We start from the raw sequence: 288,358 nt of genomic DNA on the forward strand, positions 1-288,358 counted from the left end.
GATTTGATTAGAAGTGTTATATATTCACTTGACCCAGATGTAATGACTACACAAGGTTAAGGTTGCCAACTTTCTGATTGCAGAAAACCAAACACTCTTGCCCCAGCCCCTACTCTGCCCCTTCTCCGAGGCTCCGTCCCCACTCTCTCCGTCGCTTGCTCTCCCCCACCCTTGCTCACTTGCTCATTTTCACCAGGCTGGGGCAGGGAATTGGGGTGCAGGAGGGGATGAGGGCTCCAGCTGGGGCTGTGGGTTCTGGGGTTGGGCCAAAGCTGAGGTGTTCAGGGTGTGGGAGGGGGCTGGGGTACAGGAGGGGGTGAGGGCTCTGGCTGGGGGGGCAGGCTCTGGGGTGGGGCCAGAGATGGCAGTTTGGGGTGCAGGGGGGGGCTCAGGGCTGGGGCAGGGGGTTGAGTGCAGGTGGGGGTGCAGGGTGTGGGCTCTGGGAGGGAGTTTGGGTGTCAGAGGGGAGGGGACACAGGCCAGAGGCAGGCAGTTGGTGTGCGGGAGTGGGTGCGGGCTCCAGGAGGCAGTTGGGCTGTGGAAGGAGTTCAGGGCTGCAGGAGGGGGTTCTGGGTGTGGTGCAGGCTCTGGCCGGTGTTTACATCAGGCGGCTCCCAGAAGTGGCAACATGTCCTCTGGCTCCTAGGTACAGAGGTGGCCAGGTGGCTCGGCTCTGCGCGCTGCTCTCGCCCACAGGCACTGCCCCTGCAGCTCCCATTGGCTGCAGTCCCGGCCAATGGGAGCTGCAGAGCTGGCGCTCTGGGCAGGGGCAGTGCGTGGAGGCTCCCTTGCTGCGCCTGTGCCTAAGGGCCACAGGGATATGCCAGCCACCTCCGGGAGCTGCGTGGAGCCATGGCAGGCAGGGAGCCTGCCTTAGCCCTGCCGACTGGACTTTTAACGCCCCAATCATCAGTGTTGACTGGAGCTGCCAGGGTCCCTTTTTGACTGGGTGTTCCAGTTGAAAACCAGTGGCAATCCTACACGAGGTGCAAGGCTGTAGAGAATTGGCCTCTCTGTGCAAAAACTGGATCTTATGGCATGGGTTTTACAAACATTGATTGCCACATACAAACCAATACAAAAAAGGTAAACAGTCCTCTCTCAGGATTCTAATGTGTATTATAAAATTAACTTCCTACAGATACAGAGACTCCTTCCCTATCAGGAGTAGCTTTTTTTAAAAAAGGTAGTTAAGGGGGTTAGATAAGATCGCACTGTCTACAGACTGACAACAGTGAATCGGACCGACTGGTTTATACCAATCAAGGTTCATAAAACCCAGAGGGTTTATAATTATTAATGAGAAACACATTGTTCAGGGTAAAACAAAATTACAAATTTGTCTGCCCAGTGGTATATGAATTAATTCAGACTGACAGGAAAGAAAGAGTGAGCGCTATCTTGAGTGAATTACTATGAGCAAGAACAATAGGTCTCTGCATTCAGGGGCCTCCATTAGAATATACAGTAGCTGGGCCAAATGATCCCTCTTCTTAGGAACTATGGTAATAAGCCTCTGTGTCCAGTGCAGTGCCTGAGTAGTTTCACAGGCATGTTATACACTCTAGTTTTAACAGGAAAATGCAATTTTGGCAAATACAGAACAAAGCAAATGTTCTGTAAATATGACAGCTGCTCCATAAATAGTTGGATACACCTGAGTTCTCTTCTTAGCTGTCCCGTAGAACTTGGGCCCCAAATCTTGGGTGCATCTTACAGCTCTGGAGAGCCTATTAAATTGTGATGGGCCCTTCTCCTTCAGTGTAAGCAAGAGTGACTGAAAATACTCCATAGGGTTAGGATCCCAGCAAGCTTTCAAGGAAATATTGCAAAACTTTACAGGTGCAATGATTGTTCAATTATTTATTTTAAGTGTTAATAATAATTATTATTATTATGATAATCCCCTTAGGGTTTAGCATAAAAGAGAGTGTTGGCTATTATTACGAGTGTTTAATAAGTGATTTTCTAGTTTCAGACAAGAGTGTTAAAATAAATCACTTTAGCTCTTCCTAGCTTGGCCCCCAAGCCTGAAAACATGTATTCATGTGTTAAACTTTACTCAGTGAATTGAAATAATTCTAGTTACTATAGTTTGATCTCATGAAGTCAATGGGACTACTGTACTCATGTGAGTAAAGTTAAGAGCTTAAATCTTTATTTGATAAATTCAGCAGTATACAGAGGACTACTTCAAATATTCAAAGGGAAAAAAAGCAAGGTTTTAAAGAGAAAATATGGATTTAGGAGTACTTTAAAATAACAATACACACAAAATTTATAGGCTGAACTGTTTATACCTTCTGCCTAATGTTAGGCTTTTCAAATCCATATTTGGGCATCTATATAAAAGTGACTTTAGCGCCCACTGAAATCCATGGGAACTGCGGGTGCTCAACATCTCTGGAAATCAGACGATTTTATTTGTCTAAATATGGGTTTGAGCCTAACTTTAGGCATAAAGTTTGAAAATTTTGGCCCAAGCCTTTTCAGGCCAGTCTAGAATTACAGATTTTTGGATTCTGCTTTACAATGAGTTTGCTCACATCAGTGTCATATATGAGCTGCAAAATCCTTTTAAAAACTTTTAAAAATTACTTTTTGTATGCAAAAAGAAAAAAGAAAAGGAGTACTTGTGGCACCTTAGAGACTAACCAGTTTATTTGAGCATGAGCTTTCGTGAGCTACAGCTCACTTCATCGGATGCATAGCATATCGTGGAAACTGCAGAAGACATTATATACACACAGAGACCATGAAACAAAACTTCCTCCCACCCCACTCTCCTGCTGGTAACAGCTTATCTAAAGTGATGATCAAGTATGTATGCAGTATAAACTGCAAAACATTTTATGGTCTCCATGTTAAATTCACCAGACGTATGGGCACTTGGAATTTAGGCATATACATACTGCATACCCGACATAGGCATGAAGTTTTATTAGTACAAAAATGAAAATGATTCTTGCTGTTGATATACATTGGCCATCCCTGAATTTGTATCCTGGCAAGAATAGATACAAACCCTTATTTGGGGCAAGGGAAAGAGAGCTCTTGTATACAGATTTCAGATGAGTTACATGGAAAATGAAGGCGCATGGCTTAAGCACAGTTCTGGGAGGCAGGAACTGCTGAACTCTAATCCTGTCTCTGATACTGACTCCAGTTATGGCCTGTAGGCATTTACAAATGCCTCCAGTTTTTCACCCACAGTTTTGTAGGCACTAGGAGTGATGCTCAGGCATCTGACTGCATCCTCAAATTGGGTAGTTAGACGGCTAAGTGCCAATTTTATTATTGCAAAATTGCACCTGCAACTGATTGTGGATATGCAGTTGAAGGTCCTGTTGAGACACCTTTCCAAATAAGGCTCAAATCTCTCCGCCTTATTTTCTCTGCCTCTGAAAATGAGGATAATACATATCTATCTGCCTCACAGAGGTGTTGCAAGGGTTAATTCATGCTTGGGTTGAAAAGTGCTAAGAACTCATAGTATTCTTATAAAGGACTAGACATTTAATTTTAGGAGAAATTTTAAGAGAACTGTAAGTTGAATAGAGTATGCACATCCATGTACCGCCCTTGAATGCATGTGGAGAGCTCCCACTGAAATGCACACATCAGTGGGTAGAATTGGGATTAAAAGAGCATTGAGAGACCTCTCAGCTAAATGGCTTTCACAAAGCTGAATTATAACCCCTACTCAATATTCTGCTGCACTATCCTGCAAGGATTTTGAGTGGCTTTAACTTCCCATGGAAGTCAACGGCAACTGGTGTTCAGCACCTCTCAGGATTGGGCCAAATCCTGCTACAACTGATTTATATAAGCAATCCTTATTCTGACAAGTCCTACTGACTTCAGTGGAACGATTCACCTGACTAAGGGTCTGCAGCATCAGGGCAACTAATTTCAGTCATTAACCCTCAGTTAGCAAGGAATTCATATCACATCCTTAAAAAACAAAACATTACATACCCCGGTTTTCTGCTCTTCTGCCTTTGGACATCACAGTCTATCTTTGATGCAAGGCCTTTCTGCTCTCTTCTCATGATATAGATGGGGTAAAAAAGCTGAAGAATTGCTTTTTCATGAAGAGAGTCCCTCATGGTGTATAATTTATATGCTTGGATAATCATAACTTTGCTGGTATCTTTAATAAAATTGATAAAGGATATTAGATGATGTTCTTCTGAATGTATGTAATACGATGTGTTAATCATAACATCACACAATAAATGAATGATAAAATGAAGTAATTGGCTACAATGGGGAATGTTACTATTAGTCTTTGCTAGCCATGAATGTCTGAAAATTTCACAGTCGGGTCCCTAGTGATCTTATTGAAAGGCTTTGTGTGTGGGCGGTTGAAAATATGGTACTTGGCCTTTGGTGCCAAACTTTTTGACAGTATCATCTGTCTTTACACAAAAGATGTGGCAGAATATGTTACTTCCCATTTAATATTCAGAGCTCTGTTAATCTTGTCACCAGAATAATATACATGTAAAGGGGAGTGCAGATTGTCGGTAGTCTATGTCTACTACACCCTCCGCTAATGAAGTTGTTGTGTCCAACCTTTGTGTGTGTGTGTGGGGGGGGGACAAGGGGGTCTGAGAACTTCATATAGGAGACTGCTAAATTCAGCCTCTTTCATTTGTGTTTCTTCTGTTTCTCTCATTCAAATTAATGGCCTTGCATGTCTTTTTTTTTTTTTTGACTACCACAGTAATTGGTTGCTATGTAAGTAGTGTTTTAATTTTAAACTTCCAAGATGCTCAATCAGCTTCCCTTGGTTGATATCTATGCTAGATTGGATGCAAATAGCTTGAAAGGTGTTTTTCTAGCCAATGGAACCTGCCACATTTGTGGAAGGAATGTTCTCATTTAGGGTAGCAGGTCGCATCACCGAAAGTGTGAGAGAATGGATACAGCCTTATTCTACTCCCCTTCTTGTTGGTGCTTCTTCTCTTTCTACTGCCTTGTCAGGTGAAGCCACTTTAGCCCTGGAGTTACAAGAAAAGGTAGGTAGATTTGAGAATGAGAAAGAGAGACCTGTACAAAGAGAGGTCCTGAAGGAGGGTGGGAGGGGGCCTTGAAAATGAGAGGATGAGACCAAAGAAGGATGAGAGTAGGAGAAATAGGAACAAGCACAGAGATATATCAAATGACTGAGGAGAGCTTGAGGCCCAGGAAAATGTTAGCCTAGCATTTATGAGTGTCTGTTTCACCATTAATGTGTTTATCATTTTTCATTCTTTTTAAATTAGGTCCATGAAAGTCAATGGAGAAACCTTGCAAAGGAAACTCAGCACGTGGCTGCCGTGGCATTCTCTTGTGAGCCACCATTTTGGTGTGAGGTAAAATGATGATTGCTTTGCTTTGCGGAGCAAGGGCCCACAGCAAATTCCATCTCTGAACATTTATCACTCTTCAATGATAAAAACAAGAAAACTGTCTCCCTTTCACTTGTGTGTACACAAGTACACACATATTGTAAGCACAGCCATAATGGCCCATGTGCTGTTTAGATACACAAAAGCAGGCAACTTATTATTTTTGAATGGAGTATTTCAGTTCATATTGATAAAGAAGCACAACCCCTCCCCCACCCCCATATCCACATCATTGTCTCTTCAATAGTCAAGATAACACTGAAAAAAAGTTTAGTGCTCAGTAATTTAGAGAAAGTGTGTGTGTGTGTATGTATGTGTATATATATATATATGTAAAAATAAAAGATAAACTGTAAACTGTTCGTTCTCTCTGTAGCAAACCATATTGCAGATTAACCACTGCTTTCATAAACTACAAGTGGGCCATTTAAAGTATTTCACCACTGGTTAATGTACTGTCTTGTGCTCACTCTTTCTATAGTACCTAGCTCGTGTTTTGTTTTTATTAGAAATTCACCTATCCTTGACTACTGAGGAGAAAAGAAATTATCCTACAGAGCCCTGCAGCCCATAAAATGGCAGAGATTCCTAAATAAGACTGGCCTGAAACGGAAACCTCTGTCTGCCTGCACTGTAATGAAATGCATGACTATAGGAGATAATAATAATTGCAGCAATAGCTCGTTACAGCTCCCAGATGATTTGGTGCTGTCAGGAGTGCACTGTCCTCTGACATCCCAGGAGGCGAGCAGCATCACTGACTGCAGGCCCTGATTGGTGTGGTGAAATATTGCTGGCAAAAATTAAAAGGTCTTGGTGTCAAAATAATTCATGATATGCATATCTTCCATTCTGATGAAACGGCTGATATCCGGATTAGCAAGATAATAAAACTGATCAGGCTACAGTTAAACAATTTAAGTTGGAGAGCTGTTCATTTTGTAGGTGTCACTTGTCAGATCAAGGGGTCAAAGCGGAATGAAAGGCTCTCCCCAGTAACCTTCTGATGATTTGGATCTGGAATGTTCTTCATGATTTGTCCAAAGTTTTCATCACAGTGCTGCCGAATAGCATTACCACAGCAGGCTGTATTCTGACATTCAAATCCTGGGAATGACAGGTTATTAGGAGAAGAGAACTGGCTGTACATACATTAAGCCCCATATCTCTGACCTGTAATTTGAACTGATAGTGATATTGTAATTGAGTGAGTAAAAAGGGGAATTCTTTATTAAAACACAGGAAGATGGAGAAAACGTTTATTTTCAGGAGATTTATGGGTTCATAAAATAAGCTTTTTGATGATGATTTATTTTACAGTTTTTGAAATGCTGAGCTGTGTGCTTAGTATTTATTTTGTGGAACAGCTATTTAAAATAGCTCTCTACCTCTCATATATTCTCAGCCTGTTCTCCAGAACCCACGTCTGTGCAGATGGAAGGATATTTGTTTCATATGGGAGTTCATGTATCTGAATAGTTCAAAGATTATTCCAGTAAAATGAGCCTAGGGAAAATATTGTACCCAGTTAATGCTCATTGCTTCAGGGACCCCTAATGTCCTTCCTTGACACATTATTGCAGGCTATTACTACACAATGGATCTTAAGTCAGATGGTTATGGGGAGTGGGGCAGAGCTGTACTATCAGGGTAATTGAGTCCATTGTGTGGTAGTGTTACACACTTGAGTAACTAATTTAATGGGATGTGTTTTCATGTTCTTCTGCTCAGGCCTCTTGCTGAATAATTCTCCTGTCAGGTACAGAGCAATTCAGGACAGGTGAGGAGGGTCACAAGGGCTCATGATTTCCCCAAGACAAGACTGTTCTGGAGCACAGGTGCTCATGCAGCTAGCACCCAAATTAGATTCATTGCCAACAAAACAACTGCCTTTTAACTTGAATATGTTAAATTAGGGTTAAGAACAATTCACTACTTTCAAAGGGACCAAAGCTGGACCATAAATATGTAAGGAACATAAACAATAAGACCTTCCTTTGCCAATTGTTCCTGAAGCAGTTCATTAGTTTTTTTGCACAATTTAGCTTTAAGCGTTTACATAAAGCACATAAATGACATGTTGAGAGAGGTGAACATACTATATATCTGTCTGCTGCAAAGGTCTGCACGTGTGTGAAGGATAAGGGCTCAATTGGGCATCCACTGAAATTGATGGGAGTTTTGCCCCAGTGCAGCCAGTTCTTTGTATGTGTGTTTGCAGAATTTAGCAACCTGTACAGAAAAAGGAAATGGGTAACTATGTCACCATAGCAGCGGGACATGCAAGTGGTGAATATTTACAAAGCCCTCCCAATTCCCCTTCTCTTCCAATGAAGGGAAAGCAGACCTATTGCTTGCTGCTATATTTCAGTTGCACCATTTGTTATTTCTGTTCCTAGTGATGAATTGAAATGAAGCCCCAAAGTGCCTACAGTGCTATAGTGTCAACTAGTACTTTTATTTCTCATCGGTTACAGTGTGGCAATTTAGTGTTGAATGCTTTGTCACATTATAGGCATTTGATAGCTCAGGTTTCACACAATATTTATTTTCACAAGCAAGAATATTGATTACTGACAAGTGATGTACTTATAATTTTGTTAATGGGCATATCCGCTCAGATGAAGGAGGACTTGACTTACTCATAATTCATTAAAAATGAAGAACCCAATCCTGCAAACATTCACATCACTTTAAATGTGTGATTAGTGAGTTCAGACTGCTTTGCCTTTGCATCTGGTGCATTCAAAAGAAAAAAAGTTCACTCCATTTAAAAATCATAACTACCCACTCTGCATGTAATTACATCATATTTATTAGGTGAATATTGATACCTACATAAGTAAAGGGTTGGTCATGAAAGTACAGTGTGGTTATATATTTGTATAATTGTAAAAATGACACCGTTTCAGAGTGTAAATTTTATGGCTCCATTCCTGCAAAGAGATTCACATAGGTTGACCCTCACACTCAGAGTACCACTGAAATCAATGCAATTACTCAGCACCTAAAAAATTGTTTTCACAGTCAGGCCCAAAGACCTCTGTTGTATAAAGGCAAGACCTCTGACATTGACGCAGACTCCCATGGACTTTGGTGGGACTGTGTCAGGGTCCATACGCATAAAAGCTTTTGCAGGATTGGGAGGCCATTAGAGTTTAAGCGTTGGAAGCAGTTTCTTTTTACATTGTACAGACATAATATGTGCACAATTTGTTTTCATGATGATTGTTGACCATTGAACTATAAATGTATCAATATTTCCCTGGTAGTTGCAATGTAATCCCAAGCAAAAGAAATAGTTATTTTGATTTTTGAAGTAAATTGAAGCTTGCAAGATATTTTCTTTTGTATGTACCAAGTATAATCACCAAGCAATCTGCAGGAACATGTGTTTGAGTAGTTGTGTAGCCACACTGTATTTCAAGCTAGTTAGAGCAGAATTTTGCACTGCCACTTATTACCCTAGTGGCTGACTGTCTCCCACGGGAATTAGATTGCTATAGTAAGGTCCATAATGAACTTCTGGGGGCCTTCAGCTCATCTCCCTTCTCAGGTATAGGGCCAGATTCTTGCTTTGTTTGCTTTTGTTTTTTGGTGGAGATGTGTAGGATTGGTTATTGTAAATGTCTTCAGGGTTATGGTGGAAAAAAATTATGAAACTTCTCCTTCCCCATCTCTCCCTCTCTCTCTCCTTTCCTGGTGCAAACCAAAACCAAATAACTCAGGTTAGTTCTCTTGTTTGTTTGTTTATATAAGTGACTGTAGTGATTTTGTCCTTACCAACAGAAGTCATAGGGAGCAAGAGAGAAAGTCATGCTTGCTGTGGAGAGAAGGCTGCAATGTTTTGGAATTCAACAACTTATATAAATCAAGAAGCAACAATCCTTGGGATGTTTCATCAGTTTATATATCACAAAACTGAACCAAGATTCAAGATTATGTGTGTGTGTCTCCTCTGTTTCTGCATTTCAGACTAGAATCGTTTTTGAAACATATACATAAGCCTTTACATTTCTCCTTCTCAGTAAGTAGTGAATCCTGGTCAAAGAGAAACTAATTGCTTATTTTCAATGAATTAGCATGTGTTTGATTCAACTTCATTTCACATATACAATATGTAAATATATCTATTAGTCAATTCAAAAAATACATAAACTGGGCAAGTTTCATTTGTAAAACATATTGCTTGGTAATATATTTTTATATTTAAATTATACTTTGTTATACTGTCCAATCATGCTATAATGCGATGGGCCCATTCTTAACATAACAAATATATTGGAAATACTATCACATATTTCTGTCTATATCTAAGTTCAATTAATTGATCATGCATGTATAAATATATATGAATATATTGTTTCCATGAGATGTACATTTTGGGATTATCTAACAACTGACTCAGTAGCTAAGCTTATTTGATTTTCCTTAACAGGTTGAGGTCTCTACCCCATTTTAATTTTTCATTAGAATATAATAATAGTCACAGGAAAGGGTGATTTGGTATGTGATATATTTCATTATGTTTCTATGGTAAGGGCAGAATCTAAAGTGGGAGAGCTCACTAATTTTTCGGCAGAGTAATTTATTCCACAGTATTTAAATGTTGTAATTTTCACACTGAGGCACATGCTGCCACATCTATCTTCCCCTGGACCAGTCTCTGTCTTGCTCTTTCCTTTTCATCTGTTTTGTTTTTTGCATTTTTTTCATAAATTCGACAGATGGCCTCTTGATGAATCCTTGATAATACTGTCATGTAAAGCTGCTAAGACTAGAAATCATCTCGCAACAATTTTTCATTGCAAAGAGAAAATTGAACGGAGACAAACATCACTAAGTCCATCACAACAGCAAAAAAATACCTACTTCATGTAAATAAAGAAGACAAGCTTTCCTCATAATGCTCAAGCACAAATGCCACTATCCTTGTAAAGCCCCTTGATTTTTTTTTTTAATGTTACATTTAATTCACGTTTCAAGCCTTGGATATGTTTAGTATTTTATTGGTTTCATATTCAGAACATTTTCCAGGCTTTTAATGTGTTCTCCCTCCTCCCTGTTCCCCCTCCATTTAGGTCTTTATAATTGTGGATCAGGTGAAGTTTGATTCCCCTCATTTCAAGGTCATGCACCACTAGGACCATTTTCCTGACTCAGAGGGCACGTAATTTCACAGCCGTGTACTCCTCATTAATCCACCCTGAGTGGGTGCTCAGGAAGTTCCAGATCACAGATTTGTTTTTGTCTTGTTCTCTGACTCAGTGCTTCACAAAAGGATTAGATTAACCCCTTTTGATTGTATTTATATCTTACTGCATCATGTTAGAAATAAAGTGATTTCTTCTTCTCTCCACATGGTCCCCAGTGTGGGAAGCAGGGGAAGGAGGGGGTTCACATCATTTCTTTACAAATAGGTCTTAGTTAGTTAAAGTGAAGCTTGTGGCAGACACAGAAAATTATTAGTTTGTTTTCTTGTTCGGTTATTACTGCAGCTTCAGTGATTGATTCCCCTCTTCCCCAGTTAGAGACTTGTTTATAAGCTCTGAATGGTCTCTGTATAAATGAAAACTGCTGCAGTCCACTGGGCCCTGAACTAGGTCTCATGTGGACCTGAATTGTCCTGGTCCCAAAAAATTAGATGTGTTGAACATTGGAGAGGACCCATTGTTTTTGGAGAAGGGTTCCAGCCAAGAGCATGAGCAATAGTTCTTCACTGTGAGGTATACTTTCCTCATTTGGTGTCCATTTTCTTCCCCATAGGGGCTGTAGAAGGGGGGTATTTCTCTATATGGAGGTAGTGTGACCCAGTGGCTAAAGCCCTCGATTGGTATGTCAGAGGCCTGGGTTCTAGTCCCAGCTTGTCAGGGTGATCTTGTGTAAGTGACTTGCACCTCCCTATGCCTTAGTTTCCACATCTTGTTGAATGGGGATAGTGATGCTTACCTCCTTAGGCCATGTCTACACTTATGGGTAAATTGGCACTGCTGCGATTGATGCAGCGCTGTCAATTTAGCAGGTCTGGTGAAGACCCTCTAAGTCGATGGCAGAGTACTCTCCTGTCGACTCTGGTACTCCAACTCCCCAAGAAGAATAAGGTAAGTCAACAGAAGAGCATCTCCTGTCCACACAGAGTGGTGTAGACATTGTGGTAAATTGACCTAAGCTATGTTGCCTTCCGTTATGTTATTCACATACATGAAGTAGCGTAACTTAAATCGACTTACCACAGTAGTATACAAAGCCTCAGTCAAGAACTTTGAGATCTACTGAGGAAAAATATTATAAAATAATGTATTATATGGCAGGATGGCAGGAAGTATGGTTCAATATTTAGAGCAGATGGCTGGGACTACAAATTTTTTCCCCAGTTCTGGTGCTGACCAGTTATGGTCTTGCCTATATCTCCATCTGTAAATGGGGCTAATGTTTGCCTACCTTTGTAAAGTGCTTTTAGAAACCTTAGTTTCTTTCTTCCCCTCATCTTCCTCTTAGAGTTGTCAATTTTAGTTGGATATATTCCTGGAGGTTTCATCACATGACATCATCTTTAATTAAATATTAATCTTTGATTCCTGGAGACTCCAGGACAATCTTGGAGAGCTGGCAACCCTACTTCCTCTTGGAGAGAAGGAACTGCACAGACTCAGCTCTGGGAACTAATGTAAGCAATTCTCCTGAGTGAGGCCTAGTGGCTGGGAGGATTGAAGAGCTTGTCCTCATGGACACTGCAGATCCATTGGGTTGGGCCCAATATTGCCTGTCCATTCAGGGGCTCCAAAGGGGCTAATGGGGCAGCCCCACCAAACTGCAGCAAACCACTGCCCCCACAAGGAAAAACATAAATGCTCTCCTTGAAACCATGGAGATTTCAGACAATATGCCCCTGCTTCCTTGGGTCTTGCTGTGTGAGGGAAGCATGTAGGCCTTACGTTTGGAAGAAGAGAAGGTTGTTATACTGCAGTGGGAGTAAATTTTACCCTTTGTGATTAATTTCAGATTACTTCTATGGTGTGTTACCTTAAAAAATTGTTGTTTTAAGCTTCTTGTTTTACAGCTAAAACACTGTTTCTTTTCATAGGTTCATAGTTTCCAGTGCCAAAGGGACCATTCCGATCATCTGGTCTGACCTCCTGTAAACCCAGGCCATAGAACTTCCCCAAAGTAATGCCTTTCCAAATAGAGCATCTCTTTTAAAAAAAAACACCCTCAATCTTGATTTAAAAATTGCAGTGAAGGAGAATCCACCACAACCCTTGGTAAATTGTCCCAATGGTTAATTACCCTTGTTGTTAAAAAATTATGCTTTATTTTCAGTCTGAATTTGTCTGACTTCAGCCATAACGTGCCAGGTGATTTTTCCCATTAGATATACTATAAGAATGATCTTTCTCTCAGCTTTTTCACTGTAACCAAAGGCACTGGTTTCTTTCTTTGGAATCACAAAGTCAAAAGACCATGACATGAATATGTCCTGCATTTCAATTAGGCAATAAGAAAAAGCAGAGCTGTGTGAAGCAACCAGCTTTTCTCCTCCATGAAACATTTGCTATGAAAACTGAATTTAGCTTGCAAATGCTGAGATATGGAGCATTGCCTAATGCTGGTAGTACACCACTTATTGGTATTTTTAAGGAGTTCTTGTTAATATTGCACAAAGTTTCTCTAGAAGAAGAGGTTGCCTTTGCTATAGCATGAAATACCAAGAATTTTAGGTAAACATGCCATGACTTGCATTGTGCCTTTAATCCTCCTGCACAACTCCTATGCCATCAAACAAGTGTGTTAGGCACGAATGGAAGGTATATTATGTCTCCAGTTAGCTAATCAGAGGTTATGTTCTGTAAGCTTCAGCCACACTAGGGAAATGTATGCTGTTCAAATTTACTGGCTCAAAGGTCAAATACTTAAATGTGCTTACACAAATGCAGTAGTATGGGATCTGAGCAAGAAGATCTGAGAAGTTAATAGACTTCGTTTATTGTGCAAAAGTGTTCATTTAAAATGTTTTTATGAACCATTTCCATCATAAATGTGGTTATTGTTAGTTAGCATTTTTGTTGAAGTAGCACCTAGAGAGTTAAACCAGAGAGGGCTCACATTGTGCTAGGTACTGTACAAACATATAATCCGTTTCAGTCCATGCCCCAAAGAGGTGTGACACTTAACTTTGTTAATGGTTTTAATTTTTTTTTCTTGAGACTAGGCTACACTCTACATTTAATGATCCTGTTTAAAACTATTTTTTTGCAAAGTTATGTCATATCCACATTGGTGGCACAACTTTGCTAGGTGAAACCATTATTAAAAAGGGCACTGTTTTTGCTACCTAAAAGAGACCAGTATATGGGAGGTCAGGAGTTGGTGGGTGCAACTGAAATCTGGTGTGGTGATTCTTATAAATGGAACATCAGTACAGATGGCTACTGAAGGAGAGTGAGAATGAAAAATACTCAGATCAACTTTTGAACAATTTTAACCAGAAGACACCATGTTCATGGGGAACGCTAATGATCCTGATGTGGGGTGGATAACTAGTACAACCAACCAACCAACCGTCCTTCAGAAGGTTCCAAAGTTACAACGAAGATGATGTTATGATCCACAAAGAGAACAGAGTAGCATCTCCAACAAGAAGAGTTGCAATCTTGGATCTGCTTCTCATTGATAGGAGTGAGAATATGAGAGTGATAGAGAATACAGCAAAGAATGGATTGAGTTAACAGAACATACCCAATCAGAAATTGTACCAGTTCTCAGCACACTGAATGCACGTGGCTTTCAGTCTTCTGTCTTTGTGGGATACCAGAACCCTGTGCATATCTTGGAATAATTACATGATTTGTCATATGGTATGTTGCTTGCTTATATATTTTACAATGCTCAACAGATAATAAATGGGATGAAAGTGAGTATAATGTTCAAATATCACATAAATAAATTACATTGCTCTTCTCTTCTGCAGACTAAATAACCCCAGTTCCCTCAGCCTCTCCTCTTAAGTCATGTGTCCCAGCCCCCTAATCATTTTCTTTATGCTCCTCTGGACTCTCTCCAGTTGGTCCACATCCCTTCTGTAATGGGGGGGGGGGGCAAAACTGGACACAGTACTGCAGATGTGGCCTCACCAGTGTTGAATAGAGAGGAATAATCACTTCCCTCCATCTGCTGGCAATGCTCCTACTAATGCAGCCCAATATGCCATTAGCCTTCTTGGCAACAAGGACCCGCTGTTGACTCATATCCAGCTTCTCGTCCACTGTAATCCCCAGGTCATTTTTTGCAGAACTGCTGCTTGGCCAGTTGGTCCCCAGCCTGTAGCAGTGCATGGGATTCCTCCTTCCTAAGTGCAGGACTCTGCAATTGTCCTTCTTGAACCTCATCAGATTTCTTTTGGCCAAATCCTCAAATTTGTCAAGGTCACTCTGGACCCTATCCCTACCCTCCAGCATATCTACCTCTCCCCCCAAGCTTAGTGTCACCTGCGAACTTGCTGAGGCTGCAATTCATCCCATCATCCAGATCATTAATAAAGATGTTGAACAGAACCGGCCCCAGGACTGAGCCCTGGGGCACTCCGCTTGATACTGGCTGCCAACTAGACATCAAGCCATTGATCACTACCCATTGAGCCCGACAATCTAGCCAGCTTTCTATCTACTTTATAGTCCATTCATCCAATCCATACTTCTTTAACTTGCTGGCAAGAATACTGTGGGAGACCATATAAAAAGCTTTGCTAAAGTCAAGATATATCACATCGACCGCTTACCCCATATCCACAGAGCCAGTTATGTCATCATAGAAGGCAATCAGGTTGGTCAGGTATGACTTGCCCTTGGTGAATCCATGTTGACTGTTCCTGATCACCTTCCTCTCTTCCAAGTGCTTCAAAATGGATTCCTTGAGGACCTGCTCCATGATTTTGCTGGGGACTGAAGTGAGGCTGACCGGTCTGTAGTTCCCCGGGTTCTCTTTCTTCCCTTTTTAAAATATGGGCACTATATTTGCCTTTTTCCAATTGTCTGGGACCTCCCCCAGTTGCCACGAGTTTTCAAAGATAATGGCTAATGGCTCTGCAATCACATCAGCAAACTCCCTCAGCACCCTCGGATGTGTTAGATCTGGACCCATGGACTTGTGCATGTCCAGCTTTTCTAAATAGTCCTTAACCTGTTCTTTTACCACTGAGGGCTGCTCACCTCCTCCCCATACTGTGTTGCCCAGTGTGGCAGTCTGGGAGCTGATTTTGTCTGTGAAGACCGAGGCAAAAAAAGCATTAAGTACTTCAGCTTTTTCCACATCATCTGTCACTATGTTGCCTCCCCCATTCAGTAAGGGTCCCATACTTTCCCTGACCACCTTCTTGTTGCTCGAAGGAGCCAGTTATCCTCCTATGATCTGCTCAAAGCTTAATCAGCATGGGCTTGGAGACCCCTGTCCTGGTGTGCAGAGGATTCACAAATACTCCTTTGTGGTCACTGCATACCCCCCCTGCTCCCAGGGGTACCACAATTGCTTTTTTGGAATCCTGGAAAGTGGTGTGTTTTTTTTTAACCGCAACTGCTAGTGGAAGTACATGATTTTAAATAATTTACATTTCCATCTGGTTTGAAAAACACCAGGTGGAGATTGCAGATCAGGATGAGTCCAAATGGAAGGAAATCTTAAGTTTAAAATATTAAAGCTAAAAACAAACATTTATGTGAACCACATTTTTACGGTCCACAGTTGTGACTTCTTATGTCTTCTCTCCCATCGTTTTGGTTGTGCAAGGAGTATGCTTCCCTTCCTTGGCTGTGTTACACGAGTTATTCAGAATTAGGATGGGGGAGCTGGGGAGCAGCGGAAAACGAAGAGATTGTGTGTGGAATGTTGGAGGAATTAAGGGTTAGAGGGTTTCTTCAGCATATTACTTTGAGCATTAAAATGATCTCCCCTCTGCTTTTTTAGGGAACCATATTAAGCCCTTAAATGCATGCATGGGACTCCCTTTATGGCCAGTGGGAGTCACCTGTGTTCATCTTAGGGCACCCATCTGGGTCTGCTGCCTCCCTCCAGTAGGACCCCTGGACCCAGATTAGAGCTGTACATGGGAGAGATCCCCTCCATTTTGGTAGCACTGCCACACAGGTGGCACCTCCCCTCTCCCTGTCATGTGGCCTTGGGGTAAAACTGCAGAGGAGCCAGCCAGAGACTCCAGCTGGTAGGAGCAGAAAGCAGGGACTTTTGAGTATTCACAGAACTTTCTACAGCTTTGACTGGCCTTTCTCTGCCCTGTGCTGATTGTCTGTTTGCTCCAACTCTCTCTCTCACCCTCGGTCATAGTCTCTTCACCTCAGTTTCACTCCACACCTGCCCCTTTTACTCTCTTCTCTGTTGCCCTCTCCTCCTCACCCCTCCTCCCTTCTCTTTCCATTTAGCTTCACCCCTCTTAACTAATCCCATCCCCCTCCCCAAAAGGCGTTACTAACGTGTTTGTTTCCATCAAATCGTTCACTCTGCTTTTGTGTTGTAGCCCTTTCCCCCTCCTCCCCCCCACCCCCTGTGGTGTGGCTGTCTGTTTAGATGTAAGATCTGTAGGGGCAGGGATCATCTACCACTCTGTGTACAGTGCCTAGTACAATGGGGCTCCATTTTTTGTTGATCCTTAGGCACTGCCACAATAAACATGATTAATAATAATAATAGGAATGTAGCTCCTTGAGGTTGTTGTTTTTTTTTTTTAAGTTGTGTTGGGTAAGGACTGAAGGATTGGGCCCTCGCTGGTCAACATGCTAAACCATCCATCAGCTAAGAGCTATCCTTCCTTCCCACTTCCCTCACTGCTGAGCCAACTGGCAAACTTTTATCTAAAATGAGTATAAACATCATCAAAGGCTCTGTTTGTAAAACTTTTTCTGATAGATGTCCCTTGTATCTTATCAACACCATGATGGACTCCCCCATTTTCAGCATACATTTTGCAAGAGCAGCTAAATCCTTCAAATCAAGATGAATTTTATGGTGAGGCTCCACTCTATTAACTGTTTTCCCATAGAGATGTTCATACCCCTTCCTGCAGAATTTTTCCAGATGATGAAACTACTGAAGCTGGTGAGTTTAAAAGAAACACATTTCTTATACGGCTCACAAATACATGGTCTATAATAACTGTTCAGTCTGATTTTCTTACATTTTTTTTTAAAATAGAGATTATGAAGTCTCATTGTAAGCCAGTAATCTTATTGGACCAAATTCATCCCTTTTGTAATGCCATTGATTTTAATGGTGTTACATCACAGTTGAATTTGCCTCATTGTATCAAAACTCCAAGTTCTACAAAATGGAAAAGATGTTGTATGTTTAGATTAAAAATATTTGAGACAGAGTTAAAGTTGTCTTTTAATCTTCTAATATTAACCCAGTGTGGCCATTCTTATGTACTGTGTTCCCCATTAATGCTACCAATCATCCCCCAGATAGCTTTTGTGTTTGATTTGACAGATACCAAGTGGCCCAGAGAAAACTGTACATACTGGCCTGTAATCTAAATTTCCCATGCTAGCTATGCTATGGGGACCCATTCCTCCAGAACATTGACCAGAGACTGTCTGAAATTGCCATTCACGTGTGGTCCACAAAGACCCTCTCCACTATTCCATTGGCTTCTGAAAACTTCATCCTGCCCAAACCATCCCGCCCAAACTGGTCAATCTGCATACAAGACAGAGAGTAACTTTTTCCATATGTACCCTGAACGGATAGGCCTCAGACTCCAGTGCTGTACATATCCTTTCAAAATGAGCCAAAGATCCCCACATATGCTGGATTTTTCAAAATGGACTAATGCAGCAAGGTGCACAACATCCATTGAAAGTCAATCAATATCCCTTAGAAAGGGTAGATGCAGATTGTATGGTCATACAAGAGCCTGAAGTATCGTAATCTGCATATGCAATAGGAAGGCTTAAGTATCTATAATGTAGCAACTAATGGGGTTGTCTTTCCAGTAGATACAGTTTGTCTGAAAGATACAATAACGATATAATTGATCTATTCTAGGAAAGGGTTGTTTTTTTTTAATAGGAGAATGTGACAATAGATTCAAATTGGTTGGAGACTCACCATGGACTTGCAAACGGGAAGGACATAATCATCAAATTAATTAAACTTTGTTAGAGTTTACAGTGACAGTGGACAGGCACAAAGTAGCAGATTTAGTTTACTTGGATTTAAAAAAGGTTTCCATACTGTACTGCATAAGACTAATGTCTAAGACTAAAAAGTATGGTAATGTTAATGAAAAATTAGATAAAGACTCGCTTGGTAAATAGAGGGCATGTGCAGGGGGTAGCTACATACTTACTTACCTGTCAGGTAGGTGAAAACTTGAGTGTTCTAACAATCTGTGTTGGATCATATTCACACTGTACACCGATGGCTTTGAAGAAAGAATAGTGGTGAAAAGTGCAAAATTGCCAATGACACAAAGGTGGAAGGAATTGCTAATACCAAAAAGAACGTGTTTGCATCTAACCTGGGGCATGGGCTGAAAGTGGTTCATGCACTTTAATATAGTTAAGTAATGAGCATACGACTCCCCACTGTATTTTCCACTGAATGCATCCGATGAAGTGAGCTGTAGCTCACGAAAGCTTATGCTCAAATAAATTTGTTAGTCTCTAAGGTGCCACAAGTACTCCTTTTCTTTTTGTGGTTACAGACTAACACGGCTGCTACTCTGAAACCTAGCATAAGGCTGAAAATGTCAAAAGGGTTTGTCTTCAATTGTTACTAGTTGCAAGGCACAGATCAGAAGAGTTAAAGGACTTCAGTGAGACTCAAGGATGCTCAACAGCTCACAGGACTGGGCCTCAAGGTGAGGGTGCGAACACTCCAATGCTGTAGTTGCACTTACAGATGGGCTGCATGGGTTTCTTCTCCTAAAATGATACTTTGATGTTGCTTGGTTAAGATGAATCTAGACCTCCTCTTAATGACCTTGCCACTGACCTAAGGAGTCTGACCTGCGTTTGGGAGGTTTTATGGGAAGGTTTTTTAAAAATTGTTCCTCTTCTCCTACCTCCATTATTTTTGTAAACATCCCTTACCCTATCTCATTAATATGAGACCCTGTGTGGTCTTTGGAGGCATAGCTGTGAGGCTCTTCATCTGTACACATGAAAGAACTTGCATTTTGTACATTTGCATCTAAGCTTCTCCTATATTTGACTGCATAGTAGGTGACTTTGACTTTCTTCTTGTTTCCATCCCCTTTTAGAAATTTTTTTAGCAATATCAGAAAAAAAAAGCACTCTACACAATATCATTAAAGGTAAGTAAACTAATAACACATAGATCTAAATGTTTACTGGTTTGTGTCAGTGTCTGGCAATACAATGAATAATTCATATCAAACTAGTAGAATGTAACATTTACATAAAATAATACTTTGCAAATTTATGGTAAGTACTAATTACTTGCCTTATTTGCCATGACTATGATATTAAATATTCATAAAAATGTGATTATTTCTTTGATTTGGCAGGCATTTAGATTTCTCTACAGCTTTTCACACTGCTAATTTTAATCCAGTAAATTATCTGGAAGAAAACAGTATGCAGCCTAAAAACTGTTCAAAATTCACTCCAACATTGAGCACATTATGGACGTAATGATCCATTACAACCAAACTTCAAGAAGGTCTTGCAAGAAAACTGAGAATTAAACAAAGAAATATGGAGACTATCATCATTATTTATCAGATATATTTATTAGGGGTTGTTTTTTTTTAACATACAGTGGAAAAACTTTTAAATAGTTACATATGTGGTAAATATACTCCCAAGTGGTTAGTTCTTTGTCAGATAAGTGTTTAAGAAAACTTATCTGTATTGATGTCATAGCTTGATGTTCCGAGGATTTATCCTTTAACCGGTTTAATGAAAGAATCTTAATTTTGTGATTGAGTGCACTAGAAATATATTCTTTGTGGCTATCACTTAAGGGAATAACAATAAGCCTCCAGCTAGGCATTTCTAAGGTGGCTATCACCTTTGGATCTAGGATAAACAACCGAATACTTTGCACTTACTTTAGAGTTTTTCATACATGAGTTCAAAGCTGTTTACTCATATTAATTAAATCCTCATACACATATCTCTGTAGATACATACTCTGAATCAAGCAGAAAAGGGACTAGAATGTGGGTCTCCCCCATCCCACTCAAATGCCTTAACCACTAGGCTACTGCTGTCATATTTTTTTGCGTGAAAAGTTTCAAATGGTCTCGCTTTCATGTTGCATTAGAATGAAAACAAATGTCAAAACCTCCAAATTTCCCCCGGAAGAGAATTGGTGTATTTCCAGCCACCCCTAATGAATATACCTAGGTCACTGGGCACCTGTTCATTTTAAATGTTGTTGCTCGCAGAGGCCCCAATTCAGCAGGTACTTCTGCATGTGTGACACTTCCTAAGGTGCACAAATCTTTTACAAACTTTGATTAAACAATTTGATAATTTGAAAAATGTTGCTAACCTTATGTATTCATGTACCATGCCTTAAAATAGATTTTTGGAAAAGATTTGAAATATCAACTCTCAATCACTCCATACATCAGAAATCTAAAACAAAACATAAGTTTCTAAACCTAAAGACCAAGAACCAAATTTTACCCTGAGTATGTCACCCTGTGCAGCCCACTGGTTTCAGTGGGCAGCCCATTGATTTCAGTGGGCAGCACTGGCTGTTTAGTCAGGGCAGAATTTGGCCATGAGAGCTGTATTTTTTTTTCTTGCCTAGAAAACGTGGGCTAGGATATGTAATCTGAACATTGCAAGTTAAGACTGAAGGAGTTTCAGAAGCTTTTTCCCTGTGCAGGGAAGATTTTATAATCTTATAGGAAGAAACAGGGAAGGTGGACTTTATCCTGCAATGATGTAGAATGTTAACATAGAAATTCAGTTCCATTCCTAAATCTCTGGGCCTTCCATATGGACAGGTGGATGCTTTTCTCTGCTCACCAGTGTCCTCTTGCCATGGCTCACTCAAGAACCATGCTTCTATGTGCTTCCTTTCCCTGTGCGCCACACTTCTTCCTTTTTCTAATGGGATAGGTTGTAGAGGGGCAGCATCACATCTTGTAAAAATATCCACTTGGAAATTCACTTGGTTTTGAGGGACACTATTCAAAGAACTCCTGTCTTCACCAATCACCAGGTCTCACAAGTCTATGAAACCTCAACTGCATGTCCTTGAAGGGGAATCTGCAGGCTCAGGGGAAGCATTCTGTATTCACTCTGCTCCCTGTTCTGTAGATCTAGGACCCTTGTGGATTTTTTCTGGTTTATTTGCACCTCTCTCTACTTACATTTGAGGAGAGCATAGGACCCTAACTAAAACCCTTAGAAATACTATAACACAGCATGAGACAATGATGACCCAGTTTCTTGTTTGAGGGAGAAGTCCTCCAAAAACCTTCTGCAGCATTGTATAGTTTAAGACACCTTTTGTATGTGTAAAAATGTTGGCAAGTGGCTTGTTACCTGTGAATGCTGTATATAATTAAACTCTTCCTAAAGTCAAATGCTTTTATGTAAAATTGCTTCTCTAAATGAAAGTAAAACCAATTGTTGTATGTGTTTGCCAGGTTTTGACAATGTGAAAATGGGACAAGGACGTTACAGTGGAACAGAGACTGAAAATCCTCAATGGAAGCCATCCTGTTCTCTCTGCATTGGTCGTAGGGTTGAATAAGGAGCTCATTTAAAATAAGCATTTTCTATGTGTCAAGGAGAGAAACTATTGATTTGTACTTCTATTCACCAAGAACAAAAATCAATCCCTTCAGACTGGAAAAGGACTTGTGTGTAGTGATGAAATGACCCCATGAGCTGCGTAACAGAGGCCTAGTTCTAGGAAAAGGGAAGCCAAAGGAAAATGGCATTGAGGAGGTCAAAACAGTTCATATGGCTCATCAGCAACTGCTTGCGCCATCTGACCATCCAAAGGCAACTTCAGAGCAGTCTGTACAATATGTGGAGCTTACCAGAGATCTAGAAGCTGCTGCTGTAATGTCATTTTTCCTAAAGGAACTTGACAAAATTGGCATTGTGTTCTCTCATGGACTGTGGTGCCAATGGTCGGCGTAATTCGCAGCCCTAGTGCTGGAAAAGAGAGGAAGGAATTGGAGCCTGTTGTTCACTGTAAATTAAATAGTATGACTCTATTAATAAGAACCATTAGCATCCAGTTTTATGCTCTTAAATGAAAAATGTGTAGCAGAGCCTGATTTGATCAGTTTGAATCTAAATGAAACCATGAACTAGAAGAGACTGGGTGACACAGCGTGTTACTGGTCTAGACTTTCATCTGTCCAAGGGCCTCTAGGTTTACATTTGGTTTGGGTCACAAGTGAAATAAGTTTTTGATCTCAATTTTAGGCTAGGCAGTAAGAAGGGTGTGTGTGTATGGGGTAACATCTTTTACTCACCAAGGAGCACTAGTGGAAGACATGATGTGATAAAGACATGCTCTTTTTGTTTTTAATGACTAAATGAATGTCTTAGCTGCCTAATGTCATGTTTGAATCATGTCAGGAAGTGGGTCTGAAGAAGAGGGAAGGGGCCTTGTGGATCAGCTCAGGAAGGGCACATTGATTTTTGTTGTATTAAATCTGTGGCTGATGAAATACACTAAGTGCAAAACTTTCAGTTGATGACAAATACAAATAGGATATTCCCTTCTTCTGCCTAACTGCCACACTACACACAGTATACAACATCACCGTCCAACTGCACGTTCGAATACTGATCCTGCAAACAGACGTACACAACTCTCTTCACCTGAGGAGTACCACTGACATCAATGGGACTTCTTGGGTGAGTAAAACTTCACACCTGCGAAAGAGTTTAGGATGGGACCTTAGAAAGGGGAAGAGAGATGAAACTGCTTTTTTGACAGTGATAAAATGATTAACAGTAAATCCAGTACAAAGGGTCCCCCCACATACTAACCTGAGCAAAACCCTGGTACATTAAGGATGAGCAAAAATTTTTGTCCAAAGCCTTTTGTTAATTTGTGTCAATAATGACAAACTTTAAAAAAAGAAAAAGAAACAAAAAAAAGCTGATCCACTGTATAGCTAATTAAATATTCATTGGAGCAGGGACTGGAAGCTAGGTGTCCTGCCTACCAAGCAAGTGCCCTAAACACTAGGCTATATAGAGTCTGTGTCCCAAGAAGTATTTTACTATTTCTACAAAGTGGAACAGTTTCAAGAGAAGAGGTTGGGAGAGACATATCCCCAGAATAGCCTTGTGGTTGTACGCCAGTGACTGGGGTATTCAGCTGGAGGGTGCAGGGGGGACGGGGACACTGGGTTCAAGTCCCTGCTCTAGAGTGGGGTTTTGAATCTGGGTCTCCCATATTCGTGCCCCACTAACTGGACTACTGGGGGTGGGGGGCATCACCACCACTGTTGTTTTGTGACTGGCAGCTACGTCTCCTTGTGCATTAAGTCTTCTGTTTCAAAATTTCCTTTGTTTTTATTAATAGAAGGGTACAAATTCCCAGAAATGAAACTGTTTTTCAGGTTGAATGAAACAATTTTTTTGAATTTTTTTATTTTCTGAAAATTCCAAAAAAATTCAGTTTTTGGGTCGACATGAAACAATTTTTTTCCAATTATTTTGAGCTGCCACAAAACTGAGAAATAAGTTCTTCTCACAGAGCTACCCTACATAGTCTTGCCCAGAGACTGATATTGTATGGCATAGTTTGTACAGTGCACAGCTCATAGAGTTCTCTGATGAAAGACACTATGTAAGAAGCTGACTTATTTTAATGTACTTTACCACTATATCAAGACACACGTCAGAGCCCATCTTATGCTGTCCCTCTGGAAAGACAATCTGTCACAAGTCTGGGTTTTGAGGGATCATTCTGAGAAGTGTTGGAATTGCTATATGCAGAAATAGAAGTGTTACAAACTTCAATCACTGCAGGAAATTTGTTAGAAAATGTGGCTGCTCAGTTAATGAATCTGGACAGTCAGATGGGCACAGTGAAACAGGAGGAGAATGTACTGAAACTAACATTTCTGCTCTAAGAGCTGGCCAATAAATTTGTTAAGTCTTATGAGATCCTACTTAAATGCTTTATGTTCACTACTGCTGCCTTTGAGATTCAGCCGCTGCTCCCAAAATGACATCACCAGCCAAGGCCCATAAAACCTGAGGAGCAGGGCCAGATTAAGGCAATCTGTCACATGGCCGCTTCTGAGCCCACTTCTGTTTGAGGTGGTAGTGGTAGAAGCCCTCACACAAGAGCCATCTAATCGGCTGGTCTGTGGACCTGCTGCTACTCCTGTTTGCGTAGGCTAGGACTTTCCCGACCACAGCAGCTTCCTGTGTCCCAAGGGGGCTGGGATCTGTCTTTGTCGGAGGTAAGGGGAGTCCCTGTTGACGCCATTCAAGGAGAGGTGTGTGTGTGTGTGTGTGTGTGTGACCCACCAACACCACTGCAGAACAGGCATGACTGACAGAGAGAACCCTTTCCCCCAATAGTCATCTGCTGAATGTCGTCTGTTAAATTTGCTCTACTCTAAACAATAAAGTTTGAATTAGAAAGGTGTCAGCCTTAGCTTTTGTCAGTTTTGAGTGCATTTATTTATTGAAGGTGTATATTTTCCCAGTTTCCTTGTCATGTTGTTGGTGCTCTCTCTCTCATATCAAAGTTCTGCTCAGGGTAAGAGTGGACTGGAAGTTTCAGACAAAGGAAAATACTATCCTGTTGTAAATTTCTGATACTGACTAGGATAGATTTTTGCCTTACTGGCTACAATTCAAAAGAGAAAGTGACTGATTGGGCAAGTATCAGGTTTTCAAATCTCCTTATTCAATATCATTCACGATGAAAGTCAGGAAATTGATATAGGTGAGAGCTCTTTTATTCAAACAGACCCCTTTTGGGGAAATTAAGGAAGCAGGCTGGATTTTCTGTTGTATTTGATAAAAACATTTTTCTGTATGTCCCTCAAAACAACTAACCATGTGGTGTGAACCAACTCAATGTATGTATGTAAAAATCAGAACATGCAGCTCTTTCAGTAACAAGCAATAATGCATCCTCATCCTTAAAGATCTCTGATGGCAAACACCACACGACAATAACACTATGCATTCAATCAAACAATTCCTTGCTAGTGCTACTAGAGGAAACTCTGGTGCATATAGTGATAATTCCCTTTGCACATACACCATAAGTTACACTGAGCAGAAATTTACATTGTGGGCAATTTCCAGAGCCTTTGGGACTCAGGCAGATAAAGACATGGAACACACATTCAGCTGCAGAGGTCTTTATACTCTGAAAGTGATAGCTGATTACAAAGCAGTCTGAAGATCTAATTACAATTGGCAAACGGGAGATGAGGAAAGACTGCAGACACATCTCCTCTACTTTTATACACAGTCCTTGTGGCATTCACATTGCTTTCAATAAATGTGCTTCTGGCAAAAACTGTCAATTATGATAATAGCCTGGATGACTGGGTACTGAGAGACTACAAGCCTGACCTTTGCTGTTGTAATCATCATCATCAGCGTGAGTATGCATGCCACCCAAAAGACAGAACAAGTAGCTTAACTAGGCAGTAATTGCCATTTGTTGATGATGATGCAGTTGATGATGCATTTTTGTTTGTGTTAATTGGAAAGGTATTACACTGGGTGATCTCTCTAGAAGGTGGAAGATTAATGCTCAAGGGAAGAGAAAGCATGTGCTTAAACTAAAGTAAGAAGAATAAAGACTTCATACGTTACATACATTCTGATACCTTCACCTTACCAGCATATGAAAGTAACATGGATAGCACACTTCTGTTTAAAAGGGAGTTTTATGTAGGCACAGAGCTCAAACATCTGATTAAAAATGAGGTTAAAATGCTTCATCTAAACAATGTGACCCCATAAACTATCTAAGCCTGAAAAGTTTTGGTTTATAATCGTTGTTAAAATTGTGTATGGGCTCATCAGTGAAAACAATAGTGGAGCAAAAGGGGCCAAAGTATTGTTTAAGTTATACTGAGGACATGTGTTGAGTTCAATGGGGCTGTGTTTGTGTAAGAGAGAGGATAGGTTGGTCTAAGGACTCTCCCAGTGTACAGCACCCTTCTACAGAAGTGTTTGTTACAGTGGCACCCAAAAAAACCCAGATAGGAAGTAGCCTCTGTCTTGAAGAGCTTGTATTCTAAAAAGTTAGTGCCCAGTTGTGGGAGGGAATGTATATAACAAACTAACCCAGTTGATTAGGGTGATGGCTGGCACACACCTCTTGTTCATTCCTTGCTTTATTTATAGTAGAAAGGCATAGCCTTAAGGGTTTTTTTAAGGGGGAATTACAGATACAGCTTGGAAGAGGCAGAATTGTTTATATATGAGAAAGTTGTATATACAGGGAGCATGATGTCAGGCTGTGAAAGTACTACTGCTGGTGAAGTTCCTGATATGGTGGTAGGAAGCGGGGACTGGTGAGCACAGTGTCCTTGGTGGGTCTTGCATCTCATGTGAGGAGCTGGAAAGCTAGGATTCACCCCTGGCGCCATTGGCTTTAGCTAGTCCTGGATGATATGGGAAGGAGCACGGACGGTCAGTGGCTCACTTCCCCCATCAAATTTGCAATAATCTTATATTAGATACTTTATTTTCCACAATGATCATTACAGATTATTGTCTTTCTACTAGTCTAAAACTCTAATGGCATTTGCAACATACATAACAGACTTTGGAAGCTTGTTGTTTGTGCCTTTCTTATCGTTGACCAATGCTAAAATAGATTATTTAATATGTTCTCACTCATCTCCAGAGAGCAAGCACTAGATACTAAGTTGTATTTCCCCGCAGAATGTCCTCCTTAGTACTTCCCACTCTTCCTAGAAGTGTGGAAACCCTAATTAAAAATAATTGCACCATACAAATGTTTTTTTGGGGTGGAGGGTTTTTCTCATCATTAGAATTGGTTGGGAATTTTTTGACTACATGTTTTTTCATGGAAAACTGCTGATTTGTCTAAACCAAAACTGTTTACGAATCAGAGTGAATCTCCCAACTTGAAACAAAGTTGAAATAAATTCCACTTTTCTGATTGTCACAGAGTCACCAGGCAATGCTCTGGAACTACTCCATACAAAGCCAGTCAGGACTCTGGGGGAGCATGCCTCCTCTCTCTGAGCACACTGTCTCCAGGGCAAGAAGCTTACACAACTTTGGCCTTCCTGGGTCTGACCTCGGAGCATTCAGAATCCCCTCTTTACACCGTGTGCTTCCCACAGCGAGTTCGCAAAGGTGGGGCTCCTGGGGAAGCCAGAGGGCCCTACATCCGAACTCCGCAGTCAGACATGACTCTCAGCCAGCATAAAACAGAAGGTTTATTCATAGACAGGACCACAGCATAGAACAGAGCCTATTATTACAAACATCAGTGACTTTCAGCCAAGACCATCTTGGGAATCCTGAGCCAGACGCCCTGGATTCTCCCTCTTCCAGTCCCCCAAGCAGGCTGCCAGCCACCCGACCTCCAACACCCCCCATGTTGCCCCTCTTCCTTCTCTTTGTCTTGCTTCCCGGGCCAAAGGTGTCTCACCCCCCTCCTGGGTCTCAGGTTACATAGCTGCAAATAGCTAGGCAGTCTCACCTACCCTGAGGGCCTCAGCAAAATCACACACCCAATTCCCACCACCTACGTATTGGTGTAGTACACAGGGAAACTAAGGTACACACAGTATTAGTATAGGACAGTAAGACTCACATGGAACATAGCAAGATGGCTAAAACCCCACTGATTCACACTGTTACACTGATTCAAAAGGAGAAGCCATTTAGAATTTAGACTAATTAGACTAAAAAAGATTTTTTTAAAAGTCAAAATCAAAATGTTTTGATTGACCGGAACCAAAGTTTTTCTGGTTTTTTGAGGTCATGAACATTTGAGATTTTGACTTTTTGTCCTGATTTGAGACAGGGAAAATTTTTTTAGCTCTTGAAAATACTCAAGAGATGGGAAAACCGTTTCCTGCCCAGCTAGAATTGTCTTCTACTTCCTCTTGCAACCAATTATTAAACATTTATCCTTTCTTTTCAACTTCCTGCTTTTCTACTTTTTTACCCTGAGGTAGCTGGTCAGCATTACTTCCCTCATTTTGTTATCCTGACTTTTTTCAATAGCTGCTTGAATTTCATGGCTTCCGCAAGGGACTCAAATGTGCCTTGACAGCTTTCGGAGCACTGCTTCATATGCCACTCTCTGAATCATGAAACCTTCTTCCTCCCCTTGCCCCCCACCTCTCTGCCTCCTCCCAGAGTTCATAAGCAGCACGTTTTTATTCATACTTTTTGTCAGCTCTGTATTTCTTGATAGTGGACCAAATTCATCCCCGATGCAACTCAGCTGATTTCATTCAAGTTACACCCAGGATGAATTTGGCTCAGTTTGTCCTTTCCTTGCATGATCTGACTGGTATTCTCCTTTAGTTCTCTGAAGCTTGCAAAAATCACTACAATAAATGAAGAAACATAAGAGGTTCCAGGCAGAAGTTACTGACAAAAGAATGGAGGGATTTCTTCTGCTGCAGTGTAACCCACCACTGTTCAAAATGTTTTGCCCATTAGATTGAATTCAGGAAAAATAATGGACAAACTATATGGAATTCAGTATTTTCAGAGGTGTCATGTAGTTCCCCAAAAGCAATATGGGTAACGGGACAAAAGATCTTGTAAATCATCTTCTCTTTATTAATAAGAGAGAGCCGAATTCCACCCTGAAACCTATGCTCACACACTCATCCAAAAGGGAGCTGCAGGCTTCTATCCAAGGTCTGAATTTAGCTCGTGTAGCTAGTCATTCACAAGGGACACAATCCTGTGACCCCTGTGATCTCAAAACTCTCATTGACTTAAGCTGGAATTTTGGGTGTGGAGAGCTTGCAGGTCCAACCCCAGGGATTGTCCCTTCCTGGAAATTATCATATGAAGTTGGAGGTTGTGCAAGCATCTCAAATTAATTGTTAGTGTTTGCAAATATCTAGATGGGTTCTCCACTCCCCAGAGCCAGGGCTGTGTCAATTAAACATGCCTGGTTATTTCCCCACAACTATAGGGAAACCAGTGCTATGTATTAGGCCTAGAATAACCTCTCCAACCAAAAGTTCAGGTGGCATAGATGCATGCCTTATGCCAGTGGTTCTCAACCTATTTACCATTGTGGGCCCACAGTGTGTTATGTGGGCCACATCTAATATTACCTGTATGGCCCTGAGGATGTCACATGGGCTGCAGCTTTGTGGATTGGGCCGCAAGCAACCTGCAGGCTGCAGGTTGAGAACCACTGCCGTATGCCCTGTGTTCATCTTTTCACTAGTTTGCCAGAGCTTCAAAGTCAGACATGCATATTTTTTTACCACAACATCTTATGGATATAAATATCAAGCATGCATTCACCAATCAGGTATATGTGTATACACTTGGCTAGTTTGCTTATGACCAGTTACCCAGTAATTACTCTTACATCTTCCCTTGGAGAAATATTTTATAGAACTTAAAAGGCACGAGACTAATATGTTTCTATAGAAATTACATAAAAAACCTGTGGAATGTAATAGAGAATAATATCCCTCCTCTAGAATGATGGCTTAAATATTCTCTAAAAGGGTTATCATTCTCTTAAGTGCATATTATCTACATAAACATGTAATTACATTGTAGTCATTATCAATGGCAAGAGTGAATGAGTAGAGAGGGGCAGATTTTGTGTAAGGCCTTGAACTTGATGCAAACAAAGAGTGAGGGAGCAAAGACTTTCTGAAGAATAAGCCTACATTTTTTTCTTGATTTAGTTTAAAGATCATTAGGTCTTGGTTCAAATATGGACTGTACGAGTCAAGACTGAAAGTTGTTACCATCCACTAGAATTTCAGCAGCCTGTATGAAATCAATCGATCTCATATGAATTCCTGTGGATATGTCCACATCATAAAGAACACCGTTACATAGGACACTAACTGGTGCTCTTGCTGATTGGCTTAGCCTAATAGGCTCAAAGATTTCAAATGAGTTGGTCCCCAGAACTGGGCTGAGGCACATTGCTGCTCATGTTGTACCCCTCTGGATAAATAAAGGACTTAACATTAATATAGGACCTTTCAAGACTATGTTCACTTAAAAATAACAGTGGGCCAAATTAATTTCTGGCTTTACTCTACCTACTTTGTTCAGCTTACATCAGGCATGAATTTGCTTCAATAGCTTTAAATCTTGGATCTGCAAGATGAATTTCAATTCTACACAAATCAATTCTGGCAGCACTTCCAATTACAGCATATATTTCAATGTGAACTTGGTCTCAGTGTGGACGGGATACTGATTGCTCCTCCTCTGATAGTAAGTATCTTGTGGGGCCCAATGGGACAGCAGCTAAAATTTGACTCCTATTTAATTTCACCTTCTGAGGTGGAATTAAATGTACTTAGTGATACATTAATACCTAGTTTTCTGGCCAGGGATGACTGAATATTTCTGAAATTGAATTATAGGGAAGGATAGCTTTATGTGGAGGGAAAAACCAGGAGTTGAGGGCAGCAGATAAAGGTAAAGGATTGTACATTTATCCACATCAGTATCTCATTTGAATCATGAGTGAACCAGTACAGAGCTTGGCTTTATGTATAATGTTTATGAAACACCTTTATGCACAGAAAATGCAATTCCTTCTGGAACTAATCCTTTTTTGTTGTTGTTGCCAAAGACAGCTCTAGCTTTGTCCATTCCTCCACAGAACTAACTTATAATAATAATAATAATTTATACTTACAGTACGTAGCACTTTTCATACCAATGGATCCCAAAGCACTGTGAAAATATAACAAAGTGATATAGAGAACTGATATAGTATAGTACAATGGACACCTATACAATTAGCATTTACCAATGGCTACCACATGGTAGTCCGAAATAGTGCAGTAATTTACAGTTCTAGTCATAGGAAATGTAAATAATTGCTGTATCTATACCCTTGGGTAATGACTATTGGTAAGTATTGACTTTTTAATGGTGACCATTACATAAAAATAAATTAGTTCTTGTAAAATACTGGAGTAGAATGTGTACTGTATGGAGACTTAAAACTTATGAGTACAGGAGAAAGGCAAGGTACTTTCAAAGTTGTTAGATAATTTATTGCGTAGGCACTTTGGTTAAATCATTTGTTAAATCAAGTCTTGAATTTACTTTTTATTATGCAAAAATATGCTCATTTTATTGTTATCTTCTTGTCCCCCTCCTACATATTTCTCTGTTACATCCATCTGTTGTCTTGTCATAAACCTGGCTTGTAAGCTATCTGGGGTCGGATCTGTCCTTTTTACTAGATATCGATAAATCACCAAGCATGATTGGGGCACTCTTCTTTGACTGGAGCCTCTTTACTTACATTACATTAGTAATCAGTAATATATTTCTTAAAAATGATCTTACAACAATTTAAAATTCTCCTGCCTTTCTCATTCAAACGGTGAACTGCAATTTCTGCTGGAAGATGTGTGGGTAAATCCTCTGTGCTCTTTTAAAAATGTCAGCCATCAGGCTTTTTCATACCAAGTCCAGTGTCCTTCCCCCCAGGGCTAATAAGTAATTCTTCAAAAGATGGCAAAAACTTCTATAATGCACTTGTGCAATTGTGCAATGCTGTTCTCAGGGACACTGAAATAGTAATAAGTTTAAATATATAAAAAACAAACCAAAACCAGCCATACAAAAAAACCTCTCTTGAAAATGCATGTATATGTGTACATATAATTAATATAAAATACACAATCAAGTACTGGTTGCAGTGTCACCCACAAAGAATTAGAAGCAAAAATGTGCTACTCACATTTTGTGTTTTCAGAGAGATTTAGTCTTTGGAATATTTTTGAATATTCAGGCAACACTTCAGCATTCCCTCTCTTCCTTTGGGTGTTGAGGAAGGCATAGTCTCCACAAACAGCTGTTCATTATGATGGCACTAAGGCCCCTCTCTGTATTTTTAGCTTTGGAATTCAGAGCTACCATTAATTGATGTATGTAGATCTATACAAACATCAAAAATAAACCATAATAAATTTGAACCTGCCCTCCAAATGTTCAAATATTTCAAAATTAACATTTAAATGACTTCCATCTATTTTGTAAAAAATTCCTCCATATTCTGTAGCCTGTTAAATGTAAGTACTTGAAAAATAAAGAAGTCATACAAGTTTCCCTGATGGAAGAAAGGATATATTTTAACAATGAAGAAAACCATATTTTTTTTCTAGCCAAGAATGTCAGAAAAACTTTTGATATTGAAATCTGAATTTACTTTTTGTTAGATAGTACTACATTAGTGCTTTTCTCTGCTAAACCGAATGGTACTCTTACTGATCATTAAGATGTTAGGAAAGTGGTGTCAAACTACTTCCCAAGCTGTCTAGCAAAAAGGAAGGATAATTTGAATAATAATATGGATGGTCCTGACCATGATACAATTTCAGAGGCTTTCTTAGGAAATATGATTAGACCTGGTTACTTATATAGTTTTGTATTTCATTTTGTTTGTGAATTGTCACTTATGATATGAATTCTAACCATTGTAGGTTGAAAAAAAAAAGTCAGTTTTGAAAACCAAAACCTGAAAAGTTTGATTATAAAAATTTCAGTTTGGGGTTTCTGGGTTTTCATAAATACTGTTTAGTTTGGTCAAAAAAAATGTTGATGAAAATATTTCACTAGCTCTAATAATGATTGCATTATGACTTTAAAAATACTCGGAATGTGGCAAATTTCCTGCTCATTGTACAACTGTACAAAAAAAAAAGAAAAGAAAAAGGAAAGCCTGGTGGCTGACCGGCTGTCTCAGGCTTTGGCCTGAAAGATCACCTCCAGCCCTACTGAATCAGGGACTTTACTAGAGTGCTGTTCTTTATCAACACAAAGCAGTGCTCCTGGAGTGCCCTAGCTCCATCTGACATAGTCTGGGACACCAAGTTCACCTGCTGCCCAAGACCCATAAATAACTTTCTGATTTTCTTCAACAAGCTAGAGGTTAATAATGTGGGGATGTTGGATTCCCTGCTGTTTTAAATAATTTCATGGAAAACTTAATGCAGTAAGACACTGGTTAGAAAGTCTATTACCCTCATTCAAACCACTGCACTTCTTTCTTATTATTTTCCACCAATTTCTTGGCCTTGTACCTCCTCTCCCTTCATTTACTGCAAATGATTCTTCAAAATGACACTCTGTGGTTGGGTGGAGACAGTACTGAAGAAAACTTAATCCCTAATCAGTGTCCTGTCAGTGCTAGTAGTAGTGTGAATTTTTCTTCCTCCTCTTGCTTGCCGGAGCCTATATACAATGCAGGAACCTAGAAATTCATTGCATTGTTGTCATTCAAACTACATTTTCTTGCCCTCTAGCCAGGCTGCTCTTGCTGCATTCTTGTGAAAGTGTCAGCCAGTGGCCTCTAACTTAACTGACCAAACAAAATGATGGTGATCCAAAATATCCCAAGCAAACAAAATCCCACGTTTTGCTTGTTTATTCCCTTTCCTGTTCTCCTCCTCTTGCACTGTTGTCCTTGTCTGTAACATCTCACCCTTCTCTATATTTTCATTTTTTTATCTAAAATGTCTTCAAGGTATTTTTTTCTTTTCTAATTTGACTTCTCCTTCTCTGTATGCTTAGCTTCAGTATGTTTCCTCATTCCCCTCCATTTACTCTCATTTGCTCCTCCCTCTCTCCTTTAGTTGTTTTAGGGAGCGATTTAGAGCCTGTTCAGCTGTTGTGGGTGTTCTAGATAGTTAGCTAGTGGGAGACTGAATTGACAAGTGTCAGTCAATGCACATGAGTTGAGATCTCAGTTGAGATTCCTGAGCTAGTCACTTGACCTGTCAGTCACTGAGGAAAGAGGTTGTTTATCTAACTCCACTGTAGGCTGAGGTACTGTGCATAATCCAGTGGAGATGTCAACGGGTACATCCATCCCTTTGGGTATGTCTATTCTACATCTGGGAGTGACACTCCAAGCCCGGGTCCACAATCGTGGGTTTGTGCTAGTGCACTAAATATAGCTGTGTAGATATTATTTTGACATTGTGACTTAGGCTGGAGCTCAGCCTCTCAACCCTAAGCATCTTATGGTGTGTCTGAGGCAAGCCCAGTATATATGATTCATAGGAATTAAATCAATGCGTTGTGCTAATATACTATTAGAACTGGTCAATTTTTTTTGTCCAAAATATTTCAAACGAAAAATGGCCTTTTTTAAAAATGAAAAGTTTCATAGACAAGCACAAATATTTTTCCTTAAATGTTCTGGTTTTTTTAAACAAAACAAAATCTTCTCAGTTTTTACTTTGTTTTTCATTTTCTCATTTTGTTTTTGTTTTCCCTCTTGCTCCCCCTTTTTTCAATGGCAAAATGGAAATGGCAGGGAGGGAATGAAAATGTTTTAAAAATGTAACTTGAATAAGATTTTTTTATTTTGGAAAAAATCAAAGTGTTCATGCCTTTCTGAAACATACCGAATGGGAAATTATGAACTTTTCAATTTTTTTTTGCAAAAAGTGATTTGCATTTTTTGACAATGTTACCATTTACTATAGTTCCACTAATACTTGATCCATTGAGGAGCTTAAGTTTGAAAGAAAATAATTGCATGTGAAGGGCTTGATCCATTGCTCATATAAACATGGCTTTGCATCAGTGTGTATCTTATACAATCTCTTACTGAGCACATGTGTGCTAGTGCAGCTGATTTTACAAGATGGAATCATAGACATGTATGGCTGGAAGGGACCACAAGAGGTCCTCTAGTTAATCCCCCTGTTGCGCTGTGGCAGGAATAAGTATACCTAGATTAGCCCTGATCTAACCTCATCTCAAAAACCTCCAATGATGGGGATTCCACAACTTCCTTTGTCAATCTGTTCCAGTGCTTAGCTATCCTTATGGTTAGGAAGTTTTTTTTTTTTCTAATATCAAACCTAAATCAACCTTGCTGCATATTAAGCTGATTACTTCTTGGCCTCCTCTTGGCGGACATGGAGAACAATTGATCACCGTCTTCTTTATAACAACATTTTACATATCTGAAGACTGTTCACATGCCCCCTCAGCATTTCCTTTTCTAGGCTTCATGTGCCCAATTATTTCAATGTTGCAAGAATTATAATAACATAAGCCACTCTAAAGATTTCACTCATCACAGAAATAAATGTGTGTTTCTTAGAAATGACCCAACCTAAAAGCTGGATCAGAACACTGCTGCACTTTGGAGGAGTTTTGTAAACTGGCTCTGGACCTGAATCTAATTTTCAGAGCTGGTTCCTGGTGGTAAAATCCAATCACTCCTGAACCTTGGGATGTTCAGTATCCAAATCTGTATACAAAATGTGTGTTTCAAATGATATGTGAACATGTTTCTGAAGATTCATGTGAATTTTCTACAACCAAACACAGTAAAATTAATTTTGATTTCACTGATTGGGACAAGGACAAGCTAAGATATTAGTAAAATATCCTAATATATTTGGAATGACTAAAAATGTTAATTCTCTATTTGTCCCATTTTACTGTACAGTTATGAAGCTAGTAAAACACACTCTGATCAAAGCATGAAAGTTACTTGATCTAAATAAAATCTGTATGAATTCCATAAAGGTTTGAAGGCAAATGAAAAGTGGTGGGAGGGAAACATTCTCATGTGTAATCCTGGAATCTGTTTACAATTAAATGTTTTGAAAATTTTGAGGTTCTAGTTAGAGGGGTAAGCAAGAGTTGTGCCAATCTAAACAACAATTCCCAGGTGACATTCATGATAGGAAAGTGGGTGAAACTTCCCCAGAATGTTCTGCCTAAAAGCACTTTTGATTTTGCAGTTCATACAATGTACGTTAATTAGCAGCTCCGGCAGTAGAGTTGAGACTGATATATGAAGGAAGGTAAAATACTAAAAGCTGGAGACCACAGGTTTTACTTGAGACACAGCGCTACCCATGAACCATATTTTAAAATGCATTTTGAGATTTCAGCTAATAATGTGAATGACATTCAGTGAGATTGCCAAATGCTGGTAATTTACTTTCATTTTCACATTAATGTGGGCCCACCTGTGATGAATTGGAAACTAAATAAGCACATCAGTTTTAATTAGATATTTCAGAGACTGGATCTAGTTAAACAGCAACATTCATTCTTATCTATTAAACAGTCAAAGAGAATAACACAGTAAGTTTTTCTCCAAGTTCACCTTCCTTGCTTTTTTCTTAGAAAAAAAACAAACCCCATTTCTTACTGGATTTTTTAAAATGAGATTACTTAAACTGGTATACACATACATAACATAAGGTTAATACCATATGTATCACCTACTTGTCTAAATTAATTATTTTTCCAAAGTAAGAGAGAGAAATTTTGCTATCTGCCACAAAACAAAATCATTCAAAAACCCAATGCAGTTTGCATGAATTTTCACTTGAGGCTTCACAAAATGGTGATTTATTTCCATCGGATCTTACCTTTCCACTATGCCTTTGGGATCCAAAACTAGTACTGTGTGTACCAACTAGAACGCTATTCTTGTATATCAGTCATGCTGTGTCACTATTTTCCAGAGGAAAAAAATGTTTGAGAAGGGAGTCAGACTGACAGCTCTAGAGATGGAAGGTCCTCTGTCCTTTGGATAGGTACAGCATGGGCAGTGACAGCCAAAAGTTCGTCATGCAGTCCCACATGTGTACTTCAGTTTTTTCCATTGGAGGGTTTACCTCTAGGAGTTAGAGGGTTCAGTCTTCATATCTGTTTAATCCATGGCATCTTGATCTTGGGTCTCTTTCATCTTCACTTGACTCTAGATCTTCTACATCTCCAGTGGGTGCCCTAAACACTGGGCTATAGAGTCAGTTTCTCTCTCTCTCTGGTCCAATGATCAATTAATTTATACAAAATGGAATAACTCCCGCAGGAAACAGAGATTACTGTAGTCTATAGAGATTGGTGATGGAACCTAGATCACTTTGAATTTTGAGGACAGTTCATATCCCCAGGTTAGAACATGCTTTTCAGTTTTAATTCTAAAACAGATTTAAATATGGTAGGGGCCTATTTTCCAGTTTAAGTTTACATAATATGCACAATACAGAAACAATTCTTTACACAGAAGCACCTTCCTTGGTGACTGCCTAGTCCCTAGTGATGCTCCTTAATGGAGAGTTGCCATTTTATCAGAACTTTCCCAGAATGCCTTTCTATGGCTAGCCCTTTAAATTTAGCAAACATACCTAAAGTGGCCATTCTGTAACTGGCTACTGCTTGTTGCCTCTCCCTCTTTTCTTGTTGATAAGTACTCTTACCTTTTGTTACATTTCCCTTTTCTCATTCCTCAGGACATGACGCATTCTCATAGTTCAGATGTCAAAAATATCAGATTTTAAGAATGAGCCCAATCTCACAAGATTTCTGCAAACTCTTGAAGGTGCTCAAGAGATTTTTGAATCAGGGGCCTTGAAATCGTAGCCATAATTCAGTTCCTAACCTAACCCAAATCCAAGTCAGCACACTGCCTCATCCCGTTTCTAACAGAAGGGCCCCTGCACTGTTTTTGTCCCCTGCTAGTTGTCCTCCAGTTAAACAGATTTTCTATGTCTCAAAGTGCCAACAATGTGGTTAGTGACGGAGCATACAATGCACTGCCTTTTCTTCCCCCATCAAAACCACATTTTCCTGCTGGCGTTTTAGCAATGCTGGGAACTGACTGTGTGTTCCTATGTGCTATGTGGATTAATAATGCTGAGCCAGGTGTGTGTTGGTTCAATGGTCTCAGTCCAAGAATCTGGGCAAAAGTTACATCACAGGGGAATGGGGATTTATTGAGCTTGATAATACCACAAATGAGAAGGAGAAACTTGGAATCAGAGGTTTTAGACATTTTCCTATAACCTGTGCATCCCAAACCAAAATCAGTGGGTTTGATAAAGCCAAATGTGACAACAGCCCATCTCTAGTTTAAGCTGTTCTTGGGCTGCAAAGCTGCTACTTTCACAAAAGGCAAAAATGCAGTTTAAAAAAAATCATCTTGATCCTAGCTTTCTATACTGTCCAGCACATCTAGTAAACCCTTTAAAAGTGTGGATGCATGTCAGCCTTTTTGGTATCTAAGACATCCAATCCGTCCTTGGCAGAATATGATTTTTTAAAAAAATCTTTCTTTAAAAAACAACTGTGGTTTCCTTTTAAAGTTGGTTAATGTAGAGAGTGCACATCATGAAAGAGGAAGTGTGCATTGAACATAGCATAGCAGACAAGAACACCCAGGTCCTAGTCACTCCCAGCTTTGCCACTGTATTGCAATGTGTCCTTGGATAGTCTGATTTTCAGAGGGTCTGATCCCTTGCAACACCAGTTGAAGTCAATGGGCATTTTAGAAGCTCAGGCTTTTAATCCCTCTACTTCCATTTCCCAATCAGTAAAATGGGGAAAATAATATTTAGCTGCCTCAGTGGGTGTTGCGATTAAAGTTGGTGTACAAAGCAATTTGACTATTTAGTGCTTTACAATAGAGTAAGTGTTCAGTAAGGACTAAGACATTCACAGAGTTTAATAGAACTGGGTTTCTAGCGATTCAGATAAATTGCTTTACAAACAAGGCAGAAATTTTCAGGGCAGATCTCATTCAGAATGTACAAAGAGGAACAAATGGGTTAAATACTCTATGTCGATGTTGACTCATCATGTAACAAAACCTGCTAGAGCTGGTTAATGATGTGTCTGATACTTTAGCAAGTGACATAATGTTGAAACTTGGAATCAAAGCTGTCAGGAAATTGCTCTTCACTCAGACACAAAATAATCAATATGAAAACCTGTTGAAATCCCCCTCTCCGTAGCCAAGATACTAATGGGGCAAAAGAGGGCATTGCCTCACCACAGATCTTGCTGATCCTTCTAGAAATGTGGCAGCTTTGCACAGAAGTTTATGGTTGCAAAGAAAAGCTTGAAATCATGAATCAGGTGTAAATCAATGCAGTGGCGTTTGTCTGAGTCTGCAGACAGCTTCCAGCAGAGGGAAGTACAGAAGGCTTTCAGGGAGGAAGCCACTAGACGTCATCACCACCATCGGAGCTGTGCCTGCCCTTGTTGCCCTGGAAGGTCCCACTGATACTGCTATAAGGGTATGTCTGGGATCCCAGATTGTCTTAATTCTGCTCCACATATATCAATCAAGGTTTATTGTGAGGATTAGTGTATTCTTTGATGATAGATACAGCATTACCCCTGCAATTTTAATTTAAAATAAGTGCCAAATGGTGCTTTTGGGATTCTTCTTGTTGAGTATGGAAGGGTGGGACCAAACCCACTGTCAAAGCTGAAAAACACCTTCTTGAAGTTCTTAATTCTTCTGTGGACTATCGGTGCCATTTCAAACCTCCAGGCCTGTTACAGTGTAAACTACTCTTTAGACCCCTTTCAGTCCCTCTCGAGTTACACCTCTTTGGGGCCAGGTTTCTATACCTTCCTCCTCTCTGGGTGGAACGCACTGTCCAACCACTCTGGGACTTGATCTCTGGGTGCCAACCCCAGCTTTCTCAACCATGTTAATCACCCAGGTCCAGCTCTGTTTGGTACCTTTTTCTTCAGGAGCCCATGATGTCAGCTGATTCAAGTGACTCAAAGCCAACTTTTTCAAAACAATGATCTCTTTATTTATTCACCCAAAGTTACATAGCATTTGGAGAAAAAAGGGTAAAAAAACCAACAAAAGCCCTGGCTGCACATCTCCTTACCTAAGCTTAATCTCTCTCTCCATAGCTCAGGCCGGTTCAATTTATTCCCATCTCTGGGCTGAGACAGTCACCCTGCTTGCTGTAGTCCCTGTGTCTCTCTGTCAGCTGGGGTGTCAGCCTTAGTCTGCCGACAACTCACTCAGCCCTATCCTTCCTGAGATCAGAATCTTTAAAATTTAGGATCCCCTTTGATTCTAGATTTTGATCTGGGAAGAATAAACCATGCCAGCCTGGATGGAGCCAGATAGGTAACTACTTCCCAATTTATGACCCAAACATTGGTAAAGCCATTTATCCCAGCCATTTAAATTTATGAGATTTAAAAGAAAAAAATACGACATGTAACTCTCTCATTCACCATATGCAGCATGAGATTGATAAAAGATACTACATGTAACTTTCTCATTCTCCACATGCATTCCTACATGCAGGGCAATACAAAGCAGCAAGAGAAATTTGATTATACTAGCCACTATTTTTCAGTAATATTTAATCCGAATTGAGTCCAGACACCTTTTCCTTACAGAGTAGAAACCGACATCATGTTTCCCTTTGAGATAAGATTATGTGCGGATATCACTACATTTTACCTTCTACATACTGGGCCAGATTCAGCTCTCTTAAACTGGTGAAACTGCACAAGAATCCGTTGGGAATTGTATCATTGTAACTAGGGGCAGCATTAAAATAATTAAAAAATTATAAATAATAAATTATAAAAATTATAGTTAGCTACTATTTTAAAGCTATCTGTCTAGAACTAGTTACTTTTTATATAAGTATCTTCCGTTTATTAATAGGGCAGTATCTATATATGTACATATTAAAGTGTGAATAAATCTGGTAGCACTAATGAAAGTGAGGCATAGTACTGGAAAGCACTGTGCAAATTTCCACACAGCACTACCAATATAGCCCTTGTTACCTGCAACTCCCTTGACATTCCTGTCTTGGGCTTCTCTTGATCAGAAATGGAGAATCATATCAAGTTGTGCCAAACTATGATTTGTGTGATGTATTCAAAAGACAACTAGCACATATGTTTGTTTTTTCATTTAGTGTATACAATTTTTACCGTTATTTTAACTAGGGAAGTACTACCGAGGGAACACAAAATAGAAGGAGACAAGTTGTAGATACAAATTAAGTGTTGTTAAGTCTCTGATGCTTCTTTGTAGCAGGTAAAAGGAAATGTTTAGGATTTGGTATAGGGGAACTGACTTAGGTAAACTCCCTTTCTTCCTACCACCCGAGCTCCTTTACCCAAAAGACAGCCTGACCCCAAATTTGACTATTTAGCTCTTTTGCATGACTGTGCTCTTCTGTTTTCAGCCAAGACAGAAAGCGTAAGTGCCAAAACACTGTCAGAAAGGCTGTTTCCATGGTACTTCTGGCTGGGAGCAAGGAGTACAGGATATCTCACAAGAGAGTCTGAGCTTTTTATCTGTTTTTTCCAGAACGAAGAGTTTGAGATAGTTCGAATGCTTAAACTTTTGGGTGATTCTTTAAAATCAAATCTCCCAAGTTTACCTGGGAGAGTGCAAGGTCCACGGTGTAGAGCAGGGATCTGAAAGTTTCTATTTCCATCTGTGCAGCTTGGGTAAGTCACTTGACCTGTCCCTTTCCCTATCTGTAGGACTATACTGAGCTATCGTACAGGAGTGTTATAAGGATTAATATTTGTGAAGTTCTTTGAGATGCTTCTACAAGAAGTGCCACATGGTACCAAGTGTTGTTGTTTTCCGATCTGAGCTGATAAGTATCTATTTGCTACATTGAGTACTCTGGGAATTCTGTCACGGTTGCAGTTAGCAACACGGGAAGTGCTATTGTTGGAATTTTTGAGCTAAGGTTCATGAGTCAGTGGAAGAAAGGCTAGCAGTGATCCATGATGGTGGTAGTGCAGTGGTGAGGAATTTTCAGAAATGACAAGCGTAGTTAGAGCTAGTATGTTGTTGACTGATCACTTTATTGAATGTTAAAAAAAAGATCACAAGAACTTTTTAACTCATTGATTGAATCACTGGGATCTTTAGCACAGCCTAATTTTGGAGAACTTCAATTATTTATATAAGGAAAAGCTATTGTACAGCATGCTCCTCCATTGCTTATAATTCGAAGAAAGACCCATGCCATCTTAGCAGTAAACATAGCATTCAAGGATTAAGCAGATTTTAGAACTGGCCAGAAATAATGTTCAGTTTTCATGGGAGTTGGTCATCCATTTATTTTAAAATTCATATTTCTATGGGTGAAAAAAATCTAAGGTCAAATAAAGCTAACATACATTACTTTGTGGCTATCTCAAACATTGAGAAAGAATTTTAGTTAAAAATGTTTCATATCAAAAGGAAATGCCTTTACTCTCAGCAGACGTATATCATACTCACTTTAGTACCCACTGCGCTCAGTTTTTCAATTAGAACTTTGAATCACATTCCTTGATTAGTAACAAGCAATCAATCATAATTAATTAGTTAAAATGTTCAACCGTTAAAATCATTACCATTAATTAAAATAATTATCTCTATTTTGGCTGCACTTCATTACCATTTCAGGGAAATGTGTTGCTTTAACTGTACCTTTTGGACTCAGTACAGGATTTTGGTGAATGAAATGCACACTAGAGTTTTGGTGTATAACTACAAAGAAGCTGGCTTTTGTAGTAATTTTTTTAGTTTGCTTTAAATAGACGAAGGTTACTAATATACTATTATTTTAACTAAAATGTTTATAAAATGAGCTTTATACATATATCCAAAGGTTGAAGAGATGCATCAGTAGGGGAGTGAGGTTTATTCTGAGGGATTTATGTCTCATAAGCAGGCAATTACTTTTTGTGTGCAAAATGTGTCACATACAGTTTTGATGTAATATATCTGGTATTGTTCACTGTTATGGACTCTCTTCTTGTAAATGTATATGCAGGTGAGCGCAAACTTCTGTTGAAGAATGAAGGAAAGAAGATGATCTGTCTCTATTGGACAAAGAAACTTGATTCATGAATGATTGATTCATGAATCTTAGGTCTACTCTGAGGGGGGCGCGGGTCGACCTAAGATACGCAACTTCAGCTACTAGAATAGCGTAGCTGAAGTCGATGTATCTTAGGTCGACTTACCTCGCATCCTCACGGCACGGGGTCGACTGCCACTGCTCCCCTGTTGACTCCACTTCCGCCTCACACCGCCGTGGAGTACAGGAGTCGACAGCAGAGCGATCAGGGATTGATTTATTGCATCTACACTAGACATGATAAATCAATCCCCGATAGATCGATCACGACCTGCCGATCCGGCGGATAGTGTAGACGTTAGTGTTCTAAATACCCAGTGTTAAAAAGTGTTCTGAATACCCAGGTTCAAATTTATTTGTGTAGCTTTAAGTCCAAGGGCCAAATCCCACTCCTTAAGCTGTTTGTATGGAGAGTTGTGCACCAGAGAAAGTAATGACCTATTGCTGTAGAAAAGAGGACAAAGTTTGGAGGCCTTCCATATGGAGTCTGCATCCTCCTTTCCTATCATACAGCCCTGTTCTAGGAGAGTTCCTTGGACTGCATCATGCAGGTATTTTCTGGGGAGTGAGGAGGGACAGGCTGAGAAGAAGTGAGGATGGGTTGGATCGCCAACTATGCAGATCCACTGGCCACTCTAGCTCAGTGTGCATTGGGAGAGAGGGTATTGATGAAGTTGCTGTATAGCAACCTTGGAGCAGCTACTCCACAAGTTTGAGTGGGGAAGGCTTCCTGCACTCACAAAGAAACACAGCACGCAGCTGGGCTGCTCAGTCTGCATCCTGGGTTGAGGATTTGGCGCCAAGGCCACCTAGATCTAATTTACTGGCAGTACAGCTTTCTGATATCGTTCATTGCAAAACCTATGTGTTGAGAAGATCTGTGCCCTACTGTGCTGACATGTATGTGATGCAGCTAATCAATGACAGAAGCCTGGTGATGATGTCTAGACTCTGCATGGTATCTGTTTATTGATTTGATGAGTGACAGGGACAAGGGTGCCCCCCTTTTTTTTTTTCAACGCTTACTGTGTTTTCGGGCAGATGGCTGGCCTGTGGTTAAGGCACAGCACAGGAGATGTGGGTTCTGTTTCAGGCTCTGGCACAAATCCTTTGTGCGACCTTAAACAAGTCACTTAGCAACTGGTCCAAAGCCCCCTGGATCAACGAGACTCTTTCCATTGACTTTTGAATTAGGCCCTTAACCTTTCTGTGGCTCGCTGCTCTATCTTTATAGTGAGGATAGTAATATCTACCTGCCTCATGAAGGTGTCACAGAACTAAATTCACTAATATCTGTAAAGTATTATGGGATCCCACCTGGGTAGATAGTGCTATAGAAGTGCAAAGCATTATATCACCTTTAGAAGCACTAAGATAAGTGTTAGCATTTTCCTGAAAAACCATGATTGCTTTTCACCACCTTTTTAAAGAAATACTTGTCATTTCAAGTTTTTCTAAGGAATTCAGCATCCTCTGAAGCATGCAGGGTTCGGTCTAGAAACATACCTCCATAGCTTATTCCATCTACCAGTGTGAAGGCAAAGATCAGTTTCACTGAATTGGAAATAAAGTTTTATGCATTTGAACTTTCAGACACTAAGGTAGCAGGGGTCATTCACATTGTGTTATGGGAACATGACTTAACAATGCAACTAGATGTGACATGATGTCACAAAGTGATCCTTCAGCCTGGCAAACTGGAAACAGTTTTCAGAAAGGTGAGGGTGGGGAAGAGGTTCATAGCTCTTCTTAAAGGTTGTTTTAGAAAGGTAATCTAATAAAAAAAAGAAGGTCTTACATTTAGCTATGGGTGATTAGTGTGCAAACTGGTATATAACCTCCTTTCTGGTATATCTGAACAACGCTGGATGGTTCATTTCATATCTGTGTTTGGGGAAAAAACAAAACTAAACTAAGCAGACTCTAACCCCTGGTTTTTTTTTTTAAAGGTTTGAAATAACTTGGTAAAAAATCTGAACTATCTTCATATGCACACATGCTTCCTGGTTTTGTCTGAAATCAGAAGCAGTCATACCCACATAATGCAAGACAGGATATTTTTGTATTTCCTATTTGGCTAGAACCACAAGAGGCTATTTTAGGTATAGTTTCCATCTTCAGATCTAGATCAAACAAATTCCAATCAACATCCAAGCTTCTGATCTTAACAACTCAAGCTTATCTGAACCAGCCCTCCAAACCTTGTGAGGTTCCCATCACCAACTGACCTTCACTTGTTCTGAGTTTACAGAACACTGCTTGCAAATTGAAGGATACAGAAGAGAAACGGGTAATGATCTGACATACACTTATTGTGAACTGGAGATTAGCATGAGTGGCGAAGTTCAGAGCAAATTCAGGAATGTTGGGATATCTAGTATTCTGATTTGAGCTCATCTCCTCTGTGAACATATTTGTTCATAGCATATTAAACTACACATTTCCACTGAAATATCATGTTACTCTCCCCCCTCTATTTATGCAAGAACTTCAGATTTTGGACAAAATAAGCAAAACCAAAGAAACCTTTTTAGTAATACAATTGAATATAGAAAATTGATGCTAGGTCAAACAATATTAAATATTAACTATGCTCTGAAATTATTTTTAAATATGATTTAGCCTTCTACTCTTGCCTTCCTGGTTCAGATGTTTTGCTAATCATATCTGTCCATAGGTCCATAGAAGTCCACTGTTGTGCTCACTGACACTAGCACTGTCAATCTTGTTATAGCAGGCAGAAAACCAGTATACTTTATAGTCGGCTCGTTGGAGTTGATGTAGTGGCAATAATGGAAAAAGCTACTTGAAGAATTAAAGAACTTGCTAATCAGTCTGTTAATTGAGGATATGAGCTTCATATAACACAAAAGCAAACTGTGAAGGTGACAATGGTAGACAGACTTCATCTGTTGAAGTCAGAATTAACGATGAACAAAATAAAGATCCCTTTGTGGCTGATTCTCATCCAGCTGCTCCCAACTATAAAAGAACCATTAAAGAAATCAACTCATTAGTTGGTAATTCTGTACAACTTCAAAAGGAAATCCATAAACTAACATCAATCAAATTCTGACAACATCTTCATGTTTGTAAGTTGGTGGTAAAAGCTGTTTTTGAAAAAAAAAACAAAAAAACCCAAACTCATTCTTCAGACTCAAAGAAATGGCCTTCAGGACCAGGCTTAAACTAGAGCTTTTAAAAACAGATCTATCCATAGATAGAATAGTCAAGCTGCAAATATATTCTGACATGCAAAATCTCCCCCAGTCACCCATGTCATACAGTGTCAATGGTCTGTCTGTTTCAAAGACAAAACCCCACTACATTTAAATAATCTGAATATTGTAACAAAAGCTGACAAAAAACAGTGAATTCAGAAATAAGGCTGCCACTCTGCCCTTAGCTCACTGCCATTCTGTTGGTAACTTTCCCCATTCGGGAAAGTTGCCAAACCCAGGGTGAAATAAGGAATTGTGTCAGTATTAAATCTGAATGTAATAATTTTCAGGGCTTGGTCCCTCAGCCCTTACTCATGCAACTAGCCTTACTAACAAGACCAGTCCAGCTGGCTAATGGAATGTCTAGCTGTAAATTTGTCATTTACATTTGTTTAAATGTATCTCAGTGGGATTACTTTTGTGAGTAGGGATTTCAGGATTGGGCATTTAATTTACGATTTAGTGCCTGGGATTCTATAAATTGCTGTGTTTCTCTTTCAAGGTGCTGTACACACCTTCCAGGTGTGCCCATTAATGTTTTATATAAGACTGTAATTACGTCTGTCATATTGTCTTTACATTTCCTATTGGCTTTTAAATGTAGTTAAAAAGGTAACTGAGTTGTGAAGTGAATAAGAATTTAGATTTGTGTAAAGGCTTATTGTGGTATTCTAATTTCATAACAGACTGAAATGGGGGTGGAGGTGTGTGTGTATGTATGTGTGTGTATACACACACACACACACAAATATATATATGTGTGTGCGTGTGTCTTATTAGGCTTTTTATTCTGTTTTCATTAAGTTGTACACAGTGTATTGAGCCATCTAACCATAAAGATGTTGCATATATAAAATTATTATAGTATGATGGTCCAAAAAAGCTATTCTAGTCAACAGTAGCTGTTTTTTGTTACATGTACCATTTTTTAAATCTTTCTACCATATTTTATCTTTGCCATTGTTACCATCTGTCATTCAAATCTGCATGCTGGTGTAAGTGCTGTACTCATTTTGGAAGTTTCTAGTGGGAAATTTGCAAGTTTAAGCATTTTTTCAAAACACAGATTGAAACAATAGATCACAAGGGCTACTTCTAACTGCATCACCTTGATTCTTCTTTGATGGCGTCATATTGTTTGGATGAGGGATGTGCACAGGAATGGAACCTGAGAACTCAAATGAACTACCTGTCACACTGGGCAGACTGGGATTCAGAGTCAAGTCCCTATTTGACTGTACGCTTTTGAGTCCTTTCTTCTTACTTTTTACAGTGATCAGGATTACTAGGGGGAGAAGTAGGCGTTCTCTAGCACCCCCTCAGTGTGGTCTTTGGGAAGATGTTAAATTTTACTTTTCACTTGTACTGTCCAACATAGTAGTGGAGGGTCTTCTATTCTCTCAATTATTATGGCTGTTAAAATACTGCTGAGCACCCTTCCCCATAACTGAGTGGAGGGTAATATGTGTCTGCCTAAGATTGCTAGTGATCTCTGGTCAGTACACTCAGCAAGCAGATCCGTTGCCTAGTAAAAATCAGTTCAATGCTTGGGGTGCATTTTCTGGAGTAAACCCACTCATTTTGATGAGTCTCAAACAGACTCTCACTGCCTCTAATTCCAAATGTCACAGCCATATTTGGGGATTTGGGTATAATGACCCCAGATTTTTAAACAGTAAAACTGTTTCGTGCCATGTTGTAGGACCTGGCAATTCATGGTCCAGTCCAAGGCAAACACTTATCACTTAGTTTGAAAATTCTGAAATGCAAGGTTTTTAGTGGACTTCCTTAACTGCACTGGTTTGAATGTACTGTCATTGACTGTGCTGCTTTATAAGGGTCTGGTCCTGTCGGATGAGGCTGAGCATCAACAATTGCCACAGCACTTGAAGGCACTAAACCACTTGTGAGCTCGTGGCCTTTCGGGGGTGATGTGTACATCCCAGGAGGAATATATTAATCAAGCTTTTTCAATATTGCCCTTACCAAAGGGAAATGGTTAGAACTAGAGCTGGCTGAATTAGTAATTGTGAATAATAGTCATTGTCTGCTTATCCCCTTTTTTCTGTTTTTCTGATATCTGTGACTGTATTTATTTGGAACTGGGCTTATTTAGTCTGCAGAAGAGAGACGTGAGGGGGGATTTGATAGCAGCCTTCAACTTCCTGAAGGGGGGTTATGACATTCCCCTCTGGTGTTGTCTGGACCTGTGATCTGCTAGGCCACTCCAATCCTTGACTCTGGGAACCAGCCTTACCCTGCTCTGCTGTGAGAACCCCCACTCCTGGGCCGTTCACACACAGCCTCTGGCATGTAAGCTGCTCCTTAGATTATGCAACCGAAGGACAATAGCCAATATCTCTGGTCCCAGACACAACCTTAGGAACCTCTGTCTTGCAGGGTCCAGTTATGCCTTCTGGATGCTGCAAGCTTATGAGAGTTCATCAATTTAACAAAGAAATTGATATGTACCAGGCTTGTTATCCCAAGAGGATTCATAGATTCATGGACATTTAGATCAGAAGGAACCATTATGATCATCTAGTCTGACCTCCTGCACAACGCAGGCCACAGAATCTGACCCACCTACTCCTGCGAAAAACCTCTCACCTATGTCTGAGCTATTGAAGTCCTCAAATCGTGGTTTAAAGGCTCCAAGAGGAGTCTCTGACACACTTCAAACCAAACGTACTGCTTCAGGTAGAATAAACAAACAGATTTATTAACTACAAAGATAAATTTTAAGTGATTATAAGTCAGATTTGGTCAAATGAAATAAAAGCAAAACGTATTCTAAGCTGCTCTTAACACTTTCAATTCCTTTACAAACTTAGATGCTTCTTACCACAGGCCGGCTGGTTGCTCTTCAGCCAGGCTCTCCCCTTTGATCAGCACTTCAGTCGCTTGGTATGGTGTCTGAAGTTGTAGGTGGAAGAGAGAGAGAGAGCATGGCAAATGTCTCTCCCTTTTATCATGTCCTTTCTTCTCTCTTGGCTTTGCCCCCGCATTCAGAGTCAGATGAGCATTACCCTATCGCAGTTCCAAACTGACCAAAGGAAGGGGGCTGACTCTCTCGAGAGTCCAACAGATTTTTTTGTTGCTGCCTAGGCCAGCATCCTTTGTTCCTGTGAGGCTGGGCTGGGTTTGTCCCCTATATGCCCTGATGAGGTGTGAACTGCCTCTCAGCTCTTGGAGAGTTTTTGCCTGGGCTTATTTTAAGCCATGAGGATACATTTTCAGCCTCATAACTACATACATGAAATTATAACCTATAACCTTACTATAACCTTACTATAACAACAATGCTCAGTGCTGAGCCTTCCAAAGACACCTGACAGGACAAACTTTGCATTGGATGCCACAGTGGGTTGGACTAGGTGACCTCCTGAGGTCTCTTCTAACCCTAATCATCTTTGATTCTATGAATAGAGCGGACCAGCTTGTTCACTTAAACTATTTGCCATTCGTGTGGGATCAATCACTGAAGTCGCATGGTTTTGTTTCTTCTCCCTGATAGGATGACTGAAACTATTACAGCTAGAAGATAACAGATTAATAGTGAATAACACACAGTATGGATATTTGGACAATTTATGTTAAAATTCAAGGAACTCTTGAGTTTCATGAGGATTCTCCCAAGTGTGTGATCATTCTGAATGCTTGCAAGCAGCATAGCATCACAAAAACAAATAAACTCAGTGCTTTTATTCTCAAAGTCAGTTTTAATATTTGACCAGTGTCCATTTAAAACCATGGTTTTATCATGAGGCCTTCAACAGCAATGATCTGCAAATATATTTAAAAAGAGGCAATACTGGGAGACACCTGGAAAATAATATTCAAATGGGAAGAAAATAAGTGGGTGGGTACATGTTGGTGTGAGTGGAACATTTTGTACAGCAATGTGTTCTTTCTTGCTGAATTCACAATTCACGAACAAATCCTATAATTAATATGTTACCTTTACCAATCAGTGCAATGAAGTGGGATTAAGGAGAATTGGCAAAATTGCTGTTACTCATGCAGAGTCCATTCCAATCAAACTCACTCCTATAATGTTAAAAAATGATTGTCAAGTGGAGGAAAGATGCCATAAGTTGGTATTCTGGGTGTGAGCCTTTCTGCTCTTCAGCCCTTTGGTTTCTACTGATTCTATTGGATTTCATTCAAGTTAAGTTGGCATGTGCTGTTGCTTAGTGACAGCATGCAGTCTACTTTTGTACTAGCCCATGGAAATGCTGTCTGTCTGGAACGTGCCATTCAGCAATATGGCTCTATTAAATTGAAATCTTTTAGGAGTCCTTCCCAGTTCCTCTAATATGTTAGCTGAACAGTCTCCAGAAAGAGATCTCTGTCATGCTCTGAGATGACCCACTCATTCTCTTTACCTAATACCAGGCACAATGAAGACTAGGGAACTAGAAAGACCTGCAGTGACTTGGTCTGTTTAAGGCCATGATTGCTACAGGAATAAGGACACACAGAATCATTACAATGCATGAGTAATATTAGGCACAGTATGTCTTCCCTGCTTGAAGAAATCTGTGTTCTCACTGCTATTAACTGACCAACTACTCATTCTGTATGCTTTTAAACTCTAGTATCAGCACCTTATTCAAATTTAACCCTTTGTGTAATGTGTGTATTGATGCTACCTGCATCCATTTTCTTCTTGGATAACATTTATACTAGTGCTTGTTCTGTTCCCCACAAATGGCTCCAGCTCCAGAATAAAAACAATCCTATATGTTGATATTGGGCCTTGGGAATGATCTCAGTTGGATAAAAAAATAGATTGTGCCTGATCAGACAAGGCCATTTGATCTATCCATTGTGACATGTAGCCTCTGGCAATGGCCAAAAAGTGATGCCTTAGAGGAAGAAAGAACTCCCTCTCATAATTCAACTGGCTGTCTATGGAAGATGAAAAAGTTCCCTCCTGATTCCTGCAGCAGCTTACTTTATGCTCTAAAGCATGTTAATTAGGCATCCTTTTTTTTTTAAACTTGTTGAAGATCATATATATTGTTTTTAGATTGGGGTTCTTTTCTGCCCTGCAGTTTCTTGCAAGGTTTTTGTCTTCCAAGAGCTTCTTGGTGAGTCTATTTGGTTTCCCCGAGCTTCCTCTGGAAAACTTCTTCCTAAATATTTAAAGCACACTCCAGTGACTGAGCTACGGAAATCCCACAGAGAGTTGCTGGGCCAGATCCCAGCACTCTCAAAATGTAGGGGCAGGTCATCATCTATGCCAGTGGTTGGTCTTCATTGTGCTAATGAAGGTCATGCAACAAAAGCTTTTTGGCAGAAACCTTGGCTTCCTTTTACCCTCTGGAATACAGAAGTGCTTTGTTAAATGCATCTTCCTAGTCTAACGTTGTTGCCCTAAGTGCCTGTGGCTATTGAAATTACGGAGCAATTTTAATATATTCTATTTTACTACACAGCATGCTCAGGATTATTTGACTGTTCATGCAAACAGTATATTCAACGCAGTCGGAGTAGTGAAACCAATGGCTTATCCTGAGAACAAACTAATTTTTTTCTAGAAAAGTACAAGCCATAGAGGAACTAAAATGTGTCTCTCTTTGTCTCAGTGAGAGTCTTTTTTCCCCAAATTCACAAACCGCCCCAGTGATGGAACACTAATGAATCATACTGTCCATATAGGCTCTATGTAAACTTCCACAAACATCTGACTTGATAAGGAACTTCTCTATTATTCCAGGAATAGCCGGTCCTGAGCAGAAAGAATTATTACCAATTGTGAGATGATTCTGTAACTATTTTTATTATGCATTTCTATAATACTGTTCATTGTATACAGACATATGTCGAGTGGTGTAGCCTTTTATTTAATGTTGATTACACTACAGTGAGTTAGGCTCTGGCAGACACAGTCTCAAGTTCAATAGAGTTATCTCTGTTTGTTCTGGTTCTAGAGCCCTTAGGAACACATACAAGGCAAGTAACCCATGCAATCACAAGAACAAGGTCCACTATCTTTTTAGCAGTTTTATAAAAGTTACCAACAAAGTTATAAATGTCACAGCATAAACAATTCCTAAATATATCCATGTATCAGTTATAAGTAGCCATACTGCCATCCTCCTAGATGGTGTTAGTCTGTTGATCATGGACTGATCATCAATATGGGGGTGGTTTCTGCTGGAATTTCCCTGCTCTGGGCACCCTTTTTTATACTGTGATTCGGTCTATACCTACATTCTGCACATGTACATGAAAGTGTCAACCTTCTCTTTCTTATTGGTCTGTGTCCCATAGAACCACAAGGGATCCTGAATTCCACATGCTATGTAGGTTCTCATTAATATTGACATACCACCTTTATCCTCAAAAAGAACAGGAGAACTTGTGGCACCTTAGAGACTAACAAATTTATTGGAGCATAAGCTTTCGTGAGCTACAGCTCACTTCATCAGATGCATGCAGTGGAAAATACAGTGGGGAGATTTTATATACACAGAGAACATGAAACAATGGGTGTTACCATACATACTGTAATGAGAGTGATCAGGTAAGGTGAGCTATTATCAGCAGGAGAGGGGAAAAAAATAACAAAAAAAACCAAACAACCTTTTGTGTCCACATATCTATTCAGGGGACACCATCATAGGGCCTAATCACATCAGCCACACTATCAGAGGCTCGTTTACCTGCACATCTACCAATGTGATATATGCCATCATGTGCCAGCAATGCCCCTTTGCTATGTACATTGGCCAAACCGGACAGTCTCTACGTAAAAGAATAAATGGACACAAATCAGACGTCAAGAATTATAATATTCAAAAACCAGTCGGAGAACACTTCAATCTGTCTGGTCACTCGATTTCAGACCTAAAAGTTGCAATTCTTCAACAAAAAAACTTCAAAAACAGACTCAAACGAGAGACTGCTGAATTGGAATTAATTTGCAAACTGGACACCATTACATTAGGCTTGAATAAAGACTGGGAGTGGATGTGTCATTACGCAAAGTAAAACTATTTCCCCATGTTTATTTCCCCCACCCACACACACACACTGTTCCTCACACGTTCTTGTCAGGTACTGGAAATGGCCCACGTTGATTATCACTACAAAAGGTTTTTTTTTTTTCCTCTCCTGCTGATAATAACTCACCTTACCTGATCACTCTCCTTACAGTGTGTATGGTAACACCCATTGTTTCATGTTCTCTGTGTATATAAAATCTCCCCACTCTATTTTCCACTGAATGCATCCGATGAAGTGAGCTGTAGCTCACGAAAGCTTATGCTCAAATAAATTTGTTCTTCTCTAAGGTGTCACAAGTACTCCTGTTCTTTTTGCGGACACAGACTAACACGGCTGCTACTCTGACACCTTTATCCTGTGGTTAAGACACATGTTGCAGATGATATTTGCTGTTACAGCATTTTATAATTTAAAATTTAATTTCCAAGCTAGACTTTTGCAATATTACCAGTTGGTACCTCTTTTCCCATAATCTTTCGGGTTATTTCTCGGTCATTAATTTATGTCAGCATTTCTCATTTCCAAGGCATAAAATAGCTAAGCTAAAGTCTTGCAGGCCTCAGCCTACAGGTTCTTGCGTTTAGCTTGTCTTACTTATGTTTAATATTTGGTTCCTCTAAATACCGACCAATCTTCTACTTTTGTAATTCTACAAATTAACTAGAATTGACGTACAACGAATGTATATAACATGATTAATCATAGCATCACAGAATAAATGGATAATAAACGAAAATCATTGGCTACAGTGGTGAATACATGGAGGTTACTGCACTGATCTAAAGTTGAACTATTCCACAGAGCCACACCTAGCACAAGACCTTTGTTTCAGAAAACTTGAGTAAGAATGTTTCCTGGTGTCAGTCTGTGGAACTTCATTTGTGCTCTCACTGGGCTTCTTTACATTTTATATGGAAGCTGAAAAGTCTCCCAAAACTCTTGTTCATTCTGCCTATTGGTGAAAGCTAAATCACTTAATGGCTATAAACTATTTTGAAAATAGTTTAGTCAATTTCTCCTTTTATTTCTCTGTAGAGGGTAGTTAGCGTACCATAGGCCTTGCCTGTACATGCATGTATGATTTAAATATGTGTTAAAGAATGGATGGGATTGAGGAATTTTATTTGTACCAGTGATGAGAAAAAGCTGATAATTCATAAAGCCCTAAGTGACTCACAAAGGTTTTTCTTTATGGGTAGGATAAAGCTAACAGCTGTTCTTCTACATTCCATTTGCTCAAGTCAACAGGCCCATTCTAATAGTTTGTTGATTGTTTTACATTTGTAAATATTGTGGTATGATTTCCATATTTGCTTTTTCTATTACTCAGATTGACAGTGTTTTATTTTGAGAGTTATGAGAGAGCACATTGGGTAGGATGATCTAAATGATTTAGCATGAGTTGTCATTCTTAGTAGACTATTTTGTAGCAGGTGCAGCAGTACTCCAGGCGCTAGATATGTATTTTTCTTGTTCTCTTTTTCCCCAATCCCCAGTCAAGGAAATTTTTTTCCTATAGTCAGTGACGTAGGTCAGTTAGTTTTTGTCACAAGCAGAACAGCTCGGTTGGCTTATTAAGTAAGGGTGCTCTTCTTAAAGAGGCAAATCACATCTTTCCTGCACCATTTTGCCATCACGGGGCAAGGGGGTGAGACCATTGCTGCACACAGGCAAGCTTCATAGGGGTCAGGGTGGTAGCCGTCCCGGGACCATCCGTTCCCTCCTCCCCGTCCCTGCTGATGAATGTTTTCATTTGACTCTCTCCTCCGGTTGTTGTCTTTTAATAAAAGATTTGTGTTTCTTTGAAAGCAATCTTTACTCTATAAGTGAAAGCAAAAAGAGCACTGCAAAGCAACATACAATAATGTCAAGCCCCCTTCTTGCATCATGTGCACCAATCACCTCCTAGTATTACAAACACTGCAGTCCCAAGCATAGCAACAAATATTAGTGGCTTTCAGCTTCAAATTGCTGCCTCAAGGCATCCCTGATCCTTATGGCCCTGCTCTGTGCCCCTCTAATAGCCCTGGTCTTTGGCTGTTCAAACTCAGCCTCCAGGTGCTAAGCCTCTTCAGTCCGGCCCTGATGTTAGCTGTCACCCTTCCCTTCACAACTATTATCGGGAGTACAGCACGTGGCTATAAGCCTGGGAATATTGTCATCGGCAAGGTCCAGCTTCCCATACAGGCATCGCCAGTGGGCTTTTAAACGGCCAAAAGCACACTCAACAGTCATTCTGCACTTGCTCAGCCTGTTGTTGAACTGCTTCTTGCTGCTGTCAAGGTGCCCCGTGTATGGCTTCATAAGCCACGGCATTAAGGGGTAGGCAGGGTCTCCCAGGATCACAATGGGCATTTTGACTTCCCCTATGGTGATCTTCTGGTCCGGGAAGAAAGTCCTGGCTTGCAACTTCTTGAACAGGCCACTGTTCCAAAAGATGCGTGTGTCATGCACCTTTCCCGACCTGCGTTAATGTCTGTGAAATGCCCACGGTGATCCACCAGCGCTTGGAGAACCATTGAGAAATACGCCTTTCGATTAATGTACTGGGTGGCTAGGTGATCTGGTGCCAGAATTGGAATCGCCATCTATTGCCGCTCCGCAAGTAGGGAAACCCATTTGTGCAAAGCCATCCACAATGTCACGCACGTTGCCCAGAGTCACGGTCTTTCGGAGCAGGATGCGATGAATGGCCCTGCACGCTTCCATCAACACGACTCCAATGGTCGACTTTCCCGCTCTGAACTGGTTAGCGACTCATCGATAGCAGTCTGGAGTAGCCAGCTTCCACAGTGCAATCACCACGCGCTTCTCCAGAAACAGGGCAGCTCTCATTCTCGTGTCCTTGCGCTGCAGGGCTAGGGTGAGCTCATCACACAGTCCTATGAATGTGGCTTTCCTCCTGCGAAAGTTCTGCAGCCACTGCTCGTCATCCCAGACGCGCATCACAATGTGATCCTACCACTCAGTGCTTGTTTCCCGAGCCCAAAAGCAGCGTTCCGCTGTGGTCAACACCTCCGTGAATCATAGAATATCAGGGTTGGAAGGGACCTCAGGAGATCATCTTGTGCAACCCCCTGCTCAAAGCAAGACCAATCCCCAATGTTTGACCCAGATCCCTAAATGGCCCCCTCAAGGACTGAACTCACAACCCTGGGTTTAGCAGGCCAATGCTCAAACCACTGAACTATCTCTTCCCCAATGCCACAAGCAATCTTGTGTCGTAGCTACTATGCATGGAGAGATCAATGTTGCACTCCTCTTGCCTTTGTAGTTTAAGGAATAACTCCACTGTCACTCATGCCGTGTTGGTCAGAGCAAGCAGCATACTGGTCAGCAGTTCGGGATCCATACCTGCAGCCTGAAAGAGGCAAGGCAGGGCGTGCAGTACACAAACTGTTGAAAGATGGTGCCAAATGCGGATGGAAGCACAGGGATTGCTGGGATGCAAAGCAATGCATCATGGGGCATTGGGACTGGACCCAGGATGCCCTGCGACCCCCCCCTCCGCCTTCCCACAAGCCTTAACAGCAAAAGAGAAAGAGGTGGTCTGTGGGATAGCTGCCCAGAGTGCACCGCTCCGAATACCGCTGCAAGTGCTGCAAGTGTGAACACGCTATTGTGCATGCAGCTGTCTGTGTGAACACACAACAGCGGTTTTCCTTCTGTGCTCTCTGCGCGGCGCTGTAACTGCCGGCGCTGTAACTTTGCCAGTGTAGACGTGCCCTAAGTCTCCCACTTATCAGCACATATAGTACTGTAGCATTAATACTAGTAATCTGATTTGCTATGCCACTCAAAAGTACACACTACATTTATATAGGATTTCCTAATATTTCACAACTCTAATCATTGACAAATTTATGTTACTTCTTTTCATGCTTGCAAGGGCAAGAAATGTAATGACTTACTGTAATTAAATCTTCCTAACTTACTTTATCACAGCAAATCTTAACTATACATTTTCACCTTTCTACTGTCTGTAAGATGATGGAAATGACAGAAAGAGAAGATACTGCTAAAGCTCCACAAATGCCTGAATGCAAATTAATCTTAAATTAATCTGAAAAAAACATTACATTTATTTAAAATTTAATGAAACTCTCAACTTTTGGGAAGTCAAGCTTAATTTAGCTCAGAGTCTGAATAAAGGTTGTTGCTCTTTATGCTCAGTGGTGATCACTGTTCCCTCTAAGCTGTGCGCGTGTGCACACGCACACAGATCCTAAACCCCGTGCACACGGCGAAACACCGCGTGCACAAAAATTTGCACAGAAGCACAACAATTTGCACAGAAGAAATTTTTTGTGCACATGGCCTGTCAAAAACTAGAGGGAACATTGGTGGTGATACAACCCTTGATCTGGGAGTCAGAATTCCTACCCTTAAGGCAATCCAACATAATGACTTTCACACTTTAGACTTTAAGGCCAGAAGGGACCACCAGCATCATCTAGTCTGACCTCCTGCACATTGCTGGCCATAGAACCTCACTCCGCCACTCCTGTAACAGACCCATAATCTGGCTGAGTTAGTGAAGTCCTCAGATCATAATTTAAAGACTTCAAGTTATAGAAAATCCACTATTTACACACAGGTGTTTCTTAGAGTAGCTCTCTAGCAACAGTGTGATTAATATTGTCAAATTTGTCATTTTAGCTGGAGTGAAAAAATTTCTGCCAACACTTCTTTGAGTAGGAGGATCAATTTGAAATGCTTTTTGTAATTTCTATTCTGCTAGTTTCACCCAACTCACAAAACCTTAATAGTGACCACACTGATGTTAAGCTAGAATAACTTTCCAAATGAATGGACGGTGTGATAGTAATACACACTTTAAGGTTGTACATGAGAGTTGCTTTTGACTATCTCTTGGAGACAGAAGTGAATGCCTTACTGAATGCTGGAGTGTCTCATTAGGAGGATGGTAGGTGATGTCATGGTGACAAGGAATGCTGGAGATTTTTTCTTTTCTTGCTTTCAAGATGAGTCCCAATGCATCTTTAACTGTCACTTGATAGTTTTAGTTTGTTATATAAACTAGAAACTGTTGGATGAGAGACTTCTGACTAGTCCCTTGTCTGACAAAGCATTAGAAATATTGACTTAGGTTAGCATGTTATCATTACTGTCCTAAACTAGCTTTTAGGCACTGAGTTGAGTAATTTACTGATGAACAAACATTAGAAGCTCATCCAGTGTCACTTGATGTATGCTATGTACATATGAATTACTTCACTTGTGAGCTGGTCAGCTTTCAGGAAGTTCCTCCTCTCCTGAACAAGAGGAGGAATTGCAAATAGAAAATAAATCTCAGACAAGGTCAATATATTTCTTTTATTGAGTTAAAAAATGGATGACAGAAAATGACAAATATTCAGCCCTCTCTCTCTCCCACCCCCCCAAGATCTTGCGTGGCTATTTTCAAGCACAAAAGCCAAATCAATCAAAAATAGTTTATATATGTAAAGCATCAAAGCTGATAACTCTCGCCACACAATTACCCAACTTCACCTGTTGCAAGCTGAGGCTAACAACTATTTTAGACTTGATTCTGACCATCAGGGAGGAATTGGTTGTGAATCTGAAAATGGGAGGCAGTTGGGTGAAAGTGGTCATGAAATAGGTTTCTAAGGAAAGGAAGGAATGAGAGCAGCAGAATAAGGACAGTGGACTTCAAAAAAGCAAACTGAAACAAACCTTGGAGAACTGGTAGGTAAGGTCCCATGGGAAGAAAATCTAAGAGATAAAGGATTTCTGGAGAGCAGTAGTTTCTCAAGGAGACTATTAAAGGCACAACTGCAAACTATCCTGATGTGAAGGAAACATAGGGAAAATAGTAAGAGGCCAATATGGCTCCATCAGGAGCTCTTTAATGACCTGGAAATCAAAAAGGAATTCTACAAAAAAAATGGAACCATGGACAAATTGTTAAGGACAATTACAAAAGAAGAGCACAAATACGTAGGGACAAAATCAGAAAGGTTAAGGCACAAGAGGAGTTACATTTAACAGGGACATAAAAGGTAAAAAGAGGAGGTGCTTTAAGTACATTAGTAGTAAGAGAATGACAAAGGGAAGTGTAGGTGTTCTACTTAGTAGGGAAAAAGAGCTTATAACTGAAGGCATCAAGAAGGCTGAGTTGTTTAATGCCTATTTTTCTTCAGTCTTGACTGAAAAGGCTAATAGTGACCCGATACTCAACAGAATTAATAATATCCCCTTGCAGGGAAAGAACACAAGTCAAAATAGGAAAAGAAAGGGTAAAAGAATACGCAAATACGTTAAATGTATTCAAGTCATCAGGGCCTGATGAAATTCATTCTAGGGTACTTAAAGAAATAGCAGAAGTAATCTAGGAATCCTTAGCAATCATCTTCAAGAACTCATGGATGGTGTGTGAGGTCCCAGAGGACTGGGAAAGGGCAAACACAGTACCTATCTTTAAAAGAGGGAACAAAGAGGACCCAGGAAATTCTAGACCAGTCTGCTAACTTCTATACTTGGAAAGATGCTGGAACAAATTATTATATAATCAGTTTGTAAGCATGTAGAGGATAATAGGATTATAACAATAGATAGAATAGATTTGTCAAGAACAAATCATGCCAAACCAACCTAATTTCCTTCTTTGACAGCATTTTGGGCCTAGTAGATGGAGGGGAAGCAGTAAATATGATATATCTTGATTTTTAGTAAGGATTCTGACTGTCCCACATGATGTTCTCCTAAGCAAACTAGGGAAATGTGGCCTAGATGAAATTACTATAAGGTGGGTGCATTACTGATTGAAAGATCATATTCAAAGAGTAGTTATCAATGATTTGCTGTCAGACTAGGATGGCGTATTCAGTGGGGTCCTGCATGGATCTGTCCAGAGTCTGGTGCTACAAAATATTTTCATTAATGATTTTGATGATGGAGTAGAGAGTATGCTTATAAAATTTGCAGATGACACCAAACATTTTGGAAGACAGGACTAGAATTCAAAATGACCTTGAAAAATTGGTCTGAATTTAACAAGATGAATTTCAATAAAGACAAGTAGAAAGTACTACACTTAAGAAGGAAAAACCAAATGTACAACTACAAAATTGTGAACTGGCTAGGCAGTAGTACTGCTGAAAAGGATCTGGGGACTACAGTGGATCACAAATTGAATGTGAGTCAGCAATGTGGTGCAGTTGCAAAAAAGGCTAATATCATTCTGGGACATTGTGACTGGTATATCAGTCCCCCACTGGTACAGCAGGTGTTAACCCTTCTCTCTTAGCCGAGGAGGCTACACACCCCCGGCGCTGCTGGGCATGCTCCAGCTGGAAGCAGGGTACAAAAGCCAGCAGAGCAGCTCAGTCTGGGCTGACTGCCGGCAGGGAAGTCAGTGAATCACTAGCTCCTGAGGGAGGACCTCCTGCATTCCAAGACGCAGAGACCAGCCAGTTGGAGATGGACCCCGACACACTGGCTTGGGGCGGCGCAGACCATGGTGAGACTGGAGAATCCCAGAGACGGACAATCCCAGAGACTTGGGTAGGAAGTAACCCAGGGAGGTTTTGTGGGGAAACAGTTACAGAACCGGAGCAAGTCTTTGCGTGTTTTGGTTGGAGCCCTGCCGAGCTGGTGTCGGTCAACCCCACCACCGATAGGGCCCTGGATTGGGACCTCGTGGAGAAGGCGGTCCCGGGTCCCCCTATCCTGGCCACTACCCACTGGGGGTCATGGCCCCATTCACCAGGATTATGGACTCTGGCTGCTAGGCTGCACTGCCCTGAGAGCAAGGGCCATACCATTGACTCGGGCCATTGGGCCGCACTGCCCCGACAGTAGGGGCTGTAGCATTGACTCTGGCCATTGGTCCGCGCTGTCCTGAGAACAAGGGCTGTATTACTGACTCTGGCCACTGGGCCAAACTGCCCTGATAACAGGGGCTGTATCATTGACTCCGGCCATCACGCCGTACTGCCCTGATCACAAGGGTCATCGGACTAAGGCCACACAGCCCTGAGGCCGGGGGCAGCCCTATAAACACAACTGTAGGGCCAGAACTCCCCCACCCCTGCCCCCCAAAGGATGATGGGTGTATCAGCCCCACGACAGACATATTAACAGGAGTGTCATATACAAGACACAGGACGTAACTCTCCTGCTTGGCACTGGTGAGGCCTCAGCTGGATTACTGCATCCAGTGCTGGGCACCACACTTTAAGAAAGATGTGGATAAACTGGAAAGAGTCCAGAGGAGAGCAACAAAAATAATAATAGGTTTAGAAAACCTGATCTAGGAGAAAAGGTTAAAAACAGGGCATGTTTAGTCTTGAGAAAAGAAGACTGAGGGGACACCTGATAACAGTCTTCAGATATGTTAAGGGCTATTATAGGAAGGACTGTGATCAATTGTTCTCCATATTTACTGTGGGTAGGACAAGAAGTCATGAGCTTACTCTGCTGCAATGGAGATTTAGGTTAGATGTTAGGAAAAACTTTCCAACTATTAGGGTAATTAAGCTCTGGAATAGGCTTCTACGGGAGGTTATGGAATCCCCATTGTTGGAGGTTTTTATGAACAGGTTTACTTGTTCCTGTCTCAGTACCGGGATGTCCCTTGCACCCCTTTCTAACTCTTTTTCACATTAAGGTTATTTGGCTTTCTAATTTTGTATCTGAGATTGCAAGAGGTTCTGAAAAGTGTCCTTCTTTTTGTGGTGTTTTGAGAATTTTCTGTTTCAATTCAACATGGTCCATGAACTGCATATTTTTTTTATTCTGCAGAATGATCTCTCCTTCTAGCATCTCTTTGAGGAGTCAGTGAGATTAAGAGATTTGCTAGACTTTTGTACCGTATTTCTAGTTCACAAGCTCTGGAATTTTATTACTAAATACTCCTAAAAATGAACACTTCAGATCTTCAGGCAAGAAATAGGATGAGACTTCCTACTTATTTCTGGGCCAGACAACCCCAATGTTTTCCACATCAACTGACAGTGACAGACAAAACAAAGACAATCTGACTACCAGCCAGAGAAAACAACATGACATGAGAAGACATAGCTGACTTGGAGTAGGAATTTAAATAAGAGACCTGTATACGTTCTCTGGTTGAGCAGTTGCCACCTGGCTCCCAAGTTCAGATCTCCTGCCCCACCAGGAATTGTCTTTTCTCCTTGCCTCACCTCCACCCACAACCATCCTCTCCAGTCACAGAATCATAGAAATCAAAGGTGGAAAAGAAAAGCAGTATTGGTTCATCTAGCCCATCTCCCTGCCAGTGCAAGGGTGCTTCCTATATTATATTTACTAGCATTTGTTCAATCTCGTTTGAAGTGTCTTAAATAATGGAACTTCAACCGCTTCCTCTGAGAGACTATGCCAAAGGTTAACAAATCTCACTGTCAAAGCTTTTCCTGACATTCAGCTTGTTTCCCTGTTCTTATTTTCATCCCTGTTTACTCTTCATTATTTGCCATTAAGCAATTCTGCATAATTGTTACTCTGTGGTATAAATAAATATCCTCCCATAGATGTGGATAGTTTTCCACACCATTTCTTCTACTCCACAGCAAATGCTTAATCCTGTGAAGAAAAAGTGTCAGGCGATTTGCAAGGTAGGCCTTGATGTTTTGGTCACCCGGGCCCACTTCTGCCAAAGAAGGATTTAATGGACTAGTCTGTGCTCTTTGAAACAAAAATAGAGGAGCAGTCTATGCTACACAAGTTTAATACTTTGTTTTTACATGATACCAGGTGCTGCTGAAATATAGTAATAATCTATGGTAGTTATTTTTTTGTACTAAAACATCGATTTGTGTGATACAGCTAGTAAGTTTAAAAATCTGTTTCAAAGACTGATCTGGCCCTCTACACCAAATAAACCCTCTGGAAACTAAAGGGGGAAAATTGGAGGGTTCCCCCCCCCCAACAAAGATATAGTAGATTTTATATTAAACTCATGACATGAGATAACATATTTAAAATACCCTCCCCCCCGACACACACACTAGCAAGAAACCTGAAAATTATGGATTGATTGAAACCATAGATAGGAGTTCTGGAACAAGCTCATTTTAGCACTATTGCATTCTGAATTTAGAACATCAGCCTGGGAATTTCCTGCTTCCAGCATGATATAGTTAATGCACACAATTACAGAGACCCCCAGCTCTTCTTGTTCTATTTATCAGAATTTAACCTTCGTGGATTCATCTCTGTTTTGACGGGTTTTCCTACACAGTTGGTTTGAGCAGCACAGATTAATCATTTGAGAGTGACAGTAATAAGCCAGCACTCCCCACTGTATCCTGAGTTATAGATGGACTGGTTTGAAAAACTGAAAACCCCATGTCAGGAAGCATGGAGTAATTTTCATATCTAATAGCAAGTAAAATCCCATTGAGATGAAAGGATTCGTTTGTCGGGGAGAGAGAAACTGCTTTAAAAGGTTTCGAGTCCATTTATATATAAGATGTTCTACAACCTTTATCACCCTGGCATGGTACCTCTATCACAGAATCATAGAAGATTTGGGTTGGAAGAGACATCAGGAGGTCATCTAGTTCAACCCCCTGCTCAAAGAAAGACCAACCCCGACTAAATCATCCCAAGCAGGGCTTTGTCAAGCCGGGCCTTAAAAACCTCTAAGGATGGAGATTCCACCATCTCCCTAGGTAACCCATTCCATTGCTTCACCACCCTCTTAGTGAAATAGTTTTTCCTAATATCCAACCTAGACCTCCCCCACTGCAACATCAGACCATTACTCCTGGTTCTGTCATCTGCCACCACTGAGAACAGCCTAGCTCCACTCTCTTTGGAACCCCCCTTCAGGTAGTTGAAGGCTGCTATCAAATGCCCCCTCACTCTTCTCTTCTGCAGACTAAATAAGCCCAGTTCCTGCAGCCTTGCCTCATAAATTATGTGCCCCAGCCCTCTAATAATTTTTTGTCCTCCACTGGACTCTCTCCAATTTTTCCACATCCTTTCTGTAGTGGGGGGCCCAAAACTGGACACAATACTCCGAATGTGGCCTCACCAGTGCCGATTAGAGGGGAGTAATCACTTCCCTCAATCTGCTGGCAATGCTCCTACTAATGCAGCCCAATATGCTGTTAGCCTTCTTGGCAACAAGGGTACACTGGTGACTCATATCCAGCTTCTCGTCCATTGTAATCCCCAGGTCCTTTTCTGCAGAACTGCTGCTTAGCCAGTCGGTCCCCAGCCTGCAGCAGTGCATGGGATTCTTCCGTATTAAGTGCAGGATTCTGCACTTGACCTTCTTGAACCTCATCAGATTCATTTTGGCCCAATCCTCCAATTTATCTAGGTCACTCTGGATCCTATCCCTACCCTCCAGCGTATCTTCCTCTCCCGCCAGCTTAGTGTCATCCACGAACTTGCTTATTGTCATCCATGAACTTGCAGTCCATTCCATCATCCAGATCATTAATGAAGATGTTGAACAGAACCGGCCCCAGGACCAACTCCTGGGGCACTCTGCTTGATACTGGCTGCCAACTCGACATCAAGCTATTGATCACTACCTGTTGAGCCTGACAATCTAGTCAGCTTTCTATCCACCTTATAGTCTATTCATCCAATCCATACTTTTTTAACTTGCTGGCAAGAATACTGTGGGAGACCGTATCAAAAGATTTGCTAAAGTCAAGATATATCACTTCCACCACTTTTCCCATAGCCACAGAGTCAGTTATCTCATCATAGAAAGCAATCAGATTGGTCTGACATGACTTGCCCTTGGTGAATCCATGTTGACTGTTCCTGATCACCTTCCTCTCCTCCAAGTGCTTCAAAATGGGTTCCTTGAGGACTTGCTCCATGATTTTTCCAGGGACTGAGGTGAGGCTGACCAGTTTGTAGTTCCCCAGATTCTCCTTCTTCCCTTTTATAAAGATGGGCACTATAATTTCCTTTTTCCAATTGTCCGGGACCTCCCCTAATTGCCACGAGTTTTCAAAGATAATGGCCAATGGCTCTGCAATAAAATCAGCCATCTCCTTGCTCAGCATGCTCCGATACATTAGATCCGGCCCCATGGACTTGTACATGTCCAGCTTTTCTAAGTAGTCCTGTTCTTTTACCATCGAGGGCTGCTCACTTCCTCCCCATACTGTGCTGCCCAGTGCAGCAGTCTGGGAGCTGATCTTGTCGGGGAAGACCAAGGCAAAAAAGTCATTGAATACTTCAACTTTTGCCACATAGTCTGCCATTAGGTTGCCTCCCCCATTCAGTAAGGGTCCCACACTTTCCCTGACCACCTTCCTGTTGCTAACATACCTGTTGAAACCCTTCTTGTTACCCTTCACATTCCTTGCTAGCTGCAACTCCAATTGTACTTTGGCCTTACCGATTATATTCCGGCATGCTTGAGCAATATTTTTATAGTCCTCCCTAGTCATCTGTCCAAGTTTCCACTTCTTGTAAGCTTCTTTTTTGTGTTTAAGCTCACCGAAGCTTTCTTTGTTAAGCCAAGCTGGTCGCCTGCCATATTTGCTATTGTTTCTGCACATCAGGATGGTTTGTTCCTGCACCCTCAATAAGGCTTATTTAAAATATAGCCAGCTTTCCTGGACTCCTTTCCCCCTCATATTAGCCTCACAGGGGATCCTGCCCATCAGTTCCCTGAGGGAATCAAAGTCTGCTTTTGTAAAGTCCAGGGTCTGTATTCTGCTGCTCTCTGTTCTTCCTTTTGTCAGGATCCTGAACTTGACCATCTCATGCTCACTGCTGCCCAGGTTGCCACCCACTTCTGCTTCCCCTACCAATTCTTCCCTGTTTCTGAGCAGTTGCTTTCCCCTACTCTTATCTGGGTCATCTTAGGTGCAGATGTTTTTCAGTCCAATGTCTCAAAAACTAAGATTAGGCCTGTAACAAATCAGAATCTTGGGGATGAATAGATGGTAAGTATGAAACTTTTGCCATCCCCTTTTCATATATGTCTCCAGTAGACACCTATGACTTGTGGGGTAAGTGCTTGTTTGACATATAATTATTTTTTAACATTTTTACAGTGGCTGACTTATGTGTGGTATTTGACAGGCATTTCCAACACACAGCCTCTGCCTACACATGCTTCAACTAAAGTCAGAAAACGTATAGACGGGAGTTGTTGGTATTACAGTCACGTGACTATGTGCCTATTGTGCCCTGGTATTTCAAAACTTTGTGTGTATATATTGTGTGTGTGATTCTATTTATAATGTTTGTAGGCAAGAGAGTGGAAAAGGATAATTAGAAACAAAGACTAGGTGAGAGGTCAGCTTTTAGGGGAGACATGAGAGCAGAGTGTGGGTGCTTGGTACACCAGATCAGGGAGGCTGTTTGGGCATACTGGGTAGCCTGAAAAAGGCAGTGGTGTTAAGATGGAGAAGGTAATGAATACAGTGAGCTAAGAGTGCATGAGCAAAGGTGTAGTGGGAAATGGGGCCAGAAGGCTGTTCTTTTATAATCATCACTTAAGTTTATTCATATTTAATTGTTAGTGTTATGATGGCAGAAATAAAGGAACACTACTAGTGTATAAATATAGGTATACCCAGAAGAGGCTTAAAAAGCTTCCAAGAGCAAAACCAGCCTTGTAAAATCTTTCATGCCTTTAAAAATGGAATCAAACACAGATAAATACAAACAATGGCATGCAACAAATGCAAATACAGAGTTTTAAGCCAGCCAGCAGCCTACAGTTCTGTGTGTTCACATATCCCTAAATAGAAATTTGAGTTTGATGGCTGCTGAACCAGTGTGCATTTCCCCAATGAATCACAATTACAGCAACACCTGGATTAATAAATTTCTGCTTATGCACTGGGGAAATTCACTTTGTTTAGTAGCCCTCAAATTTTTAAACAAATTTGCTTATCTGTGGTGGGTGAACTAGTTTGTTCCATGCTGGGCTGCAGATTAAAGCTTGTAAGGGCATTATTTCAAGGGCACAGTGGATCAATTAGGTTTTAGGGATGTTATACAGTAACATTGAGGTTTTAAAAAAAATCCCATAATAAGATAAAATAAAAATCTAACATTGACGTTTGGAACATCACAGCTACTGTAAAGTCCTTTCCTCCATTAACTCTAGTGATGACTAGTACCCAACCCACACTGGTTGGATTGCAGTGCATGGGTCAGATTGCTTGTGGGTATTTTGGTGATACTAAAGTTAGTGCCTTGGAGGTTCTGGTATTTCAGTATCTACCAATCTCAACCCTTATGTCATTATGCTGGTCTTTATTCATCAATAGGTAAATACTCCTGTTTTTGGACATTACAAGGGAACAATTTGTTTCAGCGCCACCCCCCCAGCAAAATCTGTTCCAGCTGGGTCTCCTTAAACTGATCATATTAACGTTACTTTGCCCGAATTTGACAATCTTCTATTGGTACTTCTACAACATTTTAGGAGATGAGCCATTTGTTGGATCGTTTCTTCTTGGATTGCAATCTTTAATCCTTGAGAGAGAGAAGTGTGAAAATAGATTGTTGGAACTTGATTCCTAAACTGCATCCCACGGGAGATCCACATGTGGAATGTGATCTTGCATTCTCAGTGATCCATGACTTTCTTCATATTAAATCACAATTATCTCCAATGCTTAAGTCAGGTAAAACAAAAATGGGCAAAGAATAAAACTGTACTCTATACTCAAGGAATTTAGGACTGTACAGATGGCATTACAGTAAATGTGCAAGATGAGGCTAGCCTTGTAAAAAAAATTCCTCAGTAATGCTGCTTAAGTTGACAGCTTCAGGTACGTGATAGATAAGTGTTGAGCCGTGTTAGTTATGGCTGGAGTAGGATAGATCCTAAATGATAACCAAACTTTTTAGACTTGTTCTGAAGTTTATAATTAAGGAAGTGCATTTTATTATTATCATAGAAGCTCCACTTTCCCATCTTTTCTGCCCCTTTTAGACACGTGCAGCCCTAAAGAGATACAGGCCTCCACTAGATTCACTTGCACATCCTTTAAACAATGGAAGTCAAATCTGACTGAGGAAAATAGAAAGGAGCATAAACTCTGGGAAGTCCAGTGTAAAAGTATAATTAGGCCGGCCAAAAAAGAATTTGAGGAACAACTAGCAAAAGACACAAAAACTAATAGCAATTTCTTCAAGTACATCAGAAGCAGGAAGCCAGCCAAACAATCAGTAGAGCCACTGGACAATTGAGCTGCTAAAGGAGCACTCAAGGAAGACAAGGCTGTTGCAGAGAAGATAAATGGAATTCTTTGTCTTGGTCTTCACCGAAAAGGATGTGAGGGAGAGTCCCACACCCCAGCCATTATTTTTAGGTAACAGATCTGAGGAACTTTCCCAGATTGAGGAAGGGTTGGAACAAACTGATAAATTAAACAGTCATAAGTCACTAGGCCCAGATGGTATTCATCAAAGAGGTCTAATGGAACTGAGATATGAAATTGAAGAACTACTAACTGTGGTATGTAACCTATCACTTAAATCAGCTTCTGTACCAGATGACTGGAGGATAGCTAATGTGACACCAATTTTTTAAAAAGCTCCAGAGACCAACCTGGCAATTACATGCCAATAAGTCTAATTGGTTGAAACTACAGTAAAGAACAGAATTATTAGATACATAGATGAACATGATTTGTTGGGGAAGAATTAATACTGCTTTTGTAAATGGAAATCATGCCTCACCAATCTATTAGAATTCTTTGAGGGGTCAACAAACATGGATGGGGTGATCCCGTGGATACAGTGTACTTGGACTTTCAGAAAGCCTTTGACAGGGTTCCTCATCAAAAGCTCTTAAGCAAAGTAAGCAGATAAGAGGGAAGGTCCTTTCATGGGTCAGTAACTGGTTAAAATACAGGAAACAAAAGGTAGAAATAAATGGTCAGTTTTCAGAATGGAAACAGGTAAATAGCAGTTTCTCACAAGGATCTGTTCTGAGACCAGATCTGTTCAACATATTCATAAATGATCTGGAAAAAGAGGTAAGAGGGAGGGAGCAAAGTTTGCAGACAATACAAAATTACTCAAGATAGTTAAGTCCAAGGCAGAGTGTGAAGAGATACAAAGGGATCTCACAAAACTGGGTAACTGCGTAACAAAACAGTCAATGAAATTCAGCGTTGATAAATGCAAAGTAATGAATATTGGAAAACATAATCCCAATTATACATACAGAAAGATGGGGGTCTAAATTAGCTGTTACCATTCAAGAAAGAGATCTTGGAGTCACTGTGGATAGTTGTCTGAGAACATCTGCTCAATGTGCCGTGGCAGTCAAAAAATGTAAAGAATGTTATGAACCACATGAGGAGAGATTAAAAAGACTGGGACTGTTCCTCTTGGAAAAGAGATGATTGAGGGGGGAATAGGATAGGATAGAAGTCTATAAAATCATACAAGGTGTGGACAAAGTGAATAAGGACGTGTTATTTACTCCTTCACATAACACAGAAACTAGAGGTCGTGCAATGAAATTAATAGGCAGCAGGTTTAAAACAAAAGGAGCACAGTCACCCTGTGGAATTAGTTGTCAGGGGATGTTGTGAAGGCCAAAACTATAACGGGGTTCAAAAAAGATGTAGGATAGGTCCATCAATGGCTATTAGCCAAGATGGTCAGGGATGCAACCCCATGCTTTGGGTGTCCGTAAGCCTCTGACTGCCAGATGCCGGGACTGGATGACAGGGGATGGATCACTTGATAATTGCACAGTTCTGTTCATTCCCTCTGAAGCATCTGGCATTGGCCACTGTAGGAAGACAGGAGACTGGGCTGGAGGGACCATTGGTCTGACCCATTATGGCTGTTTTTATGTTCTGACTGGTTTAAGACATACCCATGCTGCATTATTTACACAGTAATTCCCTGCTTATTCTGCCCAATTAAGACATGTTGAATATATACAGGGTTTGTCTTATTGATAAATGGTGCTCTGCAGTATTTAGAAACATGTACATTGGGGGATGATAATTATGATTCAGGTGACATAAAGTACTGAGAATTATTAACACTGTGGTGTTCAAATTCATCAGTGAATAAAAACATAACATTGCTCTATTTCAGACTGAAACAAGCTGTTAAATCAAGCTGCTCTCAGACAGCTAGCATTCACATCTGCTAAGTCCTAAATAAGCCTTGCACCTTCCATAGATTTATAGATTCCAAGGCTAGAAGGGACCACCATGATCATCTAGTCTGACCTCCTGTATAATACAGAGCATAGAAGTTCCACAAGATAACTCCAAAAGCAGATCAATTAGAAAAACATCCAATCTTGATTTAAAAATGGTGAGTGCGGGAGAGTCTGCCATGACCTTTGGCAAGTTGTTCCAATGGTTAATTACTCTCACTGTTAAAAATTTACACCTTTTTTCTAATCTGAATTTGCTAAATTTCAACTTCCAGCTGTTGGATCATGTTATACCTTTCTTTGCTAGAGTCATACAATCATAGAAGAATCATAGAAGATTAGGGTTGGAAGAGAACTCAGGAGGTCATCTAGTTCAACCCTCTGCTCATAGCAAGACCAACCCCAACTAAATCATCCCAGCCAGGGCTTTGTCAAGCTGGGCCTTAAAAACCTCTAAGGATGGAGATTCCACTACCTCCCTAGGCAACCCATTCCAGTGCTTCGTCACCCTCCATAGTTTTTCCTAATCTCCAATTTAGACCTCCCCCACTGCAACTTGAGACCATTGTTCCTTGTTCTGTCATCTGCCACCACTGAGAACAGCCTAGCTCCATTCTCTTTGGACCCCCCTTTCAGGTAGTTGAAGGCTGCTATCAAATGCCCCCTCTCTCTTCTCTTCTGCAGACTAAATAAGCCCAGTTCCCGCAGCCTCGCCTCATAAATTATGAGCCCCAGCCCTCTAATAATTTTTTGTCCTCCACTGGACTCTCTCCAATTTTTCCACATCCTTTCTGTAGTGGGGGGCCCAAAACTGGACACAATCCTCTGAATGTGGCCTCACCAGTGCCGATTAGAGGGGAGTAATCACTTCCCTCAATCTGCTGGCAATGCTCCTACTAATGCAGCCCAATATGCCGTTAGCCTTCTTGGCAACAAGGGCACACTGGTGACTCATATCCAGCTTCTCGTCCACTGTAATCCTCAGGTCCTTTTCTGCAGAACTGCTGCTTAGCCAGTCGGTCCCCAGCCTGCAGCAGTGCATGGGATTCTTCCGTATTAAGTGCAGGATTCTGCACTTGTCCTTCTTGAACCTCATCAGATTCATTTTGGCCCAATCCTCCAATTTGTCTAAGTCACTCTGGACCCTATCCCTACCCTCCAGCATATCTTCCTCTCCCGCCAGCTTCGTGTCATCCACGAACTTGCTGAGGGTGCAGTCCATTCCATCATCCAGATCATTAATGAAGATGTTGAACAGAACCGGCCCCAGGACCAACTCCTGGGGCACTCTGCTTGATACTGGCTGCCAACTAGACATCAAGCTGTTGATCACTACTGTTGAGCCCGATGATCTAGTCAGCTTTCTATCCACCTTATAGTCCATTCATCCAATCCATACTTTTTTAACTTGCTGGCAAGAATACTGTGGGAGACCGTATCAAAAGATTTGCTAAAGTCAAGATATATCACTTCCACCACTTTCCCCATATCCACAGAGTCAGTTATCTCATCATAGAATGCAATCAGGTTGGTCAGGCATGAGTTGCCCTTGGTGAATCCATATTGAATGTTCCTGATCATCTTCCACTCCTTCAAGTGCTTCAAAATGGGTTCCTTGAGGACTTGCTCCATGATTTTTCCAGGGATTGAGGTGAGGCTGACCAGTTTGTAGTTCCCCAGATTCTCCTTCTTCCCTTTTATAAAGATGGGCACTATAATTTCCTTTTTCCAAGTGTCCGGGACCTCCCCCAATTGCCATGAGTTTTCAAAGATAATGGCCAATGGCTCTGCAATCACATCAGCCATCTCCCTGCTCAGCACCCTCGGATGCATTAGATTGGTCCATGAGACCCTATGGACTTGTACATGTCCAGCTTTTCTAAATAGTCCTTAATCTGTTCTTTCACCACTGAGGGCTGCTCACTTCCTCCCCATACTGTGCTGCCCAGTGCAGCAGTCTGGGAGCTGACCTTGTCTGTGAATACCGAGGCAAAAAAAGCATTGAGTACTTCAGCTTTTGCCACATTGTCTGTCATTAGGTTGCCTCTCCCTAAAACCTTAAGGATACGAAGTAAATAAATGGAATCCAACTATGCAGTATTTCTTTTTAATGGGGGCTCAGTCAACTTGATGGTAATTGGAATGTTTGTATTGCATAGTTCTGAATGATTGCCATTGAACTTGCTTGAATATGAGTAATTTTACCAGATGTCCCTTATTCAGCATAGGGAAATATGGTCACCCTATCAGTGAGGCTTCTTTAAAATGAAGCCAGCTCTCCTGGACTCCTTTCCCCTCATATTAGCCTCACTGGGATCCTGCCCATCAGTTCCCTGAGGGAGTCAAAGTCTGCTTTTCTGAAGTCCAGGGTCCACATTCCGCTGCTCTCTGTTCTTCCTTTTGTCAGGATCCTGAACTTGACCATCTCATGGTCACTGCTGCCCAGGTTGCCACCCCCTTCTGCTTCCCCTACCAATTCTTCCCTGTTTGTGAGCAGCAGGTCAAGAGGAGCATGGCCCCTAATTGGTTCCTCCAGCACTTGCACCAGGAAGTTGTCCCCAACACTCTTCAAAAACTTCCTGGATTGTCTGTGCACTGCTGTATTGCTCTCCCAGCAGATGTCAGGGTGATTGAAGTCCCCCAGGAGAACCAGGGCCTGTGATCTGGAAAGTTCTGTTAGTTGTCCGAAGAAAGCCTCGTCTACCTCATCCTTGTGGTCTGGTGGGCTATAGTAGACGCCCACCACGACATCACCCTTGTTGCTCTTGCCTGTAAACTTAATCCAAAGGCTCTCAACAGGCTTTTCTCCAGTTTCATACTGGAGCTCTGAGCAACCATACTGCTCTCTTACATACAGTGCAACTCTTCCACCTTTTCTTCCCCGCCTGTCCTTCCTGAACAGTTTATACCTATCCATGACAGTGCTCCAGTCATGTGAGCTACCCCACCAAGTCTCTGTTATTCCAAGCACATCATAGTTCCTTCACTGTGCCAAGACTTCCAATTCTTCCTGTTTGTTTCCCAGACTTCTTGCATTTGTGAACAGGCACCTAAGATAACAAGCCGATTGCCCTACTTTCTCAGTAGGAATCAAGAGGCCTCCCCGTTTCACCCTCCTCCTTGTGTTTCCTCCTGGTATCCCACTTCCCCACTTACCTCAAGGCTTAGGTCACCATCCTCTGGCGAACCTAGTTTAGAGCCCTCCTTACTAGGTTAGCAAGCCTGCCTGTGAAGATGCTCTTCCCTCTCTTCATTAGGTGGATCCCATCTCTTCCTAGCAATCCTTCTTCCTGGAACAACATCCCATGGTCAAAGAATCCAAAGCCAACACCGCCTGCATAACCATGCATTTACCTCCACAATTCGATGGTCCTTTTCTGGGCCTTTTTCTTGAACAGGGAGGAAGGACGAGTACATGACTTGTGCCTCAAACTTCTTTATCCTTCTTCCCAAAGCCACGTAGTCTGCAGTGACCCGCTCAAGGTCATTCTTGGTAGTATCATTGGTGCACACATGGAGAAGTGGGAAGGGGTAGCAGCCCGAGGGCTTGATCAGTCTCGGCAGACACTCCATCACATTCTGAATTGTAGCTCCAGGCAAACAGCACACTTCTCGAGCTTAAAGAGTTTCTCGAGATTAAACAGCTCATTGTTAAATATTTGTTTCCTATGTACATACTTAACAACAAGTCACCCCTTAACCTTCTCTTTGTTAAGCTAAATAGATTGAGCTCTTTGAGTCTGTTACTATAAGGCATGTTTTCTAATCCTTCAGTCATGCTCAGGCTCTTCTCCAATTTATCAACATCATGACTTGTGGACACCAGAATGGGACACAATTGTGCCACCAATATCAAAAACAGAGATAAAATATCCTCTCTACTCCTGCTTGAGATCCCCCTGTTTATGCAGCCAAGGACTGCATTAGCCCTTTTGGCCCCAGTGTCGCTCATGTCAGCTGTTATCCATCAAGGCCCCCACATCTTTTCAGAGTCACTGCTTCCCAGGACAGAGTCCCCCATTGTATAAGTATGGCTTACATTCTTTGGTCCTTGTTGTATACATTTAGCAACATTAAAAGGCATATTGTTTTCATGCACCCAGCTTTTCAAGTGATCCAGATTACTTTAAGGTAGAAAAAATTGGAAGGTTCAGGAAGTTGGAACTGTGTTGTGTCTGTAATTTTTGAAAGGTGTTAACTTTTTGAATAAGATCCGTAAAATCACTAAGCCTTATCGGTGGTCTTTTAAACCAAAGGACTGATAAAAGAGCAGAAGTTAGGTCTATGGGGAAGACATTTTTGTCTGAGAAAATCTTGTAGAAGAGACCTGTGAGCTGGAGATTCTGTACCTACCTTCTAAGCAACTTTGGAGAAAAGAATGTAGACTGATAGGTAAACCAGGAGGGAAAGATGTGGGAAACTAGAGGTTCAATGAAAGAGAAACACAAGTTGTGTTTTAAACCAAATTGTCTCTGTTAGATTGAAGGTATTATCTATTTTTTGCCTAGCTGTATGAGTTATTGTAAACATTGGACAGTAAAACAGCCAGAAACCTATAACTAATGTATATAAATTGCTCATTATTTTTAAACTAGTAGCTTTTATGAATGTTGATGAAAACGGGAATGTTTAAGAGAAAACTTTGCATCAGTTTGGACTATATTCTTTACTTTAAAAGTTATAATAAAAACACAGCCCCGGTATCCGTTATTTTAAAAGTAATTTGGGCAGAAAATTGACATCATATCAAGCATGGAAGAATATGGAGCTGGTTAAATTGTGTTAAGTACACATACACTTTATATTTTACTCTAGTGTGTCACGTTTTCATTTGTGTACTAGCAATAATTAAACAGGAGTTGTAGCTGGTGGAAATGGACTATTTGTACAGCCACCATAGACCAGCTCCTCAATAAAGTCATCGGAGTTTACACCAATTTACACCAGCCCAGGATTTTGCCCCCTTTCTCTTATGTAGTATAGTCTAGTAGTCCGGTTTATTGTATTCATTGTTGCCCTGAGCTGTATTGTACAGGCTGTATATTTTTCTTTGCATAAATATAATAGGGAAAAGAATATTACTGTGAAAGGATAGATCTTGTACCACTGTTGTAACAGTCATGGAACATGGGACGATGTGAAACACACCAATATAGCTGCTTTAGTCAGAAAATAGCATTGCAAAGCATCTGACAAAGAACAAATAATAGTAAGACGTACCAATAGAGCATGGTGAATAACAGATTTTTCAGTTCTGACAATTCAAAAAATGTTGGGGGGGGGGTGGACTCACTCCAGATCATATCAAAAACAAAATGTTCCCAAATTTGTGGGAAATCAAAAAATGAAAACCAAAAAATTACTTTGTTTTTAAAAAAGCATTTTGTTTAGACACAATGGAAATGTTTAATTTAATTTCTGAGCATTTTTTTAAAAATAAAATTTCCTTTAATTTTCAAACAAAAGCTGTTTAAATAAAAAAAATTGAAATTTTGAAAATGTCTGAACAAAACATTTTGAGACTGGGGGGATGCGCCGCCCCCCCCCCAAACAATTCAGTGACACTGACACACATTCGCAAAACATTTTGTTGTCACCAAATCTACATTAGTCACCAAATAAATAAATAAAAATTTGTAGAAAAAATGTTGCCCAGCTCTCCTTACTGATCAGTGAGGTTGTATGTGTCAGGCTCTTCAGGGCAGTAACTATCCATTACTCTGTACAGTGCCTACCACAAGCAGCCCCATTCTTGGTTGGTCTCTAGGTACTACTGTAATAAACATGATCAATAATAATACTATGTGGATACTTTTCAATGTACACCAGAAGCATAAAATTCATCCAATATGCTGAATTCTTGTATGGCTGTGTTTACATATAGATAGATAAACTAACTCATGGTTTTATTGCAAGTCTTAGATGATCTGAGCCTTTTCTAAAGTCCCTACTGGAGTCAGGTGAATACATGAGATAAGTAAGTTTCTTGACCTCATGGTCACAGAGAAAATCTGACCCATGTGCACCCTATAGAACCCAAAATGTATTATTTTAAAGCCAGTCTCAACATTTGAGGCCTGACTTATATTTGAATCCTTGGAGTTGACCATAATGACATATATAGTACACACACGTGCACAGACACATATATACAGACAAGCCTTATGTAGTGGTAATAATCATGATACTTACAACTTATGTGCTTTTGACTGTATCACCTGCACCCTGCCTTCTCCTTCATTTCTCCTGGGACAACTGCTAACATTCCAAACCTCTCAACACCCAATTTAAAACATCCCGCCAGAGAAATGTTTCCTCTCAAATTTGACATTTCTCCCCACAAATTACACTTCCCCATGGTTCAGAATGGGAAATATTCAGTCATGGCCCAGTGACTGGTTTAAAGTCCAGTATCCTGTGTCCAGCCAAGGGAAGAAATGGGCTTTCTGTATCACTAGAAAGTCAGGAATTCTTCTCTCCAAAAGAACAAGGCTGCTGGGTAGACATCAAGAAATCTGGAAGATATCAAGAAATCAAGTCACACGTTCTTGACATTATTATTTTTAGAGAATGTCTCCTTGGCCATTTTCAGTGGTTTCTAAAATGTATTAGTAACTCTTTTTTCCTCTCCTTCAGAAATCTAAGAGTTTTATTCACAGTACTAAGGGAACCTGGCTTTACAGGCTACGTGGTGTAAAAATGCTAGTAAAATGTTTTAGAACTGCTAAAACATTTCTAAACAAGCCCCTCTGTAACAAGTGTGGCATGGACAGAGTAGCAAGGTATGATGTGCTATGAAGGTTTTATTGGCACTTGTGTGGTAACCTACATAAAATCACTTTTGCTTATGCCGCACACATACAGCCATCCCAGGCAAATGTCAGTGGAGCCCTGATAGCCAATCACCCAATATAATGTCCACCTTGACAAGTTAGTTTAGCCAACTGGTCACTTGGTTTGTATATTTATTAGCATCAGTCTATTTGCTGCTGATGTTATATTTTCATCTCTCGAAAAGTAAAGCTGGCAAGGTGCTTCTCTTCTGGTAAATAGCTATCTCCTCAGACCTTAATGGCATAGAATGTCACTCCACATCTGGGGTGGTAAGTTCTCTGCTTACCAAATTGATAAATACCCTATGGTTACAAGCATGAATTCTCTGTACCCATCCTTTATATCCATATGCATTTATAAAACAAGAACTGATGAAAATAGCCCTTTTGAGGCCATTATAAGACTTTCAACTCCTCTTTAGGATACTTATTTTTGATTTACAAACATTCTACATCTTGCATCTACTCCTCTTGTTAGCTTCTGTCACTGGGTTTTCTCTCTTTAGACCACTGTTAAGGTAAGGTATGTTTGTGACCTGGGAGTCCCTCAGTGCCAACTGGCAGAAGGCCCCACATAGTGTGACTAACATCAGGCCTGACACACTCATTGCCACAATACACTATTGTCATAATATGTATTCCAAAGGTATCATGTAAGGTGGTATATGTAAACTGGTGACATGCTAGTCCTGAAAATCATTGTGTGATGTATGTACAGGTTGTGCACAATGAGTTTATAGATGTGTGCTGGAAATATGTTCTTAAAATGTGTTTGGGAGGCAGAGCATAAAAGGAGCCTACCCTAGACAAAGGAATGCACAGTCACCTGTGTGACCAGTTTAGTTATAGGCAGGGAACAATGAACATACATTTACATATCAGGTACACAAAGTCATAAGCTAAATTAACAGGGGAGAAGACCCTTCAACAATCATGCCGGGGGACAGAAACCTTCCTGGCTCTTGCCGCAGGAAACCTTCCTGGCTCTTGAGGCAGAGACAATGGACTTTGAGTATTATAAGGGGAGCAAAAAAGACATTTGAGTTCTCTATCACTTAGGAAAAATAAAGGTACAGCACCCTCTGAGCCTATGAAATCTGGATCCTTTTGGCTTGAAAAGCAAGAGCTGCTGGAAACATGATGTAAGTGAGAAACATGCTTAGACAAAGATTGCAACTTGCTGAAATCATTTTGGTCACTAGAAAGCATTTTGATTGGTTTTGTTTGTAACAAAACTCATTGATATTTGCTTAGTATCATGTACATCTCGGTTCTTTATTAATAACTCATTCTTGTTTTATTACAAAACCATTTCAGTGCAGTGTATTAACAGTGGAGGGAGAGTCCTCAGTACTGTAAACCTAACAGGCTGATTTGTACACTGCCTCTTTGGAGGCAGTAAACTTAACTTCTGCGAGTGGGACTGGACACTGCAGGGAGACATCTCTGGGGAACTTGGGAATTGGTGTTCACTGATTGTCACCTGCAAGGCAAGGTTTAGACTGGCAGAGTCCTGAGGATTTTGCTAGTAAGGTAGACAAGCTGGTTTGTCAGGGAACTGACACACAGGGGGCAAAGCTCCTTGCTAGGCAGAGCAGTAACATAGTGGCTCACAGTTCTGGGTGTCCTCCTCAAAATGTCCCAATATTAGCTCTCTTTTCTGAGGTCTAAGGCTTGTCCCCATCCAAAATTGATAAATCTTTCTGACTTGTGAAAATCTGCCAGTGTCACTGTTCCTTAATTGGATGTAATCCAAATTTCATCAGGCTCACAGATTTGCCCAAATTATGTCTGCCAGTTCTTGCCAATGATCTGATTTAAACCGTGAGGTGATTTTGTCCACCTACGCTTGTTAAGGGAACATGGGGCCTGACTCTGTTTCCATTGTTTAGCAATAGCAAAATTTCTACTGAACTGGCGGCAGAATCAGGGCATTGATATGCAAATCAAGGAAGGTTTTAAAGATATGAGATACCTTCCTAAATACTTCTGAGATATTTGCAAAGTTATTTGGGTTCTTATTTTTGTGCTAGAATAGGTTAACTAGGAATTGCATTAGAAGCAATCTTGTTAGTTTTTGAAAAGCCAAAAATAGCAGACCAAATGCAAAAGCCATGATTCTAGCTTTATATTAATTAACATAAAATTAGTTATGACATTAGACATTACTCACATAAATAACCCTTGCAAAATAGTTCAATATATAAAGCATGCAAGTGGTTGTTAGTATGGCTAACATCAGGCTCTAGTTTCCAGATACTTTTGTTGTGGCTCAGGTTGTCTTTCTTTAACTGTTATATGACGTATGCTGGAGCAAATTACTTTCTGTTGTTGAGACTGAAAGTTTTCCAAGACACCCCTTTTTTTTCCTTTCACGACAGACTAAAGAACTCATTGGTGCTGTAATGAAAGGCAGGCTGCGTTCCCTGTCATGTCAAGAACGCTGCAGTCGGGAAAGTCGACATGATTTCATGGCTAATGATTCACTCACTAATATCAATGTGGGCTGCAGTGAAGATAAGCAAGTTGAGCTGTCTTAGATCAAATGATTCAATTAGGCCAGCTGTCCCTATTTGTCATGGCTCAACTCGCTTTCAAATTACCTTTCCAAAGTGCATACGTGCCTCAGCATAGAACTTAACAGCTCAACTGTTTTACAAAAAATAAATAAAATAAAATAGGGATATTGGGGGGGGGGGATCACCTCTTTTCATATGCAATGAATATTTTTTTCTTAGCAGTTAGTTACAATATGTGTTTGCTAAGATAACCTTTAACATCCGAAAAAAGCGTGAACTGTTGTAGTCTAATGATTACATTGCTCTTTCGTAGTTTTTGGCTATCCTTGGGCAGATTTTTAATTTAAAAAAAATACCAGCTAAGGTAAGTGGATGGCTCAGGCAGACTGATAAGAACACACTGCGTCCACCACATCTAAGCCTCTGGTTCAAATCTGGCAGAGGTTGGTAGTGGCCAAAAGATCAACAATTTGATGTCTGCTTAGAGACTTATCTGAAATGTGTTGGTGGTCTCAGCCTAGCTGCTAATCAACAAACATCTGGATCCCAACGACTGTGCTCCCATCTGGTATTAATTGCTGCCCCAACTCCTAATACTGCAGTGATGGGTATTTTGCAAATGCCTAAGATAGATAAATAGGTACAGTGTCCTTATTGGCAATGTCAGCAGACAGACAGAGGGTTGAATAGGCATGGAAATTAACTTACCCTTGGTGGTGGTCCCTGGAGGGCAGTGTGGGGAAACTTACACTGCCATTGCTCAGGCTTCATTCAGTCTGTGAATATAAACAAGACTTGAGTTGCTGGTGCTTCCTTCACCTGTGGAAGCTAACTCACTTTGTCCCCCCTTTGCAATAGATGGGGTGGAAGAACTGATTGCAAAAGGTGAAAATTAAAATGGGTGTCACAACATCTATAGCACAGCTGTTGATGAAGTCCTATGCACTTTCTTATTGAAGGTTTTTATAGATAATTCAGGCTTTCTCACTTTAAGCAGTTTTAAAGAGCTATAGGATTTTTAAAGTTCTCTTATACTGTACATGTACCATATCTTGCACTAGATATTTTTTTAAATTTTACCCAAGCTCTTTTTTAACAGACCTATGAAAAGAAATATATCAATGTTATTTACAACAAAAAAAGGAAACTTTTTTTTTTCTGCTCTGAGCTGGTTTAATTTTCATATAATTTTGTGATCATACTATCAGGCCAAATTTAGTGTTGTTTTTGACAAGATGGGGGTGGAGGAAGTATATTTTATTTAACTGGGGGAACAGATACAATCTAAGCAGTTTCCTTAAGTTTTTTTCATTAAAATGGAAATTTCAATGGAAGAATGCACTGAAATATTGAAATTCAGAAAATTTTGATCTCATGTTAAGATTTGTTCAGCTTATTATTTTAATGAACATTCATCTGTAAGGTTTGTAGAATTGGTTGGAGGTAGACATTAATGTACTTACTGACAATGATCATCAGATGCTGAGAGAGAGAGAGAGAGAGAAGCAATAAACCATAATTTGAGTTGTGTGGGTCCAGCACAACTCTGCAGAATCACAATTGCTCAGAATTGCAATTAGACCCACCACACACTGAGATTTACAGAAGGAGAGTCACAAGTTACAGAGAAAAGAGTCTGTGCAGCCTCTGGAAAGGCCACTTAGAGAACTTCTGATGAGTAGAGCCCGGGGAAACTCTGAAAATAAGCCCCAGTGTTATTTGAGTTCCACATTAGTGAGACTCTTACGAAATGTTTGGTGTGCCACAATGATAAGAGTATGAACATTTAGTAGATCTTGCATTGAAAAATCTCAGGAAGTTGTCTGCTTTTGCAGGAAATTGTGTGGATATTTGCCAGATTTTAAAAATATCATCCTTTGGCAGGACCAAACCAGAGACCAAGTTGCCAGGCTCACAGAGGGATAGAGTGTGCCTTGTCCCACACTAGTGGGGAGAGTAGCCTTCACTGAGGCCCTTTGTGCTTCTCCAGGGCAGCCAAGGGCTGAAGAGCTGCAGTCTCTTCCATAATGATAATTGATCTTCCATCTAGGTATTACATATCTTTTTTGTTCCTAACTTCCTGCACCTGCAGGGCCAATCGGAATCAGCAGGGAATGTTGAGACATTTTGCTTAAATTTTTATCCAGAGTTTGTAGTTTTACTGGCCCTTTGCGTCACAAATTTAAATAATGAACCACTTTTTAAATGGCCACAGTCTCAGATTAAGATTAAATCCTCTCATCTTTGGTTTTCAGGTGTACACACTCACCCATGTAGGTGATGCTACCTTTACTCTGCCTGTCTCCTCCATTTCATTTCCAAGCCTGTAATACTGCTCTCCAACACCAATGTAAATGGACGGTACAATGTATAAATCTCCTCTCCATCTTGAGTGAAACATATGGTCAACAAATGGCCTATGAACAATTTAAGTTCCACTTATGCCCTGTTTTGTGTAAATTAGTACAATTTAAACTGGCCTACTGCACGGGGTGAATTTAACACCTTGTCTAACTATATGAGTTTGTGATCAGTCATGAACAAAACTGATACCCTGCATTTGCTGCTGACGGTCACCTAGCAAAGCTGAGGTGATAACATGTTCTTTGTTACAGTCTTTGTTCTCGGTGGCTGAGATACTTTATTCATGATTAAGAAAACATTTTCTTCTAAAACATTATTTTTTAAAGTTGAGTTAAATCGTGGATCTGTCAGCATTGGTAGTATCGCTTTGACCTATTTCGGAGGTGTGCTTTCAGTGAGAGTATATGTATAACATTGTAGCTCTGTGTTAGATTTCATAATGCCACGCTGGCAGCTTTACATGTTATAAACTTAACATATGCTTAATAAGTCGAAAGCTGCAACATTGCACAGAGCTTGGGCTTCCATTCTCCAGGCCTGTAAGAAGCTGGACATTGAAACATAGACATGTACAGGACAAAGATTCAACAGTGTCTGCTTCCTGCTGTTGAAGAAACGGCTATAGGATCTACTCACAACCCCTCCTCACCATTCCACAGACGCATGAACCTTTTCCCCAGTCTAAATCCCACAGACTGTCAGTACACCCTGGAGTAAATTCCTTCCTGAATTGGCTTTTGAAGTTAGTTTCTAGTTCATGACATCACAAGAGTCTAAAATGTTTCTACTTTACCTACCCTTCTATCCTGCAGAAGCTTGAGCGTGGGTCATATCACACTCTGTATCCCAAATTCCTTTAGTCTATTTGTGATGCAACTGTACCAGCAAGCGGAGAAACTACATACGCTGAATCCTCTAGCCAGGAGGCAAAGCAACACATTGTAAATGTGATAACTTAAAAATATTAAGGAACAGAAAGAGCTAAGAAACATCTAGTTTCTTTGAGGCCTAGGCAGTGTGGCATGTGCAATGATGGGGGCAATGGAGACTCCATCCTGTACCAGTTGGGTGGTGATAACTAAAACTGATTGAAGAAAGTTAGAACTATACACCACTGGAATATCAAAATTAAAAAGGGTCAATTTCACTGGAATGTTGTTTTTTTAAAAAAAAAACTGGGGGGAAAAGTTAGGACAAAGATGAAATATCCCATTTCAACATGTTTGAATGAAACAATTTGATTTTTCATTTTGAAAATTGTTTTGTTTATCCTTTTGAAAAATTTGTATTGTACAATATGTTCAAAATAAAAAAGTCAAAACTGAAACATTTTGGCCAACCTCAAACTATTTTTTTTCAGAATTTTTCTTTGCCCCAAAGCCGTTAGTCATAAATAAAATCCATTTTGGTATGGGTAGTCCCTGACTCTCATTCTGCAAAAGATATAAATGTAAATAGGAAAAATATCCGGCTGAATAAAAATATCCAAATTTTGGCCAAGTTTCAGTATTTCAAAACTGAATTTCAGAAGAACCTTAAGATAATGATCAGGGAGATCAGATCAAGTTGATGTCATAGGGCTTTCGCCCATCGCTTTATTCTGGCTACTACTTTCCTACTCCTGCTACACAAATCTCAGCAATCCAGCCTATATCCAAGAGGGCTGACATTTTCCTTCCTTGTGTACTTTGGCTTTAACCCAGCTGCTGAAAGATGCTGGAGGTTGACTTGTTAACTACCCTCTGATGGGGCAGTGAGTTTGGCATTGTATTCATGGTTCTTGTCACTGTGGCACTGATGTGTGAGAGTCAAACTTACAATATAGGAATTGCCCTGTTCCATCAGACCTATGGTCCACCACCTCCAGAACCCTGCCTATAACAGTGGCCAACACCAGATGCTTCAGAAGAAGGTGCAAGTTACATCCTAATCCCTCATAGTTAGAAAGAGACTTAAACCCTGAAACTTGAGGTTTAATAGCTCTTCCAAAATACATTATTATTAACTATTATAACTGTAGATATTCTTGTTATCCATATCCATATCGAACCCATGTTTTGAATCGTGCTAAGTTTTTGGACTCAGTGAACATCCTGTTGCAATGAGTTCCACAGTGTAAGTATGTGTTGTGTGAAAAAAGTATTTACTTTTATTGATTTTGAATTTGCTGCCTTTTAAATTTCATTGAATGTCCCCTTCATCTGTATTATGAGACAAGTAAAACAGAAGCTACATTCTCTAGACCATTCATACTTTTATCACATCCCCTCTCACTAGTTTCCTTTCTAAGGTAAATTATCCCAATCTTTTCAAACCTTCCTTCATATGGGAATTTTTCTAGTCCCACATAATTCTCATTGCTTTTCTCTGAAACCTCGCTAATTCTGCAATATCCTTTCTGAGAAAGCGTGACCAGTTCTGTGCACAATATTGTAGATAGGTTTCAGTGGTAGCCGGGTTAGTCTGTATCAGCAAAAAAAAAAAAAAAGAGACCTTGTGGCACCTTAGAGACTAACAAATTTATTTGGGCATACGCTTTCGTGGGCTAGAACCCACTTCATCAGATGTATGAAGTAAAAGATACAGGAGTAGGTATAAATACATGAAAGGATGTGGGTTGCTTTACCAAGTGTTAGGTCAGTCTAAGGAGATAAATCAATTAACAGCAGGATACCAAGGGAGGAGAAATAACTTTTGAACTGGTAAGAGAGTGGCCCATTACAGACAGTTGACAAGAAGGTGTGAATAACAGTAGGGAGAAATTAGTATTGGGGAAATTAAGTTTAGGTTTTGTAATGACCCAACCACTCCCAGTCTTTATTCAGGCCTAATCTGATGGTATCTAGTTTGCAAATTAATTCCCATTCTGCATCTTCTTGTTGGAGTCTGTTTTTGAAGTTTTTTTGTTGAAGAATTGCCACTTCGAGGTCTGTTATTGAATGACCAGAGAGATTGAAGTGTTTTCCTACTGGTTTTTGAATGTTATGATTCCTGATGTCAGATTTGTGTCCATTTTTTCTTTTGCATAGAGACTTTCTGGTTTGGCCAATGTACATGGCAGAGGGGCATTGCTGGCACATGATGGCATATATCACATTGATAGATGTGCAGGTGAACGAGCCCCGGATGGTGTGGGTAGGTCCTATGATGGTGTCCCTTGAATAGATATGAATTTTACAGTGGCATTGCAATATTTTCTTTTTTTCCTCAATCCGGCTTGGTTTGACCATGGTAGCATTGTGATTGCACTAACCATGGAGTTATGAGGCTGCTCCTTGACTTGCTCTTTTAAAGCTCGGGGAGTGTAAGGAAAAATAGCTTATAGATCTAAGATGCAGTTTTGTGCCTAAACATCTCAAAACCACTTTAAATAAATAAGAGTTCTCAAAAAGTCTTATTGCAGTTCAATTTACTTTTTTAGCTGGCTGTGATTTTAAAAGGATAAGAGGCTGCTAAAGGTATCCTTGGTTACGCTTGAGACTTATGCTGATAAATGTATCACTACCATTACCTACCTTGTTGTGCCCACCATCTTGTCTTATGTGTGGCAGTGGCTCAGGAGGAGTCATTCTGGTCTTTCAAACAAAAGAATGATTTCAGTTCTATTCTATTCTTACTCAGATGGAGTAGTATTTCCTTCAACAAGTAGCTCCAATTAAGTGGCTACCACTGAAATCATTGCTGCAACTTAAATCAGTTGGGAATGCTATATGTGTAAGTACTACTCATGTGAGTAAGTGTTGCAGAATCGTGCTCAAGTATGAATTTTATAGCCTTCCCTATATTAATCTTCTCGAAAATGTGTAAAGTACAAACTCCATCCACAAAGCAAGAAAAGTCAGGGATTTTAAGTTAAGAGGAACACGCTATCCTGGCTTTTCTCCAGTTCACTCCATTTTTCCTCACTGGGGCATAACAGAGTTCCAGATGAACTTTGAATTTCCAGGCTTTTGTCAGTTTGTCACAAGTTTATTTCTATTTTTAACTAAATTTGGTTCTTTTAAAACATTAAAAACCAACCCCAGCCCCTGGCCTGCTTTGGCATATGGACAGCAAAGAATTGTGAAGTGCTAATGGTGTACATTGTGCTGTATGTATCTTAGCTTCCTGTTCTGCAGCTGCTACACAAAGCAGAACAGAAGAGTGTAAAAACAACAAAAATATGAAAGCTGTAAAGATATTTAATGTGTAAAAAGGACCAACTAATATGTGTCAGCTCAGCCGGATGCCTGAGGCTAAATCTCTCAATGTGAGATGGTGATTCAGCTGTCAAGGTGCCTGAGTGGACTTGTGGTCATCACAATGATTGGCTAAGGACTGATTTTTTTCCCCCCCTGCAAGAAGACAATAAACAGGAAAGGTCAAATTTATTCAAATGAATCAACAGAACATTTTGGTGAAAATACGGGCGGGCTCGTTAAGTCGATTCACATCTTTTGTGTCAGTTTTCTAACATACCATACATCTGGAAAAATGCAGTGATTTGTAAAAGACATAATGTGCCTCTTTCCCCAAAAGGCTTTGTTTACAGTATGTAATAAAATATGATACAGTTTTTCATGGAGATGGATCTGATAATTTGCTTAGATATAATTTGAAAGTATCAGTCTGTGAAATGAACAGCATAAAAAGAAAAAATGTTCAGGAGATGTCAGCTAACAAAAAGTCAAATTCCAAATCAAGGGCTCAAGTGAGAATTAAGGGCTTAAGCAAGAAATTTTTTTGCTGAAAATTGATCCCTTCAGCCAATGTCTTAAATTTTGGCTCTGACTACAGTTTGTATAGATGTGTTTTGCACTGGGAAAACAAACAAACAAAACAATGATTTACCTTGAGCAAGCTATTTCAACAATGAATTTGCTCCTCAGGTTTTTAGATGCCATAAAGTATTGTGTCATCATTATTGCAACAGATCTGCCTTAATAGCAAAGGCAAGCAAAGAGGTTTTAAAAAAAGAATTTAAGTGGGATTGAACACTTGGTATATGCCAATGCAGATTTTTCCCTTCTAGTTCTCTGATGTGCTTTGTTTTATTAAATGCGATCAGGCACTTTATTCTGTGTAGTATTTTTTTTCTTCAGAATTGTGGTGTGATATAGTGCAGTGTGTCAGAAGTTTGCAGTTAAAACCCAACCTTTTCCTGTCAGCTTGTGCAGGTGTTCTCAGCTTTTAAAAGCAACCGTTTGTTGCAGTCCACGTTTGCAAACTGTCAGAAAGCAAATTACATGTTTGTGAGAAGCAGGTTTTACTTTTGTGCTGGCAAGGTGGAGGCATATGTGTTTTGTGGGTGGCCAGAAGCTAGCCACGTAGGACTTATTTGGGAAACTGAAAGGCACTTGCAGACAGAACATGGTTCAGTTTTGTGCCAATATGCTTTAATTTTGCTAGAATAAAGACAACTTTGCCTAAAAATGATGGGGGTAGGGGGTGGTAAAGGGGCAGGGGAAGGGGAGAAAACAACCTTTTCCTAATGGAAACTTGAAAGATTCAGCTGACCATGTGCTGAAGGCCTCAGACCACTCATTTACTCTCCAACTGGGTTAACCCCCACGTGCCAGGATTCAGGCATGTGAGAGCGCAAGGCATCCCAAGCAACGAATGCCATGGTGCCAAGGGGTTAACAAACAATTTATGTAAAGTCTTAGTATTCCACAAAATGAAATGTGCATGTGAAATGAAAAAAAAAAAAAGGAAAAGATTATATTTGTCAGCTGTGCCGCCATATGTTGCTCTGGCGGAAGCGCAGCAAAATGGTGACAATTTCTATTTTATTGAATGAGGGTCTGTGTTGATTCCTGTTATTTGAGAGCTTCTCTGGAAAAACAGAAGTACTCCCCACTGCCACATAAACCTACATTCACCTGTAACCTATAGTATCCCCATCTACAGTATAACCCTGGCACCCCTGTCTCTTTGAACATAAAATAGCAGAGAATCAGTGCAGTCCATCTGCATATTTTTAATGGATTTAGCCCTTGTAGGGAATGGGGTGAAAGTCCTGTGAGAAGATAGGTGGCATACAGGAAATACAGAGAAATGTGGAGCCCTTTAAAATTTTAGCAACCCAGATACTCATTTGGGTAATTAGAACAAATACATTGAAAGGCTTTTGTGGTAGTGAACTACCCTCAATCATCTGGTCATGGAATACTGCCTTCCTGTTTATTCTAGGGTCATTTTCTTTTCACAACACACTTTTCAGCTTGCCAGTGGCCAAACATGGGACAAAGCAGGCCACATTCCAAATGTAGCTGAACATTCACAGTGTCCGCTGAGTTGTGGGTGCTCAGCACACCCTTGGATCATGTGCTGAAATATGAGAGACAAAACCACAGGAAGCTAGAAATGAGGTAAGATCTGAGGGTTTTATGCTGGTGCTTCCCAGAGCACTAAAAGTTAACTCTTAGGCTCTTCTTCTGCATACGAATATTTTGCACTTCTATAGTGGCTCTAAGGACTTCACAAGCATTGCACATCACATCACAGCCCCTCTGTGAGGTGGGTATAATCCTCATTTTATAGATAGTGAAGCTACAGTATAGAGAGATTAAGTGACTTGGCCAAGGTTACAAAGTCAGTGGCAAAAATGGGAGCTGTATTGAATTCCTGACTCCCTGGCCTGGGCACCAGTCTGTGACAGAGAATCTTGTCTTGTTTCTGCAGGTGGGATTAGTGTGGTTCTTTTCCTGGCCAGCTAGCACAGGATCAATCAGTAAAAGCTCAGGTTTCAGAGTAACAGCCGTGTTAGTCTGTATTCGCAAAAAGAAAAGGAGTACTTGTGGCACCTTAGAGACTAACCAATTTATTTGAGCATAAGCTTTTGTGAGCTACAGCTCACTTCATCGGATGCATACTGTGGAAAGTATAGAAGATCTTTTTATACACACAAAGCATGAAAAAATGGGTGTTTACCACTACAAAAGGTTTTCTCTCCCCCCACCCCACTCTCCTGCTGGTAACAGCTTATCTAAAGTGATCACTCTCCTTACAATGTGTATGATAATCAAGGTGGGCCATTTCCAGCACAAATCCAGGTTTTCTCCCCCCCCCCCACACACAGACCCACTCTCCTGGGTTCTCAACCTGAGGGACACAAACAGGTGTCAGAGAGCCACCCAGCCCTTCTGATATAGCTCAATTGGAAGAGGGTCTCCACTAGATCCCAACTAGAAGGCAGAGGGATCCTGTATGGAAAAGGGGGTCACAGAATAGAAAAAGCTGAGAACCACTGGTACAATAATAGCGTTTCCTAGTACTTCAAATTCATAGTATTGTAGTTTGGGTAAATAATTTGCAACAAAAAGTGGTGATATTTTAACATGTCATTTATTTGGGGGGGTGGTAAATTTCTGTCTAAAATTAAGGACCTTCTCTGTAATGAAACCAAATGTGCTGATTTGCCTCTTCGCCCTATCTCTTTTTTCCAGCAAAAAATATCTGGACTGAGCGATCACTGACACTTGGATTACTGTGATTCTGGGCACTGAATCAATGCTACTGCATGTTATTAAGGAGCGTTGTGCTGCTAGAGGTGCCATATTTTGGAAGAAATAGAAAACCAAGGTCCTGATTGCATATGGTCATTAAAGATGCTATGCCATTTTCATAGGAGTTAGCCTGTGTTACCCTCAGTGCTGTGGCCAAATGCTAGTTCAGATAATTTGATTCAGTCTATCTAAATTCCCCATGCAGTTTCACTTGGATGTAGTGTTCTTCCCTTCCTGTCCTGAATTATTGTTTGGTGTTTCTATATTGTCTCAGGCAGCTGCTGCATTTCATTGGTGTGTAAAACTCCTATTTCAGATATTGTGACACTTGTGTTGTGATTGTAAAGTGTGTAGTGATCTTGGGGTTCATTAAATAACAAACCAGTTAATGAGAAAGGAATAACATTTTTAATGAAACAAACTAGAGAGCTTCTGTGGTGAACTGCTGTACATTGCTACATTGTGTTCTCCACCCCAGCTTCCGGGGCACATCTCTAAATTCCTATATTCATAATACTATCCCTTATGAGGGAGCATCTCTAAATTATAATCTTCCACAAACATATCTCTACAAAGTGTTTTGAGAACCTGGAACTGAAAGGCAGTATACAAGTGCAACTTGCCATTATTATTGTATTAAACAAAATTCACCTGTCTTGATTTTACACTTCTCTTTTGGTCATAGTAGTTCTGCTGTAGTTTTATATACTACCTCTTCTATATTGTCCAGTTATCAGTTTGGCAGAGGAACTGTCATACCAGAGCAGACCAGTGGTCCATCCAGTCCAGTATCCTATGTCTGACAGTGTGTGGTTAATAGCAGATATACTGAAGTAGGGTAGAAGAAATGTCATAGTGGACAATTATGGAATAACTTGTGTAGGAAAAGCTTCATCCTGAATTCCATCAAATACTGGTTGGTTTATGCCCTTAATCTTGAGAGTTTATCTCTCTTCCAAAATGTTTATCCTATGCAGTGTAAATTTTGGTTGTATGCTCTCATTAGCTATATAGAGATATGATCCATTTTTGAGTCTTACTAAACTCTTGACCTCAATAAATCTTGTGGAAATGAGTTTCGCAGATTAATTGCTCACCATGTAAAGAATTTCCTTTGATCACTTTTAGGGTCTTTCAGATAAACAGCAAGCACCCATGTGTCATCTGCATACCATTAATTATTTTGCATATTTCTAGCACATAGTATCTTGTTAATCTCCTTTCTGAACTAAGCAGCACCATTCTTTTCGGTCCCAATGGAAGTCTCTTCATGCCTCTAATCATCTTAGTTGCCCTGCTCTGAACCGCCTTTGCTGCTGTTGTATCTTTTTGGATATGGTATGATTGGAACTGAAGACAGTATTCCAGGTGAGGGTCTACCCATTGATTTATATGTAACTTTTTTAGAGTTTTCTGCCCCATTCTTTTTCAGTCCTAATATTTGCTTTTTGTGGTTGCACATGGAATAGACATTCTAACTGAGCTGTCCACGTTGTACCCAGGTCCTTGGCTAATTATTTTTCCCTGAATCCGATCCATCTAATTTGGGCTAAGATGCTAAAAGTTAGTTGTGGGGACATTATTAATAGCTACTTCTCAAGTAATACTATTTTCAGTTCTTTAAGGCCAGTGAAATACCTGGTTTAGGGAAGAGGCCTGAACTTGGTTTCTAGTAATTCTCTTTGATCTCAAAGGGAAAGAAATTTTCTAGACAAGTAACTAATCTTTTGCACTCTTCTGTCAACATAGCTGCATCTGCTGGGGATTTTGTCGGAATAGCTATGTGAGTCCACACCCCTGACTGATGTAGCTAAGTACCCGCTGGAAATGATATGCCGATATAACTTTTAAAATATAGACCAACTTGAAGAGATTAGCAGATTTAGTGATTATAACCTAAAGAATTTATTACCTCAAGTAACCCTGATACTTATTTGGCTTTCTTTAAGGCTCTGTCTCCTGCTAACTCCGAAAATATGAAACGAAACTTTGACCAGATATTGCAGAAGCTGTGATTACATATATAGTTGTCTGTGATCAGCAATTGAAGATTAAATTGTCAAAAGATAAAGTCCTGATTTAAAAGGACTGCCTGGAAGTAAAAAGTCTGCTAGGCCCAGTCGATATGGGTAAGGCTTTTTTTTCTTTTTTTTTTTTTTCAGTATTTGTTTTTCAGAATACACCGTCTTGCATCCACGCACAAATAATGTTATCTCACTTTCTTACCTCCTATCCTGCTATCATAATTATCTCTTTGGAAGTGACATAACTATTTCAGAATCCCTTATGTTGCTATAAGGTTCATGTGTACACATCTTCATTTCAGATGAACTATATTCCTTCATGTAGAGTAGATCTCCCGCTGCTATCCCACACTGCATTGCTTCACATCTGGATTGGCCTGTCTAGCTACCTGTGCGCTCTCCACTGTTCCAGCATCATCTTGACCAATGTCCCTATGCCCCAGGGACCACTTGGTGCCAAATGGCAGAGGGCATTGGGGGTGCATAAGGTTGTACAGTGATCCTCTGGGTCAGCTATATGCATAATAGCTCACTGAAGGGTGGCATCTGAGGTCCCTACTGAAAGCCAGTAGCACACTGGTCACCATAGTCATTGCAAAATGTATGTATGGATAATATTTAAGGAATATCTATGTATATACCTATCTATGAATCTAGACTAAAAAATATATTCTTAAGGTCTTGGAGTTAAGTCAGGTCAACAGGAGGTGACATCTCAGAAGGTTCTTTTCAGGCAGGAGATAACAGACATCTATCTCCCTGTATGGTTATTTGTGTATTGTGTATTTTATGTTCCACAATATAGACCTATTTTCATACTGACCCACAGGCAAAATAAGAGATTGTGAACGTTAGTTATGGTATATCCTGCTGTAAAAGAAACACATTGGGTCCTTCACAGAGAAGGCAAAATGGATAGTGTGATTATCTGTTGGGGTAGGTTGCCAGGTGTCTGGTTTTCGATTGGAACACCATGTCAGAAAGGGATCCTGGTGGCTCCGGTCAGCACTGCTAACTGGGCCATTAAAAGTCTGGTTGGCCGCCCGCAGTAGGGTAGGCAGGCAGCCTGCCTGGCTCCACATGGCTCCTGGAAGTGGCCGGCATGTCCCTCCTCTGGGTTCTTGGCACAGGGGCAGCCACGGGGGCTCCGCGGGCTGCCCCAGCCCTAGGTACCAGCTCTGCAGTGCCCATTGGCTGGGAACTGCAACCAGTGGGAGCTGTGGGGGAAGCACCTGCAGGGAGGGGCAGCGCGCAGCACCACCTGGCCGCCCCTTTGCCAAGGAGCCAGGGGAGGGACATGCTGGCTGCTTCTGGGAGCTGCCTGAGGTAAGCACCGTCCGGAGCCCTCACCCCCTCCCATACCCCAACCTCCTGCCCCAGCTCTGAGCCCCCTCCCACACCCAAACATCCTCCAAGAGCCTGCATCCTGAACCCCATCCCGCACTCCAACCCCCTGCCTCAGCCCTGAGCCCCTCCCCATAACGTGAACCCCTTATTTCTGACCCCACTCTGAAGCCTGCACCCCCTCCTGCACGCCAACCCCGTCCCAGCCCGGTGAAAATGAGTGAGTGAGTGAGGGTAGGGTAGAGCAAGCAATGGAGGGAGGGGGGTGGGGCAGGGCAGGGGACAGGGAAAGGGTATTTGGTTTTCTGTAAATAGAAAGCTGGCAACCCTAGTTGGGGAGGGGGAGCATGTCACAGCCTGGCTGTAAAGCACTGCAAGAATTTTGAGTGAGCATTACTACAAGACAGGAGAGTATCTTGTTAGATAAGTCAAGATTCTAGGATGCATATTATGATTTTAATTAGTTTAGTCCAATACTTCTGCTTACTACTACTTGAATCTCTATGCTTAGTTAAGTAAACTCATACTTGATTTCACTATGAACCTAGCAAAATGCTGCATGTTAAGCTGAGCAGTGATCTGGGGTGAAACTTGTAAATTGGGGTGTAAGCAGTGAATCAGTGAATACTGCTCATGTGCAATGGGTCAGTTGTTGGACACTTTAGAAGGACACTCAGAGGACTCGAGGGTTGGAGGTGTGACATTGTACTCCATATATTTTATGGAAATATGCTTATGAGTGTGAATATGATGTAACTGGAATATGCTTTATGCAAAAGGTCTCTTGTAAGGTATCATAATAAAGTTATAACCTACTGAATATATTCCTCCTATTTGTATGAATGTATCATTCTTGTATCTGAAGCTAGAAATATGAACTATAAGTCTGAGGTCCTATTGTAATTATGCAAAGTGTGGGCCCTTAATAGTGATTTAGAATCTTGATGGCTCTCATTGACTAGGACAATTGGTTATAAATGGTTTATTTACCAGCAGGCCTTCCTGTGTACATGTGGGCCGACCCAGGAAGAATGGAGACTAGGGGTCTTACAGTGATACTGGATACCATTCCACATGATACTGGAATCCATCTTAATCCTTGTACTTTTCCATGGTGGTGGGGACAAGCAGAGACAAAAGATTCCTAACTTGTGCCAAAGTTATAAAAGGGGGTGGAGCAGGACAAAAGGGGAGGCCAGTTATGAGAAAACCCCTGCTTACTACCTGAGATGTCTGCTGGATCTAACAAAAACTGTACCAGGGAAAGGATTGGGCCCAGACTAAGAAGGAGTCTAGTTTGTCAAAGAAGCTTATTGGAACATCTCTGAGGGGGAGATTTACCTGCATTTAGTTTCCTACTGTATTAGGCTTAGACATGTATGTTTTGATTTATTTTGCTTTGTGACTTACTTTGTTCTGTCTGTTATTACTCGAAACCACTTAAATCCTACTTTTATACTTAACAAAATCACTTTTGTTTATTAATAAACCCAGAGTAAGTGATTAATACCTGGGGGAGCAAACAGCTGTGCATATCTCTCTATCAGTGTTATAGAGGATGGACAATTTATGAGTTTACCCTGTATAAGCTTTATACAGAGTAAAATGGATTTATCTGGGGTTTGGATCCCATTGGAAACTGGGTGTCTGTGTGCTGAAGCCAGGTAACCTGCTGAGCTGTTTTCAGTTAAGTCTGCAGCTTTGGGGGTGTGGACCAGACCCTGGGTCTGTGTTGCAGCAGGCTAGCGTGTCTGGCTCAACAAGACAGGGTTCTGGAGTCCCAAGCGGGCAGGGAAAACAGGCTCAGAAGTAATTTTAGCACATCAGGTGACAGTCCCAAGGGGGCCTCTGTGACCCAACCCATCACAGGAGGGTGCCGATCATTAACCTGTAGAGTAACAGCAAGTCAGGTGAGAGCAAGGTGCCTTATAACTCTGGGTACCTTGGAAAGCATCATGGTCCCCCTCTGTGTAAATACTGACACACACCCAAGTGCATCTCTTTGCACTGGTTCAAAGCCCATAGGCTTCAGCAGGCATCAGATTGTCCCCTTAGTGAGAGAAACCTTAAATTTTAATAGTAATCTAACACTACCACTAAACTGAATTAATAAAGTCATTTATAACTGAAATATTAAAAATTAATAAATGTACAATGATGGCATATTTTGATGGCCACCCAATCAGTGAAGTAACCCCCACCTCAATAATTTCACTCATTAAGGCTTGTATTAAACTACCTTGATTTAGACAAATCATTTTCTTGTGGCTCCTGTGTTATGGTAATCTTCTCAGAGTAGGATTAGAGACTGTGGAAGAATATGTGATGCATGCTGTCACTCCATTGTATGCAATCATTTGTAGTCTGCCCAGGCACCATTAAAGTATCTACTAGAAAATTTCCGTGGAAAGAAAAACACCTTAAAAAGAAAAAGAAATCTCTTAAATAAAAAAAAAACAGTTAAAGAGGAAGCTGCCATTTTGATTGTTTGCTTACGCAAAAGAGAGCAAAAAGAGCCTGCTTTTCCCTTTAGGAAGTGTTGAGAACTAAAATTTCCATGTTTTAATGAGCCAGCTTAATTCTAGTTAAAAAAGTATATGTTTTTGATAAATAAACAACCGTTTTGTAACTTCCTGGGTTTCCATCACTTTCTAATGGGATAGCCATGTATTTGTTCCTAGTTTCCAGAACTTAGAAGGATTTAAGAAAAGATTAGACATTTATGTATAATAAGTACATCCACAATTATATTAAACAGAATAAACATTTTTATGAGAGAGAGAAACTCTCATACTTCAGGAGATTAGCAACAATTGATGGAGGCTAGGAAGAAACTTCCTCTAAGGCAAGAGTTATTCCTAAATTGTTCACTATAGAATTTTGTGCTCCTTCTTCTAAAGCACCTGTACTGGGACACAGTCAGGCAGGATATGGGGCTTGGTGGACCACGGTGTAATCCAGTTTAACCATTCCTTTGTTCCTGTCACATAGCACAGAAAAAGGGACTCGTATTCTCTAGGATTCCAGTTCCTAGCTCTATCTTGCCCTCAAATGAGATATATAAAAGCAACGGCTGCATAAGACTAGGATATCATTAAAATCCTTTGATTTCTATGTGAACTGTTTCTCTAATCATTTCTAGTGATTTTATTGTTTAGAATTGGCATTTGCCAGTGTTAATACTAATGGAAAGCTAATCTACTGGTGATATGGCTGAGGTTTTGGAATGGTACACAGAAGAATACTAATGGATGGTTCTGTAGGTGGTATTGTAGTCAGAAATGTTTGAAAAGTGGTTCGAGCCACAGTCAAAACCCTTTGAAGTTCTCCTACTCCTAAACAAAACAAGGCAAGAATTAAATGACTGTACAAATTCTGTTTTGTACCTGTGGCCAAAGAATTGATTTAATACAGTGTCCTTTTGAGATACAGTATTGTGATGTAAATGTTGGTCTAGTTGGGTACTGAAGAACCTGAGGAGATGTCCATATGGCATTTCTATGGCAACTGATGATTGCCGTTTCCATGCTTCATTGTATTTGATAGTCCAAGTGCTGCAGTATTTAGTTTGTCTCTGGAATCTGACTTGAGAGGTTGTTTAGTTGCTCTAACTCATTGAGTGGGAATGAATTGGGAGAAACTGCCATCTTCTAAATAGCCTAACAGAGACAGAGATCTACTAAAAACCTCCTTTGAGATGACCTGACAAATTAAAAGGAGAGATTGTTGGAAATTCCCTGATGAGACTGGAAAGATACCAAGAGAATGTCTTGAGGGTATTAATCTCTGCGGGAGGACAATGATAATGATTCATAAAGTAATTAGATAAGGACAAGTTTATCATTTTTGGTTAAGAAGTTATTTCTGAATTTTTTGCTGAGTATATATAAAATGTGTTTTCCCTCTGTTATAACATGTGTATATAGTTCAACACTTGCTTCTATAATTTCTTGTACATATCTAGCCAGTAGTGTTTTATGTTAGACTTAAGAATAAACTTGTTTTGTCACTTTCCCTCACCTTCTGTCTGCTATTTATAACTATATAGAACAGTAATTAAGGAAAGAAGGAAGCAGTCTAATGTGACTGCCCTTGAAACAGCCTACGATAACACAGAGGGAATTCGGGATACCATTCTCTATGCAAGCAAAAACAGTTAATTGTCAATTAATTATTTATTAAACATCCCTCTAAAAGTGGATCACCCAAATTCGCTTGTTATAGGTGGATTTTGGGAGTGAAGGAGTCAGGTATAATGATGTCACTTTTAAAAAGTTGCTGTCATTATGTTGTTCCATCTATGGGCAGAATGCATCTTAATGATGGATAAAGTGTTTAATTTAACCATCTTTATGGGGGGAATTAAAAAGCAAAGTGAAAAATGCCGCATATAATAATCTCACACATCAGAGGTCTCCACAGAGAACCATGTATATTGTAGGACAGAGAATAGAAGAAAATAAATACTTCCAAATGTATTAAAACTAGGATGTACTCTTGTGTGCCTATCTTTTTTTTGAATGGTCCAAATTCACAATTGTTTACTTAGTGTAGTCTGCATATTAAAAAAGCTCTAACATGTAAAAATCTTCTCTTCATGTACCATGTTAGAAATCATGCAGATGATTATTTCACAAAGTGTTCTATTCTGTTCTATTCAGGTATTTTACCTCACCCAATGCCATGGTATCTGAATTCTTCCCAACAGCATTAAATGACATGACTAGAATCTGTCACATGTGGTTTACTCTTGTAGTTGTAGTCCCCGTTAGGTCAAAATGTTCTTCATCTTTCACACTTGAATCAGATAGTCTCTATTAATATTAGTTATTTTTTTCTTGCAGTAGTCTCTTCTTCAATACTTTCATCAAATTTGGTATCCAGATTATAGTGATTAGTTACCTCCAAATGTCTGGCGTCCAAAATGTTCTGTTGAATCAGTCTTGGAACAAATACGTAACATCTTGGAGCTCATTCCCGTATGCCTTGTTCACCAAAAAATTCCCATTGAAATGACAAAGTTAATTATTTTCTTTGTCATGGTATAGAGCCAAATGCAGCCTGTCATTGTGGGGTTAATATCACTTAAATTGTACACTCTTCCAGGCAAAGACCACCTTTTTGCTATATGTGTAAACAGTGCTTGGGGCCCTGATGCCTTGACTGATGTCCTCTGCATGCTGTTGAAATACAAATGATTAACCATAATAAGTAAAAACTACTCCAACCTTATCCAGATTCTCAAAGATCTTGGAATTTCAGGTGCTCAACGAGTCCTGAAAGAAAGTCTTTTATATGCACGCTTACCGAATAGGCAATAGAAGGTGCTGAATTTGGCATTTTTTTCTATGCAGTTGGACCAACCAAAACTCTTGGTTTGTATCCAAAAGTGAAAATACTTTTGAATGTTGAGGTCTAGACTTGACCTCAACAGCTCTCATCGAGTAGCTGTCACATTTGATAACCTAATTCAAATCTTTTAGATCTCTACAAAGACTTACCAAATTGGGTTTTATATGGTGACAATACTATTAACCCAACCAGTTGGGGTCTAAATTAGCTAAGTAACATCTAGCTTCATCTGTCAGTGCTAACAGGACTTTACATGGTGCATGTATTTTGGTGGTGTCATAAATTTAAAGGGAAGGGTAACCACCTTTCTGTATACAGTGCTATAAAATCCCTCCTGGCTAGAGGCAACATCCTGTTATCTGTAAAGGGTTAAGAAGCTCAGCTAACCTGGCTGGCACCTGACTCAAAGGACCAATAAGGAGACATGATACTTTCAAATCTTGGGGTGGGGGGGTGGGAAGGCTTTTGTTTGTTCTCTTTGTTTACGTGGTTGTTCTCTCTTCGGAATGAGAGAGGCCAGACAGAAATCCAACTTCTCCAACCCATCCTAATCCAAGTCTCCAATATTGCAACCAGTATAGGTAAACCAGGCAAGGCGGATTAGTTTATCTTTTGTTTTATGTGAATTTTCCCTGTGTTAAGAGGGAGGTTTATTCCTGTTTTCTGTAGCTTTAAGGTTTTTCCCAGTGGGGGATCCTCTGTGTTTTGAATCTGAATACCCTGTAAAGTATTTTCCAACCTGATTTTCCAGAGATGATTTTTACCTTTCTTTTATTTTTTTAATAAAATCCCTTTTTTAAGAACCTGACTGATTTTTCCATTGTTCCAAGATTCAGGGGTTTGGGTCTTTGATGATTTTGGAACCAATTGGTTAGGATATTATTCTCAAGCCTCCCCAGGAAAGGGTGTGTGTAGGGCTTGGGGGGATATTTGGTGGGGGGGGGGAGGAAGACGTCTCCAAGTGGTCTCTTTCCCTGTTCTTTGTTTAAAACGCTTGGTGGTGGCAGCATACTGTTCAAGGACAAGGCAAAGTTTGTACCTTGGGGAAGTTTTTAACCTAAGCTTGTAAGAATAAGCTTAAGGGGTCTTTCATGCAGGTCTCCACATCTGTACCCTAGAGTTCAGAGTGGGGAAGGAACCCTGACTGGCATACTGGAACTATGATGCATTATACCCTTAAAGCATCTCAGTCTGCTACACACCTCATGAAATTATTTAAGAATATCTTTTGCATGCTGTTTGTGGACAAAGTTATTCACCTTTTTGATAATCTGCACTTGATACTTTTTCAACTAAGCACTCTTTAAAACACTGTTGACTAGCATATGTCTACACAGACATGCCAATATGATTTTGCCTCTTGAGCTCATTTTGTGCATACTATATGAAACAAATGTAGCATTTGATATTAATAATTTTGTATGTACTTGGTATGACTAATTCATTTAGCTCCCGTATCTATTTTGAAATTCACTTTGCGTGTTTATTTCCAGTTTCACACACCAATCTGTTGCTAAATCCTGCTTTATTCATGGGACCCCAAAATTACCTCTGTTTTGGTAACATCGTCATCCAAGCTTTGTCTTGTAGCTGTACAGTTATGAATATGTTTCCTGTTTATATTTCTTTGCAACTTGTGCTGAGATTGACACACTCTGGCAAAATGATATATTTTATGAGATACATGAAACAGCACTCCTTGCACTGAGCACCTTCGTGTCATGTTGTGATTGCCTCCATATTTCTTTGCAAACAAATCTGGCCCCTATCATTTGTTTACTCTGGCATTTTGTCTATATGCATTCATATGTAGATGTACCCTTTCTTTCATGCCTTGATAATGCTTTCATTTTGGAAGCATAGATTTTACTAGTTCAGTAAATATTCACTGTTCTTAGAGTATGTGAGAACAGTGAATATAAAATATATATAATGTGTGGTATAACCCAACAGTGAGGTCAAAACAAGGTTATTATGAGAAATGAACTTGAGGATGTTGGGTTATGCCACACATAATTCAGTCTGTAATCACTCCCCCTGTTCAATGTTCAAATTCACATTATTTAGGTTAATTGCACTGGTCTGTAACATCATGGTCAATGGCCCTACCTTGTCGGTGGTTTCTCATAGAGAAAATGTGCCTTGGGCCTTATTCTCATCTCATGTATACCATTAAACTCCATTTTCTTCAGTGGAATTAATCTGTAGTTGCACAAGGATGACATAAAAATCAGGTCAATGTGACAAACTGAGTCAAAGAGCTACAAAGTAATCACGGCACAATGTCTTGACTATTCTTGGTGATGGTTTCATGGTGAAGTTGCATCCATATATAATAATATTTATCTAACAGTGTACTCACAGTGAGAGAATCTGAATAAAAGCAGTCATTCATGGAATACCCGGACACACTATATTGCAATGTTAGGAGATCATACCAAAGCTGGAGCCCCTTCCTGCTAGATACTGGCTTTATTCAGATTGCTGGCATATTATAATAATTGGACTTACAAATTTATTCTAATTGTGAGCTCAACTGTAAAAAGTATGTGAAAGTTCATAAGGTGTCATAATAACCTATAATAACAAATGTTGATGGGAAAAGGTGTGAGAAGGAGACAGACTGAATTAATCTAAACAAAAAGGCCTACTGATATAACTTGAAGACTGCATTGAAATCATGCCTGGTAAAAACAGAAGATGCGGAACCTGAAATTAATGAACCAAAATGGGAGTGTCAGGTATTAGGCCTAATTGGGGGACAAATAATGAGGCGATGGGCAGTTCCACCCATCACTCTCTTTTTTAAAGAAAGAAACTTTTTTTGGGGGGAAATAAGAACAGATGGAGGATACTGGAGCAAACTTCACCATCATGACTGCGACCTTCACCATCTCCTGGGACCCGGGTCTTTGTCATCCTAATTCTGAGATCCTAATGACTGGGCCACAGAGAGGGACCCAGATAACATCACTACCTTTATTAGCACCAGCTGAATCCCAAACATCACCTGCGATGAAATGAGATCAGACTTTTACAACACCAGCTCCAGCAATGACAGCTCCAGCTCATCTCAACTGACTTCTTCTCTTTTACCCCAAAGGACAATCATTACCATCTTTGATGGCATATAAGAGGCTGTCAAAACTCTCTCCAGCTTAAGGGAAAGGGAACAAAAAATGTTGTTAAAATGGAAATCTTACTTAATACTTTACATTTCAAATGCCTTAACCATTTCCCCATGTTTTCTGTATCCTTAATGGAGGGTTAAAAACATTTTTAATGGTGTGTTTGCCATGGTGCTAAGCAGGCTGAGGTCTCTGTATACCAAAGCCTGGACCTTGTTCAACTTTGGACAGTGACTAGCTTATGTTAACACCTTTGGCCCATTTATTGCATCTAAATTAATACAACAGGCGGCATTACTGCTCAGGATGCAAGTCCCATGCTTTGTAGCTGTCTGAGATGGTGTTTGGTGGCAAAATGGCTATGGTGCTATTCAGGCTGGAGTATTACTGCTCTAACCTCACTACAGGTATTAACTCTATAACAAAATCTAACTGTATTAGTTGGCTTTCAAAAACAAGCCTCCTGTTCATATTGACTCTTTTCTCTCTCTCCCTATTGCATTCATTTATTTAGGTGTACCATGTTTCAGTTGGTATAATTACATTATGGGCCCATATGGTGAACATAGGACCTAAAAGTCAACCCAATAATGTACAATACTGGCTACCTAGTATTCAACCTAATTAAGTCAGGACTTATGGAGACTTTACTCAGTAATGCTAGAGCACCTGTTTTAGTCAGACTAGGAGGTAGATTGCTAAAGTGAACCACCAAGATCTCAGTCTATGGCCTGTCAGCTAAATAATCTGTTACCTTTAAATTCACTACAATTGAATTCTGCTTCTTCCAACCTCATGGGAACACCACAGCTCCCTAGAATGGGAAGACTTCAGGCATTCATACAGTTAAATGATTGATTTGGTTGCAAGTGTGTTAAGCCAATGAGAGACCTTCAGTTGGATTTTGTAGGATTTTTAGGATTCCATTTGTATTAATAACAGAGCAGACCAGCATGACCAACCAGCATAGTTCAATGAAATACTTTCAGGTCAAATTTTGCCAATGATTTATCTTTTGTGAATAATTCTTCACAAAACCTAATGACTAATAATTTTTCTGTAAAACAAACAAACAAACAAGCAAAAAAGAAAACAAGCCCCCAAAATAGATTTTTTTCAACAAACATTCCCCTGTACTGTTTGATCATAAACACTATAGCATTTTGCTAGGGCAGAAGGGACATAGTATGAAACTGAAAGAAAAATAGCTGTAAAAAACTGAATGTCTAATTAAATTTCAGGCTCCAAGTTGAGAGAAATGCAAAAAATAAACAGCACAAATAGGGAAGAATAAATTAGAGTAGACTTTTACTTTTTTCCCCCACTGTTGTAATTTAAGTTTACAGCATTTGTAACCAAAATAAGACACTTTCTAATATGAATTTTTAACATGACAATATCCATTAAAATAACCCTCAAAAGGCTTTCACACATGTTTATACCCTATTAAGTACAAGCAGTGTTTTCTTTCTTTCTCTAGTATCTTCTGAAAGAGGTTAGTTGGTCTGATCTAATTTTCTTTTTTCTTTTTATCCAATAATACCTCTTTCTCTGAGGAGGAAGTTACATTTCCTTTTTATTGAGCAGATATAATTAGAGGTGAGCCATATTTTTCAGAGCTGCCGTTGAAAGTCACTGAAGCCCATCTCTCTTCCCTCCTCTCCTGCTACTTATCAGAAAGTAGACCAGGTACCATAACCTGATTGATGGCAAACTCCTGTGAGACTTCATCAGTGGTGTTTTCATAAAATGTTTTTTTCCTACAAGATTTTACAGAGTTCCTGGTTTGTACAAGATTTTTAGGACAGCAAATCTCTGACTTGTGTTTGATTTGGATATCAGACCAAATGGATATTTTACCAAATGGAAAACATCTAAACTTTTCTAATGAGCTTCACTGAAGGAGTGAATAATGTTACTCTTCCCCCATCTGAAGGAGGCATGATATATACTTAGGAGTAACAGGATACTCACTGGTAGCCTTTTGCATTTTTAATGTAAACGTGTTAATTTATGTTTGTTATTTAGTTGAATCAAATAAAGAGAGGCTATTTTTTAAAAATTAGTGAACTTTAGTAATCCAAAAAAAAATGATTGAATTGACACAGTGAATGATAAACTGTACTATTCATTCACATTGCTTTTTGTTGTATCCCATTCCTTTTTCCATATTTATATGTTGTTTCGGGACCTTGTGTTCCTGCCTGCCTGTAGAGAGCTTTGCTTGCTGCTATACAAATAACAATATAATCGTACCATGGCAAAAATGGAGCTAAGATCCTTCTCTGGTAATTTTACTTTTTTTCTCCTCATTGATTCCCTTGGATCCTCTCAAATGTGAAAAGAAAAGGAGTACTTGTGGCACCTTAGAGACTAACCAGTTTATTTGAGCATAAGCTTTCGTGAGCTACAGCTCACTTCATCGGATGCATACTGTGGAAAGTATAGAAGATCTTTTTATATACACAAAGCATGAAAAAATGGGTGTTTACCACTACAAAAGGTTTTCTCTCCCCCCACCCCACTCTCCTGCTGGTAACAGCTTATCTAAAGTGATCACTCTCCTTACAATGTGTATGATAATCAAGTTGGGCCATTTCCAGCACAAATCCAGGTTTTCTCCTCCCCCCCCTCCACACAGACCCACTCTACGTAAAAGAATAAATGGACACAAATCAGATGTCAAGAATTATAACATTCATAAACCAGTCGGAGAACACTTCAATCTCTCTGGTCACGCGATTACAGACATGAAAGTTGTGATATTACAACAAAAAAACTTCGGAACCAGACTCCAGCGAGAGACTGTTGAATTGGAATTCATTTGCAAATTTGGATACAATTAACTTAGGCTTGAATAGAGACTGGGAGTGGCTAAGTCATATTTCCCCTTGTTTTTTCCTACCCTCTCCCCCCCTCCTCAGACATTCTTGTTAAACCCTGGATTTGTGCTGGAAATGGCCCACCTTGATTATCATACACATTGTAAGGAGAGTGATCACTTTAGATAAGCTATTACCAGCAGGAGAGTGGGGTGGGGGGAGAGAAAACCTTTTGTAGTGGTAAACACCCATTTTTTCATGCTTTGTGTGTATAAAAAGATCTTCTATACTTTCCACAGTATGCATCCGATGAAGTGAGCTGTAGCTCACGAAAGCTTATGCTCAGATAAATTGGTTAGTCTCTAAGGTGCCACAAGTACTCCTTTTCTTTTTGCGAATACAGACTAACACGGCTGTTACTCTGAAACCTCTCAAATGTGATAATCCCAACTGGTTGTATTCTCCAAGGGTAGTAAAAAAATATCACACCAATAAAGAAATTGTGATATCATCAGCCAAACTCTGGGAGTACTTCTGCCAGGGTATTTCTCAATGACGTTAATCTGTTCAGCAGTGCTGAACAAGACAATGAGAAAATAAGGAATTTGTTCTATACCAAATGGAAAGAGCTCTTTCTTCGTATTGATGCATTTCAAAGGAATACAAGAGATTTCATGTGGCTTTTTTTCTTACTAATCTGAGACACTGGCATATTGTTTTCTAGAATACTCTAGAAGTATTCTATAAGTTTTTGGGTTCTGTGTGTTTGTTTCTCAGATCCACATCTGGCGGCATCCCATGACAGATCAGGGCTTTATTTAGGCAGACACTGGAGAATCCATCGTTATCAGCTGACATTGGGTTGTTTCAATCTGTGGCTATTTCAGCCTTTTCATGGGTTACATTTTTGTGGCTGTGGGTACAGTCAGAAACCTCAACATGAGTTTTGTCCCTTCTGTGTTCTTCCCCTTCCAATGGGATCTTTGTTTGTGTTTCAAGGCTCTTGAATACAAATGTTCGTTTTATCACTTTAATTTTCTACATGGAAACAATCTGTCTATTTGTAGTAGCTGGAAGGATTCCCTTGGCTTGGTGGTCTCCAGTTACTGTGGAGGTCTCCAGAGGCTGCAGGTGTCGCTGGTGCCTATGTCTACCATCATGCTTTAAACCAAGCAGCTGAAATAGAGATTTGATTTAAATTTAAAATATGTGGTAATCACTGTAAATTAAATAGAATTATTAAGACATGCTGTATAAATTCTTCATAATTACATACTTGTTATGCCACAGAAATTGATAGCTAATAATAGTATTATTGGTATTTATGGAACATGTGATGATTATTCAATTAAATTGTAAATTAATAATCTAATATTAGGGTCTCTTAAAATGACCCAAGCTGTGGTTAAAAACAAAAAACCAAAACCAAAATAATTTACAACTTGCAAAAATAAATCTTACACCTTAGGTGTTAGTATGTTTGACATGAATGCTGAGGTCTGATTTTTGTGCTTCTCACATGCATAATGAAATGCATTTCTTTGGAGCTGACCAGTGTATAAACTGCAGGGAGATGTTTTAATTGGATTCATTGTGATTAGGAGTTGTGGAATAGCAATGTTAGAATGCCACAACTGTTTGATAGGAGACATTTCAATCTGTCATCATCTTGTGTGCCCTGACCCCAATAATACACCCATTTCAACCTGAGACACAAACAGAAATGGTGAGGTAGGGTTAGATTTATTTTATTTTATTTTATTTTTTTAACACAGTACTAGTCACAGCTTCTGTGGGCTCTTGAGAGAAGAAAAAGATTTTTTATTCCTCATGCTGTTGATCTCCTGCCTACTGTTTTAAAAGGTGCTTTGTTTTCCTGAAACACAATAAACAAATAGAAGGGGGAAAATCCTTCTTTAGGTAACCTCAGAACAGAAGAACTTTGTGCATTATGCAGCCCAGGCCATGCCAAAATGCAATTTGGAGGGTGTCCAGCACTTCATTGGAAAGTAATGGTTTTCACTGAACTGAGTTATGACCAGCTGTTTACAGACAGTCTGTGACATACTGATAGAGCAGAACACCGTATGTTGCTTTCCAAATCAAATGATACAAGAAGTGTGACAGAGTGGAGAAACATCTGTCATTAGCAATTTTCAGCACGCTTCACTAATTCTGGACAAAATACGAGTAATGAACTTACCGCAGGAAACTTCAAATACTACCACTGCTGAAACAAGGATATAAACAGCTAGTGCTCCTAATGGTGTCTAATTTAATTCATTTGCAGTAAGAAACAAACAAAGTGGGTTATTTTGTTTTTGATCATGGGGTAGTAAATAGTAATGCTGATCACAAACGTTCATTTTAATCAAAGAAAAGGGCTCATGGAACTCAACTTTCCTCAAGTTCAGGCAGAAGTAATTATCTCTTTTTCTTACCCCTTAATTGTTGTTCATCTCTTTTTAGCAAGACCGTTTTAGGCCAAACAGGAACAAAGACAATCATTCCTCTCTTTCTTTTCAGTTTCCCTCCATGAGCAAAATCTCAAGTATCCTGGATAATATCACGCCACCGAACTTTGGAGTGAGAGGGGATGATGGAAATAATACAGTACAGCACTGTCTGATGTTCCATTCATGAGGTAGTTCAGATTGCTTTAAACCTTCTGACTTTTTAGGATGTTTCTTGCCTATCACACCCTTTTCACGTGTTATATCACCATTGGTATGTTCAAAATCTCACAATTCCACTTTTTTTCTTTGGAAAAGCAGTGCTTTAATGAGCGCATGGCTCTTACGCATTATGCACATTATTCTTTTCCGGTTGACATGTTCATGATATCTGGAGCCCAACCACTGTAACTTTGTGGTGATTTTAGTCTTATGTCTCTGAAATCAATTGACTTGTTATGCCATTCTCATTCAGTGCCTACCATTAATAACAGAACAAAATCCTGAAACTGTTAGGATTAAGTGGCAGTCCACAGCGGGAAAAGGGGAGAAAATGAAAGGACAGGTTGTTACTCTTTATCTGAACTTTCAACTAATGTTCACACAAAGCTATAATATAAAATGTGGAGGACAGATTTAGTCAAATCCATTGGTGTTCCACCTATGGGACCTACTTTGGAATGCATCCCAGACCAAAGAGACTGAAAGCCATTCGGAACTGATGACTGTAAAATGAGTGTAGGAGGTCTTTGAGTAGCTGTGTAATTACAAAATTATTCATGATGAAAAAGCACTAATCTAGAATTCCCAGTTTCTTATAAATTTTACCGAGAACCCACATAAAAATGGTTTAACTTTCTAACACCTTGGATAAACCAAACTGCTCCCAGTACAATATATTGAGGAGGAAGCAAAAATTATTTGAAAATTTTTTAAATGAGATTATGCTAGAAACATTTTTCACACACTTTTTTTTTAATGAAGAAAAATTGAATGGTTCATAAATATTCCAAGTTCTGCAAACGCAAAGTTCCTCTGACTTTTATAGACACCTGCATAGGAAAGCAAGACAAAGGGAAAACCATAGGTGTTTTTGAAACCCATCATTACGGTTGTGATCTAGATAATAAAGCAAGCAGACCCAAGCAATTCGCTAACACTAACGCTATTCTTTACATAAACAGTAAATGTTTAGATTTTCCTGTTCACTGACTAACAGCACACATATCATAAACACTAAGCTGTTATAGTACGTTTCGTGTGTTGATTCACTTTAACAGTTGTTAGTGTGAAGACAGGAAAAGAAAAGTGGGTGTAATGAGACCATGTGCAGTATGCTGTGAAAACAGAGGCCCTTATTTGGCATAATGGGTTGCACCATAAGGGCCATAAAATTGTGCATGTGTTAGTATCATTTTAATTATTACGGGTGCCACATGTTAAGCAGAATAGCGGAACTACTAAAACAGCTTCAAAATCCTTACTGCTGATCGCTGCATTTAATTACAAATAGGAACATTTGGAGATAGGTCACCATAAAACCCTTCTGTTGTCAAATGAGCTCAGATCTGATTTTTGTAATTATGTTTTTATACCACAGATCCTGTTGAATAGCTATAGGGAATAAAATTTTAATAAGTACTGATTAAATACAGGTACATCTTGCTTCCTAAGAATATTTATGAATGTTTTTCACCACTTAAAGCAAGGTACTATCACTATTTTTGCTTTGGTCACTGCTGATCATTCAACCTTAATGCAAATAAGATGAATAAATTTATATGTGCCGTGAAATATTGTTTTTTCTAGTGAAGCATAAAAGCACTGGATTTCAATTATTCATTATTTGCTAGGACTGTGTACAATACTGTAATCTTCTAGTACTGAAGCACTTTCGTAATACCACTACATGTCACACAGAGTACAATATTATAATTAACCTGCCTAAGGAAGAGTTTTAGTCTAAGAAATTACAACTTTTGTAGATTTTTTTTCTCCTTTTCTATTATAACAACATATTCCTAAGATCATATCAGTAATGAAAAAATAATGCTCTTCATTAATATCGAAATGAATATGATAAATCAACTTATCAAAATGTATCAAAGTATTTAAAGTCAGTAAGCATACAGAATATATAAAGTAGGGCTGTCGATTAATCGTAGTTAACTCACATGATTAACTCAAAAAATTAATCGTGATTTAAAAAGATTAATTGCAATTAATTGCACTGTAAATAGAATACCAAATTGAAATTTATTAAATATTTTTGGATGTTTTTGTACATTTTCAAACATGTAAATTTCAATTGTACACTTTCTATTCTGTGTTATAGTGCTCACTTTATATTATGTTTATTACAAATATTTGTACTGTAAAATGATAAACAAAAGGAAGAGTATTTTTCAGTTCACCTCATACAAGCACTGTAGTGCAATCTCTTTATCATGAAAGTGCAACTTACAAATGTCTTTTTTTTGTTACAGAACTGCACTCAAAAACAAAACAATGTAACACTTTAGAGCCTACAACGCCACTCAGTCCTACTTCTCGTTCAACCAATCGCTAAGAGAAACAAGTTTGTTTACATTTACGGGAGATGATGCTGCCTACTTCTTAATTACAATGTCACCTGAAAGTGAGAACAGGCGTTTGCATGGCACTGTTGTAGCCGGCGTCGCAAGATATTTACGTGCCAGATGCACTAAAGATTCATATGCCTCACATGCTTCAGACATTGCTCCAGAGGACATGCTTCCATGCTGGAGACGCTCATTTAAAAAAAAAAGTATTAATTAAATTTGTGACTGAACTCCTTGGGGGAGAATTGTATGTATCCTGCTCTGTTTTATCCACATTCTGCCATATATTTCATGTTATAGCTGTCTCGGCTGATGATTCAGCACATATTGTCCGTTTTAAGAACACTTTCACTGCGGATTTGACAAAATGCAAAGAAGATACCAATGTGAAAGATAGCTACAGCACTCAACCCAAGATTTAAGAATCTGAAATGCCTTCCAAAATCTGAGAGGGATGAGGTGTGGAGCATGCTTTCAGAAGTCCTAAAAGAGCAACACTCCGATGCAGAAACTACAGAACCCAAACCACCAACAAAGAAAATCAGGCTTCTGCTGGTGGCATCTGACTCAGATGATGAAAATGAACATGCGTCGGTCCACACTACTTTGGATTGTTATCGAGCAGAACTCGTCATCAGCATGGATGCATGTCCCCTAGAATGGTGGTTGAAGCATGAAGGGACATATGAATCTTTAGCGCATTTGGCATGTAAATATTTTGTGATGTCGGCTACAAAAGTGTCATGTGATCACCTGTTCTCACTTTCAGGTGACCTTGTAAACAAGAAGTGGGCAGCATTATCTTCTGCAAATGTAAACAAACTTGTTTGTCTGAGCGCTTGGCTGAACAAGAAGTAGGACTGATTGGACTTATAGGCTCTAAAGTTTCACACTGTTTTATTGAATTCAGGTTTTTTTGTACATAATTCTACATTTGTAAGTTCAACTTTCATGAAAAAGAGATTGCACTACAGTATTTGTATTAAGTGAACTGAAAAATACAATTTATTTTGTTTTTTACAGTGCAAATATTTGTAATCAAATATAAAGTGAGCACTGTACACTTTGTATTCTGTGTTGTAATTGAAATCAATATATTTGAAAATGTAGAAAACATTCAAAAATATTTAAATATATGGTATTCTATCATTGTTTAACAGCATGATTAATCGTGATTAATTTTTTTAATCGTGTGATTAATCGTGATTAAATATTTTTTTTTATCGCTTGACAGCCCTAATATAAAGCCCTTCATTTTCAGTTTTTACTGATTTTTTTTTTACTGAAAAGTTCCTGGACTTTACAAAAACTTAAATTTTTACTTATTTTCATCTGAATTTTGGACCACTCAAGTGCATGAAAATTCTGATTATGTCAAGAAAATCCAATACATTACATTAGGTAGATATGGTTATGTTTGTAATAAATGAGTCTAAGTGTAAATGTATGACTGCTGACGTAAGACAATGTAGTGGAAGATACATACATATGTACACACGTGTATGTACTGTTAATAGGCAGTTCATGAAATAAGCCACAGCATTAACTGCTTGTGCTTTCAGTAGTCTCACTTTTTCTATTTGTTGCTTTTTTCTGTGCTCCTGCCCCCCCCCCCAATATTAACCCTGATATATTTTTTGCACTGATTTTTACCCATTTTTTAAATTTTAGTAAGAAACATGATAAATTCCCAGGAAATTTTAAACAAAATAAAAACTGAAAACCAGATACATATGTTTCTATTTTATGAAGATATTGTGTAGAAAGTTTTCTAAACAAAGATTAATAGTTGGGGGAGGGGAAATGACAAACCTATATTCACATGCAATATATTTTGTAAAGTAAATGACAGGCGGAAATAAAATAGATACATGATTTCTATATAGTAAATTCAATATAGATTATAAGCCTAATTCTAATTTACACTAGTGTTAGACCAAGAATAACTCTAGCAAAGACAATGGCATTATACTGATATAAAACCAATCTAAGTGTGAGATTATATTTAGAACCACTTTGACTCAATAGCTATATTATGTATCTATCTCTGTGTATTTGTTGATGGTTGACAGGGGCCTCCCTTGCTTTTGGTGAAATATAAATCCCTTAGATAGACAAGATATGACCCGGTCACAAGGATCTTGCAGTTTAAATATTGTCACAAAATACGACAAGTTTCATGATGCTTAAACGTGTTCGTATTTTATTTCAGTTGAAAGAGTGTAATTTCAATGGGATGAGATGTATCTTCATGAGAAATTGCCACAAAGGGTGTGAACTAGAACCCATTTTACCAGACAAATTAAAGAAACAACCCTATTAGCAAAGCATATGAGTGGAGTACTTAATCCACAGCACTTCAGAGGTAGTTAAACCCTGCTCATCTTGAGATGCAGCTCTCTAACTCAGGAACAAGCTCCAGCCCTAGTGTAGATGTGCCTGAATCTAGATTCCATCAACGTAATAAAAAGATATACAATGCTTCTTGTACACTCATTGCAAAATTGTAATAAGAAGAACATTCTAATACCAGGGGCACTTCAGTGCATTACCGCTGGGTTTACAACTGTAGGGTAAACGGAGAAGCATTTAAACCTCATAACAGCCCAAATCTTGAAGTCCTTACTCAGGCAAAAATCTCATAGATTTCAGTATAGGTTTTCCCTAATACTGAGTGAATGTGAAGTGAATCAGGACTTCAGGTAATAGCCTAAACTGAATTAAAGGTTTATGAGTATCAACAAAAAAAATGTTTGCATGTACCTTTATGGGTTTATACCTATCCCACCCTTTAGTCCCTGCACATGATTCTTATGAATAGTTATGCATATGCAACAAGGGGAAAATAACCACTTCCTATAGATCCAAGCTACCCAGTCACCAGAATGGCATGTATCTAATATAAATCTGAGTAGGTGAAAGAACAAATACTAACAAAAACAGATTTTTTGGGCTTGATTCTGATCTCATTTGCACCAGCTGTACCAATATACTGTAATTCCATTGATGCCTTTGGAGTTAATCCTGAGTTTCACCTGAGGAAGTGAGAGGAGAATCAGCCCCGCATGATGATGTTTGGCCCAGGGCTGGAACTAAACATTGTTTGTAAACCTCACAAAACTGCCTCTCTCTAGTCTGAAATACTAATTGGACAATGTCCCCCCCACCCCCTCCATTTTTTCTCTGAAATTCAGGTTGCTGAAATCAAACACCTGACAGCAATTCTTCCACCGTCATTCTGAAACACTGTGTAGCTCTGGGTGTGCTCTTATTCCACACTGTAAGGGGTGCTTGGTGTGGGATGGAATTATGTTCTTGTAGAGGAAAAGCAATAATAAAGGCATGTCAGGAACACTCAGCTGATTAACTGTGTTGTAAATGGGGGCTGGGTGGAATAAAGGGAGCATTTTATTGTTGGGGCTTGTGACAGTATTGTGGGACCATTAATTGATGTTGCCATGCCATAGAAGCAAGTTCTGTAATAAGGGAGACGAGGTGGAAATCAGCATGAACGACTGACAGATTATTAGGAATGATAACGTTACCTTTCGCTACCAGTGCTCAGACTATAGGCATTACATAAACTGCACAGGGAGTACACCCCTGCTACTGCATCTCCCCACTGCATCTACCCTTTCTGGGCCCAGCGGGCCCTGGGGAGTAGTGTGAGAGAAGTCCCAGTGCTCCCCTGAGTGAAAGGACCTGTACGTGTGTGTGGCTCGCAGAAGGGCCTGGCACAAGTGGAAAAGAAGGTGGGTGCCTTCCTATCTATGCACACCCAGTGCAAAATGCTTACGTAAGTAAACAGTAAGGTGTATAGCCATAGCCTAGGGTAAGTTGGTACAGCTATATTACCTTCACTTGTAATGGGATGATTTACATCTGCTGAGGGATAGGGCTCATTAACTTAATTCTGCTTAGACTGATTTTACTACAGTATCTATCTTAAGGATTCTGTGGTAGCTCCCACCACCATAGTATCTGAGAGATTTTCATTAAAAACGTTTATTACAGTGCTGAAATTCAGTTATTCATGTGGCCAAGATGCTTAACTTATCATGCTTTGTACCTTAACCTGTTGTAGTACAACAAATACTTTCCTCATGGATTGCATTTTCTAAATGGACAACCAACCTAATTCTCAATTACTGAGGGACAATCTTCACTCATTGATATATTTTGCTTTCCACCACCAACTCTCTGTATAACTTTTTTCATGAGTAAGGTACCCAAATGCATGGAAGATAGATATCTAAACTGTATTCTTAAATTCATTCACCTAAATTTGGGTTATTGCTGATTATACACTATATGTATCTTATGACTTTAAAAGCAAACTTTGTATTTGTGGATAATTTAAGCACTATACCCGCATGTACAGACACTCTTTTCTCAACCCATGTATTATATCATTTTTTTAACATTAGCTTTAATAAAAATTTTAATTCTATTTCCCTTGGCTATGCTACCCATATTTTAAGGAGTAAACAATGAACAAGTTGGCTATTCAAATGTGTTTGAATGTCACAGTTTTGAGCACCTTATGTTTGCTGGTATTTTTCTCTTGAGTATTTTTATTCCTAATTTGTACGGAAGCTTTGGAGGCGATTTCAATATTGATGGCAAGGTAAAAGGTTTTCTGAGTTCCTAGCTGTCCCTTGAACACTTTGAGGCATAAATCAATCCACAAATAAAAGTTCTGAACTGTGACTTTTAGCTGCCAAGGGCTTGGAAGATCTCAGTTACGCTTACTAGGTACTTTGCTTCCAAAAATCCTAGTTACCGAGGCCATGCACATGGTCATGTTTTTACAATAATACAATTTGCATATGTATAATATCATATTGCTGGTGACTCTGCTTTATGAGATTTGCCCCAAGAATGTTGACTCCATCCCATCAGCTACAACACAAAATACCACATGAAGCAATGGGCCCTAAGTAACATATTTGGAAGGAAATTCAGTATGATGTTTTGCATTGTAACCGTTACATTTTAATGTAATCATAGATAATACCAAAAAAGCATAATCATCTCTTTATGTCATCTGCCAAAGGGTATGACTGCATCTCAAAAATCTTTCTTCTGTTTTCCTTTGACAAGGAAGATGTCTGCATTCATATTAGTGGCTGTTCTGCTAAGAATTTTGCAGTCATCATGTTGTTTGTCCAGTGCATGGCAAAGTAGTGCCCTGATCTTTACTGGGGTCTGTAAGTGCTACTGCAGTAAAAGTAATAACTAATAGTGCAGATGGGCTCAAACGAAAACCCACAAAGCAAACATCCCTGAACTTGGAGTTAGTCCAGATCTACTTTGTAACTTTGGCCCATCGCTACTAATTTGATTTCTTGTCTCCTTGAGAATCTGTATGCCAATGGAATATTCCAGAAAACTGATTATTCCATCCTTTTACTCTGGAAATTGAGTTCCAAATCCTGAAGCCCTTACAGGCCATTATCCTCTGATCCCACTGAGGATTACCAAAAGAAACTACACCATCTGCTCAAGAAACTCCCTGAAAAAGCACAAGAAAAAATCTGCACACACACACACCCGTAGAGCCCCGAGCAGGGGTATTCTATCTGCTACCCAAGACCCATAAACCTGGAAATCCTGGATGCCCCATTATCTCAGGCATTGGCTCCCTGACAGCAGGATTGTCTGGCTATGTAGACTCCCTCCTCAGGCCCTACGCTACCAGCACTCCTAGCTATCTTCGAGACACCACTGACTTCCTGAGGAAACTATAATTCATCGGTGATCTTCCAGAAAACACCCTCCTGGCCACTATGGATGTAGAAGCCCTCTACACCAACATTCCACATAAAGATGGAGTACAAGCCGTCAGGAACAGTATCCCTGATAATGTCATGGCAAACCTGGTGGCTGACCTTTGTGACTTTGTCCTCACCCACAACTATTTCACATTTGGGGACAAGTCTGCGGCACTGCTATGGGTACCCGCATGGCCCCACAGTATGCCAACATTTTTATAGCTGAGTTAGAACAACGCTTCCTTAGCTCTCGTCCCCTAACACCCCTACTCTACTTGTGCTACATTGATGACATCATCATCTGAACCCATGGAAAAGAAGCCCTTGAGGAATTCCACCATGATTTCAACAATTTCCACCCCACCATCAACGTCAGCCTAGGCCAATCCACACAAGCGGTCCATTTCCTGGACACTACTGTGCTAATAAGTGATGGTCACATAAACACCACCCTATACCAGAAACCTACTGACTGCTATACTTACCTACATGCCTCCAGCTTCCATCCAGGACACACCACACGATCCATTGTCTACAGCCAAGCTCTAAGATACAACCACATTTGCTCCAACCCCTCAGACAGAGACAGACACCTACAAGATCTCTATCAAGCATTCTTAAAACTACAATACCCACCGGCTGAAGTGAAAAAACAGATTGACAGAGTCAGAAGAGTACCAGAAGTCACCTACTACAGGACAGGCCCAACAAAGAAAATAACAGAACGCCACTAGCCGTCACCTCCAGCCCCCAACTAAAACCTCTCCAACGCATCATCAAAGATTTAGAACCTATCCTGAAAAATGATCCCTCACTCTCACAGATCTTGGGAGACAGACCAGTCCTCGCTTACAGACAGCTCCCCAACCTGAAGCAAATACTCACCAGCAATCACACACCACATAACAAAAACACTAACCCAGGAACCTATCCTTGCAACAAAGCCCGATGCCAACTCTGCCCACATATTTATTCAAGTGACACCATCATAGGACCTAATCGCATTAGCCATGTCATCAGGGGCTTGTTCACCTGCACATCTACCAATGTGATAAATGCCATCATGTGCCAGCAATGCCCCTCTGCCATGTACATTGGCCAAACCAGACAGTCTCTACGCAAAAGAATAAATGGACACAAATCTGACGTCAGGAATCATAACATTCAAAAGCTGGTAGGCGAACACTTCAACCTCTCTGGCCACTCAGTAAAAGATTAAGGGTGGCAATTTTGCAAGAGAAAAGCTTCAAAAACAGACTCCAATGAGAAACTGCTGAGCTGGAATTAATATGCAAACTAGATACCATTAACTTGGGTTTGAATAGAGCCTGGGAGTGGCTGGGTCATTACACATATTGAATCTATTTCCCCATGTTAAGTATCCTCACACCTTCTTGTCAACAGTCGAAATGGGCCATCTTGATTATCACTACAAAAGTTTTTTTCTCCTGCTGATAATAGCTCATCTTAACTAATTAGCCTCTCACAGTTTGTACGGTAACTTCCAACTTATCTGTATGTATGTGTATATATATATATATATATATATATATATATCTTACTAAATGTTCCATTCTATGCATCTGATGAAGTGGGCTGTAGCCCATGAAAGCTTATGCTCTAATAAATTTGTTAGTCTCTAAGGTGCCACAAGTACTCCTGTTTTTTTTGTGGCTACAGACTAACACGGCTCCTACTCTGAATCCTCTATTACTGCTACTCAGTAGGGACCTGATGTATATAACATATTGTTCAAGTTTGTTGCAGTTATATTTGCTGGAATACACAGGCAGCACAACAATAACACTGGAGGCAACTTTACTGTAAGCTCCAAATCAGCAATGTAGCTGTATGAGTAAAGTATCCACAAAGGAAAGAAATAGTGAATGTCTATAATATGTCGGTGGTACTGCTGTCATGTGACAATACTGACCACTGAAAACTCTAGGCCAACATCACTCCATTCCTTTTGCTTTTGTAATCAGTTTGTTAAATTCATCCTCAGATCTTGGAAGTTCCATTTCACCATTTCAGAATAATAGAAGGGAAGGGACCCCGAGAGGTCATCTAGTCCAGTCCCCTGCAGTCATGGTAGGACTAAGTATTATCTAGACCATCCTTGACAAGTGATTGTCCAACCTGCTCTTAAAAATCTCTAATGATGGAGATTTCACAACCTCCCTAGGCAATTTATTCCAGTGCCTAACTTCCCTGACAAGTAAGAAGTTTTTCTTAATGTTCAACCTAAACCTTCCTTGCTGCAATTTAAGCCCATTGCTTCTTGTCCTATCCTCAGAAGTTAAGGAGAACAATTCTTCTAACTCCTCGTAAAAATATTTATGTTCTTGAAAACTATTATCATGTCTACTCTCAGTCTTTAAACAAACCCATTTTTTAGTCTTTCCTTATAGCTTATGTTTTCTAGATCTTGAATAATTTTTATTGCTCTTCTCTGAACTTTCTCCAGTTTGTCCACATATTTCCTGAAGTGTGGCACCCAGAACTGGACACAATACTCCAGTTGAGGCTTAATTGCATGGAATAGAGCGGAAAAATTCCTTCTTATGTCTTGCTTACAACACTCCTGCTAATACATCCCACAATGATGTTTGCTTTCTTTTGCAACAGTGTGACACTCTTGACGCATCTTTAGCTTGTGATCCTCTATGATCCCCAGATCTATTTCTGCAGTTGTCCTTCCTAGGCAATCATTTCCCATTTTGTATGTGTGCAACTGATTGTTCCTTCCTAAGTCGAGTACTTTGCATTTGTCCTTATTGAATTTCATCCTATTTACTTCAGACCATTTCTCCAGTTTGTCCAGATCATTTTGAATTTTAATCCTATCCTCCAAAGCACTTGCAACCCCTCCCAGCGTGGTATTGTCCACAAACTTTATAAGTGTACTATGTATGCCATTATCTAAATCATTGATGAAGATATTGAACAGAACCAGACCCAGAACTGATCCCTGTGGGACTCCACTTGATATGTCATTGCAGCTTGACTGTGAACCACTGACAACTACTCTCTGGGAATGGTTTTCCAACCAGTTATGCACCCACCTGTTAGTAGCTCCATCTAGGTTGTATTTCTCTAGTTTGTTTATAAGAAGGTCTGCAAGGTAGTTTCAAAAGCCTTACTAAAGTCAAGATATACCACATCTACTGCTTCCCCCCATTAACAAGGCCTGTTACCCTTTCAAAGAAAGCTATTAGGTTGGTTTGACACGATTTGTTCTTGACAAATCCATGCTGACTGTTATTTATCACCTTATTATTTTCTAGGTGTTTGCAAATTGATTGCTTAATTATTTGTTCCATTGTCTTTCCAGGTATTGAAGTTAAGCTGACTAGTCTGTAATTCCCTGGGTTATTCTTATTCACCTTTTTATAGATTGGCACTATATTTGCCCTCTTCCAGTCCTCTGGAATCTCTCCCATCTTCCATGACTTTTCAAAGATAATGCTAATGTCTCACATATCTCCTCAGTCAGCTTCTTGAGTATTCTAAGATGTATTTCATCAGGCCCTGGGGACTTGAAGACATTTAACTTGTCTAAGTAATTTTTAACTTGTTCTTTCCCTATTTTAGCCTCTGAATGGTAGTTGGCTACAAAGCAGCCAGTTGTGGTTCTGATACTCTTCGTCTCCTGCAAAGCTGCTTCAAGGATGTTGAGTGAGAAGATAAACACTGTAAAGCATGAAGGAGAATATTTTCATCTCCAGATGTATTCCAACCTTTTATGTCCTCCAGAGTATCCAGACTCTATCGATCTACAATATGTGGGAAAATGACAACATCTATCAATCAACCCACTGAGTGTCAGTAAATGTGAAGAGAAATTTATTTGCTATATGATTAGAAGCATTCTGACATGACATTCCTGCTAGCTCACTCTTTTTGCAGAGTTATTGATGAGTGACGGTGTTTGCAATTGTCCTCCAATAATCACAAATTGCGGGAACCTCATTAGATTAGTTGATCACCAAGGTTAGACGTTGACTCATGCAATGGACATTAAGAATAGCTGCGTGTTCATGTGAATGAGTTCCTGAGCTCAAGAAAAGCATCCATCCATTTCAATAACTCTCGTGACAACAAAGTCTAAGTTCACCAGTCCACTGAGAAGCACTGTTAAGGTATGCAGATCAGTTACTCTCTTCTCTGTTATGCCTCTTACAAAAACACATATCTTCATAGATTGAAAGACGTTCTTTCTGGCATTGTGCAAGTGCCTTAAGCAAAGGGTAATTTATTTCTTTATCCCCTCTGCTTGTTGTTTTGTCTGCAATCCGCTTGTAAACTTTGAAATGATTAGTTTAGTGTGTTGTTATTTCTTGACAAACAGTCATCTGATTTTGAATAGGTTTTTTTATTTTGTGCATTTTTGAACCATATTTTAGAGGATTTTACAACCCCTTCTTATCAACATCAACAAATGCATGAACACTCTTATTCAGTATTCCATCATTCTGAGCAGAGCAATTCTCTAAGATAGGACTGTCATCCCGGCTTCCACAAAATGGTGGTCTGCAATGTCCAGGAACAAAGTTTGTCAGTATAATTTTATATGGGCTCTTTCTGTTTCTCTCAATTGATTTGGCTAAGCTGACTGCAAATATCAGATGCTCCATTAGTGTCTATCAGGGAGTTCTTTGCCAACTCTGTGTTCTTGTTCATCATATGCTGTTTTATTGTGATCTGAAAGTATATAGGTCTTTAAGGTTTTTTTTCACTAATATCCGAACTTCTGTGAATCATGAGACAACAGAAAAGCTGTACAGCTATTCAGCTGATGATGAGCATGATGAAGATAGTGTTTTTCTGTAGCGTCTCTAGCACTGATGATGGAGTGAGGCACAACAAATGTGCAGTCTGGTACCCATATGTGCAGAAAAACATCTTGGCATTCAAGAACCCTTGAAGACGGTGCTCAGATAGGTGTTAATGGAGAAGGCCCAACAGAGAGTTACAATGCTGGTAATGCAGCAGATGTAGATGGGGTGTAATTATTAACCATATTGCAGTAGAACCCAAAGACCCTCATTGGGATTGCCCAGAACAGACATATACGGGCATGGTTTTTGCCCCCAAAAGCTTGCTATTTAACTAAAGTCAAGATGAAACAAGTGAGAAACAATACAAAGGATGAGGGGAGGGAGGACAGGCTAGGGTAACAGTAATAAGTAAGACAAGCTTATGGCTTTACATAAGCTTCCTCTGTCCACAGTTAAATAGTATTGAATGCTTTAAGCATTATATTTTAGAGAAATTGTCAATTTAGGAATTCCCTGTCAACCCATAACCCTCTGTTCTCCCATCTTACACACAGTCCATCCTGGAAAGAGCAATTCAGGGTGCTCTGGCTATTATTTTTATATTATTTTATTGATTAACTTATTTCTAGAAACAGCAGTTGTTAAAGAAGGATGAAACGTTGGAGTAGGTAAATTATGAGATGCCATCATGCAGAAGCAGCTGAAGATGGGATAACCCAAGAGGATAATTCATGTACTGAAACAGGAGCAGATGTTAATAGAGACAGCTTGTCTGGTTGTTTGGATGATGATTCTGTAGCCTGTATTGACGGGGCAAGATTGTCAGACAGACTGTATGTGAAGTTCAGCGTTGCCTGTCTTAATCAGTTGTTAGAGGGAGGTGACATTTTGTTGCGTGCAATTGTGAACTGAATTTTTTTTAAATGGTTTAGAATGAACCACAACTATATTACCCAGCAGTGTCCTTCTCGAAAATGAAAAATCCAGTTGAAATATTATTTCCCTTTTATAAACAAAGAGTGACAGGAAGCCAGACTCCAGGATTCTGTGTCCTGTGCAGAGTTATTCTGCTCACTCACCCTGTCAGCAAGACTAGGAGGGGCTTATGAGGAGCTTAACAAGGAAGGATAGTCCCTCTGGACAAAATGCTATGTAGACAGGTCATTCAAGAAAAAGCCCTAACAGCCAACATATTTTGGGAGAGAGGCTTGCTCAGATTGTGGCCTATATGGTGATTTTACATCTAGATGGGGAAAAAAATAAGTAGTGTCCGCCTGGCTTACACCAACACTCAAATTTACAACTTTCAGCTGAAATATTAAATTAATACGTAAAAAAACTCACTTTAAAATGAAACATCCAGTTGCATAACTAGAAGTGGCTTTTTAAAATAATCAGAAGTGCCCCTTATCTTGTATGAAGCCCAAGGCTGTTAGGGAATCCATGAGTTTTTTTGCAGACAGCTCAAGACCAAAGAACATCCCTAACAGAAGAATGATAAAGTTCATGAGTTGAAACTCAGAGAATGTCCTCTCCCCACCATGGATTTTCCCCAGGTGTTAGGAAAACCTGGGCCCTCAGATTTTACTCAGTCCTTCTTCAGACTCAACTCCCATTGACTTCAATAGTTTTGTCCATAGAAGGAGCTCAGATCTGAATCATTGTTAATTTTCTACTGTTAAAATACATTTTTCTGAAATAAACGACTGATTTCAATGGCAGAAATTTGCCTCAATGGGCCAAATTAATTCTTGGTGTAAATTCATTGAACTCAGTGAATTTGTCAAAGAGTCTCATATTTGAGTCTTGCCCTCTGAGTATGTTTTAAGAGAAACGTATTGAGCCATTTTAGGGCATTTCCATGTACCTCTGCTGTTTCTTGGAGGGAGAACTGTAGATTGTGGTTATCGAATACTAAAGACAGGTCAAATAGAATGAATATAGATGTATTTTGCCACTCTGTGCACAGAAAGAGGTCATACACTAAAGCAACAAGTTCTGTCTCTGTACCTTACTCCTGGGAGAATTCTGTGCCACTGCACAAGTGCAGAATTAATGTCCCCCACAGATTTCCCCCCCAACAGAATAATTGATTCTGACAGGGAGGCAAAGGAAAGCCGTGAGAGGGGTCACGCTGCAATTACACCCTTTGACCACCAGGGGCTGATGTGGTGCCAGAAGAGAGGACAGCTGACTAACAGGCTGGAACATCCACCTGTGGAGAGGGAGGGGGCAGAGGGTGCCTTCCTCACAGCACTCTGCCTGCATGGTCAGGTGAGGAGACACGAGATATGGGGGGATGGAACACAGGGATAGTGCTGAGGGATAGTGGCGGGGACAGGAGCTAGTGGGGTGACAACATTGAATCGGGGCTGAATGAGAGTGCGGGTGCAGGACACATGGGGATGGGGCAGCTATGCCTGGATGAATGGGAAGTGGGGGTGCAGGGACACACAGGGATGGGACAGATATGCCTGGCTGAATTGGAGATGCTAGGGGTCAATCAGGGTCTGCTTGGGGGAGGCTCTCCAACTCCCAAACAATCCTTCCCCCCCCCAAAAAAAAACCTGTTCCAGACTTCTACCGACACCCAACAACCTGTTCACTCCCAGGCTCCTTTCCAGCAATTACTTCCCTTTCCCTCAGGTCCATTTCCTCTGAGTGCCCTAAGCCTTTGCACTGCTTCTACGAGATGAGGGAAACTAGTTTTTGTATTGTAGTTTAAATTAATTATTACTCAAAGTTCTATATTAACATGCCTAGTAAGAAATCTTTGTCAAAAAAAAACACATTTCCTGAATCTTTTTTTTGTTGTCTGTATTGTTACAGACATACTTGCTGACAGGTATTTTGAAATAAATTACCAAAATAATTGAAACTGGCATGATTATATTGTGTTACTTTGACAAATAAAATATGCAGAATTTTAAAATATTGTGTGCAGAACTTTTAATTTTTTTGGTGCATAATTTTAATTTTTTGGGTGCAGAATTCCCCAGGCGTAGTACCATGTTCTAGCCTGAACCTGGACTCCGATGGTTTGGAGACCTTTTTTTTCCCCCCTTTGGTCAGTTTCTTTTGCTTAGCTGCTTAGGGGAAGGAAGGTTTGACAGAGTGGCAACTGACAAGGTCACCTGCACTGAGTGATGGTTTCTTCAGCACAGGCTGGGCTATTGAATACTTGATTTTGTGTATGTGTGTGCGTTTGTACACTTTACACTACTTGGTCAATGAAAACATATAGCCAGTTTCACTTTTCTTTATAATCTGTTTCTAACCAATTTTACTTGTTGGCACTAGAGCAATGTTGCAAACACTGAAGAGGAATATTCTAGATGCATTTATATATATTTTTATGATGCTTCTCGTTAGGATTGAATCCACACAAACTGTTTTAAACTGAAATTTTAAAAAATCACAGTGTTTTTGTTGATCCTAGATTTTGTAAAACTCTGTTTCTACAAAACCTAAATTTTGGTCCTAAACTAATCTGAGAATCATATTGGACCCCTCTCTCTTTTCATCCTACATTAAAGCTGTTGCCAAACCTGCTCTATCTGTTCTTCCATTAAAACACCTCCAATATCTGTCCTTCCTTTTCATCACGACTCCTAAACTCCTGTCTGTGCCTGGGTCATTTTGATTTAATTTCTGTAATGTCCTCCTCTCCACCCTCCTTGCTGCTTCTTTTCACTTTCCTGGAGTGCATCCAAAATCTGGTTGCTAACATCTTTTTCCTCACTTGCTGTTACTTAATTTCTCCACTGGTAATCTTCTCCCATTCTTCTCTTTGTGCCTTCTTCTAAACTACCGCTTATGTTTGGAGTAGCCTTCCGCTTCCTAGGTGCCAGCCAGCCATCTTCTTGTCATTCAAATTCTTTATTATGTAAGCGGGGAAACAGTCCTGCTATTGTGGGGAACTTTCCTGGCTTCTGCACTACCCCGGTGAAGTGCGCTAGCGAAAGGATCTGAGTCCTCGCTCCTACTTCCTTTATCCAGTGGCCTCCCTGCCCTTGAGGACTCCCCTTCCACTCTCCTGTCTGGCAGAGTCCTCGTAACCCCAACAAGGCTGGGCCCAGGATTCCTGGGCGGCTCGACCCCCAACCCTGCTGTGGTCACCTAGGACAGGGGCTAGGGTGTCCCCACTCCAGGGTACTCTCTCTGCACTGGGCACTTCTCTGACCCACTGACCATTACATAAAAGTTAAAGCAAGTGCAAGTTATTTAATCAACAATTAATTTTAAAGAGAATAAGGAAAAATGGGAAAGGTTAAAGGAAACACTTCAACCCGCTCTGTGGCAGGGAACATCACAAACAGTATCTCTGGAATGTCAGGGCAGTTCACAGTCTGTTCCTTGTAAGTCCCAGGCCGCCTTCTCAGGCCCTGGCTTTGCTGCAGGGATGCTGTGGGTAGGACACTTGCTCTGGTGGTGGCCACACGCTCTCAGGCTCTAAGTGGTAGGACCCTTCTCCCCAGTGTCGCCCCTGCCCTGTCGGGGTTACGATCCAAGCCTGGCCTGCAGAGCCTCTTGGCTGAGGCGTCTCCCTGTGCTGGGCCCACTGCCCAGGGTCCCCCTCGGTCTTCCCAGCTGCTCACCGCACCCAGCTCCGGACTGCTCCAGCCCCAGCTCCACCACTCTGTCTCTGCTGCTCTGCCTCCAGCTCCCTGGGCTGCTTCTTTGGCCCTTCTGGCTCTGGTTGCTGCAGCTCTGCTCCCAGGACAGGTCTGCTCTGCAGGCTGCTTCTGTGACTCTGCTCCCAGCACTGACCTGCTTTGTGGCCTGCTTTTCTGGCCCCTCTGCCTCTGGTTGCTGCAGCTCTGCTCCCAGGACAGGGACTGCTCTCTCTGGGCTGCTTTTCTGGTCCCTCTGGATCTGGCACAGCTCTGCTCCCCAGCTTAGCTTGGGCCGCTGCTTTCTCCTTAGCTCGGCCCCACTCTGTCTGACCCAGGCAAATCCAGCTCACACGGAGGATGGGACCTCCCTGGCCTCCTGACTCCCTGATTAGCCTGCTCGCCCTGTCATTCAGGCTGACCTGAAGCATTGGCCTCTCCCCATTGTTCCTGGGGACTGTCAGTCTCAGGGTCCTGATTCCCCATTGACCCTTCCCCCTTTTTAGTACTGGGAGCTAGCAACTAAAACACCCCCACTGAATGTTAGCAAGGGGGCAACAGTCCCCTTACACTTAGAACACATTCTCTGTGAACTCATGCAAGTGATAACTTCTCCTAAAGTAAGAAATATGTATTATAAACTGTTGTCTGGCCATGCTGGAAGAAATACAACAGGCAATGGATGTGGTTTAATTAGACCACAACTTTATTCACTTAAAATAGCTCTGAGCACCTGGCAATAAATTGTACAGTGCACGTCACCATCCTTTTCTTAATCATTTCCAAGTAATCCCTGACCAGGTCCCAGACATCCTGCTGCTGAGACCCCACTACGAACCCCACTTCTGAGGGTTAAGGGGGTTGTAAAAGGAGGGGGGTTGACTCCCTGCTTTAACAGATGTAGGCGCCCCAACGCCCATTCCTCAGCTCCCTTAGGGGATATTTTCCCTTCAATCCTCTGCCAATCCTTTTAGCTGATAACCAGACCCCTTCCACACCAAATACGTTCACTGGACATCTGCCACAAGTTTTATATATTAAGTTGCGACATTATAACCTAATCTTCTGCCCCACCCCACATGGTCCCAAACCTGTTGTGGGGAAGGTGAAAAAACAGGCCCTGCCTTGGCTAATTTGGCAGTGAATGAAAAATTCCTTCTCAGTCACCAAAGAAATAGGGGTGATTAGCATAAAGCCCACAGATGATTATGAAGGGACCCGCTCGTCTCTCAGATTTCCTGGGTGGGAGGATGGGTGCTGCCAGCCCAATCCAGGTCAGAGAGGGCTTCTTCAGAGCTGCAGCCCACTCTTCTATTCAGTTGGAAGGGCCATGACCCCCATACCTCTTCCAGCCACTTCCTCCTCTTCCCTGCTGTATCCGGTAAACTTTCCCCTTCCTCCCGCTCTGCTACCAGTTGCACAGGGAGCTCTGAAAGGGGCAACAACCCCTTTCCTTCTGGTCAGCGGAACAAGGACCCACTGTGTACAGTTGTGGTGAGCACAACTCCTCAGAGGCAAACAAAATGTAACAATCAAGATATGCAATACATAACTTACGTGATCAGCTCCTCCTAGAAACACTTCCGCACCCAGCAATATGCCCTCTCTTTGTTTCCTCTTGTGTCCCATTTCCTTCTACGTGCCATGCCCTGTTGTCATTTTCATTGTCAATCTAACTTAGACCCTGCTGCTGGGGATAGGTGTACTAGTGAGGATCCTTACACCCAGACAGAGTCTCACTGATGTGAATCTGACTCCATGATGGTGTAAAGGTCTGTACTAGCACATCTATTTGCCATTTCCGGGCCTTAAGCTGAAAGCTCCTCAGGGCTCTGATGTTTATATGTGAAGTATCATGCATACCTATGGCACTATATAAATAATATTAATAGATTCAATTAGATAGCCTTCAGAGGTTAAACTTCATTCCACTCGTTTTGCTTCAGTGGAAACCAGGTGTTTCTATGGGCCAACCATGGCATAAACACCAAGAAAATGGAGCTGAAAACTATTGTTAGAACTCATGAGCATCAGCTTGCATTTTCAACAGTGTAGTCTAATTTGGCTGTTTAATTTATACCAGTGTGTGTTTACATATATGACTAACTATGCCTATGCTTTAAAAACCTTACTTATTTGTATTTGTACCTAATTTTGTGTTTCTCAGAATTTTTCTGTCCTTTCATATTGCTTTATGGTGTGTTGCTTGAGTCTATTCTCTGTAAGTGTGAACAGTCAGGAGGAGAGTTCACAGCAGGTTGATGGCCTGGAGATTAAAAGTCTGTCTAAGGACATTTCAAAGTTGTAAAGGTATTATTCTCACATGTACTTATTTCTCAGAGGGTGTGAACAACAGCAACTCATCAAGCTGGTGTAGTGTGAAATAGTTTCCTGTGAAATGATGTGCAGACATATGCAGAAAGCCACATGGATTGTACATGCACAGACTCCATCCCTGATTTATGAGCACTGGAATTCTTGCTACTAAAAGAGCTAGGCAGGAAGATAGGGGCATCCAACATTTTAATTACCCATACGACTATGTTGTCTTTTCTCTGCATGCTACTAGGGGGGAAAAGTGCTATTCTGTCCTGGTGCTTTGGTAGTAGCCTTCTGTACTGCAGCACAAGAGACCTTAGTCTGGAAATGAACCTGGGAGTCTCACTGCTTGGGTCATTAGCACACAGGCCTATTACAAAAATTCCTAGAGATTCACTGGCCACAGATTTTGAACATGATGATCACTTGCATTTTAATCCTGACATTCTGAAGGGCAGAAGAGCGGTTGGGGACAGAGGAGGGGGCAGTAAATTCTTTGGCTCCCTGTACTAAAGACATGAGAGAATGGTACAAGGCTGTGGATACAGTTACTGCTGGATATTGAGGTATTATGTTCTTTATTTTACTTTACCTATTTTTAATATGTATATTATGGAGGTATTAATAGTGACTTTGTAGTTAGGATACACTGCGATTTCCTCCCAAAGCAGAACTAAAATTATTATGTTTCACATTTTAATGCTTGAATTTAGTCTCCAAATGTGGCATGCTAAATGGTCAGGTGACAATTGAATTTTCTATAGAATTGTTCAAGGAGAGTATTTACTAAGTTTTGCAAAGTTTAACATTTAAAAACATTCTTTTACCAAAAACATACCCTCATTTTTTCAAATTTTTTGGAGTCCTTTAACTAAATAACGAAATTCTGTCACTTACGTATTCGGATAACATTGTGAACGTAAGGCACTTCTGAACTTTTTAAAAGTAAGCACCCACTGTTTCCTTTTTTCTAGAAAACGTAGGTGCTTAGTTTAGGTGGTAGAACTGTTCAGATCCATCATCTAATTCCTTGTCTGACTAAATCAAAAATGAAAAGGTTCATGGATTTTTATTTCTGCTTTTCATTGAAATGTTGTTTTGTTTAAATTTTCCAACCAGCTCTACTAGAAATTCAGGGGAACATATGATGGTGAATTCCTGAAAGAGGAGCTCCTGAATGTCCCATCCCTGCCAGCTCTTGTTGGGTAGTTATTGGTATCTTATATAGCAGTGTTCCTCAACCTATTTATCATTGTGGGCCGCATATGCTGCACAATGTGTTACTGGGCTGCAGGTTGAGAACCACAATGCCCCCCCAAGTCCTCCACAGACCTTTATACCCAGCCCCCCCGCCCAGAGACCCCTCCAGAGTGGGACCAGGAGCAGAGCCACGGGCAGCCAGGTGGCTGGGCATCTGGGGCCCTGGACCCTGCCACACCAGGTGGCCTAGTCCCCGGCCCCTGCCCCCACACCGGGCAGCCTGGAACTCGGACCCTGCCGCATGGGCCAGGTGGCCTTTAGCACACAGCTGGGCTGCAGCTGTGTGCTATTTGGGCCATGGGTTGAGAACCGCTGTTATATAGTGATAAATTCAGAAATAAAATTTAAGAACTACTGGCATTTAGTAAGGAAGAAAAAGTATTCCACTGTACTAATTTATATATTTGACATCCGATGACAGTTGGCACTCAACATAGTTTTGCTTACCTTTATCATGTTACTTTATTAAACACTGAACATTCAAACAATCTTTGTTTCAAATTTGATTCCTACCAGTGATCTCCCCTTGCATTTCTTGGCTGTTTTGTGTCGGAATCTCAGCCTGGCTTTGTTGGATTTTTTATTTATTTTTTGCAGTCTTCATGGCTGTGTATTCCCTCCTACCACATGTTCTGCTGTGCAGTCTACCCACCCCTTTTACATGGTCTCAGGTGGAAAAACTGAAGCGAGAGCATTTTGATCAAGACAATTCTGAATGCCTGAAGAAGTTTAAACAAAGCTGCTGTGCCACAGAACATAATGGAAACCAGTGTGTTGAAAACCTTAACTCCAGGCTTTAGCCACTTTCTCATGTAGTTTGATGAGCTCCATCTTGCAGTTTTTATCCATTTATGTGCATGTCACCCTGGAGTTGCTCAGTCCATATGATGTCCATAACAAGTTCAGTTTCTTGTTCTCAAGGGCTCAGTAAAGGAAATGAAACCAAGCTAGAAAAGGCAATTCGAGACCTTAAAGATGCTGATGTCTGGGATTCTATCCACTCTCTCTGATAGCTTATCATACATGTCTATTGGGATGCATTCTACAGCGATGGTCTTATTGGTCCTCTAATCGTCCAGGATACTAGGATACTGATAAGCTGTACTGGCACTTCAGCCAATATTCTGTGATTGGTACCGCTTTCAAGATAAATTAATAGGCAGTTCTGTTTGAGACTAAAACAACTAATGCAGAACAAGACAGACATGGCCCAGGTACTGTCACTGCTTGAAGGAATGGAAGTTCACATCTCCTGCTAGAGCAGTGGTTCTCAAACTATGGGGCGGGCCTCCCAAGGTAGCCCTGGGAATGTGTCAAGGGAAGTGAGCGGTGTGCTGCTTTTTTTTTTTTTAAGAGCTCTGGCTGTCAGCCCTGTGTGGCTGGAGTTTGTGCAAAAGGGCCGTGCACACCCGTAAGGTGGGGATAAAGGGGAAAATGGAGCCCTGCGGCTCGGGCTCTGTCCCCCCGCCCATCCCTCACCAGGAAGCAGCCCAGGCTTGGACTCTCCCCTGCCCCCAATCCTCCAATTAGAGGCAGTGGGACTCCAGCTGTCAGCCCCGGGGCGATGGCAGCAGCACAGAAGTAAGGATGGCAATGGGGCGCTGAGACTGCTGTGAAAAGTGATATGGACGAATATCACTTTTCACATTGCCACCCTTACTTCTGTGCTGTGCTGGCACGGCGCTGCCTTCAGAACTAGGCACCCAGCCTGCAGCTGCTGCTCTCCCCTCTGCCTTCAGAGATGGGTGGCAGTACATGTACTTGTGGGAGAGGGGTGCAAACAACAACAGACACAAAGAAAGGGGGCGCGATTAAGTTTGAGAACCACTGTCCTAGAGTGTTTGTGCCCTTCCAATTCAGACCAAGAAAATGAAACAAAGCTTGAAAAAAACATGCCATGAAACTCCTCTGTTCTCAGTCCTGCCTGTGTGTGATTGGTCACTTAAGTTAGATATTGCTTCTGTTCTATGACTAGATCAGCACAATTTTATAAAGATGGGGCATATACTTCTAGAGCAAGAAAAACTGCAATTCCTAAAACATTTGTGTGACTTTACACTCCATATTCTTTATGGAAATAAGCTTATGAGATGAATATGGCATAACTGAGATATATATTATACAAAATGGGTCTTGTAAGGTATCATTGGAAAGGTTATAATTTACTGATTCTGATTATCCAATTTGTATGCATGTATTATTTCTTTATCTAAAGTCAGGAATATTAACTAGGTAACAATTACAGCTGTGTGTGTACTTGGGAAACACCCACCAGACAACAGGCCATCAGCCTTGATGGGCCATTAGGAAGAAACAATAAGACTTTCAACATACTAATTTCTCTCCCTCCTGAGAGGCGTCCTGGGACTTTATTGTGGCACTATTAGCTCATGTGTTCATGTCACCTGGTACTAAACACCATCTTGGACTTCTAGTAATTTTCCACTAAAAGGAGGGGGAGATCAAGGTTGGGAAACAAAAGATTCCTGCCTTATACAAATCTTATTTAAGGCTGGGGAGTAAGTTGATCTAGGTTCACTCTTCACTGAATTCCCACCCAGAATGACTGCTGAAAACACCTAAGGATTCAAGGAACAAGGACAAAGGGAAGCGGGGAGGAGTACTGAAAAGGGATCTGGTCTGTGAATAAGATACCTGAAGATTTAAGCTTCAGCAGGGTAGCCAACCTTCAAGATTTTCTGCAACCTGCCCAAAATCAACGTTTAGGGTGAGAAATGACAACTTGTAACCAGTTTCTTTAAGATCTTAAGCTTCGTATGCTTGTTTTGTTTTATTTGCTTATTAATCTGCTTTGTTCTGTTTGCTATCCCTTATAATCACTTAAACCTTACCTTTTATAGTTAAAAAACTTGTTTTTTAGTTTATTCCAAAACCCAGTTTGTGCAATTCATATCAGGGGCGGGGGGAGGAGGGGCAAAAAGCTGTGCATACCTCTCCCTATTGAGGGAAAGGGTGAATTTTTATGAGCTTGCGCTGTGCAGATCTTTCTATACAGCACAAGACAATATTATTTTGGATTTACTCTCCAAAGTGGTTGTGCAATTTCCTAGCTGAATCTTCCCATAGAGAGCTGCTCGCAGACTCTGTGTGATTCTACAGCTGGTGTGTCCCTACTTGTGTGTGTCCCTACCAGAGACCGGCGAGCCTGATTCAGCAAAACAGGGAGAGGGAGCCCAGGCTAGTGGAGCAGGCTGGCTAAGTGAAACCCCAGTATATCAGGTGGCATCCTGTATGGAAGGATCCAACCCTTCACAATCTGTGTGGAGAAAATCGCTTTCTCATGAATGTTCATGAAGGGAACAAAAAAGGTGCTGATATTGACAAATCAGGGAGATATAGAATTTTTGCTAAAATGTTCACAAATTAGATTTCCCACTGTCCTTCTAGCTGTGACGTAGGTATTACCATTTGTCTGGCAAAATTAAGAAGGAGAAAAAGGCTTAACTAGTTTTAAGATGGAGCTTGATATATTTAGGAATGGGATTATATGACGAGGTTGTCTGTGATACCAGGGGACTGGACTTGATGACCCAGGAGGTCCCTTCAGATTCTATGCCCCCGTTCCTGTGTGTAATCTGGATGGATTGGATGCAAAAAGGAGATAAATTCAGATGGGTGAGTTTCATTTTTCAGGTGCAATTTGTATCTCAGAATTTGCCCCGACGATTCAATTGAGCACATGAATCAGAGAAGTTGCACCTCTTGTGACTACCTGACGTGTGACAACAGAAGAGAAAGTACTCTGACTTCTGCCTGCAAAAATGTAAGTGCAGTTTTTGTGAGTGTAATTTACATACTCAAACATGGAGGCTGGATTTTAGTTCAAATGAAAATATATCCCCTGGTGCACAAAGATTTTAAATTGAATGCAACCCTTATAATTAAGGGTTTCAGAGTAACAGCCGTGTTAGTCTGTATTCGCAAAAAGAAAAGGAGTACTTGTGGCACCTTAGAGACTAACCAATTTATTTGAGCATAAGCTTTCGTGAGCTACAGCTCACTTCATCAGATGCATACTGTGGAAAGTGTAGAAGATCTTTTTATATACACACAAAGCATGAAAAAATACCTCCTTCCACCCCACTCTCCTGCTGGTAATAGCTTATCTAAAGTGACCACTCTCCTTACAATGTGTATGATAATCAAGGTGGGCCATTTCCAGCACAAATCCAGGGTTTAACAAGAACGTCTGGGGGGGGGGGGTAGGAAAAAACAAGGGGAAATAGGTTACCTTGCATAATGACTTAGCCACTCCCAGTCTCTATTCAAGCCTAAGTTAATTGTATCCAATTTGCAAATGAATTCCAATTCAACAGTTTCTCGCTGGAGTCTGGATTTGAAGTTTTTTTGTTGTAATATCGCAACTTTCATGTCTGTAATCGCGTGACCAGAGAGATTGAAGTGTTCTCCGACTGGTTTATGAATGTTATAATTCTTGACATCTGATTTGTGTCCATTTATTCTTTTACGTAGAGACTGTCCAGTTTGACCAATGTACATGGCAGAGGGGCATTGCTGGCATATGATGGCATATATCACATTGGTGGAGGTGCAGGTGAACGAGCCTCTGATAGTGTGGCTGATGTGATTAGGCCCTGTGATGGTGTCCCCTGAATAGATATGTGGGCACAGTTGGCAATGGGCTTTGTTGCAAGGATAGGTTCCTGGGTTAGTGGTTCTGTTGTGTGGTATGTGGTTGCTGGTGAGTATTTGCTTCAGGTTGGGGGGCTGTCTGTAGGCAAGGACTGGCCTGTCTCCCAAGATTTGTGAGAGTGTTGGGTCATCCTTCAGGATAGGTTGTAGATCCTTAATAATGCGTTGGAGGGGTTTTAGTTGGGGGCTGAAGGTGACGACTAGTGGCGTTCTGTTATTTTCTTTGTTAGGCCTGTCCTGTAGTAGGTGACCAGTCGGAGAACACTTCAATCTCTCTGGTCACGCGATTACAGACATGAAAGTTGTTATATTACAACAAAAAAACTTCAAACCCAGACTCCAGCGAGAAACTGTTGAATTGGAATTCATTTGCAAATTGGATACAATTAACTTAGGCTTGAATAGAGACTGGGAGTGGCTAAGTCATTATGCAAGGTAACCTATTTCCCCTTGTTTTTTCCTACCCCCCCCCCCAGACGTTCTTGTTAAACCCTGGATTTGTGCTGGAAATGGCCCACCTTGATTATCATACACATTGTAAGGAGAGTGGTCACTTTAGATAAGCTATTACCAGCAGGAGAGTGGGGTGGGAGGAGGTATTTTTTCATGCTTTGTGTGTATATAAAAAGATCTTCTACACTTTCCACAGTATGCATCTGATGAAGTGAGCTGTAGCTCACGAAAGCTTATGCTCAAATAAATTGGCTCAAATAAATCTCTAAGGTGCCACAAGTACTCCTTTTCTTTTTTCCTTTAGAGAGATTGTTCAATAATAGTGGACTTTACTGATAGGAATTTTTGAAGTGACATGTTTCCTCCAATTTATTCAATTACTGCTAATACACTGTAATGTTCTGGGGACCGCCCAGATCAGTAAGGGGTTTTGTGACTGCCTGTCTTGTAACTTTGTGCCTGTGCAGCTATGGTTCAGATCACTGACACCAGCAGCCAGCTCACAAGCATAAGGGCTCATTATGGCTCTCAGCAATCTAGTTACTCTTTGCAGGGTAACAGTAAGAGCCTTCCAGTCCCGAGTCTTCCCAAATCCATCCTTCCCGAGTTCTTAAATACCAGACACTCGGACCGTTCCTCTCTGCTTTGTCACTGCCAAAAGTGTGAAACCAGCCCCCCCCGGATACCACCTTACTTTGGCACATGCACTCCATGCAGCTTGCACACTAGAGACCTGCTTGAGGTAGAAGTAAACAAAATGTTTATTTAATAGAAAGCCCCCAGATTCAAAGATGAAATAGTAAGGCAAAGCAAACATAGACAAGTTACACAGAAAATAAATGCAACATCACACTTTACAGTTCCATATTAATTGAAATCCCTTTTCTAGTACAAACTATGTATTGCATTTAAATAATTTCATAGCATATCCCTTAGCTATAGGGGGCATTCAGCATTCACAGACAGCTTCCCGCCTAGAGACTGTCCCTCAGTTTCTGGATCCCCAAACTCAGTTTCATGCCTCCTTTTATAAAAGACTTTTTCCTTTCCCCTTGTCTTCTGGCATGCTGACTCATGGTTATTCAAAGAAGAGAAAAATCTCCTCTTGTCTTGATAGCTGGACTGTGTGAGAGGTTTTCCACTACCACTAAAGGCCCAAACATCATTGTCTTTTCCTGATTTGCACAATGGACTGTTACTTGAGTCCGCTTTTGTGTAAACACCTGGTTTGGGAGGTACCGCTCCCGTCTGATCACTCACGGCCCTGCTGTGAGGAGGAGCTGAAGTTTATGAGCACAGTTCTGTCTGTACACCATGATCTGTATACATATCTCATAATAACCATCAAGTTCAAAACGTTACAAGCTTTCATAAAAGACCTTCCTTGATATATTTTTATAGTACAATAACATTGTATACAATTAGTTGATTTAACTACTTATATTTGGGGTTTTTAAACCTGCTGCTTTCCCCTTGGAGTGTCTGGAACCTGATTGTCACATATACCTATTAACTGTTGTCTGCTATAGGAACATAGGGAAGCATTGCTTCTTGGCATCCTAGCATATACACTCTTCCATATAATCATCTTAAATATTGAACCATGGGTTTGATTCCTGACTTGTATTGCTGCTTTTGCTTGCCTAACTTCAGCTGTTAATGTTCACAAGATTGCTCAAGCCCCTTAAGGTTCCTGCTTCATGATTTACCTCAGGAACTTCCTCCAGCAATGAACTGCAGTTGATGATATGGCTTGTAAAGAAACAATATTATGCAAGCCTTTTCAATTTCATTGAGTGCTGCCTTTTCCCGTTATGGGACTGGTAAAAAAGGTGTCTATGATCAGCTCTCAGCCTATCCGGGGACCTATGACAATCAGCTAGCAACAGTTATCTCCTGACTCCTTTTTAGTTTGTGCTCCATTATTATCAGTAAAATGAGACTCAGTTATTATGCCAGAGTGCATTTCATCAAAATGCAGTGTTTATATGAGTGAATTCTACAAATTTTGTGCCCAGAATAAAAGTTGAGTTGGTGAAGAACCCAAAAAGTTGGTGGAGTCAAACTTAGCAAGGTAAAGAATTTCCTTCACAGAGTGCTAGATTCTGCCACACTGAACTCATACGCGGCAGAACCTGAGACCCAGATACTGCATTTTTTTCTGTGCTGGTGAAGAACAAATTGCAGGATCAAGGCTTTAAACTGCAAGTAGCCGCATTCATTTAGTGGGGTTAATTAGGGAATAAGGCACTACTCAGTGTGAAGAAAGGGGGCAGAATATGGCCCTGAATAAATGTTAATTTTTTCAGCCAGTACTTAGATTAAGCTAAGGAGGACATGGGCCAAAGAAAGTAGACCAGAATTCTAACAGGGGATTTAACAGCTTCAGAAAAAGCAGCCCATATTAATTGTGGCAGTCAGCCCATTTTCAAAACAAATGACCTAATCCCCAAACATGGCAAGCACATTTCACATTAAAGCTTATAATAGAAACAGTGACAGAGGAAACTTAGACATAAGATTTAGATAAAATAGCCCCCAGCAAAGTAAAATTGGTTTAATATTTTAAATGAATATTACAGTTTGTTAAACATTTATTCACTAAGCAGAAAGATAGCATCAGTGCAATCCTGTATCAGTCTATTTTGCACTCTTGTTTTCTTATCTACAGGATTTCCCTGAAGTGAAATAGAAAAGAACAAAATAGTGAAAACGGCCCATTTGGTGAAATTATCATTAAACATGAATGCCATTGTCTGTGATCAAGCACTGTTCCCGTCAAAAAATGAATCCCAGAGCTGTTCATCATGATGCATGTTTTCTCATATCCGAGTCTCTCAGTAGGGGTAGGGCTTATGCCTCCAAAATGTGATGGATTTCCTTCTCTCTCATCCCTTCCCCAAAGGAAATGGCTTTTCTTACCTTTTTGCTTTTTTCACCTCTTTCTAACCCCTTTATTATTTTCAATCACTAGTAGTGAGAGACTGGGGCCATGGCTGCCCACCTATGTGTGTCTCCCAATTCAAGCAAATGTTTGTTAAGTGGAAATAGTCATATGTTTTAGCCAGATTGTTCTATCATAAGCCCCCCTTTCATCCGTCCCACTGTAACACAAGAAAGAGATAATGTTACTGATCAATAGTACGGATTGTCTGTGTTAGGGGAGAAATTTCTGGTCCACCCTATCAACTAGTTTTATGAGGTGGTTTTGAAGTTACAACTAGAAAAAAAATTACCCATTTTCCACATTTAGAAAAAATCTTCCCCCCCCCCCCATTTCCCTTCCTCTTAAACAAGAAATGTATTCATGTTGACTGTCAGAAATTTCTCTATCTATGGCATAGAAGATTCCATTAAACTTCCTGCTTCAGCAGTGTGGTGTTGAAAATGTTCTCTGCCAGCAGGATGGTACAGGGAACACTTTTTCTATCACCTCTTGGCTTGTGGGGATTAAACTAGGCCTAATTTTTAGCTGGACTCAGTAATATATAGAAGCATCTTTATTTCTGTGCACAAAGCCCCAAATTTGCAAACAAAAACCAAGCATTTGTGCATGAAGCATTAAGTGGCTGGGACTGGGAGTCAGCAGATCTGGATTCTGTTTCTAGCTCTGTCACTAACTCACTCTGTGGCCTTGAACAAATCACTTAGAGACAGGTTCTGATACCCTTACACATGCTGGGTAGCAGCTTACTTCCGATGTGGTTCCACTAAATTCATTGGGACTCTTCATGGAATAAGGTACTTTTCGACTTAAGTAAGGATGTCTGAATCTGGCCCTTAACCCTTCTGAATCTGTTTCCTGAATGGAGGGGTGGAGACAGGAGTGTAGGGGAGAAGAGTGAGTTTAGGGATAATTATGATTACCCATCTTTTATAAAGCTCTTTGGAGTCTATGGCTGACAGGTTCTATATAAGTGAAAAGTATTGTCATTGTCATTATTATCATTACGTCTTTGTTGTTTGTTAGTTGGGTACCTAACTACAATTGATATATACAAATGCATGTTTAAGTATGTATAGACAAAAACAATGAGGAGTCCTTGTGGCACCTTAGAGACTAACTTGTTAAGGTGCCTCAAGGACTCCTCGTTGTTTTTGCTGATACAGACTAACACGGCTACCACTCTGATACATATAGACAGATCCCCCTGCATGTTTTGTGGATATATTATTTGTGGGGTGGGGGCAGCCATAAAATTGGGCCTGACAACACTGCTCATCATTTATGGACTTGACCTAAGCCCATTTATTAAAATGCTGTGATTTTTTTTTACATTTGCACTGGTGAGATGAAGTTCATTGCGCACATTATAGCACTGCAATGAAGTTTATTTTTTGCCTGCTCGCTCTAGGATTTTTGTTATACACATTTCAATAAAAAAAAATTGAGTGATTGCAAATTATGGGCTAAAATTCCATTTGAGGTGTTCTGGTGACATAAATGTGGCAAGCAAATCTTGATTAATCTGTTGAAGATCTTTTACCACTTCTTTCAACATGAGATCTGTAGTCACCAGAACCATTTGATGGAATTAAAGTGAAGTAATTCAAAATGTATCTCATAGTTTATATAATGCAATAATCTGAGCTCTTGAACCAGACCCTAAACGGTCTCCCCTTTCCACTGCTCCTTCTCCTCTATCCATCTCTCCTACCTCCCACCACTGCCTCTCCCTCTCTGTGTATCCCTCCTTCCTGGCAAAGGCTGTAATATCTAACTGTATATTAAATATTTGCCAAATAGTGATTGCACTGTTGGTGGCAGTAGCTGTGTTTACTTGTACCTCTCTTTATTACAGTCTTACTTCCATAATAACCAAAGATGTTATTTCTGAGCTTGGTCTCTTTTGTGGATAGTTCACATCTGTAACTTGGTAACAACTGAAATAAATTGTTAGTAAATGTAGTGGTTTGGAAAATGATTTATTCGCTAAAGGCACATATAGTGAAGGAATGCATTCTGCTCTCTTCTGCATATAGAAAAGGAGTACTTGTGGCACCTTAGAGACTAACCAATTTATTTGAGCATAAGCTTTCGTGAGCTACAGCTCACTTCATCGGATGCATCTAATGAAGTGAGCTGTAGCTCACCAAAGCTTATGCTCAAATAAATTGGTTAGTCTCTAAGGTGCCACATGTACTCCTTTTCTTTTTGCGGATACAGACTAACATGGCTGCTACTCTGAAACCTGTCTTCTGCATATAGCGCTGTAGCTGACCTATAAACATCGTTGTCTTATGGTCCTGGATCTGTCTTGAGTACAGAATATTGGTTGTGCTCAATTACATGATAGGGTTAAATGTCCACTAGAGATTAGGATGAGGCCAGTGATCTTATGTTTGCTTGTGACCAGTGCAGGATCTGAACCCAGGTTTCTAGACGTGCAAGGCAAGTGTATTTATCCCACTGTGACTATTAACCCCGCAGGGTACATCTACACTTCAGTGAAAAACCTACAGCATTGAGTCTCAGAGCTCAGGTCAATTGACTCTGGCTTCGGCTGTGGGGCTAAAAACAGCAGAGGAGACATTTGGGCTCAGGCTGGAGCCCAGTTCTGAGACTCTCCCTTGCCACAGAATCTCAGAACACAGGCTTCAGCCCAGGCTTGTATGTCTACACCGCAATTTTTAGCCACGCAAGCCTGAGTCAGCTGGCCTGGGCCAAGTGCAGCCATGCTGCGGGTCTTTATTGCAGTGTAGATGTACCCTGAGTTGCATCATTTTATTGTTTAGGCCTGTGTTGGTCTGTGTCAACACAGATTGACAATGTCATAGAATTTTATTGAACAATGTGAAAACTCATTTGCAAATTTTATTGCACGCCATCATCGCTTGCATTCACAGTCCAGAGGCCTTCCATTGTTGTGAATAACAATTGGGAGCAATTTCTGGCTATGGTCAATATAGAGGTTGCAGTCTTCCACCGACAGGTGTTCTTTCCTAATTGATTCCATTAGTTTCTCTTTATTGCAAGGCTTCATCGCCCGATGAATGTAGTGCTTCTACGAATACCAAACCAGACCTATCAGCTTCAGTGTGCAGCATGATAATCAATGTACACTAATCAAGCACAACCTTTGTAAAATGCTCTAGTCAGATGCACAGCCCTTATTGCACAATAAAATAGGTATTATACAGAATGCAAAATCTATTGGTGCACAATTTGTGGCAAATACAAGTAGTTGCCAATACCTGCAAATGTGCTGACAGGAGAAGGCTTGATTCCCAAGGAACACAAAGCTACAAACTTCTGAATGAGTAACATCACCTCACCTTAAAGTGCAATTCTATTCTAAAGAGTGACTGCCAAAGAAGGGAACCATCTTGCTCAACAGATCTCCTTGCACTTTCGATTCAGAGTTATATCTACTTACTAAAAAAATATCTTTTTCACTTTTCCCCCTCCAATTATCACTGCACATCTGACACAGGTGAGAGTGTGAACTGGATTCTATTCTGTCACCTGTGTTTTGTATTATCAATGGAGTTTTGTGGGTTTGCACAGATGTAACTGAGGACAGAATTTGGCCTGCAGAATCAATTAGAAAAAAAAAGTTCTTCTTACTTGTAAACTGAGCAAATTTGAACTGGAAATCACTGAGGCACAATAAACATGGCACCCCATGATACCATTTTAGAATCACTTTCCAGAGCAGAACTGTACTCTAAACCAAACTCACAATTAAATGAAATATATAGGTACAGCAAACAGTTGCAACATGGCACTGTCAGAGTATTACCTTCAAAAATGTGATAGGACCAAGTCTCTTAAGGGATTTAGATCCCCCCCATATTGACCTCTACTGAGTGCTTCAGCTGTAGCTTCAAAGATGTGTGTCCTTCTTGCCTAAAGGCATTGGTGCTATTCATATTTGAAATATATTGATCTCTCATTGTCTTTTTGCATAGTTCATTCCCTGTGTCTGTTTTTCCTATGGTAACACTTGGGACAATAACAATGAGAATTAGTTAAATGCAGAAAGATTGAAAAGTGTAAAGAAGAGTAAAATACAAAAAAAATTTCAATCCATGATCAGAGCTGCAAAATATCACTTTATCTTGTGCAGACCTTAAGCTTTTTCCTGTTCTATTCAAGTATTTCTGAAACTTCCAAATGATTGCTTGGATCATTTCCAGGAATTGCTGGATTTTGTTGATTTCTCACTGAATGTTCCCATCTCCGTTCTCCCCAAAGTTCCCTGCTTATTGAACATTTCAGGCAATAATTCTGGAAGCAGAAGGATATGCTGCTACTACCCAGAACTTAAAGACAAACAAAGCCACAACCAATGGCAGGTCCTGGATGAAAAATACCAGCAAAGAACCAATCAGTATAGTGTTACAGTCAAATCACTAGGCAGCCCTGTTTCAGCCCTTGGTTTTTAAGGCAAAAGAAAATGTCTTTGGCTCAAGTTTATCTGAACCTATGTATTTGATTTGCTGGCAAATTCTGTGTCATCCATTACCATGTTTGTGGCTGTTGTGCCTGGCCTAGAATGTGAAGCTGGGAGACACCTTTTGCACCGAAAGCAACCCAATAATTAGCTGGACCTGGTTTTTCAATCTATGTAATTTTGTCTGTCTACTGTAGAAGCCAAATTATTGAGGGAAAGGCCTGTTGAATTCTCTTTTGTTTCAGCCAGAACACATAGAGTGCCCAGATATCCATATCTGCTGATGGTCTTTCCCGATGCAAACAGGATGTGTTACTGTAAGTGCTATTACTGTACCCAGATATTTTGGACTGGATTGCCTATGGCCTAATAACCCCTGCATTACTTACATGTCTGTTGGCCGCATTGCTTGACCAAGAGGTGCTCAATGTGGCCAGAGGACTCAGAAACAGTCACATGGAGAGGGCAGTCATGAACTGCATTGAATTCAAATGACTACCAGTTACAATTAATCTACCAAGAAAGATACAAGTTCAAGCAAATACTAAGGCCACATACATTTTTTAATTTAAAAAAATCTAAGTATGTACAAAGTAGGTACAACCCAGGCAAGCAGCCAGTGTAGCAATCTGTCTCACTAAGGTTTAGACGCAATTGGCTTAATCTTGCCTTCTGGCATGCCCAACTGGGCAGCTGTGAGATAGCTGCTGTATCTCGGAATGGAATGAGGGCATCTTCCGCAGTGCTGGCTCCTTTGTCAATACTTTCTTTCAAAGTTGCTCTGACTGAAGGCTGCACAGTGGTGTCAGATTTGAAGTAGACTATGCTAGCCTTTCTATCGACCTTCAAAACACTCCTTTGACAAGGTGCCTATAAAAAAACTTGACAGTGGTTGGGTTGCTGGTGCACTGACACCACTGTCTGATTATGCTGGCTGATATTGTCTTATTGTTTCCTTTGACCCCGGCCCTTGGTTTGTATCTATCTTTTGTCTCTTGTCTTATACTTAGATGTTATAGTTTTAAATTTGCTTGTTCATAGGCTCCCCATTCCCCAAAAGTGGTCCTATGGTAGACCTGTAAATCTAAACATTAAGGGGAATGGCTAGCTGCCACATCGAGGGGCTTTTGTAGCTTCATTCCCTCAGTGAAAGGCTGCTTAGTTGAGATTTCCAAACATACGTCTGGTGCTCATCACCAGACCTTTTGGCAGAATGATGGTCCTCAACGTTTGCTGCCCTGCAATCTGAAAGATAGTAAAAATAAATAAATAATTAAAAATCCTGTAACCCAGCATCTCCCACAGTGTTTGCAGTTGCCCAGGATGTCACAACAAGAAACCTTGGGTGGGATCTGCTGAGGAATCTGGGTGCTGATAGGATGGGTATGGGGTGATAGTGGGAGGGTTAAGAAGAGGACATTGTGTTCTTATGGGTTCAGGGGGCTGACAGTTGGGGGCTGGCCTGAGTGCCACCTCTTCCTGTCCTCCGCAATATCACTGGAATGGCCATTAGTAGTTTGCCCTTTATACCGAAAGTCATGATCTAATATTTTCTAGATATGGGACACAGTGAAAGTCAAAAGGAACCCTACAGGTTTGCAGATGCTAGGATATTATGAGCGAGTTACGCTGTGCTGCTTTCACTTACTGCCTCCTGTGCGGCCACCTGCCCGAGCCAGCCCGCCTCCTCTGAGTGCCGTCTGGCAGCGCTGGAGCATGCGGGGCACAGCCTCCCCGTGAAGGTGGAGTATGTTGGCACTGCAGGCCAACAACCCTTCATGCTTCAGTATGGCTGGCACCCAGAGTCAGAGCAGGAGAGGCTTTTTTTTTTTCTTGAGTCCAAGTATCTAAAACAAAGCCAGTTACAGAGCGTGTTTCAAACCACATATTGTTTTTTCCTTAAAGCTACTAACACAAGTAGAATATAAAATATGCACTAACGCCAAGTGCTTTATTAGATGTAAAATGTTATGCTCATTTAGCAGCTATAGAAGGCAAACACTAAACCTTATTTAAGATCTGGTGTCAGTGGATGCAACTCTTTTGGAAACCACTGAACTGTTTATATTAGGTCTAAATTTATCTTGTATTCTTCAGTCATCATGTCTGATGTTATAAATTTTGTATAATAATTGCTTAGAGGCAAACCCTTCCTCTCACAGTCCTGTTGGCCCAGGTAAAACTACAAAGCACAGTCACTCTAAGGATATGTCTACACTACGAAATTAGGTTGAATTTATAGAAGTCAGTTTTTTAGAAATCTTTTTTTGGCGATTGTGTGTCCCCCCCACACAAAATGCTCTAAGTGCATTAAGTGCATTAACTCGGGGGAGTGCTTCCACAGTACCGAGGCTAGCGTCGACTTCTGGAGTGTTGCACTGTGGGTAGCTATCCCACAGTTCCTGCAGTCTCCGCCGCCCTTTGGAATTCTGGGTTGAGATCCCAATGCCTGATGGGGCAAAAAACATTGTCGCATTGTTCTGGGTACATGTTATCAGACCCTCCCCCCACCTCCCTCCGTGAAAGCAACGGCAGACAATCGTTTCACGCCTTTTTTCCTGAGTTACCTGTGCAGACTCCATACCACGGCAAGCATGGAGCCCACTCAGCTGTCACCGTACATCTCCTGGGTGCTGGCAGACGTGGTACTGCATTGCTACACAGCAGCAGCAACCCATTGCCTTGTGGCAGCAGACGGTGCAATAGGCCTGTTAACCATCGTCACTGTGTCCGAGGTGCTTCTGGCCACCTCGGTAAGGTTGGTCAGGAGCACCTGGGCAGACATGGGCACAGGAACTAAATTAGGAGTGATTCAACCAGGTCATTCTCTTTAGTCCTGCCGGCAGTCCTATTGTACCATCTTCTGCCGGGCAGGCAGGAGATGAGGATGGCTAGCAGTCCTACTGCAGCGTCTGCTGCCAGCCAAAGATGTAAAAGATAGATGGAGTGGATCAAAACAAGAAATAGACCAGATTTGTTTTGTATTCATTTGCTCCCCCCTCCATTCCTCCATGAAATCAACGACCGACAATCATTTCGGTGAGGTCTGTTAGGGACACCTTGAAAAGTTTAATGGAGATTCAGTCCTGCCTGAAATACCAGGAGGAGGGATAGCTCAGTGGGTTGAGCATTGGCCTGCTAAACCCAGAGTTTTGAGTTCTATCCTTGAGGGGACCATTCTGTGTGACAGTTGTTTTTGTTTCTCCTTGGAGTAAAGCCATCCCCTTTGTTGATTTTAATTCCCTGAAAGCCAACCCTGTAAGTCATGTCGTCAGTCGCCTCTCCCTCTGTCAGAGCAATGGCAGACAATCATTCCGTGCCTTTTTTCTGTGCAGACGCCATACCATGGCAAGCGTGGAGCCCACTCAGATCACTTTGGCAATTAGGAGCACATTAAACACCACACGCATTATACAGCAGTATATGCAGCACCAGAACTTGGCAAAGTGAAACCGGGTGAGTAGGCGATGTCAGCGCAGTGACAAGAGTGATGAGGACATGGACACAAACTTCTCTCAAAGCACGGGCCCTGGCAATGTGGGCATCATGGTGCTAATGGGGCAGGTTCATGTGGTGGAATGCAGATTCTGGGCCTGGGAAACAAGAACAGACTGGTGGGACCACACAGTGTTGCAGGTCTGGGACGATTCCCAGTGGCTGCGAAACTTTCGCATGCGTAAGGGCACTTTCATGGAACTTTGTGACTTGCTTTCCCCTGCCCTGAGGCACAAGAATACCAAGATTGGAGCAGCCCTCACAGTTGAGAAGCAAGTGGCAATAGCCCTGTGGAAGCTTGCAACGCCAGACAGCTACCAGTCAGTCGGGAATCAATTTGGAGTGGGCAAATCTACTGTGGGGGCTGCTGTGATGCAAGTAGCCAACGCAATCAAAGATCTGCTGCTATCAAGGGTAGTGACCCTGGGAAATGTGCAGGTCATAGTGGATGGCTTTGCTGCAATGGGATTCCCTAACTGTGGTGAGGCCATAGACGGAACCCATATCCCTATCTTGGCACCGGAGCACCAAGCCGGTGAGTACATAAACCGCAAGGGGTACTTTTCAATAGTGCTGCAAGAACTGGTGGATCACAAGGGACATTTCACCAACATGAACGTGGGATGGCCGGGAAAGGTACACGATGCTCGCATCTTCAGGAACTCTGGTCTGTTTCAAAAGCTGCAGGAAGGGACTTTATTCCCAGACCAGAAAATAACTGTTGGGGATGTTGAAATGCCTATAGTTATCCTTGGGGACCCAGCCTACCCCTTAATGCCATGGCTCATGAAGCCATACACAGGCAGCCTGGACAGTAGTCAGGAGCTGTTCAACTACAGGCTGAGCAAGTGCAGAATGATGGTAGAATGTGCATTTGGATGTTTAAAAGTGTGCTGGTGCAGTTTACTGACTCGGTTAGACCTCAGCAAAACTAATATTCCCACTGTTATTACTGCTTGCTGTGCACTCCACAATATCCGTGAGCGTAAGAGGAAGACATTTATGGTGGGGTGGGAGGTTGAGGCAAATCGTCTGGCTGCTGGTTACGTGCAGCCAGACACCAGGGTGGTTAGAAGAGCACAGCGGGGTGCGGTGTGCATCAGAGAAGCTTTGAAAACCAGTTTCATGATTGGCCAGGCTACGGTGTGAAAGTTCTGTTTGTTTCTCCTTGATGAAACCGCCCCCCCTTGGTTCACTCTACTTCCCTGTAAGCTAACCACCCTACCCTCCTCCCTTTGATCACCGCTTGCAGAGGCAATAAAGTCATTGTTGCTTCGCATTTATGCATTCTTTATTAATTCATCACACAAATAGGGGGATAACTGCCAAGGTAGCCCAGGAGGGGTGGTGGAGGAGGGAAGGACAAGGCCACACAGCACTTTAAAACTTTAAAACTTATTGAATGCCAGCCTTCTGTTGCTTGGGCAATCCTCTGGGGTGGAGTGGCTGGGTGGCCGGAGGCCCCCCCACTGCGTTCTTGGGTGTCTGGGTGAGGAGGCTATGGAACTTGGGGAGGAGGGTGGTTGGTTACACAGGGGCTGTAGCGGCGATCTGTGCTCCTGCTGCCTTTCCAGCAGCTCAACCATATGCTGGAGCATATTAGTTTGATCCTCAGCATTGAATCCTGCCTCCTTTCATCACGCTGCTGCCACCTTTCAGCTTCAGCCCTCTCTTCAGTCCGCCACCTCTCCTCCCGGTCATTTTGTGCTTTTCTGCACTCTGAGATTGTCTGCCTCCACGTATTTTGCTGTGCTCTATCAGTGTGGGAGGACAGCATGAGCTCAGAGAACATTTCATCTCGAGTGCGTTTTTTTCTCCTTCTAATCTTCACTAGCCTCTGGGAAGGAGAAGATCCTGTGATCCTTGAAACACATGCAGCTGGTGGAGGGAAAAAAAAGGGACAGTGGTATTTAAAAAGACACATTTTATAGAACAATGGGTACACGCTTTCACAGTAAACCTTGCTGTTAACATTACATACATAGCACATGTGCTTTCGTTCCAAGGTCGCATTTTGCCTCCCCCCACCGCGTGGCTAGCCCCTTCCCCCTCCCCGTGGCTAACAGCGAGGAACATTTCTGTTCAGCCACAGTCAAACAGCCCAGCAGGAACGGGCACCTCTGAATGTCCCCTTAAGAAAAGGACCCTATTTCAACCAGGTGACCATGAATGATATCACTCTCCTGAGGATAACACAGAGAGATAAAGAATGGATGTTGTTTGAACGCCAGCAAACATACACTGCAATGCTTTGTTCTACAATGATTCCCAACTACGTGGTACTGGCCTGGAGTGGTAAAGCGTCCTACCGTGGTGGACGGAATAAGGCTGCCCTCCTCAGAAACCTTTTGCAAAGGCTTTGGGAATACCTCCAGGAGAGCCGTGAATGCCAGAGCAAATTAATCATTAAACACGCTTGCTTTTAAACCATGTATACTATTTTAAAAGGTACAGTCACCAGAGGTCCCTTCTCTGCCTGGCGGGTCCGGGAGGCAGCCTTGGAAGGTTCGGGGGGTACTGGCTCCAGGTCCAGGGTGAGAAACAGTTCCTGGCTGTCGGGAAAACCGGTTTCTCTGCTTGCTTGCTGTGAGCTATTTACAACCTCATCATCATCATCTTCCTCGACCCCAACACCTGCTTCTGTGTTGCCTCCATCTCCATTGAAGGAGTCAAACAACATGGTTGGGGTAGTGGTGGCTGAACCCTCTAAAATTGCATGCAGCTCATCGTAGAAGCGGCATGTTTGGGGCTCTGACCTGGAGCGGCCATTTGCCTCTCTGGTTTTCTGGTTTCTGGTTTCTCTCTGGTTTTCTGGTAGGCTTGCCTCAGCTCCTTAAGTTTCATGTTGCACTGCTTTGGGTCCCTGTTATGGCCTCTGTCCTTCATGCCCTGGGAGATTTTGACAAATGTAAACTGGAACGGAGTTCTGATAGCACGGATTCCTCTCCCCATACAGCGATCAGATCCCGTACCTCCCGTTCGGTCCATGCTGGAGCTCTTTTGTGATTCTGGGACTCCATCATGGTCACCTCTGCTGATGAGCTCTGCATGGTCACCTCTGCTAATGAGCTCTGCACTCACCTGCAGCTTGCCACGCTGGCCAAACAGGAAATGAAATTCAAAAGTTCGCAGGCCTTTTCCTGTCTACCTGGCCAGTGCATCTGAGTTGAGAGTGCTGTCCAGAGCGGTCACAATGGAGCACTTTGGGATAACTCCCAGAGGCCAATACTGCGTCCACAGTACCCCAAATTCGACCTGGCAAGGCCGATTTCAGCGCTAATCCCCTTGTCGGGGGTGGAGTAAGGAAATTGATTTTAAGAGCCCTTTAAGTCGAAAAAAAGGGCTTCGTCGTGTGGACGGGTGCAGGGTTAAATCGATTTAATGCTGCTAAATTCGACCTCAACTCCTTGTGTAGACCAGGGCTAAGACACTATAGTGGAGGAGCATTGAAGCAATGATTGTATAGGAGCATGTGGTGTTTTGGTAAGTGATCAGAGAGGTTGGAATACAAGACAGATCTACTGGCTCAAAAATACCATGGAGTAGATCCTCAGCTGAGGATCTACCCCCATGTATAGGGAGCTGTGGGCTGGGTCCATTTCTCCATCCTACCCCCTTCCCCTCTTCACTTGTATTGTATTCACTTGATCCAGGTGGATGCTGACTTTTATGGGTTTGAGCTGGGACTTTGTTCCCTATCGCTGTATCTGTTGAGTTCATTTTCCTGAGGTTTTGGCTTTCAAATATTTGAGTTTGAGCCAACCTCAGATAGTCCAGAAAATCCTGAATTTACAAACAAAAGACTTAAAAATAGTGTTTCTCCATCATTTCTGTCCCAGGATCCTAAAACTCACATAGAAGCAGGAAAGTTTATTTGGAAGAAATTGTTAGGGGTTTTGCTGCTGCTATTGTTTTAAATTTTATACGTTTATTTTATTTTAAAGTTGACTTCCCTGGGAGATATGGGATGCTGTTGGATTGGAACCCAGTATTGGCATGTAGCCTTCTAAGCCAGGGTGGGAAGAAATAAATCCTAAATAGAGCTGGATGAACTATTTATGCTGAAAATGTATCCAACAAATTTCTTCCTTCTTTCTGTCTGCGAATTATCCTCAAACAGACTTTGATGTTTTCTAGATTTGTTCAGTATTTGAAATTGTTTGAACACATTATATATAAATATTATAATTTGAAGGTTGTTTGCTCAGTATTTGTTGTGACTTTTCACTATTTGTGATGCGTGATTGCTCCCCTAAATACATTGGATTTCTAAAATATTCATAAACAAGAGAAGGGTAATTAAAAAGATTCCAAGATGGCTGCATACACACTTAATGTTCACTTAATGTGAACATTCTTGTGACTAAAACAATCATCAAAACACACGTTAATGGGCAATGACTATCAGTGGGGAATGTGTGAGTATGGTAGAAATGAATGTTTGTTTTTTATTGAAATTAATGCTAGACATTACATGTTTTCAGTCTGCACCCAGCACTGAGTATGTCTATTTTAGGGATCCAATATATACTCAAAATTTGCCGCGGGATCACACAGAAAACCAACTGGAAAAAACAAAAATGGCTATTCATCCCGATTTACAGCATACATAATACACAGTCGACACAGCTTCTTCCTTCAATTGGTGTTAAAAATAGGCAGTTTGCTTGTCTGAAGAAACAAACAGCACAATTAATAGAGCTGGTTATAATTTCTCAGATTGTTATAAATGCCTTCTCTGACATATTTTGCTTTCTTTTCAACCTGCTTTAATGGCTAGAATTTAGGTCCCTTATTGTTCATTTAATTAATGATAAATAAATCTTGGGTTAACTGTGTATTTATTATTTATTTATTGGTATGATGACGATTATTATTTATTTGCATTCTGATAGCATGTGAAGACCCCAATCAGGGTTAGATCCTGTTATTACCCCTGAAATAAACAATCCCTGCCCTGATGAGTTGATTGTCTCAGATTCAGATCCTGCAACTGCCAGCATAGCAGGTAGACTGCTGCACCCATATGGAGCCACACTGACTTCAGTGGAGATCTGCATGGGCATAGCAGTCCTCTCACACTCTGTCAGTTGCAGGGGTGGAGCCAACAAAGAAGAGACATAGACAAAGGGTCAGGGGAAGTGGTAGAATGTACAAACAAGGCTTAGGGCCCCATATTGCCTTAAACCAGCATATGCAAAACGAGTCCTTTAAATATATGATTGAAGCATTTCACCTTGGTTATACTCTACACAGATTTAAACTTGCTCGTGCATGATGCAAATGCTACAAGTGAAGAGGAATAGTTAAAAGACTCAACTTTGACCTTGATCAAACATAAAAATGACTAAAATAATGGCTACAAGAAACACCTGTACAGGGCAAAATGCTTGCCAACTTAGTGCTGTAAGGCCTGTGGTCAGAAGACTACGAGAGAAAGGTGACTGAGTGAGGCAGTACCTTATTTACATATCAACTGTGTTTTTTGCTGCCATCTGCTGGAGAGTAAGGGGAGTTGACTGAATTAGGCAATACCTCATTTACATATTAACTGTGGATAATTTGGGGACATTGTGTTATAATTTGGCTAAGTTCTGTACTTGGGGCTGATATTTTGGAAATTATCCTGTTGGGAACCAGCTGGGCAATGCTCAGACAACGCCTGGATTCGTGGTCACCCTGATGAAGACTGATGTTTCAAGTTTACCCTGTCATTTCCCTTTCCTTTTATCAATAAAGTTCTCTTGTTTAAAATATTGTGGTCACTATGCATGTGAGTGGGGAATAAATTGCCTATCAAGGGTGCCCAGAGGGATATATGTGTGTATATGTAATGTGTACACACACACACACACACATTAGGTTCCCGGTTACTGGGTGGGGGCTCAAGCCACAGTTACTTAAGTTTTAGAAAAAGCCCTAGAAAAAGGGGACCCAGCTGGTTATGCTGCCAGCACCATTGGCAGCAGGGTTACAGTACTATTAATCAGTCTACATTTCTGTGTCTGGAAGTAAAGTCAGACTACTGTGTCCAATTGCTACCCTCCAAAAATGCAGAGGAAGGTATGACGAGGAGCACATCCATCCTCTCTTCCTAGTCACCCTTTATGCTTGGGAAAAGCTTGCTGTCAAAATCCAGAAAGCCTCTTTCAAATTCCTCTTTAAGATTTATTTCTGTCATGATGCCTACAAAGCACTACCAGCTGCCAATGGCTAGGGAGGTGGAGAAAAGAGACTAATGCCTACAATGCAAATGTGCTCATTTCATCTTCTCATTGGCCTACCCCAACCTATTCCTCTCTGTCTGTTTCAGATAGCTGTTTGTGTCCTGTCATAAATCCAGATTGTGAGCTTCTGGGACAGAAACTGTTTTCTCATTAGTTGTTTGCAAAATGGTTATCCTTGACCAGGGACTACTGTTTTCTAGTTTTTCTTCTTTCTTGCCACTGACCTTATTCGGGGTCTGCAACTTTTACAGCTTTCTTCCAAAACTCATAATCATACGCCAGTCTATCATGCAGATTGGTCTGTCTGAAATCCACTGGTATCGGTCCATGTACTGAGTCTTAGGACTCTCCCATGGTCATCTTCCATCCATGATTATTGTAAGACCCATCCTACTGTTGTAGATTTCAGATCTACACTAGATATGCCCATACTGAAGTAGCCTAGCCTCCATCAACTTGTCTGCAATTGGATCCATCCATATTAGGCCCTGTACAACATCATTTTGTTTTCTATCTTGGAGTATCCAACTATTCGGCCATTTCAACATCTTCATTTCTGTGGTGGAGAGCATACTGATTTCTTTTCTTATGGCTAGCCAAGTCTCTGTTCCATACATTACAATGAGTCAAATTACCTTTCAACCTTTTAACTTTATTGGCATCTTTTTGTCACCAAGAACTGGGGTCAGCTCCCACCGTTTGAAGCCAAGCAGCTTTAGTATGATTCCAGACATCACTGAAAAGGGCACCATTGACAGGAACCATTGATCCTAGGTATTAAAATTCTTTTACTCTTCTAAGTTCTTTGCCTGTGATATCCTTTATGGTGAATCCTCCTCCCTCAGTTATTATAGCCTCTGTCTTACCAACATTCACTCTAAGTCCAGCCTGCTCAAACTTATATTGCCACTGTTCAAAGTTGGCTTGTAGGGACTTACGATCTGCCGCACATATCACAAAGACCTCAGCAAATAGCAGCTTCCAAGGCACTTCCCTTGTATATTTCACTTGCACTTCACTTATTAGATCTCAAAAGACCACAGACTAAAAGGGATTCTACGCTAACCCCTGATGCAGGCCATTGTTTACTAAAAATTCTCTACTGTAATCCCATTTATTTTTGACTCTGGTAGTCACTGTATCACACACATTCTGGATAAGAGGGCCATATTCTTCTGGCACACCTCTCCATCACAAACTCTGCAAAACTAATTCTCTTGGTACACGATTGTACGCCTTCTCCAGGCCAGTTGCTGTCTCTTTTCTCTGAATTTCTCTCATGAGGATTCCTAGTGCACTATGGCATCAGTTGTGATCCTTCTTTGTGTGAATCCATACTGGCCCTCCCAAATTCCACACACATGCTTTTCAGTAATCTTCTCTCACACTTTCATAGCTTGTGATGTCATCTTACTTGAGTGATAATTAGCACACGGTGTGATATCTCCTTTATGTATAAAAACTGGGAGCTACTGTGAAACAAATAAATAATAATGAGTTCTTTGGTATTTGCTCAAACAACAAAAATAAAATGAAAATGAAGAGCAAACTTCTCAAGTGCAATCATCCTATATTTCTATCATCATATTTCTATCATCCTATAGACTGTACAGCAATTTAGCATGCTGTTTAAATCTTGTGGCGAAAGATGATAACATCTACCACAGTTTTAGTGTGCACTGAGTTTAGACATTCTTCAGCAACCACCGTGATTCTCATGGTTGGTTGTCTGAAAAAGGGAGGATTCCCTTTCCAGATGACACTAATGGAACTCCCAGACTCTCTCTCTTTGCATCCAACTATGCTAAGGAGTTGTCTACTTCTTAAAATGCTACCTATGCTGATGGGAAGGATTCTCTTGTTGGCATATGTAATCCACCTCCCAGAGAGGCAGTAACTAGGCTGATTGTAGAATTCTTCCATTAACCTAGCACTGTCTACACTGGAACTTGTGTCACCTTAACCACACTGCTCAAGGGTGCAGATTTTTCACACCTTTGAGCAACATAGTTGTGCCAACCTAAATTTTCTAGCATAGACCAGGCCTAAGTATTTTGAAATTTGTACTGATCATGAAGAAAAAGCTCTACAAAAAGTCACTTAACAAAACAAACAACCTCCCAAAGTAAACAATCCCTCCCCAAAAACAAACATCTGAAGCAGGTTTTGGAGGATTTTATAGCTTATAGACTGATGATACTGTCACAGTATCTGTGTAAACAACAAAACTGGAATTGAAGAACAAAATTGAAAAATAATTCAGAAAAGCTATGGAACCTTTTAATTGTTGAGCCAGCATGACTAATCTCAAATGCAAAGAGGTAGAGCCTAGAAGAGGAAGAAGAAGCTGAAATGTGTCAGACAGAATGTAATCCTGAGTTTCTTCTTTCTCCTTCTTGTACTTAAAATTGAAGATCCAAATTTTTACCCCAAATCTGTTTGTTTAGAAGGCTCTGTCACAGTGTGTTGCATCAAAATTAAAGTAGACTCAGAGAAGAATGGAGAAACTCAACTTTCTCAATTTTTATGGAAGCAGGTCTGAATGAGCGCTCCCCTGACATTTAGTGATGAGCTGGGGAAAAGACTTCAGGAACAAACCATGTTTGGATAGACATGGCTACTCTGCCTAGGTGCACAGCATGATGGAGCTGTTTTGACAAATGATTAGTTTTGGCTGGTTTGGGTTATAAATCACTCTAGTATTCGAATGCAGGGGTAATGAAATGTTGTTATCTTTATTGTACGGGTAAAGGGCAGCAGAATGGTACTTAGCATGCCCTGATTGAGGGGGTCACCCTAAACTGAATGTCACTTGTTAAGCAGGTGGTAGGGATGCCAAATCCCAGTGAAAAAGAGTGGGGACAGGTGTTTTGGATTCTGCCTGACGGGTCCTAGACACCGTTTGACCTTTCCCTCTCCACTGTTTAAAAACAAAGCTGGTTAGACTCAATTGAGAGTCCTTGTTTTGTTCAGTGGTCATTAGAACTGGAATCACTGTTAACCATGAACTGAGTCTTAGACCTGGTGTTGGACAGGGTTGCAATGCGAAAGACTGTGCAGCCTGCACTAGCAGTGATGGTCCCCACTACCCTCTGAAATCACTGAGAGCTGGGCTAGGTGGTGGAACCTCAGAACATGACCTCCCGGCAGAGAGACAGCAGCAGAGTGAACAGCGGCGGCAGCAGCAGGCAAGGCGGCAAAGTGAACGGCAGCAACTGTGAACCACTTGCAGTGGCAACACAGCAGCTGAGGCGTTGCTTGGTGCTTCTCCTTCCCTCATGCTAGGATGGGAGGTGAACTCACGTGAACTCACCTCTGAACTCTGGATCTTCACTGACCAAGGACAGCAACTGTGAGTGGGATGTAGTGGAAGGAGAGGGGAGTGGTGTGTTAAAGAAATATTTGTTTGTTGGACTTCCACAGCGCAAGGTGAGAAACTGAGTCAAAGGACACTGCCCACCATACTCTGAGGTGAGTGTTTGCTCATGGTCATATGCTTTCAAATCTTGATTGTGGTATTATCTCAAATTAATGCTGGGTCCTTTTTCCTTTTTATTAAAAGTTTTCTCTGCTATACACAGACTCAGTGCTTGCAAGAGGGGAAGTATTGCCTCTTAGAGGCGCCCAGGGGTGGTGTTCGATTTTTCCAGATTACTGGATGGAGTCTTGAGCCAGTTCTGTTTTGTATTGTTAAGAGGAACCCCTAGATATTGAACCTGGCCCTAGTTGCTGGCAGAAGGATTACACTTGTAAAACCTGCACTCTTGTTCAGCCTGCCCAGCATCAATGGATTGTGTTTTTAGCACATTTTGTGTTGGTTTGGCCGAAAAAATTTAAAAAAACCCCCTGAAATAACTGTATCGGAATTCAAGGGCAAAGAAAGTCCGAGGCCTAGCTAGATAGTAGACTGGACACTTGATAGACTATTCCTATGTTTTACTTAGAGAATTGTAAGCTTTTCATTTTAAATAATGCTTTCAGGCAGTATGATGAGCAGAAGCAAAGGTACCAATATTCACATATATTCAGAAACAAACCAGACATTTTTAAAATGGTAGTAGAAATGCATCAAACTGCCCTCTGCCATTTTCAATAGAGACTCCGTATGAACCCTTTCCCATGTAAAATAAATCAATAATAAAATAACATTGTGTATGTGTGACAATTTGCATGTGAGTGACTTAATGTGCACTGCTGTAAAGCCAGCAAGAAAGTGAATGATTGTTCATTGCACACAATGGGGCCTGGCTTTCCCCTGGGTGGTTTTGCAGCAAGAGAACAAATAAGAGGGATGAAAAAATGAACTCACAACAACCACCGCCCTTGAGGTTAGATTAAGTAGGCAGTGAGAATTTAAAGAACCCAACAAAACCATGCTTACAGCTCCAAGAGAACTCACTGTGTGAGAGGTGAGAGAAGAAGTGTTAGCAGCCTCTTGCTTTGCCCGCTATATCTTTTAAATAGGTGGTGAGACATATGTCACAGGAGCTGTGCATGTCAGGAAAGTTTTCACTTGTTTCTTTAGTCTAGAGGCTCACCCTGAGCAGTTTGATATTCAAAAGGATCTGTCAGGAGCCAGAGCATGGTGCTTCAGTTCCTGCTTGGGCCTGATGACATTGATTTGTGAGCATAGTGCTTGACTACGGGATGTGTGACAGATAAATTTTATCAAAATTAAGGCACAATTAAACATTTCATCTTCCTAATTACTGGCTGTAGATTCAGCCTGATGACCATGTGCTGTAAGAAATCAGCGACCATTACACATTTTAATGGAGCACAGCTGTCTTACAGCTTGGTAATATTTGCACAGTGCCACAGAACTGTAATTTATGATAAAAAGAAAAAAATGTGTATTGGCTCTTTTTTGCCAAAATAGATTAAGGATTCATATAGTTTAATGAGATTTGGACCTAGCCTTGGATTATCGTTATAAATGATTTATGTGCATGTTGGTGGACTCCTGTAGTTTGAGTTGATTTGTGTTTTGGTCGACCAATATGTAATTCAGTATTTCCTTGTGTGCCAATATTTACATTTTACCCCCACCTTTCAGTCTTATTTTTCTGCCACGACCTAGAGAGAAGGGCAAGTGGAAGGTTAAGAAGGCATCAAGGCTCAGTTGCAAGTAGCCTCCTTTTTAACAAAATTGGTCGCTCTAAATCCCCAAAGGGACGGGTTAGGGGACTGAGGGGAGAATGGGAAACTTCAGTTGTTGTGCCTAAAACAGTCTCACTTATGTAACCAAGGAAGCACAAGGAAGCATAACTGCCACAAGGGAGCAGATACCTTTTGAACCCCTGTGCAGGACTAGACTGGCTTCAATCCTGCCATGTCCCAAGGCAAAGATATCCAAAAGCTTCCTCTGCTTGGTGAAATCATGACCCACAAAACTGTGGGTTGAGTGTTTGTTCCCCCCAAATTATATACGTTTTACTTCCAGTTTTTGCCAGAAAAAGGAATGTAACCATTCGTTTGTTGGTGGAAATAATGTTTAAAAGTTGTAAAATATACATTGTTGGAGTACCTCCACTATTATTTTCATATCCATCTTAGTATTCTCTTATTTCTCCTTAGAAATTGTGTTTCAGATATTAGTTATAAAATTTATGGAGGAGGAGGGAAAAGGCGAAGTTAAATTTATATATACTGTGCTCTCTCTGTGTGCGTGTGCATATGTCTTACTTTGACATGAAAATCCATGGACCACATTCATCCCTGGTGTAACTGTCTGGATTTCAGCAGAGTTACTGTTAGTACTGGCTATGTTCCGAAGCCTTGAAATCCATATGTACAAAGAAAAGGAAAACTAAATTCTTTAATTTTCATAATAAAAAAGTCTGTCCAGGCTTGATTTACTTCAGCATTCATATGCTGGAATGTTTCATACTGTACCAGGTTGCATATGCTTGCACACTAATTCTCAATTGCCGTATGCAGTTTGTGACAACCATCTGCTAAGACCTCCCTTGGAGTTCTTTCTCCCACTCAGCCCAGCTGAAATAAAAATATGGACAGAAACAACTTCTGCAGGGAGATGAAAAAGTTAATAGGGGACTTGGAGTTATACTGAATATCTGATTTGCATTAGTGTTCCTGCAACTTATGCCCTGCTTATAAAATATTTCTGAAGTGTAAAACATTAACTATAACAGAAAACTGTAAAATAAAGCCATGGCTTCCTTTGACAGTCTTGGATGTGCTAGAAAACTAATAATAAAATATGTACACACAGCATACATGTGTTAGCTAGCTCCCACTAGCAATTCTACAACAGCAGTTCAGTTTTAGTATATAGAGCGCCTTATCACATTAAAGCATCCTAACACAGGAGGGGGTTGAGAGGTGAGGAAAAAAGGGTGTGAGAGTAAAGGGGCTGAAAATCTTGCTCTCTGACATCCATGGAAATCAGCAGTAATTCCATTAAAGCCAATAGAATCTGGTTTTCAGAAGTCCTGAGCATCCACATCTCCAACTGAAAACAATAGGCTATGGAGGCACACAGCCTGGCTGAAAACAATGTGCTATAAAGTTATGCCAGTTTTATACCAGTGTAACTGAAAGCAGAGTTGGGTGAGAAAGAGGAATGAAAACAAAACTGCATATTTAAAACCAGAAACAATGGCCTTATTCCGACGTTAGGTACACCAATGTAAATCAGGAATAATTGAGTAAATCAGGAGTTGCACCAATGTGACACCAATGTAACTGAGCAGAGGCTGAAGATCAACAACTACTCAACTGAGACTTAATGAGAATGATAGTGATCATCACTCCATTGCCACTGGACAAGGAGCACCATTAAAAGGGTATGTGTGAAAATTATTGGTTTTAATTAAAATACATGCCTGGACCTCACATTGTATGGAATGGGTGTTTTTCGTTAAATCTTTCCAAGATGAAATATCTGGGTATTGTGCAAAACGAGGGATCCTGTCTATGTCAGATGATAACTTGGGTTATAATGAATCAAAAATCATCATAATTGCTTGGCCCCAGATTTTGTAAGGCCTTATAAATGAAATGAAAATCTTAGGGTAGAAATGGGCTTTAACTACTGTTAAGAGCTTACTAATGTAGCTTATTCATGGTTGGTGTAGTAAGTAATGTTTTCAATCTGTCTTCCATTGGTTATTATCTGAACAGCTTTAAATGTAGGCTATCGGTTGTGTACCTATAGGAATACTAGTAAATAGCACATTGTGATAATAAAGGTGGGACGATTTTTAAAAATGTGTATTTTAGGCTTTTGTACAACACCAGTCACTCTATTGAGAGAGTATTGAGAGAGAAGATGTGACCAAGATCTCTTTCTTAAATGACAAATATTTCAATAATCATCACAAAAAGTAAATGAATATTCCATTAAAATGCCTTCATATTTTGTAGGTAATGTAACTATCTCTTGTTTATTACTAAAATGGTAAAAAGCTTCAAATACATGGATGAGAACACATGGAGTGGAGACTAATCTACAATCGAACATCCAAGCTTCCAGAAACAAATGATGGTTTACACAAAACAGTGGAGTAGTAGTGTGGAAATGATGAGAGAATAAAGTGATGCATAGGTTCATCAAAATGTGATTCAATTGTGAAAAGGGCTAATACCATTCTGGGATGTATTAACAGGAGTGTCATATATAAGACATGGGAGGTGTTTTGCTCTTCTCAGCACCAGTGAGGCCTCGCCTGGAGTATTGTGTCCAGTTTTGGGAGGCACACTTTAGGAGAGATGTGGACAAATTGGAGAGAATCCAGAGGAGAGCGACAAAAATGAGAAAGGGTTTAGAAAACCAGACCTATGAGGAAACATTAAAGCAATTGGGCATGTTTAGTCTTGAGAATAGAAGACTGAGAGGGACCCTAATAACAGTCTTCAAAGATGTTAAGGGTTGTTGTAAAGAGGATGGTGATCAGTTGTTCGCCATGTCCTCTGAAGGTAGGACAAGAAGTAATCAGCTTAATCTGCAACACGGAAGGTTTAGGTTAGATATTAGGAAAATCTTTCTAACTACAGGAACCGTTAAGTACTGTAATAGGTTACCAAGGGCAGTGTGGAATCCCCATGAATGAAGGTTTTTGAGAACAGCTTAGACAAACACCAGGGGTGGCCTAGGATGGCCAGGGATGGTCTAGGTTTACTTGATCTTGCCTCAATGCGAGGAAATGGACTTGATGATTTCTCAAGGTCCCTTCCAGCCCTACATTTCTATGATTCCCCAAAAAGTATGTATATTTTTGCTGCATTGAGCTGTATGTAATTATGAGGCATCCATGTTTTACTATCGATGCACAGACAGCTGAGACTAATTTTAGGGTGGTTGCGCCACAACTAGCAGCAGTTTCAGGAATAAAAGGTTACACTCATGTAAACAGGTCGCCTCACCCCATAAACTGGGTCAAGTATGAAAATATCAAAAACTAACAGTCCAGGATCAGAGATCCGGGTATAGGCTGCTCCTTCCGGGAGGTACGACGCTCTTATTACTAAAGCACCGACTTAGGACTCAGGAATTTTGGCTGTAATTCTCCATTCATCAACTGACTTCCTGTGTGACCTGGAACAAGTAACTTAACTTCTTTGGCCTTCATTTTCAAAAGTGACTAGTGATTGTGGATGCTCAACTGGAAATACCTTGAAAAGTGTTTATCTGCACAGGTGCTTTTGCACCCTCCTTCTGAAAAATTAGGACCCATTAAGGTGTGTCAACCTGGACACCCAAAACAGAGGCACTCAAAAAATCACCAGTCATTTTGGAGTAATTTAACCCTTTATTATTCAATCCATGATCTGTAAAATGGGGATAACTTCATTAATAACTGAGGGAAGGTGGGTGAGGTAATATTTTTTATTGGACCAACTTCTGTTGGTGAAAGAGACAGGCTGTTGAGCTACACAGAGCTCGTCTTCAGATCTGTAAAAGGTACTCAGAGTGCTGTACAAGGTGGGATGGATTATTTAGCATAAGGAGTAAACAGATGTTGCTAAAAAAGCATTTAAGCTGTAGTGCGCAATTAACACCTCTGCAGTCAGGGGACAAAGGAAGGTTAGTAGATTACAGACTGTTGTAGTGAGTCATAAAACCACTATCCCTGTTAAATCCACTATTTTTAGAGTCTAGCAGAATTATGAATTTAAGTTCCCAGGCTCATCTTTTGAAGGTGTTGTGCAGATTTCCTTTGAGGATAAGGACTGAGAGGTCAGATATAGAGTGATCACTCTGTGAAAAGTGCACGCCCATTGGGTGAAAGGATATTTTTGTCTTTTTATCATTTTTCTGTGTGAGTTCATTTGAGAGCAAAGTGATTTTCTGGTTTCACCCACCTAGCTGTTGTTGGGGCATTTGATACACTTAGATGAGGTACACCACATGTTGTGATAGGGAAGTGTAGGACCCAATGATCTTGAAAGGTATGTTGTGTGGGGGTATTGATCATTGTAGTGGTGGAGATATATCGGCAGGTTTTGTTCTGTTTTCCTGGCAGGGTCTGGTGCTTCTCTGAATTAGTGTGTCCTGGTCTGTGGGGAGCTTGCTTCTGATGATGAACTTGAATAGGTTGTGGGGGGGTGGGTTTGAAGGCCAGAAGAGTGCGTTCAGGAACGATTTATTTCAGGATGTGGTCCCATCGTGTATGGGTTATAATTGTTTGATATTGTCACACTTAACTCCACAGAACCAGTAACCACTCCATACACACCAAGAAATCCGTTATCTACAGCCAGGTGCTCAGAAACCACAGAATATGCTCCAAGGAGAAAGTCTGGGGTATACACCTTAACACACTCAAAACCGCCTTCACCAAACAAGGACACTCCACCTGAGAAGTAGATTGCATCATCGAATGGGCCACCCAATTACTCTTTGAGAATCTCCTTCAATATAGAAAAAAGAAAAGGAGTACTTATGGCACCTTAGAGACTAACCAATTTATTTGAGCATAAGCTTTTGTGAGCTACAGCTCACTTCATTGGATGCATTCAGTGGAAAATACAGTGGGGAGATTTTATATACACAGAGAACATGAAACAATGGGTGTTATCATACACACTGTAAGGAGAGCGATCACTTAAGATGAGCTAATACCAGCAGGAGAGCTGTGTGGGGGCGGGGGGGAGAAACTTTTGTAGTGATAATCAAGGCGGGCCATTTCTAGCAGTTGACAAGAATGTCTCAGGAACAGTGGGGGAGGGGGAAATAAACATGGGGAAATAGTTTTACTTTGTGTAATGACCCATCCACTCCCAGTCTCTATTCAAGCCTAAGTTAATTGTATCCAGTTTGCAAATTAATTCCAATTCAGCAGTCTCTCGTTGGAGTCTGTTTTTGAAGTCTTTTTGTTGTAATATTGCGACTTTTAGGTCTTTAATCGAGTGACCAGAGAGATTGAAGTGTTCTCCGACTGGTTTATGAAGGTTATAATTCTTGACATCTGATTTGTGTCCATTTATTCTTTTACATAGAGACTGTCTAGTTTGACCAATGTACATGGCAGAGGGGCATTGCTGGCACATGATGGCATATATCACATTGGTGGATGTGCAGGTGAACGAGCCTCTGATAGTGTGGCTGATGTGATTAGGCCCTATGATGGTGTCCCCTGAATAATATGCGGGCACAGTTGGCAATGGGCTTTGTTGCAAGGACAGGTTCCTGGGTTAGTGGTTCTGTTGTGTGGTGTGTGGTTGCTGGTGAGTATTTGCTTCAGGTTGGGGGGCTGTCTGTAAGCAAGGACTGGCCTGTCTCCCAAGATCTGATTACAGACCTAAAAGTTGCAATATTACAACAAAAAGACTTCAAAAACAGACTCCAACGAGAGACTGCTGAATTGGAATTAATTTGCAAAATGGATACAATTAACTTAGGCTTGAATAGAGACTGGGAGTGGATGGGTCATTACACAAAGTAAAACTATTTCCCCATGTTTATTTCCCCCTCCCCCCCACTGTTCCTCAGACGTTCTTGTCAACTGCTGGAAATGGCCCACCTTGATTATCACTACAAAAGGTTCTCCCCCTGCCTCCCCCGGGCTCTCCTGCTGGTAATAGCTCATCTTAAGTGATCACTCTCCTTACAGTGTGTATGATAACACCCATTGTTTCATGTTCTCTGTGTATATAAATCTCCCCACTGTATTTTCCACTGTATGCATCCGATGAAGTGAGCTGTAGCTCACGAAAGCTTATGCTCAAATAAATTGGTTAGTCTCTAAGGTGCCACAAGTACTCCTTTTCTTTTTGCGAATACAGACTAACACGGCTGCTACTCTGAAACCTTCAATATAGAAAAATTCATAACTCATCTTTCAGAGTAGCAGCCGTGTTAGTCTGTATTCGCAAAAAGAAAAGGAGTACTAGAGGCACCTTAGAGACTAACCAATTTATTTGAGCATAAGCTTTCGTCCGATGAAGTGAGCTGTAGCTCACAAAAGCTTATGCTCAAATAAATTGGTTAGTCTCTAAGGTGCCACAAGTACTCCTTTTCTTTTTGATAACTCATCTTGACTCTAAAAATCATAGACTTAACAGAAATAAGAAAAGGAGGACTTGTGGCACCTTAGAGACTAACCAATTTATTTGAGCATAAGCTTTCGTGAGCTACAGCTCACTTCATCGGATGCAGCTGTAGCTCACGAAAGCTTATGCTCAAATAAATTGGTTAGTCTCTAAGGTGCCACAAGTACTCCTTTTCTTCCTGTGAATACAGACTAACAGGGCTGTTACTCTGAAACTTAACAGAAATACTGATTCAAAACTGTCTGTAACCCATTAACCCTCCTTTGTGCTATGACTGCAGACGTGTTAATTGCCCTGTATGCTAAACAATCTATCACACCTTATATTTAGCTGTGACACTCTGATGATCTTTTCCAGACCTGAAGATGAGCTCTGTGTAGTTCAAAAGCTTGTCTCTTTCACCAACAGAAGTTAGTCCAATAAAAGATATTATCTCACTCACCTTGTCTCTCTCATATCCTGGGACCAATATGGTGATATTAATTAATTATTATCATTCAGATACTGCAGGGTGATAGAGATACCAGACGAAATAAGCGAAAAGGGATGAACTACACTCAGAGAAAGACATGACATTTTATCCCCTCCCCCACCCATAAATTAAACATGGTTGCCTATTTTAAATTTGAAACTGTCATGTGTTAATCCATAAAGCGGACTAATATGTGGGTGGTGTTTTGAGGGGAAGTATTTTTAAAATCACCAAGTCCACGTAGTTTTAAATAGTCTGACTGCTTGACCAGGCTCACTATTTCAAAAAGGCAATCTGTGGCAGTTCTCATAGATCAGCTAATCCATAAATCTGGTAAAAGCAAAACACTAGTGGAGTTTACAGCTAAGATATCTGAGGCATCAAATAATATATTTCAAGTATAGCATGCTGACAAAAACCCTCCTCTTTCTGATCTTTATTAGGCTCTAAGGTGCCACAAGTACACCTTTTCTTTTTGCGAATACAGACTAACACGGCTGCTACTCTGATCTCTGATCTTTGTTATATATTCTTGCTAAGAACAGTGGCCAACACAGCCTTGGTAAATACTTTTTTTTAACATCCTCCAAAAGCTCAACAGAGGATCTGAGGAATGATTGGAGCAGAAATTTAGGAATCCAGATTGAGAACAGAGGATGGAAGATAATAGGCTGAAACATGAATAAATCATGCATGACGTGAAATTCAAACTTGTTCAAAAGAAAAATCTCTTTAGGACTTACCAAATGCTAGCATGAGTGAGAAAAGCCAGATTCAAAGGAGTGATACTTTTGGCACTAGGAGGATCTACTGGTAAATTGTTACATGCAGACTGGTTGTGCCCAAGATGCGGGAGGAGGTAATACTAAATATATTGAATGTGGTTTGGAGAAAAAGGCATCCCTAGTGACCCAACACTTCTGATAGTAAGACATTTTAGGCATCTGGGAATTCACAAGCAACATCAAAAAGGTCATTTGTTGAAGTTGTTGCTCTTGCAATAGGATAATGTTACAAAAATGGAAGACATTAAAAAGTTTGAATATTGTAGGTTTGGTGCATTGGGCTAAGCGATAAAACCAGACAATATTAAGGATGAAAAAATTAACAATCTTATTAACTTTTCACAACTGATGCTCTTTGTTCACTTATCAGATTTCACTTCACTTGGAAAATGAAATGATACTGGTCAGTTTCACTTTCGTGTAGAATCAGCTGCACTCTCTGGTTGCCCCATACTAAGGTAATGTAGTTGTTTTGGTTCATTGGATTATGGACCAACCTCAGGCAGCATATAGCAGTGGATTGAAACTCAGGAGACCTGGATTCTATTCTCAGCTCTGCCACTGACCTGCTGTGTGGCCTTGAGCCAGTCACTTCACCTCCCTGTACCTGTTTCCTTTCCATCCCAGGTCTCTTTAGATTTTAAGAGCTTTGGCATAGTGACTATATCTTAGTATGTGCTTGTGCAGTGCCTAGTATGTACAGTTGGCCTCTGATCTTGGATGGGTCTTCTGGGGACTACTGTTATACAAATACATAATAATGAAAGCTCTGTTTCTTTGACAATTTTTAAAACAAAAAGGATGTCACATAGTCATGTGAATATGCAGTCATAGTTTAGTCATGGTTCTTGTATTTTTCAAGTTTTTTCAAGCTGTAGGTCAAGGATCAAAAGACATGCAGTTAAAAACAACAGCCTGGCCATAGCGAAACAAATTATGACAATATAGTATAATAAGGAATAAGGTAAACCAATGAGAGATGAAATTTGAGTCAGTGTGAAAAACATGTAACAGATCAGATAAAAGAATAGAAGTGAAGAGTCAGGAAAGAAAGAGACTCATATAAAATATATAAGAAAAGAAACAGAATAAACTGAATAGAAAGAGAAAGTATGAGAATATGATATTGGCAGCGAGAAAGGTGAAATGCCAGAATAGGAAGAAAAGGGGGTTATGATGACACACAAGTGGATTAGGATGCTGCAGAGAAAAGACCAGCGAGGGAGAGAAAGCAGATGTTGTGGAGGAACACCAAAGGGGCAAGGCTATGCAGAGTGTAGTCACTGATGCTGCTATGCAGATGGGCAGTTTAGCTAGTTCTTTGGGAAAGCAAGTTCTTCTCTTGGTTGGGCACCTTAAAGAGATTCTGGAAAGTATAGAAGGGTGGAATTACATGTAGTCGGGTGTGTTGCTAGAGTAGAAGGTGAATCACATCAGTTGTTTCAGCCTGTGCTGCTTTCAGGGCTCCTGCAGAATTCAATGTCAGTCATAAAAACAGGCCACAAGTATGGGTCAGCCAGGCTTATTGCCCGCCAGGGACAGTCCTAACAACTTGCACAAGTACATTAACACATGAGTGCTCCATGGTAAGGAGTGGCTCAGTCAGCAGCAGGAATCTCTGCTGTCCTCTCAGCTACACGAAGGGTTAAGGCGACATACCCCAACACTTATAGACTGAGACAAACAACTGGGATAAACCACTTACATATCACCTTACAGGTTTCATTACATTTGTTTGTTAGCTCCCCTCATACCTTGCGCCTGATGTCTTGGACAAAACATCCCTATTCATTATTCTGTCACACCCCAACCTAGCACAAGATAAGATGGTTTATCTGCATGAGCCTCCTGGAATGTATTTATGTGAATATCTAGTGTCTAGTACTTCTTAGGAGTGCCTATGTTTTAGCAACACTGGCAGTAACATTGCCAAATTCATGTACTGGACAGAGAACTTGTAAGCATCTGCTTTAATACATGGCCTGACTTTGGTTCACAGCCTCTGGTTCAGGGGCCTCAGATCTTGCACCAGGCCCAGTGGTCCAGGTGCTCTCTCTCTCTCTCTCTCTCTCTGCTACAGAAAGCACTTCAATAAGCCCTGGAAAACTGTTGTTTTTCTTACATACAATTACACATTACTGTCTCTCTGTTACCCCCTCCCCTCCCCACCTGCAAAATATGGCTCAAAAGCAACCTGCCTAAATGGGATGTTGTGGAGGCTGACCATTTAAGATATTTACAGCACATTAAATATATAAAACACTGTGCTGTATACATGGTAAGAATGTATTGTTGTTGCCATGACTAAATTTAAATTTTATTTCATCTGTAGCATTTTGTATTTATGAAGATGCTTGCATTTGGGGGATAACAAAAGAACGGCTAATAACGTTCACTCCTCTTAATTGGTGTTCTTCTATTACCCACCCAGCTATCTGTGATGTTACCAGACATGAATTAGGAACTGCACAGGTGCTGACTTTAATATTTAGACTGAAATACAATGCCTGTCTGTTTTTTTGCCAAATGCGTATATATGTAGGTCATTAAGCTATTTTAAAAACCATGAGTAAAGGCTGGTCTTCCTTAAAAAAAAAAAAAAGTCCAACTGCACTGCACTAAACAGAAAATCCTGTAATGATACTTTTAGAAACCTATTGAACATGCCGTGTGGGAGTGATTTTCTTGGGTGAAGTCACCTTCAGCATGAGCTTTTTTTTTCTGTAAATATGAGAGAACTCAAAATACTTTGTTTGCCCAAGGGTTCACACCCTGGAACAGAGACCATGTTGGGAATTGAGCAAGGGCATTCTGACTATCAGCCTAGTGCCCAGCCATTAGACTATACTGCCTCCCATTTCTATTTGTAGATGACTTGGTATCAATAATGGAATGGTAAACACGCCATAAAAGGCCACGGTTATATAATCAAAAGACAGGTGTGACCCTGGAGTTTGTTTTAAAGATACAACTTCCCTTAACACCAAAACGCACAGGGCTAAATTCTTGTTTTGGGGTAAATCCAGAGTAATTCCATAGACTTTAATGGATTTACTCCATGTTTACACTAATGTAACTGAGATCAGAATCTGGTGACCTGGGTATGAACAATTAGTTTTATGTTATATACTGTATATACCTTTGAATTACAATGGGGGAAGTGTATTGCAGCATGCCTACATCCATGTATTTCAGTCACCACTGAAAGCAGCTTAATAATTGAATCCTGACAAACCTGCAGCTGATTAGTTCCTCTTACCAAGCAGGTGTTACCGTGACAATATATCAATCTTTTTTAAAGTAATGCATTGCCAATCAGTGGTCCATGGGCTGCTTATATGCTTCCATCATCATATCTGTGGCCTTCAAAGCTACAGCTGATGGACCTTCTGTCAAGACCCAGACATTTAATCAATGTGACAGTATCCTACATATTTTGAACCCCAGAGGCCTTGGAAAAGTTTAATGCAGCTTCCAGGTAAAGTTCAATCCACATGGCTGAGTCCCCTGAAGTATTTTCCACAGAAGACTACTACCCTCCCCCCATATAGACATGCCCAGTGTTTTGTTCCATTTCACATTTCAAGAAAATGAATAGCTAAGCTGGAAGGCCTGGTAGGTTACTGTAAAAAATATGGGCTTTATAGAGGTCTATTGTTATTACTAAGTTGATGGAAGAACTGTTGTCAATCTCTCTTCTCAGAAGAAAATGTCTGAATATGTATGAGGACTAACACTGCCACTGGTGGTTCCCTCTCATCAAAGCAGTTTTCTGATAGAGGCATGTCTGTGAGGGAAGGATAGATGGGAGTAAGGGCGGGGGGCGGGACGGGGGAGGCATAGGAAGAGATGCAAGCCTGTATTAATTTTCCATTGATACCTTTAGGGTTTTTTGAGAAACAAAGGGTATGGTTCTGATCTCACATACCTTTATACACTGGTGCGATTCACCTGACTTCATGAAGTTTCTTTAGATTTACATGCATGCAAGCAAGATCAGAATCTGGCCCAAAGTTCTTTAGTTTTCAGTACTTACTGGGGAGCGCTACTTAAACATAAAAATGATAAATGTCACACACATTGTCTCTATTTTACTTTGGAAAGGAATATGCCTAGTGTCTGCATTTCCTGTGTCTCCTATAGTTTTACCTTTTATGTATAACTTTATTGTACAAGCTCCAATCTCATTATGTGCACTAAACAAATAATACATACTCATAATTATTACTGAAGCAAAGCAATTTCAGCCTGTTCACTTATTGTTAAATAGGAATCATATCAAATATATCAATGTGGTCTTTAAAATATCAAAACCTTAAAGAATTCAAAATGACATTATCAAACGTGAGAATCCACTGATACTGGTCATTAGATTTTTAACGATGCTTTTAAGGTTATTAATATTGAAAAGAGTAAAACACTTCAGCTGACAATGCCTGCTGCTACAGGAATCTAGTAGAGACAAATTGTTTATTTTATGTATGCCCAATAAAGAAAGGAAGAGAACTTCGTATAAAACATTCATTGGACCCTAGTTATTTAGTATAGGTTCTTTCCAGAAATTGCATTGCAGGTACTAAATTGCATAAATAAGCTGACCTGTCAGGTTTTTGGCAATTTATGGAGCTGGTCAGCCTGTATGTTAGTGCAGTTTTTTTGTTGCAATGAGATGTAATGGCTTTTCAGCGCACCATAAGCACAGTTGTGACCACAGGCACACTTGTGTCATTTTCTGTGCAGTAATGAAGCCTGACGAGTGGTCTCCTGCTTGCAGATAGCCGGCTGTTGTCCTAAAAATGCAAACCATTGCCTCGGGCCATGGAATCAGGAACAGGCAAAGGACAGTGGCACAGGCAGGGCTCCCCACTGCTCATCCTCCCTTTAGCACACTGTACTTGGATGCAGAAGAATAGTCTTTACCCTTGTACATAAGGGCACAACGAGAGAAAGTGATAAAAACAATGGCATGAAGGCCATATTTGAAATGTGCTTTTGCAAAATTGCTGAGCTGCCATTTGAAAATCAAATAAAAAAAATTCCTTTGGCGATACAGGTTTTCTCCCCCCATGCACAATACGTAGTTTGAACATAAAAGCTGCTACTTCAGCATAGTTTCTCTCTCTACATAGCGACAGACAGTATGCAAAGTAAATCTCAGGAACAATCCTAGCTTTTTTTATGGCTCATTAATATTCCATGGGACAGGCATGCCAAGAGTGCACTGGGGTTCACATTCTCCAGAATACAGTCAGCTCATTTTCTTCACTAGTTAAAAATTCCAGGGTTATAAGAGTGCTACTTTGCGCTAGATAGCTGAGTACTGCGGGAAGTCCTGTTTTCATGAGAACTGTGAAGATAAATCTGTCCCAAGTCATTTACAAATTAGGCCTTGTACTGAAATCAAATGATTTGTGATTTAATTATGCTTTGGTGTTCAGCATTCTAGGCTCTTCCCCCCGCAACCTCCTTCCTTTCTCCCCTTCTTTTGAATGTAAACACAGCTCTGCCAAGCACTCTGGACTCTGTAATCCATAAATTTTATAGTTTTCTTTTAATTGTGTATCGATGTCCTAGTTTCTGTTCATGCATTCAGTGGTTTATATATTAGTGTTGGTAATGAATGCTATAGTTAGGCTTACAAAACCGTTTCAGTTAGAACCCCTGCTTTCACTTCCTTTCTCATAATTTTTCTTCCTTGTTTCTCACAGTTTTCTAGAAAATCCTGATTTTACACTGAAAATGTTCATGCTTTGGCAGCTGCCAAAGCAAATATTTTTGTAAAATTTGAACAAAATCCCTTTGGGAATTTTTTAAGGCCAGTGAGGGTGAACAAAATATACATTTCACATACTGTAACTGTTATTGCCAGAGCCTTTTTGTCACCACATAGTGAACTCGCAAAGAGGTGAAACTTGCTAGGTAAATAGTCCTTACTGAGGTAAACTGTATATGTACTCCTTGGAAAAATCTTTTTTGGAAATGGTATAAGGCCTGTATATACCTTCTGCTATGTGGTGTGTAGGGAAACATATCTGCTAAATATCACGCTAGAGGAGAGTGACTTTGCAAAATGTTACTCCCTCCACTACCTCACTAGTCACGAGGCCTCGCTCCATCTTCCCAATCGCATGTGAGAAAGTGGGTCTGACTATGGTATATACTATACTGCTCTATAGTATACTGTATGCTCTGCACCCCCAAAATTTGAATCTGTTTTACAGGAAATGTCAGTGGAAAGCTAAACTCTGGGACTCTCCCTGCAGTATCAGTGTGCATTGAAGGTCTGATGATGAATGGTAGCACAGTTAAGGCTCTGCCATACTTTGAAGGTTGAGGAGGGGGATGTGAGCAGGTGCTTCTAGTTTCCACCTGGCTAGGATGCCTGGTGCCTAGATGCTCATGGATTCTGGTTTTCTAGTGCCTTTTTAGGCCCTGCATCCCTGCTAGCCCTGCAGATTGGAGGTGGGAAATGCTATCACTCTGCAACAACATTAGAGCTCCATTTTTTTTTGGCATTGTTTTATTTCTGTCCTCAGGACTAAGGGTGGAGGTGGCGGCATTTGGGTACAAATTGAGACTGTTTGAAAGTTGCATGTTAGGCATAAGCAGCATTTAATAATATGTGAGAGCACACAAAATACGGGAACTGCAACATATACAGGTTCCGTTAACTCAGAGACACGGTACATATGTAACATTTTATATTCTTTTTTTCCCTACTGTGTAGCAGCTTAATACTGGTACATAATGTTTAAGATGTTAAATATAAACCAGAAAGCACACAGGTTGTGCAGTTTTTCTTTAGGAACCTTTGCTTTTTTATTTTGTGACTTTTTTCTGACATGAACTATGCAAAGCTAATGTTGCAGTAACCTAGTATTTGAGTATATATAATACAAAATACTTGTACTTCTGGGACATCAGCTATTTCTATGGATACAGTATGTTGAACAGACATAGAACAAAGAAAACCAAAACAGTTGGTACTCTGCTGTCAAGGAAACAAGCTGCTCTTTCTGCTTAAATATCTCTTACCAAAGCTGGGGGAGGGGGGGGGAAGCTTCAGTAAGGATTTTATTAAACAGGATAAAGTCTGGCTTGTAAGCAATCAGATGTTTCAGTAACAGATATTGTTATGTCTGATGCTGATAGATCACAATACCTCCTAATAGCACCTTGCAAGCTGCCAAGGTTAAGGTGCTTTGTATAAATACACATTTTTAGGCATTTTTAAATGGAAATATAAAATAAATTTTTGTGCATGGCGGGAGCCCAGGAATGAACTGAAGAAACATTTGGCCATTTTCTCTTTTTGAGTTAAGTGCCAAATATTTATTTAGATTAAACTTTTTTTGTTCGCTTTTTTGTAACTCAAAATCTGTTTTTGCCCCCATTGAAGCCATTGGGAGTTTTGCCACTGACTTCTGAAGTAATCTGACCCTCTGATTTGTTTAATAAACTGACATTCTACAAGGCACTAGTTTGTAAGGCTGATAAGTATCTGTGGGTAACTATTTAAAGCATTTTAAATAATAGTTACTATGTTTATATAATGAAAAGGTTCACTGAAGGTGCACATACATGTTCTTTACAAACACTTCTAACCTATTGACACATGAGACTATGACAACTCAGAAACAACGTTTATGACATGTCAGAATTGGAATCCTTGCTGCAAAGTGTTATGGGAAAGAATGAGATGATTCACAATATTTTTTAAAATTCAAACCAGTTTTCAGGCACAGGAATCTGATAAAAGATTCAGTTTAGAATGAGCTTTGCTTTCCTGTACTTGAATCTCATTGGGAAGGTCTAGTAACAGTGTGAGTTCATGCACATTGGCATAGGTTTGTTCAGGGTCCTCAGAGGGGTGACAGATCTAGAAATAGGTCTAGTGGTAATATTGAAAAATATCATCACATAACCACGTACATTTTCCTAGGCAACATAGTTCTGACTTGAAATATACAAGAGACCAGTAATCTCAATGTGTGCATGGGTACACAGCGATAATCAACTGTGACTATCCAGCTTTGACAAAAGTTCATGGAGCTGAATAATCATTTGAATCACTGCTGGTTCAGAACTCCAGGTCAAACTTGAATCACAGTACAACTGATGGTCAAGTCAAAGGTTTCACAAACTTCTACTTAAGAGCTGTTATGGTCTCTGGGTCACACTCCCTGCTGGCAGACTTTCTCCCACCAGCAGCCTTTTAACAGAGTCTGCACTGGTAGAAGCTAATATTTGGTATATTTGATCCTTCATATTTAGCTGATTAGGATCTGATCTTGAAGATTCTAAGATGGGAATTGTCATTAAAATCAATAGGTGTGACCTATGAGGAGGGACTATAGAATGGGTTTATATCATTTATATCATGCCCATTTATATCATGCCCATTACCGTAGTATAGCTGTTATGTTTGTCTCAGGTGCTGGAATGCCTTCCCATGATGCTGCTCTTGAGTAAATGCTGCATCTTGATTGCCCTCTCATAAAATATTTTTTTTAATGTATCTTAAAAAGAAGGGAACTGACAGACAGAAAACAAATGCCTTTAAGTAGCATTAAAGTCGGAGCGACACAACCCAGCCCGCATTTAAAAGAAAAAAAACCCACAGCAAAGGTTTAGTATAAATTCTTAATAGACTTTAAAGTGTCTTTTTAAAAACGTCATGGATTAAGAATTTTTGTAAAGTTTAACATTCTTAACTTTGAATTTTGTGGCTTTTCTTAGTTTGTGTAGCAACTTTATTGTTATGGTAAATCTGTTTCTTTTGGGTTTCTCTGTGCACTTCTGAATATTTGATCTGAATTTAATAATTTCCATGTGTGAAATCCTTTATTAAAAAAAATCAATTTATCTGATACTTACTGCTCTTTAGTACAGCACAGCTTGGTAGCACTAGGTACGTCTTGTTGAAAGTATGTCCATAAATATGTCCCTTGCAGCATAGAACAGCTTGTTAACTTGGCAATCCTCAGCAGTTTGCTTCGAAAAGTTTGCCTCAGATGTGATAGTCCAAATGTAGGGCAAAATTCTGAGTAACTTTTTAGCTAATTTTACCAATTGACATATTCTTCCCAGTTTTAACTGCCTACTTACTTTAGCAGTGTCTGCAAAGCTGCTGCTGCTGTATCTTAGGAAGAGCTTTGAAGAGCCTTTTTGTATTTAATGGGCTGGGAGTAGTGAAACCTGTTCTCCAATGTACAGTAAAACCTGACTTAGCGATCACCTCTGAAGAGAGACCACCTGTCACGAGTGACTACTTAGAGAGGCCATGGAAAGTTTTTTCCCTTATAATTCAACTGTGAAGAAACTGTGAAGAATGACCACCTGTCAGATGAGACCAGCGACCACATTTTCTTACTTCCATCCATGAAAATAAACCTGTAGGAGAAACTGATCTTCCTTACTTCTGCGTTGCTGCTGGCGGCAGCACTGCCTTCAGGGCTGGGCAGCTGGAGAGCAGAGAAATAAGCGTGGCATGATATTGGTATTGCCACCCTTCTGCACTGCTGCTGATGGTGACACTGCCTTCAGAACTGGGTGCCTGGCCAGCAGCTGCCGTTCTCCGGCTGAAGACAGCAAACCTTTGAAGAGAGACCACCTCTTACAAGTGACCACTTTTGTTCACTCCCATGAGTGGTTGCTCTAGGCTGGTTTTACTGTGCATCTATTTTCCTGGTGGAATGTTGTTCTATTTATTTAACAATATAAACATAATATGGGCAATACAGTGCCACTAAAAGGCTGCAAGCTATTACGTAGGAAATAATATTACTGTGAATTATACAGTGTTTTACAAAAGTTGATAAACATTATTATCCTTATGTTACAGGTAGGGAAAATGAGGCACAGAGCGAGTAAGTGACTTTCCCCATGTCATATGATAGATCAGATGTCTGGCCTTCCAGTTCCCTAATCACCCAACCATGGTGTCTATACATTAATGGAAACATTCAATATCAATACGTTTCTAGGATATTTTTGTGTTATGGTGAAAAGATGTTTTGCATGTTTCATCCAGTTGAGACCTTGTTCACTCCTCCTTTGCTCTTAGAATACTTTTGAACAGCTTTGTACAAAATTTTTAAGCATGAGAATGCAAGTATGATGCCCAGTTTACATCCATACTAAATAAAATACATTGGCTTGACTCATGGGAACACAATGAAATCCCAAATTGAAAACTCTTCATTTTATATCTTTCCAACTATATCCTGGTTTAGCCACATTAGGACTGTGAGCAAAGATATTTTAAACTAGGTTACAATGGTTATCTAAGTGAAAGATAATATCCCATTGTCATTATTGTCTGGTAGGTCTCATTACTCCTCTGGGCATGCTCCTTAGAATAAATTAAAAGGATCCACTGAGAACCATTTTGCTTTGGGTTTTTTTTAATGATTGCCAAAAGCTATTTGCTAGAATAGTGCAGAATGTTTACAAATGCCTTAGGAAGAAAACAGCAGAATGTGGAACTAATTGTGTTTATTCAAGATAATTATGAAACACAAATGACCATTACTTACAACAAGTCCCCTGACAGCTAGAGTTTGACTCGTGGGACTGGGATCAAACTCAGTAAAGAAAGACCTTAATGCTAAACTAAGCTGTCCATGGATTCTTCACATATCCACCTGTGCTGCTGGTGTCATTATTTCTGAACAGCATTCCTGTACCAGACTGCAGTGCCAATGGATAAAGTTTATGGTTATGAAGAAAAGCATGTTGCTAACTTCAAAAAGGAAAGCCACATTTTCTAGCTGGCATTGAAGGATAGGATTTGCAGAAATGCCTGAAAATGGAGTTAGAAGCACAAGTCCTATTGACTTAGCTGATTTTGAAAATTCCACCTGAAATACTTTATTGACAATTAAAACACAAGTTCTGACACAGGAAAATAAGAGGCTTATGTCTGTTCTGTGCCACCAAATGTACAGGCTTTGCAGCATAGTAGTGGAATAAGAACTAAAAGATAGAAACCTGTTGCTGACATTATATTCCAGGGCCTTCTATCCTGTAAGAGGATAGAAGACATAAAGATATGCCCATTAACTCCACTGGAAGCAAGAAAGAACCATTCTATATTAATTATATCCAATGTTTCCTAACCAGCTGGCCAGCCCATCTCTAAGGACCCATTCAAACTACTAGCCAGTTTTTATTATGGTATCTTAGACAGGATAATAGTGATTCAGTACTGTGTATTGGGCTGGAATTTCATAACAGCAGGTGGAAGGATGCAAGTGGACAATCATTTCAATTTTAAGTAAAACTAGATTCCAGTATACGGGTCAATACTTAATCCGCCTTCTTGTTTTGTTGTAGCTGACATTGCAGTGTGCTCCTTGGTTATTCTAGAAATCTCTCTATCGTATGGTATATGCTACTCAAATGGGTCAATTTTCCTGCCTGAGCGGCATTCTGTATGCTTTATTCTTGCTACAGCTATGGTGGAATTATTTTGGTTGTGAACAAATAAGCAAATTGGTCACAGAACTTATACTCTAACCCTAAAATTTCTTCAGATTGTAGTTCTCATGCAGGGAAGTCACTGGTAAGTATGTTTAATAGTATGAAAGGTATGAAACATTTGCTATATGAATGTAGCTACCAACTTTTACAGCTTTGGTTGGCACCATTATCTGATATCATACATTAAATGCATGGCTCAGCAACGCTAGATGTAATATAAGTGAGTTGTCTATTAACTTTGAATCTTTGGGAATATATTAAAGGGGAAATATTTTGGTGAAATCCTGGCCTTACTGAAGTCACAGGGAGTTTTGTTATTGACTTCGGTAGGATCAGATTTCACTTTGACTCCGCATCCTGTGCAAGTTTTGATGAATATTGTTGTATGATGAAAGCAGCGTTCAGTGTGTGCAGTGTTCCAAAAGAAAGAAGTTTGTTGGAACAGAGGTATGAGCAAAGGGCTGAAGAGCAAAAGCTTCAGAAAGCCTTGGTACAACCACCATCAAACAAATTGTGACCAAGAGTATTAGAAGCACTAAGGAGGGATAGGAAGCAGTCTCATTAAAGAGATTCATTTTGAATGGCCCAGGTTCCCATAGTTTAAGGTTCCCATTTTTACTACTTTGCATACAGTCCCACAATAGAGAATTTTCCATTTAGCTCAGAGTTTGAACCAGACAAATTAAATCAGATTAGGGTTCCCACATTGGCCTGCTAAACCCAGGGTTGTGAGTTCAATCCTTGAGGGGGCCAATTAGGGATCTGGGGCAAACATCGGGGACTGGTCCTGCTTTGAGCAGGGGGTCAGACTAGATGACCTCCTGAGGTCCCTTCCAACTCTGATATTCTATGATTATATCTCCTCTTACTGTCCACCTTCCAAGGTAAATAATTTTCAATTTCACCTCACATGAAAACTTCCCTCCCTAATTTTCGCTGCCTTTCTCTGGACTTTTTGTATAGTCTTTTCGCAATGGGATTGCCAGAACTGCACAGCATTCAAGATGAATCTGTGCCCTTTACCTACCTGGTGATATTAAGCCAGTCTGAGCAAGATTGATCAACCAAAGAGTGTCACATATGGATAGAGTTCACATTCCTGGGGGAGAGAGATTTTATTGTACAGAAAGCAAACAGAGATCCTCCCCCGTTAAGGGCCAAGCACAAATATTATACGGTTTTCATTAGCCCTGGTTCCAAATATAAGGGGTGGTCTACTTCAGCCAGCTCCAGTAACAACAAGGTCTGGGTTCTAGCCACATGGGAGTGTCTCTGGGAGTCTCTCCCTTCCCATCCAGCTGGCTTTGTGGGGGATCTTCAGCCCAATGGCTCCATCCTCTCCTGGCTGACTGCTCCATTTCTTAGCTGTTAGTTGGGGGCTCTCTTAACCATCTGTGCTGGACCATCCAGTTTCCTAAGGTGCAGGAAGGAACCTGCCTCCCTGCAAGGATTTTGGAGAGTCATCGTCTTCCATTATATCATCTTTCAGAGTTATGAGAGAGACAAGAGGAGGCATGTAGAGGAGGATGACAGGTTGCGCGGCCAGACACTATCTACACAGTCACCTCTGAGCGGGACGTTTAATGAATGTTGGGAGAATCTGTGGAATCCAAGTTAGCCAGATAGCTCCTAAGATCTTTGTATTGTACACATCCTGGGCCAGGGCATGTAGGTAAAGCAAGGATTTGGAAGGAATCTGCCTGGAGCTGCTGAATGATCCTAACATTTTAAATAATATTTTAAACCATTTACAAAAAAATCTGCACATTCTTCCCCCCTCCTCGCCCCCAGTAATATACAGAATTCTTAGCAAAGCAGAGAGATAACTGCATGGGGAGCTTGGCCTCTAGGGCCACATGCTGGAAGAGCCCATTCACAGATAGTTTCTAGTGACTCCAGTCAATTGTGCAGAACCAAAGACTAACACGGCTGCTACTCTGAAAGAAGAAAGTGTCTTTATAGTTTCTTCCTCTTTGAGACAGTCTTACTTCTCAGGGTTTAATGAACTGCCCATTGACTGCCAGAGTAACCATCCTGCTCTTCATTGTCAGACAGCAGCTGATCCCCAGCTGAGGTTCTGAGGTGAAAGTTCACTGACAAAGGTGGAGGAGGTTAAAGATAATAAGAGTCTAAATATCCACAGGGAGTTCAGATCATGGACAAAGTCATAATTACATAAGCCATTACCATTGTTTGGATTAAAAGAAATAGCTGCAAGCTGAAAAACATCAGGCAGGGATAGAAAACATTTGCAAAGACAAGATTAAGAATTAAGTGCTGAAAATAACAGACTTTCTGAACTGGATGTCCTGTGGCTTGGAGATGTTCTAAAAGGAGAATTGTTTGATTATTCAAGTAGAAACCTGTTAAATGGATAACCTTGTTGCACCACATCTTAATTCCTTTAGCAAGTCTGCACTTTCAACAGGTATTGATTTACTGCTATTTTAATCAAATGTGTTTTAGATGCTTAGGAAATGTCAATGAGAATTTTAAACCCCCCATAAACTGTGTAGAGATAGTGGTTATATAAACTGTATGTTGCTTTCATGATCTGGACAAACATCATAAACTATGGGCCAAATTATGCCTTTGGATGAGTATGCTTGTTGCTCTTTGCTGTCCATGTGGCTGTCATTGAAATCTGTGGGAGACAACCATGTGCATTCAAAGAGGAATTTGGCCTAATAACTAATATACTCACATACTTTGCCACCTCGATATTCCCTGTGGCTATTTGACCTACACTATTTTTTTAGCCAAGGTAAAAACATATATTTAAAAAATCTCATTAAAATCATGATGAAAAAGCCTCTTGGACTGCATTGGTTAGTTTGTGTGTGGCGATATTTAATGGGCTTTCTTTTTCCCCAGCTTCCCCTGGCAAGTCAGCATGAGGAGGGATTACAGAGGGATGCAACTGGGATAGAACCTGTCATTATGCCCCAGAAAGTGGACATGGCCTAAATGGGAGAATTTTATGGCCACAGAAGGTACTGATCTGTGATCACACATCCTGTATGCAAATCTTCAATTGCTAATTAAAACTGCCATCCGCTAATTGAATCACTGGGGGATCTATGCTGGAAACACAATGTGCTCCAATAGGGGTGAATGTCCCCTTTAGTGCAGTTGTCCTCACTTGTGCAGGAGTGACTCAAACACAGTACATGTGCAACAATTTGAAAATGTAAAGCACTATGGCGAAACCCAGTCCTGAACACTATGGCTGTGTAGGAGCCTGGTGTGTGCACAAGGAAGGGGGCATGGATTCCATGGAACTCTGGGTTGGGAATGTCCCATGGAATCCACAGCTATTAGTAGAGGACATACAGGAGTGAGTCATGATTGGTCAGAGGAGGTGTGTCTCCACCTTAGGTTCTCTTTGTGGTAGACCACATATGGGGATGCCTTCCCCTTTCTTTTCTGAGCGTGAACACAGCATCTAGTCTAGCTACTTGGACTTGATCCTGGGTTAAGGATTTACTCCTTTGTGTGGTGGTTGTTGTTTATTTTTGTTCCAAGTAGCTAGTTGGAATGGTAATTTTAAAAATGGATTCAGCATTGTCATATTCATATGCCTGAGGGCATATCAATCTATGTTACCCTATTAACTTGAGGCTTTTACATCTGCTAGCAATCAGCGTATACATTGTTTGCAAATATTCCACATTTCTCTCCTTCCTCATATTAGCGATGCTTTAAGGCAAGAAATATACTATTGGTGCACTTTTATAAATCCACATAGGTTTGCACAGGTCATTGGCGTACGGGGGTTTCAGATTCTGCTTACATATAAGGCAAAGGTAGGTATGTGGCAATTACAAGCCAGCTCGACTTTTGTTTTCCAAATGTAAAGTATATAACATACATATTTTGCATTTACTTTCCACAATGAAAGAAACAAAGAAAGCAGTTGGAAAGCTACCCATTAATTTATAATTAAACCATTTAAAAAAAAAGAAACCAGCAGCAGATTGGTCCTTGGGGCTAATATGCCTGAGCATCTGAATTACCACCACACACAATTTATTATTTTTACTAATGCTCTCATTCCAGTATTAACTGCAAAGGTCATTCACAGATAATATCTGGAATAGGTATGAAATAATTTTTTTGCTTAACTTTTAACATTTACTTAACTGATTACTAGCTACGAATCTGACACTCAGCAGACATAACAGTGCTCTTGAGGAGATTAAAGGATTAGTCACTCACTAGCTTAATCAGATTAATCAGAGATTTTGAACACAATATATAATTCTACCCACAAGAGGGGATACATGATAGCCACATGCTAGCATAATTGGGAAAGGGGTAGTACGGACAGACAGACTGATACAAAAGAGGGCAGAAAATGTTACTAGTTACCAGAAGGATTTTTGCAAGTACTGTACTTGTAAATTGAACCTGAAGAATTTTTTTAAGTGGGAATGCTAATTCACAAAATAATTATAAGACCAATATTGTCCAATAGTCTGAACAAAGAGTATAAAAAGACTAATATAATGTGCCACTGTATACTTTTAGCGTTGATATACGAATGGCACATTTGTATGTTCTTTTCTGATTTGTCTGATCTTTAATTTCATATCTGAAAACTTCTCTCTAGTCTGTGGATCTTTATTTAAGTGTTAAATTATTTCTGTCTATTTTCTTTTATTATTTCTATTTTCTCTTTTTTTTTATGCCACAGAAATCAGGATCTGAAATATGGGCTGGGGAAAAAGTAATAGAAAAATTAATAAGAATGTATTGTGAGGAAATTAACATATTATATTTGATATAGTGAATTATATTGTAGTAGAAACACTGATTAACTAAGATCTCCTAGAGGCACTAAAATGAGAATTTAAATCTGTATTTATCTATGGGAAATCTAGCATTCTTATATGAAAACTGTAATATTATATCTTTTGCACTGTTCAAATAAGAGGTTGGGTTGTTAGCAAACCCCCAGGATGATGAGATCAGGATCCTTGTACTGGATCTTGTTTAAATTACTGCATTCCTAAGTAACAATAAAAAGAGAAAAATTGTACACAATCCTAATATGAATCCTGCTTTAAGATTTAAGGTATCAGAGTAAAGAATAATAAACATATTCAAGATGCTCATCTTAATCCAAAAGCCATCTTTCCCCCACCCGATAATTATTGTTTTATTTGGTTTACCTTATAATTTTAATTTTCAAATACCATTTATGGGACAATGACATATACACGTTTTCTTAGCATTACTAAAGGGGTAGAACTCTGCCTAAATCATAGCTCCCTGACAGGTAGCCTTCAAAACAGATGCACTTTTTAAGAAAAAAGAAAAAGAAAGAAATATCCATGTGCTTAAGGAAAGACACTTTAGTTGGAACTCTGCCAGATTTCCACTCTGAAGAATGCCCCGTGCTTGGCAAAACGCTGAAATGTGTATCTATAGTGATCATTCTTTTAAGTCTTAAGATTTGATAACTACAGTTCTTTAAATACAGCAAATATAACTCAGAAGCAACACAGTTGCTGATGACCTAATACAACATATAAGCAAATGAATACTAAATATACATCAAGTATTATCTGGATCTTTTATAAAGTGAAGTTGGACTTTAAAAGAAAATACAAGTACTGTAACTGTATAGCCTGTCCATTTGTCCTGTGGTGTATGAAGTACTCTGTGTGTGTTTGTATACATATACGTGAGCACATGTTAAATAAGAGCTGCAAAATATTTTCTTTTCTACCCCTCTTTCAACTCCTAATCCAGGCAGTATCTCTCAGTCCTAATAGGATGCAACAAGCTTATTTACAGTGGTCCTCTGATGTGCTTTGTGTTTACAGGCTCGATTATACAAACCCATTTCTAACACTCCCAATTTTAACCACTCCCCCACCCACTCCCCCCCCCGCCCCGCCCGAACAAACCCAACCACCAAATCCAAAAGACATTGGTCAGCTTCACAAGTACAAGCAACTTTTTGCTAATCCGTGACAGTTGCATTTCACAAATGCAGCCTGTGGCAACTGGCATTACAGCCCTCTTTGGCGCATGCGCGCGCGCGCGCACACACACACACACACACACACACACACACACCTCTGCCATGCAAGAAGTAGCCTTATTTTTGAGAAATGCTTTAATGGATTAAAATGTGCCAGTAACAGTCAAGATACCATTGCTTTATATTAAAAAAAGAAGCTCATCCTAATCTCATATTAACGATCAATTTGCAAACAAACTTGTCTCTACATAGTGCTGACAGTCAGGGGAGGGCAGCGGGGAGTTGCTTTGTGATACTGTCTGTATGTCTCGTGCTTCAGCTGATGGAATTATTGTTTATTTTTTTAATTTTCAGAGGTAGGTTGATGACAGCTGAAGAAGACTGTATTTGCTGAAGAGCAGCATGATGGTAGAGAGGAGCGGAGTTCCTGAGGGAGATCTAATGGTGCCTCTCCTTCCTGCACAGAGATAAAGACTTATAATAAGCGTGTATGTTCACCATCTGGCTCTGTGCATGTGGTCCTTATGGAGGCGAAAGCTGCACAATCTGTAAATGATCAGGAGCCATAGCACTCTCTCCAGAGAATCCACGATGCAATCAAGGTGACAGATGGCATGGCCACTGCTGTGGCCTCATGGAGAAGATCAAAATCACCTTCAATAAACTCTGACTGAAATGGGCATGAGCACCTCAAAAAAGTCAGTTTGTCAGTCAAACTGCGACAGCAAGCTGCATTGGGGAAACATAGCGGCCAGCTCGCTGTTTTCAATCGTTTCCGTCTGACTGAGCCTGAACTATGATCTTTCTCAAATTGTCCTTTCTGTTTAGCTGAAGCAGGCCAGCAAATTGCCAGATTCATAGCTTTATTGAAGGAAATTGAAAACATGATGTCCTCAATTCAAGGGACAAACAACTGGCAGGTGTTTGGACACCCAAGCACATAAAATGGACCCCTGATCTTTAGGACATGTTTGTCCAACTTTTGTCAGATTAAATATAGATATATTAGAAAATGTATATCATAAAATTCCAATCTATGCAGGGTTTAATGGGCATTAGCTGACAGTGATTATATGAAAAAAAATGAACCTCATGTTATATATTCAGTGCTGGATTTTTCCCTCCTTTATGCCACAAATACTATATCTACTGATAATTAGACTAATCTTTATTTCCCCTTTAGTTGAGTATCTTTGTATACCAAATTTACCTTCATGGTCCATCAAGTCTAATCAGCGAGAACCTGATTCTGCAAGATTCTGAGTGTTCTCAACTGTCATTGATTTCAGCAGAGGTAAAGGGTGCTCAGTACCTCATCGGATCAGGCCATAAGGGCCCAATCCTTCAAAGCACTAATCATCACCAGAAGAGACTGAACACCCAACACTCTCATTCAAGTTAATGGGGGTAAATGGTGCTCAGCACTTAGCAGGATCTAATATCCTAAGTCAGCAGGAAAGATATGTACCAAGCCTTTTTTGTTCTCTGCAACTGCATGAATAGTTAAGAGATCGTGCACTGTTGCTTCCTTTATATTGGTGTCTTTAAAGACTTGACCAGCTTGTATTCTTAAGGACAGCTTAATTAAAGCTACTTGCTGCTGCTTTAAAATCCATCCACTTGTGCTTTCATGCTGCTTTGAGAGGCTTGAGGATCAAGGGCGAGGATGAAGCAGGGGGTGACGCATTTGAAAGTGAGAGGTCTAGAAAAAGATTATTTTTCCTTCTGTCTTCAGAATCCACTCTGTCCCCTGTTTGGACCTGTCTGCATTAAAAACTGGATCTACTTTTTCTTCCCTTTCTCAGCTACAGGGGTCACTCTCTTTCCTCGTGTTATTTTTAAAACCACACCTTAAGATGTCCCTTCTTCTCTTACCCCTCCCAGCTATCAGTTGCTATCCCTATTAGCAGAACCTTGGATCTCTGCAGATTTGGGGCCAGATCCAAAGCCCTTTGACATCAGTGGGAGTTTTTCTGTTGACTTCAATGTACTTTGGATCAAACCGTTGGCAATTCTAACATCTTACATGTTCATGTATAATAGACAGTCCTCAACTGCTAATAATTTTGGGAGAGGGGTCACATTTTAAGCTTCAGCCTCCCGTTCTATGTCCAATTTTGTATATACAACTGATTGTGCCCACGAAAATGGGTGCATGCATGTTTTTATGCCTGCAACAAACCATTTGCATTTGCAAATTGAAGCAATTGGCTGCTCAGCTATCTGATTTGCATACTCAAATGTGGACCTTACATGTGCACTAGAACAGAGTGCACTCAGGTGTGACTTTAGTGACCCTTCAACTTGAATGTGAGGCCACAGTGAGAGACAGCAAGACATTGTGGGCAGAAGTGTTACCCTCATGCAGAGAGCACGCAGTTTGGTGTATCATTTTCTCCGGACCCAAACAGAGCGGTGTCTTTGCATTCCCAATCTTTTTGTGATGGCAGGATCCGGATGAGAATGAACTGACTAAAGGTTACTCCGGGTAACATGGAGATGATGCTAGTAGAATGAGAGAAGGATTTTAAAGATTTAGGCTGGTGATTTCTGCTCTATTTATTGAGGAGCTTTGGCCATTGGATTTGTAATGTTGGGTGCTTCTAGAATTTTGACTGCTTCTGGAATCTAAGATGATTTCCCTGGCCAAAAGTATCTTTTCCATTTGTATCTGGCAGTCTCCCTGATGGTGCTAGTGTAATATATTGCATGCTACTATCTACCTTAGGTACTTATGTGGCCCCATTGTCATAGTACCTGAGAACCTCACAATCAACATCTTTCCACACAAATACCGCTGTGATGTAAGGTAGAGCTGTTATCCCCATTTTACAGATGGAAAAATGAGGCACAGAGAAAGTAAATGATTTGCCTAAGGGCACTCAGGAAGTCGCAGTAGAGCATGGACTTGACACTGGGTTTCTCAAGTCATAGATTAACACTATAACTATCAAATGGCCTTCCTCTTCTACACTAGTTCATCAGCGTTTATATTAGTTTTCTATTTGCTTCCCAGTGCTGACTTTGGTCTATAAAGCCATACTAGTTATATGGGAAGCTGCTTTTCTCCCTGGGTAATGAAAGGTAATATCAGCTTGGGTACTTGAGTGGTAATACCTCAGAGGTCAGCTGCTCTGTGGAGAGCCCTTAGCTTTGGAAATCTCCTGCTGACCTTTAGGTCAAAGTCCAAGTGCCATTTCTTCTTCCTTGATGATGGGGCTGGGTGGATGTGAAATCACATTGGAGGAGTATTTTTGTTTTTAATTGACTTTTTACTTTTAAAGTTAGGTTTTTTGTGTTATGTTACATTTTATAAATTAAGAGACTGATACATAGTCAAATTCGAAGCCATTGCATGGATCCGATAACTAGTAACCTTTCTTTGGGGAGCAGTTTATGGATTAACATGCTTGACAGCCATCAGGGAAGCTAAGGGTATGGTTAGAACCCAAATGCTGCTTCTCCCCCCATCCCCCACCTTCTTGTCTTCTCTCTCAGCTAGCAACTGAATAAATTGCAAATACAGATCAGACTGAAAGAGTGAGAAATGACATCAGTTAACATTTGTAGCCCTCTCATTCATTCTCTCTGTGAAACTGCATGCATATGGATCAAACACTTGTGGAGAAGACGTGGACACGCTGATCAAAATGTTCCAAGGATGCCTTTTCGTACTGAAATATGCTAATGAAGAGTAAAAAAGCAATACACTGAAAGGTAGCATGGTACAGTTGATAAGGCACAGGACTGGAACTCAGGAGTCCTGCATTCTAGTTTTAGTTCTGCCTGTGATCTGGAGCAAGTCATTTCAGTTCTGTTTCCTTTCCTGGCCTTTGTCTGCTTTGCCTATTTAAATGTTAAGCTCTTTGGGGCAAGGGCTGTTTCTTTCTATGCATTTGTACTGTACCTAGTGCAATGGAGGCTCTGATCTCAGGCCTCTTGGTGCGATAGTAATACTAATAACATATAACATATAAATAATTTAAAAATGAAATAAATCAGATGAAGGAAAACACTTAACCTGAACCATCACATTAAGGAAATGACTCTCTTGTCTTTCAGGGATAGAGGAGTGCTGGGTCTGGCCACATTACTGTACATTCCAGTTCCCTGGAGGGTATTATCAATATATGGCATTTTCTGCTGTTTTGGCTAGAGGATGGCTATCATGATGGAGAGAAGGCAATTAATTAGCTATAAAAGATGATCAGTAGGTCCCAAAATGATGGGGATAAGACTCCGTCTGGAGAATAAAGGAAGATAAAAGATCACAGCAAAATTTTAAGACATAGATTCTTAATTAACAATCAAAATAACACCTCTCACATAAATAGCATCTTTTACATACAGTAAGTATCTCAAAGAAGGGAAACTATTATTCACAGACTTACCAGATGTCTTGAGTGTATGAACTTGTGTGAAGTTCCAATTTCATTCTGATCAAATATAATCAGAAAAGGGGAAAGCGTGTATTTTCACTTTAAATTTCAAAATGCATTTTGCATAACATCACATGGTGAGATGTTGAGTTATGTTATAGGACAAGGTGTCTTAAACAGTGACCGTGTAACATCCAGAAAATCAGAGATGGTTGAAATTATTCATTCCAAACTTTTTTTCTCCCCCAAAAGACCACCTTTTTCAAAAATCAGTATTTTATAGAAAAAAATAGGTTTCTAAAGTTTTTGCTCTTCAGTTTTTGTTTTTCCTCCCCTTTCCACTGCTTTTCAGTGGCAAAATAGAAGGAGAGAAAAGGGAAAGGAGAAAATATAGGGAAAACAAGGAGGGACATTTTAATTTAATTTTTGAAAACTGAATTTTTTTTTGGTTTTATCTTTTTGTCAAAAATGTGAAAATTTCAAACTTTTTTGTGAAAAATGTTAAAGCATTTTGACTTTGGGTGTGCGTGAAACATACCATTTTGGGATCAATTTTAGTCAGCAACAAATACCAGAATACAAGGGAAGTCAAACTATTATGAATTGGCCATTTGGGGCTATGTTTTCACATGTGGGTGCCCAGGCTACGGTTACAAAATGTACCATGTGCGGAATGGGTAAGTTATACATACCATTCTCCATTTGTGAGTGTAGGTACAGTTTTGTGTATGCAGAAGGCACACATGCATTTTTTGTGGGCATAGATTAGGGGCCTGCCATTGAACATTTGACCCATTAACTCTGCAACCAGACTGCTAATTAGAAGGGTCAATTTTCATAGGGGCCTCAGCCCAATTTCTAATTTTGCATATAGTTCTGTGTGTGCTATTGTTTGTGGGACCAAATCAGTGAATTCAGAATTGTCCATGACACATTAGAGGTTGTGAGTTAAAAACGTTCAGTAATACTATAGTTTATTTGGTATCAGGAATATGCCAAACAGTTTAGATACCACAAACCATGTGGTAATTGTATTCCTACCCTGCCAGGATTTTATTTATCTGGATAGTAGGGAGTGTGTACTCATATCTATCTATTTATATCAGTACCAGAAACAAAAGATTGGTAATCTGAGCAGAGGCGATGCATAGCTTTGTATAATAAAGGTAGCTTCTTTGTCTGGCAAACCACTCCTTTTGTATGCACATCAACCAGATGGCCATTTCAGTTTGTCTCCGGCTGTGAACCAGACAATATGGCAGAATTAAGGGAAAAGCAGCAACCTTCCCCTCCCCCCATAAATAACACTAGAAATCAACACTCTTTAGGGTGATTTCATTATAATCATCCATTTCTTTAGGGATTTGGGGCAGAGTTTTTGAGTCTGGGTGGGCTGATTTATTGTGTATTGGGCTCTCACTCTCTTTATGGTGCAGTTAGCTAAATGCCTAAGAGGCTGCGACAGATAAACCAAAAAAAAAAAAAACCAGAAAGAGAGATTAAATAATAAAACAAGCAGGATGAATTATGGGATGGGGGTTGTTTAAAGAGAGCAGGTCAGGATAGTGCTGCATTTGTTATACAGACACCCATGTGCTGTTTGAGGTTCCCCAAAAGCATAGTGTACAGTTATTGGGGCACGCGGGCAGGTCACACAGAGAATACTGGGGCACTGCCTGTCCCTAGTTAGTAATAAATCTACTGCAGTGGGAGGTGCTCTGTAGGGGACCAGGTTGCCCCCTCCTTCATGAAAGACTCTGCTGTGCATTATGGGAGGCAGTGGCATTGCCTGGCAAACCCCTGCAGAGAGGGAGGGCAGCAAGATGGCAATTCCCTGCTGGTTCAAGGAGAGGTGTGAGGCAGTCACTCAACACAGTGTGGCAGTGGAACACGTGCCAGACACCTAATGACGTCTAAAGTAAATTTGAGGGGATACAGCTGGGGAGGAGGGATGCAGCTGGATGGGGAACAAATGAAGAAAGGAGGGTTATAGAAGTTCCAACTGTACATGAATCCAAACTTCATGAATTTGCATGAGATCATCCAGACTCAAATCTCTGCAGACCGAACCCCGAAGAGTTTTGTTGATGGAACAAAGGGAAACAATCCCTTGCAGGGTTTGTGCAGCCCTAGTGTGTACTTATGCTTATTACTTGTTTGAATTTCCAGACATGGTGCAATTGACTGGTTTGCCATCTATATCCTAGGCAGTATTAGAGACTGTGGTCACTAGATTTTAATACTGTCTATTAACTTAAGGAACTGATCCAAAGACACTCAAATAATTGCAGGCAAAATAATTTTAGCCTCAAAATGGGAGGCCACTTCTCAATATCAAGTCCGATAACTATTGTAAATTCAGAGATACTGTAGTGTATTAACTGAGTAAAAGTTGACTTTTTAAGTGTGACCCCAGTAAAAAAGAGCAGAGGTTCTAACGTAGTGGTAAACTCATTCTGTAGAAAGGGCCTTATTACATTTATAACTCTGGTGCAGTGGCTAGTCTTGGCCTATAAAGTTAGGGTCATAATCTAATCTCCGCCTACATTGTCTCTCCAAATTATTACCAGAGTGGTTTGCACAAAGGTTGAAGGTAGAAAAAGGACCTTGTGCAAGCACAAAAGATGGGGTGGTTTTTTTTTCAAAAGCATTACATGTTGGCTTAAATTCCCATTGACTGGTCAGTGCTAATTATGTTTGAACATCCTACTCTAATTTTTTCATTAGTAGAACTACCGCTGCATTCAGCATCACTCAGTGGGGAGCAAAATGAAGATGAACACTTTTTTACCTCTTTTTTTTATTTGGCCATTTAGATTCTATGCCAACAAAAACTATTCAGCAGTCATATTTCATGGACTGCTTTGTGTCACACCTGATTTGAACAGACATATCAGAAAAGTCAAACTTGCAGTATATCCATTTACAAGGACAAACTTTTCCAAAACTTGTGCAGAAGTTAACAATAAGAACATTTGGGAAAGTATAAATTATTAGTGGATAATCACCCTTATGCACAGGGTAAAGTCGGGAGATATACCAACTCTGTGGACGCTCCAAGGCTGGAGCACCCCCGGGAAAAAAATAGTGGGTGCTGAGCAAGAATAGTACTTGTCAGGTATTTCATTACCCATTCACAGGTTAAAGACAAGGGTATTTAAAAACAAACTTTCAAGTAGTTTGTGATTAATTTCTACCTGTAGAATACACTCACTCACTCTGTCTGATGGGCCAAAATTTCAAAATCTGAATGCTGAAAATGAGACACTTAAATCCATATTTAGGCACCTAAGCTAAAGTGGCTTGATAGAAAAAAATATCTCTCTCTCTCTCTATATATATATATATATTTAATCACACACACACACACACAAGAACTTAAGACAACCAAACAATTGCCAGCATCTCCATTTCAGTCTTCAGTAGTTTCTTTCTGACATTGTGTAGATCGCTTAATACAAATGCAAATGGCCACTCTTTCTACATAAGTCATGCACCTAATCTTTTGACAGATGTACTAACCTCACAACAAGCTCAGTAAAATTATCATACTTTAAAACTGGTAGACTGGGGATCAGTGTATAAATGCTTACAAACATATGTGAATCTATTTTGCCAATAGCAGACTAGCCCATATTCTCTGCAGTGTCCTGAATGAGCCTGGAAATCTACTTTTCATTGTGCGATGTGGTCTTCAACTATTTCTTTTATTTTATATGGATCAGAAACTAAACCACCTTTGCTCAATTTATGCCCAATCTGATCATTTTTTTAAGGCCAATTTTTACTGTTTTAAGTTTAGTGCTAGGTGTCTCTGTCATTCACGCTACAAAATTTGCCTAAATCTTTAATTGTATTCTTTAAGGTCACTAGATCAAATTCAAACAGCCCCTATAATTTCAACATATTGTGATCCTTGAAAAATTTGTGAAATTATTCTTTGAAACACTTCCAGAGAAAAACTAGTACCAAAATTCATTTGCTTAAATGTATCCAAATGTTATATTAAAAGTCACTACTTTTGAGCTTGACTCACTTTACTTGCTAAAATGCATCTCTACATTTAATGCTGAAGATTATTTTGCTTCAGAAGGCTTACTGCCACTTCTTCAGCAATTTCATTTCACAATTATCTCTGATACAATGTATATCACTTTATGATTGTATATCTTTATGGCATTTAGTTTTCCCAATACAACCACAGCATTAACTCAGTCTGTCGAATTTTTCAATAACATCTAGTTTTTTCATATTATAAAGTTATGTTTTTCTTTTCAATCAAATGGATTTTAGTAACCAAAGTTACTAAACCCACGTCTTCACAACAAAAATTAAAAATACAATAAAAGGGGAGGGCGGTTTCTTAACTCGAGTGAGCTAACTTAAGATAAAATCTGAGGGAAGAAAAGGCAGTGCATAATTTTCGCATGAGTTAGCAGATCAAGTAAAAACCTAAACTTCCCCATAATCTTTAATTTGATGTGCTAACTTGGGTGAAAACTACAAACTGCCTTGTCTTCTCTAGGATTTTACCTCAGGTTAATTAACTCAAATTAGCAACATCCCTTTTTCTTCTTTTTTTTTTTAAGTGAAGACAAGACCTAAGTCTGAATTAATGTGATCTCCTGCTGTCAGTTGTCTTAGGCCTTGGCAGACAGCTAAGAATTCTCCCAATATGCTGAGCTCTCTGAATGATATTCTGTGGTATTTACATGAAACCTTTTTTTTAAACTAACTTCAGGGCTAGTTAGATTTTTTTAATCTGAATATATGTGTTGCATTTACTGTCTGAAAAGTTACTAGGTCACAGGACTGGAAGGCACCTCCTGGGTCACTGAGTCGGGTTGCCTGCTATGTTTTGGAACAGCCTTCCAAAGGGAGTAGTGGGAGCAAATACACTAACAGGTTTCAAGATGAACTTGATAAATTTATGGAGGGGATGGTATGATTGCAATTGCCTATAATGGCATGTGACTCATCTACCATGGCTACCATTCCCAATGGTCAGAGATGGGACACTAGATGGGGAGGGCCCTGAGGAGCTACAGTGAATTTTTTCCCAGGTATCTGGCTGGTGGGTCTTGCAAACATGCTCAAGGTCTAACTGATTGCCATATTTGTGGTCAGAAAGGAATTTTTCCCCAGGTTAAATTGGCAAAGACTTTGTGGGTTTTTCTCCTTCCTGTGCAGAAGGGGTCATCTAATGGTTTAAACTAGAGTAAATAGTGGATTCTCAGTAACTTGAAGGCTTTAAATCATGATTTGAGGACTTCAGTAGTTCAGCCAGAAGTTAGGGGTCTATTACAGGAGTGGGTGGGTGAGGTGCTGTGGCCTGCAATGTGCTGGAGGTCAGACTAAATGATCATGATGGTCCCTTCTCGTCTTAAAGTCTGTGAGTATCCCTCAGGCAACCCCATCAAATAATCCTGCTAATAAATGTATCAAATTCCAGTTTAAAACTAGTTTGGTTGTTTTCCCCCACTATTCCTGTTGGAAGACTGTTCCAGAACTTTAGTGCTCTGATTAGAAACATTTTTCTAATTTCCTGCCTAAATTTATTGATATAGGCCAAGATTTTTAACAGTGATTAGTGATTTTAGGTGGCCAATTTTTGGTTGCCATTTTGAGGGGCCTTATTTTCAGAGAATGTGTCCTCTATGCTTTTTGAAAATCATGCCCTTTAAGTCAGGCACCCAAAATCTTTAGGCACTTTTGAAAATCTTGGCCACTGTTTTAAAAATGAGTTGTAATAGTTCCTTGGTGTTGTGTGCACTGGAAGATGAAACAAGAGTTGCTTTACATTGAGATTCTCCTTTGTGACGGTATTATTTATTTTTGTTGTAATAACTTTGCATTGCACTCCAATGTTCAGTGTTAGGTTTCACATAAAAATTTAGCCATATTTACCAAACCAAAGCACCTTGCTCTCTCTAGTGTTAGGGAATACAAGTACCATTAAGCACTAAGTAAATAAGTGAGATACAAATAAGTCCCCTTCAAGTTGGGTTGGTTTGCTGTTTTACAAATATACAATTATGAAAAAAACCCAACCCTTTTCTCCCTTCTATTTATGGGATGGAAGACTAATGCTGGGCAATTTCTTGGCTTGTGTTCTCATGGACATCTAGTGCATACACTTTTTTGCCAATCAAAAAGCTTTTATTTTGATGGCTATTTAAGTTTTCCTTCTTTCTAATTTTCTCTTTTGAAACGCCACATGGACTAGGTGCTCATTCTGAACATAGTCACTTGGGGCCCTAGGAAGGGATTTTCAAAAGTGCCAAAATGACATAGGAGTTCAATGGGCCTTGTGCTTTCAAGACAGGCTTGTTTGCAAAACCTGATCCCAAGCCTGCAATTCAAAAATTGTACTGCCTCTGAAAGTATCTACAGCTGAGATTAAAGGTAAATCAGTTTCCCGCAGCAGTATGCACCTCAGTGGGTATTTTGTATTCTGCATACTAGCCTACCTTTTATAACAGAGTTACATAGCTGAGGACTATGTCAGATATATTTGCATCGGCTGGTTCAAACTTCTCGGCCCTCCAGGACTGGGGCTGCTGGGGCCACTCTGCCTGCCCCCCTGGCACTCCAGGGCTGGGGGAGGCTGCGGCAGGAGGACAGAAGGGGCTCAACTGGAAGGGGCGGGACTGGGGCTAGCCTTCCCCAGCCAGCAGTTCATGCGCTGTTCCTGCCATAAGGGAAATGTCTTCCTTATCCCTGTGAGAATTTGGTTATACCCTGGTGCAAATGAAACAGAACAGAACAGGGAAAATCATTTCAGATCAAACTATTCAATCTTAAATTATTGTAACTTATCCAAAAAGAGGTGGAATTGAAATGCTGTCTGCCACATGGTGCCCATTGTTCATGTCTTGAATAGGGAACGATACACAGCCACGTGGCCCCAGGGGGAGCTCAGGAATGGATTGTGCCTCAGGGAGAGACATTGCTACCCTGAGCAGCCAATTGTGTCAGTGAGATGGGAAGTGAGGATGGTGCCGCCTGCTCCGCCAGATGTGTTAGAGTTGCTCCCTGGACCAGGGTGTAGAAGCAGATAGGCCCATCATCCCAACTTCTCCCCTACCATCTTTGGGGTACACAGAGGAAGCATTCCCTATATGCCTAGAGTACAGGGATGGCATTTGTGCTTAGCACTTGCATGCCACAGTTTGTTCCCTGCACATCTGTGCTAAGGTCTGGGGGAACTTAGACAAGGTCCTAAGAATCATGGCTAAGCAATTATGCAGCCGTGTGTGTGCACATGTGTGCATGTGAACTTGTGCATATATACAACAAGCACTTCATCAACAACCTTGTCTACAGATTTGCTAAATTCATTTTTTTCACCTGAGAATAGTTTAAAGCTCACCTGGATTATTATCTAGTACACTGAGTTGTACTTGTTGAGCTTCCAGGATGAGATATGAGCACAAGGCATCCCTTGAAGGGAAAATAAAGACAGTGACAAGGATAAGAGCTGCGTTATGGTAGTCCAGCCATGCAATGAAATGTGTCATCTTAGATTTCCAGCCAAATCACAAAATCTGCTTATCCATCTTTCCCAGGATGGTGATAACAGTTAGGGAGAAAATGTTGCTTTGCTTGGCCATTTAAAAAAAATTGAAGAGTTTTGCAAAACTGTTGTAGTCCCCACACATCTCTCTTATCAGTTATTAAACACAATGTTAAACATACGGTCCTGCAAAGTTACTCCAAACCACGAGCAGAGAAAATCCCAAAGGGCAACAAAAATTCTCTCAGCTGACAAGCAATTTTTAGGTTAAATAACAATTTATATACTTATATAGACAGACTATACAAAATAGTGACTCTCTACCTTCCTCCAGTGATCCTTGCTACGTTTTAAATAACCAGAGGCCATATAGGTTATGGTATGTGAAGCCTTGAGTGCCATATGTATTCCTTCCATTCACGAGCATGGTTTATATATGTGGAGTTTGCTGTGTAATGTGATACAGCATGGCCAGAGGGCAGCAGGAGAGTGTTGGGGGTTTTTTTTGAAGCAGAAAAATGTTTTATTTGTGTAACACTTACAAAGATCACCAAAAAGGATAAAGCAAAACTATGCAACAAAACAAAAGCAAACGCAAGGTATAACACAGCAGCCTTCAGGAGGGAGAAGTGTTCAGGCTAGCCTGGGCCCAGAGCTGGGGGGCTTCCTCGACACTCATGGTCTTCCACCCCCTCGAGTTACCTAGTGCCACGCCAAGTGTCACCGATTATTCCTCTCCTGAGAGTGCCCAACAAGATGGGCACGGCTGCGGGGTGGGCGGTTTGGGGGTGGGGGGACGTACACCCATGTGTGATAGGAGCCCTCCTAGGTGACAGTAATGATGGTATCCACAGCGGCAACGGCTGGGGCTGGGGTCTCTCGCTCTTCCCCTCAATCAAAGGGTCAGACGGAGGGAACCGGATGGGGTCACCAAGCAGAGAACCTCGGACAGCGCCCACTGCTCCTCGAAGGTGTCAAGGGAGTCGGTGGACGCCGCCCAGAGGAACTCCGCCCGGATACGTGAATGTACTGAGGATCAGAAAACGGCCCTACAGTCGCAGGATGCTTCATTAGCCAGCCTCCCCTCTCTGGTTTTATAGATGGCTGTTTTAGCTAGGGCTAGGAGGAGGTTAACCAGGAGATCCCGCGACTTTGTGGGGCCACAGATGGGGAGTGTGTAGATAAAAAGGTGAGGGGAAAAGTGTAGCCAAAAGCGTAATAAAATATTCGTGAGGAGCCGGAAAAGGGGCTGCAGCCTGGCACACCCTAAATATATGTGTACCAGGGTTTCCCTCACGTTGCAAAAAGGGCTAGTATCTGGGATGGGGGTGAGCAGGAGAGAGTTAGAAGGGAGCCTTATTCCCTGTAGAGGGAAGAAAGTTTGCTATAGTTTAATTAAAACACGTGAAGCCAATTAAAGCACCTGAAGCCAGTCACCTGATAACCCCTCCCCCCCCACTTCAATCAGACAAGAGGAATAGTTGAAGCAGAGTGGATTGGTGTTGGAACAGAGAGCAGTTTGGAGGAGTTGAAGCAGAGTGGATTGGTGTTGGAGCAGAGAGCAGTTTCGAGTAGTTGAAGCAGTGTATTGGTGTTGGAGCAGAGAGCAGTTTGGAGGGAAGCAGAGGAGAGTTTGGAGAAGTGCTGCGGTGGGCTAAGAAGACCAAGATTCTAGGTAAAGGGACACCTGGTTTGTGCAGAGGGAGGGCAGGAAGCCCCACAAGCTGAAGGGCAGGAGAAGGAAGTAGCCCAGGGGAAGGAACTGCTAGTTCAAGAGGTTTACCGCTATCCCTAGGGCCCCTGGGCTGGGACCTGTAGTAGAGGGAGGGCCCGGGTCCCTCCCTCTCCACTCCCCTCCTCTAGGACACTAGTGGGGCAGTTAATACCCCAGTTCAGGGGCAAGAAACGGTGCCCTGAACACCCCCCTCCACCCCCCACAAGAAGAGAAAGCGCGAGACCCATCATAGTAGCGCCGGCAATTTGCCACAGTCTGTATATTACTACTCTCTAATGACTACTGAAGATAAAGGCCCCCATACGGTAAGGTACACATGCCCAACTTTAAGAACATGACTCATTCTATTACCTTCACTGGGATGACATCTGTTTTAAGTTATGTATGTGCTTAAGTGCTTTGATGGGCCAAAAGCAGTATTAAGCTACCATGCATCTGGAGTAATACTTGATAATATAATATTCAGTATTTCTACCTTAGTAAGGGTTTTAACAATGCAAAAGTATTGAGAAAAGTGGAAATACCTTAGGATTGATTTTTGTTTGTGGGCCTCCTTCCATTGTGTGTGGTCCATTTTTGTACCTGTGTTACATAGGAAACTATTGTAAAATGGAATTTGATTTGATGTATTGTCAGGTTCCTTGTCAGAAGTTTCAAGCAGTAGTTATGTACTTGACAAATTTTTTTAAAAAATTATGATCTGAAAGAAACGACACTGGAGCATTAAGGAAGATTTACTTCTATAAATCATAGAATCATAGAATATCAGGGTTGGAAGGGACCTCAGGAGGTTATCTAGTCCAACCCCCTGCTCAAAGGAGGACCAATCCCAAGCTAAATCATCCCAGCCAGGGCTTTGTCAAGCCTGACCTTAAAAACCTCTAAGGAAGGAGATCCCACCACCTCCCTAGGTGACGCATTCCAGTGCTTCACCACCCTACTGGTGAAAACGTTTATCATAATATCCAACCTAGACCTCCCCCACTGCAACTTGAGACCATTACTCCTTGTTCTGTCATCTGCTACCATTGAGAACAGTCTAGATCCATCTTCTTTGGAACTCCCTTTCAGCTAGTTGAAAGCAGCTATCAAATCCCCCCTCATTCATCTCTTCTGCAGATTAAATAATCCCAGTTCCCTCAGCTTCTCCTCATAAATCATGTGCTCCAGCCCCCTAATCATTTTTGTTGCCCTCTGCTGGAGTCTTTCCAATTTTTCCACATCCTCCTTGTAGTGTGGGGCCCAAAACTGGACACAGTACTCCAGATGAGGCCTCACCAATGCCGAATAGAGGGGAATGATCACATCCCTTGATCTGCTGGCAATGCTCCTACTTATACAGCCCAAAATGCTGTTCGCCTTCTTGACAACAAGGGCACACTGTTGACTCATATCCAGCTTCTCATCCACTGTAACTCCTAGGTCCTTTTCTGCAGAACTGCTTCCTAGCCACTCGGTCCCTAGTCTGTAGCAGTGCCTGGGATTCTTCCGTCCTAAGTGCAGGACTCTGCACTTGTCCTTGTTGAACCTCATCAGATTTCTTTTGGCCCAATCCTCTAATTTGTCTAGGTCTCTCTGTATTCTATCCCTACCCTCCAGCGTATCTACCACTCCTCCCAGTTTAGTGTTATCTGCAAACTTCAGAACTCTTCTTGAGCTGCTGCCCCCTAATTGGTTCCTCCAGCACTTGCACCAGGAAATTGTCCCCTACACTTTCCAAAAACTTCCTGGATTGTCTGTGCACTGCTGTATTGCTCTCCCAGCAGATATTGGGGTGATTGAAGTGCCCCATGAGAACCAGGGCCTGTGATCTAGTAACTTCAGTTAGTTGCCTGAAGAAAGCCTTATCCACCTCATCCCACTGGTCTGGTGGTCTATAGCAGACTCCCACCACGACATCACCCTTGTTGCTCACACTTCTAAACTTAATCCAGAGACTCTCAGGTTTTTGTGCAGTTTCATACTGGAGCTCTGAGCAGTCATACTGCTCTCTTACATACAATGCAACTCCCCCACCTTTTCTGCCCTTCCTTCCTGAACAGTTTATATCCATCCATGACAGTACTCCAGTCATCTGAGTTATCCCACCGAGGCTCTGTTGTTCCAATCACATCATAATTCCTTGACTGTGCCAGGACTTCCAGTTCTCCCTGCTTGTTTCCCAGGCTTCTTGCATTTGTGTATCTTATAGATAACAAAATGTGTTATCTTATTAATTCTGTCCTAATGGAGTAATTTCTTTGGGAGCAGTGATATGGTTCTGTTTACTGGGAGGAGGTATTCATTTAGAAATCATTTAGGCAGAAGAATTAGTATTATGTACGCAATAACCAGTATATACAACACTGAAATGAATGTTTGTGAACTGTAGTTTTTGACTGTTCTGATATAATCTCATTAGGATTTGGATTTACACAAGTTATTATGACCCTTCTCTTTCTTTTTTGAGCAACAAGGGTAAAAGGAAAGTACTACCCAATTGTCACATTTCCCATCTATCCAGATACAGATAGACAGGTGTCTTTGTAAAAAGTATAGCTAAAATAATTAACTTGTGGTAGGGCCCACAGCATGCTTGATACTGTATAAACACAGAAAAAGGCCTGGTCCTTGTCCTAAAGAGTTTACACTCTACAAAACTTAAGATATAATATTCCAAATGCTGCTCATCATCCCCTTTAGTATTCTTATTGAAATAAATGAGACCTTTCATACGAGTAACCTAACCAGGCTGTGTAAATTGTTATAGGGAAAAAGTGACGGTATGATACAAAGGTTTATCAGCATGAGTTTGGGGATAATTGTATTATTCACCAGTGGTGAAGTCATGAATGAATTTTGCAGGTGATCACAAATTCATGCTGATAAAACCTTCATCATGTGCTCTGGATATGGCTCATGTGTCACAGGAGAAAATATTTTAGGAATGTTTTTAGCACTTTACTGGGATTTTTTTTTTTTGTAACCCTACACCTGCAAAGCCAGGTGCTGTGGTTATCATGATAACAACTACCCAGAACTCAAAGGGAACAATAAGAATCTCTCAAAAAGACCTACAATCTCAGGCTTTGGGAGAGGAAAAAGTGTTGACTTGTGATTGGAGTGAGCTGTGTTTTTTGTTTTCCTCCCTAGTTTGTGAGGAAGATGCTGAGTTTTCTTTTGTTTCTACTAGTACATGTGTTTTAAATATAAGGCAAAAGCACCGAGAACCTGCATAGGTGACTTTGCTCTCTCTTGGGTGTTTATAGGGTCCCTATCACCATGGTATCTAAGTGCCTCACGTTCTTTAGTATATTTATCCTCACGATACACCTGTGAGTTCGAGCAGGAACTGAGGCACACAAAGATGAAGTGACTTGCTCAAGATCACACAGGAAGTCTGTGGCAGAGCAGGGAACTGAACTGAATCTGGGGCAAGTTACCTGATCTGCTTTCTTCTCTAATTTGTACATGTTTTATAAATGGAAACAAATAACATAAAATAGGGTAACTACATCCAACTTGCCATGATTTTAAAGTTTGATATCTTAGTACCTTCAAAGTGCTGAGTCCCACTGAGAAGAGGGTCCCCCATTCCTAGTTCCCACTCCTAGCCCTGCAAGGTTAGGAGATAAGACTCCAAAATATGAATATATTTTTGTATGGAAATTTTACTACTGATGCAGGATTCAGTCTTTCCTATACTGGACCTTGGGCAAGTGTAATTTTTGAGGAGAGAACAGTAATTGCACTACTTGGAGAAGAAGGAAACATTTCCCTGACTGTCTGATTTACTTTGTTTGAATCTGTTCAACAATTTGGGATGATAAATTAATTTATTACAGGGTTCTACAATTTATCATGAGGATATTACCTCCATATATATGGTTTACGTGTGTGTGTGTGTGTACACACACACACACACACCTTGTATTGGATTTATAAATACACCTGAAACATAAAGTATGCACTAGTATTAATGGTTTGAATTAAGTCCACCTAAAAAAGAAAATACAGTTGAGATCGTACAAAGTTTGGCACAATGTGGTAAATTAAGCTGAAGTTTATTGTGTTTACTTTGTAGAATTAAGCCATATCTTTATAATTACTTTAATGCATGTTTGTAGTGGTATTTGTCTTAGTTTTCCTCTCACTAACAACATTTACAAAGAAAGAAACAGAAAACAATTTTTCTTGAAGAGGATTGGACTTGACACAGAAGACTTTAAATAGCTCCAAAGATGATCTAATGTGGAAATACATATTTCAACAATTTGGAAATTGTGCATTATAAACTCAATGAATGATTATGGTCTATTTAGCAAATATGAATGTAGACAATTTTTAACATTGTATCATGTCAGTCTGTGAGACAGAGACATTATATTGTTGATACAAAAATGAATGTGAAAAACAGTACCACATGCGGGAATATTTTGCCAGTTTTCTAATTTTAGTAAATCAGCTGTTTTAATATTATTGGATGCTTTTGACAATGCTCACTATGGATCAGCTGAAACTTTAAAATTTCATTTTCCCTTAAGTTTATATTATAGGAGTCCAAAATGCATTCACCTCTGATAGGTTATTCATGTCTCTTGTCTGCCCGTCTTTCTTGATATGAAGGACAAATGCAACCATGAAACCAATAAATATACCTGAGATACATCTGTTCCATCTTGCATTTAGCTGTGATGCTCAGACTACCTTTCCCAGACCTGAAAAAGAACTGTGTGGGGCTCAAAATCTTGTCTCTCTCCCCAGCAGATGTTGGTCCAATGAAAGATATTACCTCACCCACCTTGTCGTTCTTGATGTAATTTAAAAATGGCGATGGATGTGTTTTGAAGACTTATAAGAAAAAAGCTTCTCTCATTTCCAATGCAAGGGTTTGCACATGAAACCTTGATCAACAGTCAATTTGTATGGGGTGAGTTATTACCAACCCCCTAAAGAAAATGGGTGTATACAGCTATAACTGCACTATTTAAAATAGATAGTGTGTGTGTTCTTGTACAGGCAAACATGGCATTCAGGAGCGTGAAATGAAATGAGCCAGAAACGTCTCACATTTTCCTGGCATCTGTGGAGTGTCGCCATATGAGAACCATATGACTGCTGGCAGATTGGCATGTCAGCTCAAGCATGTACAGCTTGACCTCACTGAGTGCTGTGTTTATCAGTTTATAACAGGAATATTGATACAATTTTAACTGCAATCTTTCTGTGCAAGGACACTTTATCCTTTCGCAGTCTGAATCCTACTAATATGACAGCACCTTGTTTTTAAAATCACTTTTACACTTGTCAGAAAGAAAAGTTGGCAGAAGACAAGGAAAACTATTCATTGTTCTCAACTATATAGACCTTATTGGAGTTTATCACTTTTGGGAAGGTTGTCTGGATACTTTGTTGTCTCTGAGTTGAAAATCATAGCTGTATTAGCAATAAAGACATGGCCATTTCAGGAAGAAACAAAAATCCAGTCTATGATTTATGTGAGATGGCCATATCAGTGATAAAATAATAGCTAATTAAGTCTGCACCAGCCAGGCAGAAGATTGTTTCATCGTTTATTCACTGGGAAGGAAGAGAATAAGTTGAAATGGGTTTTTGTGATCATCTCAAATAAACTTTGAGTTTCCTGATTTCCAGCGAGTGGTAATTGTGCAGCTGATCACATAGTTCTGATGTATAGGCACTCATACCAGTATGATGGGCATGGTATAAAAACTGAGACAAACAGATCCCCGTGAGGAGGGAGAAACTGGACAGAAGCTTACGCAATAAAATTGAGCTTGTTTCAGAGGATCAGATGTCATACAGTAGAACTTCAGAGTTATGAACACCGGGGGAATGGAGGTTGTTCGTAACTCTGAAATGTTCATATGGTGGTTCTTTCAAACTGAACATCGGCTTAATACAGCTTTGAAACTTTACTATGCAGAAAAAAATGCTGCTTTTAACCATCTTAATTTAAATTAAACAACTGCAGAAACAGTTTCCCTACCTTGTCAAATCTTTTTTTAACGTTCCCTTTATTTTTTTAGTGGTTTACTTTTAACACAGTACTGTAATAAGAAAAGGAGGACTTGTGGCACCTTAGACACTAACAAATTTATTTCAGCATAAGCTTTCCTGAGCTACAGCTCACTTCATCGGATGCATGCAGTGGAAAATACAGTGGGGAGATTTTATATACACGGAGAATATGAAACAATGGGTGTTACCATACACACTGTAACCAGAGTGATCAGGTAAGTGAGCTATTACCAGCAGGAGAGAAAAAAAACTTTTTGTAGTGATAATCAAGGTGGGCCATTTCCAGCAGTTGAAAAAAACGTGTGAGGAACAGTGGGATGTGAGGGGGAATAAACATGGGGAAATAGTTTTACTTTGTGTAATGACACATCCACTCCCAGTCTTTATTCAAGCCTAATGTAGTGGTGCCCAGTTTGCAAATTAATTCCAATTCAGCAGTCTCTCATTGGAGTCTGTTTTTGAAGTTTTTTTGTTGAAGAATTGCGACTTTTAGGTCTGTAATCGAGTGACCAAAGAGATTGAAGTGTTCTCCAACTGGTTTTTGAATGTTATAATTCTTGACATCTGATTTGTGTCCATTGATTCTTTTACATAGAGACTGTCCGGTTTGACCAATGTACATGGCAGAGGGGCATTGCTGGCACATGATGGCATATATCGCATCGGTAAATGTGCAGGTGAATGAGCCTCTGATAGTGTGGCTGATCTGATTAGGCCCTATGATGGTGTCCCCTGATTAGATATGTGGACACAGTTGGCAACTAGCTTTGTTGCAAGGATAGGTTCCTGGGTTAGTGTTTTTGTTGTGTGGTGTGTGGTTGCTGGTGAGTATTTGCTTCAGGTTGGGGGGCTGTCTGTAAGCAAGGACTGGCCTGTCTCCCAAGATCTGTGAGAGTGATGAGTCATCCTTCAGGATAGGCTGTAGATCCTTGATGATGCGCTGGAGAGGTTTTAGTTGGGGGCTGAAGGTGACAGCTAGTGGCATTCTGTTATTTTCTTTGTTGGGCCTGTCGTGTAGTAGGTAACTTCTGGGTACTCTTCTGGCTCTGTCAATCTGTTTCTTCACTTCAGCCGGTGGGTATTGTAGTTGTAAGAACGCTTGATAGAGATCCTGTTGGTGTTTGTCTCTGTCTGAGGGGTGGAGCAAATGAGGTTGTATTGTAGAGCTTGGGTGTAGACAATGGATCGTGTGGTGTGGTCTGGATGAAAGCTGGAGGCATGTAGGTAGGAATAGCGGTCAGTAGGTTTCCGGTATAGGGTGGTGTTTATGTGGCCATCGCTTATTAGCACTGTAGTGTCCAGGAAATGGATCTCTTGTGTGGACTGGTCCAGGCTGAGGTTGATGGTGGGATGGAAATTGTTGAAATCATGGTGGAATTCCTCAAGGGCTTCTTTTCCATGGGTCCAGATGATGAAGATGTCATCAACGTAGTGCAAGTAGAGTAGGGGCATTAGGGGACGAGCGCTGAGGAAACGTTGTTCTAAGTTAACCATAAAAATGTTGGCATTCTGTGGGGCCATGTGGGTACCCATAGCAGTGCCACTGATTTGAAGGTATGCATTGTCCCCAAATGTGAAATAGTTATGGGTGAGGACAAAGTCACAAAGGTCAGCCACCCGGTTTGCCATGACATTATTGGGGATACTGTTCCTGATGGCTTGTAGTCCATCTTTGTGTGGAATGTTGGTGTAGAGGGCTTCCACATCCATAGTGGCCAGGATGGTGTTTTCAGGAAGATCACCGATGGATTGTAGTTTCCTCAGGAAGTCAGTGGTGTCTTGAAGATAGCTAGGAGTGCTGGTAGCATAGGGCCTGAGGAGAGAGTCTACATAGCCAGACAATCCTGCTGTCAGGGTGCTAATGCCTGAGATAATGGGGCGTCCAGAATTTCCAGGTTTATGGATCTTGGGTAGCAGATAGAATACCCCTGTTCGGGATTCTAGGGGTGTGTCTGTGCAGATTTTTTCTTGTGCTTTTTCAGAGAGTTTCTTGAGCAGATGGTGTAGTTTCTTTTGGTAATCCTCAGTGGGATCAGAGGGTAATGGCCTGTAGAATGTGGAGTTAGAGAGCTGCCTAGCAGCCTCTTGTTCATATTCTGACTTATTCACGATGATGACAGCACCTCCTTTGTCAGCCTTTTTGATTATGATGTCAGAGTTGTTTCTGAGGCTGTGGATGGCATTGTGTTCTGTACAGCTGAGGTTATGGGGCAAGTGATGCTGCTTTTCCACAATTTCAGCCCGTGCACATCAGCGGAAGCACTCTGTCTAGAAGTCCAGTCTGTTTTGACCTTCAGGAGGAGTCCACCCAGAATCCTTCTTTTTGTAGTGTTGGTAGGAAGGTCCCTGTGGGTAAGTACGTTGTTCAGAGGTGTGTTGGAATTATTCCTTGAGTCAGAGACGTCGAAAATAAGATTCTAGGTCACCACAGAACAGTATCATTTTTGTGGGGGTGGAGGGGCAGAAGGAGAGGCCCCGAGATAGGACAGATTCTTCTGCTGGGCTAAGAATATAGCTGGAAAGATTAACAATATTGCTGGGTGGGTGAAGGGAACCACTGTTGTGGCCCCTTGTGGCATGTAGTAGTTTAGATAGTTTAGTGTCCTTTTTCTTTTGTAGAGAAGCAAAGTGTGTGTTGTACATGGCTTGTCTAGTTTTTGTAAAGTCCAGCCACGAGGAAGTTTGTGTGGAGGCTTGGTTTTTAATGAGAGTTTCCAGTTTTGAGAGCTCATTCTTAATCTTTCCCTGTTTGCTGTAGAGGATGTTGATCAGGTGGTTCCGCAGTTTCTTTGAGAGCGTGTGGCACAATCTGTCAGCATAGTCTGTGTGGTATGTAGATTGTCATGGATTTTTTACCTTCAGTCCTTTTGGTATGATGTCCATCTGTTTGCATTTGGAAAGGAAGATGATGTCTGTCTGTATCTGTACGAGTTTTTTCATGAAGTTGATGGATTTCCACTCCATACGGCTAAATTCAGTGCCTTGCATAATGAGTACTGTAATGTATTTGCTTTTTTTTTTTTTGTCTCTGCAGCTGCCTGATTGCATAATTCCGGTTCCAAATGCAGTGTGTGGTTGACTGGTCAGTTTGTCACTCTGGTGTTTGTAACTCTGCAGGAGAACTCAGAATAATGTCTGGCTATTTATGGCTAGACTGGAGCAGTTAACAGTCATACTCTCTCTTGAAGGATGAGAGTAAGGTCTTGATCCTGCAACCATGTACACATGCACTTAACTTTATTACCAGGAGAGGTCCTAAGGTTGTTCAAATCCCTTGTAGAACAGCATGGACATATACCACTTTATAGGAGAGCCCGTAAGTGCACTTAGAGTGTTTAGAATGTATGTTGTTAGAAAACCTCCTTGCATGTTTTCTTTAAGTCTAAACTTCAGACTTCTGGGATGTTCTATCCTTTTGGTTGTTTACATATTTAGCCTTGTATCGCAACAGGTTCAGGATTAGGTAAATTAAGACTTCTTAATAACCCCACTTCCCTGATTACAACCATTATGGAGATGTTCCTGAAATCCCTTCATATAGTATCCACAATGAGTAGGTACTTTATTAACACCTTGATAGATTAGGTTCCAGGTGGGCCAAGTGCTCTGTGTAGATGTTATTGCTATACAGAACAATCTTACACTGCCAGGCAGTGAACAGGATCAGCTTCTTGAATCTAAGAAATTAGAAAGGGAAAAGACCTATGATTTGTTACTAATCATTTGTTACTAAACTGGGCTCAAAAATAAAATTAGATCTAAAATTTCATTTCCCATAGGGACAAATTATGGGAAAAGATGGTACAAATGAATGTCCTATCATGTAAGGCTGTAGAACTCCCTTGTGCATCCATGGTGGAACAGGCTACATTTAAACTGAGACTGATGGAAATTACCTTAACATGGAAGCAGCTGAAGGGACCCCTCAAAGTATTTTTGATGTCTTTTTCACAAAATAATACTTTCAACGGTCTCATCTCTCTGCAGGCCCATGGGAAAGAAGAAAGTGGAAACAACAGAAAGGGAGATAAACTGGCTCTGCCCCACTGAAAACAGAGTGCTTTTTATTTCTAGTTTGTTTTGGCAGGTGAGATTTGGAAGACAAATCTGAAATCATGGTAAACCCAAATGTTTTTTGAGTTAACCCATCTGTAACCTCCATGCAAGATATGGAATTTCAGAAATTCAGAGCTGCAGAATCTTTCATGCATGGCAGGAATTATGATTTAGCTTGCACAATTGTGTGAAGTCTGAACAGCGAGTACTAATAGCTTAAGAAAACGTGCCATGTCAGATTATTGTGAAAAGATGTCCAGCCTCTGGAAACGAACAAATTCAAAATGTCTTCTTGAGCAATCATCTTTTCTGCTGGCAGAGAGATAAACACTCAGCAGTGCTAGCATGGAACAATGGTGACATCTAGGGGTATAGTGCATACTCAGAAAGATCATGCAGAAAGTTTTGTACATGCACCAATCCTAGTTGAGAGATGTGCTCCACTTTAAGAATTTACACACACCCATCCCTGAATATCTAGGTTGAAATATCAATGGAAAAGTCTTTCTAAGGAATGCATGTATGTTGGTCTATAACTGTGTTCATTTGTCAGGTGGAGGATCTGAATCACAGATCAGAGCTATACTAATATGATAAACAGAATGAGTATGTAAATAACTTGATATTTTAATAATAACAATACTATTTGTATTGATTATTTAATCATAACACGTAAGCAATCCCCAGTGTTCAAAGAAATACGAACGATCATGGCGCACCTGGTCTGAAGAAAGAGTCAACCTCTCCTGGGCACCAAACTGCTTTGAAAATTTTGTTGTGCAGTGTGCACTAGAGGAACAAATTATGCCCATCTGGAGAGATCAACACTGAAAAAAACCCTGCATTAAACAGCATAATAGATTTTACACTACTTACAGTATAAACTTGATTAAGTGGTAGATTTGTACATCAAAAAGCAGGGGCCCCCATCATTAAAGCGTATTAACTGTATATAGACAAGTCAAGCTGTTGGTGCCTTTTTTGTTTATTTTCATAGGCATGGAGGAAGAGGAGGGGGCACTTATGTGCGTGGTTCAGAAGAGAGAAAAATCATTCACTGCAGCATGTGGATGGGTTTGAATGAGAGCAGATTTCCATGCAGGAATGAAATATGGGCTAGGGAAAACACCCCTTTTTGAACACACACAAGCACTGATTACATGGCCTGCAGCTGGAGTTAATCCAGATTTCTGTTTAATTAAATAGCAGCAGTCATTCTGCTGCATTACATCAAAATGCACAAAGGTGACATGGAGGTGAAATACCAAATGTTATATCCTGACCTCATCATTTCAATTGATAAACAATGATTTTTGATAAAAAAAAATCTTGAAATATTATGTCTGAAAAAATAAATTCTAATATATTAATGCATACTGGGATAGCAATAGAGAGATGTATGCATGTCATGAGACAATGGGGTTACTATTATAATATCACAGTTTCTTTACTGATCAGTTGACTAAACAATGTAGTCAGCTAACCCCTACTATATGCTTCTCTGGGGGAAATCCATGCTATCCTGGGCCAACATTAACAACCTGCTTCTGAAAAATCATCGAAAGATTTTTTTCTCCTAGTAGTATTGGCACTACTACAACTGAGGACCCTCTCTAAACAACAAATAACCTCTGGAAGTCCTGGCTCTAGAAAACTCCCAGGGTTCTACAGCTGCAAAAGCTGTATGATTGTGAGGGGGATACTCGCTCAAGCACCACATTAGGCCTTACCTGGCTTTTGTGGGGGTTAAATTTTCTTGACCATGTCTGGCTGACTAACATTGAGAAAGCTGTACAATCATCCAGTAAGGAGGTGCCAAAAACATGGATAACTGTAGTGAGATCTGTATCTGAAAGCATAGGTCACAACCTTCTTGCCAAGTGCCTATGGTTAAATGTGATCTTGGAAACCACTACTATCAGCATATCCCTGAGCAGCTGGAGATCCAACAACACCTCCAGGTTGTGAACCTGAATACCAGACAGTAGGCATACTCCTGCAATTGGAGGCTTTGATCGAATCTCTGCCATTTCTTCCTTATGCTCACCTCATCTTCTGATTGGATCGGGCTGTGCAAAGAATTACCCAGCCTTAGGATGCTGGTAACTCATTTGCAATACAGCTTGAGCAGGAGGAGAAATGCACCAACCAAGGAAAAGTACGAAAGTGCAGGAGGTGAGAGCTTATTCACAGGAGCTTGCTTCCCGATAATAATGAGCATATTTTCCATTATTCCTTAGCTGGCAGACCTTTCCTGAATAAGATGTCCTTCTGTGACACCAACATCTAGACTGCATGGTTACCAACCGTCTGAGACATTCAAAAGATGCTGATACTGTGGGCAACATAGATGCTAGGACAATATCAGTATCTTCTTTCCAAAGTTCTCACTACGTTCAGCATAATAAAACTTAACAGTTTCCTCTAGCATTCACTTAAAACAATTTTTAAAACAAACAGTTTAAAAAACAGTTTTTTCAAATATTGTTGCCTAAAGTTAAACACCTAAATCCTAAGTTAGTCACACAAATAATTTTCAGAGGTTCTGAACACGCACAACTTTAACTTTGAAGATAGCTGAAATTTTAAAAATTTTGGCCTTGATGAATAGGTCAGCATAAGAGCACACAAGAAGGAATCTTATTGATTTAAGATATTATTTTGGGTCTTGAATTTTTTTTAAAATAAACCTTAAATGTAGTAAAGAATAAACATTTTAATTTAATTAATAATTGTATAGTATTATATGGCAGATGTGGATAGCACTTTGAAAATAAATAGATAATAATAAAATAATGATAATGATGATGAGTTCCCTGCCTTAAGGGAATTTATATTTTGTGCCTTCTCTTACTTATTCTCATTGAAGTCAATAAAAAAACCAAAACAAAACCCTATAAGGAGTACCCCTTAGTTAGACAAAAAAAGCAGTGGAAGAGAAACAAAAATGGTGGGTAAATGAGGGGTGAAAAAAAGATTTGGGTTATAATAAGATAATGAGATCTGTTTTTTCCCCCCGTATACATGTTTTTGGTGCCTTGTGAAAAAAATTGTACATTTTGCTTTTGTTTACCTTCTCCCCTAAAACAATAAAATGGTGACATAAATGAAATTGAATGGCAACAAAGTAAACATGGAGCAAAGGGAAATTCCTTTTTACACAGCTGATGATAACTTGTGTAACTCATTTCACACGATATTATTGAGACCAAGAGCTCAGTAGGATTCAAAAAAGTATGAGACATTTACATGGATATTGAGCACAGGCAATTATATTAGATAAAATATTTTGTAAGGGATATCAACCTCATGCTTCAAGGCATAAGCCAATCATTAACTGACTGGTAATCGTGGGTAAGAAGAAACTTTTATACGGTTTCTTGAACCTTCCTCTGAAGCAGCAGACACTAGACTAGACAGATTGTTGATCTGATCTGAGATAGCTACTCTTAAATCCTTCCTGATTTCTGATTACCTTTGTGTCCATTATATCTTCATCATTATTTAGCATTTAAACATGTCAATGACTTGACTTTTCTCTCTCAAAAAACACTCTCTTTACTTCACATACCTCTGCAAATACCATCCCATCTTCTTCTTCTTCTTCACCTCTGCTAGTTTGAAGGTACTGTCTGCCCCTGCTGTTCTGTCGAATATCATTCCACTGATTCTGTTCTTGATCCCCTAGAGTCTGGAGTCCAACCTCTCTGCTCCACAAAACACAGACCTTAGCAAGGGTGCTAACAACTTCTTCTTAACCAGATAAAGTTTCTTCCATTCTCAGACAATCTGCTGCCTTTGATATAGCTGAGTATTTCTTTCTGGAAGCTTTCTCCTCCCTTGGCTTCAGAGAGTCTGTGCTTTCCTGTTTTTTCTCTAACTTCAGTGTCTTTTTTTTTTTTTGGGTGCATCTTAATCATGAACATTAATTAATCTATACCACTGCTTCTCAGACTTCTTTCTTTATCACCTCTTCTTCTCCATACAAATTCAAATCTCTGAGTGCCTCCCTAAATCTCCACCTCGATGTCCAGCCACTAACCCAAGCTCAGTATGTTAAAAAGCTGAAGTCCTCTGCTCTTCTCCAAAACCCTAACTCAGTTTGTTTCTCTATTACACAACCATCCCCTTTGTTCCACAGGCTCTCAACTTGGGTAGAATGTTTGATTCCTCTCTCTCCTTCTGCCCCCACATAGGCACTGTCACAAAATCCTGCTAGTTTTATCCACACAAATTCTCCAAAACTATTTATTGGGTTTGCAAAATTAGCCTGAGTTTGCCAATAATTCCTCTCTGGTAATTTAAACCCAAGAAAGTGGGTTGCCTCTCCCACAATAATATTAATGGGAGGGGCCTCAGGAGGGAAAACTTTCCATAAATTTTCTCTCCCAGCTATATCCCCACATCATTCCGTTTGGGGAATAGGGTTTCCTTGGTTGTGAAACTGGTCCCTAAAGATCCCTTATGCCGCTGCTGCAGTTCTGGCCCCATTTCACCTTCCCACACATCCCTGGCAATGCAGCTCCCTTGGAACCACATTGCCAGTCCCTGGTCATAGCTACCCTGGGGACGCCCCCTCAAATGGGGATCTAACCCGTGGACAGAGCTCTTGAGGAAAGATAATAGTGCTTCAGGCTGGATTATTTTTTCCTTGTAAATGTGTGTGTGTGTGTGTGTGTGTGTGTGTGTGTGTGTGTGTGTGTGTGTGTGTGTGTGTGTGTGTGTGTGTGTAAAATGCACATTCTCATTCCTCCCATCCATGCCATCCCCAGTCCCCAGCACTATTTCCTCCCTTGGTCTGGTCCGTAGACTACTGGGGAGTGCTCCACAGGAGTTGGAGGAAGGAGGGTGTGGTGATGCAAACAGTGAAATCCTCCTCCTTCACAAAATAGTGGGAGATCTGTGCCAAGATCAGAGGGACATGATCTCCTCTCTTTTCTCTCTCATCCCCATGATTCAAGCCTGTGCAATGTATTGAGTATAGAAGAACACTTCTAAAAAGCTGAGCTGTCATACCTGGTTTACCTGTGTGTGTGTATGTGTATATAGAGAGATAGATCTGTGTTCTTTGATTAGAGTGTTTCTCTCTTTCTCTTTCTGCCCCTTTCTACCCTTCCCAACAATCTCTTTTCCCACACAACTTTATTCCCCCTTTCTCCCACAATCTTCTTCCTTTCTCCATCACTAACCTTTTTTCCCCAATGGATTTTTCCTTTCTGCATCCTCTCCGCTCCTTTATTTCACTGTGTTTCCTAAGGGGAGCAGGAACCTAAGAACATCTGGATTGAACATTCAAACCCATGACTTTTGTTTGGATTTAAATATAGGCAAAATGGACCCTTTTCTCTCCCCTGTCAACACCCCCCACCCCCATCCCAATCGAGTGTCTGCCTAGCTTTTAAAAAACAATGAGAAATGGGAGTTAGACAGGACTAAAAAAAGAAATCTAATGTTAATAAACTGTCAGTCCCTTTTTGAATGACAAAGTGAAGGTCCACACTTGATAGCATACAAAAAGCCCCAAACACCAGTATATTATGTGAAAAAGGTTATTGCTATTCTTCTTGGATATGCCATTTATCAGTATCTGAGCGGGTTATTCAAGTGAATAGATTAACAAACATGAATTAAAGTGTAATGTTTATCAGCTGTCCGGCATAACTCTAAATAATATAGCAAAGGGTGGCTCTTGAAAATAAGATGGCCGTCAATCAGCCCCCAATACCATTTTACTCTAAAGGTTATATATTGCCCTATAGAAACAATGCACATTTGAGGTGTGCCACCAGAGGTCACTCCACCAGCCAGAGCAGAGAGATTAAATAACAACTTAGCTAGACACAGCTAAGCACTCTGTCATTTTAATAACACTTTAATTCCACAAACTTTCACCAGTTATGGCCATGATGCTTAATTGCTTTCATTTATCTCTCTCTAATAAATGATGTCGTTTACTTAGAGCTGTTGTGGAGATACAGTTGCCAAGTCAGTATATAAACCTGCAATCCATACCTAGCTACGAGAACCATAGAGAATGCACAGGACTATAAAATATAGCAAGTGTCTTAAAATTGGAGCTTGGTAAATCCAAACCAGCAAAACTGTTTCCCCACTAGTCCCTCTCTCCCCATCAGTAAAATTTGCTGAGCATTAATAAAGTCACCGGAGAATTTAAAAGAAATAAAAACTAATAATAATGGTTGGTTAATAATGACTGAAATTTTAGATTATTCTGAATCCAGGGTGGTTGATCTGGGATGGTAGGCAGTGGATGTGCAAGGAATAGGGCAGGTTGTTGTTTTCAATCGCCATTGTATATAGGTGCCATGAAATAATTTAGTGAAGTATCCTGCAACCATCCTGACTCTCTGTTTGGTGATTCCAGGCAATGATAGGTCAAATCCGCCTATCTGAGGTGATATTGTGCCACAAGTTATTGAAAAAGGTAAGTGGCCTGGGCAGAAGGGGCTATTAGATCCAGATTGACTTTTGCATGGATCTGAGCAGTTGAAGCTGACTCCTGTCCTTGGCAAAAGGAAGGCAAATAGGACCAGCATTCTCCATGGCTGGGCCTTAGCTTCTTTAAAGCTTGAAGGGATGTCCAGATACCAGCAACAAGCCTATTCTGTGATGAAGATATCATTCTTTGGTTGAGTCTGAGGCACGATAGCAGACCTTTGGCCCTGTTGTCTCACCAAGTGGCTGGAGAGGGTTGTAAGCTGGTGCAATAGATCAGCTAGTTCGGCCACAGAAAAAAGTATTTCAGTCTCAAGTCTTCCTCCTCAAGAATTTAGAGTTGGGTGCATGGGTTAAGGCATGGAAAACAAAAACATGGTTTTACACAATTAGGTCACTAGCAGCAAAAATCCATTCTGGGGTGTCTCCCTGCCCTGTTTCTTCTTGCAGAGTTCCTCTGTGAGCTTCTTTGGGTTTTCAGTTCCCATTAAGTTGGAGAAGGAAGAAGCTTTCTGCTTTCCAGAAATCAGCTGGAGCCTATACTAGAGCTGGTCACAAAATGTTTAGCTCAACTCACCGCCCCTCCCCCCAATGCAATTTTGTCAACATGAAAATGTTTTGCAGTAAGGTGTCAGTTTTAATGAAAAACAATTTCCCCCAGATCCAGGAAAGAGAGAAACTGTTGCTCTGGCCTAAATCAATACTTAATTATTTATACAAAGGGCTAGGTTGAGAGAGAACTGACTCTAAACCGTGGTTGTTAGGACACTCAGCTGGGAGCCTGCTTTAAGTTCCTATTCCAAACTAGACAGTGTAGGGGCTTAAACCAGTGTTTTCCACATCCCCAGTGAGTGCCCTAACCACTGGGCCACTGGCTATTCTGAGATGGGGTTAAAAATATAAGAATGGCCACACTGGTTCAGACCAATAGTCCATCTAGTCCAGTATCCTGTCTGACTGTGGCCACTGCAGGGTTTCCTTGTTCTTTGCTTGTGGTTTTTCACAAAAAAATTAGAAAGGTATTGGTTTTTATTCCACATTAGAATGAAAACAAATTTTGAAACTCAAGCTTTTTTGTGAAACAGAATTCTTGTTTTCTGGCCAGCCCTAGACGGTATATCCAGTCTCACTTTGGAGAGAAGGAAAATCGGCCTAATCCCAGTTCATCTTTGTGCCTTTAAGGGCAGAAGGCTCTGACACGCACAGTACATGAGTGCTGTTAGGGTGGACATATGACATGATGGCAGTCTTGGGGCATCTTGCATTGCAGGCAGTTGGGTGGCTATTTGAAATAAACCTTGTGGGAAGCTCTAGAATTCTTAAAGCAGGATAAAATAGGAGAAAGTATATAATGGGAGTAAAGGAGGCAGAGAGCTGAGCAGCACAGAAACCAAAGGATCTCTTATGAGCTAAAATAAGGTAGCTGTTTAACTGAATAAACTGGGAAGTAGAAATGGGGAGAAAGGAATTCTCCGGGCAGACTGCGCAGACCCCACCGATTTACCTCTTAATGGTTTCACGCCCTCTTGAACTCTCTCTTCAAAGTTCGTTGCAACTTTCCCTTATGGTACTTGTTGACTATCCATCTTGTGCCAGGATTTAGCCTTAAATGGAGTTTACCACCAGCTTTGGGCTGCATTCCCAAGCAACCCGACTCCAAGAAGACCCGGTCCCAGCATGCCGGGGTCGTCAGGGCTGCTGATTCCTCAGAATGTTAACTTGTGTTTCTGCAGTGGTAGCCATGTCAGTCCCAGGATATTAGAGACACAAGTTGGGTGAAGTAATATATGGATTTTTGGTGTATTACAACAATCTGTAACTCACTAATCCCCTCCCCCATTCTTTTTGTCCTATGACTGCAGAAGTGTTAATGGGACACTTTATCTGGAATGGTCCCGTACAATATGTGCTAACTACTTATGCTAAACAATCTGTTCCACTTTGCATTTTGCTGTGACACTGGGCGTATCTATCCCAGACCTGAAGAAGAGCTCTGTGTGGCTCAAAAGCGTGTGTCTCTCTCACAATAGAAGTTGGTCGAATAAAAGATATTACCTCACCCGCCTTGTGGGTCTGTAGCTCTGTTGGTTGTCATGCATGGAAAAGTTCAATTTTTTGCCAACAATATGAAAGGTCTAGAAAACATGACCTATGAGGAAGATTGAAAAAATTGGGTTTGTTTAGGCTGGACAAGTGAAGACTGAGCAGGGACATAACAGTTTTCAAGTACATAAAAGTTGTTACAAGGAGGAGGGAGAAAATTATTCTCCTTAACCTCTGAGGATAGGACAAGAAGCAATGGGCAGCAAGGGCGGTTTAGATTGGACATTTGGAAAAACTTCCTGTCAGAGTGGTTAAGCACTGGAATAAATTGCCCAGAGAGGTTGTAGAAATTCCGTCACTGGATATTTTTAAGAGCAGTTTAGACAAAAACCTGTCAGGGATGGTCTAGATAATACTTAGTCCTGCCAAGAGTGCAGGGAACTGGACTAGATGACCTCTCGAGGGATTGAAAAGAGATAGACCACTGAACTGTCACCAGTCAGATAGCTTGCCAGTTTAGCTCTGAGTGGCTTCTTCAACGAGTTCACAACTGTGGTTAACAGTTTTACTGCATATCTACTGAAAATACATCACACGTGAATAGAATTGATGGTTCTCTTTCCTGATCTGAAATATTTACTGTTACTTTTTTAAAAGGAATATTCAGAAAGTGTTAAAACTAAAGCTCATAATAAAACTCAGCTGTAAAATGTTTAACATTCCTTGAGAACCCCAAATTGTCAGTAAATCTAGTTTGTTTGCACTTCTTTTATGGAAATAATTTCACACCTTTGAGAAAGGTGATATAGATCATGAAACTGGATAGGTTGCTAATTTCTCGCTACATGATTCACAGTGTCTCAAATTGCTAACTAATTAAATTATATTTTAGAAATATTTATTTCACTTACCTATGGCTCCCTGTTATAAGGAGAAGTCTGAGTTTTCTTAAGTGAAAAGGGCAACAGGGAAGGGGTGAAGCTGCATGAGAAGTGCAAGGAGAGAAAGTTACAGGGATACTAGTTGGAGCAAGGATGGCAACTTTCAGGGAAGGGAAGTTATCTTGAAAAGGAGCCGGGTGGTTGGGGATCTGATGAGAAAGGGAACAAAGCTTTAGGAAGGAGGAGCCAGGGTATATGCAGTAAAAGGAGATTAGCCACAGAGAGAGATTGGAAGGTCAGGAAGTCATTGGGGAAAGTTAGGGAAGCCAGCAAGTGAGCAGGGAGCAGTGGGACATTGGGATCGCTTGGGGAGCTGCTGGGAAAAGAAGGGAAGCCAAAGGAGAGTCAAAGGAAGGAGGAGCAGGATGAGGATCTATTGAGAAAGTGGGTAATACTCAGAAGAACATGAAGGCGGTAACTGCAGCAGGTCAATGAACCTCACTGGCAAAAGAAGAGGGGACTCCCAAGGAGCTAGAAGAAAGGTATTAGGAAAGGGAAGGAAGCAAAAGAAAGACAAGGGGGCAAGATATTGGGTGCTGTTGGAGACGGGAGAGAAATCACAGGGGATGCAGGGAGGTCGTCAGGATGCTCTAGGAGCTTTTGGAGGAAGAAAAGCCAAGACTTAGTGAAAGTGGGGAGGATGGGGAATGGCTCCTAGAAAACTCTGTATAAGCCACCTGTCCATATGTATTCCACAATAGAATATATTCATTTATCCACTTAGGATAAAATCCTGGCTGCACTGGAGTCAGTGGGATTTTGCTGTTGGTTTCGTTGGAGTCAGGACTCCAACATTTTTGTTTTAGTTCCACAGCCAGTGTTAGTCATCTTTATGTAAGCAGGGTCTGAATGAATGCTTCCCTGACAGCTAGCTGGGAGGGGAAGAGACTATGGGTGTGTTCATGCAAATACAGTTTGCTCCTGCTGTGTTTACATATTCATCAGATACAGTTGTGTCAAAGGATCAACTTTGGCTGGTGTTACCATACACGTGACCTTAATACTGAATGCTGGGGTAGTGAAATATGGTTACTAATGTTGTAATTATTGTAAGAATACAGGAAAGCAGGACGGTGCTTAACCTGTCCCAAATGAGGGGGGCCGCCCTCAGTTGAAAGAACCTCGTTAAGCAGGGGCTCGAATGTCAGGTATCCCCAACCAGGAGGCTACATACTGTCAAGGGTTCTCCCTAGACTGGTTTAACCTGTTCCTCACCACTGTTCATTAGGTGCCCCTTTGTTATGTTAAATGCTCAATCAGAGCTGAAATCAGTTGTGGTAGGACTGTGTTTCTGCCCAGATTGCAAAGAGCTGAAAATTACTAAGAGACTGAAAGGCAGCGGTCACAGCAGAAGGTGACTGACAGTTAGCAGGTAAACAAGTGGCTGGTGAGGTGGAGAGGCACGATGAGTGGCCAGCAGGGTGGCTGGTGGAGAGGTGCAGCGAGAGTGGCAAGCAGGCGGCTGGCAGGAGCAGCTGGTGAACGGCCAGCAGGGTGGCTAGCAGAAAAGGGGCAGCAAACGAGTGCCCAAGCAGCAGAGCAAGTAAGGTACCTCTCTACCCCACCGGGGGAGTGGGAAAGGGTGCGGGGAGGTGAACTTGGCACATGCACCTCTGGACTCTGGGTCTGCACTGACCAAGGACAGCAACTGTGAGTGGGGTGCAGAGAAAGGTTGGGCATGTGAAAGGGACTTTTGGGTTGCTAGACTTAAGAACCTTAGGGGAAAAGGACACTATCTAACCTGCTTTGGGGTGGGTCATTTACTCATGGTTTATGTTTATGAACCCTGTTTGTAGTGTTTTCCCAAATTAGTGCCAAGTTACTTCCCTTCTTTAATTAAAAGTCTCTTTTCTGCACTCAGACTCTGTGCTTGCAATTGGGGAAGTATTGCCTCTCAGAGGCACCCGGGGTGGTGTGTAAATTTCCCAGGTTAGTGGGTGGGGGCTCAAGCCGGTTCTGTGTTATATCAATGGAAAGGAACCCCTAGATATTGAACCTGGCCCTGATTGCTGCTGGCTCCACCTGGAAGAAGGGTTACATTTAAAAGTTGAAAGATTTTTAAAAATGAAGACGAGCCTCACCTCAAAGACTGGGTCAGCAGACCAGATGCCTGAGCCAGGTAGGTGACCAGGATTAAATTGTCCTGACTGCCATCATTCATGGAGATAGATATGATTGCAAATCAGCTGTCACTCATTTTATAAATGCATGTGTACTATATGGGCCTGTGATATGTAGCTCTTCCTTCTACAGTTCTGCAGGAAAATTTCTATTGAAATGAAGTTTCTACAAAAAAAGGTAAAGAACTGTTTTCTCTTTTCCACTCAGGGGTTGGAATGCATGAGAATATTGGGTTGGATTTGTAAGAAGATGTTGAGTAGAATTGCATTATGAATAAAACAATGTGTTAAACGGTAAGTGCCAACACCTGGTCCCTTTGAAATTAACAGAGGTTTTGACACAGACTTCAGTGTAATCAGGATTTAAGCCTATATAAGTATCACATGGAAATATTAATGTATCGAAGGATGGTGGTATTATCAAATAACATCAGGAAAATAGAATGGCGTCGGGTGTTATCAACATAATGATGTTGTAAAATACTGCTCCTTATCTCTCGCTCCCATTTCAGGACATCCAAACATTTTTAAATAGTTTTAAAAATAAATAATTTCTTCCTGGTCCTGAAGTGAAGTGCTTCTTAGTGAGCATAAATTCAGGATAAAAATAAAAGGAAACCTTTGCAAATTTTCTGCAAAATGAAACTGTTATCTGAACCACTGACAGAAATACATTTACATATTTCAGGCTAAGGATCTTTAGTAAATGTTTAGTTACCACATTCAAACCTTTCAGCACCTCTTTCAGATTCACATCAGACTTATTAAAATACAACAGGGAGTTAGAGAACACAATGTAGATCGCTCCATTTAAATAATAGGAATGTTGTGTAATGAACCGACAAAAGCCAGGAAACTAGAAGCTCTGGCTGACAGTCTGTCCTTAATTCACACTGTGTGATAAAAGCAAATGACACTATGGAGTTCCAGTTCAGTTTTGACTTTGAATTTCTTAGCTTTTTTTCTGATCTGAGTCATGACCTCATTGTAAGGTGTGGTTTTTTGGGTCAGATTTTCAAACCTGGCTTTTATGTTGTGGCCACAAAATGTGTGTCAGCTTGTTGCCCAAGCAAATCATCTGTTTGCACACACAAAATAAAAGCCTGGAACTGTAAAAGGGAACTGAACGTATTCTGAGTGTGCTTGTTCTGAGCAGAAGCTCAGATGAACTTGCAACCACAAGGTTGCCCCTAGAAGGGGGTATTGAAAGACTGCACTTGCCAAAGCCCATGTGTGAGTTGGCATCAATGCTGGTGAGCTTATTAGCATGTGTGTAGGTTCTTTGATTGTTTTTAATATGTTTTCTCTGTACTGCTCTCTCCTTAAGAACACAGTAGATTGGTTTAGAAATAGCTGTGAGGTAACTTAGGCTGTGCACCCCTGTAAGATCTCTTGTGTATCTGCTCTGTGTCCTGCCAACATAGTGCTGTGCACACAACCACTTATGCCAGCAAAATGTATGTCACTCAAGGGTGTGTTTTTTCACACCCTCGAGTGACCTAAGTTTTTTGTGGCTGTAAGTGGTAGTGTAGATGTGGCCTTAGATCTGCAGCAATTACCCTGTTACCCATCACTGAAGGGAAAGCAAGCAACTGCCTTAGGGCAACCTGTCTGTGCTGTGAATGACAGAGTGAAGGCAAGGGAATTGTGAAGCCTGGGAATACCCTGGTCTGGAGGGAGAGAGACGTGCCTCACCCAGGGAATGCCAAGAGCGTGAGCTCTGGCTGAACCGTTGAGGGGAAATATAGGCTCAGGTGCCCTGAACTGTGACACGTTTTCTAGCTTTCAGTCCTGTTGTTGTTTATTGGCTAATTATGCATCTGCTATGTCATAGAATGATTCACTCTGAGCCCTTCTCATTTACTGTTTCCTTGAGCTATTTATAAGTAATTTCCAAAGATGCCTTATTTATGGAGGACATACTACATTCCACGATTATGAGCCTGCTCCTGCCTCCAGTGAAGTCAATGGCAACATTTCCATAGACTTTAAAGGAAGCCCTCTATTTAGATTGAAATGACTGTTTTGAATAAGCTTTCATTTCTTCATAGTTAATAAACATAAATGTGTCATGTATTTTTGTAACATATGAGGCACTTACAGATCATTGGGGTTAATTTATATTCTAGCCCATGTATTGTCTTAATTCTTGAGTTACCCAGAGGTAACTGAGAACATAATCTGAGTTTAGACAGCCCAAGAGGGATAGAAGTCCATTAATATGTTACATGAGTTTCTTTTTTCCAAGGCAAATGGTAAAACACATAATAATTGGGAATCTAGCCATCCAAGGTATCCTCATATTTCAGTTTAGATCATGGGCGACAGGTGAATGCACCATTGGGGGGAGGCTAGCCCCCATCCCCTCCCCCTCTTCCCTAGGCCCCCATCCCTCCTCCCTCGCCGAAGCCTAGAGCACAAACCCCCAACAGCCACCGGCCCCCCTGCAAGCCCCCAGCTCCAGAGCACTGGGCAGTGGCACAGCCGGAGCTCCCCCCAGCCCCAGAGTGCCCCTACCCCTGGTAATGCAGTCCCAGTGCCTCCAGTGCTGGATAGAGGGGCGGTGTGGCATGGCCTCAATCCCAGCGCCCCCAGCCCAGGGCCTTGGGTGCACCAGCCCCAGCCTGCCCCAGCCTCTTGGCCCCAGAAGAGCGCCGGAGGGAGGGGAACTGAAGCAGGCAGCAGAGGGCCTGGGGGCGGAGCATGTGCAGGGCCATGCCAGACTGTTTAGGGAGGCACAGCCTTCCCCTGCCTATGCTACCCACCACTATCTCCAGGACTTTGATATTAACTTTCCTTAAATTATTTCATTTTACAGTATTGCTTTCCATGTTATTTTGTATGTATGATCAAAGAAAGAGGGTAGTTTTTGTAAGAACAAGTCTTCATGGAATTGTTGCGATATAGTATTCCTGCAACCTGTTTAAGAAATCTTCTTGCCCATTCCTGACAATGTCTCCTCAATAAACCTTAACTTGAATAGCCAGTGGAGGGTGCTGGTAGCAGAAGAATTTAAAAAAAAAAAAAAAACTCACTAGAAGGAGGTATTTAAAAAAATTAGAACATCTGAGATAAAAAGGTGCAGAGAACATGACAGTCTGTCAGCTGAAGTCTGAACTGATAAAGCCCGTAGTTTGTTGAAATGTAACGGTTTTACCAAAATGCTAGGAAAGTAACAAGCCGCCCATGGAAAAAAAAAAAAAAAGGTGGCTGAATGAACATTTTAATTAACTCATGTTGCAATTTTAATTAAAAACATAATGTGTCAGGAAAACGAATAATGCCTTGGGGCAATAAAATAGCTAGATTTTCTCTTGAATCTTCTGCTTCATATCTTTTATGGAAGTAGAATATTATTGTTAAGGAAAAGAGTCCCCATCCTCACACCTGCCCCAACCTAACCCAAAATAAAAAACAGTTTGGACAAAATTAACCTCACAAAGTGAGTATTTTGTGTGAGGGTCTCTGATGCACCCTCCTACTGCAGACTGTCCCAGGACAGTGCCTGCATTTGATGCAAAAAACCTTGCAATTTATTCACAAAGACTACCCCATAACTTTCATATGTGGGTGAGAATTTTGGGTGCCTGGCCTGAACCACCTGAACCTTGGGCCCCATTAAGAAGTGCTAAGCACCCACCTTTAGAAAGCCAAACTCCTTTAAGGTGTCAAGTTGGACATCCCAATTTGAGACTTAAGGAGGCACATAAGTCTTTGCAGGATCAGGGCCTAAGTATATCAGGTTTAAAGTGGGGCATAGGGTTTGTAATGGCTCTCTGTGCAGGGGTGGATTTTACCCAGTCTTTATACTTTTTAGTTCGAGGTGCAAAATATTCCCACTTGTAATCTACAAATTCAGTATAGTTTTGTTCAGTTAATAATATCTGTTCTTTCATCCTACTGTGCTTAAATCCCCCTCCCCACAAAAAAGCCTCATATCAAATTTTAGAAATTAGCTGGGCAATAAACAATTATCAACAGACCAGAAGTTTTTTTTTTTTTTTTAAAAAGAGTTCTGAAGGAATGACACAGTTGGGATAAATGCTGATAATTAGCACCAAAAGACATCCACAGACAGGGAAAAGCCTTAGGCCATGTCTATACATACGGCACTGCAGCGCACGAGCACTTATGTCGCTCGGGGGTGGAATATTCACACCCCTGAGTGACATAAGTTTTGCTGACATAGGCTGTAGTGCAGACATAGCCTTAGATGTAGAGTCTTTTCAGAGAGGATGCTGGATTTTCCAGAATCCAGTTCTTTAGAGAAAAACAAGAGAAGTATTTTTAGCCATTCCCAGGGAAGAGCTTGTTTTTTACCATACAAATAAGTGCACTGCTCTCCAGACACAGACTGTACCAAGGGAGGTGTGAATTTCCACCATTCAGTTTAATAAGTGTTAACTTTGAAACCTAGTTCTGTCCATTTAAATGCTAACAATATTAAACAAGTTGTCCAAAACATAACAACTCGAGCCACAAAAAAGTAATTCTATGACATTCTGTGTTTTAAAATTTTAATTCCATTCAGCTCAAGCCACCAAGGGCTAGATTGTGGACAACCCTGCATGAGTGCGTTAGGATTAGGAGAAGGTTCAAGGAGACATCCCTTGCTTCTGCTCCTGCACACAGGCCTAGACCATTCTCAATCTTCATGCCCACAGACAACAAGAGGTATGGAACTCTAGCAGTGCTAGAAACCATAGGCATGGGTGAAAAGGTGGAGCCATCCACACCAGCAAGGTATGCATGCTACAAGTGTTAAAGGGTATAACAGCAGCATTCCAGCCATTGTGCTTGCCTCAGGGAGATGTTGCCTGCTGACAGTCCTGCTACATGTCCCCTTCCATGGGCAGTGGCTTAAATCTGCAATCTAGCCGTATCCTGTGTCTGACTGTAAAAGAGTAAAGTTGAATGAATTCATTTTTCAGTTTGGGGGCTGAACTGAAAAGAAAAAAATGTTCAGTTCAAACAAACTGAATTTTGTCGCTTTTTCCATGTCAAATTGGAAAAAAAAAAATCTTTTCAGGTTGAACTAAACATTATGTTTCATCTAAAATGAGTTGGGTTTTTTTCTATTTTCCCTTTTGTTTCAGGTTGGTTTGGGATGTTTTTCACTTTTTTAAAAATTGACTAACTGTCCAAATGAAACACTGTTTCCAAATGAAAAGTTGGAACTTGTTCTGAAATGGTCAAAACAAGCCATTTTGACTTTTTCTATAAAAAAAATTCTAGTTGAAATTCTTGGCCAAACTTAAATCAAATTCATAAATAGTTTTGGTGCCCTGAAAAATGCAGGAAAATTTACCATTTGTTGGCAAATTTACCATTCTCCACAAAAATGTCACGAACTCTACAAGAGTTTCCATTTTCATGATGGAAATACAAGAAATTGACTACATGCTGTGTATAGATTAGAGCGTTGTACTACCAATACTGGACCAGATCCAGCAATATTTATATGTGATTTTCTAGACTGATGAGCACCCAACATGTCCTGTCATCATCCATGAGGTGGATGCTCAGCAGCCTTGATACAAATGTCACTTATTTGGTGCCCAAATATGTACTGAGCCTATCTTTAGGCTTCTACTTAAAAATAATAATAAAAAAAAATCTTGGCTTTGGTTAAAAATCACCTTCATGTAGTTTACTCTGCTTTGTGTTACCTCTAGAAACATACAGAAAACAGAATACAGGGTGATTACTGATTTGTATGAAGTGCTGTCAATTATTCATGTGATATCTACGATTTATTGAACTAAGCATTGCTATGTGTGCTGTGTGTAATAAACTGATCTAGCAGAAGTACAAATAGCCGTATAGCCTCAATAGCACTGGTAGCTCAGTTGTGCCTCTGTTGCTGCTCTGCAGAGTACCATCTCCACCAAAACCACAGCCTGAAACTCCAAGTCTGAATACCTCAGAATTTTTGGGTTGTTCAATAGGGGAAATCACACCTTTGGCCTTGGGCAAGTCATTTAGACTCTCTATGCCTCCATTTCCCACCAGCAGCCTGGAGATAACAATACTTCCCTGTCTCAGTGTTGCAAGGATAAATGCATTAAAGACTGTGAGGCACTCACATCCCATGGTAATGGGACCCACATAAGAACTGAGGGGAGAGAGTGAGCATATGAATCTGAACTTCTCTAGAGTTGTTCAGGTTGCGGGTATTTGTGCAGGCCAGTCTCTGTCAATAGCAGTAAAAATATTGGCCATAGAAAGTGAGCTGTTTCTAGTTGCAGCTGCCAGATGCCCAGGTAAGTCCAATTATAAAGCATAGTGATGAAAGCTTATTTGGAAATCTCAGTTTGCTTAACTATCAGAGGTGATATTGTCCACTGAACAGTAAAAACGTAGTAAAAGCAAAGTACCCAGAGGACAGTTTTCTTTTTTAAAATCTTCCAATTCCTTTTACTTCTATAGATAGTTATATCAGAACCTTCTGCATTTGTGTGTGTCCTCACTACTTATTGATGGGTCATGCATCTCCTCTAAAGCAACAGCATGAAAGCCCTTTTCAGAATAAACATTCAAGGATGAATAGCTACAATATTTCATAGCAAGTATGTTTGCTGCTGGCCATATTCCCTTCTAGGCCTGGCACTAGAGCAGAGGCTCATTAAATTGCATGAGATAACACTATTCCTGCAGAAATGGCTTTGTCATTGGAGCTGCAGTGATGCCTGAGTCCTCTAGAACTGATTTCAGACTGCCACCTTTCACAGGCCAGTATCTAGGCACCAACCCACACTGCATTTTCTAATGGTGTAGAAGACAGTGGTGAATGTGAAAGAAGTTGTGAGAAAGATGGCACTGAAGAAATATGCAATCCCTAGAAACCTTAAAAGCAACTAAGAAATGAGGACCTGTGCCACGAAAAGCAAGACTTTACCTTTCAGATCACTGCAGTTTAAGCCATGAATATGGGGTTTGTATGTATAAGAACATCTTCTGTATTTTCCACAGTATGCATCCGATGAAGTGAGCTGTAGCTCACGAAAGCTTATGCTCAAATAAATTGGTTAGTCTCTAAGGTGCCACAAGTACTCCTTTTCTTTTTGCGAATACAGACTAACACGGCTGTTACTCTGAAACTAGTTCACATAAAACACTCTGATCTCCCTACTGCAGAGTTATAGGTTACAGCTGTTCATTTTCCAGAGCTTGAGAGAAAATGTGAACCGATACTTACAATAAAGGAAATCTCTTTACTTTATAATAAATAATCACATTTGCTATTCATCTGTAACAGGGTCAGCACCCGCTGCTCCTGAGCACCCCCCTTTTTGCCAATTCCACAACTGCAGTCTCTGTTTGGAACAGGGTGGCAACCACCTCTCATGGGCACCCCCTTTGGATCAGGTGTGAGCCTGCTGTTTCTTAGTTTGCAATGAGGTGGCACCCATCTCTCGCAAACACCCTCTCCTGCCAATTATTTCTTCGGCAGGTCTTCAGTGACTCAGCCCTCCAGCAGGGGCAGCTCTACCAATTTTGCCGCCCCAAGCAGTTGCCACCGAATTGCTGCCACCGCAAGTATCCCTGGAGATACTGCCTTTTCTAACAGTCCAACAGGGGCCCATCACAGCACCCTCAGTTGGTATCTTTTTTGGCAGCCCTCCTTGGCCTCAGTCTTTAACCACCAGCAGGGCCCAACACAGCACCCTCACTTGGTCTGACTAGGTTCTGGGCTCAGTTCTTGCTCAATCCCTGCAGCCAGCCAGGAGCTCCTTCTTAGCTCTCCCGTCTTCAGCAGCTCTCCCCGGGCTCAGTCTTGCCCATGCTGAGCTGTCCATAGTCCTGCTGCTCTTCCAACAAGCCAGGGACCCAGTTTTCCCTCTTTCAGCTCCAGATAGCCACTGATTGCTCTGTCTCTGCTGCTTTTTTTTATATGGCCCTCCTGCCCCCTGACTGGCTGATCTAGGTGCCCCTCTGATTGGATGCTTCCCCTGCAGCCACTCTAGGCCACCTGGAGGACTTTTCCTCTGCTCTTTTCTGGGGTGGCATGAGGCAGGGCCGCAAAGCCTCCAACAGGGGGCCTTCAGACCTAGTCCACCCCATCACATCATCTTTTTTCCCTTTTGTTTACTATCAGATTGTAGGCTAGTGGAACATACGGTAGTAAGATTTAGCCTTCCAGATACAGCAAAACAAAATATATGTTCAAATTTTTAAACAATTTTCTTCATCTGTGTTTGTAGCTGTTTGAGTTTACTTCTCATGAATATTCCACTGAATGAGTTTGTTTGCTTGTTAGTTATTGTGGTAAGAATGTCCATAATAACAGTTAATTTTATGGAAATATTGAAGAATATTCAAGGAAAACAATTTTCCATTCATTTTTTGAAACCATTCATGCAGGAAACTTGATTCTAAGAGTTTCATTCACTAAAGGGGTGATAACAAACCATTTGATTTAGGGAAGAGATCACACAGCTCATGTTTCAGATCTTGAATATTTACAATAAGCTTCAACAAATTATTATGGGAATTATCCATCACATCATTTTGAATAATAAATTCAGCAAAAATCACAATCTCCCTGCAGACAGCTCACGAAGAAGAAAAAAAAGGTGAACTTAATGAAATAAATTACTTGTTACTAATTCTGGTTCAGACTGTGATACCCTTACACCAAGTAGTACTTCACTTCACAAATCCCATTGACTTCAGTGGGACAATTTGTGGTATAAGGTACTAGTTAATGTGAATAAAGATACTGCACTCTGGCTCTTAAACACAGTTTTACTTACGTATTGCATAGAAGCACTTCATTGACAATAGTTACAAATAGAATGCTGCAGCCAGAACCAGCATTTTGGGCTGTGGCAACAGCTCCTTCCCCCACCTCACAACTTGAGGAACCTGGAAAGGGCTTGTTTTGGCTTTCATTAAACAAAAGGTAAGTTACTAGCCCTTTGTGCTTGAGAAGTATATATTAATTTATAAGCCAACCTTAAGTGTGGAAGGGTTGTCAGTTAAAGGTGGCAGGTTATCCATGTTTCCCCTACTGATGTCTGTGGCTGTTTTTTGAGCTCCCTTAAAATCATGTCCCATTTCTTTGGCAGGACACCAGACCTGCTCATGTCTTTGAGAGTCAGAGTGACCAGGCTGACACTTAGGGTTATCAACTTTCTACTCACACAAAACCGAACACCCTTGCCCTGCCCCTCATCCGAGGCTCCACCCATACCCCACCCCTCCTACGAGGCCCACCCCCACTCACTCCATCCCCCCTTCCCCTGTTGCTCGCCGGGCTGGCTCAGGGGGTGCGGGCTCTGGGGTGGGGTCAGAAATGAGGAGCTCATGGTGTGGGAGGGGGCTCTGGGCTGAGGCAGTGGGTTGGGATGCGGCAGGTGGTGTGGGCTATGGCAGGGGGTGTGGGCTCTGGGGTAGATCTGGGGATGAGGGGCTTGGAGTGCAGGAGGGGGCTCTGGGTTTGGGAGGGTTCAGGGGTGGGACAGGGGGTTGGGGCTTGGGGTTCGGGCATGGCTTACCTTGGACGGCTCCCAGTCAGCAGTGCAGCAAGGCTAAGGCAGGCTCCCTGCCTGTCCTGGCTCTGCACTGGGCCTCAGAAGTGGCCAGCAGCAGGTCCAGCTCCTAGGCGGGAGGGCCAGGAGGCTCTGCGTGCTGCTCTCACCTGCAGCCACTGCTGCCCCCATTTCCCCTGCTCCCATTGGCTGCAGTTCCAATGGGAGTGCAGAGACGGTGCTCAGGGTGGGAGCAGTCCACAGAGCCCCATGCCCCCCCCACCTAGGAGCCGGACCTGCTGGCCACTTCTGGGGTGCAGCGCTGGTAGGGACTAGTCTGCCTTGGATCCATAGCACCACCGACCGGACTTTAACGGCCCGGTCAGTGGTGCTGACCGGAGCCACCGGGGTCCCGTTTTGATCAAGCGTTCCAGTTGAAAACCAGACATCTGGCAACCCTACTGATGCTGATGGCACTGGGGCTGCCAGTTGATCCAGCCAATGTGACCTCTCAACACGCGGAAGTGAGGTCGAACAGCATGAGAGATAGCTTGGTCTAGTTCAGTGTTTCTCAGTGACCTGTCTGTGGTCCAGCACTGTCCCTGAGATCTCCCTGACACAGTTTAGGAAGGCAGAAAGCCCCTCTCTGGTATTGAAAAGGTTGAGAAGCACTGGTCTAATGGATTGACATGGAATCCCAAAAGCCAAATTCCTAACACTGGCTGTGACATTGACTCCCTCTGAAGCTTTGGTTAAGTCACTTTGGCCAAGATTATCACAACTGGGCACTTCACATTTGGCTCCTTGTGGCTTGTCTATGTGGAAACTGGAACCAAAATAACTAAACTGGTTGTAATTCATGCCTTTAGTTAGTTTGGTGCAAATCGGTGTGTGGGCACTCTTCTTTTGGAAGATCGGTGCCCTAGTTTGATATAACAACATGAAAATGCCCCAGAGACAGGACTAAAGGTGTGCATGACCACCAGTTTAGCTATTCTGGTTCCAGTTTCCACATAGACAAACCCCAAGTCCTTACTTAGTAGCTTGAAAAAGTGGCCTGACTTTGAAAAATGCTCAGCACCTAGGTGCTCCCACTGACTTCAATAACTGGTGCTGAGTACTCCATACTTTGGGAATGTCCAGTCACTTATTTTGGTGCCTATATATGGTTGTAGGGGCCTAGAACAGTTTGTGCCACGTAAACAGAGTCAAGGGACCAGAGGAGGCCAGCAGGGGATTCCCCCTGTTCAGGGGAACACTTCGTAGGCATAGTTGCTTTCTGTACCCATGGAGAAGGGAGAGCATGGTGAACCAGAGTTCCACTAGGTCCAATCTTTCACTGGTGGAAGGTCCGTGAGGGACTTTACATTAGTGGTGCAAGGTAGAGCTGCTCTGTGCAGCTCCAGCCCATGTTGGGGCTGGGTGGCTCAAGATCAGGGAGTGTCAGCTAGCTTCCTGCATCCCCCCCACCCCCGACCCATTCTGTGTGAGCAGACCTTGAAAGGAGTAGAGAATCAAGACCAAACAGCCTGCCTTTAGGTACCTATTTTTGAAAATGTTGGCTTCATCCTTTCTGCCTTAGTTTCCTCATCTATAAAAATGAGGTTAACCCCCCTTCCCTTATATCACAGGTATGATTTGACAATTAATTATTGTTTGTTAATTGCTCTGAATGCTAGTGTTCATCAGAACATACACAAAACCCAATAGTGGTCCTCAGCCCTCCAGCTTATTTGGACAGTTGTCCTTTGCAAAACTTTTGTAAATAATGGCAACTATTCAGACTCCACACAAGTGGAGGAGCCCCGTTTCTCCTTCCCTAGAAAGCCAGATAGGCCTCAGGAGAAGCCTCACCCCCAAATCTCCTTCCCTCCACCCCACAGAAATGTTTTCTATAATCTGAGAACCAATAAACTGTACCTTTTTTTAAAAAAGGGGTGGGCGGAGGGGCTGGATAATTTTAAGACCAATATTTATATTATTATTTATTAGATATTTTATTTACACAGTAGAATAGGTGCTTTACAGGCCAGCAGGTAAATGTCTACTGCTATCTTGGCTAAATATAGAGGATATCAATCATCATACCTCAGGTTATCAATAGGTCACCAAAGAAGTCAGGAATGAATTTCTCCCTTCCATCCTGGGTTCAACCTTCCAAAACTGGCTTGGTGCATTTTATGGGCTTTCCCCCCTCTGGGCCTGATGTCTGAGCCATCAGGCAAAGACACTGCCTGAGACAGGAAACCAGACTCAGTTGAACCAATGCTCTGTTCAAATATGGCAAACAATATGTTTGTACATAAAGGCAACAACATTTACATTTCTTTCTTGACTTTACCTAACAGACAGGCCAATGGCTGCCAAACAAGAAAGGGTTTCAGAAAAATTCAGAGGAATAAGGTTCACACAAAGGGTTAACATCGTCTGTTGCAGATGCAAAGATAATTAATGTAATCTAACACATCTTGAGGTAAACTAATGTGCATACAGATATAAACAATAATTCCAGTCTTTTAAAGAGCACAAATCTGGTGCTTATTAGAACAGTTCATAATCACTACCATTTCAAGTTCTGCATGAGAATATGCTATAATGAGGAATTTAAAATCATCTAATTAGACATGATTTTAAAAAACAGAGATAATTAAAATGGTGAGGGAGACACAGAAAGGGATGAGAAAACACTGATAATAGGCAAAGAGAGAAAAACAAAGAAATAGATACAAAGCTTCTCCTATATAGGAAGTAAATCATACATAATTTTTAAAAGGTACCGCACTCACGAGTTTCACACTGCAACAAGTAATTATGTAACTCTTTTTGTTGGGGTTACAATGGCATAGGTAGATAGATTCATATTGGTAACTGTCATGACAAGAGGTTAGTTGCCTTTGTTTATTCTGTATGTCTTAGCTTTGGTAGTAAGGCTAAAGTGAACCAGGACAGTGGGCTCTTCCGGCTATGGCTGTTAGAATTGGTAACTACAGGTTAACAGTGTATCCAACGTTTCAGTTAAGAGAACCATCTTACGTGTATTTAACCTACTTTACAGTTAGCTGGAAAAAAAATATTTCCAAGTCACCTTAAACAATGTCTTTGGTGTCCTTGTGTTAAAAGGGACATGTGGCAGGTTAATTTCCCAACAGGCAAGGAGATAACTTCCTTCTTGTACCTGAGACTGGCATATAGGGTGGATCAATCAGGCAGAGCTGGGGATTGAAGGCCAAATGAGACTCTCAGAGGATGTACCAAAAGCACTCCACAAACAGGCACTTTAGAATTAAAAGGAGAGAACATCTTTCAGAAAGCAGAGTTTCCCTTTTAGTGTTAGACAGTGGCAGTGCACCCCAAGATGTGAGTTTGGGGGGGTTAATTTTATTTAATGTGCATGTAAATTGGTTGGTGTGGGTTCTGTTGTTGCAACCAACACACTTTTAAACCTCAGGAATTAAACCTTGGAAGGGAAACCTGGCTAGAAGACGGGTTTTGGTTGGTGGGATTGTTTTGCTGCTCAGCCAGCTGACTCACTCCAACAGCTTTCAGGAGTTTCCAGATAGTAACAGGGGATGCCCCATAGAGGAGTCAGCCTCATTTCTTAGATATTATCTTAGAGCCTAGACAGATATTTGCTGCGTTTCCAAATGTGCCACAGCAGACAGGGAAATTCAGGAGTGCATATGCTGTTGCTGGGTTCCACAATATTTTGGGTGTGACTGACTACACTCGTATGTTCCCATATTTCACCGGCAGATATGTATCGGACAAGGAAACATTTCCATACTATGAATATAATGTGTGATGCCAAGGACACGGTCTTAGTATAGCTCTTGCCAAGCACCCTAAATCAACACATGATGCTCAACACGCTGCGACATGTTTAGATAACTCTGTTCACCCAGTTCTAGTTGTACAGTTGATGAAGTTCTTTATAATTTGGGGACTAAACAGCATGTATTAAATAGGTAAAGCCACTCTTTTTTTTGTTATTATTAATTTTAAATAATGTATTAATATTGCGGGTGGTCATGCTTCTTTTGTGAGGAATTTTACACGGACTGACCTAACCAAATCTGCAAAATCGGGAAAGGGAAACTTATTTGAAAAATATCGAGTTTATTGAGTAAAAATATCTTACTATGAGGTGCTGATTCACTCCTTATATAGGAAGTGAACAAAGTGTCAACCCGGTATTACAACACACACCAAAAAAAGGCACTTTCTCCTAGAAAAAAAGATAAGATTTTTCAGTTAGTAGTAAGCAGCAGCTGCTTGTAATGATTTTAAAAATACAATCCAACAAAATAAAAATAATAGAATATATCTAGTATACCTGTCAATAGTAATAATACTTACACTACATTGTATACACTACTCCTACTGATCTGTCAAGACATAATAAAAAATTATTTTAAAAAATTAAAATTAAAAAAATACCCATAACATAAAATTTAAAATGAAATGTCAAGATTCTGAAATGAAATTCTGAAAATTTCCAAAATGAAAAAATGTCCAAAACAAAAATTTCATTTCACATTTTTTTTAACAATTTGTCAAAATCAACGGGTTTTTTCAATACATCTTGATTTCAACAAAAATAGCCTTTGTCCATTTAAAAAAAAAGTTTTGATGAAAAATATCCAACCAGCTCTACTCAATTAGCTGTGATAGGAATGTCTGGGGCCTGGAGAGGTCTGGATACCAACAGGAACTCCTACATCTCCTTTTCCTATCAGGTGAATTCACTTGAATAATTTCATTGGTGAGGGAAGCCTCTTCTGCACCTGAGGACAAAACAGAATAACAGGCTTGTTCCATCTCCCTTCTTCCCTCCTGGCTTGTGTTGTATATAAAACAGCAAGTGCTGGTTCCCCCTGGAAAGTAGGGTGATCATATTTTCCTAGAGGGAAAACAGGAGACCGCACGGGGCCAGCCCAGGCCCCCCCAGACTGCCTACCTGTATGGGGCCAGCCCGAGGCCCCCGTCTCTTCCCTGCACACTGGCCTGGCCCAGGGCCAGAGCCTCCCTGCTGCATGGGGCTGGCTTTGCCGTTTCTTCCCCCTCCCCCCCCCGGCATGTTTCTCCATGCCCCACCAGGGGCCACACTCCACTTTTTTGGCAAAACTGTGCATTTGTCCAGTTTGCTCTTGCCACCTGATGATCAGCTGGCAAGAGCAGATGGGACAAATGCCCTCTTTTGCCAAAAAAGTTGGGACAGCCGGGACAGGGCTTAAAAAAGGGACTGTCCTGGCCAAAACGGAACATATGGTCACCCTACTGGAAAGCCAAAATTGTCCCCTCTCCAGTAGTAAAAACACCCATTATTAGCTCTAGGGTTGTGAAATCTCAGACCTTAATCCCACAGGTTCACACTGAGTATTAGCCACCCTGCACCACAGAGCAATGTAGCTTTTGGGGGTGGGGGGGAGTTCCACACTGGAGATGGAGGAAACATTTATTTCTCCAGTTGTTTAAAACAATTTAAAGGCAGGCTTGAAGCTGCTCAGAAATTTGGAATGTTAAGAGTAAGTCGCAGGGAAAATGGCAGGTGGAGGATATAGTCAAAAATGCCCGATAAATCATGGAACTTTATTTTGGTTCTCATGATGCTGCAATTTATCACATACTCTGACCATCACATATGTAGCCTGTGTACATATAGTAGGCATGTATAAATACATATATTGAAAAGTAATTGCCCTCAATATAGCATTTTTCTTTAATATTTTATATGAGAGTTTCTATAAGGCCAGTGAAGCATAAAATAAGCTCCAGGATGCCAATCGTTCATTTCTAGCTCACATCTAGCATTGTCCCTTTGACTTTTGCTATATGTAATAACCCCAGAGATGACTGAATGCTTACTCCCCATTCAAAAGCCAAAGATATATAAATTATGCTTTGTTCAGGGCCTACAGTATATTCAAAAGGATTTTTTCTCCTTAATGACCATCTGACATATTGCTATCATACTGAATTTTTAAGCTTTCTCTTCCTGGTCCCTCCCAGAAAATGGTGTACATTTGAGTGTTCTCTAAAAGATTTGGAGACAGTGGGTGGGATATTGGAAGCCTCAGATGGTGAAACAGATATTTGAATAATGTGGCACAATGGCGAATGTGCCATCTGGGTGTACAGTAGAAGAGAGAAATATAAATAGCAAAAATCCTCTCTAGTGATAAAAATCCTTACCAGGGGAGCCTGGCATGGATTATCTAAAAATGAAAAATGCTTAGCCGTGTCAAAATTTAGTTCTGTAACCACAGAGGAATGTGTAGTTTAGCAAGATGGAGAAATTAGTTTTCATTACTACACTACCTGGCTCTGCAAGTACAAAGAGTGATTCAAGACAGATTAAATATTTCTATGCTAGTTGAAAGTATCCAGAGAGGTCTCTAAATGTTTGCTTGCAATTTAACATGCACAATCATTTGTGCCTACAAAAGACAAAATATGTTTGCCTACATGCCATTCCAGACCATGTTCTCTGAAGTTAATGCAGCAAGATGTACTTCATATCTCCCTGCACCTGCCTAGTCCCCTGTGCCACAGGGGAGCAGTCACCCCGAGGAAGGGAAAGTAATGTTGTTGATGCCTTCCTGAAAGTTTTCTGCCAGGGGTTGGTAGCTTTTATTTATAGCTGGGGCTCTGAAGGAGACTTGTTGACCAACGCTGTTGAGAGCAAGCACCCAACAGCACATCCCATGGCTGTTCCTCTTTACCACCTCTGTCCATTTTGGGGGCTGTGTTGGCTTTCTACAGCCCTGCAAGGGGAGGTTGGAGCCATTTTCTACTGACACAACCTTCTGCCTTTGAGGCCCTGGTGCTCAGTTTATGGCAGCAACAATCTAGGCTGAATCTGGCTCTCGGTCTTGTTGACACAAATGCTTGTGTACACGAAATTGTGGACCTCAATTTAAAGCCTAGGTGACCCTTTGAAAATTTGGCCCTTGGGATCTACCTTATTAAGTACACTTCTTAATTTTTATTTGCTCCTGGTGGCACCCAGAATGTATCAGGTGCTATAAAAACATGAAAAAAGGCAAAGTCCCTGCTTCAAAGACAAAAGGGCAGAGGAAAGAAGTACAGCATACAAATAAAGTGGCCAGGGTGATAACTGGCCAGGCCTTGGTAATACAATGACTCTCATAAATCCTTTGGTCTGGTTTGCTTTGTTGTAATATAAATAGATAATCTCCAAGTAACAACACTCTTGGCATAGTCACTGGTTGGTTTTCTTGTAGGCCTCATAGGAGAAATGGGTCATCAGGAGGGGTTTGAATGTGGGGGAAAGAGGGAAGTGGCCTTACAGTTTACCATAGCTTGAAATGACTGTTTAATTACTTAACACTTAAGAATGTAGTTACTCAGTAAGGACTGACCTTTATGGGAAGTATCTGTACAGAATGTGGAGCTCTGCCCCTGTCTGTACACAAAATTCCTATTGGTGTGCTCACCACACAGAAGAAGACAAGGACATGTGGTATGGGTTTTAACCAGGCTGCAACTTTATTAATCAAATTACATCCAGTGTCCCCTCCGGGGGACAGCCCAGTGCAGCCACTCACACCCCATTGATCCTTTGCTAATTCTTGGGGCTCTTACTACAGAGGGAGCCAACTATCACACTAGGAGGGTCTCTGGGCACCTCCACTCAACAGCTTGCATCACTCCCCTTTTCAGGGGTTGAGGTGAGAAGGAACCTCGACCCCCAACCAGCACTGCCGTCCAGAGGGGTGGTTTCCCCAGGTTAGTGCTCCAGTCCCAGGTTAGCATTTGCCCATGGGGGTTAGACACAATGCCCCCATCTTGTAAGGAGAGGATCTTGGGATACCTATTATGTTATCTTTTTGGATCTGCAGCCTAAATCAGAAAGTTTCTGCACTAGGCACTTGCCAAAATTTGGGATAACTAAACAACTCTCACATAGGTTGAAAGTGTGATCTTGGAGAGGGGGAGAATTCCAGCCTTTTGGTTGCCCAAAACCCCAATCCCTAAATTTTACTGTGAGGAAGGCAAAAAACCCAACAAGCGTTGGCCAGTCTGGTGGTGTGGGGAAAAATTCCTTCCCAGCCCCAAAGCTAGCATAGCCCGCAGAGACTTAGATACCAGAGGGAGGGAGAGCTGGCTGCTGGAAACCAGCAATTAGGAAGTGGCCCTAAGCACATGGCTCTTATTACAGATCCAAATCTCATGCCAAATGCCATGAAATCTTCTGGCTCCAAATCATGTGCCAAATCCCATGAAACTGCAACTTAACCCAGAAGTCTAGGGAAGGCCGGAAATCTCATGGGACTCAGCCCATTTTGTCCTTTTTGCCTTCTTCCATCAATGGGGGATACCAAAACACTCCCCTCACTAGGATCGGGGCCATCTTTGGATTAGTGGGTAGTCTCACCATAGATTTATTTGTATAGCATCTAGCACAAAGGGGCTCTGATTATGGGCTCTATGGGTACAAATAATAATAATAAAAGTAAAAAGAAACAAGAATTAAAAGAGGATTTTTTTAGAAATACGATAAAATGTTGTTACTAATCAAAGACAGGTTTATTATATATTTTTTCCACAATTGAGAAATAGGTGTTACTCTAAAATACTTCATCCCTAAGTGACTGTGAAAGCCCTTCCACTACAAGCTAACACAAATTATATTAAAGGCTTTGACTACCAACAAAATCATCATCATAAAAACCAAAGACCAGTTCAAGTTTCAATAAGACCAAGTTCTTACCCATTTGCTGCTAGAGACCCTTAAATGCAATGACTACCTAACTCCCTTCAGCTTATCCATATACAGTAAAGGCTTGCCTCATAACGTGTGTTACACAAATAGTTATCCCTATAGCCAGAAAGCATGTAGAAGATGATAAGGGAAGACTGATTTATGATCACTCTGTATCTGAAAGGTGTTGCATTCTATTTAACAAATAGTATTCCTCTAGATTGGAAAAATATCATAAACACATTGGAAAACCCTCAGCCCAGACCCATAAACTACATGTATTTTTTTACATTTTAATTTAGCTATCTGTTCTGGATTACATAAATAAAAAAATGAACTCTGTATTTTCTTTGTAAAATAAATCAATCCCCCTACATTGGAATTACTGGTTAGACAGAGCATTAGAAAATGGACAAAACTGCATCTTTAGCAGACATGACAACATTTCTCAATGAGAATCAAGCAGTTTACAGTGACCTTCATGTTGATCAGCGGGGGGTCACTACTGGCATTAAATCATTTTGATTCACAGATGAGATCAACATATTCATATTTGTTTGCCAAATGTGTATTTTAATTTAAGCTTCCTCTGATTGATGCATGTAATTTATGCTGCTTAGAACTAAGGCGTTATATTTTTCTTTTTTTCCTAACTAACCGGGGGAGACTTTCTTGGAAACAGATAAAGGAAAGAGTCCAGTAATTTGTAGCAATGTGACTACAGCCACACATGTTCTAGAATTAATGTTCTTCATTAGGGTGAGGAGTATCAGCTGTATATATACATCAGGTTTTTAATTAACTCGGTCCCCACAACAGGATACATGGCTCAAACTGTTTAGCTTTTTTTCCTTATCAGATTTTTAAAAATGGTGGCATAACATCTAGTGAAAAAAGAAAAGAAAAGAAAAAAAGGACAAAATCTAAGTGTTGAATTAAGGGTCAAGAATATTTGTATAAACCAGAGCTAATCAGAAAAGAGTAACTTGGCACTGCTTCCTTTCAGGACTGTTGTTCTAACTGAAAGTTAATCCATTGTGCCATGCTTAGCCCAGTCCAATGAAGGGGCATTAATTCAGGAATTATTGTGTTTTGAATTCTTTTAACATACTTCCAAAACACGCAGCATTGCATTTACAAACACTTACGAAAGCTGCAGTTATTGAAAGAGGCAAAAGATTTTCTCGCCTGAAATTATGCTAAGGTACATTTTGGGAAGATAACTAATCCTCACGTAGCAAAAGGTTTCTCAGGTCTGTTCAGACTAGGGTAGTGGATGGCTGTGTTAGTGTATTGAGGGGATTGCATTTCAAATCCAAGATGAGTTCCTTAGTAATATAAACTAGGTGGTCTCAGATTGAGCTGAATATAGCGTTTGGGAAAACCTGCTACAGCATCACCATAATTCAGGGTCTCAGAGAAGGGAAAGATATTGAAGAGAATGGAATCGCTGTTTCACTGTGGCAGCTGGGTTGTGTTTTTAAGCTAAGGCGGAAGGCACTATCATGGGAGACATGCAACTTATGTTGTTAGTGACTATCTTATATTCCACCTGAGCAGTATATAATAAAACCAGATGACCAGATTTGCAGTCTCATTAGCTGGGATTTTTGAACTTCACTGCACAAGGAGGTCCCTCTAACCATACATATTGGAATTCCTGATGAGTGAGTGATTCAGAGGTTCATTTTGGTTTGGATACGTAACCATAGGCTGGATGTTTTTCTGAGCAAAGATCAGAGGTGTGCAAATATGGGTGTGAATTTCTGAGAGAATGTTTTCTTGAGAGACTTTTAGTACTTCCTGACTTCATTCCCAGCAGATTCAGTAAAACTGTAGATACAAAAACAATATGTTAAAAATATGTATAACTTTTTGAACCTTAAAAAGGTCTGGATTGAGTCTGGTGTGATATTTTTATTATAGTAGTAGCAGCAACAACCACATCAGCTAAGGATGAATATTTTCAGTTGCTCAGCAGTTCAGAAAGTTTCCACCATCAGTAGGGCCCTACCAAATTCACGGTCCATTTTGGTCAATTTCACGGTCATGGGATTTGAAAAATGCTAAATTTCATGATTCCAGCTATTTAAATCTGAAATTTCATGGTGTTGTAATTATAGGGGTCTTGACCCAAAAAGAAGTTGTCAGGGGGGTGGGGATGGGTCGCAAAGTTATTGGGGCGGGGAGGGTTGTGGTACTGCTACTCTTACTTCTGCTCTGCTTCTGGCGGCGGCGCTGCCTTCAGAGCTGAGCAGCTGGAGAGCGGCGGCTGCTGGCCGGGAGCCCAGGTCTGAAGGCAGAGCCACTGCCAGCAGCAGCGCAGAAGTAAGGTTAGCATGGTATGATATGCTGCCCGGCTCTGAAGACAGCACAGAAGTAAGGTGGCAATACCATTACCCCCCTAAAATAACCTTGTGACCCTCACTGCAACTCCCTTTTGGGTCAGGACCCCCCAGTTGGAGAAATGCTGGTCTTCCCCCATGAAATCTGTATACTATAGGGTAAAAGCACACAAAAGACCAGAATTCACAGTGGAAGACCAGATTTCACGGTCTGTGACGTATTTTTCATGGCTGCGAATTTGATAGAGCCATAGTCATCAGGATTCACTCTTCCAGTCTTTGAACTTCTTCTCCCTGGCAGATCTGTTTGCAGGATCAAGCCCCTGGCGTATGCCTGTAGGATTGTGGTTTTTTAAATATGGGTAGTAACGGTTCTTGAGAATGAATAAAATGCACTCCCTTCCCCTTTTTAAAACTAAATACATAATCTTGTAAAAAAAATTTAACCAGGTCAGGAGCTGAAATGGCTGGGGAAAGAGCGTGGAATTTTGGAATGAAAACTGAAGTAATTACTAGTGTTCAGGTGAAATTTGGTTTTGATCTGATCAAGTTATGGGCCATTGAAAATCACACTGTATACTTGAGTGCTAGGGATTTTCTTCCGGAGATCTTATAATGTGCAGCTGAGGAAATGTTTGCCATACATGCTTACTACTGCTATTTCTATATACTCTTATTCCATGCTTATCACTGCAGTATTTGTGTCTTCCAGTCATGCATTAAGCAATGTGACTAACCTGTCATGAATTTGTTCTCTCATCCTCTCCCCAAGGGAAGAAGTGTGGGCAGTGGAGTGTTTTGTTTTAGAATGTTTCTTCTCTCCCCCACCTCCCCACGAGCTATACACTTATGTTAGAGAAGGGAAGGTCAAAGAAATGTGTCTTGCATTTGGAGCAGCAGGTGGCAAGGTTTTGAGGGTCTGCATTTCCTGTGGTCATTCCTGTGGGCCAGCTCCCAGGAAAGCTCTGTCTGCCTCACAGACAAGCTTCACCCTTACTGTAGACCATTCCATTGTGCCAGGAGTGAAGTTGTCAACCATGGTCTTCATCCTGGAGTGTATCAAACTTAGCTATGCAGTGGAAAAATTAACAGAGTTGGTTAGGGGCTGATACAAACTGAGTAGAAACTGGGGTGGGCATATGCATACTTTGTAAGGTGTGCAGAGTCTGTGCCAAAAGCCCTTCAGTCCTTGAGTACTATTAAGGTCTGGCACATAGAGGGAGGTTTGCTGCATACTTACTAGGAAATGGTGTGGCTGAAGTAGCTGAACCAAGTGCTCCATCCAAGCCTTGGCTCAGATCCGCTGCATTTAAGAAGGTGCATGGCCGTGAAGGAGGGTTGCGCCACACGTTATTAATCTGTTTGATTTCACTTGCACAACTCTGGCAGCAAAGAAACCTGCTATCCTGGTATCTGCAAGTGATTCAAGAGAACAGGAAGCTGTACGGATGGCGCTGGCCATTTGCACTTAGTATTGTCCGACGTGCAGAAGTGGGACATTTTGTACTGGACTGTGAAGATGCTTCAGGAGGCTGGGGTGAAGAGGAGCGGGGGTAAAGCCAGCATGCATCAGGCTTTAGAAACTTCTGAAGCGGGTCATGGGATAGTTTCCCTTCTAATGTTCATGGAACAGGGTGTGCTGGTGAATGAAGATTAGCTAAATAGTTATAGATTAGAAATAAAAGGATGGTCTGAAGTAACCGTGTAGCACCTTTATGTACTCATGAAAGACCCTAGCCATCTTAGCACAATCCTTAGACATAGTCTTGGTGAAACTAGAACACTGGGTCAATCTACTTTTTTAAAAAAAAATCTGTTTCATGTGTTGTCATGTGAGAAGCTTTTAAAACCCCTCCAAACTAGCTCGAGATATTTTAAGTTATCTGAAGTTCATCTGAATACTGTCAAAGAAGGGGTATTTTCCATCAGTCTGGATTATGGTTCCCCACAACAATTTATTTAAAATGCTGCAGGCTGGCGATGTATTTCTGATCAAATGCAATGTGTACATTTTGGCTGCATCACATTACATGAAGTTACGCTCCACTGTCAGGTGACTTTTAAAAAAAACAACCCATGATTCACATGTCACTTTTCATTATAAATAGAAATACATTTTTTAAAAACAGTAAAATTAGGTATTATGCTATAAATGACAGGTATTTTGCTGGTGTTTTTTCAAGTGGGTAATGGATGTTTATTCTGTGTGTGTAGCCACATGTATCTTTTCTACCTATTTGACACCAGGACTACCTCTTCTTTTTTCTATGGGGAATAGTATTATTAACTATTAATAAGGACGAGAAGAAATGCAACTGCGTAGTTGTGTTGATGATATAACTATCAAGATGTTACAATAACCCTACAGGAAGTCTAGAGATTTGTGCTTTGAAGCAGTTTTGGCAACCAAAAACTGGGTTGCGTGCTCCTTCTGTTGAAAATCAACTATTCCATTTTCAGTAATCAAAACAGAGAATATTATTGAAACAATTTATCAGCCGATCATTTCCATACTATTATTTCATATAGAATTCCAGTCACCAATAATAGGCAATGTTGTCAAGTATTTCTGAAAACACTCGCATTGTCTCTGTAGGTTGATTAGATGAGCTTTTGTACATTGGAAACCTGACTACTTTCCAACAACTTGATTTCACAAATGGAAAAACAGCATCTGTTTTCCTGCAGCTTCACATATGGCTATCATTGTTGCTTAGACAAGCTGAAGCAGGTAGCCCATGTGAAAGTACCCCTCTGGAGTGCTGTAGCCTCCTGGGATAGGATAACACTGGTCTGCTGCGAGGGACCCTGGCTCCCCCAGGCAGTTGAAACTGCATATTTAATCAACATATGCAAAACATCTGCCTGAACGACAAATTACAGAGGAAGTGATCAAACATGATATTTGGTACTTCTGTGTTTGTATTTTTAGTATGGGGATTTAAATAGGTGTTGTCTGAGCCATGTTTGTTCAAATATCCAACCGTCACCGCTGGAGAGTGAGGGAGAAATAAAATTATTTACAAGAGAAGGGATACGGATGTTAATTTCTAGCAAAGTAACACTTGATCTTTTGAAGGAAATCCAAGAATCTATACTAAAGTTAAGGTGAAAATATGATTTAAAGCTTTCTTTATTTGTTCTCTCCTTGGTATCCTTATTTGTTCTTATCTATACTGTATGTGATCCCACTGGGTTTTCTTGATCAGTGACCCATTTGGAGAAACTGAATCTGAACTGAGATAAAAATATCTGGGCTTTTTTTTTTCTCATATGTTTTTGGTAAATATTTCTGCTTGTGAAGGTCAAGGGATTGGCAGCATTAGAAATTGAATTCCTGAATACATCCATAGGCCAGGTATATTTCAGACAGATGCTCTCTTTTTCAAACTGCCCTGCCAATGACCTCAACCCTGATTTGGAAGGACAACCCAATCTACTTTAAAGTGGAAAGGTGATTTAGTCTCCAGCCATGCTGGCTCAGTCTTGGACCTCTCCTGAACACAATTTGTCATTTGTACTGAAACATTAAATGTTCTGGTAATGTGAACTATCTCCCATTAGCGATTATACTCAGACTAATCTTTTTCTCTAAAATCTGGCTTGGAATAGATTGGAACACAAACTCAGCAATAAAGTAGTCAGCTATTTCCCCGCCTCTATGAATTTTTTTTTAAAAGCAACACTATCTTATCTTATCTAATCTATCTATCTAGATCCAGGTTTCCTGAAGGTGAGCATCACAAAAAGAAAAGAAAATTAAGTTCAGTTTCATGCAGGAGTATAACCATTTAATCTTGAATAACATGATGGAAAAACAGATCAGGAAAATAAACAAAGAGGGAAAAGTAAACAGAAGAAAACCCCAGAACAGTGTCATTGGGCCTTTAAGAGGAAGCAGGGCCAGTGCACATATGACTGGTCAGCTGACCCCAGTTGAGCTTTAAAAGAGGACACCAGGGCTGAGAGAGAGAGAGAAAGAGACCTGGTAAGGGAAAGCCTGGGTGAGTCAGGCTGAGAGCCAATCAGGAAAGGGACTGAGACAGTGGACATGGGGCTCTCGCTCTGTGATGGGGTTCCTGGTGTGCAACCCGGACTCTCGGACTGCTGAGTCCTCTGTCTCACTAACCTGGGCTTCCTCTCACACTGTGGTGCTGTTGGCAAGCTACAAACCTCTGGCAGGTACTGCACTTACACAGACATCCACAGGCAAGGACACAACCAACTGAATTACATGAATGCTTCTCCAAGCCACTCATGAATCAACAAAAAAGAGGCTCCAGCCAATTCCCCCCAGCTCCCCAGTCTTGAATCCCAGAACTGTACTGTATTGCCCTGGTCAGAAGCACAGTCAGAAGTTCATTACCCAGTCCTCCCCTCCCTTGATGTGGAGAGGACACACACTAGCGTTTGTAAACTGAGTTGAGATTTCCTAAGCACTTTAACCAAAAAACACTGTATTAGGTAAAATATAAAACGGATTTATTAACTACAGAAAGATAACTTTTAAGTGATTACAAGTAGTAAGCATAGAGATCAAAGTTGGTTACCTAAGAAATAAAAGTAAATTCACAATCTGTTTGATTCAAATCCTGTTTAGTTTATAGAACTCAGAGTCTCACCCTGATAGATGGTACAAACAGGTCACAGATCTTCAATACACAGGCAATGATACAGTACAAATGCAATACAGTACAATACAAATTATACTTCACAAGGCATACTTTGTACAAAACATATAATTATATGACAGTGGTGAATATGAGGGTTCCAGGGTGCTGCTCTGAGGTACAGCATGCCACACATTCCCAGCTCCCTGGGAATGGGGAGCCCTGCAGAGCTAGGACTGTCTAAGTCTTCTGGGAGGGGGAAGCAGTGAAGCAGGAGCCTCAGGACTGCCAAAGTCCCTGGGAAGAGGGCAGAAGGAACCTGAGAATTAAAGCGGGGGACCCTGGAAGCTGTAGCTCAGGGTGAGTTGAGGAACTGTGTTTTTGTTGATTTGGCTTAAGTTTGGACAATAAAACTGCTAGAAGAAATTGTGGTTATGAGAGTGAGTCCTTGGCAAGCTAGGGAGAAGCCCTGCCTTGTGACAAACACGTTAGCCAAAAGTCCATACTCACAGCAGGGGTCCAAGACAGGCCACTATGCATCAATAAAAACTTGTCTTCTGTGTCAAGAGCTGGTGCTGGAAAAATCATATAAAGAGAAATCTTCCACAAATTGAAAAGGAGTACTTGTGGCACCTTAGAGACTAACCAATTTATTTGAGCATAAGCTTTCGTGAGCTACAGCTCACTTCATCGGATGCATACTGTGGAAAGTGTAGAAGATCTTTTTATATACACACAAAGCATGAAAAAATACCTCCTCCCACCCCACTCTCCTGCTGGTAATAGCTTATCTAAAGTGACCACTCTCCTTACAATGTGTATGATAATCAAGGTGGGCCATTTCCAGCACAAATCCAGGGTTTAACAAGAACGTCTGGGGGTGGGGGGGTAGGAAAAAACAAGGGGAAATAGGTTACCTTGCATAATGACTTAGCCATTCCCAGTCTCTATTCAAGCCTAAGTTAATTGTATCCAATTTGCAAATGAATTCCAATTCAACAGTTTCTTGCTGGAGTCTGGATTTGAAGTTTTTTTGTTGTAATATAGCAACTCTCATGTCTGTAATCGCGTGACCAGAGAGATTGAAGTGTTCTCCGACTGGTTTATGAATGTTATAATTCTTGACATCTGATTTGTGTCCATTTATTCTTTTACGTAGAGACTGTCCAGTTTGACCAATGTACATGGCAGAGGGGCATTGCTGGCACATGATGGCATATATCACATTGGTGGATGTGCAGATGAACGAGCCTCTGATAGCGTGGCTGATGTTATTAGGCCCTATGATGGTGTCCCCTGAATAGATATGTGGGCACAGTTGGCAACGGGCTTTGTTGCAAGGATAGGTTCCTGGGTTAGTGGTTCTGTTGTGTGGTATGTGGTTGCTGGTGAGTATTTGCTTCAGGCTGGGGGGCTGTCTGTAGGCAAGGACTGGCCTGTCTCCCAAGATTTGTGAGAGTGTTGGGTCATCCTTCAGGATAGGTTGTAGATTCTTAATAACGCGTTGGAGGGGTTTTAGTTGGGGGGCTGAAGGTGACGGCTAGTGGCGTTCTGTTATTTTCTTTGTTAGGCCTGTCCTGTAGTAGGTGACTTCTGGGAACTCTTCTGGCTCTATCAATCTGTTTCTTCACTTCCGCAGGTGGGTATTGTAGTTGTAAGAATGCTTGATAGAGATCTTGTAGGTGTTTGTCTCTGTCTGAGGGGTTGGAGCAAATGCGGTTGTATCGCACAGCTTGGCTGTAGACGATGGATTGTGTGGTGTGGTCAGGGTGTCTCGAAGGTAGCTGGGAGTGCTGGTAGCGTAGGGCCTGAGGAGGGAGTACTAAAACTAGACAAGCCATTTACAACACACACTTTGCTTCTCTACAAAAGAAAAAGGACACTAAACTTTCTAAACTACTACATGCCACAAGGGGCCACAGCAATGGTTCCCTCAACCAGCACTCCCAGTTACCTTCGAGACACCACTGACTTCCTGAGGAAACTACAATCCATCGGTGATCTTCCTGATAACACCATCCTGGCCACTATGGATGTGGAAGCCCTCTACACCAACATTCCACACAAAGATGGACTACAAGCCGTCAAGAACACTATCCCCGATAATGTCACGGCTAACCTGGTGGCTGAACTTGGTGACTTTGTCCTTACCCAGAACTATTTTACATTTGGGGACAATATATACCTTCAGATCAGCGGCAAAGCTATGGGTACCCGCCTGGCCCCACAGTATGCCAACATTTTTTATAGCTGACTTAGAACAACGCTTCCTCAGCTCTCGTCCCCTAACGCCCCTACTCTACTTGCGCTATATTGATGACATCTTCATCATCTGGACCTATGGAAAAGAAGCCCTTGAGGAATTCCACCATGATTTCAACAATTTCCATCCCACCATCAACCTCACCCTGGTCCAGTCCACACAAGAGATCCACTTCCTGGACGCTACAGTGCTAATAGACGATGGCCACATAAACACCACCCTATACCGGAAACCTACTGACCGCTATTCCTACCTACATGCCTCCAGCTTTCACCCTGACCACACCACACGATCCATCGTCTACAGCCAAGCTCTGCGATACAACCACATTTGCTCCAACCCCTCAGACAGAGACAAACACCTACAAGATCTCTATCAAGCATTCTTACAACTACAATACCCACCTGCGGAAGTGAAGAAACAGATTGATAGAGCCAGAAGAGTTCCCAGAAGTCACCTACTACAGGACAGGCCTAACAAAGAAAATAACAGAACGCCACTAGCCGTCACCTTCAGCCACCAACTAAAACCCCTCCAACGCATTATTAAGGATCTACAACCTATCCTGAAGGATGACCCAACACTCTCACAAATCTTGGGAGACAGGCCAGTCCTAGCCTACAGACAGCCCCCCAGCCTGAAGCAAATACTCACCAGCAACCACATACCACACAACAGAACCACTAACCCAGGAACCTATCCTTGCAACAAAGCCCGTTGCCAACTGTGCCCACATATCTATTCAGGGGACACCATCATAGGGCCTAATAACATCAGCCACGCTATCAGAGACTCGTTCACCTGCACATCCACCAATGTGATATATGCCATCATGTGCCAGCAATGCCCCTCTGCCATGTACATTGGTCAAACTGGACAGTCTCTACGTAAAAGAATAAATGGACACAAATCAGATGTCAAGAATTATAACATTCATAAACCAGTCGGAGAACACTTCAATCTCTCTGGTCACGCGATTACAGACATGAGAGTTGCTATATTACAACAAAAAAACTTCAAATCCAGACTCCAGCAAGAAACTGTTGAATTGGAATTCATTTGCAAATTGGATACAATTAACTTAGGCTTGAATAGAGACTGGGAATGGCTAAGTCATTATGCAAGGTAACCTATTTCCCCTTGTTTTTTCCTACCCCCCCCACCCCCAGACGTTCTTGTTAAACCCTGGATTTGTGCTGGGAATGGCCCACCTTGATTATCATACACATTGTAAGGAGAGTGGTCACTTTAGATAAGCTATTACCAGCAGGAGAGTGGGGTGGGAGGAGGTATTTTTTCATGCTTTGTGTGTATATAAAAAGATCTTCTACACTTTCCACAGTATGCATCCGATGAAGTGAGCTGTAGCTCACGAAAGCTTATGCTCAAATAAATTGGTTAGTCTCTAAGGTGCCACAAGTACTCTTTTTCTTTTTGCGAATACAGACTAACATGGCTGTTACTCTGAAACCTTCCACAAATTATAACAACAACAACATTTTAAAAATAGGTGGCTATGGCTAGAGATACAGGAAAAGTGGATAGTCAGTGCCAGTGTATCCATCATCAACAGTAAAGCCACAAGTCAGCCAAGCTTGTAAGCACAAGTCCATCCCCATTCAGCAAAACATTGAAACACATGGTTAAACACAGGCTTAAGTGCTTGGCTGAACTGGGACCTAACAGCCTCAAAATAATTAAAATAAAAATGCCAGAACTAATAACCCTGAATAATAACTCAAAAGTGCTGGTACTGTCAGTTCTCGTGACACCAGAAGAAGTTGGTGTATAATTGCAAGTTCCTCATTTGAAGGTACTACTGCATTCCTCTATCAGACAGGAACTCTTCAGACCTAATCACTTGTGTTAGCTGCCTCTCCTACTATGGAGAACATTGAAGCTGTACTGCAGGTGAGCATAATCATTCTTTATTCAAAACTGAATAAAGCAACTTAAGGGAAACCAAATTAGATCCAGGCTGAACTGGGGGAAGGGTGACATATGAGCTTAGCTTTGAGAGAAGAAGATGACTATCTACAGCACTTTGGATAGATTGGAGAAAGAGAGGAGGCAAGGAGGTAATGAGGACAAGTGATGACCAAAGAAGGAACAAGGATTTAATCAGGGAGAGGGTAAGGGAGGGAGGAGGGAAATGGATCAATCTGGAAGAAATTGTGTAGTGGGGAGAATGACTGAAGTTAATGAGAGACTAGAGGGTTCAGAGTACAAGAAGAAGCAGCCAAATATGACACAGAAGTCTTTAAAAATTAAAAATGTCACCATTGCTTTTTTTGATATACCAGCATTTTTACATCAACTAAAGAAAAACAAATCCTAACACTCACTATTTCACTTGAAGACATGGATAAAATATTCTGTTTACTAAGGTCCTACTTTATATCATTGTAAAATATTTTCCATCATAGTTTACTAATAAAAAAATGACATCCATGTCTGTCCATTTTCCAATTATCTTAAACATTTTGAAAGTCAATGCTCCACAAGGCAAGTAAAATTTTTGCTTTTTCCAATGTGTTTGCAGCATTTGAAAAATTATCAAACTATAATCCTCTCCCAAAATCACTAATTTTAAAGAATAACCATTTCTAATTTCTCATTAACTTGGTATGTGAACATGTTTGTGACTAAATCTGTTGTATTTGCTATTTGGCTAAAAGTAATCATTAATGAGTATGGGAGCACTCATTCCTTCCGTGACTCAAGAAATAATTTTTGGTCACAGAAGTTTTTTAAGCAAGCATTAAAGTACTGTATATATAAACTCAATATAGAGATAACTTCCTGACAAGTAAATGATGTAACAGAATTAGATCCTGTGCTGTGATCAAAGCTTTGGCTGATGATTAATGATAATAACATATATTAGCTATTTTCACATAATGAATCAGTGCAGTGATTTCTTTCTCAATGGCAAGTAGTACAAGATTTTGGGTGGTTTTTTTGGTCCAATGAAGCACCAACAGAGAGTTAGAAATGAATAGTCAAAATTATCTGTGCAATAACTATTCTTAGTGTTTGTGTACAAGGAAAAAATGCCCAAAAGAGGGGGAATCCACCTCAGAAATTATTAGAGTACTGACATAGTATCATTCATCTTGGCAAAAGTTGACTGAGCAGATGATAAAGATCCACTTAACTTGGACTCAATCAAAGGTTTCGCTATTTTCATTTCACAGGCCAGATGTAGCTCATCATCAGTTGGAGCTGATTTCAGAAGAGGTGTTAGAGTCTGCTAGTCCAAAAGAGAATCTGATCCAAACACCAAAGGCAGCCATGAGAGAAGTGAGTGTTCTCACCAATGTTCTCAATTGTTCAGTGAACCTGCTGTTCAACTCAAGCAAAGTAGTGTCAATGACGTGGAACAAGATCTACTTTAGAAGGCTTTTAAATTACTGTATTCTACACTGTCCATCCAAACCTACTGTCCTGCTGTTGGCTGTCCAAACAATACTGTCTTTTTGGGGACAAAGAAAAAGGAACGACTGGTAAACACAGCACAGACGCAAACGTATGCTGTGAAAAATGAGAAATTTAATAGCCACAATATACTGTATAGTGACAAATCTACTTAAATGGTGACAAAATAGTTACAGTTTTGCAACTCTTCCTCTAAAGATGTTCAAACTTTCCATCACTCAGTGAGATATTCTCAGTTATCTGGATGGTATTCAATATGATGTCTGTGATTTCTAACTAAAGCAATGGGAAGAAAGGTTGGTAAGCATACAATTAATTAATCACTCATTACTGTTATTTGTAGTACCTGAGACATGAAGGGTTCAGCAGCACTCAATCCAGCTGCTGGATTTCAATAATCACTTAGAAGTGTGGCTGTCTTACAGTATCTTTAAAAGATAGCGGATGGCTTGCGACATTAACAGAGTATATCATGCACATATCTACCACTGCCTCCAGTGGGAGTTGTGGGCATCTACTGAAAAGCAAGGAAAGTCCTTATAAGTAGAAATGAGAAAACAATTTGCCATGAATAAAGTATTCAACAAATACAGCTGTCTTTTGTTAGGGGGAAAGTCATCCCTGTGCAGAGGGCCAGCATGAGGCCTGTGCATCATGTTGACTATGTCAGAGCTTAAATGGAACTTAAGCAGTGCAGAATCTTGTTCTCTGAAATTCTCCCTGACTCATTTGCCTGTGAACCGATAATGAAATTCTCCAATATATGTTCACAAAAATTGAATTTTTCTTCCAAGAATAATTCAACAAGTTATTTACACATTATGAATATTGACCATTTTAAATTCTCTTTTTGTTGATTAGATTCCAAAGTCATCTTGTTGTTATTTCTATTCCCTGATTGGATAACTTATGTAACTAACCAGTCCAGCTTGACTAATAATAATAGAGTTTTACACAGTTCAGAGTTTGTTTCTGGCAAATATTAGAGCTAAGAATTGACTTTTGGGGCTAAATCCTGCAGTCCTAAGATTTAGGCTAAATTCTGCCAGTGAGAGTTTGGCTTGAAGACGCTTTGAATAAGAACTGCAGGCCCTGTGTCAGTATCCATGTTAATAAAGACAGTGCCATCAAATGTTCATGGAAAGTGGATGTGAAAGGGTCACAAATGTGGTCAAATTGAAATTCATTTTGGAACAATTATTTGTGGAATATTAGCTCACTACATAACAAATCCACACTTGTTCATCATTTGGATACTTCATGAATGCTATTTTCAAGATATGTTCTAACCAGATGAAACTGATGCCTGAAATAATATACAGAACAGTGTATTTGTGTTTCACATTTTGTCTGGCTACGTACTTCCACACTAACTTCTTTTCACTGCCCCTTTAAGAGCACAAGTTAATAATGCCACAAAAAGATAAATCAGCAGTGTTCAAAGGAGCAATAATCATGTCAGAGGTGTAGATGGCATGAAGATGATTGAGTTGTGCCTCTTGTATTAGATGTTTCAAGGAATATTCATCCCTTACGTAACATAGAGCAATGGACAAAATTTCCATGTTACTCTGATACCTCATGCCATCACATTTAATTGTGTAACAGTCAATCACTATCACATAAATTTGCTTCTTCCATGATTTCTTGTAAGACAGTGGTAGGCATGTTTTCAGTGAGCTGATTCTAGATTTCAGGAGACGTATATTTGACATTTGCTGGAATTGCTAGTTATTGATATACCTTTCTGAAGACAACTTGTCCTTCTGGCTTTTTGAGCACACCTAATATGAGTTTATCTCTTCTGAGCATTAGTTCATCCATTATGATCAATTAAATTAGGTAAATTATAGACCATGAAAAATCATGGGTTTTTAAAAATTTTATGTGTAAGTAAAAGTCCCTTATTATATACCTTTGTCTGGCACAGTATATTTCATGTTATCATAGATCAGAGATTTGGATTACTGCTTGTGATATTATCCAATTTAGCTTATTAAGACACCTTGCTACATAGCTCCCTTTAAGAAATGTTTAGAATTCCATGCATTTTACACTGTAAGATAAATATGCTCACTAAAAATACATACTTTTCTTATATTTACTCTCTCCCTCTCTCCCTCTTTCTCTCTGTGTTACATACACACATATACACTAATAAATATGTTACATTTTGCTATGCTCTAATATACGTTAGGCAGGATATTGTTTATTCACTGTATGGAATACCAGAGTTAATATCTATGTTAAAAATTTAATTCACTGAATTGCTTCTGCTGTGGACATAGCATGAATATGGGCTTGATCAAGCCAGAGAAAGGAAGTAATGCCTTGACAAAGCCTTCATCAACCAGCGGAGAGAAGAACAGCAGGTTAAAAAAAAAAAAAAGAATCAGCTCGCTGTACCAACATCAAGCCATGGAAAAGACAGTTGAGTACAGAAAAAAGACATTTCTAGAACTGGAGTTAAATAGTTCAAGGAATTTTCAGGCAATATAATGTAATTGTCTCTTGTATAATTTTTAGGACCACAAGCAGGTCATGTATTTTGACTACCCATTTATCAGACCATATGAAAAAATGTCCATCCCCTCTCAGGAATATCATCTTTTCTTAATGACTTAAACTGCCTTCAGAAATAATGCTCCTTTAAATGGACAAACTAAGCAAAGTAAACTGCTCCATCTTGTGAGTCAGTCCCTGAAGTAACACTTTCTGGAGGTAGTATACATTGTGCGAAACCAAAAGTGAGGGTGGTACTTGTCCAAGGTTAGTCAGCATTAGATATTAGAGTAAAGGGGTTGCTCTACTATGTAGTCCACGTTCTATGTAAACAACTCCTCGACATTTATTTATTAGTTAATTAAATCATCAAAAATCAGCTACTTGTTGCTTCTCAATTTCTTTCAAGAGGAGAATGCCTCTGGTGCAGCAAATAATGTATGTAAAAAACAGTGGTCTGTAGCTCAAGAGAATGCCAGCTGTTCAGAATCCATAGCTACCCTACATCATGTCTGTCTCTAAGTTTGTCTGGTCTTCGGGTTTTTCCTGAAGGACCTCCTCTGTGAAGAGAGAAACTCCAAGCCCCCATCCCCACACTCATATCCTTCTGAGAGCTAGCAACATTTAGCTAGTTGCCAGCATGAGTGAGAAGCTAAGCACCTAAGTTTAGGGTGCCTCAACAGAGAAGCTCTGTGTTCCTGTGCTGGTTCCTAGAAAATGTCACACTGTTATGGTGAACTAGTGCTCTGTATAAAATCTGTTTCTTCAGACACATAGTCATTTTCCTCCTTTTGCAAGTGCTTTGCCACATATTCCTTTGTGATCAAGTCTGGCTGGTGAGAGAACCGAAGACTAAGTAGGGTTTGCTAGTCAGGCTTTCAGTCAGACCAGCTTGTATCCACACCAGGATTCTGCACCCACCTTGCGAATTGAAATGTGACTCAGTATTTTTTTGTGAATTTTATTAAAACACTTACATAAAATAAAGGAAAAATCACAAAACCAAGTTACCATTAATAATATTAAACTCAACTAAGAATAAAGAAATGCAACTACCAAATCAATATAAAATCAAGGTCAAATAAAAAATTAGTCTTGATTTTGTGTTCAAATTAAATAATCCACCTAGCTAAATAATTGAATTAATACCTAAAATGATCAATCCTTATATAAAATCTAAGAAGGGGTTTCAGGAGGTGGTTGTCCAGTTGGTTATAGAACTTTACCAAAGTCAATCAAATCTATAATTGGAATGTTTCAATATCTTAATATTGAAACCAAATTATTAACTAATGTCCAAATCACAACCTCAGAGCATATTATGGAACTTCCTCCTTAGACTTTAATTCTTGAGTTGCAGTTGAGCCTTTCCTCCACCCAGAGCTGTAACAATACAGGCTTTAATAGGGTACTTTTGATAAGCAGAAGTTTGACATCTCTTATTTAGCAACAATTACATACCACAATCTCAAGTCTCTCAGGACTTTTAAACACAGAGCACAGAGCACACACTAACAAGTAAATTTATAAGACAACATTTAGGGCTATTTAAATGTTGGGAACATTTCTTTCAAGTGCCTTCCCATTGTGGACTTTACAGGTGCTCTCACACACATGCATGCATACTTCTACTTCCACACCATGGTGGGGGAAGAGAATAAAAAAAATAGAAAAAAGGAAAAATAATATACTTCAGATAACACAGGAGTTGCAAATTCTCCAGCTCCTTCAGTCTCTGGGTTCCCAGAGAAAGAGCTGTAATTTCAGGCAAGGACCAAGACCCCAATATTCTGCTGGCTCAGCATTTCTTGGCAGCAGGCCTCCTTTGGATGCAGGGAAAGAAAAACTAGAGTGGCCAGATGTTGATATTGTGACTTCCTCTCCTCAATCTCAGAGATTCTGGAAGGTCTGTCTCCCCTCAGGTGGCATATTGATCCCAAAGGTGAAGTTTCTTGGTCTAAGCCTAGATTAATAGTTTGTGAAATTTGCCTACTCATCCTTACAGTACCTCCAAGGTCTTCAGACAAATCAGGTGCAAGGCCTACATTGGTCCAATCAGTTTCTCCTAATTGAACATTGGTTTGGAAAAGGTCTACTTAAATCAGCTATTTTTAAAATATTCATTCTTTTATCTACCACAGAGACTGTAAGTCTGATCTCCACCTGCCCAAAATATCAAAAATCTGGATACATGAGACCATACTTGAGGAAGCTGGCATGGTCTTATCTGGGTGAAAGGTCTTAAAATTACATTATGTCACCAGTTTATGGATAAGTTAAATATAAAAATCCTATCAAAATAGTTAATTGAAAAGAAACCCTAACAACAAAACCGGGCCCTTGGCAAGTTAAAAATAAGTTCAGACTTATGTTCAGTTTCATCACCTCCAGTTCCTGAGGAATGAGGAACAGTATTTTTATTTTTGAACTGGGTTATAGGTCAAGCTGCTTATCTTCTGGAATCTTCATCTAGATAAAGAAAAGTGGCTTTAAAGCCTATCAAGATGAAATCCACCTACAACATACAATTTTATTATTGTATTTTTATTATTATTGATTATTATTATTTGTACTATTGTGGTGCCCAAAAGCTCTACTCATAAACCCTGACCCCTCTGTGCTAAGGGCTGTGCAAACTCAGAACAAAAAGATGGTCCCTGCACCAAGGGTCTTAGACTCTAAGTAGGAGCTGTACTCCCATATAAGCTATTCTTCTCACACTGACAACTCTCAAAGTTATGTTCCATGGAATACTTTCAGGCAGTGCATGCGATCTAGTCCCTGAGCCATCAAAACATTCAAGTATGTGCTTACTTTAACTATGTGAGTGATGCCATTGAAGTCAATGAGTCAGTTCACATAGTTAAAGTAAGCACATGCTTAAGTTCTTGCTGGATCAGGGCTTTAATAAACAACCATGAACAAAGCTGCTGTTTTGATTGGGATATTTCAGTTTGTTCTTACAGTACATATTCATAACTGTTTCATGCTGCTCGAAAAAGACAGCGCTATAGGCATGCTAACTTGTGCAGAACTTCCCTAAAAATTGTGTGTGTAAATGTCCTGACTGATGTTGAAACATTTTTATATTTGCAGAGAAGTAACTGCATTTTCTAATTTGATCAATTTTCATTAGGAGTTGCCTATTTTTGACATTTATGTATCCCTCATAGTATCATTCTTCTGATACCCTTCATTTCACTTTCTAGTAGTCATATGAAAGTGATCTATTAAAAATTACCCACACCTATAATGATTCGTCTTTGAATGTAAGCTCCTTGGGGCAGGGACCTTTATTTACCTTTTGCTTCTTTGTAAGCACAGTGCAAAGGACAAGGAGTAAAGAACCCAACTATTGGATGATTCTCAAACAGATGGCCTTGCGTGTGAAAAATGCAGGAGTTCTTGAGTTAGGGTAAGGACCTGGAGGGGCTAACAGAAGTGAGCAGAAAGCCTCTGGGAACTGTAGCTCATGTTGGGCTGAGGAACTACTTTATTTTGATATTTTGGCCAAGTTTATGTTTAACCAATAAATTGTGCCCTCAGGCAAAGGCCTCAAACAGTCTCTGGCATTGAATGAATCTGCCCTGGGCTGGTAAGATAGCCCACCAGCTTACAAGCATGTACCCATCTTCCTTCATTTTTGTGAGGTTCTGAACACCCTGAAAGTTCTCAAGAAATACAAATAGTGCTTTATTTTCAGAGATGTTGAGCAACTCATTTTCTGTTGAAGACAATGGGAGGCCTGTGTAGGTGGTTACTTAGCACAACTTAAAATCAGGCCAATAAAGACCCATCTTGCTGGCACTGAAATTAATAGTTGTTTTGACACCAGTGCAAGCAGGATAGGGTCCTATCATAATAGCTTCTGGAGAGGTATTGTTCAGGCACTTACACAGTACACTAACTATTCTTTAGTGTTTTCATGGGCAGGACACCAAAATTCCTTCACTGAGTTGCCCAGGCAGCCTTTCATTAGTTTAAAACATTTTTACATTGAAGGAACTGCTTGCTAGTTTGCTTCTTTTTGCATCAGAACAAGAGCTGCTGTCTTATATATTTTTAAATCAGCCTCAGCCTTGGTTCTTTCAGATTATCAGTGGCATAACCTCTTTCTCTGAAATATGTCTTGCATTCTCTGTTGCACTTAACTGTGCAAAGATATATTAGCATACTTTTTTTTGATAAAGACAGAAAGATAATTTGAATGAGGTTATGCACTGAGAAGAGACTATAGAAAAGGCATATGAGGTTCCATATTTTTGTCTCAGTGACTCCAGAGCAAATATGTTTTGTTTATAAGTAAACAGATCTGCTTGTTATTAGCTGCCAGCCCTTCCAACTTACCCTGGAATCTGAAAGTCAGTCTTAGTTTCTGCTGTTCTGTGCATCATCATCAGAAATCAAGATTCTGCGTGCTAAATTCTGACCATTACTTACCATTGCCATTACCATTGCCAGTTACTTACCATTGCCATTAATGGATTTGCTTTTAGATACACCTGTGTATTACCAATGCCTATCACAGGCTCACGCAGAGCTAAATGACTCTGAAGAGCTAAATGGAGTAAAACTTAGTAAAAACATAATTTTGTGTTCCAGTTCAGAGCAACTTGGGTACAATAAACTTTTCAAATACTGTGAATTAGCTGCGCTTTGTATGTTTCTTGAGAAAGCAATCAATATTTCATCCTATTTTTGTTTAATGAGAAATTGTACTATTTTTTAAAAGAAACCACGAACAAGAAATGCTCTGAGGCCTGGATAAGAACACCATATACACTGGGACTTTTAGACACAGTAAGACACAAAGTTTGAGTGACAGTTATGTTATCACCTATGTGAGAAGGGTACTCTCTGTGGTCTTTTTCTACAGTGCAGTACTCCTTAGTCCTAACCTATTGCAGTGTAGAAAGAAAATGGTCAAATGTTGACACATAATAGGGTTTTTTTTTACCAACCCTTACACGTCCTCTCTTCTTCTACCCAGCTCTTTGTTTCTTTTGTACCTCTTTTTTTTCTTCCCCTTTTCCTTGATAGTCATTTGGTTTTACTGATGTATTCAATGAAGATAATTTAACAAGCCTTTAATATTTTACTAAAATTTTATGTATATTTTTCTTTTTAAAAAAATCTCATTACAGATGAAAGGCCAGATTCTCTTCTGCGTTCTAGCCTCTTTGCGTGGATCTGGCTGATGGTCCTTTCTGCAAAGAAGCTGGAAAGCTGACAGATCTCCCCAGCTGACACAGTTCCAGTCATATCCCAACTGGGTAGCTGACTCCTATGCCATCTCTGTAAGGTGTATGTGAGAAGTGAGTAGGAGCATTTGCAACACTACCGCACTCTGGCTATTCTTGGCTGGCTATCTTTGGCTGGTAGACAGCATCCTGAGGGTAAATTAGATCAGCCAAGGGTTGCTCTTAAGTGCAAAAGGTAGGTAAACAACCAGTCACGGCATAAAGGAGCTGCAACTGATTCCTTTGCAGCCCTCTGTAGTGACATCCAGTAGACACTGGGCAAAACAGAATTTCGGTCTAAAATTAATGAGCTTGTTTGTCAGTCACCTAGGGGTTCCATATTTCATGATACTGGGGTTCTACAACTGGATTTCAGTGGGAACCTTGCATTGTAGCTCACTGGATTGAGCCCTTAAATACTATAGTGATAAGAGAGAAAGAGAATGTTTCTTTTATATAGGATAAATTTGTATGAACTATTTCTCTTTCACAGAAATCAATTCCTATCCTATCCCCCTGGGATTCCAGATGGAAAGATTTCAATATTTATTTAAACAAAAAGTGATACTCAGAAAATTATGGAAACCCATGTAACCCATGTGAATGTTTACAATTTTAACCAAGTTTGAAATAAATATTTACAGTTGAATTGCAGTCTAAAAATTGAAGGGAATATGTTAGCTACAATATCTTAATCGAGAAAATATACATTGTTAAAGTAGTTATTTAAGAGCTTATTACAGAATTGGAGAGAATAGTTTTCCTTTCTCCTTTTGAAAGCAAATTTGCATTAAATCCCCATTATGGACCTTCTTTTAAAAAGTTGATTTTATCTGGTTAAAAAGATCAAATTGATAACATATATCATAAGGCAGATATTCTTCAGCAAAGATCTAAATTAAAGCTACTGATAAAATGCCCTCATTTAGGTGAAATAATATGCATTTAAAAGCTTTTTTTTGAGCACAGAGTTCAGGTATTATGATTGGGAATTTTGTGATTTATTGTTTTCTGGGGGATACAGTTCTATTGGCTGTGGAGTTGGGGATGGTTAAGCTGCTGTTTAATTTGATTGTTGTGTCAAGGTTGCCTAGGGCTATAGATAGCGTTTCAATGTTGTAGAAATCCAGATAAATAAATAAAAATAAATCTGTAAAATGGGGACAAAACTATAGCCTACAGGTACATTTAGACAAAAAGAATGGGATATGGGTAAACTCTCCTCTCTCCCCCCACCCCCATATAAATGGATATAGGAAATTTATGTAAAGTGGTTATCACTAATGGACAAAAGTGTACATGCTTTACAGAACCAAAGGTGAATGGAGGAGGGGAAACATGGTAAAAAAAGAAGACAAGAAAGCCCAGCCAGAACCCATCTGCAGTGTAACCATAGGCAACTACACAGACTCATAGGGAATTTTAAAGGTGCCAACACAACTGCCTCTGGGGTCTGCCAAGGAGGCAGGTGCTGGTGCTGAGTGACTATTTTCTACTCTTTGCCACACCATTTTCAAGAATCTTACCTGATCATCTCCCCATCTTCTATGGATAGCACTGAGGTGAGGTAGGGGACGTGCCACCACTGTCACACTTTATTTTGCACAATAGTTTTAGCAAGCTTAGAGAACTTTTGATTTGAAATCCAACACCACATGCTAGGCTACTCAAAAACTGGGAAATTTTGATTTTTAAATGGAAAGTCTTACAAGTGGTATACCTGGATTCATGTTCAATCTGTTGTAGTCTGTCCATGACTGAAGGTGTGGGGCTCCCCATTTCCCCAGTAGTTTTCATTAAGAAACACTTGCTTACCTCGTTTGGATGTACTACACACAACATCTCTACTGGTGGATCTGTATGGCCTGTGTCAAGTTCTTTCCTTAGTTCTCATTTATGTCAACCCACTGGAATTAAGTTCAGTTTTCCCTCCTTTTAAAATCCCGGGATCCACTAGGGAAATATGAGCAAGTTATAATGACCAGTGCTTAAATTGTTTTGATGAGAGGGGTAAACGAAGGGTATAGATTTACAATCTGGAGATGCCTGTCTGTTGATTAGATATAATCCTTTTTTTTTATTTCCTTCTCTTCCAGATTAGAAGACATAAAAGCAGTCACCTGTCAACCCAATCCAGCAATGAAATTCAGCAGCCTATTGTCCCAGTCACTGCTTTCAATCACTCTAAACGGTCTCCAGAGACAATCATTATTACAGGACATGTTCCTAAGAGTAGATAAATGGAACTCAACCTGCCAGCCTGCATAGGGAAAGATGGACAGTCTTGGCCAAAAATATGAAAGGGCCTGGAGCTTTATTGACATTTACATCAAAAATAGTTAGCAATGAAAGCAGCTGTTGTGGAGAGCTTTCACCACAACGTGTTTGGAATATGCAGTGAATTGAAATACAGACCTCCTGACAAGCAATTTACCTTCTGTCAGTCTCCATGTGCTTGCAGCATTACTGGGTACTTGCTGTGATAGCCCACTTAAAGCTGCACATGTGTACAGTTTGGATGAAAGATTAACGACAATTTGAGGCAGGAAGTAACGAATTGTGGAGTGTCATTCATAATGGCCGACATTGTCATCTGCAGGGTGACACCATAGCAAGAAGGTGCCTCTGTTGTGACTAGCTTATAGAATCAGATGTCATTCATTCTAATGAAGATCTGCCTACAATTCTAATAAGCCGAGTGCGAGACAGATCAGGATTATAAGCATTAATCTGCCTTGTTTGTTGACATTAACATGATGACTAAAATGCCACTATGCAAGAAATTCCTTCAGAAGCTATTAAAAAGGGGCAATCTTAATACGGAGTATTACAGCCCAGAACAAAGGATTTGCCAGGAGTTAATTTCCATGTTTACTCTTGTCATTTTCTACACAACCTTGATTTTTTTCCCCCTCTAAATAATTTGCACTACATGAAAGTTTTTGATGTTCCATGAATATACTGCTCCTTTCTGTGGCCAAAACACATCCAAATTATGGTTTGCAACAATGCAAAATATTGAGTCCTATTGGCCCCAAAGCTTATGGAAAGTAACATTAGCTAAATATTTATTGTACTATTATTTTTAGGTGATCTTTTATGAGAATAACAAACCAAATCCATACCACATGCATTTAAAAGGAACACTTTAAACAACATTTAATCTAAATGTATCTAATATGTGATTGATTGGATTGTCTTTTAGACGGCACAAGAATTAGTCATTTCAAACTGATAGGGTGCTCTTGACTACAGGGTCAATGGAGAACTGCCAAGGCTGATTTTTCTATAGAAATCAAGATTCGTATGAGTCATTATCAAATGGAATTGAAATGAAGCTGTGTGTAAATCTGTTTAAAGAGGGCTAGGATGAGGATATTAAGGGTTTTGATCTTTATCCTTGCAAAAGTAGAGGACTCAATCAATGGATATAAAAACTGATTTGTCTTTTCTGTCTGTCCTTTCACCTGATCTTAAAAATATTTCACTGCTTGTATGTGTATCAAATTTTCCTCCATAATAGATCTGAATGATAATTATGTAAATTAAGATATAGGGTAAAACTTTCAGAAGCTCCTAAGATTTTTAAAGGCATTGAAGTGGCTAAAGACGTAGCCTGGTGCTTACCCACATATTTAGGTACCTACATGATTTTTAAAATCATGCCTCTAAGTCATTTTGAAAATGGGAATTAGGCTTCTAAGTCACTTAAGTGCTTTTTATCCATAATCAAATATCAACAAGTCTAGGCGAGAGAAAGGTGAAGGATTTAGCTTTCCCCATGCTACATTACTAATTATTTTATGATTATTATTTTGTTTATGTAGTCACTGCACTTTGAGTCAATTTAAAAATAAATGAGGACATAAGGGATCTGATTCTCTGTGCATTGCAACTTCTACAGTCAATTACAGCTGTGCAAAGGGGGCACAAAACATACTATACTAATTGGCACTCACTTTGCAGAGGCGTAGATGATTACCCAAGATATGACAGTGGGGAATCAGGCTCTATACCTGTACCTGGAGAAGCCTACAGTCAAGTAGCCAGCACAGTTTAGCCTTTGTGGAGGGGAAATTAATCTATGCCAGGTTAATCTGGAACAAAGGGGAAACCATATTGCAATTCCATGTAATTCCACAATGTAGTCTCTGCACTGTGCCTTTCTCAGGGATTGTGGCAAAGCCCCCATATAGCCTTTAATTAACATCATACCATAATGATGGAGCTGCACAGTATAAGCAGTCTAATAAAATACAAGATAAAATAATTTTAAATGATTAAATTAAGATTATAAATGCCAGCCAGCTCCCTCAGATCAAAGGGCGACTAACCATGGTAGTGGCAAAGGCACGCATGCACAGAGTGTTGATTAGATGCCATTAGCAAAGCTCTTCTCCTATCGCACCTTAAAACCTTCACAAAGTCCAGTCAGATCCACAGTTGGCTTTTATACATACCATGCTGGGAACACATTCTGAAAACTTCCTGCCATTGAAATACCGAAAACCAAGAATCCTTTTTGCCTTCATAGGGCTCTTTTTGCCCCCAAATTTTTGCAGATATAGGCAGGTCCTTCTGCTAGATTTATCAGTGCTATAGTAGGTGCTTCTAACTTGGGGTTCTGGATCTTATGGAAAGCTATTTGCCAAAGTATGGATTTGGCCATAGGTGCTGACTTTTGTTTTAGCTAGTGGGTGCTCGCTCCTCTCTGCCCCTCTCCTCCTATGCGAGTGGCAGGCGGGGCCTCATGGGGAAGAGGCTGAGTGGGGAGGGGGCTTCAGGGTGGAGTCTCAGGGGGAAGAGGCCAAGCAGGGGTAGGGCCTTGGGGGGGAAAAGGCCAAGTGGGGGCAGGGCCTCTGGATGGAGCATGGATGGAGTGGGGGGCAGGGCCACAGTCCGGGCACTGGTGCCCACAAAAGATTAATCTGCACCTGCAGATGCTGAGCAACCCATATTTTTTCCGGTGGATGCTTGAGGCCTGGAGTACCCATGGAGTCAATGCCTGTGGATTTGGTCCATGAGATTTGACTTCTTTCAGGAGGTTCTTATTACTAGAAGTGATAGCCTTTTACAGTGAAAATAGTTGTCCTAATTTATGCCAGAAGTAAATTTTAGCTCGAAAGCCCAGAACCTCAAAGGTACTTGGGAGTCTAACTGCCCCTGATTTCAATGGGAGTTGGGCATCTAAATACTTCTGAGGAACTGGACCCAAGTGCCCTATGGTGTGGGGTGATGCCATTGGGTAGAAATAATGTCCAAGCTATGCATAGGTGCTGACTTAGTTAACGAGATTGAGGGAATGGATGTGGGTGAATTGAATTTAAATTTCTGATTCAATGCACAGCAGCCATGGGTAAGGCTAATGACATGCTGACTTGTATTATGAGGGCTATATTATCTAAATTAAAGGAAATTGCATTATCTCTGTATAGCACCCTGGTTGGATTGCACTTGGGGCACAATATCCAATTTGGGATCTTACTGTAGAAAGATATAGTTAGTTAACCTGAAAAGGGTACATTGCAGGACAGGAAAGATGGTTAATAGAAAGCAGGGGGTCACATCTGAGGAGAGGTTGATGGAATTAGTCTTGAGAGAAGATGATTAAGAAGAGTCCTCCTGATTTAAATAGGTTTCAGAGTAGCAGCCGTGTTAGTCTGTATTCGCAAAAAAAAAAAAGGAGTACTTGTGGCACCTTAGAGACTAACAAATTATTTGAGCATAAGCTTTCGTGAGCTACAACTCACTTCATCGGATGCATTCAGTGGAAAATACAGTGGGGAGATTTATATACATAGAGAACATGAAACAATGGGTGTTACTATACACACTGTAAGGAGAGTGATCACTTAAGATGAGCTATTATCAGCAGGAGAGCGGGGTGGGGGAGGGGAAGAAACCTTTTGTAGTGATAATCAAGGTGGGCCATTTCCAGCAGTTGACAAGAATGTCTCAGGAACAGTGGGGGATAGGGGGAGGGAAAATAAACATGGGGAAATAGTTTTACTTTGTGTAACGACCCATCCACTCCTTGTCTTTATTCAAGCCTAATGTAGTGGTGTCCAGTTTGCAAATTAATTCCAATTCAGCAATCTCTCATTGGAGTCTGTTTTTGAAGTTTTTTTTGTTGAAGAATTGCAACTTTTAGGTCTGTAATCGAGTGACCAGAGAGATTGAAGTGTTCTCCGACTGATTTTTGAATGTTATAATTCTTGACGTCTGATTTGTGTCCATTGATTCTTTTACGTAGAGACTGTCCAGTTTGACCAATGTACATGGGAGAGGGGCATTGCTGGCACATGATGGCATATATCACATTGGTAGATGTGCAGGTGAACGAGCCTCTGATAGTGTGGCTGATGCGATTAGGCCCTATGATGGTGTCCCCTGAATAGATATGTGGACACAGTTGGTAACGGGCTTTGTTGCAAGGATAGGTTCCTGGGTTAGTGGTTCTGTTGTGTGGTGTGTGGTTGCTGGTGAGTATTTGCTTCAGGTTGGGGGGCTGTCTGTAAGCAAGGACTGGCCTGTCTCCCAAGATCTGTGAGAGTGATGGGTCATCCTTCAGGATAGGTTGTAGATCCTTGATGATGTGTTGGAGAGGTTTTAGATGGGGGCTGAAGGTGATGGCTAGTGGCATTCTGGATGGTGTTTTCAGGAAGATCATTGATGGATTGTAGTTTCCTCAGGAAGTCAGTGGTGTTTCGAAGATAGCTGGGAGCACTCCACTGACTTCCTGAGGAAACTACAATCCATCGGTGATCTTCCTGAAAACACCATCCTGGCCACTATGGATCTACAAGCCCTCTACACCAACATTCCACACAAAGATGGACTACAAGCCATCAGGAACAGTATCCCCGATAATGTCACGGCAAACCTGGTGGCTGAACTTTGTGACTTTGTCCTTACCCATAACTATTTCACATTTGGGGACAATGTATACCTTCAAATCAGCAGCACTGCTATGGGTACCCGCATGGCCCCACAGTATGCCAACATTTTTATGGCTGACTTAGAACAACGCTTCCTCAGCTCTCATCCCCGAATGCCCCTACTCTACTTGCGCTATATTGATGACATCTACATCATCTGGACCCATGGAAAAGAAGCCCTTGAGGAATTCCACCATTATTTCAACAATTTCCATCCCACCATCAACCTCAGCCTGGACCAGTCCACACAAGAGATCCACTTCCTGGACACTATGGTGCTAATAAGCGATGGTCACATAAACACCACCCTATACTGGAAATCTACTGACCGCTATTCCTACCTACATGCCTCCAGCTTTCACCCAGACCACACCACACGATCCATTGTCTACAGCCAAGCTCTACGATACAACCACATTTGCTCCAACCCCTCAGACAGAGACAAACACCTACAAGATCTCTATCAAGCATTCTTACAACTACAATACCCACCTGCGGAAGTGAAGAAACAGATTGATAGAGCCAGAAGAGTACCCAGAAGTCACCTACTACAGGACAGGCCCAACAAAGAAAATAACAGAATGCCACTAGCCATCACCTTCAGCCCCCAACTAAAACCTTTCCAACGCATCATCAAGGATCTACAACCTATCCTGAAGGACGACCCATCACTCTCACAGATCTTGGGAGACAGGCCAGTCCTTGCTTACAGACAGCCCCCCAACCTGAAGCAAATACTAACCAGCAACCACACAACAGAACCACTAACCCAGGAACCTATCCTTGCAACAAAGCCCGTTGCCAACTGTGTCCACATATCTATTCAGGGGACACCATCATAGGGCCTAATCGCATCAGCCACACTATCAGAGGCTTGTTCACCTGCACATCTACCAATGTGATATATGCCATCATGTGGCAGGAATGCCCCTCTCCTATGTACATTGGTCAAACTGGACAGTCTCTACGTAAAAGAATCAATGGACACAAATCAGACGTCAAGAATTATAACATTCAAAAACCAGTCGGAGAACACTTCAATCTCTCTGGTCACTCGATTACAGACCTAAAAGTTGCAATTCTTCAACAAAAAAACTTCAAAAACAGACTCCAACGAGAGACTGCTGAATTGGAATTAATTTGCAAACTGGATACAATTAACTTAGGCTTGAATAGAGACTGGGAGTGGATGGGTCATTACACAAAGTAAAACTATTTCCCCATGTTTATTTTCCCTCGCCCTATCCCCCACTGTTCCTGAGACATTCTTGTCAACTGCTGGAAATGGCCTACCTTGATTATCACTACAAAAGTTTTCTCCTCCCTCCTCCTGCCGCCGCTCTCCTGCTGGTGATCACTCTCCTTACAGTGTGTATGGTAACACCCATTGTTTCATGTTCTCTATGTATATAAATCTCCCCACTGTATTTTCCACTGAATGCATCCGATGAAGTGAGTTGTAGCTCACGAAAGCTTATGCTCAAATAAATTTGTTAGTCTCTAAGGTGCCACAAGTACTCCTTTTCTTTTTCCTGATTTAAATGTTATAAAATTAATCTTGAATAGCTTCTGAAGTTCTTGCATGACCAGAACCAGGGGACTTAGGTTTAAATTAAGAGGGAACATTGATAGGTGGAATGGACTGGCAAATGAGGTATTTATATCACATTGTCAGAACATATTAAAGCAAAATTTGGATGACAGCTTGGAATTTAGCATGTCGAATGACAGCTAGTAGGGCCAGTGAAAATACACGGCAAGTAACTTCCAACCTGTAGGCTCTGATCCTGCAAAGGGGTTGTGGTTCAACTATGTGTACTTTTGCCAGGCTGAGATCTTTGTGTGGACTCAGAGTTTCACTGTGGATTTCAGTATTTTCTGTGGAAATTGAGCTTTCATTTTTAAAAGGGAGGGACATGGTATCCCTAGAAGGTACACCTGTGCAGGGGATAAATATTCCAAGTTTCCACTAGTGGAGTTTCTCCCAAAAGCTTATGTAATGTAGTGGCAGGGGGGCTAATAGAATAGGTGGGGTGTCCCACCCCCTAAATCATGGGTGTCCTGACATCTGCTGAAGACAAAAGTCTCCAATTAGAGACTTAGGGCACCCACACCGCTCCACTGGCTTGCCCCTCCTGTATGGTATATCTCTCAGGATCTGCACTGTCATGAAGTCCCCACTGGCAGCTGCAGATAGGACATTACTTCTGGTTCAGTCAGCAGTAACTTTCCAACATATTTCTGATGAGGGATACGTCTAGTCCCAAAGGGAGCATACCTCGAAGAGCAGCTGTTTTTCTGCTCTTCCTACGCCCTGTACCAGCAGCATGTTTCCACAGCTGCAGAACACCAGACACACAGAGGCTTTCATGGTGTCTGGGGAACGGGCTAGGGGAAGCAAGGAGGAGCAAGCCATGGAACTGCTGCACTGTCGCCTTTGGAGAGAGTAGATCTGACCACCAGTCTGCTGCATTTTGTTACCGTCCATGTCACACGGCAGAAGAGAGCATGTTGCTCCAAGTTTCTAAGCCTTCTGGTTCCTAAGAAAACTTTCTTGTTGTGAAATGTTGCAGGGATCAAATGCATCTGAAGTGTGGAAGACCACATAGAGGCCATGTGTGGAGAATCCTGATGGAGAGACACATGCAGGGGTGCATATGGCACCCTTCTACATGTTACAGAAAGCACATGGGCTAGGGCTGCTATTCTAGTCTGTAAGTGCAGATGCCACATGCCCTGATCCAAGGTTCAGCAGTTGGTTTCAACTCTCTGGCCCCTTTATATTCCACCAACAGAGGATGTGATCCAAAGCCAATTGAAACTAATGGACTCCCTTTGAGTCAATGAGCTTTGGATCTGACCCAGGGAGTCTCAATACCAGAGCTGGGCAGGACACAGTTTTCTTGTACCCTGAAAACATTTGAAATTTTGAAAATATTTCCCATTCCAAATCATGACTAAAAGTCGTAATTTTGAAAATGATTGTGAACTGAAACTCCCCCAAAAATTCAGATTGTGTCAATTGAAATGTTTTGTTTTGATCATTTGGAAATATTTCACTTCAATTTTGGCCATTTTCAATTTTTAATTTTTTCCATGAAAAGTTCCAGTTTCAGTGAATCAGCATTTTCTGATGGAAAACTTTTGTGTTGAAAAATTCCTGACCAGCTCTACCAAATATTCTGACTTTGTGAAGGTAGAGTGGATTTCCCCCTTACTGAGAGTGCAGAAACATAGGCTATAATAATAGCCCTAACAAAAGTTTGAAATACCCCTATTGGTCTCAAGGGGCTTTTAATTATGGATGCCAAAAATGAGAATTTAAATGTTAAAATTAACTATTTCATTGCTGATTATTTTGTAGAAATAGTCAGCTAACATGTCTTTTTCTACTGTTTTGGGATTCTTATTGAAATAAATTCCACTACAATAAAATTGAAAAATGTAAAGAATGCAAATAATTGAATATTGGATTAACTATTTAACTAATTTTGTCCTCAAGGTCAGAGAGTAGTGACTGGGAGATCTTTGCAAGAAGGGATAAGAATATCTGGCGGAGTGGAAAATCTTGAAGGAGAAATAAAAGATCTCAGAGATGGAGATTTGTTTGTTAGTTTTAAGACAAGTGGATTAAATATAAAATAAATGTTATTGAACAAAAATACAAATAATTTGCTAAACAATTTGTAGTGTTTTGAGATGGGATTTGAATTAATTTGCTGTATAAAGAACACTTCATATTTTCACAGTATCAGAGGGAAAAAATCCACAGAATTTCGCAAAATTTCTCACAGATTTCTAGTGCCTTTTAATACCTAGACCTTATTGTGCTTGGAAGCAGTTGACTGCTGTACTGGATGGTCAGGAGTGAAAATCTGGTTTAATTTGCTTTTTTCCCCTTCCTGTGTATGATGTGCAATTCTGGATTAGTGTGGTTTTTGCCCTCTTCAATCTCAAAAAGAGCACAGTACTCAGACTGCAGAGTTGTCATGAAAGCACCCAGAAATAAGGCTAATTATTTGCTTACTCTGAAGTTTTTCTGAGTCTCATGAGCAGCTCAGAAAAGTAGTGGGTTCTGAGGGCCAACCCCCCTAACTTGTGGGGATTTCACCCCAATGGAATGAGCTGGTGAAAAGTCCACAAGGTCTGCAAGTATGAGAACATGGAGGTGCATCAAACAGTTGGTTTTGAAAGTTTGAAAACCAAACTGGCAAATGTTTGAAGCGTCTCGAAGTTCCCATACTATATTCCTTGTTGCAGACAATGGTAGCAAACATAGCAAAAGCAGCCATAAATTCCAGGTTCACTCATATCCATTACTTTGCCTGTTAGTTTAGTTATTACCTGATAATAATTGTAAGTATGACATCAGATTTGTACCCTCTGTAATCCTTTGAAGCTTGTGAAACCCAGCAAAGTAAAAAAATGTCCATTACAACAGTTCCTGGAAAATATTCAAGGCAGAAGGAATTCCACCTATGTCTTTGAACGTATTCTTGATCAAAAAGTGGCAATCATATATTGTGAGAGTCTATTTTTCATTCTGCTCAGACGACCATGCAAAATCATCCACTCTAAAACCTGAAGGCTTCTGTGATTGCCTACAAAGAAATCGGGGCTTAAAAAAATCCTTTAAGCTAAGTTATCCCTTTCATACAGCTGTTGGAAAAAACTGGACAACCTGAGGGACAGCCCAGACCTCAGCTAGGCACTGCCTAACTTCAAAAACCTGCATGTCTGACCACTGATAAAAATCTGCTTGACATGGGGAAAAAGCTGACTATATATTAGCTATTCTTTTAAAGACTTTTGCTTCCTCCCAGCTGAAAATTCAGGAGATGGAAGACCATGGGCACGAGTGCCTCAACTTCATCAAATAAAAATTGCTTGTGGTTCTTTTTTCTGTATCACTGTACTGTCAGCTGCAATATGTCTAGCCATGAGGCAGTGGTGTAAAAGAGTAGCTAATGCTGTATTATTTATGTATTTGTATTATCATAGGGCCCTAGTCCTGTGTCCTCCAGAGACAGTAGCAGAGACCCAGAGGAAAAATACACAAGTACCCAGTGAGGAGGAAGGTAAATACTAATTATTATTATTATTATTATTATTTAATATTTACAGCATGATTGTACCCAGAGACCCAAAATCTGCACCAAGGCCCCGCTGTGCTGCAATGTGATCATGCTCACCCTACATCTTACTTAACTCTTGGTTGGCATGTCCTTTGCTTTCTGTCTCCTTTCAAGTTTCTCTGCTTTTTTCCTCTTCATTTCTGGGACTTATTTTACTTGTACATTTTTCTCAAATGCCATGATTTTTAAAATTCTAGGAAAAGAAACAAAATGTTAATATGCTAAGAGTTTTGCTTAGCTGGATTTTATTTCTTCAGATATGATCCCTGCTAAGGAAAGTTAATTTTTCTTTCTCTTTAAATTTAACTAGCATTTTGTGTTTAGAAATCCTCTGTTCAGTTAAAAAAAAAAAAGTTTTAGTTGGAGAAAAGTTTCTGCAGGCCTATAGGACAGTTCTGTTGTATTGTTGACTGTGTTACAGTTATAAATGAGTCAGGATACTAGTTACAGTCTAGCCTGGTTTACAACATAGTTTAGATTTATATTGAGGACAGTACCTCACCCTGCCAGTGTACAGGGTGAAAGCCTGGGGCAGTATAGGGCAGTTCTTCAATTGGCATACATTGTCATAGCTCCTTCAACCAAGGGAACTGTGACCATTTACACCAACTGTGGATCTGCCCCATAAGTCTACTGATAAGTCTCTTTGATTGGTGAGGAGGGGGAGGGCTGGTTACTAATTTGACCAAGATATTTGGACAATTCAAGTCCAAGGCTTCATTCCAAGGCACACATAGGTCCCTTTCATGGTATAAATTTGTAACTGAGTCAGTAGACAGTTGTGGAGTAACTTGATTATTGTGGTAGGATAGACAAGCCTTCAGGAACAGGGCCTAGAAGTATATTGTAGGGGAAGAGGATGTCACAATCTGATGCCTGTTGGATAGCTATGTTTCATGACCTGCTGGTCCCAATTTATCCCCTAGCTGAAAGGGGTCATATCACAAAACCTACCATCGAAACTAGAACCCTTTTATAAACGGCACCTTACCTGTAGCCATACTGCCTTGAGTCGTCAGTTTGCCTGGATCTCATAAATTAAGCAGTCAGGCCTGGTCACCAATTGTGGATGGTAGATGTGCAAGGGAAACCCAAACTTCTGCCAGAAGTGGTGTTGGTGATTCAGTATCTGCTTTACTAAGTAACTGTGTCATTTTACTCCTGACTTCCCCACCCTCGTCTCCCCTACCCTGCCCACTCTTTCATTTATTTATAACCCTCACTACTTGTGTCATGTCGAATCCGGACGGTATGCACATCAGGACAGGAATCATCTCTTTCACTGATTATCAGGCATTAAGCACATTTCCGATCATGTATAAATCTTAGAATCATAAAAGTGTAAGGCTGGAAGAGACCTCAAGAAGTCATCAAGTCCAGCCCCCTGCACTATGGCAGGACCAAATAAATCTAGACCATCCCTGACAAGTGTTTGTCCAACCTGTTCTTTAAAAGCCTCCAGTAATGGGGATTACTTGGAAGCCTAGTCCAAAATTAATCTACCCTTACAGTGAGTAAGTTTTTCCTAATATTGTCCTAAATTTCCTTTGCTGCAGATTAAGCCCATTAAATCTTGTCCTATCTTCAGTGGACATGAAGAACAATTAATCACCATCCTCTTTGTTACAACCCTTAACATATTTGAAGACGGTTATCAGGTTCCCCCTCAGTCTTCTTTTCTCAAACTGAACATGCCAGGTTTTTTTTAACCTTTCCTCATAAGTCAAGTTTTCTAAACCTTTTCTCATTTTTGTTGCTCTCTTCTGGACTCTCCAATTTGTCCACATCTTTCCTAAAGTGTAGTGTCCAGAATTTGACGCAGTACTTCAGCTGAGGCCTCCCCAGTGCCAAGTAGAGCGGGACAATTACCGTCCCGTGTCTTATGTATGACATTCCTGTTAATAGACCCCAGAATGATATTAGCCATTTTTGTTGCTGCATCACATTGCTGACTCATATTCAGTTTGCAATCTGCTATAACTTCCGGATTCTATTTAGCAGTACTACCACCTAGCTAGTTATTCCCCTTTTGTAGTGTGCATTTGATTTTTCCTTCCTAAATGAGGTACTTTCTATTTGTCCATATTGAATTTTATCTTGCTGAATGCAGATCAATTCTCCAGTTTGTCAAGGTTGTTTTGAATTCTAATTCAGTCCTCCAAAGTGCTTGCAACCCCTCCCATCTTAATGCTATCTGCAAATTTCACAAGCATACTCTCCACTCTGTTATCCAAGTCATTAATTAAAATATTGACTAGTATCAAATTCAGGACTGACCCCTGTGGGACCCTACTAGACATGCCCTCCCAGTTTGATGGTAAACCATTGATAACTATTCTTTGAGTATGATCTTTCAATCATTTGGGTATCCACTTTATAATAATATCACCTAGACCACATTTTGCTAGTTTGCTTATGAGCTTGTCATATGGGGCTGTGTCAAAAGCCTTACTAAAATCAAGATCAGAGGAGTAGCCATGTTAAGTCTGGATCTGTAAAAGTGGCAAAGAGTCCTGTGGCACCTTATAGACTAGTCTATAAGGTTAGTCTATAAGGTGCCACAGTCTAGTCTATAAGGTGCCACAGGACTCTTTGCCGCTTTTTTAAAAATCAAGATATATCACATCTACTGCTTCCCAGTATGGGTTTACTCGTCTCACACAAAGATGATCGATGTGCAACTTAATTCCACCATGTGTTTCAAGCACACTTAAATCTACTCCGCTACCATGGTTACTGGTTCTCTGCAATAGTGCTCTGCCCAGTGTTCTCATAGAGGAAAGTGTAGCATAGCTCATGACGAAATCGCATGATATGCCACCTCTACTGTTAATTAAAGACTTGTTTAATCCACCACATGGTCATCGGCCCTCACATCACCCATTGTGGTTAAGTTTACTGGGTGAGAGACTTATGGTAGAGGATACGTGGTGAGCTTCATGGTCCACAAAGAAAGTGATAAATTATTATCTAGTCTCAGACCCCACTCAACATCAAGCTGGGTATGGTTTACTGCAAAGGCAATGACGCCTTCTGAACTGGTTTCGTACCAGACATGGAATTTATTCTGCAGCGGAATTTCGGTGGCATTTTAGAGACAGTACACTACGTCAATGTGGACAGCCAAAAACCATGAAACATATTGTTGATGACTGCAAAATTATTCAACTTCCTGGAGGTCTTTGTGCCTTGAACATCACTGATAAGAATGCTGTGGCTTGGCTTGACCGGATTGCATATGCCAAATAAATAAACTGCTTCCCCAGTGCTGGTACTGGACCTAGGTTCCCATATTTTGGATACAACACCAAAGTGAGGTCCTGAGATCTGGGAAGTTGTTGTTGACAATTTGACCAAAGAAAACTTAAGCCAAAAGAAGTGGCAGCCAACAAAAATATTGATATACTTATTTACCAGACTTCGGTTTCCAGGGCTGTCATCCTGGCACTTTTCATGAATATTAAATTAATTTACAAAATGAGGAATTGTTTCTAATTTGAATCAAAATATTTTATTGCTTAACTTTAGATCTTTGATTAAATGTTTTGGGAGCTACCTATAGCTGTAGCTATAGGTCAGAGAAAATAAGTAAGTAAATAACTAAGCAAAAGTAATATGTGAGTTTTGAATAAAACATCAGCTGATCTATTTAAAAAATGAAATGTCTGGAAAAGAGAACCATTTGTTTTTTGTGTCTAGAAACCCACAGGCTTTCTAGGATGTAGAGTGTGGAGTTTCAGGCACAATTGGTCGGTTCCCAGTCACAGACACAATTATAACAGTGCAGCAGATTTCATTTCTAAATAGATTTCAGGTGGCTTTAGCCCTATGTTTTAAGTGACCCCAGTGAACGAAAGATATTTCTGCAATCTTTCTAAAATGTAATCAGATTCAGGCCCAGTTGCTGATCAGATATTTTGGATTTACCATTTGGAATAAAACTGATTTTTTTTTTCACTTGCTTCCTTTTTTTTTTTTTTAATTTTAGTTAATACTATTCTTGTGCTGAAATTCTTCTTGGTTACAGCTACTATTTTTAAGAAAGTATGATGAGTGATCTCTATGAAAGAATCAGGGAATAAGAAAAAGGGGAAGAGAAGATACATGAGCGAGAAATTCTATATCTAACTGATCTGTTTCCAGTTAATTTTCAAGGTAACTCATTTACTTGTCATTAATGTAAGTGAGAGAAAAGAAGTTGATGCAGCTAGGATATCTTAAATACTAGCTTTTAGCTATAGAAGTAATAGGACGGATTTATTTACTTGTTTATTCATGAGAATGGCAAATAAATTGTACAGTTTATTAAGAAATTCCCCAAGAACCTCCATCACATTTGCAGTTTCCATGAGAAGAAAAGTTTATAAAACTTGTTTAAATATTTATGGAACATTAAAAAAGAGGAATCAATTGGCAAATGACTTAATTAAAATGCTTTCTCGAGTAATTAGGAGCAAATACTTTCCTATCTGCTTTGCATGCCATTTGTCTTGTTCTGTTTGTTAAAACCTGCCTGTCAGTCAAACTTTGCTTCAGGTAATTTTTTCACTCTGTAGGGAGAATCTTCAAAAATTACATCTGAATTTAAAATATTTTGATTATCATTTTTATCTAACAATTCTCCTTTTCACTTCATCTTCTATATGTCCCAGCAAAGCAGCATCCTGGGAATTTAGGGCCTGAAGATGAGATTCTGCATCAAGGCATTACTGAGTTTCCAAAAACACTCTCCAGAGAACAAACTGAATCAATCTAGGATCAACAAACAGTGCATTTAATTAATGAGTACACCATAAGGGAGCTTTTTTAAACAATGTTGACTGCGGCTGCCTCAGGACCCATAGCACCAGAAGTTATTGCTAGTTTGGAAGAAGTGACTCTTAGGGTTCCCCCAAGGCACCTTTTGCTTACATTAGCTACTTACAACAACTTTTCCTTTTATTTGCACCCTACGGGAGGTATACTTATTTGCTAAATTACTTTTAAAGTGATGCTTCTTCATGCCAGTAGCCTGAGGTATGTCAGTGAAGATGCCACAGAGTAAATAATAACAGAAACTAACTGAGTTATTTTACAGAAGTCTGAGGAAAACAGTGAACCAGACATCTCCCAAACAGTGGTTCCAAGATAGCAATCTGAATCTGAAGGTCTGGAGAAAGCACCATAGGCTAACAAACCCAGCAAGCTGATCTGCACAGGTGGATGTCTACACAGTGTCCCATGGAAGTCAAAGAGGCTCAGTGTGGGTGTAAACCTGACAGAGTAGCTCCAGAATCAGGGCAGGATAATTCAAATCTGGCCAGATACTCAGTGTAAATCAGCATAGCACCATTAATTTCAGTAAGCACACTAACTGGGGGGCATAGATCAGTGTTCATGTGACACTCCCCATCAGTACCATCCCGACTCGGGAAAGTTAATGATCCAACCAGTGGACCAAATTCGGTGATGAATCCTTGTCACGTGCTACCTGAGGCACATTGCACATACATACACTGAGAAGAAGACCACAACAATTTACACCAGTTGAGAATCTCGCCCATAGATTGTGTGTCTGACTCAGTATTTGACCGTAAATTCAAACCATAATTTTATCAATAGCACAATAGTGAATAAATGTTATTAAAATGAGACTAAATTTTTGTGGTTGATCTTTGTTGCTGTTTTTCATAAAGAAACAGACAATGAAAAGTACAAAAAGGTAACTGATCCACAGCTTTTATATGTTTCCAAATACCAAATACACTTCACAGGATCTCCAATAGAATTATGGAATTACAACTTGACCTAGCAGCAAGACCAGACAGAACAAACCTAGACAATACTATATAGACGTAAGATATCATGGTGGGGTAACAGTAATAAAACAGGAGAAAGTATATATGAATAGGGAGAGGAGGGAGGGAAAAAAAGAGGGAGGGAAAAAACAGGAGGGGTTAGGTGGAAAGTAGGTCTGAAATTCTTTGAGTCATCTCAACACTTTTATCCAAATGTATGACTCAATTTTTTCAAACATGCCATACAGCACTGGCCACAAAGTTTGCTATACAATGTTGCATAACAGATAGCTTTTCTCTAGTTGTTGTTGGAATTTCCTTTTCCTGTTGTAGGCCTTTTCCTTGAAGAAAATTATTATCTAAAATATGAGTCTCCACTTACCAAACCTACTTGAAAAGATAAGCCTAGAAGATCCTAGTGTTCTTCTAAATGTGACCTCCCCATTTAAAAAGTATAATAAAGGACTTAAAATGATCACCAAATACTGCCAGACTGTCATTTTCCAGTGATGGAGTTTCATCAGTTTGTAACAAAATTGTAGAGCTTGGATAAATAGATGAAATACATTTGTAAAAGGCCTTTGCCATCAACTCATCTACCTCAGCTCAACCTCTGAGCTTTCTCTAGTTTTGACCCCAGATTGGTAATTCAGACCACCTTAAGGACCCAATCATTATTGCCTTACTCCATATGTAGTCACTTACAATTGTGCAAACCGAAAGGAAAATGTGAATCCAAACCAGAATGGAAGATTTTATACTCACTTTGGACTGATGTACAGATAAGACAATGATGAATTGGACCCTTAGGCTACGTTACATCGAGCATTTTAAAATACAATGGCAACGTTTGTTTTTCTCCATTTTGAACAATGAATTAAGTTACTACTTTTGATAAGCTAGTCTTTGCATGAGCATTTTTGCCAATATAATTTTTAAAATGTAAATTATTTTTATGGGTACTGTGACAGGGTCAGGCCAGATGGCTACAGGAGAGTAATTTTTTTTTTAAGCAAAAAAAGGTGGTTTTTTTACTTGAATAACACACTTACAAAACAAAACAACAGCATATGCAATGTGTAACACAGCAACCAATCACAATTGTTTTCTCATTAGCTTCAGGGGAGAGAAGTGTTCAAGCTTGCCTGGGCCCAGAGCGGGGGGCTTCCTCAACTCTCGTGGTCTTCCACCCTTCCGAGTTACCTGGTGGTCCAGAGCGAGGGGGCTTCATCGACTCTCAAGATCTGCCACCCCTTCGAGTTACCTGGCGCCACACTCGAGTGTCACCAACAATTCCCTCCTCTGAAAGCACCCAACAAAAGGGGTAGGCTGTGGGGTGGACAACCCGGGGGGCGGGGGGACACGTGCACCTACGTGTGAAAGGACCCCTCTAAGGTGGTGGTGTCCGCAGAAGCAATGGCTGGGGCTGGGGTCCCTTACTCTCTCCCCCAATCAAAGGGTCAAAACAAAGGAAGCCGGACGGGGACACCGAGCAGAGAACCTCGGACAGCGCCCACCGCTCCTCAAAAGCATCAAGGGAGTTGGTGGACGCCGCCCAGAGGAACTCCGCCCGGATACGTGAACGGACCGAGGATCGGAAAACGGCCCCACAGTCACAGGAAACTCCATCGGCCAACCTCCTCTCTCTGGTTTTATAGATGGCCGTTTTAGCCAGGGCCAGGAGGAGGTTAACTAGGAGATCCCGCGACTTTGTGAGGCCACGGATGGGGAGTGCATAAATAAAAAGGTGAGGGGAAAAATGCAACCAAAAACGTAATAAAAGATTTGTGAGGAGCTGGAACAGGGGCTGCAGTCTGGCGCACTCCAAATATATGTGCGCCAGGGTTTCCCTCACACCACAAAAGGGACAAGTATCTGGGATGGGGTTGAACTGCGCCAAGTACGTACCCGTGCTCACAGCTCCGTGAAGGAGCCGCCAACTGATGTCCCCGACGGGCCTCGGAACCAAGGTGGAATATAGGCTGGCCCACGTGGGCTGCTCACCCTCCAAAGGTGGCAGAAGTTCTTGCCACTTTGTGTTGGGGCGGGACACTAGGGTGAGGGCGTGAAGGGTGTGGAGCACGAGCGTGTATAGATGTTTCCTTGGCACGGTTTGGAAGCATACCGGCTGCAGTTCATGCAGCCGGCTCGCCGTAAAGGGGTGAGGGGGTTGATTGGGTCTACGGGGCAGGGGTCCAATTATAAGGTCCGGCGGGCCTGGGGTAGAGGGTGGGTGGGGTGTGCCCTCGAGCAGGACCCGATCGAAGTAAGCTCTAGCAGCGGGCGGCAAAGCGGCCTTCACCTCCTGAAGTACGCGCCGGGGGGTACGAGGTCTGGAGAGCCCCATGCGCCGAGCGAGCGTCAGGGGATCCAGCCAGTCTCACCGGTCGTAGTCCAGGAGGTCTCCGACTCTCGTGACTTCTGCCAGGATCAAGCTCTGGCACACCGAGTGGGACTCCACCACCTGCACACGGAGCTGGGGGTTGTGTAGCAGGGGCTCCGCGAGGAGATCTACCCCTCGGTGGCCGCCACGGACCTGGTCGTTAAAAACAGTTTCCAAGTCCGGAGGAGGTCCTGGTAGAAGACCGGCAGCCCGGAGAGGTCTCGCGGAAGACCTCCCGGACAGAGATAAAAGAGCTGCCGGTCATATCGGAGCTCTGGGATGCGGCGCAGGATGGCGTGCGCCAGTATGCTCCACGCCGAACTGCCTGCACCATAAAGGAGCCTCTGTAGGGTCTGGAGGTGGAAGACGTAGACCTGAGTGTGCAGACACTTCAGGCCCTGTCCTCCTTCCTTCAGGGATAGATGAAGGACCCCTACAGGTGCCCAGTGCATTCCTGAACAAAAGAACCCCAGAATCGATGTCCGGAGGTTAGTCAGGAAACCCGGGGCCGGGACCAGCGTGTTGAGCCGGTACCAGAGCTTGGACAGGACTAGTTGATTAAGCACCAGCACTCTCCCACGAAGGGAGAGACATCGGAATAGTCCCGTCCATTTCCGGAGCTGCTCTATCACCCCGCCCTCTAAATTTTCCCAGTTCTCCGGTGGAGAGGGATGTGTGGCAGAAAGGTAAACGCCGAGGTAGAGCAGCGAACCTGCGCTCTACCGGATGGTCTGAAGCGCGGATGGGAGGGAGCTCACCTGCCGCCAGTCTCCTACTGCCAAGCCAGAGCTCTTGACCCAGTTGACCCGGGCAGAGGAGGCTGCTGAATAGATGGCCTGGCAAGCCTCCACCCGCGCCAAGTCGCCCAGGTCCTGGACCACGAGAAGCACGTCATCAGCGTACGCCGACAGGACCAGCCGCAGCTTCAGCTCCCGCAGCACCAACGCTGTCAACCTCCTGCGGAGGAGGCAGAGGAAGGGCTCAATCGCTAGAGCGTACAGCTGGCCCGAGAGGGGGCACCCCTGCCATACTCCTCGCCCAAAGCTGACCAGTTCGGTCAGGGTCCAGTTGAGCTTAACCAGACACTCTGTGGAGGTGTACAGCGCCCGGAGAAAACCCACAAACTGGGGTCCGAAGCCAAATGCCCGCAGAGTGCTCAGGAGGTACCTGTGGTCCACCCTATTGAACGCCTTCTCCTGATCTAGGGACAGGACGGCGAACGACAGACCGTCTCTACACCCGAGTTCCAAAAGGTCCCGAACCAGAAATAGGTTATCAAAGATACTGCGGTCCGGGACGGTGTGGGTCTCGTCTGGGTGGATCACGTCCGCCAGCACAGACCCTAGCCTCAGCGAGATTGCTTTCGCTACGATTTTGTAGTCCGTGCTGAGGAGTGAGACGGGACACCAATTTCGTAAATTGCAGAGGTCCCCCTTCTTCGGCAATAAGGCGAGCATGGCTCGCCTGCATGAAAGAGGGAGGACCCCGCTCTGCAAAGACTCGGCCCAGACAGTGACTAGGTCTGAGCCGAGGACGTCCCAAAACACGCAGTAGAACTCCACAGTCAGCCCGTCCATGCCTGGAGACTTATTAGTGGGCATACGACGGAGGGCTTCCAAGAACTCGGCCAGAGTGAGAGGCAACTCTAGCCAGTCTCGGTCGCTCGCGCTGACCATAGGGAGCTCCTCCCAGAGCACTCTGCAAGCGCCAGGGTCGGTCGGATCCGGGGAGAAAAGACTTGTGTAGAAGGCTCGGGCCCTCCCGCACATCTCCGCCGATTCCATGAGGGGGGTACTGTCTTCTGCCAGGAGGCAGGTGAAGTGTTTCTTGGCCCCCCTCGTTTTCTCCAGGGCATAGAAGAAGCGGGAGCCACGATCCATCTCTCGAAGGAGGTGGATGCGGGATCGAACAAAGGCGCCCTGGGCCCGATGGTCCTCGAGGGCCCGGAGCTCCTCCTGCTTCTCCTGGCACGCTCCGCAGAGGAGCGGGTCCTCGGGGCTGGCAGCCAGATGCCTCTCCAGCTCTAAGACCTCCCGTTCCAACTGTTTTATCGCCGCATTTCTCTGTTGGCTGGTGCCCCGGGTGTAGTTGCGGCAGAAAAGCCGGGCGCGCACCTTCCCCAGGTCCCACCATCACCGCGCCGAGGGAATGGCACGCCGCTGCTCTCGCCAGGCCAGCCAGAATTCCCGGAAGGACGTCACGAAGCCCTTATCCTCCAACAGGCTGTTGTTAAAACGCCAATAGGCCGGCCCCGGCCTCTCCACACAGAGGGAGGCTGTCACGGTGGCTAGATGATGGTCAGAAAATGGGGCCAGCCGAATGCTGAAGGAGTGGGCTCGTGAGAGATGGAAGTGTGATTAATAAATGTGGTCCAACCGGGAGTGGCTCGACTGATGGGCCTCCACCCAGACAAAGGTGAATGTGGAAGTGTCATCCGGGTGGTGGTCGCGCCAGATGTCCACTAGGGAGTAATGTTCGACTATCTCCCGGAGGGTGTCCGCGGCGGCCGGGCTCTGCTCGGTCCCCGAGCAGTCCTGCTCCTCAAGGGTGGTATTAAAATCCCCTCCCAGGACCAGGCACTCGTGAGAATCTAAGGTGCCGAGGAAGGCGGACGCCCGCTGGTAGAATTGCAGCCGCTCTGGGCCCGATGTCGGGGCATAGACGTTAACGAGGTTAACCAGGAGCCCCTCCATACGGACCCGGAGATGCAGCAGGCGACCCGGCACGGCCTCGGCGACCCATAGCACCTCGGGCCGTAGGTCGGGGGAGAACAGGGTCGCCACTCCAGCCTGTCGAACCGTGGCATGGCTAAAGTAGACCCTGTCCCCCCACTCCAGCCGCCAACTGTCTTCGGCGGTTGGATCCGTATGGGTCTCCTGCAGGAAAACCACATAGTACCCTCCCTCCCGAAGGAAGGAGAGCACCTGAGACCTGCGGAGAGCCATCCTACAACCCCGGGTGTTCAACGTTGTGATGGTGAGAGGTGTCATGGGGAGGGCCGGGGGGGATCCTCACTGGCAGGGATGCTCGCATCTCCCAGCGGGCCGCGCAGCAGTCCGTGACCCATCCCATAGGTGAGTAATTGTTCACAGAAGATGCGGACCTGCCAGTAGGCCATGCCAAACTGCTTCCCCGTCCCTTTACCTTCCCCCATGAGGGCCCTTGTGGCCCGGAGGATTTGAGAAAAGTCCCCCCATCGCTGGAGAGCAAGCTGTACCTTGTTGCGGGAGCCACGGACATCCTCTAAAAACTTCTGCATCTCTCCTCACAGCTCATGGGGGGGGGGGGTTATGGTTTCCCGGTTGTTCCCCGGCGGGGCCCTTGGTGCAGCCCCGTGGTCCACTAAAATGAACAAGCAGGGTGCGGACCCCCAACAGGGTGCCTGATGGGCTGGAGCTTCTAGGCCCGCCTCAAGCTCTGGGGCGATAGGGGGTGGTGGAGGGAAAATAGCAGCTCCTAACGGGTTGGGGCAGGAGAACACAAAGGCCGCTCCCTGGGGGTCATCAGTTGGGAAAGGGAAGAAAACAGCCCCAGGGGCGGCAATGACATTGCAGGAGGTAAACTGGATAGGGGTAGGGGCAGGGGCAGAGGCAAGGTTCTGGGTTTCTGGAGGCAAGCAGCTGGATGGTGGCACCTCCCGATCAGACTCGAGGATTAAGGGGGTGGGGAGGGAGCTCTCAGTGACACTGGGTGCGCGCTCTATGGTGGATTTAGCAGCCACAGCATCAGGAGGTGGATTATCTTCTGTAGGGTCCCCGCCCGGGAAGGAAGTCAAATGCTCCGCACCAATGGGGGGTGCCCCTGGCAACTCGTGTCCCAGCCGCGTGGCACCAGCTGTCACCTGAGCAGGCTCGGTGATCATCAGCGGGGTGCCATCAGCGGCCGGGTCGATGGAGGAGTCCAGGGGCTCCTCGGAGGTGGGAGCGGAAGCAGCAGTTAAGGGAAGGGAGCATGGGGAAAAGAGGGGTGGAGTGAGGTCGCCCAGATCGAGATTTGCTGGCAAAAGGTCGTCCTCCCCCGGGTGACTGGGGTCAGATCTAAGGCCTCGATCTCCTCGAATATGAAGAAGAGGACACTTTCCGCCGCCCCGGGGTTCTCCCCGCCGGCACCCGCCACGACGGTTGCCTCGGGGTTCACGGGGGCTTCGGGTAGGACAGAAGGGGCTTCCTGGAGGGTCTTGGAGGGGAGGGTCTCCCGTGGAGGAGAGATACTACCCTCCGGTGCTGCCACGTCTTTCCTGGCTGACACCGGTGGATGGGACGCACTCATGGGCAAAGCGGAAGGTTCGGCATCGGTGCCCCCCTTCCTGGTCTTTCGGGGGGCCTCCGCCTCAGGTAGATGAGGTGGAGCTCGAGCCTTCCACTTGCCTCGCATTCCCTGGACTAGGGCCCAGCCCTCCACGGCATCATCTGGGGGCTGGTTAGCAGGGGTCGTGTCAGGGGGTAAAGGCGATGGCTCAGGGACTTGGGGGGGGGAATGGTGGGGCAGCATAAGGGAGGGAGGATTCTCCCTGGGGCAGGCTCTCTCCCATGCCTGGTGGTATCTCTGCCACACCCTCCTCTATAGGCCCCGCTAGATTGTCAGCAGCAAGGGCGGGGCTCTCCCGCTCGTCTGGGTGTTGTAGCGGAGGTGCCCCTTGGGCCTGAGTGGGAGTAGCGGTGGTCTGAAGAGGAGGGGGGACGGGTTTGGGTACCGGGCGGCCAGGGGCGTCGGCAATGATGGGGCCGATGTCCTGCCGGGTCTCAGAGATCCCAGGCGCCCCTCCTTGCCAGGCAAAGGGGCAGTCCCTCCGGACATGCCCCGACGCCCGACAGAGGTAGCACCGGGCTTCCCCCGTGGAAAAGTACACCCGGTAATGGGCCCCCTGGTGGGGGACTAGGAAGGACCCTTCGAGCGCCACTCCATCACGCGCCGCCGACGGCAGTAAAAGTTGCCGGCGGAAGGAAAGGATGTGACGGAGGGTGGGGTCCTTGCAGCCCAACGGGAGAGGGCAGATAATAGAAACAGGTTTCCCCAGGGTGGAAAGGGCGGGTAGCAGGGCAGCACTGTGGAGAAAAGGAGGGACAGAGGTCAGGACCAGGCGGACACCCAGGTCCTCCAGCGGCTCTAGGGGACAAACCCCCCCCCCGCCACCGCCAGGCCCCTCTCCACCACTTCCAGGGCTATAGCCTCCGATGCTAAGAAGAAGACGACCTTCCCGTACATTTTGGAGGCCGCCACAATGGCCGAGGGCCCCACCACCCTCGCCAACGCCCACACGTAGGTCTCCACATGGGGCGAGGCAGGGACCAGGAGGCATTAGACGCCGTGCTTCCTTGTCATGGTGGGAAAGGGGCCCTGGCCGCTATTGATGGTGGCAGAGGCAGTTGGCAGGAGAGATGACGAGGCGGCAGGTGGGGGGGCTGCCGCCGCCCGGGCATACATACTGGGGGCTGAGGAAGGGATACCCGCAGAGCTGGTGGAGGGGGCAGCGGGGAAGGATGCCGTGGTCGGTGGCGGGGCCGCAGCAGTGGGGTGGCCCCTGCCATGGAGGGCCCGGTGGTTTTAGCGGGGCCCTTCCCCTTCTTCTTGCCCTGGCCTTTCCCGCCAGCTGGGGGGGTTTCCCTAGAGTCTGGGGAGGCGATGGGCATGGCAGCGGTGGAGGTCACCCTGGTGCCCTCCATTGCCGATGCCCCAGCGGGGGCGGTGGCAGGTGGTTAACAGGAGATGGGGTCAGGTAGAAAGGGACAAGCTGTGGACAATTCGGGAGTGGGGGGGCACATGAACCACCATACGCTTGTCCAGAGAGTCCTGTTTGGTTGGCTGGTGCTTCTGGCCCACGCGGTGGAATCAGGGCGAGCAGCTGAGTCCAGAGGCAGATGTTAGACAGCCAGCAAAGATGGCGGAGTGGGGGCATGAAGATCATAGTGTGGGGGTTGGGAGGACACAGATGGATCGGGGGGCAGCTCCGTGCCACACCCCCTGTGTCCCTACAAATACAGTTAAGACACAGTCAAGGCCTCCCCCCACACGAGAGCACAGTTCGAAAGTTACTCAGTCTTAGGCCCCCTCCACGGCGATTTGTAGATTCCCCGGGCGGTGTTCCTCCGGTGGATGGCTTTTTCTCTGTCTGTTCCGAGCTTTCTTTTTTTTGCAGCAGCATTCCAGAAATGCCAGAGCAAGTGATAAGAGTCCTCTCGACCGGAGACAGGTCCGCAGACAAACAGCAAGCAGCTGGGTCTGGGGGCTGGGTCCTTCCACTCCCCCCCTCTGGGGAGCGGGCCAGCAGACCCCCCCCTCTCTCGGGGGGGGGTTCAGCTGGAGCAGCAGCAGCGTCCGAAGGCGGGTGGGGCAGGGGCTAACAGCTGGCCAGCAGCCGGCCAGCACTCTAGCAACAGCAGAGAAGAGAAAAAAAACAACAAAAAGAAAAGAAAGGGAGAAGAAGGGGGGAGAGCGTCTGGCCCGGTCAGGGGGGAAGCCGAAAGCAGGGGCAAACAGCAAGGAAAGCCCAGGCCAGAGGGCAGCAAGCAGGAGCTATATTAGCCCCAGGCTAAGTAGGTCCCTTTTCCCTGGGTAAGGTAACAGGGAAGGTTCCAGAACAATCAGGAACCTTCTGGAGACAATTAAGACAGGCTGATTAAAACACCTACAGCCAATCAAGAAGCTGCTAGAATCAATTAAGGCAGGCTAATCAGGGCACCTCGGTTTTAAAAAGGAGCTCACTTCAGTTTGTGGTGTGCGTGTGAGGAGCTGGGAGCAAGAGGCACTAGGAGCTGAGAGTGAGAACGCGGACTGTTGGAGGACTGAGGTGTACAAGCATTATCAGACACCAGGAGGAAGGTCCTATGGTGAGGATAAAGAAGGTGTTGGGAGGAGGCCATAGGGAAGTAGCCCAGGGAGTTGTAGCTGTTGCACAGCTGTTCCAGGAGGCACTCTAGACAGCTGCATTCCACAGGGCCCTGGGCTGGAACCCGGAGTAGAGGGTGGGCCCGGGTTCCACCCAAATCCTCCCAACTCCTGGTCAGACACAGGAGGAGTCGACCTGGACTGTGGGTTCAGAAAAACGGCCAAACTGAGGGCTGCCGTGAAGCTCCAAGGCAAGCAAATCCACCTATAAGTGCAAGACCCACCAAGGTAGAGCAGGAACTTTGTCACAGTACCAAGTGCTGGTAAAATGTATCTGGGAAGGATATGATTCTTTAAAAGGAGAGACGTAACTCTCTGTTTTCAATACAAACATTTAGTGAAGAGAAGGGTGCATTTAAGCCTGTTTCATGTGCTATCTGGCAATTTGAGTGGAAAAACCTGGATCTTTCTCCCCCCCCACCCCTCCCAAAAAAATCCACCGGGTTACTCCTGGGGGTGTTCTGCACCAAACAATTAAAAATTCTGCACCAAAAATTTAAAAATTCTGTGCACAATATTTTTAAATTCTGAAAAATTCTGCAAGTTTTATTTGTCAATAAATAAATGCAGAGGCTCCAGCATGGCAGTGGGGAGCACAGGCCACTGGCTACACAAAAGTGGAAGATCATCCTGTAGCCCTCCACCCCCACCCCTGGGACACAGACTCAGTGGTGAGGCTGCATCTGATCCTGGCACAGCACAAAGCCTGGGCCTGTCCCAGAAACACACTGGGGCCCTGCCCCTCTGTGCCAGGTGCACCAGGTGTGGGACAGGCAGGCTCAGCCAAGCAAGATCCAAGTGTGAAGGGGCTCAGTGTGGAGGGATCCAGGTGTGGGATGAGAAGCTCCTGTGTGGGACAATCTGGGTGCAGGCAGCTCAATGGGGGGTCTAGGTGTGGGGGGATCTGGATGCACAGAGGCTCATTGTGGGGGAATTCCAGATGCAGGCGCAATGGGGCTCTGCAGGGGCTTCCAGGTGAAGGTGATTGGGGCTCAGCAGAGAGGTCTGAGTGTGGGGGTCTCAGCGGGGGAGTCTGGGTACTGTGGGAGTGGAGCTTGGTGGGGTGGGGGTCTCAGTGCAGCTAACTGGGGGTCAGTGGCATGGGTGTCTGGATGTGGGGGATTAGGGTGGTGTGGGGGAGGGGCAGTTTGGGTGTAGGGAGCTCAGTGGGGGTGGTTTGGGGTGCAGGGGTGGGGGTCCAAAGGCAGGGGTCTAGGTGCAGGGGAGCTCCAGATGCAGAGGTTGAGGTTCAGTGGGGTGGGGTTTGAGTATGGAGTGCTAGGGAGGTTCTGGGTGTACAGGATGAAGCTTAGCAGGGGTGTCTGGGTGTGGAAGGTCCAGATGTATGGGAGTTGGGCAGATGGGGGAGCAGCTGAGGAGCAATGCGGGCAGGAAGCAGGGGAGGATGCTGAGCTTCATGCAGCTGGGGGAGGTTTCCGGGGGTAGGTCTGACACAGCCCCAGCCATTCTTTGCAGGGGAAGAGGAAGTCCTATCCTCCCCTGCCTCCAGCCCAGCCAGGACTAGCATCTGATCCTGGCTCAGGGTAGGAGCCACTGGCTGGGGTGTCCGCAGCCCTGCAGTGATTTACCTCTCCGCCGACTGCTCCAGGTGCCTGAAACAATGCACCTGCATTGTTAGGGAGTGGTGCATGACTGCTCTTGCAGTTTCCCTTTGCTTCCTTGTTATAAAGTCATTTTTTTGTGGGGAAGCAAAGAAATCTGCAGGAGACATGAATTCTGTGCATGCGCAATGGCACAGAATTCCCCCAGGAGTAAATCCACCCCGAAAGACCATTGTAACAAGTTGGCAGTTCTGAGATTAAGATAAAGAAAGCCTTTGAAGAGCAAAGTGTGGGCCTTACAGAGACAGGATGAGGTATTTTTTAGGAGGAGGAGTGTTCCATGATCTGTTTCCCTTTTGTGTTTTCTGTGGTTACAGCCTGGGCTGTATGACATATATTGTATAATTACTAGGTTATTACTGGAAATGGGAAATTATAATATCCTCATAATTTGTTATTTTGACCTTTGCATATGGTTTTGCAATTTTTTTTGGTGGTGGTGGTGGAGACAAAGTGAAGTTTGGGTGAATAGTATAAATAGGTCTGATTTATCTGGGTTGGGTCAGAGTGAGTGGGAAAGGCTTCTACCGCAGTGGGAATGTGACTAATTCTCTAAATATTCATTTCCAGTCATTGCAACATTTGCATTTTTAATCAGTGGTAGAATTTTTTAAAAACCATAATACTAGGATATGTCTGCACTACAGACACTACTGTGGCCCAGCTGCAAAGGCGCCACTGTAGTGCAGAAACTTACTACAGTGACGGAAAGGGTTCTTCCATTGCTGCAGTAAATCCACCTCTCAGGGAAGCGGTAGCTAGGTCAAAGGAAGAATTCGACCACTGATCTAGCAGTGTCTACACTAGGGCTTGAGTTGGCTTAGTTACATTGCACTGGGCGTGAAATGTTTCAGGGACCTGAGCGATATAGTTGAGCTGACCTAACCCAGTAATATAGATCACCCCCTAGTTTCAGATGTTAGCTGACCCTGCTGAAACACCCTTTCAACCTTGAACCATTTAAACAACATTTTTGTTTGCAAATTAGTGTTAACCTGAAATATCCCAGCAGTCACTCTCAGAGCTCACAAAGCTGGCATTGTTGAGGTGCTGCCATGTGATTTTCATGGAATACAGGAAAAAAGCCGTACAAGTTTGCTTTGGGGTTGCTAAAATGACTTCTGTCTAAACTGACAATGCTTGTGTGAACAAAATGGGTTTTCATAGTATCAAAGGGAAGTATAGACTGCTCAGGAATTTTAGGATAAAATTGGAGGAAGCAATGAATTTCTCGAGCAGTTTGTGTTGTGGGATTCTTGAAGTGGCAGAGGTGAATAAGGAAAAGAAAAAAAGCCCATTAATGTTTTCCTTCATTCCCATATGAGACACTGAATCTGCTACCAATTGGACTATTAACTTCTAAAACCAATAAGTTAAACACAACCATTTAACTCTTTTATGTTTGTGTCTGTTGTTGTGAATCTACTGTAAACTGAAAGTGCTTTTGCAATGCTGTCACCATGACCCTAGCAATGGCCATGTGCTTGGAGGAAAAGATCTCTTGTTGTCAAGGCACAAGCACAGCATTTGAGACAATGCAGAGACAGCTAATGATGACTGCTGCTATCTCTCCCTTGAGCACCTCCTGGCACTGCCCTTTCCATGACTAGATTTCCCTAACTTATATCTGCTCTTATTTTCACAAATGCATAAGCATTACCCAAGGACTGCAGGTGTCAGACTGGTGGTAGGGATCTTCAGGCTCTGATCCCATTATGTTGGTGCAATAGCAGGCTAGATCGCAGCCAAGGATCCTTAGAAGCAGCCATTTGCCTTAGGAACAAGTTTACCTTCGCCCAGACTGCAGATCTGAAGCTTTACAACAGAGATGCAGTCCTATATTTATCTGTACTACAAAATATACATATTAGTTGCTTGAAAAGCGAGATTTATACATCATGCTGTAGTGAAGGAAGTAAAACCAGAATTTCACAAGAACCTGTGAGTAAATGGAATAAAAAGTTATTATTTTAGAAAATTCCCTTCTGATTCCCCATGAGCAGACCGGGGGAAAGCCCAAGTAGTTCAGTGTGTAAATGGACAGAGAAAACACCAATATTTGTCCTAAAAAAGCTAACAGCACCTTTTGAAGGCAGTTTGCAGCTCCTGCACGTTGCACTTTTCAATAATCAGTGTATTCCCCCCCAGATAAGGTATGGCTTATTATTCTCTTGAAAGGTTTGACTTCAAACCAAATATAGTGTTATTTGGTGCCATGCTCTTTTGATGAATTATATATCTGATGAGATAAAAGCAAAAACAGTGCATTTGGAGCAAGTGCAGTATTGAATATTATACTCTGCATTAATCTATGAGAACTTCTTTTGTGGAAAAAAATTGGTTCAATTTATTACTGGCAGATTCAGACTCAGTTTGTTCTTTGGTATACAATAAATATTCTGCCTGGAAATGTGCTTCAGACTATTGCATGCAAAGGTAAAAGGAAACATTTTATCACAGTAGCTAGACATAATGTTCTTGTGATTCAGGTCTTTGCAGTCATGGGGTAGAACGGTGTCATTACTTTGCAAATATTGATGGCTCTCAAGCTTTTAAATATGTCATCACTGTTTCATTAAGTGTAGCGTTTTCAGAGTATTTCAGAGAATGAAATACAAGATTAGATTTAAAAATGATTTGCTTCATAATATTTCCTTGATATTGTACCCTAGAATGACCTGGAAGGACTCCTGAAGGGATGAGTATGACAAGGATAGCATTGAATGCTAATTATCAGGATAGGTTTGGTAATATAGGTGCTCTTCTATTATGACCTTGACTGAGAGCACAAATTCATTTTTTACCAGCCACTGAACAGTCATCAGTAAAAATCTGCTTGATTTGAACCTGTGATCTGGATGTGAAAGATTCCATATCCTATTAGCAAGCCAATAGTAAATTAAGGAGCCCATAGGCAACAAAGCTTGTGGCCTCACAAGTCTTTTTATTTTCTAAATAGATTCTTCCTTCCAGGTCAACCCTCCCACCTGAGACAGATACCTTCAGTCTCCCAGAATGTTTTTGGTCTACTTCCCATTCCTGAGTCCTTTCTTTTTATCACATTAGACACAGCCCTGTCAGCTAAAGTCCATTCAAATATGTGGATGGATGGTGTGTTCCATTCAGTTGTAAGTTGCACTGCTGTGTGCCTTTGTCTCGCTGCTGAGTCTGGGCCTGTTCTGATTGCCCAGATGATGATAATCCAAAAATCCATCCTACCATCACTGATTGTGGGGCCATCTAGTATAGGGATACTCAGATCTCAGTGGTTCAGGAGCCAAATTATCAATCAAAATTACCCAAAAGAGCCACAGTACGGTGAATTCATTGTTTCATTTACCATATATAATTATTCTCACAGCAAAATGACTAAGTATTCTACAATCAGTTAATAACATAGTAAAAGCATCCTGATTGGTTAATAACTTAGATCGGTTAATAATTAAATCCACACAGTGTTTTAATATCATGTGCTTCAAAGAATTGCAGGCACATTATCGAGCCACCTGCGACTCCCGAGCCTCAGTCTGAGTATCACTGTAATATATTTTTATGTGTAATGTAGCCAATTGACCCAAGACACTTTAGGGTGTCTCTGACTCTCTAAAATGGCTCCCAAACATTTTCACTCCGGTCTTTGACTTCTCCTGTCTTTAGTGAAGATATCTCTGGTGGATCTCAGCTCTTGATTTTTTCTAAAGCTCTTCAGTAGCTCCTGGCAGGTTCTGGATTATTTATCTGCTCACCAGTTCTTTTATACATCCTCCTAATTAATGCTCTATACGTATTGATTTTAGGTGTTTGGGTCTTCCTAAATTGCTCCCACCAATGGTTTGGGTTCCTCAAGGATATACTGGGGAGTGAATATCTGGCATAGTCCTCCCATGGCTACCTGAATTTTACTCATCCTGTGCTTCTAATATGAGTAGTCCTGACTGTTGACATATGGAACTTTTATTTGTAGTATATCACACATTCTATCAAGATTGGAAAAGGCTCTACAAACCTTAACCACCAACCCTCACAGCATCCCTATTGTATAGATGGGAAGGTTTAAATCACAAGGTCACATAGAAAATTAGGGAAGATGCAGCAATAGAATCCCCAAGGCCCTTAATTCCCAACCAATTCCATGGTCTAACCTGTGGTGGGATGACTGCCCCACATAGGTTGATGGAGGGTTAAAACAGCCCTCTGGGAGACTGCACAAAACCCAGCCAATGGGAGAGGGCTTGTAGAGAGCCAATTAGGAGAAAGTTTGTTGAAGCAGCCAATCAGGGCCAGGGAGGGCCATATAAGAAGGGCTGCTCAACAGAGCCAGGGAGTCTCTCCCTGGAGGTCAAGGGAGGAGGACTGACTGCCCTGTAGGAGGGTTGAGAGAGACAGTACCATGGACAGAGCTGTGCTAGACAGGGTCAGGGGAGCAAGAGGGAAATGCCAGACTGAGACCCTGAGAAGGTGCTATGGCTGCAGGGAAGTGGCCCAGGGAAACAGACAGCGGAGTAGGAGGAGGGGCAGTACGTGGCTGCCAGCTATAGGGTCCCTGCGCCGGGACCCGGAGTAGCAGACAGGACCGGGTCCCTCCCCTTAATCCCCCACACACACTTGCCACCGAAGGGAGTGGCCAGTGCATGGACTGCAGTTTGCCACTGAGTCAAGTGACTAGACCAGAGACTGCAGTTTGCCACTGAGGCAAGTGACTGGACTGAGGAATGTCAGATCCCCCAGAAGAGGGGGAGAGAACCGAGTGGGGCACGTTTCCAGAAGAAAACGCTGTGGTCCAGGGAGTGACGTGGGTCCTAGTGGTGGAGGCAGAAGTGACTGCAGTGGGAAGGCGTACCAGTAACCAAGATCTAATTCCCAGCCTGGCCAGCAGGAGGCGCTGCAGTGGTTAGCCGCACCCCATCACATAACCACTTGGCACAACCCCATTTTTGCATGCCCTTCCTGATGTTTGAGTGATGGAAGAGAACAATTAAAAATAAGCAGTTCTGAGCCA

At 41.3% G+C, this 288,358-nt stretch overlaps 2 long non-coding RNA genes across 4 annotated transcripts; both read left to right on the forward strand.

The window, feature by feature from the left end:
- Window positions 1-41,644: 41,644 nt before the first annotated feature.
- LOC141981391 (uncharacterized) lies at window positions 41,645-182,312 on the forward strand. Of its 3 annotated transcripts, XR_012637757.1 has the most exons (8): window positions 41,645-41,836; window positions 91,758-91,937; window positions 107,005-107,122; window positions 130,822-130,988; window positions 131,915-132,044; window positions 141,030-141,101; window positions 177,639-177,757; window positions 181,111-182,312. It is a non-coding gene; the product is annotated as an uncharacterized LOC141981391 (long non-coding RNA). The 3 variants fall into 3 exon arrangements; XR_012637756.1 differs by lacking the exon at window positions 91,758-91,937; XR_012637758.1 differs by lacking the exons at window positions 91,758-91,937; window positions 141,030-141,101.
- Window positions 182,313-216,292: 33,980 nt separating this feature from the next.
- On the forward strand, window positions 216,293-246,736 carry LOC141981392 (uncharacterized). The gene is made up of 3 exons (XR_012637759.1): window positions 216,293-216,317; window positions 220,555-220,697; window positions 246,637-246,736. It is a non-coding gene; the product is annotated as an uncharacterized LOC141981392 (long non-coding RNA).
- The last annotated feature ends 41,622 nt before the right edge of the window (window positions 246,737-288,358 follow it).

The sequence above is a fragment of the Natator depressus genome, chromosome 2 (assembly GCF_965152275.1).
Source record: "Natator depressus isolate rNatDep1 chromosome 2, rNatDep2.hap1, whole genome shotgun sequence".
Classification (NCBI taxonomy): domain Eukaryota; kingdom Metazoa; phylum Chordata; order Testudines; family Cheloniidae; genus Natator; species Natator depressus.